Here is a 288358-nt window from a genome sequence, read left to right as displayed (position 1 = left end):
GCCATTGAAGAAATCAGGGGCAAATTAAAAAACTCTTAGATGCATTATTTTCATTATAGTTTTACATAGTACTTGGGTTCATTTTGACAAAATCATACATGTATGGAATTTGATTTACTCCATTTCAGTTCCCATTGTCCCCCACCCACACTTTCCTTCCCTCCTCCTCCCCCTCCCCCATTCTCCTTCCTCTACTCTATTTATCTTCCTTTTGTTCATTTATTTATTTATTATTGGTGCTTTTTTTCATATATAAAGGCAGAATTCCCTGTGGTATATTTACCAATAATGTGTGAATGTACCTTTTCCCCAAAATCCTCACCAGCATTTATTATCATTTGTATTCTTGACAACTGCTATTCTGACTAGTGTGAAATGAAATCTTAGTGTAGTTTTAATTTGCATTTCCCTGATTGCTAAAGAAGTTGAATATTTGTTCATACATTTGTTAGCCATTTGTGTTTCTTCTTTTGAGAATGTCTATTTATTTCTTTTGCCCATTTATTAATTTGATTATTTGGGGGGTTTTTGTTTTGGTTTTTGATATTAAGTCTTTTGAATTCTTTCCATATTTTGGATTTCAATATCCTATCAGAAAAGTATTAGGCAAAGATTTTTTCACCCATTCTGTAGGCTCTCTCTTCATGCTCTTAATCACTTCCTTTGCTGTACAGAAGCTTTTTAATTTGATGGCATCCCACTTATTGATTCTTGGTTTTATTTCTTGAGCTTTAGGGGTCTTGTTAAGCAAGTTAGTATCTGCATCAATATGATGGAGTACAGACCCTGTGTTTTCTTCTAGCCATTTCAAAATTTCTGGTTTAATTCCTAAGTTTTTGATCCACTTTGATTGACTTTTGTGTAGGGTAAGAGATAGGGATCTGGTTTCCTTCCTCTACATATGAATATCCAGTTTTCCCAGCAATATTTGTTTAAAAACCTATCTCTTCCCCAAGATTTATTTTTGGCACACTTAGTAAAGGCAGTTCTAAGAGGAAAGTTTATCACTGTGAGTCTAAAGAAAAAGAAAAAAATCAAAGAGTTGGAAGACTGAGGCAGAAAGATTGCAAGTTTGAGGCCAGCCTGAGCAACTTAGTGAGGCCCTGTCTCAAAATTTTAAACAGGGGAGGGGGCATGTAGCTCAGTGGTAGAGCACCCCTGGGTTCAATCCCCAGTACATTCCCAAAATCAGAGAGATCTCAAATAAATAACTTAAAATACATCTCAAGGACTTAGAAAACAAGAACAAACCAATACCAAAGCCAGGAGAAGGAAGTAAATAATAAAGACCAGAGATTAAATAGAAAATAAAAGAACAATGCAAAATGTCAATGAAACCAAGAGTGGGTTCTTTGAAAAGATAAATAAGGTGATAAACTCAGCCCAACTAACCAAAAGTTAGATTCTATATCATCACAGTCAAAATGGCTATCATCAAGAATAAAAATAATAATAAAATCTGGGGAGGATGCAGGGAAGAAGAAACCCTGATATATTGTTGGAGGGAATATAAATTAGTACAGCCACAATGGAAAACAATATGAAAATTCCTCAAAAAAACTAAAAGTAGAACTACCATATGATCCAGGAATACCATTTCTCAGTATTTATCTGAAAGAATTAAATTTAGCATACTTTAGAAATAAATGCATGCCCATTTTTATCATGGTACAATTCACAAGAGCCCAGTTATGGAATCAGCCAAGGTGTTTGTCAACTGATGAATGAATAAGAATATGTGATTTAGATGTCTATCATATATGTGTATATATATCACATTTTTATGTAACAGAGTATTATTATTCATCCACAAAGAAGAATGAACTTATGTCATTTGCAAGAAAAAGAATAGAACTGAAAATCTTTATGTTAGGAGAAATAATCCAAATTCAGAAAGACAAATACTGTATGTTTTCTCTTATACATGGAAGTTAGACGGGAAAGGATGTTATAAATGTAGAAGAGAAACTATTAGTCTAGAAGAAAGTGCTCAAAGAGAGAGCATAAGGTGAGTACTGATAAATGAAACTGACCAATTTATGTTATGTGCATGTATGAAGAGCCACAATGAAACCCTGTATTCTGGGCAATTATTATGCATCAATAAAAAAGTGAAATGTAGAGTTTCCATATCGATAACCCAGCAATTCCATCCCCATATGTGTACCTGAAAGAAATGAAAACATACACTCATGCAAAAATTCAGACACAGAATATTCATAGCAGTATAATTCATAATAGCCCCAAAGTGAAAACAACCCATACATTCATCTATAAATGAATAGCTGAATACAATTTGATTTATCCCATACCATGAAAAATTATTCAGCAATAAAAATAAATGAAGTACTGATATGTGATATAATGTAAATCTCAAAAAAATAGGTTAAAGAAGCCAGTCACAAGAGACATATGGTATATGTTTTCATTAAAATAAAATGTCAAGAGTAAGTAAATCTATACAGCTTTAATTAGATCAGTGGTTGACTAGGGCTTGAGGGGAGGGGAGGAAGGGAGGAGAGGAGTGACTACAAATGGGTGTGAGGTTTTCTACTGGGTGATGAAAATGTTCTGAAGTTTGCTTTGGGTGATGACTTCATAATTTGGAACCTATCAAAAACCACTGAATGTTACATTTTGTATTGTTAAGCTCAATGTATATAAATTACATTTCAAAGTGTTTAAAATAAAGAACATATAATGGGAGTAAACACTTTCAGTTTTAATTTATGGGGTGTGTATTATCCTGGTTCCAAAACCAGATGAAGATATTACTAGAAACAATAACAGGCAACTATACCTTGTGGACATAGATGCAAAAATCCTTAACAAAATCTTAGTGATTTTGAATGAATCCAATAGTGTATCACAAAGGCAACACACTTGAAGGAACAGGGGTTGTGGAAGAGTATAAAAGCTTTGACATAGACTCACATAAAAGAGGTAGGTTGATTTTCAACAAAAGATACCATAACTATTCAATGGAGAATTATTTTTAGTAGTATCGTTTACTGTGGCATAAAGTACAATATTTTAGGAATAATATAGATTAAGCAAATGAGCAATTATATAAATGAGTTGTTGAAGTATGTTTTTCACAGTGAAAGAAATGACTAAATTCAACAATCGAATGTGAGAATGGAAAAAACCACCCTGGGGGGATGAACTGTAATTAGAAGTATTGGTGTGGCTTCATAATTCCTAAAATATGTATGTTGTATGTGTCTTTATGTGCATATATTATACACATATATTTGTACATGTGTTTATATTGTATGGATATGTGTATATGCTTATATACTTGCACATATTTCCTAGCTGTCTGTTAAGGAACAAGAAGCAAAAACATCCCATAGCAGTAAGCACAACTAGTGCCCAAATCTTAGTCTCTAACACCATTCCTACTACAAGGATCCAGAACTCCTCATAATGATGACTGAGCCAAAGGCTGATGCAGAGTAGGTACAAAAAGAGGTTAGAACATCATTATACCAAAAAAGTAAAAATGTTCTTAAAAGTGATAAAGATTTGAATGCTGAACTTTGTTCCCAGCACAAAGAAATAATATACATCTAAGATGATACATATGTCAGTTAATCTGATCTGATCCTTATATGTTGTGTACATATGTTGAAATGTTACAGTACACCCCATAAGTATGTACAATTACTATGTATCAAAAATTAAAATGTGTTTTTTAAAATGATCAGTGCATATCACAATGTTGTATTTTTCCTACTTTAGTCTTAAGGTCTTACTTAGGAGAGAAGTTATACACTCTAGCCCTTCCCTGCTGGGAATCCAGGTGATGTAGTCAGATTATTTCCAGTATTCCTTTCACAGGATTCTTCTCTATCCTGGGGAGTGGTTAAATTTCTACAGGTCTAACCTGTGACCAGATGTCCCTCTCACAGGAAACCTGTTGGTACTAGTTGATACTAGTTCTTGTCTAATCTGTATCCAGTTTGTTCCTGCTGAGATAGCCTTGCAGGGAAAGAAGTTTGGTTCCGGGTGTTGGTTAGATAGACACAGAGGAGATCACTCAACATAGCACAGGAAATAAAAGCAGCAGATTTATACTTAGAGATTCCAGACAGAAAAGCGTATCACACCTCAAAGATGTCAAAGGGCCAATGAGAAGGGGGAACCCATCTGGAACTCATGAGCTCAAGAGAAAGAGGAAGGAACCTGGGAACTAAAAGTTTTATTGGAGTCCTGGGCATTACCCTGGCAGGTTTCTCTTGGGAAGTTCAAACTTGAGGCGGGGGTATGAGGGGGGGTAAAGCAATAAAAGGTGGTATTACATATTTATTTTCTTTCTAATATGTATCTTCTAGGCAGATTTATTTCTTTAGAATAAAGTCTGTCAAAAAGATAACTGATTCATAAAAAGAACAAATATTTAGTGCTGGAAAAATTTGGAAGTAGTACCTGATAATTTCCACTAAAATCCTGTCAAAATTGGAAGGAGGGAGTGGTGATCATGAATGGAAAGAAATTGGTCATAAAGGTTATAACAATACTTTTGAAAACATTAAACATATGACAAACACTTTTTACAAGGCAGTCACTGAATAATTAGAATACAGAATAAGCAGTCAGAAGAGTTCTGTTGCTGAAAACAGTTATGCATTATGTTCATCCAACTGAAGATTAGTGCATTTAAAAAAAAGTTAAGAAAAAATCTTTTATGTTCCAGTTCAGCTGCACTTGATTCAAGTGTTGCTCATAGAGGTTTGTGTTGTTATAAATTAAACATGCTGCTGCCTCAGCAGCCAAAGGTACTACGAAAAATGTTCATGTCATAGAATAAATAGAGCGGTCTCTTTCAAGCTAAAAAGTTATCTTACGCCAATCCGGGAGGTCATCCACTCTAGACCTTGGCATAACCCTTCTCCCGTTAAAGCACAGCAAGACTGAATGTGCCATGGATGATCCTTAATTGAACTAAGGGTGAGGTATTTAGAGATTTCAGCTGCCGTCATACACCCTTTCATATCCTGTTTATTTGCAAAGATAAGGACTGCAGCTTTCCTTAAATCCTCATGAGCCAACATTCTGTACAATTCTTCTTTCGTAATAGCTAGTCGTTCCCTGTCAATACTATCAACAACGAGAATGATGAACTTGGTTACAGAAGAGGCTCCACAGTTTAGCAAAGATCAGCTCCATCATGAGCACCTGGGCGGGCCGCGGGGTCCCTCAGCAGCAGGTGCCGCTGCGCGGGGTCCCCCAACGCGGCGCTGGCTGTATGGAAGCGAGGAGCTACATGTTTTTCAACCTTGTTTTCCTCTGTGTACTTCAATGTGGATAATGTCTATGGACCTGCCTTTTAATGCATATCCTTTCCTCTGTAATGTCTCTCTGATGCTAATTTTATCTAGTGAGTTTTTTTTATTTTAGATATTTTTTTTCAGTTCTAGATTTCCATTTGGTTGTTTTCTAAAGTTTCTATTTATCTTCTAAAATTCCCTAAACTTCCATTCATATTTTTTCCACATATTTTAACCTATTTCAATTCAATCCAAAGACAGTTTATTCAAGCACTGGTACTTGTAGGTCAGCTTCTATAAACTGATTTTTCTCTTGACTGTGGATCACGTTTTGCTGTTTCTTTATGTGTCTAGTATTATTTTGCTGCCTACTAAACATGGTGAATACGTGGTAAGGTTTCTGTGTTTGGGCCTCTTCACCTTGATCACTTTGAACTTGTGAAGCCCTGCTTTTTATATTGTTTGTTGGTAGCTCCATCTTTATCTTGCCCTTAGTCTTAGGGAAAGTCATTTATTTCTAGAGCAGGCTGTATTCTCCCAACGTGTGGCTTTCCTGTGATCTCAGTAGGAAGGTCAAAATGTTTTCCAAACTACTCTTATCTGGCAGGAATAGAACTCCAAACTGTCTCCACTGGAGCAGGCCCAGTCCTCCAGCCTCCCAGTGGACACTTGTTTATCTCCCATGGACTCCTCAGTGAGAAAGCACAGTTTTCAAGTAAGGCTGAGTCCATGTTTTTACTTCAAGTTTTACTTCAGATTTAGAGGTATTCAATAATTACAAAGTCTGTAACAGCTCCATGTGTCAAGTTTGAAGCAACATTAAACAACATTATTCTTACATTCCGTGTATCTGGAAGTCTAGATGTAATATGTATGACAACAACAGAATGGCAGTTGATGAATGCCAAACACTAGAACTGCAAAGAGATTTGTTTTTATAAAAATATCCAAGCCAGGCGCAGTGGCACACACCTGTAATCCCAGTGCCTCAGAAGGCTGAGGCAGGAGGATTGCAAGTTCAAAGCCAGCCTCAGCAAAAGTGAGGCCCTAAGCAATTCAGTAAGACCCTGCCTCTAAATAAGATACAAAATAGGGCTGGGGATGTGGCTCAGTGGTTGAGTGTCCCTCAGTTGAATCCCTGGTACCCCCGCCAAAAAGAAAATATCCAACAGCTTCATTAAATTCTTAAATAGTTGTTATAAATCAGATATATTAAAGTTGATTTTTAAATGCTGATACCCACCAATTGTAATTTAATTTTTATCTATAATAAATAATTTCAATATTTTAACAGAAAAAATATTTTTGAAAATTGTTAAATTTTCCCCTTGCATAGAGTTATACTTGATGACTAAACTATATCCATATTGTGTCCAATTAAAACACCATTACAGTTTTAAATGTTTTATCATTACTGTTAATAGAACACAATTAAGTAAAAATATTGATTATAACAATATAGTAACTTTACTGAAATGCAAACAAGAAAAATAAATACTGTAAAATAAATTATAGTAAGTAATGTTTTATACATATCCTTATTATTTGTCCAAGTATCATAGGCTTTCTACAGATCATCCAGATATAAGTTAAACTCAATATGACGTTTTGATGAGCTCCAGTCACAAAACATAGCTTTACATATATTTTTAAATTCTGTCACCCTGAAGGTTTGGGCCATTCCCATTACTCATGGTAGATATGTTCTATAAAGTCTCTGTTAACACTGAGTTAGTGAATAGTGAATCTTTGACTCAAGAGAAAACTAACACAGGATTAAGTTCCTGTAAACCTTTGATCTCAACATTTTTGCCAACTGAGCAATCTTTTTCCTTGATTTCTCTTATTGCAACAAATCAATACATAACCACATTTTGTGTGATTTTCTGTTTAAAGACACCTTTTTGTTGTTATTGTTGTTGATTCATAAACACTGAACTCACAGCTAACAGCACATCAACGATGCCTACATGACATCCATGCACATCTTCACCATGAGGCACCCGGCAGCCTTCCTGCACCCGGGAACAGCAGACAGCACGTCAGCACTGCACATCAGGCCCATTCTCAGCAACAAAGTCAACCAACAAAAAGGCAGAAAAAAAAAATGAATGTGCAAAACAGCCCAGAAAAGACCAGGCAAAGGACACACACGTTTACAGTTACAAAAGCTGAAACGGGAAGGCAGGTGTCACCCTGCTTGGCCTCAGTCAGCAACATGGTTACTGGCAACACTGATTTTTCACCGGGCTGTGCCTGTTCAAGAATCACCATGAAGTTTTTTGCTGTCAGTACTGGTTTAGGGGTTACGAGTAAACTTTAGCCAGTCAGCAAATGTAAAACTATAGAATCCATAAATAATGAGGATTAACTATATATTTATCAAGTTAGGAATGTAAAGCATATTTATTTAATAGTTCATTGGCTTGGGTTATGCTTTTAAATACATTTGAAATCTGAATACATATGATTCTTGCCTAGCCCCACAAATGTTAGCCGCAGGGCTGTTCCTCGCCCTACTGTTGTTTTATTCATCAGTCTTCTTCACTTCCCTGTGATAGACACACACACACACACACACACACACACACACACACACTCATACACAATATGACTTTCTTCAGCACCGTACTCTACCCAAAATGGAAACATAAGCCAATTAGAAAAGAAAACCCTAATGCACATTCCATCTCATCTCTACATCAAAACTTATCTGCTCCTCTCCCGTTCCTTCAGGGCCCTGTGAAATGCTAAATGAGGTAAGAAATGATGATCAAATAATTTCTTTCATGATTGTGGACTACAATTTTGTCACACTAGGCCAATGTGCTACCCCTTCTACTTGATATCAGACTTCAATTACATTTAATTTTTCTTTTTTCCTTCGGAAGAGCACTAAAAAACAAAAAAAGAAAGAAAGAAAAGACTCAGTGAGGATTTGAGATATGGTAGTAGAAATTTCTGGAAAGAATTTGAAGGTTACACAGAGCTTTCAAATCATATTATCAAATTAGAATCTGTTCTATGAGACACACGTTATGTTTTAAATAGGATCTTTTTTCTCTAGTAGTCGGCCAAAAATATCATTAGGAAGAACAAGAGACATCTCCTTCTGTGTCCTGAAGGAAAATGGACAGGCCATTAGTCAGGCGGAAGTGTAAACATCAAAGGATGTAAGCTCCGGGGGTGGACCCAGACCACAGCTCAACTGTGCCAAGTTCACTGTGTTCTGAAGAACCAGGTCTGCACAGAGAGGAAGCTGGTCAAGGCTAAGGGCACACGAGGTCTCAGGGAACAGGGAACGTGAGGATGAGGAGCAGAAAGCATCCTGGCACAAGGACCTTTGTACCTCCCTCTTCTAAAACACCCCTCCTGAGCCCAAGCCTCTGAGAAACCAATTTTTCCTTGGCATACCAAAAACAGTGGTATAAACACTTTAAAATTTCACAAACTAAACTGTATTTTAGAATTGGGACCCAAGAATTGCCAACTTTTTACTTCACTCACAAAATGCCTTTTAAATAAATTGTTGGCTCTTATAACAATTTCATAGAAGAAATGTTATTTTGACAACATCAAAAAAAATTCGGAAATAAAATGATTACAGAATAAAAGGCAGTCTTTCCCCTTCTAGAAAGAACTGCTGACAACCTCATGCTGACAGCTGGTGGTACCCCCAGGGAAAATGTCACAAGGCTGGAATGGCCCAGAGCAATAGCGTCTGGAACCTCTGCTCCAGAACCAAGTTCCAACACTGGGCTCGTGTCACAGGACCCTGTTATCACCCGGGAATCTGAGCTGGCTTGGTCATCGGAAGAGGCTCCATGCCGGAGAAAAGCCTGTGCTCCTTCCAGGCCTCAACAGTGAGCCTCACGGTGCTGTCGCTGGATCTTTCCTTAACCTCCCACCTTTGGTGTTATTTGCGCATGGTTTTTCCCTGGAGAGTGGCTCATGCCATTCTTCTCCCCAAAGACAGACCTGGCTCAAGACCCGGGGTGGGGGTGGGGGAAGCAGGTTCAAAGTGCAGATGCAGTAATTGTTTCATGAGGGACACATTCTCACAGAAAGCAGGATTTCTCAGAGTCACCCAATAAACCAGTGAGAGAGACAAGCTTAGAGTGCCACCAGGGAGGCCACAAATGAGGTGACTTCCAACAGCCTGTGGCCTCTCCCTGTCCCTGCTTGAGAGGCAGCCGCACTGACTAAGGCTTCAGCGCAGCTTCAGAGAGGCCTGGCAGGCTCTGACCCTGGGCACTAGGTGGGAGGACAAGGGGGCTCTGAGGAGCCCTGGGCGAGGTGTGCCCCTCTCCTCGGGCGTTTGTTTAGGTCTGCGTTGGTGCTCAGCTTTTGTTTCCTGGCTGTAAACTAGCCTTGAGACCTGACTTCTTTCTAGCCTTTAGGAATGATATTTGGAGCTGAAAACATGCTGGCGTTGTTTCTAAGGTCTCATGCCAGCTTCTCTCACTGATCTGTGACACGATGTTGGAGCATCACCTCGTGCCATCTCATCTCACCTCCCATCCACGTGCCTCGGGTGTACCAGGTGCCGTCAGTGAGGCAGCAGCAGTAACCCTGCCAGCCTGCTGGTCACCGCCATTGCTCCAGGTGAGCGTGCCCTCCTAAGCCCATTTCATAACTCCACTCGGGCTCCTAGAGAGGCCACCCTGCCAAGGAGATGGGTGACACGAGAGTCCTATTCAAAACGGTCCTTCAGAGATGGAGGAGCTGCCATAAATGGCAACGGCGTTGTTTCACCCTTAGGCTGAGCTTCGTAAATGGCTTCTGAACGAGGAAAACGTTCTCAGGGTCGCAGCCCCTGTGGCTTCCCTGTCTAGGAAACAGTGGCCTGCATCCCTTCCCACGAGTTTGGTTCCTGGCCAGGGGCTAAGTGGAACATCCTGGGACTTTGGAATAACTTACCACCTAAGCACTGAACTAGCAAAAGTCCCATGAGTTGGATGACATCTTCACCTCGAGGGACGTGATGATTGCTTGATCAAAGCAGGAAGAGTGACCTGGAGTCAAATCAATGTATAAATAAACTTGGGGAAGAAATCTGTTGTCTAATCAATTTCATGAACATATATGAATAAAAGGGACCAAAGAGCAAGTCCGGCAGTGTCGCGTCCACTCCGTCCAAAGGAAGTACAGCAAAAGCACCGAACAGAAAGGGCTGACGGGCCTGGTCCCGTTAAGGTGATCTGCCTTCCATGTCTACTCAGTATTTTGCTCATTCAAAAATTACCAGGCAAAATGTTGGTGGTGGCTTTAGCTCCCCATCTCTAGGGAAAGAATCCCCCGAATACAGACACAAATATCTTGGCCCCTGGACACATACAGTCTCCTCTAAAAATCCATGAATGGCCTTCTGGTTTTTTTTATAGCAATCTCTTGAGAATTTCACTTGAATGGGTGGGACCTAAACAGTCTATACTCTCTAGAAACACAGGCAAAACTACGTTTCTTGCCCACAAGACTAACTGCCATTTGAGGATTCCACTGAGAAACCACCCAAACCCTCAGCAGCATCCTCCGACATCAGCACTCACCATTCACTGGCCCTCTGCCTACACGGCTCTGAGTTACTATTTTGTCTCTTATTTTCCAAGTAGAGTACCATGGGGTCCTTTAAATGTTTACCAGAGTAGGTTTCAAGGTGGTGCATGAGGGCGGAAATATCTAGAAAACGTCCCGCTGCACCAAGAAAAAGTTGGAGCAATGTTATAGGAAGCGTGAAGGTGGAAAGGGTCTGTGCGCAGAGTGCATTCCAGCCCCAGCCCTTCCACCAACAAATGGAAGGGTCTGAGACCGACTGCTTACCTTCTCTGCACCTGGTTATCTTCATCTGTAAAATGATAAAGAGGACAACCTAGAATTTCCAGCTGTGTCCTACAGGGAATCCATGTATAAACCACTGACACGTGAAACTAGAGTATCAGCCAGTATTTATCATAAATCTAGAGTTTCAGGGAAAGACAGTGATTCAGATCTATGAGATCAGCCTCATACTTTCTCCTTAGCCCCCAGTTTCTATCAGACCCAGGACATAGGTATATGTGAACTTTCAGGAATAGAGATAATAAATAACCTGTGCCAGATGAACCTCCCTAATGAGGCTTGGGAGAGGCCAAAAGCAGTCAAATACCATCTCAATGATGCTCCACCCTTTCAGAGACTCTCTCCAGGACAGATGGAGGCCTACAGAGAACCCAAAGCCCTGGGACGGGATGGAGCACTGGAAGAAGTCCTCAGAGGCCTTCTAGGTCCTAGCCAGCCACCTGTTGGCCACTTTCCAAACTATAGTTAGGGGCTCAGGGCTCACATCAAGTTGATGGGAAATCCTATCACTCTAGCCAATAACTTCCAGTTCCCTCTCCACTAATCTCAAAGGCAAACCAAGAACACGCTCAGGCAGCCAGACATTTCAGTTGTCTAACATCTTTAGCTACAAAACATCTCTTCCAGGTTTTGCTTTTGAAATCGTCAGACATATAGAAGAGGGGAGAAAATGTTATCATGAACACTTATACGCCTGTTATTTAGATTTTGAAATTGTTTTGCCATATTTGTTTCTTTCTGCTTTCTTCTGCTCAAGTCTTTTAAAGAACATATAACATAATGTTTCACTTCTATTTTATTATGCAAGGACCTGCTTCTATATAATCACAAGAGCATTTTTGCTACTTATTACTAATGAAATTCATAATAGTTTCCTAATATCTAGAGATATTCAAATTTAACAGTTATTCTCCCCGCCCCCAAAACAATGTGTTTTATGATGGGCTTAATCAAATCAATGTCCAACCAAGCACCATATACTCTTTTTTTAAAAAAAATTATTGATGCATTATAATTATACATAGTAGTGAGATTCCTTATGTCATATATAGTCTTTCGTTGTTTTTAGGAGTTGTAGCTCAATGGTAGAGTACTCACCTCTCACATGTGAGGCACTGGGTTCCAAGCCTCAGCACCATGTAAAAAATAAATAAATAAAAATAAAGGTATGGTGTCCATCTACGACCAAAAACATTTTTAAAAAGAAAAAAAAACTTTTTTAGTTGTAGATGGACACAATACCTTTATTGTTTATTTCTATGTGGTGCTGAGGATTGAACCCGGTGCCTTCCACATGCTAGGTGAGTGCTTTACCACTGAGCTACAACAGCAGCCCATGGGTTTGTCATACATAGTCTTTAGGAAGTTGAGGTAACTTCCTTCTATCCATAGTTTTCTTAGTGTTTTTATCATGAATGGGTGATTAATTTTTTCAAAGGCCTTTTTTTCATCTATTGAGTTGATTGTATAATTTTTGTCCTTAATTTCATTTATGGTTGCACATTACATTTGATGAATGTGTCTTCCAAGTCTCTTTTAATTGAAATAGCAATGCTCTCATTTTTTTTCTTGCTAAGAAACCAAACCAATTATAGCATATAACAGACACATTTGAGACTTTCTTTTTCCTTGTGGTTTGATTTCTTTTCCTGCATTCCCTGTATTTTCTGTAAATTGAAGTTAAACCTAAAGTCTTAGTTAGAGTCTGAGTAAACATTTTAGGTAAGAGCATTTCATGAGATATGTTGTATGACTCACTAGACATTGCATCCAGAGACAGCACTGTTGCCTAGCCAGTGGGGATGTTGATTTGAGGATGAGGGTAAAATGGTGGTTATTCACTATAAATTTATTTATTTTTTCCTTGGGATCAACTTTGTGTCTGCATGAGGATACTTTGTTCCCTGTCTCTCTCTTTGCAGCAGGCAAAAGTTTTCTCATAAAAACTAAGACGTTGGGGCTGGGGATGTGGCTCAAGCGGTAATGCGCTCGCCTGGCATGCATGGGGCGCTGGGTTTGATCCTCAGCACCACATAAAAATAAAGATGTTGTGTCCACCAAAAATTGAAAAATAAATCTTAAAAAATTCTCTCTCTCTCTCTCTCTCTCTCTCTCTCTCTCTCTCTCTCTCTCTCTCTCTCTCTCTCTCTTCTTTCTCTATCTTTAAAAAAAATAAGACTTTGAAAGGCAGATTGCATGCTTGATTCTTCCCCCTTTTATTGCCACTATCCCAAGTAAGAAGTTGTAGCAGTCACCTCCAATGACTGTTACAACAATGACTCCAATGAGCAAGATCTTCTTTGTTTTGGGTTTTCTCAGTATAATGACAGGTTTGTTGATTTTATATATGTTTAACAGGTTTCAGTCTCTTAACAGCCATTTTTAATTTTGATCTTCAATTGTCCCAACTTTGACCTGTGGAAGCCCCTTCAGTCTGCCTTCTGTGTCCTTTTCGTATGACCCTACTAGCCTTTGCTTTCTGCAAAACAAGTTATTCCAAGATCTACACATTTTCTACTCCAGACCTGCAATCAGCCACCCCCCCCACAAGGTGTCCTGTTCATTTTTTGTGAAATGGAATTTATACAATTAAATATGGCCACGTGGGGTTCTCTGCTGCTGGGTTGACATTTCCTTTAAGACTCTTTTTGTGTCTTAGAACTATGAAATAAATTATAAATGTATGTTGATGGTTCAAATTCAAATTTAATATTATGTTAACCATTAATAGATCATATTAAATATTACCTAATTTATTTAATTTTATGCTTCATCTCTTATGTCTAAATAGTTCAACATAGATTTCTGAAAATATTAACATAATTACTTATTTGCTTTTTCTTCTATAGTTTCAAAATAACAATGATAATTATACTACCTACAATGAATTCACTTAATAAAGCTTCATATTCCTACACAAGACAGTACAGTTCTCAATTTTAAAGTCACTGGGAATAATTATTTTCTCTGTATGGCTGTTACAAATTTGATTTTAAAAAGTAAATTCGTATCTTTTCACTTGTTTTCAATGCTAGAATTTGCCTTTTTTAAAAAAATTTTCCAGGAACATAGACAGATTTACTTAGAAAAGCAGATACATAATCAAGGAAGAATGTGGGCCATCTCCAGAGGGAAAGACAGCCTTATTTAATTTTTTGCTTGCATAAAATATTCACCTGCTTCCAAATATAAGGGAAAAATGATATCTATAGTATACTCAGGGAAGTTATACTTATGCTTTATCTTTTCCCTTAGTCCCACATCCCCATCCCCCTCAGGTAACCATTTTCATTAATTTCTGGTTTATGCTTCCAGTGTTTTTTGTAAATATAAGCAAATGTATATATGTACTTTTTCAGTTCATTTTTATAAAAGGCATCATTCTCTATGTATTGTTTTTAAAACAATATATCCAAAATATTACCCCATATTATTAAAGAGGAATAGCTCTCATCTTTTTCATTGCTGCATCGTACTCAGTGTATGGCTGTTCCGTAGTTTTTTCCACTATCCCTCTACTGATAAACATTCAGATCATTTCTAACATGTGCTATCAAAAATAATGCTATAATTTATAATCTTCTGCATGCATCATTTTATATTTGTCAAATGAATTCTTACAATAGATATATATCCTTTACCAAATTCTCATTCTCAAATTAGAGCTAAAGTGGACAAAATTTATGTAAATAGGATAAGTTTTAATGTGTGAATCACAAAGGTCCAGCTTATCCACATTGTCTGCCAGCGTCCACCTAGATGAAGCTTGGGAGAGATGGCATTTTAGTATCAAAAAACTAACACTGTTTTTTTATTAAGAGTTGAACTTGTGCATTTTAAAATATAGAGAGAAATAAAGTGTAGATCAACAAAAAAGCAAATGCAGGAAAGTGTTAAACAGAAGTATTCCACAGTTTTATTTTTGTCAAAGGAAGAATAAAAGTAATCAGATATATTAGAGTATAACAAGTCAAAATTGCATGCTATCATGGTTAATTTTAGGTGTCATCCTGGTTGGGCCACAGTGCCCAGATATTTGGTCAATTATTAATCTGGCTGTCTCTGTGCGGCTGTGTTTTGGATGAGTAAATTGGTGGACTTTGAGTTAAGCTGATGACCCTCCATAACAGAGGCTTCATCAATTCAACTTGCAAGGTTTAAAATATAGAGACAAATTAAGGTTTAGGATAACAAAAATGCAAAGGAAGGAAGGGTTTAAATAGGATTAAGTATTCCAATGTTCTGTTTTTGTCCAGGAAATTGTAAAATTAACCATTTATATTAGCGTATAACCACTCAAAGTTTCATGCTGTAATGGTTAATTTTGTGTGTCAACCTGGTTGGGCCACAGTGCCCAGATATTTCTTCAAATATTAATCTGGATGTCTCTGTGCGGCTGTGTTTTGGATGAACAAATTGGTGGACTTTGAGTGAAGCAAATGACCCTCCATAATGTGAGCTTCATCCAATCAGTTGAATGTCATAATAGAGCATACTGACCTCTCCCAAAGAAGAATGAATTCTGCCAGGAGAGACTACCTTTGGTGGGACTGTAACTCTTTCCTGGGTTTCCAACCCACCAGCTTAACTGACAGATTTTAGATTGCACCTCACAGTCACATGTGAGTAATTCCTTAAGACCTATTTACCTACCTAACCTCCTGTCCCTCCCTCTCCCCCAACACATACTTTCTCTCTCTCTCTCTCTCTCTCTCTCTCTCTCTCTCTCTCTCTCTCTCTCTCTCTTTCTCTCCCCCACCCTCTATCCCTCCACACCTCTATCCCTGTTAGTTCTCTGGAGAACCTTAATACTTAAGTATACTCCAATTGTAACTACTAAAATAGAAAAATAGTAAAAGAACATATAACTAATAAATAAGAAATGAGTGGAAATGAAATAATTTTTTAAATTAATACAAAAAAAGGCAAGAAAGAAAAGAATAGAAGAAAATAGAACTGGTAGGTTTTACAAAATAGCAAATAATAAGGTAGCAGATATAAACACAAACTTACCTAAATTTTTTTTTAAAAAAAGAGAAAGGCAAATTGAATATTCTTAAAACTATCTTCAACTTAATAAGAGATACAAATTAACTATAGTGTTACAGAAACATCAAAAGTAAAAGGATGGAAAAGATATACTGTTCAAGCACTCACCCCAAAAAAGTTGGTATAACTATGCTAATATCAGGCATAATTTCAGTACTCTGAAAGACAAAAAATATTACTAGAGAAAAAAGGAACATTTTATAATAAAAAGGGGTCAATTCTCTAGAAAGATGTGATTTTACATGTGTATGTATTCAATAACATAGCTTAAAATGAATTAAGCAAAAATTGACAGAATCCAAAACAGAAACAGATCCAAACTATAAAATGTCTTTGAAAGGAAAGTGAGAAAGCAAGAGATGGACAAGGCAGAGATGAAGGACAGAGACCAGGCAGAGATCCACATGAATGTTTATTTGACAGAGCTGACGAATAAAGGCCATCTCTCTATAGAGAGAAACGGGTCCCGAGATGTTCAGGAGTTCGGCTCTGGTGGGGCAGGGGTTGGGAGTTGTAGTTGTGGCCCTATGGGATAGGCCCTGGGTGCTTGCATCAGAGCTAGGCGGCTGGGGAATAGCGCGGGATTGGCTTAGAACGATGGTACCATGGGGCTTTCCAGGGTCAAGGGGTCTTATCCTTCTGGGATGGGCTTAGGGTTATGCTATCATGGGGTAGGTCACTAATGGGGGTAGGTCACTAATGGGGGTAGGGGGAGTTCGGATAAGAGGAAGTACAGGAAAGCAAAATTTATAAGAAGGCAGTTAACATTTAAGATGGCTGCTCAAATGTTAAATCAATACTCTATATTCCTCCTTTTTTATTTTTATTTTGTTGTTGTTGCTGTTGTTGTTGGGCATCGATCAATCTTCTGTCGCTTCTTCCTGCTGGGCAGGGGTGGCATCTGGACCCTTGTTAGGGGTTGGGATGTCACTGAGGTAATGTGAGGGCTGGGAGGTGGCGGTGATGTTGACTCCGGCCAGCCCAATTTTGGTGAGGGGTTGGTAGTCCTGTAACAGAAGCTGGTTTATGGTTTGGTTAGAGATTTTTTGAATCTGGTCTTAGACAAATCTAATGACACAGGGGGCAAGCATTAGCAAAAGGCCTATGATAAGGAGAGGGGTCAGGAAAGGTAGTGCTCAATGAAGAAGAGGGTTACCTCGCTGCCATCCTCCAACAGAGGAGAGCTGTTGTTTCCAATGTTCAAGGTCTTACTGGAGTTGTTTTAACTTCTCTTTGACTATATCAGATTGATTGACATAAAAACAGCATTCCTCCTGTAGGTATAGACAAAGTCCACCATGCAGTTTTGAAGGACTTACAGAGGCTAAGGAGTCCAGTTGATTCTGGAGGGTTAGTATAGTCTCAGTTACTTGTTGGATATCCCCTATCAGCTGTTTGGAGAGCTGATGAAATTAGGTAATGGATGTGGTTATCACTGCCATAATCCCAGGGCGGATAGTAGGGAAACAAATTGAATAGCCCATTTGTGTCAAGGGCTCATGTGAGTAGGGGCATACCAATGAGCTGTTTAGGCCTAGAAGACCTGATGTTAAATGAGAGAAGCCAGTAATCTCTCACCAGGAGGTGTAAGGGCTGTCCCCATAACGAGGTTGGAGAGGACAAGGCCTTTATTTGGGGATATAAATCTTTAACACAGCCAGAGTTACCAGAAATGTAAACACAACAGTTAACTTTTAATGTTACAGATGTCCATCCTCTTAAGATGTAGTTAAGCTACTTAATGTCATCTGATCTTGTAAAACCTTTCTACTGGCTGCATTGTACTCAGTGTATGGCTGTTCCGTAGTTTTTTCCACTATCGCTCTACTGACAAACATTCAGATCATTTCTAACATGTGCTATCAAAAACAATGCTATAATTCATAATCTTCTACATGCTTCATTTTATATTTGTCAAATGAATTCTTGCAATAGATATATATCCTTTACCAAATTCTCATTCTCAAATTAGAGCTAAAGAGAACAAAAAATTTATGTAAATAGGATAATGTGTGAATCACAAAGGTCCAGCTTATCCACATTGTCTGCCAGTGTCCACCTAGATGAAGCTTGGGAGAGATGGCATTTTAGTATAAAAGAACTAACACTTTTTTTTTATTAAGAGTTGAACTTGTGCATTTTAAAATATAGAGAGAAATCAAGTGTAGATCAACAAAAAAGCAAATGCAGGAAAGTGTTAAACAGAAGTATTCCACAGTTTTATTTTTGTCAAAGAAAGAATAAAAGTAATCAGATATATTAGAGTGTAACAAGTCAAAATTGCATGCTATCATGGTTAATTTTAGGTGTCATCCTGGTTGGGCCACAGTGCCCAGATATTTGGTCAATTATTAATCTGGATGTCTCTGTGTGGCTGTGTTTTGGATGAGTAAATTGGTGGACTTTGAGTAAATTGGTGGTTCTCTACTAGAACCCTTCTCTAGTAGAGAACCCTTTATTTCTGTCACTTAGGACTAGAAAATCATGTTAGCAAATATTAATCCTACCTGTGTAGGAGGTTAGGAAGATCTGTAGGCCTTAAACTGACTAAAAACTTCTGACTTGGCAATTTCACTTGAAAGTTATTAGGCATTTCTTCCTAAGAATCTCTCTTTTATATCCTTCAATCTTGCTTATTTGTGGGGGGGGGGGGCTAACACAAATGTATATCCTAAGATACATTTAACTATTTTCATTATTATTTATTTTAAATGCCCAGTAATGGCTGTGTTTTGGTTTTAACTGTTTTTTTCTAGGTGTTTAAGATGAAGCAATTCAAACTGAATCTTGTTTCTATCTACTATCAAGAATCAGCTGGGTTCCCATTTAGAAGTCACTCTTGGGGAACTTGAGAGCAGATTTTTAGCTCTGCTAATGCCATCGGTGCTAGGATTGGTCCAGGTTTTGCAAACCATGTGGCTTCCCTTGGAAGCATCAGGGATGTCTCCCTTCTCCGGTGACCCTCCTCTTCATAGCAAGTGCACTGATTGGCTTTCTGTTCTCCAGTGGCTTCATTAATCTCCCCGATTGGGAGGTCATGTGACCCAGAGTTGCAAAGCTCTTTAGAGGACTCCCTGTTCCCTGGATTCAGACTGACTTGGAAGGCAAGAGCCAAATACTGGTGTTCTTGGCTCTTTTAATTAACTTTAATTTTTAAGTCTTGATCTTAAACATTTAGCAAATCAGTCTCACCAGTCTTAAGAGTACTGGGCTTTAACTTGAATGTCTATAACATTACAGTCATTTACCCTTTTTATTAAGTGGGATTTGTATTATACTATCCATCCTGTGGGTGATGGTTTATTATCTTAAATTAACCCAGGTTGTGTGTTCTTGAAGTAATACCTCTGCAAAACCTTAATAGGCAACATTTAGACAGTTTAGAAGGAAAATACAAAATAAAATGAACAAGAGTAAAAATATATTACAATATTCCAAAAAACAGTTGTTGTTTAACCACAGTTATATAGTTCTTAATTCCTTCAAGATTACTTGCTTAAAAAATAAAACTTAATAAACACAATGTTATGGGTAAATTAATGTTTTAAGAAATCCTTATCCTTTTAACACAATAGATTAAACATTTAACCTTAGGTAAAAACCTTAAATACCTTTGACTGATTGTTTCACATACATATATAACCAACTTACATAAACCTTCTTTATCACTTACTTAAACCCTCTTATTTACTTCATCACATAAAGATTTTCTTATCCAGAAACACTTTTTCCTTCTATTTAATATGGTTTCCATACCTAGAACCTTCTAATTTCTCTTTCCCATCTGTTAACCCTCTTTTCTGTTCACATTCTGAAACAATTCTTATAAATTTCTGAATTTAGATAAATTATTTTATTTTAATAAAAAGAAATATTGTACTTTATTTACAGTACTCTTAATTGGGACAGTTGAAACTTTGGGGCCTTTGTATATAGAAATCTTCTATAAACCTTTGTAAATAAAATCACATCTCTTTACCATTTCATGAAAACACAAAGTTCAAGTATATAGAATTAAACCTGTTGGGACATTAAATTTTTAGTAACCTTTTTTCAGTAATGACAAATCAACTTTAAACCTTTTTTTTCTTCATTTACCAATTCATGAAAACATCAATAATGTTACCCAATGGGATCCAAGTAGTTAAGAGTAATTGATGGTATATTTAACAGTTAGCATTTTAACCTTGTAAATTAATCAGGTGTCTAACAAACATATTTATGTGAAATCCCATGTCAAATCTACTTTACTTATTTTTACCAAGATCAGATAAGTATATTGAACAGTATTAGCTTTTTCTTCCTTGTTAAAGAAAAGTCTTAGAAACAATGGATATTAGATTTTTATAGACATCAATATTTTATTCTTTGACAACCTAAAGAGACTTGTGAGTTAAGTTTAATTTTAAAGACATTTTTACTTTCATCTGTTTACTCAATTTAAATTTAATCTTCTTAAATCAAGTGAATTAAAGATATTTGGATTTATTTTTAATTTATGAGTGCTCATTTTCAATTTGCCAATCTTGATATCATGTGCATGACATTTGGACACACACACACATGGACAGACAACACAACACACAGTGTGCACACATACAAGTAAAGGCCTTGTAGCTTTTTGCAGGTTAATTTCCACTGTAATGTTACAGATGTTTAGAAACTCCATAGTTAAATAAAAATAGGACTGATCAGAAAAACATTAACCTATGTGCATGGGACCGAAATTATGAGCTCAAAAAATATGGAATTTAAGGGAGGAAAAAAAGCAAGAGTCCAAAAAAAAAAAAAAATGACTGGTTGTTAATTAGTAAAGTGCCACACAATTTACTTTTTGATTTAGTATAGTTTGAGGCTTCTTCTATTTATATCTCAATGTAAGTCCTGACATAGGTCTTGAAGGAGCTGGGGAACACTGCTGTTCCCTAACCCCTGCTCCCAAACTCTCCTGCGTTCCTCTGGTAGGAGAGTGTTAGATAGGATCATGAAAAGTTAAAACATAATATTGGGTTAGGTATTGGAATTCCTGAGTGAATCCTGAAGGATTGGAGGTGAAGAACCCTAGCCTGCTTTTGATTTGGGAGAGGTCACTAAGGGGGAAAGGGACGAGTACCCATACAACTCCCTCCGACCCTGCTACTTCACAAAATAGAAGCAGCGGTGCGGGCTGGGTAGAGGGGGCTGTGTGAGAGCAAAAGCCAGGAATGGGTGGACTGAAAGTAGGTGAGGAGGTCCCAGTAGAGTCATAGCAGAAGGTGGAGAACGGTAGGGAGGAGGTTCATCAGTGGGGTTGAAGTCTGGGGTTTCGGGAGGGTCCTAATGCCAAGAAGAGAGGGCTTAGAGCCAACAGAACCTGGACCAGAGAACAGGAAGAGCAGAGGGACAATTTGGAAGGAAGGAAAGAGAAGGCCTGAGGATAGGGGGATCTCTTTCCATTTTCCCAGACACACACAATAGTTGAAAAGATCCCTGATAATATTGGGATCTAAAGTGCCGTTAAGTGGCCATTTAGAGTCATGATCCAAAGGATATTGAGGACAGATCTGATTGCACAAATGGATAAGTTTTGGGGGTTTTAGGTCCAAGGTGAGAGAGAGAGAGAGACCCTAGATTAGTCAGGAGGCAACCTAGAGGAGTATGGGAGGGAATGGATGAGGAGCCGCCATGGTGAGACTTAGAAGGTGAGTTTAGAGGTGGGGCGTCCCCCAGTCTCTAGTATCACCCAGTCGAGAGAATGTTTATGCTCAGGAGGTTGTCACCGCCATGGGGACAGCATTGGGGGCAGGACCCATAGAGGCACCTGGGCACCTGGCTGGGACTATGTAGGGGCAGAAGCTGTAGAGACTAACCCAAGGCTGACGTCTCACCAGGAACAACTCCCAATCCCCCTCAGTGGTTTTTCTCAAAACCCAGGATCCAAATTAAAGACCCCACCCATAGACCCAGTTAACAGTCGGGATCAGCCGTAGCTGTGAAAGCTGTGGCTGGGGGTGCCCCCAACCACACAGTCACCCTGGGAAGTGCCAGATGATCAACAGTCACTTCCCAGGACCCATAGGTTGTTTAGGTGAGCCAGAGACAGGGATCTTACCTGAAATGCCCTGTGGTGGGTGTGCAGAGAGGTGTTTGGCAGAATGGAGGGCCTGGTCCCATGATGGAATTCAGATCGGGGCCTGGGGATGCTTAGTGACCTTCAAAGAGGGGAGCAGGCACACCAGGGAACCCAATCCCGGGTTTCAACATCAATGAAAGGAAAGTGAGAAAGCAAAAGACAAGTGAGCGAGAAACGAAGGACAGTGACCAGGCAGAGATCCACATGAAAGTAGGTCACTAATGGGGTGGGAGGAGTTCGGGTAAGAGGAGGTACAAGAAAGCAAAATTTATCTCATAAGATGGCAGTTAACATTTAAGGTGGCTGCTCAAATGTTAAATCAATACCCTGTAGTCTTAACTTTCCTTTATCCAAACTTTCCTTTTTTATAAGAGTTTAATGAATTAGTGCCCACCCACCCAATGGGCACTGATTTTCAGATTAACTTGATAATCTGAAAAAAAAAATTTTCAAGTAAGTCACATTAACCAGAGCCTTGCACATATGGAGGAGGTCACCTACCATTGAGCTTCACCCCAACCTCACTTCCTCATCTTTTGATGTTGAAACACAGAAAGCAAGATTTAATCCAAAACAGCAACCCTTTACAAATTCGAATAGACAAAGATTACTCATCACTAACCATCATGAAATTAAACTAGAAATCAACACCAAAATAACAACTAGAAAATTCTTCAAATGCTGGAAATTTAAGCATTAATACTTCTCTGAATAACCCATAGGTCAAAGAAGAAATCACACAGGAAGTTAGAAAGCATAGCAAACTAGATGGTAATGAAAATATGTCATCAAAATTTGCAAACACAGGCTGCTACAACACCACTGCCCCATCTTGGAACATGGTCACCTCCACTTTGAGACACCAGCCAGAGCGTGAAAGTCCAATATCAAGGTGCCTGCAGGTTTGGTTACACCTGGGTCTTCCTGATAGGTATGCTAATAGCTAGCATCTTGCTGCTTCTTCACAGGGTCACTCCTTTATGTGAGTGCATCCCTGGGAGTCTCTCTAATTGCAAATTAAAACAACATTGAGATCTTGGGCCTGCACCATGGCAGAAACTAAGAAAACTAAAACCCAGATCCGTGAATTTGCAGCTAGGTCTGCACAGGCCTGTCTGAGCCTAGCAATCTTGTGGAAAGTCGGAAACCGGGAGCATTTCACCTGGAGGAACATGGGTTAGAGAGGCTGGAGAGAGCAAGGCTCCTCCCAGCTTCACAAGTCCTAAAGTGGGGGATCAGAAGGAGCTGGCTACAGTGGGTCAGAAGGTTGGAAGAGAGTGTGAGGACATCCTGGCCTTGGCTCTCCTAGGCAGCCAATCTGACACTCATTGGGTTCCCAGAGCCCACTTGGGCCAGCACTCACTGGGCCCTGGCAACAGCCTGGTCCCCAACTCCCACCCCAGTCCGGCATCCACCCATCCCCTTATCCCTCCAGGTCCAGCACCCAGCAGGGTCCTCTGGTTCCTCAAATCCCAGTCTCCCAACTCCTCCCTAGCCACCAATCTGGCCCAGTGCTCACAGCACCTGGTCTTCATCTGCCTGATACAGAACAGATCTCCATGACAGGCACACAGGTCCTGGCGCTCAGCCCTCAGGACCACCTGGGAAAGAAGTTCCTGACTGGAAATTAGAAAGGGTGGAGGCAAGGGAGATCTAGTTTAGAGGCTAAATCAGAAACCAGGAATTGTGGCATCCACAGGTGACATAAAGGGTAAGGTCAGGCTCCTACATCACGTGAGTGAAACCCAAAGAAGATTCCTAGGCTGCAGTCTTTCAATGTGGACCAGCAATTCCTATACCCCACCTCCAGGAGTTCTTCCTCCATAACTAACCTTCCCACCCTAGCAACCCTCAGCATCCTGAGGGTGGAGCTACAATCAAATCCCACACAACCCAACCTATCAGCTGAGAAACTTGAACTCCAACAGAAACAATTGTTCAATTTCCATGGAGATTTTTTTTCTTTTCTCTCTCTCACATGTCTACCATTTTTTAAGCCAAATATTTTTATTAAGGACTGGAATATCTCAATAGTATATTACAGTTTTATTGTGTATTCTTTTATTTTTTACTTTTTATTTTTATTTTTTTTCTTTTCTTATATATATTTTTCCACTCACTTATCTGTTTCCCTGGATTCTCTTTCTCTTTTCTCCTACTAAGAGCTAACCTCTATTGCTTCCTCTTTCACTCTTCCTATAATCTTTTGCCTCTATCTTCTCTCCTCCTTCCTCATAAACATCACATCCTACACCAATTCTGTTCTCTCTTTGTCCACCATTAAAAATTGTAAACCCTAATGGTTATCAATGATGAACATTTTTTTCATATATTTCATATTGATTGATTGTGCATCATCTTCTCAGTGTCTGCTCAGGTCCTTGGCCCATTTATTGATTGGGTTATTTGGGTTTTTTGGTGCTTAGCTCTTTGAGTTCTTTATACACTCTAGAGATTAGTGTTCTATCTGATGTGTGAGGGGTAAAGATTAGCTCCCGAGATATAGGCTCTCTATTCACCTCACAGATTGTTTCTTTTGCTGAGAAGAAACATTTTAGTTTGAGTCCATCCCATTTGTTGATTCTTGATTTTAATTCTTGCACCAAAGGAGTCTTTGAAAGATGGGGCCTAAACCCACATGATGGAGATTAGGGCCTACTTTTTCTTCTACTAGATGCAGGGTCTCTGGTTTTATTCCTAGGTCCTTGGTCCATTTTGAGTGGAGTTTTGGGCATGGTGAGAGATGGGTGTTTAATTTCATTTTGCTGCATATGGATTTCCAATTTTCCCAGCACCATTTGTTGAAGAGGCTATCTTTTCTCTGATGCATATTTGTGGCACCCTTGTCTAATATAAGATAACTGTAATTTTGTGGGTTAGTCTCTGTGTCCTCTATTCTGTGCCATTGGTCTACCACTCTGTTTTGGTGCCAATACCATGCTGGTTTTGTAACTATTGCTCTGTAGTATAGTTTAAGGTCTGGTATGGTGATGCCACCTGCTTCACTCTTCCTACTAAGGACTGCTTTAGCTATTCTGGGTCTCTTGTTTTTCCAGATGAATTTCATGACTGCTTTTTCTATTTCTATGAGGAATGCCATTGGGGTTTTGATCAGAAGTGCATTAAATCTATCTAGTGCTTTTGGTAGTATGGTCATTTTGATAATATTAATTCTGCCTATCCAAGAGCAATGTAGATGCAAATGAAAACTACTCTAAGATTTTATCTCACTCCAGTCAGAATGGCAGCTATTTTGAATACAAACAACAATAAGTGTTGGTGAGGATGTGGAGGAAAATGTACACTCATACACTGCTAGTGGGACTGCAAATTGGTGCAGCCAATATGGAAAGCAGTATGGAGATTCCTTGGAAAATTAGGAATGAAACCACCATTTGACCTAGCTATCCCTCTCCTTGGCCTATACCCAAAGGACTTAAAAACAGCATACTACAGGGACCCAGCCACATCAATGTTTATAGCAGTGCAATTCACAATAGCTAAACTGTGGAACCAACCTAGATAACATTTAATAGATGAATGAATTTTAAAAATTTGGCATATAGACACAATGGAATATTACTCAGCAATGAAAGAGAATAAAATCATGGTATTTGCAGGTAAATGGATGGAGTTGGAGAAGATAATGCCAAATGAAGTTAGCCAATCCCCAAAAGCCAAATGCTGAATGTGTTCTCTGATATAAAAGGCTGATTCATATTGGGGTTGGTAGGGGGATCATGGGAAAAATAGACAAACTCTAGATAGGGCAGAGGGGTGGGAGGGGAGAGAGGGGGCATGGAGTTAGAAATGATGGTGGCATGTGATGGACATTATTATCCAAAGTACATGTATGAAGACATAAATTGGTGTGAATATACTTTGTATACAACCAGAGATATGAAAAATTGTGCTCTATATGTGTAATAAGAATCGTAACACATTCCGCTGTCATAAATTTTAAAAATTAATTTTAAAAAATCCTAAAATGTTTCTGTTATGCAAATAACTATTGCTGATTAAAGGGAAAACTTCACATTAGTGATAGCAAAAACTTAATTTTAAAATGTCCAAATCTAAACCAAACTATACCAATTTCCTAGGTATAATATTCAAAAATTTTGTATGGCTTTATATTTCTTATGTAAATGAGGTTCATTTACAATTTTGATTCCCAACTTAAGAAGCCAGTTGTGCCACAAATCAGATGAAGAATACTGTACTATCTGAATTTTAAACTGCACTTAGAAAATAAACTAGCCAAGTTCCAGGAGCATTTTTCTTATTAAAAAAAATATTTTTTAATTGTAAACCCTTTTGCAAACTTACTATTGATATGGTGGACAAAAATAGAACATATTTTTCCATTTATCATGACAGAACTGTAGACATCTTAGTAGGAGTAATTTGGTTTAAGACTGTATATTGTTTACGTTGGGTGCTTAATGTTGATCTCCCCTTAAAGGCAAGATACTGGAAAACTTCAGGGACACTATAAGTTGACAGAGTAGAAACTGTACTACCTCAAATACACATTGCTAGAAGGGAAGACACATAAACAACATAAAAAAAACCAAGGGAACAAAGCACGTCAAACAAACCAAGGTGCTCCAATAATAGAATCCATTGGCAATGCAATAGAAGAAATGTCTGAGTGGAGTTCAAAATGTACATTGTTAAACTGAACTGCAATGAATGGATGATGTAAGGAGGGAAATCAGAGATTTTAGGAGGTAAAAAATCACTTCAATAGAGAGATAGAGATTCTGAAAATAAATCAAGCAGAAACCTTTGAAATGAAGAAATCAATAAACCAAATTAAAAATTTAATGGAAAAGTATTACCAACAGTCTAGGCCACTTGGAAGACAGAACCTCAGGCAATAAAGACAAACTATATAATATTAAAAATAAAGTTGAGCACATGGAGAAGATGGTAAAAAAAAAACATGAACAGAACTCCCAAGAATTATGAGATAACATGAAAAGACAAAATCAAGATTTATTGGGACAGATGAAGGCACAGAGATACAAACCAAAGGAATGCATCATTTTTTCAATGACATAATATCAGAAATTTCCCAAACCTGAAGAATGAAATGGAAAATCAAATACAAGAGGCTTACAGGACACTGAATCTAGAAAATGATAACAGACCCACCCTAAGGCACATTATAAAATATTAAAGGCCACAAGAGAAAAATATCAAATTACATATAGGGGAAAACCAATTCAGATCTCAGCTGAATTTTCAACCCAGACCCTCAAAGCTGGGAGATCCTGGAATAATATATATCAAGCTCTGAAAGGACATGCATGCCAGCCAAGAATTTTATATCCAGCAAAATTAGGCTTCAGATTTGAAGGTGAAATAAAAAACCTTCCATAATAAACAAAACTTTAAAAAATTCACAACTAGAAAGTCTACACTATAAACATTCTCAGAAAAATATTTCATGAGGAGGAAATTTTTTTTTAAAAAAAAGTAAAAATCAGCAAAAGAAGGAACTAAAATAAAGGAATAGTCAATCAAAGAAGAAATGAAGACAACTTAAAAAAACAGAAATAAACCAAAATGCCCATAGATACAAATCACATCTCAATAATAACCTTGAATGTTAATGGCCTAAACTCATCAATCAAAAGATATAAACTGTCATATTGGATTAAAAACAAGACCCAACAATATGCTGCCTCCAGGAGACTCACTTCATGGGCAAAGACATCCACACATGGAAGGTGAAAGGATAGGAGAAAACATACCACTCACATGGACTGCAGAAGCAAATAGGTTTATCTATCCTCATATAAGATAAAATGGAATTCAAGCCAAAGTTAATCAGAAGGGACAAAGATGGCCATTTCATACTGCTTAAGGGAATGATATATCAGCAAAACATAACAATCATAAATATTTATGATCAAACAATGGAGTATCTATGTACACCAAATAAATTCTTCTCAACTTCAAGAATCAAATAGACCACAACACAATAATACTGGGTGACTTTAAAACACTTCTCTCACCTCTTGATAGATCTTCCAAACAGAAACTAAACAAAGAAACTGTAGAATTAAACAACTCAATCAATAATTTCGGCTTAATGGACATATATATATAATATTTCATATATATATAATATTTCATCCATCAATGAGCAAATACAATTTCTTCTCAGCAACACATAGATCCTTCTCTAAAACAGACCAGGTCTTATGCCACAAAGAAACTCTTAGTAAATAAAAAAAATAGAGATAATATCCTATATTCTATCAGATCATAATGTAATGAAATTCGAAATCAATGAAAAAATTAAAAAAATAGAGGCTACTCTTACACCTGAAATCTATATAATATATTATTGAATGACAAATGGGTAGAAGAAGAAATCAGGGATGAAATAAAAAATACTTAGAGATAGTGATACAACATATCAAAACCTCTGGGACACTATGAAGGCAGTGCTAAGAGGAAAGTTCATTGTATTGAGTTCATTCATTAAAAGAATAAAAAGTCAATGAATAAATGACCTAACATTATATCTCAAAGCCCTAGAAAAAGAACAAATCAACACCAAAAGCAGTAGAAGACGGGAAATAACTAAAACACCAGAGCTGAAATCAATGCAATTGAAACAAAAGAAAGAATTGAAAAAATTGACAAAACAAAAAGTTGATTCTTTGAAAAAATAAATAAAATGGATAAACCCTTAGCCACACTAATGAAGAGAAAGAGAAGACTCAAAATAAAATATGTGATAAAAAGGAAATATAATTATGGGCACTACTGAAATACAGAAGATAATTAGAAACTATTTTGAAATTTTATACTCCAAAATAGAATAAAGAAAATCTTGAAGACATTGACAAATTTCTAGAGACATATGACCTACCCAAACTGAATCAGGAGGACCTACACAATTTAAACCTATCAACTGCAAGCATTGAAATAGAAGACACCATCAAAAGTCTACCACCAATATAAAAATGCCCAGGATCAGATGGATTCTCAGCTAATTTCTACAAGATCATCAAAAAAGAATGAACACCAGTCCTCTTCAAATTATTCCATGAAATAGAAAAGGAGGGAACCCTCCCAAACTCATTCTATGAAGCTAGTATCACCCTGACACCAAAACCAGACAAAGACACGTCGAGGAAAAAAAACCTTAGACCAATATCCCTGATGAACACAGATGCAAAAAATTCTTAATAAAATTCTGGCAAACTGCATATAAAAACATGTTAAAATAATAGTGCCCCATGATGTGGTGGGGTTTACCCCCTGGATGCAAGGTTGGTTCAACATACAGAAATCAATAAATGTAATTCATCACATCAATAAACTTAAAAACAAGACTCATATAATCATCTCAATAGATGTAGAAAAAGCATTTGACAAAGTACAACATCTCTTCATGTTCAAAACACTAGAAAAACTAGGAATAGTTGAAACTTACCTCAACATTGTAAAAGCTATCTATGCTAAAACCAAGACCAACATCATTCTAAATGGAGAAAAATTGAAATCGTTCCCTCTAAAACTGGAACAAAACAAGGATGCCCTCATTCACCACTTCTATTCAACCTCATCCTTGATACCAGAGCAGTTAGACACAAATATTGCCGATGACATGAGTCTTGATTTAGAATATCCAAAAAAACTCCGCCAGAAAACTTGTAGAACTCATAAATAAGTTCAGCAAAGTAGCAGGATATAAAATAAACACCCATAAACCAAACACATTCCCATGCATCAGTGATGAATCCACTGAAAGAGAAATTAGGAAAACTACCCCATTTACAATAGTCTCCAAAAAAACTTGGAAATCAATCTAACCCAACGTGAAAGACCTATACAATGAAAACTACAAAACACTGAAGAAAGAAATTAAAGAAGACTTTAGAAGATGGAAAGATATTCCATGCACTTGGATAGGCAGAATTAATATTGTCAAAATGGTCATATTACTAAAAATGTTATACAGGTTTGATTCCTATTAAAATCCCAATGACATTCTTCATAGAATTAGAAAACACAATCATGAAATTCATATGGAAAAATAAGAGACCCAGAGTAGCCAAAGCAATCCTTAGCAAGAAGAATGAAGCAGGAAGCATCACAATACCAGAGGTTAAACTAGAGTATGGAGCTATAGTAACAAAAACAACATGGCATTGGCACCAAAATAGACATGTAGACCAATGGTACAAAATAGAAGACACAGAGACAAACCTGCATAAATACAGTTATTTCATACTAGACAAAGGTGCCAAAAACACAACAGAGAAAAGATAGCCTCATCAACAAATGATGCTGGGAAATCTGAAAATTCATATGTAGCAAAATGAAATTAAACCTCTATCTCTCACCCTGCACAAAAATCAACTAAAAGTTGATCAAAAACATAGAGACTAGAACAGAGACCCTGTACCTAACAGAAGAAAAAGTAGGTCCAAACATTCATCATGTCAGCTTAGGACCTGACTTCCTTAACAAAACTCTTAAAGCACAAGATGTAAAATCAAGAATCAATAAATTAAATGGATTCAAACTAAAAACCTTCTCAGCAAAGTAAACAAACAATAATGTGAAGAAAAAGCTTATAGAATAGGAGAAAATCTTTACCACATGCATCTCAGATGAAGCATTAATCTCCAAGATATATAAAGAGCAAAGGAACTGAACAGACACTTCTCAGAAGATGATATACAGTCATACAATCAATCAAAAAATATACAAAAAAATTCAACATCTCTAGCATTTAGAGAAATGCAAATTAAAACTACTCTAAGATTTCACTTCACCCCAGTCAGAACAGCAATTATCAAAAAGACAAGCAAAAATAAATGTTGTCAGTGATGTGGAGGAAAAGACACACTCATACATTGCTGTTGGGACTGCAAATTGGTGCAACCACTATGGAAAGCAGTATGGAGATTCCTCAGAAAACTTGGAACGGAACCACCATTTCACCTAGTTATCCCACTCCTTTGTATCCACCTAAAGGACTTAAAATCAGCATATGACTAGCCACAGGCAGTGGCCCATATCTATAATCCCAGTGGCTTGGGAGGCTGAGGCAGAGAATCATGAGTTCAAATCCAGCCTCAACAACCTAGCGAGGCACTTAGAAACTCAGAGAGAACTTGTCTCTAATAAAAAATATTTTAAAAGGGCTGGAGATTGGCTCAGTGATTAAGCACCCTGAGGTTCAATATCTAGTACGCCCCTCCCCCCAAAAAAATCAGCATACTATAGTGATGCAGCCACACCAATGTTTATAGCAGCTCAATTCACAATAGCTAAACTATAGAACCAACCTAGGTGCCCTAAAACAGATGAATAGATACAGAAAATATGCTATAAATAGGACTATTTCTCAGCCTTAAAGAAGAATGAAATTATAGCATTTGCCAGTAACTGGATGGAACTGAAGACTATCATGCTAAGTGAAATAAAGCAATCCCGACAAAACCAAAGGCTGAATGCTAATTCTCTAATATGCGAATGCTAATTCATGATGGTGGTGGTAGGGAAGAATAGAGGTACTTTGGATTAGGCATAGGGGAGTGAAGGGAGGGGAGGGGGTATGGGGTAGGAAGGATACTAGATGAATCAGACATTAATACCCTATGTGGATATATGATTACACAACTGGTGTATTCCTATATCATGTAAAATCAGAATGAGAAGTTATAGTCCATTTAGGTATGATGTGTCAAAATGCATTCTACTCTTATGTATAACTAATTAGAATAAATTTTTAAAATAAGAAGAAAAAAAAAACTTGAAAGCACAGCTAAAGCAGTGCTTAAAGGAGCCTCTACAACATTAAATGAATCTATTGAGTTACCATTGCTGTGACAAAATACCTGAGATAATCAACTTAAAAGAAGGAAAGTATCTTAGTTTTTGTTTTTGCATCACTGAACCCAGGGCCTCCTGCATGGTAGGCAAGCACTCTATCTCTGAACTACATTTCTAGCCCCATTTTCTTTTTAATTCTATTTAGAGACAGGCTCTGGCTAAGTTGCCCAGGCTGGCCTCAAACTTAGGTCCTCCTTTCTCAGCCTCCTGAGTAGCTGTGATTACAGGCATGTGCCACCACAACCAGCAAGGAGGAAAGATTTGTTTTGGCTCACAGTTTTTGTTCATGGTGGGTTGGCTCCATTATTTTGGGCCTGTAGTGAGACACAGCACCATAATGGGAGGCGAGTAGTGGAGAAGTTGCTCACTTCACAGTGGCTGGGAAGCAAAGTAAAAGGGAAGGAAGGAAGAGGGGCCAGGGTCCCCATATTCCCTTCAAGGGCCCACCCGCAATGACCTCACTTCCTTTCACTAGGTCCCATCTCTTAAAGTTTCCATCACCTCCCAATGGTGCCACAAGGGGGCGACCAAGCGAATGGTCTTTGGGGGACATTTCAAATCCTAACCATAACATTAGGCAGGAAAAGCTGAAAATCAATTATTACAGTATCAGATCCAGTAGAATAGGAAATAGAGCAAATTAAATGCAAAGAAATAAAAACAAATTTGTAAAGAATTGACACTAATGAAAGAGAAAACAACTGTAGAGAGGAAAATAAACAAAACTAAAAATTGAGTTTTTTTTTAAATTAATAAAAATTATAGACCTCTAACAAAATTCATGGAAAAAAATGAAAGAATGATGGCACAAATTGCCAATTACATGAGTGTAAGAAGAGATATCTATTTCAGATATCGTGAGAAAATAGAAGAGAGGGGAATATTCTCCAACTTTTACAGCAAAAATGATATTTATTATAGATTTTTTGAAGATCTTTAGAAGGAAAGAAACTATAGATCAATCTCTCATGAACATAGATGCAAAAAATCCCAAACAGAAGAATAGCAAATCAAAGCCGTAGAGTGTGTGTGTGTGTGTGTGTGTGTGTGTGTAAGAAAGAAAGAAAGAAAGAGGCACTTTTCATAATAATGTGGGACCTTAAAAATAGCTGCAAAGCAACTTTTATAATCGATGGGGGAAATTAAAATTGTTCTGTGACATTTAAGAAAAGTTGTCAAGACATTAAAATCTTTTACTGTTGGTTATAAATGTACAGGAAAATGAAAGAAGAGTAAAACTAATATTTGTTTAGTACACTGTAATTTAGAACCTTAGAAACATGGAGAATTAAAGTAATTTATTTCTCTGTAAAAAAAAAAAAGAAAGAAAAAAGTACTTCTCAAGCATAGTTGGTTGGAATAGTGTTACCTTCTTGTTGTATGACTTGTCATTATGAAACAGTGAGATTCCTTTTTATGGCTTGGTGAAGGCAAGACCCACATCTAGAGTCTTGCGAACAGCCCAGGTGACAACATCCCCACCCTCAGCCGTTTCTTCTATAACTCTGTATGTTCAATTCAGATTTCATTGCCAATGTTATCAGTTCTTGTTTCTTTATTATACTTCCATCTGTGTTAGACATTGCATCTTTCAATTTCCCATTTTTTTTTTAATGTCACGTGGGGGTAGAGATGGATGACGAGGAAGGAAGACAGCTACAAACCTTTGCTGTCAATGTGTGAACTGTTCAACAGGTGTTCAGAGGCCAATCATAGACCTACTTTAAAAGAAGTGAGGTAACTGCTCACGGAACACGATGTGCATCTGTTATGTGTATAGCTGTTTGTGGACTGGAGCCCTAGCAGCCAACTTTACACCATATGCAGTTGTTCACAGTTAGTCTACCATGGTAACTGAAATTTGAGCCATGTTGTTGGAATGCTGGTGTTCTTGAACCAAATCATATTCATGGAAATTCATGAATATTGGAACCATACAGAGTGAAGAGAACCCCTACATTATAATTGTGCTGACTCTATCTGCCATGCTATGCTGACAGTCACCTCAGGTGGGAATGCTTGGTTGTTTCTGTAATCACTCTGAAGCAGTATTCCTGGGAACAAGAAACTAGGAACTCAGCCCAGAAGGAGGTTTTCAAATGCTATTTGGCCAATGCAAACCCAAAGCCATATGAGTAGTGCGAAATCCACCCGCTAAATCGCCTCATGATTGACAGCCAAGATCCCTTCGGCAGGCTCATTGCATCTGAGGCCTCACCTCTCCATAGTGGCTCTCCTCCATAATGAAAGGCAGCCAGCCTGAGACACACAGAGGGGGAGGTCTGTATTTGTACTATTTACTGGACTCTGCCTGCCCTTACTCCCCGGAACCCACCTGGGCTGTCACAGTGCCTGTTCCCATCATGCCCACATACACAGCAGGTCAGTCAGATTTCCTCAGATTCTGCAGGCCCAACTGGGGCTTCTCTTGGACACAAGGTGCTAAAACGGTATGATCAGGGCACCGGGAGTCTGGTGATACAATCACCCAAGGAAACCTAGTTCCTGATACAATGTGTTCCATTCATCCTCGGATGTCACGATGGTTCCTTTCAAGAGTCTACTTGACTGGACTGAGGAATACCTAGAAACTTGGCAAAGCATTATTTTGGGTATGTCTGTGAGGGTGTTTCCAGAGTAGATTAGCATGAGTCTGAGCAGAGTGGACGAGGAGGGGAAGCTTGCCCTCAGTGTGGGCAGGCACCACTCAAGTGGCAGAGGGCCTGGAGTGAACAAATACACAAGGCCAACTGGCCTCTTCTCCACAGATGGGAGAGGCTCTGCTGCTTTGGACAACAGAACTCCAGGTTCTCTGACCTTTGGACTCTTGAGACTTACTCAGTAGCACTTTTCCCCCCAGAGTTATCAGGCTTTTGGCCTTTGAACTCAGCGTTACGTCTCACTTTCCCTGATTCTGAAGTTCCCCTACTGATGCCAGTTTGCAACCTGTGATGGGGCTTCTTGGCCACCATAATCCAGTAAGTCCATTTCTCTTAATAAATTCCCTCTCATATTTCTGGAGATAGCATATATCCTATTGGTTTTATCCCTCTGGAGAACCCTAATACAAATATATAGGTTGTGACTCCCAATTATCATTGATGTCTTTATCAAAATGCAGTTTTCCCACTGGGGACAGTGGTACACAACTGCAATCCTAGCGAGTCCAGAGGCTGAGAGAGGAGGATCGCAAGTTCGAGGCCAGCCTGGGCAAGTTAGCAAGACCCAGGCTGAAAATAAAAAAATAACTAAAGGGCTAAAATGTAGCTTAGTGGTAAAAAGGGCCCTGGTTCAATTTGTAGTACTGAAAAAAGAAAAAAAGTAGTTTTCCCTTTATATGTCTGGGGTTTTTTTTAAGGGGTTACTTTTAGAAAATGCCATTTGTATCATTTTTGGATTCAAATTTCCTACTGGACAAAACATTTTTAGTTTAATCATCAAAACCAGCAGGAAAATATTTCCAATTCTGAAGTTTACTTTTGAGTCAAATTTTCGTAAGTATACATACACCTGTTCCAGTAAATTAGTAAGACAATCCCATCCCATTACTACCCACACCATTCCATTACCACTTTACCTTGTTTACAGGGAAAGCTCTGGTCCCCCACCACCCCTTTCCTTCTCTCAGAGCCTGTGGAAAGCTCCTGAGACTACTGCAACTGTAACCTCAGCTGAGGGTCCCTCCCAAAGCATGCAGTAATCTGCAGTAAGTGCTGGGACGTCAGAAAATTGATGGGAAAAAAAGGTGCAAACAGGGCCAGACTCCTGTAAAAGAGTTCTTCCTAGCCAACCATGGGAAAATGTCCAACAGAGACTTTGATCCTGATCCTCAAACCTAGATTAATAATTTCAAAACAGGTTGAACACAGGATATCACAACTAGATGGACCCAGATCAAATCCTCCAGGACTGAACATGTGTGAGGCTGATTGAAATGGAGCCCACCACATTCCAACACGTCTGACCTGGCCCTGATGCTGCCCATCGGGGAGCAAGGTGTAGGACGCCCTGAGGTCATTTCATAGGCTGGTGGAAGATCTTCTGTCTACATCAATAAGAGTAGCAGGTCTTTTCTCCCTCCACTCCCCCTTCATTCTGCCCCTTCATCGATCGACTCTTCAGTTAACAAGCTACCATAGGCCTTGATTATGAAATTACTGGGTGTAAAAATAACTTCAAAATTAGGTGAGTTCAGGGTTTTTACAGCTATATTGTATATAATTTTATAATATTAGGTAATGTTTCTATGGCATTTCTGCTTTCTACATCGCCCTCCAGCCCAAAGTCAGAAGTGTTTTCTTTAGTCCCCTTTGAAGCCACTAGAATCAAAGTTCAGTGGTTATGTACTTTACATTCTCAGGATTAGCAGTTCCCTGGCTTCTTAGAAACCAAATTGCCTCAAATTACCACTTTTCTGAAAACCGCTTCTACTGTTGACGCTCTTTCATCCCAGCCTGCTCCCAGATTTCTCTTAAAGTCCTTTTAGTTTCTCCACGGTTCATGCCAAACGTCTCTCAAGGACTCCACTGAGGTTTCTGGAGAGGCCAAGCTGAGGGAGGGCCTCCCCCTTCCCTGCACTCCATGGTGTCTTCCCCCTCCTTAGCTTCCCCAGGTCCACAGCCAGTGAGGGTCCTGGAATAACTATTGAGGATAACTATTTCTCCTTCAACCCCAGTGAAATCCCACTCCAGGCACCTCCAGTCAACAAAAGCCAGGAGTTACTCTCAGGCTTCCAGATGGATCTTGACCACGAAAGAAACAGAGTCTCTCTATGTCCCAGCACTCAGCCATGTGCTCTAAAGGTAAAAGGTTCCCCTCCAACCAGAGCCTCAGAAAGGACTGGGGAAGTAAAGAGCTAAGAGGAGGAATAAAAAAAAGATGATTCGAAGAGGAAAGACTTAGAAATTAGATGATGGTTGAAAGCCACCACCTAATTTAATGATGGGCTCCATGTTGGGAGATCCCCTGTGTCTTCCACAGTGGCGGATGTTGACCCTGGCACTGAGGGAAGACAAGGTAAGAAGAATGGGAGTCCACAAGGAGAGTCAAGCCAACAGCTAAGACTGAATGGCAGTGAACACAGAGCAGGGCAACAGTTAGTAGAACAGGGTGAGAGGGTACGTGCTAGGGAGCCCAAGTGGGAGAACAGCCCTCTCCATGTGGAGCATGAGAAAAATGTCCATGAAGGAGGCTGAATTCGAACTTGCCTTCAGAAAAAGAACAGGAGTTGATTAGAGAGAAAATTGGGGAGAGCATCCCTGGCGGAAGGGACTTCACTAGAGGACTGTGGAAAGGAGGAAGCACAGTGCATGTCCCCAGAACATTGTGGGATGGTGGGGTGGGTGCTGGGAGGAGGCATGGGCAGGTTCATGTTCCCTCTGGTGTCCTGAGGCTACAGGGCACAAACCCTAACCTGAAGGTGGCTGCTTTTGTTCAAGAGGTCAAAGAACATAGCCTGCTCAATAGTGAGCTTCCTGCTGCCCACTGAATGGGCATGGGGACACATTCCCGTCCCCCGCCCCTGCTGTGTTAATGAGTAGGAGGTAAGGTTTCACAGGCAACTATTAAAGTTATTTCAAGGGAACTCTGAAAAAAAACAAAGCTCATCCAAAAGATCTAATTCATAAACATTGGCTCCGATGTAACTTTCTTAGTGTTCTCTTGTAAGGAAATAGTAAATAAGAAGCAGACAATAGAAAGGTCTGAAATCTTGGCAGAGTGATAAGGCTTCAGTTGGGCTGGTGTAGGCCTGACACGAACAACTTAGAGGAGGAAAAAGTTATTGAGGCTCACGGTTTCAGAGGTTCAGTCCATGATCAGCAGACCCCTTTGCTGTGGGCCCAAGGTGAAGTAGAACATCATGGGAGGAGGACTCCGCAGAGGAAATCTGATCTCAGTGACAGCCAGGAAGCGGAGAGAGAGCTCAAGGTTACAGGAATGAAATATGAACCCCAAAGTCATGCCCTGAGCCACACCTCCTCACCACCTCTTCCTACTTCCTCCTGCCACACCTGCCTGCCTAGGGTCACCACCTGCCACTTGAGTCTTTTCAAATTGTTAATTCATTAAATGTATTGAAAGGGTAAAGTTTCTAAGCTGCAAAGCCTGAGTTAAAAAGTAAAGGACTAGGTATTGTAAAGTTTCTGAACTGCACACAGAACCTGAAATTCCTGAGGTAGTTAAGACAATGCCCCGGTACTGACCATTTAGTTGTTCAATAACCTAGGACCCTGTGTAGCTTGGCACGTAGGCATTCAGGACCCGAACCAATCAGTTTGAATGTGTACCCCGCTTAGGAGTGACCAATCACCCCCGCCCGACCTGTTCCGGCCAATGAATGTGCTAATCATGTATGAGAGTTGGTGTTCAATTTTCCCGTGCCTCATGATGATTTGTTCTGATGTATGCAAAGCCCCCGCCCTCCCCCAAAAAATGTACTTAAGCACTGCTTAACCTCTGCTCTGGGCTCTGGGCTGCTCTCCTTTCTTGAGTGAGCACAGAGCCCCAGCATGCTGGATTCTCCATAAATCCCCTTTTGCTGATTGCATGAGCCAGTCTCTTGGTGGTCTCTTCCTCCGACGTTCACCGGACCCTTACAGTATTAATCCACTGATTAGGTTAAACAGGTCTCATGATCTGATCATTTCACGCCTGAACATTACTGTATTGTCTCACACATGAGCCTTGTCAGGGACACCACATATCTAAACCGTGAAGCTACCCAAGAAGTGCCTGACACAGTTAGAGTACAGCCTCTATAGAGGCCCGCCTCAGGGGGTGTCTGTGCAAGAGACTTACATGGGGCTTACAAGGCTGTGGTTACCAACCCTGATCAGGCACAGCATGGTTTGAAAGAAAGAGCACCAGAACAGGACATAGGGTTCCCAGGACTCCATCCTGGATTCACCAAAACTCTCTGGGGTCGCTTGGTGCCACGTTCCCCGTTTTCTTCTCCCCAAAATGAAGTGTTTTGCTGATCTTAAATGTAATTTGAAATCAGTGTAAGATTAAAGGCTTTAATGTCAACCAAAAAGTATTCAAATAAATCTTAGCTCTGCGTCTTTCAAATGCATGATTTGGGGCAAATTAATTGACCTAGATGAGCTTCATTTTCCTCCTGTGTTATCTTCCTAAGTTGCCATGAGAAATAAATGAGGGGGCTTGAAAAATGTTCATCACAGTGGCCAGAAAATAGTTGCTACTTAACATGCCTTTCCTGGCCTTTGGAAGGGTCCCTTGAGTTAAAACATTCAGTTTCCATTCAAGTAAGTTCCCTTACATGTTACCACAGAGACTGAGGTCATAGCTTGGATGGAAATCACCAGACACATCTCAGAGCAAGCGTTTGCAGCAGAGACCATTAAAGGTCTAGTGATCCAAACCCCCAGACCATTTGGCTAAGGAGACAAACCTCCTGATGTAAAAAGCGCCTTCCTCTGTGCCCATGGTCCCTAAATGTGCTTGTTAAAATATCCTAGGGTCATTATGTGGAGATTACAGTCTGTTTGAGAGAGATGTGGCAATTGGATATCTAGCTAGCACCCCCTCCTCCCTCCCAGGGAAATGTTCTAAAGAGGCAAACGTGGGAAACTGCGCTTGAGATGGTTCCTCTGGAACTCCCAGCCTCCTGCCCTCCACTGCTCCTCTGATGTGGCACCCAGCTGCCTGCCACTGGCACCCATGTGCCCCCTGTAATTTGGGTCAGTCCCTATATCAACTCCGCTGCTTCTTGAGCACCACTTTTTGTTAGTGCCATTACCAGGGACTTTCACCATGTTTGGGGGTCTTCAAGTTTCTCCCGCTCCTGTGCTGCTGCTAGAGGGCGGCCTGAGCCAGTCAACCACCTCACCTTGGGAAATGTTCACACGCTGTATGCTCCCTAAACACAAACTTCAGGCTCCAACTGCCTCAGAGTAATGTGTACCCCAGATGAAACCCTCCCAGGGTCCCTCCCAAGTGATCTCCCTAACAACAGTGCACGGTCCCACTGCAGCTTCACATGGCTCACGGCACAGCCAGGTACCTAAGGAGCCTTATTCCTCTTCACTCCAGGAGTGACCTACCCACCCTGCTCCTGGATCCTTGCCCCACCTCCACCTCATCCCATTCTCCGGTTCCTTCTGCACCAGGCTCTGATTCTAACGTCTCTCCAGTCGGTAGGATTACAAGGAGCCCTGCCTTCATGTCCCAGGTCCAATGAAACACCACTGAGCACATCCAGCCTGCATCCTGTTGCAACCCGTGTCCTGCACTCCCCAGCGATGGTCCAGGATTGACCCCATTTCAGTCTTCAGGGGCTAAAGTATTGGGTTTGACTTCCTCCTGGATAGTGAGGATAGTTTGTCAGACTCTTGGCTTCATCCTCTGTACTCCTCGTCCTGTCCACCTGGAGATCCTCTTGCCAGACCTTCTGGCCTCAGCCTCCACAGACATGGAGCTCCACCCGCCAGGGCTTCTTTGCACACCTGTGGTTGCCTGTCCATCAGCAGCAGACTGCAGTCCCCAGGTCTCTGACAGGTGACCGAGAGGCAATTTTGTATCCTGGATACATAGGGAAGTATGATAAAATCCCCAGGATAGGACTCCATCTGAGCTCATGGGGATGTGTGTGACCCACTATGAAGTATCACAAAAACCTAAGGACCCGAGAAAGTATTTTGATCCTACTTGTGCTGCTTTGATAGGCTTGTGTGCTACAAAATAGAGGTTCTGCCAGTTCAGGTTCACCTAGAAGCAGACCTCAAGATGGAATTAGAGAGGAAAGAGTGATGTGGGGGAAAAGCACAAGGTAGGGAGGGCCTGAGAGCAGGGTGCAGCCCTGACACCCATTTGAAAAGAGAGGAAAGAGATTCGCTAGGAAGAGAGTTGACTACAGAGAAGTTCTAAGAAACGTTCAGCCCAGTCTATGGGGAATCCTTGAACCAGAGTAGGAAGAGAACCCATCTCCCAAGAATGTCTGGCCTTATTAAAAAAAAATGTGAAGTCACAGGGAACTTGGAAGTTATCTTGGAGATGGAGAGACCCCCTTCATTTCATAGCCAGTCCTCAGGGAAGGGATCATCAAGAATGAGAGAAGGTGGCAGCTAAGGCAGCTGGGCCCCACAAAGCAGCCCTGGGACCTAAACAAGTACTGAAGGAGGCAGTGGGGACCACACAGAGAGAGCAATCTGATAAAAGGCACCTGAGTGCCATCTGCTTTAGGCCCAGGATGTCAGCCGGACCCAGGGGACCCACGCACTCCACTGAAGGTTCACAGGCCTCACCTCTGGCAGCCAGTGGCAGAGTACAAAGGTCAGCACAGAGGCTGCCCCACTCTGGCTCTGAAGCCAATCCTCCTCCAGCTCATTCCTGAGCTCCCTCAACCCACCCCACCCAACAGCAGGAATTTCCTAATTAAGATTTCCAGATCGATAATCTTATCGATCATGAATGACTCACCTCTCTCTGTTGACTTTTTAAGGGGTGCATTTTTGTAACATTTGATAATATACAGGTATTAATGCATGTATGTGTATGTGCACGTGTACCTGTGTGTATGTACATAAAACAAATACTCATGAGCCCAGCATCAAAACCAAGAATTGTCTGATACATTGTCTGTTCTATTATGAAACAACTTCTTCAATTATTTTTATTAGACATTTAGTACATATAAAAGGATAACTATAAAGGAAAACAATACAACTAACATCTTTGTGCCCGCCATCCATTTTCAGAAAGAGCATTTTAGTTTCCTGTGAGTCTTCTGTGTGCCTCTCCCTAACCCTATTTGCTGCCATCTTAGAACATGTTCCAGGTAGATGTGCTCTGGATTTAGAATATTTAGAACATGCTTCATTCTTTGTACTTTGATAGTATAACACCTACTTAAAATTAAAATATTTATTAAATTTGGTCCTCTTTTCCCAATAAAAGAAGTTATTGCTTTGGGGAAACAGGAGGGATGAAAGAGATTTTTTAAAACAGCTATTTCATGGAGGCCAGGAACAACCATTTATTTTTCCAGATATCTGTGGGCAGCTTGGTCCCTCACTAGCGTGAGTTCTCCATAAGTTCCCTTCTTCCCTGGGAGCTTTCACATCACTGTCTTCTCTTTCTCCTGTTCTTCAAAGTTTCCATGTATTCATGTTCATTCACATCTGCATTTTAAAATCCTCAACTCTCTCTCTCTCTCTCTGCTTAAAGCAACCCGAGCATCTTGGTCCACGCTCTTCTGGTTCTCTCCTTCCCCTCCCTACCAATGTTCCTTAGAGTGTCACCTCCAACTCCATAGTCCATGGTGACCTGCCTTGTCTCCCTGCCTCCCCAAAGCCCCGCTCTGCAAAACGGTTTCCTCGAGGCACAAAAAAACCTCCTTCTTGCTAAACCCCAAGGGCTCTCATAAGTCCTCAGCTGACTTGGACTCTCAGCAGCACAGGACACTGTCGACCACCTTTCACCCCAAGTCACCACACCATTAGTTGTCTCCCACTTCTTTGCTGCTCTTTTTCCAGTGTCTTCTGTGGGACATCTGCCCTCTTCAACTTTTAAAAGTTGACATTCCTGGGGACATTTTTTTTTTCTCTTCACTTTCTTCTCACTCTAGCTCACTAGTGAGTTTATCAATTTCCTTGTCTATCAATGGGTGGTGTCTCCCTCTCCACCAAGTTACTGAAATTGACTTTGCACCAGTTGTGTCCAGAGGCAGTCCCAGGATGCGGGCCAGAGTAGCCAATGCTGGTGAGGTAAAGTGTGATCTAATGTCCTGATGTAGTAGTTTCAGAATTTAACTGAGTTATGTCCATAAGGCGGGATTATTAATAGAAGATTTTTTAAAAAGATGATCTAAGATTTATCGGTTGGTTATTATATGTCAGATATCATGCTAAGTTCTTTACACATACCGTAGTATCTAATTTTCTCAGCAACCATACACAGGCGATACAATTCTCATTGCCATTTTCCAGAAGAAAAGGAAGCTTAGAGAATTTGAGGAATGTGCACAAAGTGCCAAGTTAGTCAGAGCTACTGCTGGCCCTGTACCCAGGAGTCACTACAGAGCTTGTGCTTTTTCCACCAAACTATATCAACTCACAGCTCATTCTTAAGACAAAAGTTCTTATTTATTTTTACTAGGTTTCCCACTGAAATATAATCACTGGAGTAGCTGTACTCTTCTGCTTTGTTTAATACTATTGCCCTACTCTTGGCTCTGGATACTCAATTTTAAAAAATTTGTGAAATAAATGAATGTTCTTTCAACTTCTTTCAGCCTACCCAAACTCCACATCTTTTGCCTACTTTTTCTATTGTGTTATTTAATGTTTTCTTACTGGCTTTCACAAGTTTTTACTATTTTCCTTTCATTTCATTGTGCATGTGGTTAACAAGACCTCTCAGAGTATGTTTTGTCTCTTAAATAGAGAAAACTTGCAAGAACTTAACACCCATGTGATCACCACTGAAGTTCAATATTGTTAATCTGCACCATGTTTGCTTTACTTAAGTGAATATATTTGTAGAGATCAGATATACTTCTAATCCTTTAAAAACAATAGGCATCATGACATTTCACTCTTAAATATTTTAGTGTTAATTTTCTCAAAAGAGCCTTTGCTTTCATAACTATAATGCCATCATCACATCTAAGAAAATTAACAACTCCCTAAAATCATCTTATGTTCAGTCCATTTTTAAATTTTCTCAATTATCAAAAAGTGTCTCTAGGGCAGGGGTTGTGGCTCAGCAGTAGAGCACTCACTAGCACGAGTGGGTTCCATCCTCAGCACCACATAAAAATAAAAATAAAAATTAAGGTACAACTAAAAAAGAATTTTTAAAAAAAAATTTAAAAAAAAAAAAGTATCTCTAGAATTTACTATGTTTTTGCAGCAGGACCCAATGAAGGCACATGTGTTATACTTGATTATTACGTCTCTTGCGTTCCTGACTAGTTCCCTCACCATTTTTGTGTTCATGGCATTGACTTTCTGCAGCTTCCTGCTTAGTTGCTCTATAGACTGCTCCACATTCTGGATTTGCATGATTATTTCTAGATAGTGTTATTTAGTTTTTTTCCCTATCTCCTATATTTCCTCTAAATGGAAAATGAGGATTAAAAGCTCAGTTGAATTCAAGTGAAGTACTTTAAGCACAAATAAATCATAGTTAATGTCGAGCACTTCCTATGCACTCCGTCATACTGTCCTACCACTGTTGACGATGTGTTTGCTCCCCAGTTACGAGGGACAGCAAGATCTCTCCACTACAAAAGTAGACGTTTTCCTTTATAATTAGCAGGTAAGCTATAGCATGATTCTTGGGCACTATGTAAAGGTCTTATTTCCAAACAACTTTTGCCCAGTGGTTTTATATCTTTGACGTAACTGTTTCACTGGAGTGTAAAAATTATCTCACTGCACTGCAAAATGATGAGCTTGCTGAGATTTGTTTGGGGTTTGTTGTTGGGTATTTTAAGTGAACCTATAAACCAGTTAGGGGAAATAGACAACGTTTGCAACGTGGAGTCTCCTGATTCATCAACATGGCATAGCTCAACATTTACTTAAAAATACTTAAAATGTTTTCATTAGATGCTATAAATTTCATTGTAACACTGTTCGTAACAGCAAATAAATTGAAAATAATCAAAATATCCATTGACAGTAGAATTGATAAATACAATGTAGCATGTTCATAGAACAGAATTCTATCCAGGGGTAAAAATAAATGAACTAGTACCACACACATCAACATGGATGACACTGAGAGAATTTTCAGAACATGATCACCATATAAAAAGTTTTTATAAGTCTAAAAAGGAATTTAAATGTCATATGCTTTGAAATACAAGCCCATATGGTAAAACTTAAGGAAAAGCCAACAAGGACTTCTCCTTCTCAATGATGTATTAGGTTACACAGACCAACCCTTCCACTGAAGGCAGATAAAACAAGTGATGAAATGTTTTTTAATTTTCTTTCAACATCAAAAAACAAATGAGATGGTAGAAAAATTACTGAACAAAGATCTAGGAAGAAGGTACAAATCCAGGAAGCTGAGCCCTACAGTTTGGACATCTTTTGTCTTGAGGAAACTTATCCATCTGGAAGCAATAACTCAAAGACAGTCATGCTTTGAAGAAGACTTTAGATATAGAGTAAAAATGCTAAAATCCAAGGCTAAAATGATTGGGGGTCTCAGGAAACAACCCCCATCTCACAAGTCTTCATTTCATGAAGTAGAATAAACTAGAATCAAACTAGTCCTTACATGGACTTCAAACCAGCCTCAAGTTATCTGGTTTAAAAAAAAAAATCTCTCAAGAACTATATAATGTTTTGAACAACCAACAATAAAAAAAAAATCTCAAATCTTGAACTAGGATTAAATTACCAAAATCTACCCAAATCAGTTTTTAATTTTTAATCAACAGATAATCATTGTATATCAATTTCTTAAAATACTAGAGAAAGACAACATATTTCTCAGTATCAAATTATTTCTACTAATAACTTTTTACTTATGAAATAATACACACAATCAAAGATAGTCGACACTCATACCATGAAATGGAACTGGCAGAAATAACAAGCAACATAAACAGATCCCCCGAAATTCCAGACATAGTAAACATGGGCTGCAAAATAACTATACTTATGACATCAGTGGAGGTTCAAGTTTCAAATTTTGGAACAAAACCTATGATGGAAAAGAAAGCCTCTAACATGGCCCCAATGGTCCCCACTTCCTCATATTTATAATATGTGCCCTTATGTTATTCCTCTAATACAAAACCAGAAGCTTTTCTTATATAGACTGGGAAACAAACAGAAATTCTAGAGTTAACATTAGGAAGAACTCAATGAATGGGTGTAAGAGCAAATTAAATATTGCAAAAGTAGAACACATGTAAAGGAAGACAGGTTAGAAAGGAACTTCTGCAAAATGAAACCCAATGAAAGGGATGAAAAAAAGAATGATATAAGAGAGATTCAGTAAAATGATCCAACCAATATTTAATTCTTAGAAGGAAGAGAAAGAGACAATGAAGAAAGCACAGAATTTCATGGAACAATATAACAATTGGCTGAGCTCCAAGCAGAATGAAAGGGGGTTAAAAACTGTAACTATACATACTTTTTATGAAACTGCAGACAACCAAAGACAAAAAGAAAATTTAAAGCATTCAAGGGAAAAAAATTTTTTTCAAAAGTTCCTGTGAGACTGGTATTTTCATTAGACTGACTTCTTAGCAGTATCAATGGAAGTCAACAAATGATTTTTATCCAAGCACTAAAAGGAAATAAGGGCCAATTTTAAATTATATGCTACCATATGATTTTATGAAACTGAATGAAAGTTAATAGTGAAGTAGATTTTGAGTGAAATAAATATATTTTTGGACAAAAAAAAAATAAGAGTCTACCTCCAGTTGATTCCCACTAAATGACCTCTAAAGATGTTTCTAGGCAGAGAGTAAATTACTGCAGAAGCAAGTTCAGAGATGCTACAAAAAATGAAGAGCAAAGAAAACAGTAAATATGTGAATTAATATAAATAAATATAGAATAAATAAATATAAATATAAAAATTATAGAATAAATAAATAAATATAGAATAAATAAGAATAGAAATACAGTGTGTATGTCCAATAAAAGGATAAAGTAGAATGACTTTCAAAATGTAAAGGACTAAAATAAAATCTAAAAGAATGCAAAAAGGTGGGGAAAAGTGTAAAACAATCAGTGCAAATACAAAATAACATAGCAATTTTAGCAAAATGTATTCATAACAATATAAAATGTAATTAGAAAATGTTCCAATTAAAAAATTAATGTCAGAATAGATCTTAAAACTCAACTATATGATGTTTAGAGGAAACACATGGAAGCAGAAAATTAAAAGAAAAATTATTGGATAATATATACCTATAAAATAAACCAAAAGAAAGACAATATTCCTATTCCTATTCCTATTCCTATTGTTCTATTATGGACTTTTCTCTGCTATTTCATTCAGAGAAAAGTCCATAATAGAACAACTAGATGAAAAGGGCCAGTTCATAATGATGGAAGCTTGAATTCCCTAAGAAGGTAAACAAATATAAGTTTGTTTGAATGGTCCTCAAATACATACAAAGCACAACTGCACTAAATTACAAAAAGAAACAAATATATTTAGATCACAAAGAGACTTTAACACCTCTCTTTATAATCGTTAGAACAAGCAAAGAAAACAAGTGAAGATAGAGAAGACAGAGATCTTAGCAGACATGTATGGACTTGGTAGAAATACATGGAATACTATACCCAACAGCTGCAGAATATATGTTGTTTCAAACACACTAAGCCATAAAGCAAGTATGAACATATTTCAAAAGAGTGAAACTATGTGAATTATATTTTCTGACCATCATGAAATTATGCTATGAATCAGTAGTAAAAAGATAACTAGAAAATCCCTGGAAGTGTGGAAACTGAAAAAAAAAAAAAAGCTTCATATTAGCCCATGGGTCAAGAAAAAAACATTAAGGAGGTAATAGTTTAAGTAATTAAACAATTCTAATTGAATGACAACAAAAATGCTACATATAAAGCTTGCACAATGATGCTACATAACTAGAGAAATCAGCCTTAAAAGCACATTTTAAAATAAGAACATAATGAGCTAAGGATTTATTTTAAGAAGCTAAAACAAAACAGTAAAATGCACCCAAATAAAGTAGAAGGTTAGAAAAAAAATTGATTGATAATTAGAAGCATTTACACACTAAACAAAAGAAATTCAGACTCAGACTGTTTAGTTGGTGAGTTCTTTAATGTGTTTAAAGGAAAAAATAATTCCAGATTTATACAAATATCCAGAGATCAAAAGAGACAAGGTTCATCTACAAATTTTTTTGTGAGACTATCATAGTATTGATACCAAAACTTAACAAAGATAGGATAAGAAAGAAAAATTTCCTGCCCAATCTTTTTTGTGAACGTAGATGCTTATAGCGCATAATTAACAAAAGTCTACTAAGAAGAATATGTAAAGAATATTTACAAATTAATGAGAAAAAGACAAATCATCCAATACAAAAATAGGGACAGATGGGGTTGGGGGTGTACCTCAGTGGTAAATCATGTGCTTAGCATGCATAAGGCTCTGGGTTCAATTTCCCCCAAAAGTAGGAGAGGGACTTGAACAAGCTCTTCCCAAAAGGAGAAATGCAAATGACCAATTGTCCTATGAAGAGGTGCTTAATTCCTAAGTAATTAAGAAATTAAAACTGTGAGCTGTGAGACCCTGCTGTTCATGAAGCACAATAACTACAATTTTTAAATGTGACAATATCAAAAGTTGGCAATGGTGTGATGAATGAGACTTTTACATACTTCTGGTGGGAGATTAAATTTGCTCTACTGACTTGGAAAATTATTATCACTATTTATTCAAATTGAAGATATGCTCACCCTCTGAGCAACTCTTGTGAACTCTGCAGAAGTAAGTACACCTGAGTGGCATGTGCTGATTTTTGTAATACCAAAAAAAAAAAAAATGAAACCCAAACCAAAGGCCCAACAACAATTGAAAACAATATTAATCTCGATAGCAAAGAAAATAAACAATCTATCGCAAAATAAGCTGGCCCCCAGAATACACACCTTATGATTTTTTCCATGAAATTTATAAATAGAAAAAAATACAGTATAATATTTGAGGATGCACACTCTGGTGGCAAAACTAAAAGAAAAACAAGGAGGTCATTATTACAAAGTCAATAGTTATCCTTAACTTAAAATCAGCATACTACAGTGATGCAGCCACTTTAACATTTAGCTCAACTCACAATAGCTAGACTATGGAACCAAACTAGGTGCTCTCAACAAATAAATAGATAAAGAAAATGTGATACAATTATAAAGAAAATGTGGAATACTATTCAGCCTTAAAGAACAATAAAAGTATGGCATTTGCTGGTAAAGAGACGGAGCTGGAGAATACCATGTTAAGTGAAATAAGCCAATCCCAAAGAACCAAAGGCTGAATATTTTCTCTGATATGCAGATGCTAATTCACAAGGCAGAGAGAGGGCTAGGGAAGTAGAGGTACTTTGGATTAGACAGAGGAGTGGAGGGAGGAGAGGGGGTTTGGGAGTGTGAAGAACAATGAAATGAATAGGACATTATTACCCTATGTGCATATGGAATTACATGACCAGTGTAATGCTACATTATGTACAACCAAGAGAATAAGAAGTTATACTCCATTTGTGTATGATATACCAAAATGCATTCTACTGTCATGTATGACTAATTAGAACAATTTTTTAAAAAAAGAAACAAAAAATAGTTATCCATAGAGGAGAGAAAGCTATGACCAAGAAGAGCCTCAGGAAGCCTTCCAAATTTCTTCCAATATTCTATTTCTTGACCTGTGTGAATTATCACTCAGACATTTATATTACAATAATTTAAGTTGCATATTTATGATAGATGCACATTTCTGTCTGTCTTACATTTACATTACAAAGTTTTTTTTAAGTTAACATAATAAGTAAAACTAGAATCATGTTAACCTTTGAGGGAAGAAGTGGAGACGTGAGACAAGAGGAAAGGACATGGAGGGTATCAGGTATTGACAATTTCTACTTCTTAAATTGGATGATGAGCTCATGGCTGTCTGATTAATTATCATGCTTTACAACTTGTATTTTTGTTCCACAAATCTTCTATGTTTCAAACATTTTACAATAAAAATAAACATTGTTACAGACTGTCTTAAAATTTTTAAAGAAAATGGATAAAGATTCAACTTACCCCCACGTTGTTTCATTTGCATTCAGATCCTATCTCTTCTTCCTCTGCAGAAGCTTGAGTTGTCAAGTTATGAATGGAATAACATACTTTATGATCAACATGGGACTGTGACAATTAAGCCCCAATCACTTTTAGTAAATCAGATTCTAATGGGTACAGCCAACGGTTTCGGTAGATTTCAAAAAGAATAAGAAGCAACTACTTGCAAAGCACATTTAAGACATCTAACATTTGAGAAAATTCACTGGCATGGTCAACCACCCTCTCATAAAGTTCTGTCCTAGACTAAGCCAGACCATGAGGCAACAATACAAAAATCACATTCTCTCTGAGAATTGCATTACTTAGTTATGAGTAACACTTAGCCTCTCCTTTTATTGAGGATTAACCGTAAGAATTACCCTTGGGAACAAGTGAAAATATTATGCCCCAAATCACAGTCTTCCTATTACTGCAAGTACTTCCTATGACTGAAATCTACATCCTAATATGAATCCACCAACTCAAGATGAGAGCTTCCCATGATGCTCCATGATGCTACCTCCCTCACTCTAAGTACAAGAATTTTTTTACTTTATCATGGTCACTTATTGATGTTAGAGCATCTTTCCAAATAACGTAGTCACAACATGTAAGTTTGTTAGAGATCATGTAGGCAAGTTATGAATATTGATTGATTCCTTGTCTCAATTAAAAGGGTGAGACAACCTGCAAGCTCCACAGAGCTCAGAGCTGATAAGTGCCTCACCAGAGGAAAGAAAGCAAAATGAACAAACAAAAGAGCCTTCAGGCACTTAACCAAACTATAACATAAAGAATAGAAAAAAGAACAATAATAATGACAACAACAAAATCAACCTAAAAGTTTCCAGAGTGAGAGGAAAAAGAAAACATAACAGGACCCCAAAAAGGGAATAAAATTTAAACTTCATTAGTGATTTCTCATCCATGTTAGATGCCTATAAACAATGGGAAAATGTACTTACCATTCAGAGAGGAAGCTATTTCTAATCTCAAGTTCTGTCAACAAGTAAATAGGAAGTTAACAGCCTCTGGCTAATGGGATAACAAATTCACAAGAGAATATCTAATTGATCCAAAACTAAAAGAAAAAGTAATATTTATACTCTAGATACAGAGCAAAAGTAAATCCTCACCTAACAGAACAGAAAGCCAATGGAAAATGGTTATAATTAATAAAGAAATAAATTGAGGTTTGATCATATGGAAAGGAACCTGTAGGTGAAGTAGGAAGGAGCTGATCATGGGGATAATTACTTGTTGTGATTATATATGTAAACACACACACACACACACACACATACACACACATATAATGCTAAAAACTTTTAGGTTTTTTTTTTTCTATGAAAAGTTCAATCTCAATAAAAGTAAAAGCAAAGCAAAGCAACAGTAAAATGGCATTTTTATTTATCCAATTGGCAAAGCCTTCTTGAAATTAGTGCAACTAAGAGGTACAACCTCACTGGAGGGCAATTTGACAAAATGTGTCAGAATGTTTAAAACATGCAAAAACTTTTGATCTACCAATTTCCCCTCTAGCAGCTTGTTTTGGCCACCTTTTTCACCAATGTGACCAAAAGACCTGACAAGATCAATTTTAAAGGAGAAAAAATTTAATTGGCTCCTGGTTTCAGAGGTCATAGCCCATAGATGACCCGCTCCATTGCTCTGGGTCCAAGGTGAGGTGAAACGTCATGGCAGAAGAGTGTGGGGGAGGAAATCGGCTCAGGACATAGTCATCAGGAAGCAGAGAGAGTCTCCTCACCAGAGAAGAAATAAAAACCTCAAAAGTATATGCCTAATCATCCACCTCCTCTAACATATCCTAACTGCCTACAATTACCACCCAGTCAATCCCTATCAGTGAATTAATGCACCGAGCATGTTAAGGCTCTCATAACCCAGTCATTTTATCTCTGAACTTTCTTACATTGTCTCACGCTGAGCTCTTGGGGAACACCTCATATCTAACCCATAACAGAGATGATTTGATTAAAATAAAGAATGCACACTAAGATTCATTTTCTACAATATGCATTGAAGGTTGTTTTTAACTAATAAAATATTAGAAACAGCTTAATGACCAATTATAGGAGATTATTGCAAATACATAATGATAAATTCTAGGATAAAAATATTAGGTAGCTATTTAAAATGAATAGAAAAATACTGAGTAGCATGGAAAAACATTCACCACATGTGAACTGAAAAAAGTGCAAGAATGTATCAATAACTGACATAATGCCTTAGATTTGTCTCAAAATAATTCAGGAAAGCAGGAAGTAGATGAGGATTTAGATAAAAGAAGATAGGCTACAAGTTGGTTATAATGAATGTTAAGTAATTGGGAACTGGAAGACCACTATACTAGTTGGTCCATGCTCAAAATTCTCTACAAGAAGGTGTCTTAAGCTATGCACAAGATGGATGCATTTAAATACCAAATTAAAAAAATAAGAAAAAGATAAATTATATACTTTCAAAGGTTAAGAGTTGTTATAACTGATCATTTTTATTATCATTGCTTATTTCTAATGCAAATTATCTTGTAAATGCCTAATATAAAATATAGCCCATTTCTGCATTCTCTGGTTTCTGCTACTTGCCAATATTTCCTTGACAATCGACTATCATACCATTTCATCTCTTTGTTTTATAGTAGCCATATATTTTTTTCCATAAAGAAAAACTATGTCTGAAGCATCAAGAGCATTTTATATTGGAAGGTTAAAAACTTCATTTGCACACTCAATTCCAGGACCTGCTTTAGGACACAATAACGAATTGACTGCTAATTTTTCCATAAGTCCATCTTCTGGTTCAGTGGTTCCTAGTTCTGGCTCTATATGAGAACCACTTGGGGCTTTTTTTAAATTTAAATTTATTTATTTATTCTAATTTGTTATACATGATAGCAGAATGTATTTCAATTCATAGTACACACATAAAGCCCAATTTTTCATTTCTCTGGTTGTACACAAAGTAGAGTCACACCAATTGTGTGGGTTTTTTTTTTAAAGGTATCATTTCCCAGCTTCTGTCTCCAAATATTCTGATTTAATTGGTTTGAAATAGTATTATAATACAATTACATTATTATCATATATTATATAACTCTATTATATATTATATACTATATTTAAGCTTTTCTAGGTATTTCACACCTGATACAGCAGGACAATATGTGTTAAGAGTTTGCTTCTTTTAAAAATTATTAAAATAGCTCTCTGCTTCCTGGTTGTCATGACCAAAGTCACTTTCCTCTTCCGCACATTTCCACCATGATGTTCCGCCTCACCTTGGTCCCAAAGCAACAGAGTCAGCCATCTATGGACTGAGACCTCTGAAACTGTGGGCACCAAATAAACTCCTCCTCTAAAATTGTTCTTGTCAGGCCTTTTGGTTACTGCAGCAAAAAAAAGCTGAAATTGGTACCAAGAAGTGGGATCACTGCTGTGACTAACCTAATAACCATGTCCTTCAGAATATTTTGGAGCTTTCTTAGAGTTTGTGGGAGGAATTTTGAAATGTTTAAAGATGCAAGCTGGAAAAGCTTTAGGACATTGTAAGTGGAACTTAAATGGTGATTCAGGTGGTAGCTCAGAAGACCAGAATGCCTATGGACTGGACAACAAAGACTGGGCTTGTGAAGTTTCAGAGCAGGGGGAGGATTCTATTGGAAAGTGGGACTAGAGGCCATTTGTATTGGCAAAGAAGTTGTCTATATTTTGCCAATGTCTTGAGACTTTCTGTAAGGCTGCATTTCAAGGTGATAGACTTCTTAATCTGACAGAAGATATTTCTAGGCAGCATAGCATTCAGGTAGTGGCTATGAATATCGTTGGAAGCCTATAGCCAAGTTTACTGTGATAATCAGGAGCAGAAGGCAAACCAGAAAGATTTGAAAATTTTTCAGTTTAGCCAGAAAACTACAAGAAACACTGGGGATAAGGAAGTTGTGGTTTTGGAAGACATAACAGCCACTGAAAAATGCTAAACATTTTACCCAGAAACATTAGGAAACATTAGCTGGCTTGAGGGCATCTTGGAAATCACCAAGACCACACCTACCTCAGGCCAAGGGTGTAAAAGTAAAAATTCCCTTGAGAAGAGACCAGCGGGACATCCTGCTTGCCTAGAGGGCCTACGAATTTGTTGTGTCATGCTCAACTGTCCAGGCATTCAGAGGCTGCTGCAGCCAGGGCCCTAGGAAGCTTGGTCACTTCTCAAGATGGTGGCAGATCTTGGTGTCAACCAGGTGGTGCTGTTCTGCAGGGTTGCAGGATGCTAGAGCGAAGGGGTCATGGAGGCTTCTACCAAGATTTCACAGGAAGGCGTGGAATGCCAGGCAAAGTGCAGAGGGTCAGAGTCCCTGTGGGCAGCCCCTGAGAGGTTGCCATGTGGAAAGCGAGAAGGAGGCTGAAGCTGCAGTAGAGATTCCCGAGATTAAGAGATGCCAGGACCATGGGATGTCTGCTGAAGAAAGCTGCAGAAATCAAGCAGAAACAAGCCAAGACAGAGGCTATGTGGACTGCAACCAGCAAGGCTATAAGGACAAAGCTACTCCAGCCCTTTGGAGAGAGCATCATGATGCCATGTGTCCCCGATGCTGGACACAGAACTACAGGACTTGTTTGCCCAGCAGAATTTCAGTCTTGCCTTGGTTCCATCCCTTCTTTCAATGCCACTATTTCTCCAAATGGAAATGTATACTCTGTGCTTTTATTTCATTATATATAATTTGCTTTTGATTTTTTATAGGGGCTTATGCTGAAAGCTTGCCTTGAGTCTCAGGGGAGCCTTTGGACTGGGACTTTTGGGAAACCTGGAACTATACTTTGCTTAGTGAGATGGGTATGAGCTTTTGGAGACCAAAGGAGGAATGTTATAGTTTAGATATTAGGTGTGTCCCAAAAAAATCTCACATGTGAGCCAATGCAAGAAGGGTCAGAGGTGAAATGATAGGGCTATGAGAGCTTTGAGAGCTTTAACCTAATCAGTGCATTAATCCCTGATAGAGCTGAACTGGGTAGTAACTGAAGACGGATAAGGTAGGGCAGAGGAGGTGGGTCATTGGGGGGCATGCCTTCGGTTTTATATGTTCTTGATGGTAAGGGAATATCTCTCTCTCTCTCTCTCTCTCTCTCTCTCTCTCTCTCTCTCTCTCTCTCTCTCTCTCTCTCTCCCCTTTCCCTCTCTATCTTTTCATGTCCTGAGTCACTTCCCTCTTCCACACCTTTCCACCTCACCTCAGGCCCAGAGCACCTGAGTGGCTGCCTAAGGACTGAGACTTCTGAAACAGTGAGCATCCAATAAACTTTTCCTCCTCTAGAAGAAAAAAAAAAGCATTAAAATATATCTTTGCTGCTGAGCGCAGTGGCACATGCCTATAATCCCAGCAGTTCAGGAGGCTGAGACAGGAGGATTGCAAGTTCAAAGCCAGCCTCATCAAAAGCGAGGCGCTAAGCAACTCAGTGAGATCCTGTCTCTAAATAAAACACAAAATAGACTGGGAATGTGGCTCAGTGGTTGAGTGCCCCAGAGTTCAATCCCCAGTAACCACCTCGCCCCCGCAAAAAAAAAAAAAAAAAAAGATTTGCAATCCTTGACAGTTTAGTGAATATAAAAATGTGTTTTATTTGTCTTTTGCATCAACATGTTGCAAACTTTTACATGTGGGGAAAGAGAAAAGAGTGTTGAAACAAAGGGTACATGGGAGCATAGTGCATTATCTGTACGATTATAAGGGGTGAGGCAAAGGACGGAAAGTAAGGTCCAAGCCCAACTTCTCCCAGTTTAAAAGTGAAAGATGACAACAAGATATATACAATACAATAGAATTTGTATGAGCCACTTAGCTAAAATGATGGAGATGGAAAGTAGCATGGTGGTAGCCAGGGGCTAGGAGGAGAAGGGACTGGGGACTAGTGTTTAATGCGGACAGAGTTTCAGTGTTGCAAGATGAAGAAAGGGCTCCAGCAGTGCAGGGTGATGTGGGTTACACAACAATATGAATGCACTTAATACCACTTAAGAAATGGTCAAGATAAATTTTGGGTTCTGCGTATTATACCAAAATTGTTTTAAATGGGACAGGGAGACTGTAGAAGATAACAATGATGTTTGGAAACCTTGAGGTCAATTCAGGCCAGTAGTTGAGCTTTCCTGAGCTAATCCAAGTATCCTCAGGAGATCCAGTCAAGTTTCCTTATAAGACCGACACTTGATTCTGAGCTTGAGGAGAGGTTTCTCTGTGGCAGAACCTCGGTTGACCTCACTTCTTGTTCTTAAGATCACATGTAAAACAATTCTGTGGCTCCTAATAGATTGAACTTGGCTCAAGAATTTCAATGATTTCATAACACATCATGTGATAGATATTTACTGTCTCATTTGCTAGTCCCATTTTTCTTTTGGGAACCTCAAATTTTTCAGGATCTCATGGGGGGAGTGGTGAATGAATTACAGGTCCTTGAATTGACCAGAGACAGAGGCTGACACCTTCCTTGGGAATCTCTCAGCACCAAGAAAGCCACCCAGTTGTAGGGTTCAAAGAAAAACTTTGTGGTTTGCATGGAGTTTATTAGTTCATGACCTAAAGTTCAGGCACTAGGTGCCTGCGGGTGGAGGGTTGTAGGTGCAAGCTGATGACTGTAATTGGGCTGTTCAAACTTTTGACCTTGTTTCTGTTTTAAAAGTATCTTTCACACAACAAATCCCTCTGATGTAAAACCTATATACTAAACATGCGGAGCCTACTCATTGTCAGTCCTCCTCCATCAGAAGTTGGCTGAACCACCGGGTCCCACTTTTCTCTATTTTTTGCTTGTTCCATCTTTTTCCAAGCCCTTCATCAGCCTGGTTTGGGGAAATGGAGTAAATGCCATGCCAGTCGCAACAATCTCAAATTCTTTTAAGGTTGTCTTGCTCCAATTTTTTGCTACCACTTTCTCTCATCTCTGAAGTTTTCCTATTGTCTTCTGAACTCAAAGCCACAAAACTCAAAATGAATTTTTTCTATAAAACATTAAATATTCAGTAAGATGGAAATTTCCTGTAGCGATGGATGAAACAACTACAGTTGACTAAGAAAAATGAACAACTACAGTTGATGAAGAAAACTTCCCCGATAACACATAACGATTTTCAGTGTTCCACTGCAAAGTTGAAATCTTAATCTAGCTTAGTAGTTTTTAGTTGTCTTTCTCCTCAACATTCTTGTCAGTGTTTCCTAAACTTGTCTAATGATATAGACCACATGGGTGCTTACAAAAAATGCAGACTCCCAAAACCCTCCCTGGATAATCTGATTCAGGAGCAGAACCTGTGTGTGTCAGTTTATTCTGCATTAAGCTACATTACCTGCACTTAAGACAGGAAAACACAACTTTTCTAATTATCCCACTCCTAAGATTTGCCCTCATTTCCTTTTACAACTGTTCCAAGATTTCCCTGCCTTTGCCTCTGAGTTTTGGTATAACTCTCAGTTTATTCAAAATGTAGTCCTCAGACAGGCAGCATCAGCAGCACCTGGGAACTTGTTAGAAATGCAGACTCTCAGGTCCACTCAAGCCTTCAGAGGCTGTACTCTAACACAGAGGCTGTGTATATTAAAGACTAGCTGGGCACAGTGGCAAATTCTTGTAATCCAGGTGTCTCAGGAGGCTGAGGCAGGAGGATTGGAAGTTCAAAGCCAGCCTCAGCAACTTAGTAAGGTGCTAAGCAACTCAGTGAGACCCTGTCTCTAAATAAAACACAATATAGGGCTGGGGATGTGGCTCAGTGGTCAAGTGCCCCTGAGTTCAACCCTTGGTACCAAAAAAAAAAAAAAAAACCAAAAAAAGATTTAGAAAGTCTGAGAGATACATCATGTATAAGCAGAAGAATGATAAATTATACTCCATTATATATGATGTATCAACGTGCATTCTGCTGTCATGTATAACTAATTAAGACAAAATTTAAATTAAAAAAAAGATATGAGAGGGAAGTGTTTCCTGATCTTTTTGGTAAACATCAAAATTATTTGGAGCTTTCTTAAATATGCAGCTGCGAGATCCCACTCAGATCACACAGTGACTTCTACGCATATCAAAATTTAAGGAACCTTGCCCAAATGGTCTTCTCCTCACAATTATAACATTGACTTAGACCCAGACTTCAATTTCTTTTCCTTGATAAATAAAAGGAGATATTTATAATATCTGCCTAAATGCTAAATAAATAATCAAACATATTTTCTTCATTTTGAAAGCATAGAATTCTGGCTAAAGCTGAGTATAGTGGTTCATGCCAATAATTCCAGCTGCTGGAGAATTTGAGGCCAGTCTGGGCAACATAGCAAGAGCCCATCTGAAAGGAAAAAAAAAGAAAAAGGGAGGGAAGGAGGGAGGGAGAATAGAGAGAAGAAGGAAGGAAGAAAAGAAGGAAGGAAGGAAGAGAGAGAGAGAGAGAGAGAGAGAGAGAGGGAGAGAAAGAGAGAGAGAGACATGGTGGGGAGGGGACAGATATCTGATGAAATCTTGGTTTGGCTGGCACAACATCCTGGGTGTGAAAGACTCTTGTCACTCATATCTCAGTTGATCCCGAGGCCAGAATTCTGCTTTGCCCAAGCAAAAGAGATTCTGGCCTGACACTGAGTGAGGTCCTCAGCACCTTCTTTCTCTCTTCTTTGGGTCTCCCAGTAGGCTTCCTGGACCAAGGAGGTGCACCAATTAGCTTCTTTGTTCCTTTATTCCTTTCACAAGAGTTCCTGAAGCCCTGTTCCTCCAGACAGGCATCTTCCTCCCTGGGTCAGGCACCCTTCCCAGACTTCTGCACAATCAGCTGAAGCTGAAGATCTTCCAGGAAGTCCCTTCACCTCTGAAGGTCTATTTTCTTTCTCAGACCCATCTCTCCTCCCCTCCCTTCTTCCCTCTCCGGCTAATGGAGCAACCCATCCATGTTTCATGTTGACACAGTAATTCTTTAACGTGTGCATACTAAGTTTATACCGCTGGCATGCAGGACAGCAAGTGCAATCCCAGCTCACTGGACTGCAGAGTTCACCCTCCAGCCCCGCTACCAGAGTCCCTTCTGAGTCTCGCTCCACCTTCCTCCAGAGACAGAATGGTAGCAGGTTCCCTCCTTTTCCTGTCTTGAGAAATGTCTGTTAGTATTCAACCAGAGATATGAAAAATTGTGCTCTATATGTGTAATAAGAATTGTAATGCATTCCGCTGTCATACATAAATAAATAAATAAATAAAGATTAAAAAAATAGGCATAATAAATGAAAAGACATATTCTTAAATGGGGGTGCTTTATGATGTTAATAATTTTTAAATTTCATATTTATTTTTATGTTTAATTCAATTACCATAAATTACAAATAAAATACAATTTTGTTAATGTGTCAAAAAATAAATAAATAAAACATTAATAAATGGGGGAAAAAAAAGAAATGCCTGTTTACCTAGCACACATGAGGCACTGGGTTCAATTCTCAGCACCACATAAAAATAAAGTTAAAAAAAAAAGTAGAGACTGCTATTAAAAAAAAAAAAAAAAAAAGAATCACCGGGGAAGCTTCTCTACATATGTCCAGGCAATCTAGATTAGATTTGAGGAATCTGTATTTATTTGAGTTCCACTCCAGATGACACTGATGCAAGTAATTCAAGAGTGTGTTGTAAGGACTCCTGCCCTGAGAGTTGCACGTAGTGGTAGCAGCTCTTCTGCATAGTCAAACCTCTGGGAATATTTGTGAGGGCAAAGCCAGGGCAGACGACACCAGGAGAGGGCAGCGGGCACAGTTCTCTTTCACCAGATGCATACACTTTACACTTGTCTTTTCTCTGCCCTGTCCCTCAGAGGGATATACCTAAACCAAGCCTTGTGCAGAGCCATGGAAGGTTTGATCAGGACACCTATGAAACCAAGTGTCTCTCACTCTGAAAGAGGCTTTTTCAAAAGGACACATATACCCCATTTTAAAGTTGTGCTGTTCCTCCGCTCTGCAAGTTCTGCTTTTGTAAGAAGGCTCCATGCTTTCTGCTCTTCCAAAAGGACAATGTTTGGGGCTGGGGATGTGGCTCAAGCGGTAGTGCGCTCACCTGGCATGCGTGCGGCCCGGTTCGATCCTCAGCACCACATACCAACAAAGATGTTGTGTCCGCCGAGAACTAAGAAATAAATATTAAAAAGTTCTCTCTCTCCTCTCTCTCTCTCTCTCTCTCTCTCTCTCTCTCTCTCTCTCTCTCTCTCTCTCTCTCCCTCCTCTCTCACTCTCTCTTAAAAAAAAAAAGGACAATGTTTGGAGTAGACATTCCATACACACACTTCAGCAATCCTTCCGCAGCACACTGGGAAGATGAATGGCAGGACTTTCTTGGGTGCTTTGAGCAATCAGGCAACCCTCCAGATGTGCCCTCTTCCCGAACTTCAGGAGCAGCCCCGTGTCCCACACAATAGCAGGCTGAGACCCAAAAATGCTCTTTGTGGTCTTGGATCCCTCTGAGCACCATCCCAAATTGAGAAGAGTTCAAATTCACACCTAACACATTCCCTTGAAGTCTTGCCCCACAGCATCCTAAGTGAGCACTTATCCGCCCACTCAGCAATGGAACGGGACTTGAGAATTGCCAAGTGCACAAAGAACACATGGCTTTGTTGTTCTCTGGGGTTAGATCTGTACTCCATGCTGGTATTAGCTCCTTAACAACCGCATGCACACAAAGGGCTTCCTTGGGTGGGGGAGACAGTGCCTCCACCCTCCGTTGTTCTGTTCTTTAAAAGCAGCTGAAACTCTACATGAATCTCTGTACTTATTCCATTTACCTACCATTTTTTTATTTTATTTTTTTTTAGCTTATCTTCCTGTTTTGTCTCTTTGGAATTGAACAGAAGACACTCAGGCTTTGGAATGTCTTTCCACTTGAGAGCTGTGGGAATTTAGGCAAGTTACTTAAATTCTGTTTGCCTTGATTTCCTCATCTGTAAAATGAGACTGATACTGAAAGCTATTTCGGAGATTCTTCAGAAGAACAGAGTTCAAAGTTCAGAGATGGTAAGCAAAACTGATGTAAGTGAGCCATTAGGAACAACCGAGAGAAGTAACGCCTCTCTGCCGTAGGGAAGTATGGGAAACAGGAGAAGAAACAGCACTGTGTTAGTTAGCCTTTCATCACCATGACCAAAATACCTGACAAGAACTTAGAGGAGGAAACATTTATTTTTGTCTCACAGTTTCAGAGATTTAGTCCACAGTCAGCCAACTCTGTTGCTCTGGGGCTGAAGCACAGCAAAGCATCATGGCAGAAGAGCTTGGTGGAGAAAAGGTGTCAGCTCATAGCAGCCAGGAAGTGTGTGTGGGGGAGAGAGAGAGAGAGAGAGAGAGAGAGAGAGAGAGAGAGTCAGGGACAAGCTATAATCCCCAAGTACACATTCTCCGTGACCTACTTCCTCCAGCCATAGCCCACCTGACTGCAGTTACCACTCATTAGTCCAAATAATTAATCCATTGAATGGCTTATTCCACTGATGCAGTTACAGTTCTCATAATATAATCAATTTACCTTTGAACATTTCTGCATGGCCTAACACCTCGCTAACACACCTGTTGCACAACATATTTGTGCCTTTTGGACTTGATCTATCAGCCCTATTCACCTGCACTTTATTCCATGCTACCATCAGTGATAACTTGAGTGACGGTGATGTAATCGTCGGCACTGATTACCCATGTCAATACCCACCCTGAGTTTATCTCAGTGCTCCTCAGAAGGTTAAAGAACCCAAACTAGAATCCAATTTTCAGGCTCTGAAATTTTCTCCAATTTTCCTAAGGTTATTTCTAGTAGCCACGACTATGTTAGGTTATGGACCAGAAATGGATGATGCCATAAAAATAAGATCACTTGAAGAGGGCTTCAAAAAGGGATTGTTAACAAATGTGTGTACAGGGGTTGGAAAAATCACAAAGGTTGCTATAGTATCCTGGGGCCCCTGCACTTCCTAAGCTTGAAGTAACAAGAGAAGAAAGCCAGTTATTGTAATCCAAAAGGAGAAAATATAGAGAGAGGGCTTCCTTGAAAGCAGTTCAAGATGGAAGGATCTGTAGCTAAAAATATAGAAATTCCGAGGTAACCTTGCATGAAGGGAACTTCCCATCTCTCTCCTCCTCATTCTCTTACCAACTTACTGAACACACTGGAGATCAAGTGATCAGACTGATATTATCTATTGATACTGTCTACAGCCATCTTCTAAGAGAAGCAGCAGAATGGAGCTGGAAGGACAAATAAAAACTATCAGACACAAAGCCACTTGATGGCGGAAGGCTACAGCTTATGCCCAATACTGTACCTACTTTTTGTCCAGCAGTTTGAGTCACATGATCACTTGCGATCCCATGATCAAAATTTGATCTCTACCAAGGGCCAGTAGCAACTCATAAACTGTTTCTCACATTGAAAAGAAAGGCATGATTTTGCTCCAAAATTCTAGATGTGATTCAATGTGATCCTCCTACTGAATCTTGCCAGAGGTGCCACATAATCCTACAGATACTTTGGGCATCATTGAATCACTTATATCACAAGAGCCAAGAAGCAAAAAAGTGTATGCTGTCGATTAGTGGTAAATAAGCTAGTGCCGCAAACGAAAATCAGAGATGTGATACCACCTAAATTACCCACTGAGTGCTATGCCTCTTTCTTAGTAATAGGACTTGATAAATGGTAATTTTTATTTCAGCTTAAAGGAAATAATCTCTATGTACCTTAGACCTTGGACTTCGTAGCGTGTCATTAGGGGGCTCTAAGTGTTTTGGTTGTTTTTTTTTGTTTTGTTTTGTTTTGTTTTCTAGTTGTTGATAGACCTTTATTTTATTTATTTATATGCAGTGCTGAGAATCGAACCCAGTGCCTCACACATGTGAGGCAAGTGCTCTACCACTGATCCACAACCCCAGCCCCTAGGGGGCTCTAAGTTTATCTCCCATCCTCTGAAATGCATATATCTAGCAAAGGCAGCTAGGATATTTGCTAATTCCTGTTCACTGGGCCTATTAATACCATGTGATCAGTGCAGTAGATAGCATGATACTATATGGAAAGGTCCCTGTGGACTTAGTTTGGATAGTTGACATGGTAGTTAGGTAAAAAAGCCAAAGTATATGTGGACATAAATCTGTATGTTGTGCCTATTCACGCTATATCTCTGCTCACCAAATCTAAATTTTTTTTCACTGTACATATATTAAGTAAAACTGCAGTAGGTCACCTTGTATTAGTTTCCTATTGTCATAATAACAAATTGTCATAACTTAATGGCTTAAAACAACACAGATTTATTATGTTACATTTCTGGAGATAAGAAATCTGAAAATGGGTCCCATGGAGCTAACATCAAGATTTCAACAGGGCTGCACTCCTTCTCCTGGTTAATATAAAATGGCAAAATCTGGTAACCGTGCCCTAAGGTCTTTGGGATCTAATTGTGATGATAGATCTGAAGAAAATAAAAAGTAATCAGAAGAGTCTGGAGGTGAATATTTATCCCTCTGCAATCCATTTGAAATTACATTAATTTAGGTTGTTGCAGGTTCTTGGAACAAAGGTTACTATTACAAGAATTCAGATTATTAGAATCTACCTTGATGTCTCCATTCCAGTTTTTAGGATTTCGTTCTTTCCAATCAATGCCTCAACTTTCATAAAAATATCTAGTAAGCCATTAGTCCAAATCTGCTCTCATTCTGCAAGCCACAGCATTAAATTTGGGGTCTGACCTGTTTCCAAAAAAATAAGACCCAAAATTTAATGCTGTGGCTTGCAGAATTAGAGATAAGAAGTTCTTTTAAAGTAGTCATAAAAGCTCTCTGGTTTTCTGACTGTGCTTTGAGCCAAGAAATTTAAGTCTTGACTTTTTCATTTTCTTTTTGAATATTCTCCAGGGTAAGTCAGCACTCCATATTTGAGTATCTGTTTGTTTAGTGCCTTCTACTCTGTCAGTCAGAAAAAAAAAAAAAAACCTTCAAGTATTTCAAGCAAGAGGATAAAACTCTGTTAGAGGGTTTTAAAAATGAAGAAATGGCCAGGGGACTAAAAAGTGCAGCAAACCCAGGAAGCTATTGCCAGCAAGCTCAGCTGCCTAAAACACTAAGCAGGTGATTTGCAGGAGGCACTGAGAACATATTTATTTACCAAACCCACCCTCTGCTCGCCACAGTCCTTGGAGCAGTGTTTCTCTTCCTTCCAAATCACATGTGGACACCATTCACTGAAAGAACATAGTCAGGAATCCCACTGCAAGGGATTCTGGAAAATATCGCTTCAGTCCCTGAGATAGGGGAAGTACATAGGAAAAAAAAAAAAGTGGTATGAATTTTCGAATTTTCAATTTGTGCACCACATGAAAAAGTAATTTCTTTAAGGAAATGATGGTTAGTTTAGAGGGTAGAATGGTGTGGTATGTGTTGTGTCCTTACCTGGTCAAATAAAAAGTCGATATCTGTGGTAAATATCAGGGGTGCCTAATTCTTTTTCTTTCAGACCTATTGGATTAATACCCTTTCTTGAGTTCTTGTGGGTTAGGTGACCCTTATTTAGTAAAAGAAATCAGGATAGAAGTCACACGAGTGACTTGCTCATGGAAGCGTGTAAGTGCGGGTGCTCAGTGCTCCACCCATTGTCCCACTGTTGGAGTAATCATAGAACCCAGTGTTGATAAGAAAGGGGGAACTGACTCAGAGCATGGAAGACATGTGCTCTAGAGTTTCCCTGACCCACAAAAGACTTTGCTTGAACAAAGGCCACACAAATTTGGAGGTTGTTTATTATTATAACCTGACCTGTTCTGAATTGATGCAAATATTGACAACAGGAGGAGCAAGGGATGGTGTTAAACCATAATCCAAAATTTATGACCTTGGCTAAAAGATCCCACAACAAGGAGTGAGAAGACTGCACTGAAGGCTGGAAAGAGGTAACCCAAGCTTCCAAGTGGCAAGACATTTTGTGCACTGTCACAGCAGGAAGGCCACAACATACTCAGTGAACATGAATAATGAGCTTGGAAAACAGAAGGGTTGTGTGTGTTTGTTATAGCATTAGGCAAAGAATGGAAGGAAGGAAGGAAGGAAGGAAGGAAGGAAGGAAGGAAGGAAGGAAGGAAGGAAGGAAGGGAGGGAGGGAGGGAGGGAGGGAGGGAGGGAAGGAAGGATCCCCAAAAGAATTGGCTTTTTTCCTAAACCACATGAAGGAGATCGTGGAATCTAGGAAGTTTGGAAGAGGCAACTGCTTCTCAACTCAAAAGATAAAGATAAATTTACATTAGAAAAGATGAGAAACAAAACGACCATGATAAAGTTGTGCTTTGAGACAGAATCAAATCAAGAGCCATTATCCTCATAGTTAAACCTTCAAATGGATTACAGTGTCTCAAATATTTTAAAAACTCTATTACAAGTGTCCCACTAAGGAATTCCTTTCAATTAGACAAAACAACTCAGGGAAAATGTGCTAAAAATGTACTTTTTCCACTGATGTCCAATAAGCTCAAGGCATATGCGATCACGACTAGAATGAGAAATCAAAGACAGAAAGTGTCTTCAAAGAACTGTGAGTATGTCTGTTAAAATAGGAAATTGGTTTAACCAAAATAATAAATAGATTAATAAAGTTTTCAGATATCTAGACTATCTACAATGGGAAGCATGGACTTGTATTAAAAGAATTTCTGTTCGAAACTTAAAACCACCTTTGGACTCCCAAACCCCTATCAGGAGCAAGTGAATCAATAAGGCTCCTTGATCCCTTTCCCATGGCTCATTTCCTTTGTGGCCAATTAGACTAGTGTGGAGGGGAGGACTTTCCCTGAGGCTGGGGCCAAGGTAAATGAACTGTAGAGCCCTGACCAGGAGCCTGATCTAGGAATGTTCCACTTAATATACGAGAACAGATCTCTGAGGCTTTCCCATTTCTCAGAGAATTAGCCACCCCTCTTGATGCTGGGAAAACATAAATCTCTCTGATGGCACCTTTGCATTATAATCATTTATATGCATGCATGTTTTTTCGTCTAAACTGAATTTCTTGAGCGTAAACTCCCATTCATCACAAGATTGGACACATATTTGTACTGGAGAGAAGAAAGGACAAGAGGAGAATGTGATAGCTGTGGTAGGCTGAATAATGACAGCCAAGTATACCAAGGTCCTAATCTCTGGAGCCTATAATAAGTAATACCTGATATGATAATGAGAATTTTGCAGGTGTGGTTTAATTAAAGCTCTTAAGATGGGGATTTATTCTGGATTATCCAGGGGCCTTAAAGGTTATCACAGGCATCCTTCAAACTATTACCCAAGAGAGAAAATGATACAACAGCTTCTCACAGAGAGATCTGAAGATGCTACACTAGACATTGTAGATGGAGGAAGAAATCATGAGCCAAGGAAAGCAAGCAACGCCACTCCAGAAGCTGGGAGAGTCAACGAAACAGACTCCATGATCCTAGGGAGGGAGTGAAGTCCTGCCAACACCTTGATTTGGACCCGTGAAACTGATTTCACACTTCTGTCCTTGAGAAGTGAACAGAATGACGTGTGTTGCTCGAAATCACCAAGCTGGTGATAATTTGTTACAGTGGCAATAGAAAATGAATTAAATGATCAAGAAGTGTCTGACCTGCTGACACCCTCTGAATAACACCCTGAGCATCTGGAATGAGTGGGTACCACCCTTGACACTCACTAGGCAGTTACAGTAACTTGCAGCTGGTGGAAGCCAGCACAACTCCCAGGAGTAGCAAAGGCACTTCTTTCCTCTTTATTTCAGAAACACTAGCAGTAACTCCCATTCTTACAGGAATAATTCGTAAATTAAAATTAAATTGTTTTAAAGTCATATCATTTCTCTGGCTTTCCCATGGTTCTGGCAGGACATAAAGTATTGACCAGCTGTCAAGAATATTTCTTTTATCCAAGTAAAATGCAGTTTATTACGTTAAAAACTATCACACTCTCATTCCAGAAAAATTATATCTGAAATGGAAATTTGCCTACCTCGGCCTCCTGGTCTTCCCATGAAAGGCAGTAGAATTAGCTATTGGGCTTCTCAGTGAACAAACTGACAGCTCGTTCAATAGCAGCTCTTTAGTTTTCTTCTCTTCATTAATGTTAGTATACTAGGACAGGAAGAAACAACAACAAGAGATAAAGGGAGGTTGGGTGACAAGTACTAAAATACAGATAGGAAGAAAAAGGGCACAGTATGGTGACTACAGTTCACAATGATTTATTATATATTTTATGGAGAACTAGAATAGAGGAGTTTGAAGCTTCTCAACATATGGAAAGGTAAATGCCAGTGCCCCTGATTTATGTACAATTAGGTACATGTATACAACATATATCGTGTACCCCATAAGAACATACTACACTATACCCCATAAGAACATACAATTATTATGTATCAGTTTTTTTAAACTATGGTGGACTATACCACTAAATAAAACACTTGATCAATTTTTTGGTTTAGAGCAAAACAAAAGTGTCAAGGGCAACTCCAATATCAGGATGAGACATCATTTAGACTGCTCAGCAACAGAATTACAAGATACATATGAGGAGCTGCTCTTCCAAAGCAAACGACTAACATTGATTTAAAAAAAAAAAAAACTAAATTTCAGAAATAAGATCATTAAGACTAAGATCTTTACCATTTTTTGATGCCTGTATATTTGGAACACTTTGGCCATGTTTGTAATATTTATACTATACAATAAACCTTCACTTAAAAATATCATTATGTACTGCGATGAGGCCATCAAGAGTCCATTTTCAGTGATACTCCGTCTTTTCTTAAAACTTAGTTATAGCCTGGGTCATCTGCCTCTTCAGAAATCTTTGTGTTCTTTTCTTACCACAGAGCATCTGGTAATGATTTTGAGAAACATTTCTCTTTTCACTTAAATGCATTTGTGGAGGGTACTTCAATAAACAGAAAATTTGGTTGCTTAGGAAGACCAATTCCAAATAACTGTACCAAAAATATGAAAGTGAAAATGCCAATTTTAAGTGCTTATCTGCATGGGTCATTGAAGCAGCAAACTCTCAGCTGCTGAAATGACCTCACTGCCTAAGAGTTAGGATCCATTTCTTGGAGTGCACCTGCAAAACAGATGGGTAAATAAAGAGCTCAGTGGCTGATTGATGCTTAAAGTCCAGTGCACAAAGCTATGCAACAATATCAGCGTGTCCAGGTATAGACTAATGAGGGTCATATGTGAATTGGAAGAACTTGAAAATGAAGTTTAATCCTCATTGTTTTTTTATGAGGAAAAAAGTTGCTAAGTTTACTAATAAACCTTTGTTTATTTCTATTGACTTTTTAAGAAAAGACTTAAGTTACTTAACTGAACTAAAGGGAGATTTTCCACTTTCTTACCAGGAAGGGAGAATGGATTCTTGAGTCTTACCCCCTAGTAGCATAGGCTTCATCCATAGGAACTTTTTCCAGAACATAAAAGTGCCTAATGGGAATTGACCTCCCCTTTAGCAACTTTGGCCATATCACCATTCTCTTTATGGATCTCAAGGTCACATTTAAAAAGAAATCAATTTTTCTCTCCTCCCTTATTCTAACTTCTTCCAAGTCATTGTTAATGAGGCAGTTATATACATATAAATTCTTTTTTCCTAACTTTGTAGTTTCTCCTTTTAGTTTTTTGTTTGGTTGGCTTTATTTTGATTTGATTTTTTGAGGTAGGATCTGCCCCAATTTTCCGGGCTGGACTTAAACTTGTGCTTCTCCTTCCTCAGCCTCCCAAGGAGCTGGAATTACAGGGATGCTCACTCTCAGCTCTCTTTTCACCTTATAAGTAGAGAAGTATTGTGAATTTATAAACATGATCTCTTTGGAAGAATCCTGTATCTTTGGGGAACAGTTTATAGACATGACTTTGAACAACACAAAACAACCTACTGTTTCCCCTGCTTTCCCTGTAACCACACACTAGTGTAATTGGGGCCACGACCTACAGTAGCAAGACAAAACTGATCGACTCTTCCAAGGGAAAACATTAAGGTCTTGTAGTTAACAGCTATTTATAAGAAAATAAAATCACTTTCCTTTTGGATTCTATTTCAATTATCTTGCAACAATTTTATTAAGTTCTACCCTTTGTAATTTATTTGATATTTAGTTTTATGCATCATCTTCTGATTATTTCTCTCATGTTTGCAGCAGGCAAGGCAAACTCCAACCATGATAAGGGGCAACAGTGGGTCCGAGAGCCAGACTGCCCTCATCCTCATGTGCTCTCACACTCACACAGCCTTCTACTGGAACCCTTTACTGATCCCCAAGCCGAGGCAGGCAAGCTCCACTGGTAGCTATGTTCCAATGAGTTTTCCTCATCTAAAATGGACTAGTTGCCCCACATCCTGTCTTTGTTTGGGACCTCACATTCTCTCTTTTATTCCATCATTTCTTTGTGTGCATGCAGGTCCTGACACTCTCCCAGACTTGAATTTGAGCTCTTCACACTGTAATCAGATTAAGACCTTAAAAGGCCCAAACTCCCCACATTTTCCCTCTCCTCAAAGGCCTCCCCCTGGGCTCTGTGAAATTGCTGTTGCCTTCAGAATCAAGCCAAATCCCTTTGAGACCAGCCCCTGCCCACCTTCTCTCACCACCGACCACTGCTTCCCTTTGTATTCTTTGTCTCAATGAAAGAAATGCCTTCCAAACTCCCATCTCTATTTCTTCCCCCACTCTTTCACCTCTACCTTGCCACAATGTAGAGGAAGACAAAGAGCTGACAATGTGTCTGAATTGTCTAGTTTAACTCCTCAAGTGGTCAGTCAGGGCCATTCATGGAAATATGAGGGATAAGGTGCAGATTTAGGGAACATGAGTAGGTTTTGAGACTTCTTAGTTTCAAGGTGCCTAAGGAACAAGTCGTAGGTAAAGATACCAAGTGTACAGTTAAAAAGGAGGGTGTGACATTTAGGAGAGAGGTCAGGCCTGAGGAAAAAGATCTAGGATTGATCCATCTGGTGCCAGTAATCATGAGCCTGCAAAATGCAGAAAAGTGCTTCATGTTGGGATCAACTGCTCTATAGTTGGTCTCTAGGACATATTCATCTAGTGTAACCAAAACTTTATAGCCTTTGCCTAACACATCCCTGTTTCCTCCTCCCACCAGAACTTAGTGATCACCACTCTCCTCTCTGCTTCTAAAAATTTGACTATTTTAGGTTCTTTATATAAGTGGCATCATGTGGCATTTATCTTTCTGTGTCTGGATTATTTCATTTAAAATGATGTCCTTAGGATTTCTTTTCTAAACCTGAAAAACATTCCATTTTGTGTATGTATATCACATTTTTTTAATCCATGCATTTCTCAATGGATATTTAAGTTACTTCCATGTATTCACTATTGTTAATAATGCTGCATTTAAGTGGGGGTATAAATATCTTTTAGAGATTCAAAGTTTGAGTCCTTTGTGCACGTATCCAGAAGTAAGAGTTCTGCATCGTATGGATCATTCTATTTTTAATTTTTTGAGGACTCTCCATAATGTTTTCCATAGTGGCTGCACAAATTTACACTCTCACTAACAGAATTAAAGGGCTCTTCTTTCTCCACATCCTTGCCAACACTTGATATCCTTTGCTTTTTTTAATATAATTACTATTTATTATGGTCTGGATGAGGTGTCTCCCGATTCCTGTGTTAAGGCAGGAATACTCAGAGATGAAGTGATGAGATTTTGAGAGCTGTAACCAACCAGTCCATCCTAGTTTGATTGGACGAACTGGGTAATAACTATAGGCAAGGAGGGTGTGGCTAGAGAAAGTGTCACCAGGGACGTGCCCTGGAAGGATTCATCTTCCCTGCAGTCCCTTCTCTCTGCTTCCTGGCCACAATGAATGGAGCAGCACTCCTCCATCATTCCCTTCCCACGATGTTCTACCTCACCTTAGGCACACAGCAATGGAGTTGGCTGCCCAGACTGAACCTCCAAAACTATGAGATAAAATAAACATTTCTTCCTCTAAGTTGTTCTTCTCATGTATTTTGGTGACAGCAACAAACAGCCGAGTAACACCCCATTCTAAAGAATGTGAGACAAGATCTCATTGTGGTTTGGTTGGCTTTTGCATGATCCTTAGTGATATTGAGCACATACAAGTATATTTTCATATACTTGTTGGCAATTTGTATATTCTTTTTAAAGAGTTGTCTATTCAATTCCTTTGGCACATTTTGACTTGGATTATTTGGCTTTGTTATTATTGGATTATTTGGCTTTGTAGATTCCTTATGTATTTTGTATATTAACCCTTTATCAGATATATGTTTGCAAATATTTTCTCCCTTTCTTTAAGTTGCCTTTTCATTTTGATCCTTGTTTCATTTGCTGTGCAGAAGTTTTTTAGTTTCATGACATCGCCTATGTTTGCTTTTGCTTCTGTTGCCTGCTTTGGTATCATCTACAAGAAATCACTGTCATGGTCAATGTAAGAAGTTTCCTCAGTTTTCTTCTGAGAGCTTTGCAGTTTCACGTCTTATGTTTAAGCAATCAGTTGATTTTTGTGTACAGTATAAGTGGTTCCATTTTATATTTTTGCTTGAGAATACCCAGTCTTCCCAACATTATTTACTATAAAGATTAGCTTTCCCCATTGTGTATTCTTGGCATTCCTGCCAAAGATCAGTCAACTATATATGTGTGGGTTTATTTCCGGGCTCTCTATTTATTTTGTTCTTTATTCTATGTGTCTGTTTTTATGCTAATACCTTACTGTTTTTATTATTGCAGCTTTGCAATATATTTGAAACTAGAAAGTGTGATCCTTCCAGTTTTGTTCAAAATTGCTTAATACCAAAAACAAGTAAATAAATAAGTAAATAGGCAAAAGAACTAAACAAACATTTCTCAAGAGAAGAAACACGAATGGCTGATGAATATATGAAAAAGTATTCAATATCTCAAGCAATCAGAGAAATGTAAATAAAAATTTACAATAAGACTTCATCTCATACCAAGTCAGAATGGCAATTATCAAGAATACAATTAAGGGGCTGGGGCTGTAGCTCAGTGGCAGAGTACTTGCCTCACATGTGTGAGGTACTGGGTTTAATCCTCAGCACCACATAAAAATAAAATAAAGATATTGTGTCCACCTAAAAACTAAAAAATAAATATTTTTTTTAAAAAATGAGGAAGGGAGAAGAGACAGGAAAGGAAATGCAGAACAGATTTAACAAAATCACACAACATTGTGCATGTATGAATATACCATGGGGAATTCCACCTGTATGTATGTGTAGAAAGCACCGATCAAAAATAAGTAAACAAGTGAAAGCAAGATCAGTAGACTAGAATAAGGGGAATGGGTAAAGGGAGGAGGAGAGGAAAAGGTTGAGGGGGATACAAAATGGAGGAAATCAAATTTCATGCATGTATGATTTTGTCAAAATGAAACCAATTACCATGTATAACTATAATGCTCTAATTTTAAAAATTGTTTTGTCAATTCAGGGTCTTCTGTGGTTCCATATGAATTTTAGAAATTTTGTTTTCATTTTTAAAAATACCATTGGTTTTATGTGGGGTTTTTGTTGTTTACTCTGATGGAAATTTTGTTTACTGTTTATTTGTTGGTTCTTTTGTTATAAGTGACAATAGAATCCATTTTGACATAATTATAAAAGCATGTATATATATATATTTTTTTCAGAGAAATATGAATTTCTTTTCACATTATAGTTTGATAATGAAGAGGCTCTTGGGATAAGACAGGTGCATCAAAAATTTGCTTTTCTGAGCCTTGAACCCAGTCACCATGTTCTCGGTATTGAGAACCAAAGCATCTTGGCGTCTTAAAATAATTAGTATCCAGTGTCTGGATGCTATATTGAGTTCCCGTAGACCAAGCAGAAGTCTTCCCATTTTTTAAGCTAATTAAAGGATAAGTGGAGTATTTGTCCCACTCTTGATTTTTAACTGTGACCCAAACCATTAATTTTCCTTCTTTGGAGATGAGTGAACTCGTTCCATTCATCTTCCTCCCATGGAAGCATTACATGTTGTTGGCAGCGATTGTTGTTTTCTCATCTCCAAGCTAATTTTGATTTCAGGAGCTGTAGAGCCAGACCCTTGACATGTCTGCATTGTGGCTGTTGCTGGGCCTCCTGGCCTTGACTGGTGAGTGTGTTTCATTTTTCCCAAATGACCAAAAGACAAGGTCTTTTCATTTCCACATTTCTTTCAGATAACTCATTCCCAGTCTCTAAGGTAGAAGTATTTACCCAAAATACTAGTATTTTCAGATGTCAATCTCATGAAGCTAGCACGGGTGGGACTGGGTTCGAACCTCAGCACCACATAAAAATAAAGGAATCGTGTTGTGTGCATCTACACCTTGGCTCATGGTTTCAGAGGTTTCAGTCCCTGGTCATCTGGTGCCAAGGCAGTAGCACCATGGTGCAAAGGGCATGGCAGAGAAAAACTCTTCAGTTCATGGCAGCTGGCTAGAAGAGAGGGAAGGAGACATGTACTCTATCTTGTTCTAATTCAGTCCCAGGACCTCTTTCTCCTCTCCACTCCCCTAACCCTTACTCCCTTTCCTCTACTCTATTGATCTCTCTGCCATTTATCCATAGTTTTTTTAAATTAATTTTTGTGGATTTACATGCTGGCAAGATTCCCTGTGGTATATTCATACATGTACTTCAAAATGTTATGTCGGATTTATTCCACCACCTTTTCCTTTTCCCTCCCCTCTCTCTTCCCTACTCAACTGAACTTGTACTCTTTGTTGTTGTTGTTGTTTGTGGGAGTTTGGGGGCTTGTTTGTTTCTTTGTTTTGTTTTTGTTTTTTGAGAATTTGATGGAGATTGCATTGAATCTGTGGATTTCTTTGAATAGTATGGGCATTTTAATAGTATTAATTCTAATCTGTTAACACAGATGTCTTCCATCTATTTGTATCTTTTAAAAATTTCTTTCATCGATGTTTTAAAGTTTTTGGTAGACAAGTCTTTCCCATCTTTGATTAAGTTTATTCCTAAATAATTTATTCTTTTTGATGCTAATGAAATTATTTCATGATTTCCTTTTTAGGGAATAGGATTGCATCTTCTTCTTCTTTTTTGCCATTTACATCATTTAATAGAAAAATATCACAAGTTGGAGATTTTGTAAGTAAAGAGAATCTTTTGTTCATCACTGCTGGAAATTTAAGTTGGTCTAATCTCTTTGGAAAATGAGTTGAACATTGCCTGGTATAGTCAGTTATGTGAAAAACTCTACCATTCAACAATTTCTCTAGTTTTGACAGAAAAATGCATACATGTACATCAGAGGATGTATATGCCATATGCAACAAAATGAAATGAAACCCCTATCTCTCACCTTGCACAAAACTCAACTCAAAGTGGATCAAGGACCTAGGAATTAAACCAGAGACACTGCACCTAATAGAAGAAAAAGTAGGACTAAATCTTCATTATTGGATTAGGCTCAGACTTCCCTAATAAGACTCCTATAGCACAAGAATTAAAATCAAGAATCAATAAATGATATGGATTCAAACTAAAAAGATTTTTCTCAGCAAAAGAAACAATCAGGGAGGTGAATAGAGAACCTACATTGGGGAGCAAATTTTTAACACACACACATCAGATAGAGCACTAATCTCTGGGGTATATAAAGAACTCAAAAATCTAAACACCAAAAAAACAAACAACTCAATCAACAAATGGGCCAAGGAACTGAACAGACACTTCTCAAAAGATGATATAAAATCATCTTTGTTTATAGGCTTACTTTGTTTATAGTGTTGTTAAAATCTGCTGCTTCCTTATTGATTCTCAGTCTGGATATTTTATCCATTATTGAACGTATGTTTATCCTACTATTAATGTATTACAATTTCTCCCCTCAGTTCTCGTAAATATTTTACTTATATATTTAGTTGTTCCAGTATTGGGTGCATACATATATATGATTGTTATACTCTGTGATGAAGTGGGTCCTTATTATTATTTAGTGACCATTTATTGTGACAGACTTATGACTGAACGTCTATTCTGTCTAACATAAGCATAGCCCACCACTTGCTCTCTTTTGGTTACATTTGCATGAATTATATTTCCCTATACCTTCCATTCAGGCTCTGTATATGCTTAAGCTAAAGTAAGTCTCTTTTAGGGAGCATATTGTTGAATGCTGGGGCTTCTTTTTAAATTTCCAGACAGGGTCTCCATACGTGATTTATGGCTTCACTAAGCTGCTGAGGTGGGCTTTGAACTTTTGACCTTCCTGCCTTACCCCCTGAGTCTCAGGGATTACAGGCGTGTGCCACCATGCCCAACTCTAGCTCTTGATAGCCTTGTAAACTGAGTGTTCCTACAAAACACAGAGAGAGAGAGAGAAAGAGAGAGAGAGAGAGAGAGAGAGAGAGAGAGAGAGAGAGAGAGAGAGACCCCAATCTAAAAGACTGCTTCCAAATCTTGCTTCCTGTCTATTTGTTCTGGAAGTGTTGCATCCCTGAGAGTTCTGGATTATTGATGAAGTTAGCTAGGCTAGGAGGTTCAGAAATATCTCTGTACCACAGCACCCTGTAGAAAAGGAGATAAGGTCCTCCATCACCTTTTCCAGAGAATAACCTCCTCAGAATTTTCTATCACCATGTTCCTCCATGTAACCACTTCCACTCCTACATACAACATGAGAAAGAAAACCCTAGAAACAATGAATAAAACATGACATAAAGTGAACGATTTCTCTAGCCTAGATCCTTATGAAAAAGGGACGCATTAGGTTCTGGGCACACAGTAGGCCTAAATAATTGATTAAAAGTAATTTTCCTCTTTTCTTTCAAATACACTGTCCTGTCTCCCTCTGTACTATCAGCAATAGCTATTTATTAATTATTGATTAGGAGATACTTCTGTGCTGGAATAAAATACCTGTCTTGATCCTATGTTCCTTCCAAACTTCTGTCCTCCCCTTTTACCAACAGACAGCAATATTCATATCATGCTTAATAAATCTTCAATAATGTTTTAAAGAATAAAATCAAACTGTCCTAGGCTATGATGCAAGACTTTACACAGCCTTATCTCAGACAATAATATCCCTCATCCCCACATTTTTGCCATAAAGGAATCCACACCATTTATGGGACCTCCCTATTTTCTCCTATTTGCATGCCCTTGTTAAGCTGTTTTTCTCCACCCTCCCTCCTTGAATCTCCATGTCTACTCTCAAATTCTTATTTATCAGTCAAAGTCCAGATACATCACATCTCTTCAGATGCCCCCAGTCAAAATCAATCTCTCCTTCTCCCTCTCCCATCTCACACTGTAATTCTCCAACAGAATCCTCTTAGCCTGCTCTCTATCATGGCTTCCTGTGAGTAGATCTATCTCTGCTCCACCTCTGCCCTTCTCTCCATCCTCCACACTTTCATACATGCATAGGAGGTTCTGGGAGTCCTGGTTCTCTCCTATTCACCTCTGAATTCCCCTCAGGGGCTAACACAGATACGGACACCCAGCATAATCTCAACAAATATTTAGGAAAGTGAAGGGCATTACAATCAACAGGGGAAAAAAAGACATAAAAACAAAGAATCAGCAAACTATAGAATATTATATTTGAGAAGAACTTAAGATCTCTTCTAATTGCTCCATGATATACAAGAGGAACTTGAGGCCAGAAAAAATGTAAATACAAGAGGTTAGCTTATGTTAAAGCCATTTATGTAAATGGCGCAACATTGGTATGAAGGAGGCCATGAATTATTTGAGAAGGTAGGACTTAACCAAAGTCCGGAGGGGAAGTTAAGAATAGGGCATTACCAAGAGAAAGGAGATAATCAGAAAATTGTAGCAATCAAAGAGAACATGCTGTGTTGGGAAAAGAACAACCAAACTATTTTGGAGGAAGCAGAAGTTTCTTTCAGGGAAGCAGTAAGAAATGAGACTGGAGGGATAGGTTGGGACCCAAACCTGGGGCTTCTTAAAGATCAAGCAAAGAATTCAGACTCAATCTTGAGACATGAAAATGTTCTTAAAAGTGTTTTAATGCTGGGGCTGGGGTTGTGGCTCGGCGGTAAAGGGCTCGCCTAGCACATGCGAGGCCCTGGGTTCGATCCTCAGCACCACATAAAAATAAAGAAATAAAGTAAAAGTATTGTGTCCAACTACATCTAAAAAATAAATATTTTTTTTTAGAAAAGTGTTTTAATGCTGAAATGACTTGAACGAAATGGTGAGTTCAAAAAAGGAACCAAACTGCAGGAAGGTGAGAAGACCATGTTAGAACAAGTTGACGACTTGGAAAGCAGGAGATAATTTAAGTCTGAGCTATGGAGGTGAAAAGCAAACTCCAAAAGAGGAAGCAGATGGGCTCATCGTTAATACTTGGGAAGGGTGAGGGCAAAGAGGGAAACATCGAGAATGACTTCCAGGTTCCCAGCTTACATGTCTGAGAGGGTTAAAGTAGGAGGAAAAAAAAAAAGAGGGGCAGAATTCAAATGCTAGACCTGAGCACTCTTGTTCAATTGCTATGTTTTATAGGAAAAGAAGGCCCCAGGCAAAATCTGGTTCTGGAGAAAACAGAAGAGCTTTGCTTTTACTCAGAGTTCTCAGAATGTGGATCTCAACTTCAGAGGCCAGGAATGAGAACACTTTCTCATAGGGAACAGCACCAGCCTCAGGCAGTCTGGCCCCTGGGAGAGGTTCACCCCACTTCTCTTGCTCCTCTGTGCTTCCTAGTGTCTGCCATGGGCACAGGGTTGCCTTCTCCTGCTGGAACTCCAGAGCTTCCCAATCCCCCTTCCTGGAGTCATCTTTTAGTTAGGTCTGGGCCTTTTCCTGGAGCTCCAGACTGATGCCCCATGTTTACACTTGCCCTTGGGTTAGGGTTAGGGTTAGGGTTAGGGTTAGGGTTAGGGTTAGGGTTAACTAACCTTAACCATGCTAGCTCCAAAGCTGCCTTTTCTCATTCACTCCTTCATATACATTTATTCAATATTTTTTTAGATATTTGTTTTTTAGTTGTAGTTGGACACAATACCTTTATTTTACTTATTTACTTTTATGTGGTGCTGAGGATCGAACCCAGGGCCTCGCAAGTGCTAGGCGAGTGCTCTACCGCTGAGCCACAACCCAGCCCTCAATATTTTCAATAAGTCCTGAAAATAAAATGGTAAGCACTACATGGATACTGCTCACAGAAGGCTTAAATTTTAAAATCAAAGGCAGATTCTCCCACTGGTTCCCCAAAAAAGGGAAATAGTTAAGTAAAACAAAATAATTTAAAATCATGGCAAGGGTAAAATCAAAGGCAGATTCTCCCACTGGTTCCCCAAAAAAGGGAAATAGTTAAGTAAAACAAAATAATTTAAAATCATGGCAAGGGCAAGGAAGAAAAGAAGGGCTGAGATACAGAACCATGGGGATGTGTCAGAAGTGCTCTGAAAGGGAATAATTTGAGTTGAAACCTCAGTGAAGAGAAGCAGCTGGTAGTCCAGCTAAATGTAAAGGCCCCAAGACTTTGTGCATTCAAATAATTAAAAAGAGGCCAGAGAAACGGAAGCTGTAGATCCAATTTCCTCTTTCTGGGTTTCAGATGGCCAACTTCTTTCTGTGTCCTTATATCGTAAAGAGCAGAGAGAAAGAAGCCACGCTTTTATGTGTGAATAAGGCAGGGACTTATGGAACTAGGGAACTAAGCAGTGAAGGGAGTTCTTTACAAAAAAAGAACACACTGGTGCAACCACTATGGAAAGCAGGTAATATGGAGATACCTCAGAAAACTTGGTCCACTATTTGACCCAGCTATCCCACTCCTGGGTTTATACCTAAAGGACTTAAAAATCAGCATACTATAGTGACGCAGCCACATCAATCTTTATAACAGCCCAATTCACCGTAGCTAAACTATGGAACATAGATACCCTCCAACAGATGAATGGATAGAGAAAATGTGGTATGTATACACAATGGAATATTACTCAGCCTTAAAGAAGAATGAAATTATGGCATTTGCAGGAAAATGGATGGAACTAGAGAATATCATGCTAAGTGAAATAAGTCAATCCCCCTAAAGAAACAACATCTAAATGTTTTCTCTGATAAGCAGATGCTGCTCCATAGTGGGACAGGGGATAGGGAAAAATGAAGGAACTTTGGTTTGTGTAGAGGGGAGTCAGGGGAGGGGTGGGGTTGTGGAGATGGGAAGGACAGTAGAAAGAGGCAGGCATTATTGCCCTATATACATGTATGATGACAAGAGTGGAGTGACTCTGAACCATGTACAACCAGAGGAATGAGAAGTTGTGCTCCATTTGTGTACAATATGTCAAAACACATTCTACTGTGAAATAAATTTAAAAAAAAAGAAAAAGAACACACAATTTTGAATACATAGTTAGATATAAAAGTAAGCTTATTTAGAATTAAAGAAAAAATCACAATCACACCAAGTGCCAGTTTGTATAAGCTTCCAGCAACTACAATTTTAAAATGATTAAATCCTTCTAGTAACTTGAACCTTTAATCCTTATGAAGTGCCCCCCCTTATTACTCACACAGTAATATTTTCTAAACTACTCCATTTTGTCTGATAATAATATAACTACACCAGCTTTTTTCTAGTTAAAATCAGTATACTATAGTGTAGTGATCTTCCTTCAGAGCGTTTTCCGCCCCTCTACGATTCCTAAGGAGCCTAGCTATTAGAGACCAAGTTTTTCTGAATCAAAAAGTTGACCTACCAAAATACAGCCCCTATCCCCATTCCTGAGACACATCTACCTTAGTCAATTCAAGCTGCTACAGAAAATTACCATGGACTGGGTGGCTTAAACAACAAATCCTTATTTTTCACAGTCCTTGAAGATAGGAAGTTCCAAGGTTAAGGTGCTGTAGATCCAGGGTCCTCTTTCTGGGTTTCAGATGGCCATCTTCTTTCTGTGTCCTCACATAGTAAAGAGGCAGAGAGAAAGAAGCCACACTTTTATGTGTCTTCAATAAGGGCACTAGCCCTATTCATGAGGTCTACACTTTAGGATCCCATTACCTTCTAGTATCCTCCCATCACACTGGAAGTGAGGATTTCAACACATGCGGTTTTGAGTGATGTGAGTATTCAGTTCATAAGGAGATGCCGTGGAGGTCTCAGCCTTGCTCAGGGAGTGTTTCGACAGTTTTCCCACCATTGGATGATGCCGGACTCTGATCCTTATCTGTGCCAGAGTAGAGCTCTATCTTTCACCCTTCTCTCTGGATTACACACACACACACACACACACACACACACACACACGCGCACACACACACACACACACACAGTGCAGCCTCTTTATCCCAACTTTTACCTCCTTCTCAAAATAACCCACCAAAAGTGCATCTTTGAACACCCTCGGGTAGAAGCAGTTGAGACTGGTATCTCTAAATTAGCTTTCTCAAGCTGATCACAGCTTCATAAATCTTTGCTATTGGTTTTCCTCATTGTTACTTCCAAGCCCATGCTAGGAGCTGAACTAAAGGCCTTGCATGTATTAGGCAAGTGCTCTACCACTTACCTAAGACTTGTTTATTTTTATGACCAGCTTTTTTAGTTGTCTTCAGGGGGAGAGTTATTACCAAAACCAGAGGATTTCCATTTTAATTTTAGTAATATTACTCTCCAAACACTGGATGAAAGGACATTTTTCTTTGTACACATAGTCCATGTGATGAATGAAGAAAGAAAGACAAAATTTGAATGTCATTGTTTTACAAGATGTAATGAAGTCATGCATCTAGGCACTGAATAAATGTCACAAAAGAGGCAACCAGACACTACAAGACTCCTAATAAAAAACACAATGTCACTTACGAAGTAATCATTCTCAAAATAATCAAACCTGAATCTAGCCAAGGCTCTAACTCCATCAACCAATCTTTAAGAAGTACTGAAGACAAAGGGACACGTTGAAATATACCATAGATGTGCAATGAGCGAAATTCAGACTATGAGACATTCAGGAGAAGCAATTCGATTTCTTTTTAAAAATAAATTGCAAAATCAAAAAGAGGGTTGAGTGACCTAGAGATTTAAAACAGATTTATGAGACATATCAACCAATCACAATGCAGAGATCCTATTTGTATTTTGATATTTTAAAAACTATAATATTTATGATATGATTGAAAACTGGACATTGACTCAAATTATTAAAATATTGATATTAAAATATTAAATTTTTAAGTACAATAATGGAAGAAGTAATCCGTGTATGTATATATATACTATATATCCATTTACAATATATACTACATAACTATGCATTATATGATATTATATTATACATGTGCACATACTCATATGCATAGTATAATTGTTACAGATAAAAAAAGGATTAAGTGCCTGAGATTTGCTTAACACTAATACAGGGAAGCAGGAAGTGAATTTGAATGTGAATACAGGAAATAAAAAAGACTATTTTGTGCAGAATGGGAGAAGGGCTTGTGGGAATAAGCATGCAGGTAAGGAGATCACTTAGGAGCCAGCGTCCAGGAGATGGGTGAGAGTGACCTGCACTAAGGTAATTTAGCAAAATAGGAGAATTTGAGACAGATTTTGAAGATGAATTTAATGGTGAATAGATTGACTGGGTCTGGAAAAGGGAAAAACAAAATGTGACTTCTAGGTTTTCCACTTGAATAAGAGTCGATGTGGTATCACAGAGATGGAAAAAACCCTGATGATGGGTGTCAGGAAGGGCAGGTTGGCAGAGAGTAAACTCCTGTTGACATTTTTGGCATTTTTATTTTGAGAGATCCATGAATACATCAAGTAGATGATGGCCAAGGAGAGATCGTATGGTTTGAGATGAAATTGTACCAGGGAAAGGATGATTCTGAAATCCAGGGGAATGGATGAGCCTAGTCAGGCAGAGTACACACAGGCAAACATTTGCTGAACCTTAATATATCAGGCAATTAATAAATTTACGGTCCTGATGGAGATGATTCAAAGTCAAACACCCTGATTTAAATATGGGCAGAGCGGGGGTTTGGGGTGGAGAAAGTAGGATGCCTCTCTGCCTTAGCTCTCCATCCAGTCACAGGGAAGGAACTCTGAATAAGAGTCAACAAACTTAAATTAAATGACATCTGAAATACTGTCACAAACAATATTTCTTCCAAAAGAAATCATCACTTTTACTGATAACATTGTTCTTCCAGCCTCCTCCTCTCAAAGATTCAATTTAAAAGGCTTCAGACACTGGGTAAAATGTCGTGCGCAGCATCTTGGATGCCCTCAGTGTTAGGAATACAAGGGTCCTGAAGTTACTAGTTGGAGCCCCCAAAAGCAAACTGGAATTTTCCTTGCTAGGCCACTGGGCCAGCCAAGCAGTCCGCGGGGTAGGTGAGGCCCAGGGTCCATTCCCACTGCCTGTTCCTGCAGCTCGTCAACACTGCCCAAGTGTTCTCCCACCCTGAACGCAGAGGCTGCGAGTGATGCAAGTTTATAGGTACGGCTGATTCCAGTCTCTTGTCATGTCCTCATGTTTTATGGTGTGTTGGGAAGACTCCTGGCGAAAAGACTCTGTACAATTGCCTTTTATTATTTTCTTGTTTGTGATGTTTCGGGCCAAAGGATATGTGTAACCTGATCAACCTAGTAAAAATTCTAATCTCTTCTATTTTTATGGCCTTCCAGGAAAAATTCCATTTAGGGGAAAAGTAATGATTTTCAGAACTAATTCTCAACATCTTATAAACATGTTACCAAAAATGGGGCCTAGCCCCGTCAGGGGTCTCAGCTTCTCTGAAGGGTTCCCTCACAGTGTCTGTGTAGAGAGTGGCACATTCTGGTGCTTGGGAAGCAGAGGCTCAGGCAGTAAAGAGGGTAGAAGGGGCCACTGAGAGGTACGTAGGGGATCAGGAGGGATGGGGGCAAAGACTTAGGAGGTAAGGACATTCAGCACACCATTAGGGTGCTATTTTTCAGGGTCTTTAGCCCACCAAGACTAAAGGTCTTGCTTATTATCACATCTCTCAAAATAGTAATCACAGCTGAACTTACAATCTTGGTTGGTTTTCACAATAAACCTATAAAATAGGTACAGCACATACTGCAAGCCCATTTTACTACAGAAGAAATGAAGGCTGAAAAAAGCTAAGTGACTTGCTCAGGGCAGTTTTGGTCTGGCTGTATTTGACCTCTGTGTATCCTTTGCATCCATACATAAAACAAATATTCCCCCACCTCCATGCAAAGAGTCTAGGAGCCAAAGGAAAAAAGATTGGAGAGTGACATACACAAGCCTTGCAAAATCCTTATCCCGGTGATTCTTACTTTGTTTCTTCCTCTCTCCTGTAACAGCTGAGATACATCTGGCATTACTATATCTGCATAGAAAGTATAGGTAGGGGTTACCTATCTGGAACTCCACCTCTTCCTCATTTAAAGATCAGATCAGAATTCAGGAAAGAGTCATATGTGCTCCAACTCATTTTTATGTAAATCATTTACAAACATCTATGATTAGTAATAACAGATGTTTAGTGGCACCATAGTTTCCAGAAGTAATATCTGCTGGTCCACCCCTAAGATGATCACTTGCTTTTCCTTGAATTACTGCAGTACCCTATTCATAAGCACCCAATATTACTTCCATCCATTGATTTCTCAGCATTCCATGAGGGTAAAGAGCAAGGGATTTGGAGTTAGACATACTAGGGGCAGAAAGTTACACTGTGAGCTTTACACGTCTGCTAAAATGCTGTATATTACACCTAAGTCTTAACTATTTACTTCCATCCCAATTTTCACCGTGAAATAAAAGCAAGCCCCTAGGCTAAAGCTATAACTGAGTATTTACAACTATACTAGGAAAAATCATGACAGAAAAATTCAACTGTGTATACGCCTTGGTTTTATCAAAGAAATAAGGGGTTGTTTTGCCCTAAAGCAGTGGTTCTCAATATTTTTTGGTCTCCCGACCTTTTTATATTCTTAGGGCCTCAAAAAGCTTTTATATTTGTGTGCTAGAAATATCAATATTTATCATAATGGACATTAACACTAAGAAAGTGTATACATTTACTACTGCATAGAAAGACAGTAATAACAAACACATTGCATGACAACAAAAATATCATGCTACTGTTATTTTTACATTTTTTTAGTTGTAATTGGACACAATGCTTTTATTTTATTTATTTTTATGTGCTGCTGAGGATCAAACCCAGCATCCTGTATATGCTAGATGAGTGCTCTACCACTGAGCTAACCTCAGCCCCACTGTTACTGTTATAATGAAGTTAGCTTTGGCCCAAGGAACCATGAGATCTGTTGTAAACTGTCAGTTTCAGAACATGAAAGACTATAATAAAAAATGAAATTTGGTAAATGAATTTTGTTTCCCTTGATATGAAATACTTGAATCTGCAAATGAGACATGAAGTACAATTAAAGTTTCAGCCAAGTTTGTGGTTTTGATGACTTTGCTTGCTTGGTTACAGATTAATGCCTTCACCCACAATTAGGTGATTTCTTTTACCTTTTGTGTGATTTGCCTACATAGCAAAGAATTTGTGTTTACCAGAATATTATGCTTTATGTTTATTTTGCATCCCTTAATAATCTAAGGGAAGAAATAATGAAGTCGAAGAATAATTGTCCATGTGTTTTGTGTGTGTGTGTGTGTGTTTCTGTTCATCTTGGGTGCAGAGACATTAATTGCTCTTTTGCTCCAGACTATCTTTTCAAGGATATTTTGTAGCAAACAGCTTTAGAAGATAGAGATACTGTATCCCTTGGGAGGAAATGGCAGGTCTTCCTCCAGGGCAAGGGACCTTGCAGCTCATTATAAAACATTCAGGTTCCCTAAATTGAGGGTTCTTCAACTCTGAAGCAAATAGATCACTTGTATGCATGGCTTTCACCAGGTCTCTTTGTGTCACTACCATGAAGTTGGGGGGGGAGCAGGGCAAGAAAGTCAACATGAACATAAAGCTCATGCTATAATTAGTTCTTTGACTGTGACCCAAGGGTCTTACCTCTGGCCAGCAGCATCCTTGAAACTCTGACAGGCAAACTTGTTAGACAGCAAATAGGGTAAAATCTCAGACTTTTCACAGTTCTTGGTAAGTTTCCTCATTTGAGAAACAGAGAGCTAATGTTCTTCTCCATCATCTCTGATGCTTGTTTTTAAATGTCTTATTGTCACTTTAATCAAATATAAAGCCAAGTATTATCTCTCTAGTACCCATGATCCTATCCCTATCAAGTGTCCAAATCTCGTCTGTCAACTTGTTCATCTTTACTTTCCCAAGGAGATTCTGGAAAATTATAAAGATTTGTCCTTTCACCCTAAAAGAGACAGGTAAAATAATCTGGTTTATTTTATCTGATGTTGACATAAAGTTTCATGAAAAACTGTCAAATCAGAAGACAAACTGTTTCTAAGTTAAATTTTATGAAAACATATTATTAGTATAAATAATTCAGAAATTATGTATTCTATGGGTTTTCCCTGAAGAATTCCTAATGCCTTTATTTGCCATAATGTGTTTTAATCTTGGTGAAACATCAATCTGTACATTTGAAGGGATCATAATTAGTTTTTCTCTATCAGAGTTCTGGCATAGTTTTGCCTGATGATATCAGGCAATAGAGAGTATGATTATTTATTTCAAATGTTGATTGAACACAGACTTACTTTTTTAGTTTGAATCTGGCATCTTTGGGGCCAGTAACTCTCAACTGAGGATGCACATCAGTCTTACCATAGAGTTTGGAAAGAGATAAAAACCCTAACAGACATTTAGGCTCTATTCCAGTTTTACAGAACCTCTCTACAGGTATTTTTAGTATTTGCTTGGTATACTTGGTATATATTATATTTCATGAGGATTATATATCATACTCAAAGATTTTTCCTCTATAAAAATTATAGTCACCCATTTTCATAAAGTATAAAACTCACTGAAATATTTGAAAACAGGCTTAATTGTTCTTCTTAGAGATTTTTTTTCCTAAAAATTTTTAAATGGACTTGCTTTGCAAACCATTGAAAACAACTAGTTTCCTTGTCACTGACATGATTCTTATTATGAACACATTTCAGACCTTACATAAATTTGAAAATTATCAGTAAAAATTTAATCATATTTGCTTGGTCTCTGTCATCTACAATAGTTTTTGTTTTAGTCTGAATCCACTGTTATATACACAGGCCAAAGTTTGTGTCTCCAACAAAGAATAGCCTCATAATATTGGGAAAAAAATACAGTGCCAGCTGCTTCAAACTATTGACACGCCAAAGATGAGCTGATATTACTTAGATATATTTCTATCCATACCAAATTCTGAGTCAGGATTTCCAGAAAACTCTTCAATTCAGGAGCAAATGGCTTCATAGGACTGTTAACCCAACATGCCAGAGAGCAAGAATTTATAACACACAAATAAATTAATGTCTAGGAATTTTATTTTGGCTATCTGTGATATTGTTGGTATTGTATTCATATTTTCTAGATCCACCAGAAATCATTTCTCTATCCTTAGACTAATGGCCATCCACAACAATTTTTCAACTCTGCTTTTGCCAACAGGAATTAATATTCTTAAATAATTCACACTGACCACCTGCTATGATGTGGATGTGGTTTAAGTGTGTCCCCAAAGCTTCATGTGCCAGAACCTTAGTCCTCAGGGTGGTAATGTTGGAGTTGGTGGAACCTTTAAATGTTAGGATCTAGTGGAAACTGATTAGTCACTGGAGGTGATGCCCTTGAAAGTGATTAATGTAGTTCTCATAAAACCCACGTAAACTAGGAGTTAACAGAAGTATGACCCATAGTCATACTCCTATGATTGTATGTTGTTATTAAAATAGCAAGCCTGGCTCCTGCATTTCTCTCCTGCATCCTATCTTACCATGTGAACTTCTCTGCATGCCCTTCCACCATTGGGTGCCACCCACCATGAGGGCCTCACCAGAGACTGGAAAAATCTTGAACATCCAATAATGTAAGATTAATAAACTTCTTTTGTTTATAAAGAATCTAGCCTCAGGTATTTTGGTATAATAGGAAACAGACTCAGACACCTCCCTCTCCTAGAATTCATAAAATCTTACTGTTTCATTTCTTTTTATGACAATGTAGGTATTTGCATAGGTATGAGAATTTTTCTTTCATTTTACCAAGATATAATTGGACAAATCAATTATAAACACAAAACCTTGTCTAGCATGTCATATTTGAAAATGAGACTTATTTAACCAGTGTTAAATAAGTGTTTAACAACCCATTTTCAAAGAACTTTCCATATGGATGAAGTACCTACAAAGCTTTCTTGAGAAAACTGATTGGTCTCAACCTTACAAGTATTAAGAAGGTCTCTTCCTGACTGGCCAGGAACCTTGGGCTATTTAGGAACCTCAAGAAGAGAAAAATTTCCACGAATTTATGGATATTGTAAGTGATGTCTGGTGGAGTTTGGTGAGTTCGGTTTCCTAGCTTCAAGATCACAAATAAAAGAGGCTTTTAAAAGACCAATCTGAGATTCTCTTTAAAAACTTACAAAAAGAAGTTAATTTTGTAACATCGTTTGGCTCTTGATTTGGCAAAGCAAGTTTAAGGAGACCTGCATAATAAATTAACACCTTGTTCCACCTATAAAAGATAATCAAGCCAAATCTAATAAGTCATACTTATTTTGTGATCCAACTCCCCCTAACCCCAGCTTCTCTCTCAAGATAATTCTGATCACAAGGGAGATAGTTAGAAAAACATCTTGAAAGTGAATAAAAAGAAACCACAGTGGGTGTTTTGCCTAACTCACTATGCATCCAGGTCATCTCAGCCTTTCCATGTCTTTGAGCCATTTTATTTTGTGAATTAAAGATTAAGAGAGAACAATGAAAATGATACTCTTCCATGGTCTTGCAAGTTCTGTCTAGTGAGGGAACCACTGAATCCCATACGTCCCACTGCCCTTCTCACAGAAAAAGCCAGTTTCCAAATTTTAGAATTTTTTTCTGGCTACTCTTCCATGTCTCCTTTTCTATCTAAACATTAGATTAGTTTGTCTGGTCTTAAAAGTCTTTTTGGCATTTCCATTGGAGTTACATTAAATTTATAGATTAATTTACAAAATTTATATCTTTGTGAAATCGAGTCTTTATGTCCAAGAACAAAGTATGCCTTTCCATTTAGTCCAGTCTACTTTGTGTCCTTCAATAGCATTTAAAATTTTTCTCTTTATGAGGCTTCTACATTTCCTGTTAATTTTATTTCTGAGAATTGTATTTGCTGCTGTTATAAATTGGACCTTTTCTTGCAGCCTCAGAAGTATAACTCATAATTAATTTAAGCCAAGGAGAATGATCCCATTTCTCTTCCTAGTCCATGCCCTTTTGGCCCACTGAGTCATGAGAAGAAGATATGAGAATAAAGAGTTTCCTTATCCATCTAAAGCAAAGCGTGTGAGAAGAAAAATGTCTTTTTAATAGAAAGTATTGTTGTTCTGTAAAGTTTAAGATATCTGATAAAAACTTAAAGCTGAAGATATCTGATAAAACATCTGTAGCTTTTGCAATATACCATATCCTTTATCTCTTTAACTAATCTTAATCCTTATCTCTTTAGACAGAATCTATAAACTCCTCCTAATGAGGAATGATGGCATTGGTACATTGCCATTCAGGATTGATATTCTGATGTCCAGAGTGCTTTGGAAGTAAGGGAAGATCAGACAAACAAGAGCCTATGTATTCAGAGCTTGTCATATAGCAAGGGAGTCTGCCACTATCACCTGCATTCTGGTAGAAACTCAAAAGCTGCCCAGTTTAGAGACTGTTGGCATGAGGAAGCTGTAGGCAGGCCAGCTAGCCATAGGTCATCCTATGTGATCAGCTAGGGGCACATATTTTGTTCTCTCTGGTTGATCCTAAGTTGTAAGTGGGGACAAAAATAAGGAGGCTGTCAATAATTAATCAAGTCTTGATCATTTTAGGGCCAGATGTTGCAGGGTTTATAGTTTAGCTTCTGGGCTGGTTACTATAGATAATGGGTTAGTTTCCTGGGCTGCTTGCTGAACATTGTGGGTCACAGTTCTATTTTTATATGCAGTCTGGCCATTATCTATTTGTATATTCAGTCTCTCACTGCTACAGCATAACAGTGGTTTAAACACTGATATACTTTCATTACAGGCTCCCGAGTGCCTTCCCTACCACTCACCTGATTTTTACTCTGAGTTTTCTCCTAGAACCCCTAACCTCCCACCAGCAAAAGGATCTATGTCTGGCATAGATGAGCCACAGGATTTTATTTTAATAACATATGATGATTGGGTGCTCATGCATAACTGGTTGTTAAATAACTTTTCTACTTTCAAAATTGAAGATTATAACTCTCATTTGGAAAAGGATGTGGTCTTTGGAGTCAGTCTTGGGTTCATGTTCAAGTTCTATCACTTGGTTATCTATTATAGATCCTTGGTTCAGTAAGTTAACCTCTCCTCATCTATCAAATGGGACCCATTAACAATACCCATCTCCTAGTGTTATTGGGATTAAAAGCATGTAAGCCTGTGAACATTTGCTAGGACACTATCTAGCAAATGGCAAGAATTCAAACATCAGCTACTAACATCATCACTTCCTTATTATTTTTGTGAAGTAGAAATGTTTGAAGGCCAAACATAAAGCAGTAATGCAGTAAATTCTGTAGCAGTTAATCTCCATTGTTCCATGCTAAAAGCTACTGCACCCAACAACGATGAATGTATAAATGGGTAGAGGGAAAGGGAGATGTGGCAAGGAGTGGGGGTGGCAGAATAAGGAAGAGGAGCAGAAGGAGAAAAGGATACTATCTTTGCAACTTTCTGTAAATCAAAAAGTACCTCAAAATGAAGAGTGTTGTTGTGTTGTTTTCTTAATTCAATTGGGTAGGGTCACATCAAACTAGAAAGGTTCTTCACCACAAAGGAAACAAGCAACAGAGTAAAGCGACAACCTGCAGAATGATAGAAAATATCTGCAAACAATACATCTGATGAAAGGCCAATGCCTGTAACATACAAGAAACTCAAGCAACTCAACGGCAAGAAACAACCTGACTTTAAAATGGGTAAAAGACCTAAATAAACATTTCTCAAAAGAAGATCCAAAAAATAGCCATTGGGCATATGAAAAATGCTTAGTGTCAATAATTGTCAGGAAAATACAAATTAAAACTACAATGAGTTACCACCTTGTACCTGTTAGGATGACTGCTCTCAAAAGAATGAAAGGGAAGTATTGGCAAGGATGTGCAGACAGGGGAAACTTTGCACACTGTAGGTGGGAATGTAAATCAGTACAGCCTTTATGGAAAACAGTACAGAGGCTTCTCATAAATTTTTTTAATTAGAACTACCATCACTGGATAAGTACAAAAAGGGAAAAAATCAGTATGCCAAAGAGTTATCTAAATCTCTATGTTCATTACAATATTATTCATAATAGTCACCATATGGAATCAACCTAGTCATCCATCAATAGATGAATAGATACAGAACATGCAGAGGCTGGAGGTGTGACACAGTAGACAGCCCTTGCCTAGAGTGCATGAGGCCCGAGGCTCAATCCCCAGCACAAAAATAATGAAAAATAAAGAGAAAAGGTTAAAAGGAAGAAAAAGAGAAAATGTTGTGTATACACACAATAGAATACTATTCAGTCTTAAAAAAAGAAAATCCTGTCATTTGTGAAAACATGAGTGTCTTAGTACATTTTGTGTTGCTATCATGGAACACTTGAGATTGGGTATTTTATAAAGAAAAGCAGTTTATTTAAGCTTACATTTCTGGAGTTCTCAGATCATGGTGCGGGTATTGAGACAGGGGCAAAGGACAAGTAGCTAAGTATCAAAGATAGGAAATAGGTAGACAGCACTTCATCAGCTGGTTGCTAACACCTCCAAGGGAGGGAAAGGATCACACTTTCCAACACAAGTAATCACACCCTGGATGGCTCTGTTGCTGCCTTTTGGTCACTTTTGGTTATGTAAGCATGAGAAGAAAGGAAATCTAAAATCTATAAAGGGGCAAGACACTACCACATGTACCAGCTCTGAGTCCCTTCCTCTCTAGAAAAGTCAGTCAGTGTCTCTCTCTCTCTCTCTCTCTCTCTCTCTCTCTCTCTCCCCCCCTCTCCTTTTGAAATAAAATTTGCTCTTGCCTTGGTGTTTCTCAGTTGTTTAATCTTTAACACCAGGGAAACGAGGACCCAATTCTGATTTTCAAGACCCGCGTCAGTATCAGCTTCTGGTGTGTGCCTCTTGATTGACAGCATCACACGACAGGAGCTTGTAAAAAAGAGAGAGGTCATATGGCAAGAGAGAAAGGAAGAGATCAGTGAAGAAGTAGGCTCATTATTTCATAACAACCCACTCTTCTGGGAACTAATCCACTCAGGTGAGTCTTAGTCCACTCCTCCAGACAAGCATTAATCCCTTCACAAGAGTGGTCACCACCCAATCAACCTCCATTAGGCCCCATCCTTTAAAAGTTCCACCACCTTTAATACAGTTATGTTGGGGAATCAAGATTCTAGCACATGAACCTAAGGGGCACAAACCATCTCTAAACCGTAGATGACCTTGGAAGACATTATATTAGGTGAAATACGCCAGACACAGAAAGATAAATGATCTTGAGACCCACAGGGTCTAACTCACACATAGACTCTAAAGAAGTTGAACTCATAGCAGCAGAGAGTCAAAAGGAGAATACTAGGGACTGAAAGGAAATATCAAAAGAAATCAAATTTTAGACAGGAGCAATAAATTCAAGAGATCTTCTGCACAACGGAGAGACTCCAGTTAGTAACAAAATGTATCACCTACTTGAAAATTGCTGAGAGATTTTCAGTGCTCTCACCACACAAAAAAACATAATAAGCAAGTGAGGGAATGCATATGTCAACTGGCTTGATCAAGCCCTTCCATAATGTGTGTGTGTATATATATATATATATATAGAAACATCATGCTGTAGGCCATGGATATGTAATTTTTTTTGGTCAATTTTTTAAAATTCCATTTTGAAAAGGAAATAGTGCTAAATATTAAACAACCACTCGTTGTAGCATCTTGGGACGCTCTGGGCAGACGCTGTGACTGCCTTGAGGAAGCAGTTCCCTGTGAAGTCCCTGGTTCTGCTTCCCGGGAGGAGTTGTCTTGTTTGTCATTGGCTGTGGCCCCTGAATCTGCTTTGTGGGAGGTTCTTCCTTTTCTGTTCTCTTCTTGGCTTTCTTCTAAAGAAGTATGTCTTGCTCTTCCGGGGACTGGACAGATTCTACAGCCTGCTTCTCCTGCATGTGGCCTTTTAGGAGCCCAAGAATTGTTTCAAAATCAACCCTTACGTTTCAAAGGTTGGATTCTAGGGCAGTACAATGTTCTCAGAAGCCAATATGTTTGTAATACATCCATGCACTGCATCGATACCCAGACTCCTTTCAAAATTATAGTTCTTAGACCGGCTCTTCTTTGTTCTTCCTTACTCCCCCTCTTCCAAATAAATAAAAGCTAGTTACCTTGAGGCTATCAACCTTGAACGGAATGGCCATGGGGGCGACCTGATCTGTGCCTGTCCTTCCAGGGCTTTCTTGATCTTATTTCCTACTCTTTGTGGGTCTAGAAGCAGTTGGAGTTTTTTAACCTTCAATACCCCCCAAATCTCTAGTTTCTCTTTATTCCTTTTATTTCTGGTTACACCAGTCGATTATTTCTCGATCTCATCTCTTTCTTGTAATACCTTCTCAGATGCAGCAAATAGAATCCAACATTCACTCCCCCACCCCACCCGGCCCCACCAACCTGCTGAGTAGACCATGGTCCGTAGAACCACAGTCAGCCCAAGTTATTATAGGAAGCAGGTTTACATTTTGCCACTATTTTATATTTTGGCATCTTCCCAGCACTAGTAATGGCACTGCTTGACACTCAACTACTACTAATAATACACAGTTTAGGGTTTTGTTACAGCAGCACCTCGTCAACTTCTATACAGTAGGCTAAACTATGCGGTGGCAAAAATAAACCCCCACATCTTCATGTGTCTATACATAAAAGTTTTGTGGCTGTTTTTTTTTTTTTCTTGTTCATGTCAAAGTCCAATAGAGTCACATAGCACCCTTCTAAGTGATGATTCAGGATTTTTTTTTCAAACTGTGTATCTGCCATTTTCAACATATGGCATCCTGTTGACAATGCAGGGTAGAGGATGAGAAGGCACATTCATCCTTACGTGTCTCAGTCTGGAAATGGTGTAGCACTTCTGCTCATGCTCCCTTGGCAGGAGCTAGTCATGACGCCCATACTGACTCAGGGGCCCTAGAAATGATACTTTACCTGAGATTCTAGAAAGAGGAAATGAATTGGGGATTATTTACCCAGTTTCTGCCAAACATAAAACCCCATTGTAACATAACAAGTTAGGTACAAAATATTCAGTAACAAAATTTCAGAATGCCTTGTTCCCAAGTTAAATAAGTAAACACAGAGTGAGTCTGTTCAGCCAGCCAACCAGAAAATTCCAGACTTCAAGCAATATAATCCAAATCTTTCCTGTCCCTGCAGAAGTTTTGCAGATGGTAGTTGTCTTCTCCGGTTTAAAAATGATGGGAAAATCATGGCACTTGCAGGTAAATGGATGGAGTTGGAGAATATCATGCTAAGTGAAATAAGCCAGTCCCCCAAAACCAAAGGCCAAATGTTTTCTCTGATACGTGGATGCTGATCCATAATGGGGATGGCGGGGAGAGCATGGGAGGAATGGAGGAACTTTAGGTAAGGCAAAGGGACTCTACTTTGTGTACAACCAGAGACATGAAAAATTGTGCTCTATGTGTGTACTATGACTTGAAATGCATTCTGCTGTATAACAAATTGGAATAAATAAATATTTTTTTCTAAAATGATGGGGATTTTGAGAACAAGAAGGTGCAGAGGACAGAAACCAATCACACTCTATCCAAATTCATGTTATCATAGAATGTTGTTATAGAGTCTTTCTATAGTTTGAAAATGTGACCCACTTGGCTTTCAGATAATATCCTTTTTCTTGTTGCACATCTTGAATGAGCAGGTTACTTTTTCAAAGGTACACACCTATTTTGAAACATATTCCAGTTATTATTGCTGCATAACAAACCATCACAAAACTTAGTGGCTACAGAAGTATACTTATTTTGCTCATAAATCTGAAATTTGGGGCGGGCAATGCTTCATGAGCACAGATTCCAGTGGATCTACAGTGTGCAAGGGCTCTGCGAGATTTATGGCAAGTACAAGGTGTGTGACAATGACAACTGAGTGCTAGGAGCACTGACAGCCTCAAAGGCCATCCTGCTCAGACCAAAACTTGTCTTAGTGCAGAAAGTTGGTAATGACTTTCTAATGACACTATCAACCAAAAACCCTATCATATGCTTTCTCATTCATGTTCTTTCTGTACATTAGCCAACCCCTTATTCTGAAAATGAATGACATAGAAGGGAAGGGAAAGATAGGACAGCCCATAATTATTCTTCCTTTTTGCCTTCTTTACTTATCAGGAACTCCCAGGTGGAAAATATCAGCAGAATGTGCACAATATTATGAAGTCAAGTAAGGACTGGGAATTGGCTCAGCAGTAGTGCTTACCTAGCATGAGCAAGATCCTGAGTTCAATCTCCAGTAGCACAAAAAAAAGGAGGAAGAAGAGGAGGAAGAGGAGAGAAATAAGACAATTGAGTTAGGTTTGCACATCATTTTACACTGTACTAGTAAAAATTAAATGCATATGCATGTAGAAGTATAAGAACTGTGTAATTTTGGTGATTCCATACATGTTAAATGCTCTTATGTTTGCATTTAAAACAGGCATTATACAATTTCTAAAAAGGAAGGGTAAAATTCATAGTAACAATTTAAGGGGTTTTAAAATTATTTTTCAAAGACATTAAGTATCAAATTAAAATCATTATGATATGTCCAGAGAGATACTGTGGAAGAAAAGAAAAAGGTTGTTTTTGTGTGTATTTCTTTAGTAATATTTTTCTCTACATTTTAACGTACTTTGCATTTTTATTTTGCACTGGGTCTCACCAGTTTAGCTGGCCCTAACTTATCATTAATTTCCTAACAGCTGTTTCTCATGCCCTCTTCTTTACAGAAACTAATTTTCATTCACCTTCCTTTTCCAAGAGACCCTGCATCAGTGGTTGTGATCTCCAGTCTCAGTTCCGGCCTCAGAGAATGGTACATCACTGGTTGAAACCAATTATCTGGTCCCTTCCCTATCACTCCCCTTCTAGTGTGACTTATCCCTGAAGGATAGGGAATAACAAACCGAAGGGAGAAAGGAGGACAATGGGTCCTGGGTGGAGAAGGCAAACAGTGAGCTCTGGGCTCTGGACTTTCATCCCAGTAACAATGGGTTTTGAACTTTTACAACTATTTTCCAGTCTTTGAACCTGTACAACTAGTTTTCTGATGGCCCAACTGGCTTGTTCTGAGTCTCTGATGATTAAGTCACACTAAGCATTCTGCTATGATTAACTCTCATTAAAACCTATAAAAAACAGACCACTCTTGTAACCAGTTGCCCTTTTTTTTTCCCCTGAAAATGTGCCATTCCACTGCTGCTTAATACAGACAGCTTGCTGATCCACGGAGATCTGCTCCCATTTTGGTTATTTTTGCTTACAATCCCCCTTTCCTGTTATTCTTTTACTCCAACAGCATCTATCGCCATCTGTACATTTCACTCATGTGTTTCTTTTATATCTCTTCCCTCTAGAGTATAAGCTCCACAACTCCTGTCTGTTTTGCCACCATATGTTCCCCAGCACATAGAAGACGCTCGAACATATGAAGAGTGTACAAATGAATTAATTCTTCTTGCCAGTGTTTGGTTTTGTAAAACAGGGGTGGGGAGGGGATAGGTGTGCTATATGGTTTCTAGGAATCATTGTATTAACTGAGAAAAAGAAAATGCAAGAGAAGTGACAGTCACTCTGTTTCCAGTGGATATCGCCTTATCTGCATTGGGGCCTACACCTACAATTGCCTTTACACACACACACACACACACACACACACACACACACACACATCTGTATTTTTTTAGTTGTAGATGGATACAATACATTTATTTTCTTTCTGATGTAATTGTAATCAGTAATTTTTTATTTATACTAATTTGTTATACATGACAGCAGAATGCATTACAACTCATAGTACACATACAGAGCACAGTTTTTCATATCTCTGGTTGCACACACAGTAGAGTTACACCATTCTTGTCTTCATACATGTACTTAGGGTAATGATATTCATCTCATTCCACCGTCTTTCCTGCCCCCATCTCCTCTCCCTTCCCCTCCCACCTCTTTGCCCTATCTAGTGTTCTTCTAATCCTCCCATGCTCCGCCCTACAACCCCAACATGAATCAACATCCTTATATCAGAGAAAACATTCCTCATATGGTTTTTTGGGATTGGATAACTTCACTTAGCATCACAATACCTTTATTATTTTTTTAAATTTATTTTTATGTGGTGCTGAGGATTGAACCCAGTGCTTCACACATTCTAGGAGAGCACTCCACCACTAAGCTCAAACCCAGCCCTGCAATTGCCTTTTATAACCACAAAAAATAGCCAACAAAAATGTTTATCTGTTATGATTTTGTTGTTGTTGTTGTTGTTTTTGATACTGGGAATTGAACTCAAGGGTACTCAACCCCTAAGCCACATCCCCAGCCCTATTTTGTATTTTATTTAGAGACAGGGTCTCAATGAGCTGATTAGCTCCTCACTGTTGCTGAGGCTGGCTTTGAACTCACAATCCTCCTGCCTCAGCCTCCCGAGCTGCTGGAATTACAGGCATGTGCTACCACGCCGAGCCAGTTATGATTTTTTTCATGTTGCATGTTATAGAAATTTGAAGGTGGTGGTTGAAGCAAATAAGAGTATAATATTGTTTTCTCTTTTTTTCACATTATTAAATCCTGTGGTAGATAGCTGAGGTTGACATATCAGTTCCATCAAGGATCCAACCTCCTACTTCTCTGTGTTCAGCCACCCTGAATCCTAGTCTTCTATCTCATGCCCATAAAATAGTTGCTGTATTTCCAAACATCACATCCACAGTCCAAGAAAGAGGAAGAGGGGACAATGAAGGGGAAACTTATGTGCCAGTGGTCCACCCTTCTTATTAGAAAAAACAATAGACTTCCTAGATTTTATATTCAGTATAATAGTGCATATATTTTTTTTTGTTGCCACAACTGGGACAGATTGGCTATCATTGGAGGCAAGGATATCTGTACAGGTGAATGTTTCTAGCTACCACTGCCAGCCCAGGCATGGGACGGCTTCTCTCTCAAAGCCTCCAGAAGAAAACAATCCTCTTCACCCCCTGGTTTCAGATTTCTGGTCTCCTGGACTGTGAAGAAAATGATTCTGCTGTTTTAAGCCACTTGGTTTGTGGTACTTGTTATGGCAGCGCTGGGAAACTCACACAGTAGGAAAAGAGGCAGGAGAGAGTAGAGAGAGTACCATCTCTCTCTAGAGATGCCATCTCGAGGTGCTTACTAGAGATGGCAAGAAGGCCTTCAGGTGAGGCTGCATTATCTCCAAAGGAAAAGGGAAGTGAATTTTCCTAAAAGAAATAGGTGATTGATATACTGACCCTGGCCAACTTTTGCCTCACTTTCTTTCCTGTGTAAGTAAAGCTTAAAACAGATTGGCATGGTGGGATGGGGTGTTTGTTTGAGCCACATGGTTATAAGGGTTGGGGCTACAGACCACACTTTGGAGAGCAGGTAAGAGTACACTGAATGAGGCCAGAGAAACAGGACAAGGGACACCAGGACATGGAGATGCAAAGGCAGCCCATGAGCACTGCAGCTTGGCTGAAAGAGTTATTTGTTCCCAAGAAAGAAAATCTTTTTTATGAAGTCTCGGAAATTTCAAAGTAGAATGCATAATTTAGGGCTTGATGTAAAATTCAATGTAATTTTAAAATACATAATATTTTCAAGTGGCTCAAAAATAAATAAATAAATAAAGTGCAAAGAAAATGACTAACAATAATAAATAAATAAATAAATAGAAATTATCATCCTTCTACCCTATTTCTCATCTGTCAGCTAGTACCAATCAGCCCTCACTGTTGCTGGAAGCTGCTGTTATTAATTTCCTGTGGATCCTTCTGTTGAGAAGAGCAAATGCAAATATACTATAGTCTTCTTCTTCCTGCAATATACAAATAAACACATACAATTCATGCACTGTTTCTTTTCCCATTTAACAATGTATCTTGGTGACACTTTCATGATAATGCAAAAAGAGTTTTGGTATTCTTTTTTGCAGCTGCCAAAATGCATTCCGCTGAATAATTAATTTCCAATCCTTTATTCACATGCCATTTCACGTTGGTATAAGTAAACCTGTACAAATGAACATTAGAAATAGACTCTCCAGGAACTTTTTATACTTTAGGAAAATTGGTCTTCTGTGATATGAGTTGTAACAATTTTTCCAAGTTTATTTGTTTCTGAGCTTTACTGTGGTGGGTTTGGTGGGTTTTGCTTGCATTTAAATTAATAATTAAATTTAACAACATTTTATGGCTTCTAGATTTCTAAGCGTAATCAGAAACACAGTCTTCACTCCAAAATTATAAAGGAATTTCCTCAAGATTTATTTTTGCATTACTGGCTTCATTTTTTAATATTTAGATCTTTGGTTCATTTTCAATTTATCCTACTGTAGTTTGAAGTGTGGATCCAGCTTTACTTTTTTTTTCCTAGATGACTCTCTATTTGAGCTAAAACCATAGGTATTAATATTAATCCACCTCCCCACTCCCACTGAGATATCAACCAAATTCCTCCTTTGGGACTCTATTCCTTTTTTTCTTTCTTTCTTTCTTTTTTTTTTTTTTTGTACTGGGGATTGAACCCAGGGTGCTTTACCACTGAGTTATATCCCTCATGCTTCTTATTCTTCATTTTGAGACAGGGTCTCACTAAATTGCCCAGACTGGCCTCAAACTTGCATCCTCCTCTTTTAAGTCTCCAGAGTCACTGGGATTACAAGCATGCACCACCATGCCAGGTATGGAACTCTATACCACTGAGCTATCTTCCTCTTTCACACACCATGATCAAATGCTTAAAGCTGTTAATGCTTCATGCTGCAATATCTGATAAGATTAACCCTTCTCCTTTGCTCTTCTCTACCACAATTTCCTAGCTATTCTTGTTTAACTTGTCATATTAACTTTAGAATAAATTTTGTCACTTAAGGGGAAAAAATATTAACATTTTCAATGAGACCATATAAAGTAATTTGCATATTTATTTATGAACAATGCTGCTTTGAACATTCATGTATGGGTTTTTGTTTGGACATGTTTTCATTTGCTTGGGTAAAATAACTTGGGAAGGAAGTGCTGGACATTTGTTTTATTCTAAAAGTTTTATAGTTATATCTTATATTTAGGTGTGTAATCCACTTTGACTTCTTTCATATGGATAGTGTGACTTAGAGTCCAAAATCATACTTTTGCAGATGACATCCAGTTTCAAAAATACTTTTTATTGAAAAACTATTATTCCCCCCTTTGGATAATTTTTCCCTTTTGCAAAGCCAGTTGAATGATGAAAGTTAGAGTTTACTTCTAGACTCTGAATTCTGTTACACTGATTTTATCTTTTTTTATGAAAGTACCATATTGTCTTGATGACTATAGCTTTTCAGTAAGTTTTGAAATTCCAAGTGTGAGTACTCCAATTGTGGTATTCTTCTCAAGACTGATCGGCCATTCTAGGTCCCTTGAATTTCCAAATACATTTTTTTAAGTCAGATTGTAAATTTCTTGAATCTTAATAGAGACTGTGGTGAATCCATAGATAAACTTAGGAAGTGCTGACATTTTAACATATTGTCTTCCAATCCATGAACATGGGATGTCTTTCCATTTATTCAGATTTTTCATTTCTTTCAATAATATTTTGTAGTTTTCAGTATGCAAGTCTTAAACTTCTTGTCAAAATTATTCCTAAATAGTTTAAACTTTTCAATGTCATTACAAATAAAATTTTGTATGATTTCATTTTCAGACTGTTTATTGCTAACATACTGAAATGCAATTAACCTATTTTATTGATCTTATATCCCTCAACCTTGCTAAAATTGTTATTGGCTGTAATAGGTCTTTTGTGAATTCCTTGAGATTTTCTATATACAAGATCATAACATTTGCAAATAGAAACAGTTTTACTTCTTCCTTTCTAGTGTGGATGTCTTATTTATTTATTTATTTATTTATTTATTTATTTTTGCTTCATCGTCCCTGGCTAGAACATCTAGTATAATGTTTAATAGAAGTTGCGAGAGTGGGCATCTTTTTATCATTCCTGATGTTAGAGGGAAGGTATGCACTCTTTTACCATTAAGTATGGCATTATCTATAGGTAATTTATAGATTCCCTTTGTCATTTTGAATAATTCTCCTTCTACTCATAGTTTGTTAAGTATCTTTACCCTGAGAAGCACTGAATTTTTGCCAAAGTCTCTTTATGCAACTATGAAAATGACATGTGAATTTTTTTCTATTAATTTGTTGTGTTACATTAGTTGATTTTCAAATAATAAACCTATCTTTGTGTTCATGAGATAAATCCCACTTGTTTTTTTTTTTAAAGAGAGAGTGAAAGAGGAGAGAGAGAGAGAGAGAGAGAGAGAGAGAGAGAGAGAGAGAGAGAGAGAGAGAGAATTTCAACATTTATTTATTTTTTTTAGTTCTCGGCGGACACAACATTTTTGTTTGTATGTGGTGCTGAGGATCAAACCCGGGCCGCACGCATGCCAGGCGAGTGCACTACCGCTTGAGCCACATCCCCAGCCCAAAATCCCACTTGTTTATGATGCATAATTCTCTTTATATGCTGATATACTTAGTTTGTTAGTATATTTTAGGATTATTTTTGCATTTATATTAATAAGAAATACTGATCTATAGTTTTAGTGTTGATATGTTTAGATTTGGTATCAGGATAATATTGGCCTCAGAAGATGAGCTGGGAAGTGTTCTGTCCTCTTCTGCTTTCTGGAACATTTTGATATTTGAATTGGCTGTTGTACTTTTGCTTATTCCTTTATTTTTAATGATTCTGAAATAATTTCTTTTAAAATGTCTCATAAGAATATAGTTAGGCTTTGTTGTATGATACCAAATAAAAACTCTTTGCTAATAATTAAATAAAGGTTTAAAGCTATTATGAACAAGTTGTGCAACAACTGAATTTTGAACACTCAGTTGTGGCATGGATTTTCTATTTATCATTGGATATACTTGAGATAATTAATTTAAAATGAGAAAAGGTTTATTTTTGGCTCACAGTTTCAGAAGGTTGCAGCCCTTGATCAGTTGGTTCCACTATTTTGGGGCCTGTGGTGGGTCAGTATGTCATGATAGGAGCACATGGCAAAGGAAATTGCTCATTTTGTGGGCAGCTGGGAAGCAAAGAGATATAGAAAGACATGGGGATTAGGGTCCCACCTCCTTCAAGGACATACCCCCAATGGCCTTACTTCTCCAAGGTCCCAAATTCTAGGATCCACCACCTCAAAACAGTGAGACTAGCAACCAAGCTGTAAAGCAGGCATTTGGGGGGATACTTATCTAAACTATAGCAGTCACATAAAACACCGATTTGGGGGAAAGCAGATAAAGATAGGCTCATAATGTTTCATACCTACCTTTCTGCCATGAACTAGATTAGGCCACACAAATACAGAAGTGACCCCAGTGGACACTGAGGCTGAAGAATCTTGCATAAAAAGTTGAACCTGCTCCTGCTGTTGAGCTACGTAGGAACAAAATAGAGAAAGGGGAAGAGTTGACACATTTACATTTGTGGTAATCCTTCTTTATACCAGAGCATTTCATGTTAACTATTTTCCCAGTAGTAATCACCATCCCTGTTTTACCGATGAGAGAATTAAGATTCAGATAATTTTCTAGCACTCACTAGACCCCCAGCGCCAGTGTTACTTGAGAGCTTGTTAGAATGTAAACCCTCAGGCCTCAGCTTAGGCCTAGTAAATCAGAATCCGCATTTAACAAGATCCCCAGGTGATTTGTATATGCACTAAAACTTAAGAATCACTAGTCAATTTTCAAAGGCCACAAACATAAATAGCAGAAGCCAACTCCAAAGCCTGTGATCCTTGTTTTACTGCTGTTGCAGGGGCGGATTACTTGATAGTCATAGATTAAACTTGTAGCTATGACTCAGTAGAGGAGTTCACATCAAAACACAGGTCTCAATTTTCTCATCAGTTGCAGAGGTAAATTACCATCACAAAACTCGATTCTGTCTCTTAGAATAAATAAGGATCTTTGAACAGCTAGAATAACAAATTCTAAAGCAATAAAATTTGTTATGTTGAATGCTGTTTGAAATTAAAAGGCCATTGTAAGTCCAAAATCTCTTCTGTATAAAATTTATATTTGTTGCAATGAGATCAAAGCTTCTGAATGATCTGGTAGCTTCGTACACATTGCATGTCCAACCAAGCTTCTATGCCATTCAGACTGCAAAGAGAAAATTCTATTGTGCCAATCACTAAATTTCAATGAGGATAACAAAGGAAAAGTCTTTCATGGGAAGTTAGAGTAACTCTTGGAGAACTGGGCATAGGCCTTTAAATGTGAGTGAAAATTATAACAGATTTAATTCACACTGATTTCAAGTTTAGAACGAAAGTTAAATTCTCACAAAATCCAATTGTCCTTCTTTTTACCTCTTGTCTCAGACTATTCTCTGTTGACTTTTATTTTTTACTTGTAACATTTGAGGAAATATTTGCTTAAAAAAAGGTGATGCTCTTTTCATCTAGATCTGGGCTCCGGGATGGGCCAGTTTGTCCTGCTCTGCAGGCTTTAAAGAATGTTTAAAAGAATAAAACCATAAAACAACTCAATATTATAACTGCTCCCCATGAGATCTCCTAACTTGAGAAGGTTGGATCATCCATCTCAGAGAACGCTGCATACTGTACTTTTCATGCTTCCTTTGGAATTTTAGAACTGAGGACCACTTCAGAATAAGGTTCATAGGTAATTAATGAAGTTCCATTAGTTTAATTGTAAAAATTAGCCCTGATTTTTGTTTATTTAGTTCCTTTAGTAAAACCATAGCTGCTTTTAAAGCTTCAGTTTTATGAGTACACATTGTGCTCATTGATGCTATGGGGTCTTTTGCATCTTTTCCCAGCTGGCAAAGTCTCTACAATGACATCTTAGGGAGAATGGGGGGGCAGGGGGGGAGAGAAGTATCACTTTTATTTCTATGGAAATCTAACCCTTTAAATTACTACTTGCCCTGGGCTAGGGTACCATTGTGGGGGTAAGGTGAGAAGTGAACAGAGAAGAAAGTAAAGATGATTAACAGGAAAAAAAAGTTTTAATAGCTCTTAAGCAAAACATCTGGGCAATAATACCATTGTCACTAACTATGCTTTGTACAAGTCCTAATACCTACTTAAGGCTCATCTGTAAAATAGGATTTTGCAGAATTAAGCAAGTTAATAAATACAAAGCACACGACACTTAGCAAGCTTGTAACACATGCTACAAGTTTGGATATTATTGTTATGAGCCAATTTAAGTCCCTCCAGAAAAAGGAAACCTGAAGTTTAAAGGCAAAACAGAAACTGAAAACCCAAATAGAAGAACTTCCTCTTGGAATCTGACTCTCCTATAAGTGTTGAAGCCACAATCCACTCCTTTCCTTAATAGAGTATAGGACATCTAGAGAAGGACAAGTCTGACTGTCACAGAGAGGAACTTACCGGAACCAAGGTCAGTGCCCACTCTGGAGCAGTTCAGGATATGGAAGGAGCAGCTGTGTGCTCCCCTCCTAGCTTGCTGTTTCACCTCTTCTCATCTCTTTCATGGTGGCTGGACACTGGAGCCCGGCTTGACCAGGGTATTGCAGTTGCAGTCTTGTGGAAATGCGGCTAGGGACGTAGGAAAAGAAGCTGGACAATCAATCTCCTGACTGCCTCTATCCAAACCTGTACATCAAAAGGAGAACCCCTCTCTCATTCACACTCCAAAACAGGACACAGAGCAGAAGGGGCAAGGAAGTGGGTGCTAGAATAGGCTCACATGCTACTGTGAACTCCATCTGCACTCCAACCTGTCAGCCCTGGTTATTCTCTGAGTGTGGACCAGGTGGCCAGATGTGACTCTTCTAACCCCCTCAAGTTAAATATTACAGTCCCTCTTTCACAGAGGAACAGATGTTCACAGAGTCTAAGACTCTAGCCAACATCACACAGCTAATCAGAGTCAACACAGAGACTGGAACACAGGTCTGCCTGGCATCTCACAAACTCATCAGAATGCTGTGTTTTAGTATACTGAGTGCTTTCATTTGTGTGAGTTTGGGATTTAATTTGGTCGAGTGATTTTTGTTTGGTTCTTGTTATCCCCTAAAAACTGTTAACATAAGTCATAGTTACTAAATACAATGCAATTCTTTCTAAAGACTTTGGACAAAATACTTTAACTGACCTTAATATTAAATCTTCCCTGGAAAGTCTCCAGATTTCAATAGTTATTTCTTCATTGCAGTAAGAAATTTAAAGAATTCAAGGAAGTAGGAGTTCTCACCCTGTTGGGTTCTGTTCTGCCAGTGTCTGGTGTTTCTCTGAAACAATTGACTAACTTCTCCTTGGTGCATTTATATAGCATGAATCCAAGAATCGAGCAGTCTAGAAATGACCATTAGGCCTTCTCAGGCAGGGCAGCAGGAAAGGCTTTGGGCATCTCCAAGAGTCCGAAGGCAGGACACCCATTTGCAGATGTCAGATGTCTCTCTGTACGATTTACTTTTTATCTATCCTGGTTCTATGAAATTACGACTTCTTCACCCAACTTGTGCCAAACAGCAGGGAACAAGTTGCCACACCTTTTAAAGGCTCTTAGAATTTCATGTGGTCTGAATGGCGAAAACAAAAGATGTAGGTTCAAAGCGAACAGTGTTTGCTTTGCTGAGCCATCTAAAGTGTTTTGACATACAAAATGCCTTCCGTCTGCTAAGGACATCAATTTGAGGTGAGTTTCATGCTTTTTAAACAACATGTCATACTACTATTGTGTTAGTTGGGTTTTCGTCACTGTGACCAAAATACCTACCAAGAACAACTTAGAGGAGGAAAAGTTGATTTGGGCTCATCATTTCAGAGGCACAGCCTATGGTCAGCAGATCCCATGTTACCATGTCATCACTGTTAAAGCTCTGTAGTATAATTTAAGGTCTGGTATTGGAATGACTCCTGCTTCACTTTTCTAGCTGGGGATTGCTTTGGCTATGCTGGGCCTCTTATTTTTACAAATAAATTTCATGGCTGCTTTTTCCTATTTCTATGAAGAACATCATTAGAATTTTTATAGGAATTATATTAAATCTATATAGCACTTTTGATAGTATGGCCATTTTGACAATATTCATTCTGCCTAACCAAGAACATGGGAGATCTTTCCATCTTCTAAGGCCTTCTTCAATTTTTTACTTTAGTGTTCTATAGTTTCATTGTAGAGGTCTTTCACCTCTTTTGTTTTGATTCCCAAATATTTTATTTTTTTCAAGGCTATTGTGAATGGGATAGTTTTCCTAATTTCTCTTTCTGTTGATTCATCACTGATATATTGGGATTCAATTGATTTATGGCTGTTATATTATATCCAGCTACTTTGCTAAATGTGTTTATGAGTCCTAGAACTTTTCTGGTGGGATTTTTGGGGCTTCAAAATATAGAATCAGAATGGAATATTACTCAGTCACAAAGAAGAATGAAATTATGGCATTTTCTGGTAAATGGATGGAATTGGAGACTATCATGCTAAGTGAAATAAGCCAATCTCCAAAAAACCAAAGGCTGAATGATATGTCTGATATGTGGATGCTGACTTACAACAAGGGGAGGTGATTAGAAGTTCACTGGATTAAACAAAGGGGAATGAAGGGAAGGGAGAGGTAACGGGAGTAGGAAAGACAGTAGAAATAATTGGTCATAAGTTTCCTCTGATCATCTATAAATATACAACTAGTGTAACTCCATATCATGTGCAAGTATGTGAATGGAAAGTTATACTCCATGTATGTATAATATATCAAACTATATTCTGCTGTCATGTATACCTATAAACAAGTAAATATAGAATCATGTCATTGGCAAATAGAAATGTTTGAGTTCTTCTTTTCCTATTCATATCCCTTTAATTGCTTTCTTTTGCCTAATTTTTCTGACTAGAGTTTTGAGGACTATGCTGAACAGAAGCGGTAAAAGAGAGCATTTGTCTTGTTCCAGTTTTTAGAATGCTTTCAATTTTTCTCCATTTAGAATGATGTTGGCCGTGGCTTAACATATAGAGCTTTCACAATGTTGAGGTACGTTCCCACTAGCCCTAGTTTTTCTAGTGGAGAAGTAACATCAATTTTTAGTCTTCCATCCCATGCAAAAGGTATATCACTCCATTTATTGAAGTTTTCTTTAATTTATGTGAGGAACATTTTGTAGTTTCCATTCTTCTCCTTGTTGTGATTTGAATGATACTAGAGCCACTGCTCTGATTCTCCTCTACTCTGAAGTCTCCTCTGTGTATCCCTAATGTTGTCTGTCTTCTGACATTCAATCTTCCCTCACAGGAAGGATCTGATGAGGTATGCAGAGTGCCTGTTGGCTATTTTCTTCCTTAGGTACTAAATCCTCGTAGCATCCAGACCAAAGTCAAAACCCACAATGCTACAATTTACAAATAATTTCCCATTTTTATTCAGAAGGAAGAGAGGAAAGAGCCAGAAAGACTAATAGAAGCTAATAGACTAATAAGCTAATAAAACTACTAATAGCAAGACTAATAGAATTATATGCTTGTTGGCACATTTAGGATGATTTAGTTTCCAATCACCTTTAAGAAAAAGACAATGGGGACAGAAAGGACAAGCAACACATTTGAGGTCATATAGGGATTGACAGAGTATTAACCAGGACCCAGGTCCATTTTCCAAATCCACCCATAACACTAGCTCCCACCTGATAAACCAGGAGCATTCAAACATTTTTTACCACAACTCACAATAAGAAACATATTCTACATTAGAACACAGTACACACACACACACACACACACACACACACACACACACAACCATAGTAATAGCTAACATTTATATAGCTCTTATTATATATATGCACATATAAGTGTGTGCAAAATAAGTGCCTTATAAATTACAAATTCTCTACATATGTTGGCTCACTTGATTCTCACAACAATCCTATAAGTAGGCACTTTAATCTCCATTTTATAGATGAGTAAACTGAAGCACATAGTAGAAAAGTCAGGATTTGAATACAGCCCATTTGGGTCCAGAGTCCATACCCTTAATCACTTCACATACTGTCCCTCTTATGTGTTACACATGTGGTAACATATTTATATATACATGAATGAGTGTGTGTTGCTTTATAAAATATTCTTGCTTTGTGTAATAAACTCTAATATTTTCTGTTTTTAAAAGTGGCCTATAAGCCGTTAAATTGATTTACAGCCTATGTTTTTTAAAATGTTTGGAAAACATTGCTAACTAACCAGCCAGATTTTTTTTTTTTTTTTTTTTTAGAAAAGAAGAAAGCTAACTTCAAAGACAGGTATAAATTGGTCATTAAGTAAAAGGGGAAAAACTCCAAGTTTCTGTCTCATGGTAAGACAGTTATATCTATCACTTGGGGAGAAAATAAAAGGTGGAGAAGTTACTCTTGCATGGTACTAGTGAGTATATATATGCCTGCGAGACACACAGGAAGAAACAATTCCATACACCTCGAGCTCACCAGGCAACCGTAGGTATCACATTATTAATACAATTCTGGACTATTTTTAAATCAGCCAGTCCTATCTGCAAGAAATTAACTAAATGAAGCAAAGATTTGTTATATTAGTAAAAAAATTTCTGATGGCTCTTTGGTTCTTACTAAGTGTCAGTATTGTTTGAAGCACTTTACATAGGTTAACTCATTTTCCAAGCCTTACAATCCTATTGGATGGGTGCCATTATATTAATCCCAATTTACGGACTTTTAAGACTTGCCTAAGATCTCACAGGTGGTAAATGTGGACATGGGTGTCAAACCCACAGAGTCTGAACCCAGAAGCTGTATTCTCTTAACTTCCACCCCAGGCTGTCAGCTACTCAGTGAGTAAGGCATGGTGCCAGGGACTGCAGGGCAATCTCTGAATCAAAGAAACTGATAAACTTCTATAATAAGTGAGTATGGAAGGATAGGTCTTCTAGACATATGCCAAGAGCAAGCTCAACTCTCAGTCCAAATCAAGTATTAATTCATCAACAGACACTAACAATGTTTCCCAGGAAAAGTGGATGTTTACCTAATTCCACAGTTATTAAACTACCCTTCTCTTTAATGTTTACATATTGTTAAAGTTAATTCTTTATTGAAAATTTAATTTATAATTCATTTCAGTCTGATCTAGCCCCTGATTACAATACGAACTTACCTGAGTAGATTCCATTGAAACAGATGCTTTTTGGTGTTACGATGTCTATATCATATTCATATTTACCACTACCACTAACATCAGCAGTACAAGCTTCTCTTGCTTAGGTGTGTGTATGTATATCTATGTATGTATATAAATATGTCTATAAACATATATTTCTGGTTATGAATATAGATGAAATACTATATATATGTATATGTGTGGTGTGTATATATATTCTAAAAATTTCACAGGTTTCTTTCTTTTTTTTTTAAGGAAAAATTCCTTTCTGGGGTTTTTTAAATTTTTTTTGGCTTGTTCTTCTTAGTTATACTTGACAGTAGAATTATTTTGACATATCATGCACACATAGAGTATAACTTCCCATTTTTGTGGTTGTACATGATGTGGAGTTACACGGGTCATGTATTCATATAAGAACATAGAAAAGTTCTGTCCAATTCATTCCACTGTCTTTCTTATTCCCAAACCTCTCCCTTCCCCTCAAAAATCTCATAGGTCTCTAAGCTTTACTCTATTATTCCTTTTCTCTGCTGCCAGAACTTGATATTTCAATACTAACGTTAAGGTCCTCTGAAGGAAATCTTTCAAGGGGAGAATTTTAAACTAGAAGAGAATGAGTCTGGTCTTGTCCTTGCCCAAGAGATTTTCATAAATGCAAATGAATTATGACAGCCCAAAAAGAGGTCATGAAAGTAACACCGTCTTTACGATACATCTCTTTGGTAACCGAGATGCACTGCATTCACCCTGTAAGCAGTTATAAAGCAGCTGCTAGTATTGGTTATGTCACTGTGCATAGGATCTGGAGTGAGGGGACCTGGCTTGTAAGTGACAGAATGTGGAGTTTCACTGTTTAAGTTTTACTTAATGATGGTGAGTGGCTCCGTCCCTCTTCCCTGTGCCCTATTCACTTACGTCTTCTGACTTTGTTACAGTTATTTCCCTCGCTCACTTCACACCACTCACATTGTTCTCCTCACTATAGTTCTTGAACAAAGAAGCAGTCCCTTTTCCAGGCCTTTCTAACTGCTGTTTCTTCTGCCTCATATATTTCTCCTTGAGAATCCTGTGTCCAAATGTCATCTGACCAGAGGGATATATCAAATGGCATTCATTGGATAAAGAAAATGTGAGGTATGTACACAATAGAATATCACTCAGCCATAAAGAAGAATAAAATTATGGCATTTGCCAGTAAATGGATGGAACTAGAGACTATCATGTCAAGTGAAATAAGCCAATCTCCAAAAGCCAAAGGCTGAATAATACGTCTGATATGTGGATGCTAACCCACAACAAGGCCAGGGTGAGTAGAAGTTCAATTGGATTAGACAAAGGGGAATGAAGGGAAGGGAGGGAAGATGGGAATAGGAAAGACAGTGGAATGAGTTGGACATAACTTTCCTATGTTCATATATGAATATGTGACCAGTGAAACTCCACATCATGTAGAACCACAAGAATGGGACCCTAAGTTATTCTCCATGTATGCATAATGTGTCAAAATACACTCTACTGTCATGGATATCTAAACAAAACAAATAAAAAAGGAGAAAGTAAAAGAAGTTGTAAATTTTGCCTTTATAATAAAATAGCATCATACACTTTCTGTCCCTTTTGTCCTACTCAACTTTTCAGCAAAGAAATACATGTGTGTGTCTGTATTCCCAATGCTATCTCAGAGTAAGACACTCACTGATAAGTATTTGTTGAATGACCTTTTTGAATTAATGAATGAATGACCATAGCTTTCTACCCTGCTCATTGAATTGCAAATATCAAATGGTTATATAAAACCACGTTGTAGAACACTACATAAATGAGATAACTCTTGCTATTTCTAAATGGTATTTGTGTTGCTATAGATTATTTTCACAAAGTAAATAATGTCAAGCCAAAAGATCAAGAAGAAATTAGCCATATCTCTCATACTCAATTACTAACAAAGAAGAATTGAAAATCCCATCATGCTGTCCTACATCGACGAAGATTTTGAGAACTTTTTTTTTTACTTCCGATATCAAGAATTAGCTAGTTTTTACGTCTTTAGAGAGTTGAATGTTTCAAAATTATCTTTTCTCCTATTCCAGAGCAAATACAAATGAAAATACCATGTTAAATTAGTTATAACTAATGACATTAAGAACAAAGTTATTTAACTGGTTACTACATTCGAAGATCCAGGATTCATGCCTACAGAATTCTTATATTGGTATATAATTTCCATCACTACTACTTTTTCAAAGATTTATAGACATGGTGAAAGTTCTGGACAGTATAATTTTCTATTAGGTGAGTTAAAAACTTTAAACCTTACCTCTTGATTTATTTCAGCTATTTATTGATTCTAGTCTTGTGCCAAGTAATTAGATGATCTACGGATTCTCTGACTTTTTGAGAATAAGGATTATTTTTCATTTCCTCTGAAGCTTTGAGATCTTTAGCTGGGAAAGGGAGAGAATTAATGATGAGGCTGAGGTCCTTAAAGTCTTTCCCATTCCCTCTTACTGCCAAAACTCGTTATCACAATATTAAAGGTTAAGGACAGCTGGATGAAATATTTCAAGGAAAAAATGTAAATGAGGAAATAAGTAGTGGGAGATCATCTTAGTTGCCTACAAAGGTCTTGTCCTTGCCCAAAAGATTTTCATAAATGCAGCCGAGAAAGAGACCATGCAAATGATTATTACCTGTCTGATACTTTAAGTAGGCCTTTGTAGAGAAGATACCACTATTATCATTGAAGTAAAACTTCTTTTAAAACGTTGAAAACTCCCTTTTTACTTCTTGGGTCAGCATGCAATTAAATCTTTGTACTTAAGCCTTAAAAGAAACTGTCAAAGGCTGGGGCTGGGGCTCAGCGGTAAAGTGCTCGCCTAGTATGTGCAAGGCAGTAGGTTTGATTCTCAGCACCACATAAAAATAAATAAAATAAAGGTATTGTGTCCAACTACGACTAAAATACAAATATATTTTAAAGAGAGAGAGAAAGAGAGAGAGAGAATCTGTCAAAATTATTCTCAACTACTTTTTACTCTCCTTTTCCAGTGTTAAGGATCTAATAGATTCTCACTGAATATAATAGATAAGTTGGCGTTAGTCACATGCTAAATAGTCAGAAGATCCATGAAAAACTCAAAGGCCTACAGAAAAAGAATGGTATATTAATATTATTGCCATTACATCAAATATTCAGCTTACTATTAACTGGTTGGCAGTTTGCATTAGGGAGATCAGAGGCATTTTCTTTCATACTCACCCGAAAACTACCAGAACATATTAGGAACTGCATTGCACTATGTTTACTGCACTGTAGATTCATCTTGGGATAGAGTCATAAATGGTCTTTAAATAAATTCTATCAGTTCACTCTTAGTTTTATTCAAGGGAAAATTATCTTTTAAAACGTTAAAGCTTCAGAGCAACAAAAAACTTCTGAGTCAACTCTTCCCCCTTTACTTTTCTCTCTTAATGTAAGCCAAATGAACAGAATAATAAGAATGACTTACATTTCAGTAACGGTCTTTTAAAAATATCCATTTTTGAAGTGATGTTCTGATGAATGATCTTATGAAATAGATAAGGCAGGCATTATCATCAACGATATGGCTAATAAGTATTAAAGACATGATTCAAATATAATTCTTTCTGGAAGATGACTCAAGACTTAGAGTTTAAAGATGAGAAAAATGCTGCCTGGTGCAATGGCGCATGCCTGCAGTCCCAGTGGCTCTGGAGGCTGAGACAGGAGGATCATGGGTTCAAAGCCAGCCTCAGCAAAAGTGAGGCACTAAGCAACTCAGTGAGACCCTGTTTCTAAATAATATACAAAATAGGGCTGGGGATGCGACTCAGTGGTTGAATGCCCAGTACCAAAAAAAAAAAAAAAAAGATGGGAAAAATGCTGTCATACTAGACAAAGATGAGATTGGTCTTAATTTCTGATATGCTGAGTTTATAGAGCTAGCAGGAGTCAAGTGGGTTCAGCAGCTCACTTATGTTCAACAGATTGTAAGTTTGAAAGATAATTGCTGCATAGTGGCCCAAAGCCAGATAATTGTAATCTCCTTCTTTTGCAGTTTTAGGATTCTGACTTTCCCAGATCAGCCTAAGTACCTTTCTATTCCAAGCCATATCGTCTTGAATACCCCCTAAATAAAACCAGAGTAGGCGTCTCATGCACTCTATTTGAAGCACAAGACTGACACCTAGTGTACCAACTGATTTCCTCTCTTCCTCTCCTGTTTTCCTCCTTCCTCTCTTCTTTCCTCCCTCCCTTCCTCAATTGGTTCTTAGGGTACAGTTTCATAGTGGTAAACATCTAATGGGAACATACAGCTTTGTGTTAAACACTTTAAATATATCATCTTATTTATCTTCATCAACTATGAACAAAGCTTATTTACCATCCCTATTTCACAAATAAGGGAAAGGAAGCTTGAAAAGTTTAACTAAATTTGGGCTGGGTTTGTGGCTCAGCAGTAGCACACTTGCCTGGCCTGTGTGAGGCAACGGGTTTCATTCTCAGCATCGTATATAAATAAATTAAATAAAGGTCTAATAATAACTTAAAAAAAAGTTTAACCAAATTCTATTTTTTTTTTCAAAAGCTAAGATTTAAACCCAGATCTTCCTGGCTTTGAAACTGAGTACTCAATCACCATTTATTAGATGTTTGAGTTAGTTTATATGTACTCACTTGGGAGACATGTTTGCACAGATTTCCTTCAAGGCTGTTTCTAAGGGTTCAGGTAGAAATAGACAGATCCTAGGCCAGTGGCTTTGAGCCAGCTCTCCTCTTGATTCAATGTTCCTTTCTATGGCAGGATGTCATCCCTCACAGAGCAGAATCTTCCAGATGGATTCTAGTAACTTCTGTAAGCAATACACATAATAGTATAGTTCTTGGTGGGGTAAACCTACCTTTCCCCAAGTTATTTTGTTACCTGTTCCAGACTAAATGCTTCAGAAAAGTCAAGTTTGTGCCTTTTTCATTTTTAAGGCAAAATATTTGGTATACAGTAATTATTCAATTAAGTGTTAAGATCATTAAAGAAAGGCTGAGAATCTGCATTTCTATTCTTTGCACTTAGAATCCAGTTGTTTAGGGACTGATTGTAAAAGGCTAGGGCTTGAGTTCAATACCCAAATTCGATGCTTAAGCTTCTCTCTGAGAAACATGGTCCCCAGGGCCTGACAGTAACTCCATCCAAGGGCTCTTTCCAGAGACACTCTTTGAATATTAGGAAAAGGAAAGGAACTGCGGAGGGAGTAGAAAGAGAAGGGAGGGTAAGAGATGGTAGAAGGGAAGCGGACGTGATCAAATAGAGATGTCACAGTGAAACCCATTAACATTTGCCAATAATTAGAATAAAATGATTCTTTTAAAAAAGAACTTTTTATTTTTCTTTCTTTTTTTCTTACAGTACATTTCCTTATCTCACATTGTTTCCCATTGTTTCATAATCTGGTGTTAAAATGCATCATCTGTTTTAATACAATGAGAATAAAATCATTAAGATACAAGTAATACAAAACAGGTAACACACTACATGTTGTGCTTTTGAATTAAAGACCAAGCATGGCTGAGGCGCTTTGAAGCCTCCCCTTTTAACCTCCTGGGGGGAGCCTCCAATTAAATCTTTGTCATTAAACCCTGAAAGAACATGTCAAAATTCTCCTAGACTAGTTCTTACTCTCCGTTTTGATGTGTGGTATAATGGATTCCCAAAGAATGTGAATTTAGAATTAGAGAAAATATAAAGGGTAATATTGACCAAATACTTGACATATATGAGTTCCTAGGTTAGCATAGTATATGTGGGATATCTTCATAATACAAAAAGAAAACTACTAATGTATCAATTTTACATATTATGAAAGTCTCCGGGAAATCAAATAACTCCATCTGAGGTCAGCCTCCAGATTAATATCTGACTGTAAAACTAATACTCCTCACATCTATGAATCCCAAGTCCAAAACAAAGTCTTGCCCTCTTGATTGAGAAAAGCAAGTGTTTTTCCAGTACGTCAGGCCTGGAGTGCAGTTTGAAACTGTCCTTCCAATGTCCCCTTGAAACCACACATGTTGTGCCACTTTCTCAGACTCCAATTAAAATCTTCTCTATTCTGGATGCAGAGGCTCCTGAAGCCCTGTCCTGGGCTTAATAAATTAATGTAATAAATTAATGTAAATTTAAAAAATAAAATAAAAATAAAAATAACTATTTTACTTCCAAGCTACAAATTTCCATTTCCTTTTCTCTATCTTCATATAACATAATCCTTCTACTCAGAGAGTCCACTAATTTATAAATAGTCTCTTCAAATGTTTTGTTCAGAAATAAAGAGCTCTAGGTTTGTCAAAAGCACGGGTCTACTGATGCCAGGCCATATTTGTATTAACATTTAGACAACTATATCATACTTCCTACGTTACACATCTGGTTTCTCAAAGACTCCAGATCAATTCATAAGAGCTGCACTTAATTCATGAGCCAATAAAGTTGGCTTTAGTGTATGCTCATACTTATTTTACCTAAAGACACTTGTACCAGTTCTTCTTAAACATGACAACTTTAGTCATCCTTTAACCTACCTCCCTCGCACTCACTCACCTTCTTGCCAATTGTGAGAATCCATCATAAGTTTGGGCAAAGGTGTGCAGTAGTGTGACCATGACAAAAATAATGGTGTAGAGTATTTCTGTCACCCATCCTGTGCTCCTCTGCAGGTAATGCTTTGCCTCTACTCCTGGCACCCAGTTACCTACCACTATACTTTCCACCTCTTCAAAAACATAATTATGTGGAGAGCACCACTTCAAGATTAACTTTCTGCAATTGGCAAAATGTTTTTTTTTTTTTAGATTTATCCATGCTGTTGTATGTGTGTAGTTTTGTTAAAAAGTGAATTAAAATGGAGTCCAGACATGAAGAATCCCTAAACAGACAAAATCAGTTAGGCCTCATTAATAAACCTCAACCTTCCTTTATTGCAAACATAAGAAAAACTTAACCAAAGCTATTTCTTGTAAATGCCTATATTAAAGAAAAACAAAATTTAAGATCAGTCAATCTGAAGTAACTACAGACTTCTCCAACTAGGGGCTTCCTAACCAGGTAAACCAAAAAGGGCAATTTTGTAACTGAAACCAATTAAACGATTTCTTTACTTTGCTTCTGCATTTACCATCCATACTTGCTCCTGACACTGTTATCAAAACACTAAACCTCTTTCAGTCTGAGGTTCCTCAGTTCATGAATGTTTCTGGTCTCAAACTCTATAAATTTTTATCGTGCCTCAGTATACTTTTTAACAATTTGTTCCCTTATTTTTTCATTAAATTATTTATTTATTCTAATTTGTTATACATGATGGCAGAATGCAGTTCATTTCATATTACACATATAGAGCACAATTTTTCAAGTCACTGATCGGATACAAAGTATTTTCACACCATTTGTGTCCTCAAACACATATTTAGGGTAATGATGTCTAACTCATTCCACCATCATTCCTACTCCCTTGCCCCCTTCTTTCTTCTCCCTCCCCTTTGCCTTATCTAAAGTTCCTCCATTCCTTCTATGCCCCCCACCACTACCATGGCTATTGTGAATCAGCATCCTCATATCAAAGAAAACATTCAGCCTCTGGTTTTTTGGGGTAGTATCCCATTATATAGATATGCCAAAGTTTGATGAGTTCCTGGATGTTAGCATTTCTTCAAGTTTGTGCCTATTTGTAATTATCTATATACTACTGTAAACATTTGTATACGAGTCTTGCTATCATCACAAATTTTTATTTCTCCTAGTTAAATACATATAAGTGGAAATGCTAGGTTGTGTCAAGTGTAACTTTTTTAACTTTTTAAAAAATTGTTGAATATATAACAGTCCGACTATTTTACATTCCCATCAGCAAATTAAGAGAGTTCCAGTCACTTCACGTTCTCACTACCACTTGGTGTTAATTCATATCTTCTTGAAATGTCTGTTCAAATATTTTACTTATTTTCTTTTTTAAACTATTATCTTATTGATTTTGTCATGAGTTCTCTACATATTCTAGATGACAGTCCTTTACCAAAAGTCTTTTGTAAATATTTTCTCCCAGTCTGTAGCTTATTTTTTCGTATTTTATAAACATTTTTTTTAGTTATAGGTGGACACAATATCTTTATTTCATTTTTATGTGTTGCTGAGGATCGAACCAGGTGCCTCACGCATGGTAGACAGGCGCTCTACCTCTGAACCACAACCCCAGCCCCTATCTTTTTTTTGTATTTTTAATGGTATATTTTAAGTCCAATATGTTTTGAAGTGGTTTTTGTGACTGGTGTGATTTGGATATGAGGTGTGCCCCTAAAATCTCATGGATTATCCAATACAGTAATGTTCAGAGATGAGATGATTAGATTATGAGAGTTATAACCTGATTGGTGAACTAATCCATTTGGTGGGTTAATAATTGAAAAGAATACTGTACTGGGTGGTGATGATAGGCAGGTGCAATGTGTCTGGAGGAAGTAGGTTTCTGGGGATAAGATTATCCCCAGAAATAAGATTATCTCTTATCCCTCTTTTTTTCTCTTTCTTCCTTTCTCTGCTTTCCGACTACAATGAAGTGAGCAGCTTTTCTCTACCATGCCCTTCTGCTGTGATGTTCCACCTCATATCAGGCCCAGAGCAATGAAGTTGACTGACCATGGAAACTGTGAACCCAAAGTAACTTCTTCTACTCTGTGACCTACCCATTTTGGTCACAGCAATTCAAAGCTAACTAAACTAAGAAACTGGTATCAAGAAGTAGGGTCTTGTGACCATATGTGACTATGTGCTTCAGAAGTCTTTGGAGATGGTTTGTGAGAAGAGTTTGGAAAAGTTTAGAGATGTGGGATAGAAAAGTTGCAGAATGCTGTGAGGAGTTGAATAGGTGATTATGTGGGAGCTCATAAGAATGCCAAGAGGGGGCTGGGGTTGTGGCTCAGTGGTAGAGCTCTTGCCTAACATGTGTGAGGAACTGGGTTCGATTCTCAGCACCACATAAAAAAAGAAACAAATAAAATAAAGGTATTGTGTCCATTAAAAAAAAAAAAAAGAATGCCAAGAGGATCACAGATAGTTAAGACTGTGCTTGGGAAGCTTCAAGGGGGAATGGGGACTCTGCTGGAAATCAGACTAGAGGCCATTTGTGTTACATCCTAGAAAATAAGTTGTCTGCATTTTGCCTGTATGTGGAGACTGAGTGAGGTTAAATTTAAAGGTGATGAATTAATTTATCTGGTGAAAGAAATTTCAAGGCCATATAGCATAGCATTCAGGCACTGGCATGGCTATTACTGGCAGCTTTTAACCAGATTTACTGTGAGAATTAGGAGAGAAAAAACAAAAGCAGAAAGGAAAGACTTTTAAAACTTTTCATTTAGCCAAAGCAGCACACATAGCACTGGGGTCAAGGAAGTTGTGGTTATTGAAGAAATTGTCACCACTAAAGAGAAACTAAGTACTTTGCACAGAGACAACAGGAAAGATGCCTTGAGGTCATCTCAGGAACCAGCAGGACCACACTTATGTCAGGCTTCAGGGTATAGAATTGAACACTCACTTAAGGGACCTTGAGGGCTCACATAGGGGTGCCTAGAAAGCTACTTCCCCAGGATTGATTTCACCAGGTTCAGTCACCCAGGCACTCAGAACCTACTGCAGCCATGATCCAAAGAAGTCCACGTACTGCTCAAACTGGTGGCAAACCTTGGCATGGTCTTCATAATACTGGCTCTACAGAAATGTAGGATGCTAGCATTAAGGGATCATGCAGGATTCCACCAAGATTTCACAACAAGACCTGTGAGGCCAGGCAAGTGTAGCAGGGTTGGAATCCCTGAGGGCAGCATCTGAGAAATGCACGAAGCTGTGAAGGTAAAGCTAAAACTGCGGAGAAGACCCCAGGACTGAGATGCCAGTAATGTGGGACACCTGCCAGGGAAAGCTGCTGACTGCAGACAGAGGCAGCCTGAGAGAGGCCCTGAGCACCGCCTGGCCTGAATGCTGGACATTTTGCTTGCCTGGGTTTCAGTCCCATCCCTTCTTTCTGCACCTTTATTTTCCCTTTGGGAGTGGGAATGTTTACTTTGTGTCACTATATATTGGATATATATGTACCTTATTTTTAACTTTCCCAGTGACTTACAGCCATGAGTTTGTCTTGAGTCTGAGATTTTCAACTTTGGATTTGGGGCAATGATGAAATGGAGACTCTTGGAAATGGAGTGAATACATCTTGCACTTTAAGGTAGGCCTGAGCTTTGTGGGGACAAAGTGGACTATTATGGTTTGAATATGAGATGTCCCCCCAAAAGTCCACAGGTTATCGAGAATAGTAATGTCCAGAGGTGAAATGATTAGATTACGAGAGTTATGACCTAATCAGTAGATTGATTTGAAGGACTACCATACAGGGTGTTGACAACAGGCAGGTGCAGTGTGTCTGGAGGAAGGTTTCTTGGGGGTGTGCCCTTAGGAAATGTCTGTTCCCCTTGCTGTGTCTCTGCTTCCTGTCTACAATGAAGTGAGCAGCTTTCATTTGCCATGTCCTCTGCCATGATGCTCCACCTGATCTGGACCTCAGAGCAATGGAGTCATCCAACTATGGACTGAACAATAGAAACTGAGCCTAAAATAAACTTTCCCTCCCCTAAGTTATTCTAGTCAGGTATTTTGATCACACTGATGAAAACCTAACACTGCCACTTATCTGATAAACTGTTACTTAACACAAGGACACAATAGTCTCTCTCAAAATTTTAAAATACTTTTAACTCTAACATTTAGGTCTATTATTACGTTTTAGGGTATGGTATAAGGCAAGATTCAATGTACAATTTTTCTTTTACACATGAATATCCAACTGATCTAGAAGGATTGTTGAAGATATTCATTAACTGCAATGAATTACCTTGCCACATTTGGTTAAAACCTATCAAAGATATGCACATAGGTCTATTTCTGGACTTATTACTTCTCCTAATGTTAATACCACATTATGTTCACTAGTCTTATAATCAAGGAGAATATGATGACTTTAATCTATCTATCTTGATTGATTGATTGATTGACTTAGTATCAGGAATGGAACCACTGAGCCACAGGGCCACCTTTTTTTTTTTTTTTTTAATTTTGAGACAGTCTCACTAAGTTGCTGAGGCTATTCTCAAACATGTGATCCTCCTGCCTCAGCTGCTGAGATGCTGGAATTACAGGTGTGCATCACCACACCTAGAAACTTTTCTTTTTTTATAGATTTTTTTTTTGAGAGAGAGAGAGAGAGAGAGAGAGAGACTGAGAAATTTTTTTTTTTATTTTTCGATGGACACAACATCTTTATTTGTATATGGTGCTGAGGATCAAACCCAGCACCGTGCACATACCAGGCGAATGTGCTACCGCTTGAGCCACATCCCCAGCCCTTCAATCTTTCTTAATCAAAATTACTTGGGTTATTCCATTTTTAAAAAAAGTTTTGGAATCACCTTGTTGATTTCTATCTTCAGACACCTGAGGACATAGTCCAGCAGTACAGTCTCTGCCTAGCATGCATGAGGTCCTGTGTTCAATCCTCAACACTTCAAAAATAATAAAAACTAAGTCTGCTAGAGTATTGAGAATTGAGAATTTCCTGGATTTAATATCCATGTCATGTTGTGTGGATATGTATGATATATAAATAAATGTGTGTATATACATATATCCCCATTTACATCTTACTTTCTCAGCATTATTTTTCAATGTACAAGTATTAAATAAGTTTTGTTAATTGTACCCGTTGTTTTTATACTACTTCAAATGGTATTAAAAATTACAATATTCATTCATTACAAGTATATAGAAATAAATTAGACACTGCAAAATGATTTTGTGTCCTGAAAGCTTGCTCTTGGTATCATTTCCCCCCCCCCCCAAGATTTCTTACAGTTTTCTACACAAGTATGCCATTTGCATAGAAAGGCAATTTTACTCCTTTCTTTGAAATCTGATTTTTAAAATATTTTTTGTAGTTGTAGATGGACAGAATACCTTTTACTTGTTTATTTTTATGTGATGCTGAGGATCAAACCTAGTGCCCCACACAGGCTAGGCAAGTGCTCTGCCATGAGCTACAGCCCAACCTGAAATCTGTTTTTTTAATGTTTATTGTATTGTCAAAAACTTTCAATACAATAACAAAAGTAATTAAAAGGCAATAGTGTTGCCTTATTCCCAGTCTTGTGGGTAAAGCATTCAGTCTTTAAATATTGTATTTATTGTAGGTTTACCTGAGACATTCTTTAGTAAACTGAAAAAAAATACTCTTCTAGGTCTAGTTCATTGAGAGTTGTTATCTTAAATGGCTATCTGTATCTATTGAGGTCATATGACTTTTCTTTATTCTGTTAACAATGGTAAATTATACAGACTCTGAAAAGTTAAAAAGTTTGCATTCCTCAGACAAAATGCACTTCAAAATCACATTATCCTTTTGATATGTTGAACTAAATCTGCCACAATTCTCAAGTTCTTCAGTATTCATACTCATAAATATTGGTCTGCAGTTTTAATATCTTGTAATAAGTTTTTCTGGGCTTTTATTTTGCTTATTATCACAGTAAGGCCAGATGCACATAAAGTTGGGAAATGTTTCATATCTTTCTATATTATGGTAGTTTGTGTAAGCTTGGTGTTGTATTTTTCATTAATGTTTGGTGGAATTTGCCATTAACTCATCTAGAATAGGAATTTTCTTTGAGGGAAGATTTTTAATGTCAGTTTCTTTAAAACAAGGCTGTTTTCCAGCTACCTATATTCTCAAATGAGGTTTGCCAGTTATCTTTCAAAGAACTGCCCATTTCATCTAGGTTGTCAACCTAAGTGATATGAACTATTCCTTATTATTTTTCAACCTATTGGATCTATAATAATATTTCCTCCTCCATTCTAAATATTGTTATCTGTCTTTTGTCTGATTAGCTAGACATTTGTAAATTGTATTGATATCTCACAAAATTAGTTTTGATTCCACTTACTTTATCATTGATTTCTGTTCTTTCTAGATACTGTAAGCTAATTTTACTCTTCCTTTTCTAGTTCAGAAAGGGAAACATAGATTATTAACTTGAAATATTTCCTAAATGAACACATAAATCTTTCTCTAAGCATTGCTTTAGCTAAAACCCCATAAATTGTGTGGGTTTTTGTTGTTGTTGCTCTTTTGGTGGTGCTGGGGATTGAACCCAAGGCCTTGTGCACACAAGGCAAGCACTCTACCTACTTAACTATATTCCCAGCCCCATAAATTGTATGTCTTTTTCATTAACCCTTACTTTTCCTTTGATTCATGTATTATTTAAAAGTATAGTTTAATTTCCAAATATTTGAAACTTACCCAGATAATTATTACTAATTTTAGCTTAATATGGCTATGATCAGAGAAAATACTTTTGAAAGATTTCAACATTCTCAAATATACTGAGACTTGTTTAATGGCTTAGTAGCTTATGATCTATCTTGATAAATGTTCCATGGATGAGATGATCTATAAATGTCAATCAGATTAGGTTAGGTTGTTGAAATGTGCACCTCTTCCACATCAATTTTCTCTCAACTCATCCCATCAACTGTAAAGAATTCTGACATTTCCAAGTGTTGAGTATAGATTTGTCCAGTTCCCTTTTCCATTCTGCCAATTTTTTGAGTATTTTGAAGTTGTTATAAGACTGTCAATCTCAAAATGTTTCTCTTTATTCATGGTAATACTAAGTGATCATAAAGAATTCTTTAATGGACTAATATAGTGACTCATTTAATTATTGATGTGTTTGGATTTAAGTCAACCTTCATAGTTGTATTAAGAATTAAGTTCTATTTGAGTTTTGTACTCGGTCCATATCTTAAGAGCACAAAGTTATTACAGCTTCTACTACAAGTCAAATGCAAGACCAGAAACTGTAGGGAATATAAAAGCATTAAACCTCATGTGTTCATAATCTCGCAGAGAAGATAACACATAAAAAGAAAATAACCTAGTGCTAAAATTGCATGAGAAACAGGCTATAGAAATTTGGAGAGGAATATCAAGTAAAGGAGAGTAGTGAAGACAACAGGAGAACCAGTTCACAAATGAACAATATGTTCCAGGAAAAGTGAGACAGTAGTTTTGGAAAGTGAGAAAGAAAAGATGGTATCAACCTAGACAGCAAAATGAGGGAATATTGGGCAAAAAATTTACACCAGATTCACAAAGCACAAATTCCCAAAAGTTCAAGGAAAAACTGATATGATCTAAATGGATAGTTCCTGTAAAGCAAGATATTCTATATCCCTAATAAGTTGGTTACGTTTAATACTTCACCTGAAACTATTCTCTAACCTATGAAAACATCTACCTTAAAATGAAGTTGTTGTGAGGATTAAGTAAGTTTGAATCACACTAAATTGCAGTTTGTTTAAAAAGTGATTGAATATAAGCAATTTCACAAGGTTCATAAAGAAACTGTCATATCACACATGCTCAATAAACTCATAAAGAACCTGTCATATCACACTGCCCCATTTCATGAAGAAAATAAACTTCATTCACGAATGAAAATCATGCCTGAGGGCACATGTTTTCTACTCATTACTTACAAGTTAAATTTATGTCCTGGCGTAGCCAGTTATTATAGGGTGGCATCAAAAGCTACTCAACCATTCTAAATGTGTAAAAAAAATGATTATTTTAAGGATTAAGTCACTGGGACAGTATGTTATCATATGGTAGCTAATATTAAGATTTGTAAGAAGGATGAAACACAAACCAATTGGAAGGAAGGTGAAACCCATTCTATGTCAAAACTTTAAAAAAGTGCTCAGTTAAACAAAAAAAAAAAGGTTTTCATAACTATAGGAAGAAAAGCAAAAACAAAAAAAGGCCTAGATGTTTAGGTTCAGAGACATGGTTTGTGTTTAGTATACATAATATAGTCATATATAGTTATAAATTATATAGATGTATTGCTGTACATGCCATTTAAAGAGAGCACATGCAACATATCTAAATATTAATATATATCATTTAAATTTGAGTATACATATTATATACATATTTTATACACACATCTGTATAGATATACATCTTTCTAAAGGTCAGGCAATCTGTTGAAAAACATTCAAAGAGCACATATAACATAGGAAAGGAACTGACAAAATAAAGAAGTCACAAGAAAATATCCTGCTGTTTTAGTGTGGGATTAGTTGTAGTGAAGACAAATAACCAGGGTCTATCAGACCCTGGCCCTGAATCACTATCCATCCTCTAGAATATCTCTGAACTGAGTGCTGAGGCACTGAACAAGCAGATGGGTGCTGAAAGGGTTTTCTAGGCATCATGGACAGGAAACATAAAATCACCAAAATGCTCAGGACAATCTGAGATGGCTAAAGAGGACATGAAGAGGAGAGATGAGGCTAACCAGAAAAGTTCTTGAAGAGCCTTGCAAAGGCATTTAGATTTTATCCAGTGGTAATGAAAAGGCATTAAAGAATGTTGGAGAAGATTTTCCTGTTAGGTACTCTGGAGCTGGTGTTATTTCACTGAGAGCACTGTGAGATGACTAAATGATAATATATGTGACAGTATTTTGAAAACTATCATAGTGAAGTATTAAACAAATGGTAGAAGATGAACTTTGCCCAAGATCTGAGACCTGTATTTATTTTCATGGAAAGCAGAAAGATAACAAAAGACCTTCAAGAGACCTACAGAGATAATTCCTGCCACAAATAATTCCTAAATTTTAGGAGACCTTCAGAGCCAAAACACAGGACGGTCTCAGTTCCTTCAGCCCACTAAAATAAATCTTAAAATAAGTCCGCTTAGGGGTTAAAAAAAGAACCCTGGTTCTCTGTATTTATGACACCATATAATACCTTCCCTTGAGCAACTTCTTTCTAACCAAAACTGAGGGTGCATGTCACTTCCATGATTAAACTACCAAAGAATGACTTCTAGAATGCTAGTAGACTCTCCCTTGCTGGCTTTAGTTAAGAACATTTCCATGCTGAGGAAGCCCAAATGGTAAGGAAATGAGGGCATTTTCTGCCCAGCAGACAGCTACACTTGTCCACAAAGAAAGAATTAATAATTTGACCTCTTTAGAACTAAAAATCTCTCCTCAGTATCAAAAGATAGTTCAAGAACAATAAAACAAGCCTCAGACTGGGAGAAAAATACTAGAAAAATACAAATCTGATAAAGGACTATTACCCAAAATAACCAAAGAACTCTTAAAACTCAACAATAAGAAAATAACTCAACTTGTGCAAAAAAAAAAAAAAAAGTGCTCAAAAGACTTGAACAGACATCTCCCCAAGAAGTTAGAGAGAGCAAATAAACCCATAGAAAGATATTCAATTTCATATTTCACTGGGCAATTTCCAATTAAGACTACAATGATAAGCTGGGTGTGGTGGCATGGGTCTACCTTTCAGGAAGCCGAGACAGAAAGATTGCTTGAGCCTAGGAATTTTGAGGCCAGCTCTGGGAACACAGAAAGATCCTGACTCAAAAAAAACCCAAATGCTGACTTCACCAAATGTAGAAAATGTAGAGCAATAGGACCTTTCTTCCATTCCTGTTGAGTAGATGAAACAGTACTGTCATTGTGAAAGACAGTGTGCCAGTTTCTTACAAAATTAAACATAGTTTTCTAATACAAACCAGCAACAGCCTTTCCTTAGTATCTTGCCAAGTGAGTTGAAAATTTACGTCTACACAGAACCCTGCATATGGATATATACAACTGCCAAAACTTGGAAGCAACCAAGATATACTTCAGCAGGTGAGTGAATTATTAGGTAAACTGTGGTATATCCAGACAGTGGAACTCTATCAGCACTAAAATGAAATGAGTCAAATCATGAAAAGACATGGTGGAAAATAAATTACATATTAGTAAAGGAAAGCAACAGCCAATCTGAAAAGTCTATATACTATATAATTCTAACCATAGGACATTCTAGAAAAGACCAAACTAGAGAAACAAAAAATAGAGGAGTGGTGGCCAAGGGCTGGAGGGAGTAAGGAAGATTTATAAAGCAGGTACAGAAAATTTATAAAGCAGTGAAAACATTCTGTATGAAACTATAATCATACATCTTTATCAAAATGCACAGAATGTGGGGCTGGGGATGTGGCTCAAGCAGTAGCGCGCTCGCCTGGCATGCGTGCGGCCCGGGTTGGATCCTTAGCACCACATACAAACAAAGATGTTGTGTCCGCCAAAAATTAAAATAAATAAATAAATAAATATTTTTTTAAAAAGAATGCACAGAATGTATTGCACCAAGAGCAAACTCTGTAGGCTTTGGGTAATAATGATGTGTCGATGAAGGTTTAATTTTTAAGAAATATACTATCTACTCTGGTTTGGAGTGCTGACAGTAGGCAAGGCTGGGGGATGGGCGCTGTACTTCCTGCTCAATTTTGCTGTGAACCTAAAACTGTTTTTTTTTTAAGTATTCTTAAAAATTAATGTGATTTTAATAGGTACTTTACAGGTACAGGTTATCTGTGAAGAGTCTAAGTTAATTTTTTAAATATCCCAATGTTTTCTGTCCTTTCTGACTTGTGATCACTAGAAATAATCAAAAGAAACTCCTCCTGCAAGTTATAGACAGAGAAAGTGCCAAAGTACTCTGTCACTGCCCTCTGAATAGGCACTGAGGTACCCAAAGTTATTTCCACAAAGGCAGCTGACAGAATACCAATAGGTACTGTATTCCTAATAGACACATCTTATTGTATTCTTGATAGACACTTCTTATTCAAGTGGATCATCACATAGCGGACCATCCAAATTCTCTTTTACTATAAGTCTACTGTTTGTGTACTGCTTGAATTGTGTTGTTGTACAGACTTTACAACAGTACTCCCTATGGTAGGATTCGACCTGTATTATATACTATAATGAAGCTGAGTAATACAAATATTATTTTCTTTTTTTTTTTTTTAATATTTATTTTTTAGTTATTGGCGGACACAACATCTTTGTTGGTATGTGGTGCTGAGGATCGAACCCGGGTCGCACGCATGCCAGACGAGCGCACTACCACTTGAGCCACATCCCCAGCCCTACAAATATTATTTTCAATAACTAGGTATATACTAAAAATACTGTGCTGTTTAAGAAATATTTTTAAATTTGTGACATCTTAAAAAGAAATTGTTAAGAATTACCAAAAAAATTTGAAGTACATTACTATTTAAAAGGCACAGCTAACACTTATAAAATGACATTAACTTCCAAAAAAATCATAGCTGCAGATGCCTTGATGTCTGTGCCAGATTAAGAAAGATCATTTTATGACCAAAGAGTAAAACCGAAGGACTTCAATCCAAACATCTTTTAAATTTTAATGAAAAACTGAAACATTTCTGTAGCACAATCTTCAATTCAGATTTTCTGAAATTTCATAATGTTCCTAAAGGATTTTAGTTGTTAGTAAAAAATAACAAAACTTTGCCTTTTCAAAAGTTATACTCATATCACTTGTCAATTTCCACAAAAATGTGTAGAAGTTTCATATATAGTCTCTAAGTAATTGTATAATTTGTGTAACCATCCATAAAGTTGATTGTCCTACTAATAGATTTGAATTTAAGGCAATAGTAATTCTAAAACTTCTGTTGTGAGATATATTCTTTCTTGCTTCCCTCTAAAACCCATAAAATACATAACACACGAAATGGTTGGTTGCTTTACCCTTTATAATGAATTCTTGAATTCCACATTCAACTACAAGAAATTTCTAAAGGTCACAAGATCTCTGAAACGTTCCCTGAGCAGAATCTCACACCTAAACAATTCCTGATGAACAGTTAACTCTATACTGTTCACCAAATGTTCCCATGACTGTGTAATCTGTTATGTTCCTGAATCTGCATGAATTAAGCTTTTCCATGGTACAATCTCATTTATGCCTGCTTCTGATTAATTATTAATTAAAACAAAAAAAAATAGTTCCTTACCAGCACGTATAACATGTTCTTTTTTATACCTATGGTCAACCTTGACCTCTCCACTTTACAATTCTAACTTTTCTTTCTTGATTTTTTTCTCCCAGATTTTGATCCCTCAAATAACATCGATATCTGGCCATTTTCCCAATGCACATATGATACTGGAAACAACTAGCAGAGTTCCTATTTCCAAAAGAGTTTTCATTTCTGAGAACTCACTGATCTGACAATATGTGAATGACAATATACTGTCATAAGCAGAGACGACCAATCATTACTTTTCCCTTGGCTTAGCAAATGTTCTTGGTCAGCCAGTCTAGAGTAACTCAGCCAAAAAACATTTTAAAAAATGACATTCCTCATTAGATAAAAGGGACAAAAAGACCTTGGTTGAAAAATGCTAACAACATGGAGAAGCTGCATCCATTCAGATGACTGGTGATCAAAGAAACCCAGACTAAAGTATACTGCTTTAGGCTTGCAGATTTTTTGCCCTACTATATAGAAAATAATCCCATTCAAGAAGAAACTTATAAGCAATTTTTATTAATAATTTTAGGAGATAAAGAAAACAACACAAATACATACATATTTACAGACATTTCTATAAAATGATTTGTTTTCCTTATGAATGATTTTTTATTTGACATAAGATCAAAAATTGTCATGAGCAATGAAACCTGATACCTTTAAAAACTTATTTCTTCCTTTCACCTTTTTCCTTAAATCCAATACTTTTTTTATTCATTCCACATTTTTTATTGGTGCATTATAAAGTTCAATACTCTTACAGGCTATCTAAGTTGATAGTGACATTTAGAAGGACAATGAACTAACTCAGCATGGTACGATTGAGGGCAAAGCCACTCTGTTAGGAGGTAAAGCTAAAGGTCTGGACATTAATTAAGAATATAAGTTAACTGCATACCTATAGGGTTTTTCTTCCCAAATATGTTTCCAAAAAAGAGAAGGGGAAAACAGAAAAGAGAAGGAAAATTGGAAGGAAGGTTAGTGATAATTTAGAGGGAGGGGAACCTAAAGTATGCTAGAACATCAAAATGGGAGAATGTGCCCAATACCATTACTGTGCTCATACACAGGTCTGCTACATGTCGGGTAGTAAATCATCTGTGCTCCAGTCTCCATTTTTTTAATGTCTGGCTGAAGAAGAAACCAGAGAATGAATACTTTATCTACAACTAGAAGCTACAGACCTAGGTATCACTAAAAAGTGAAAACCCAAGTTCCTCTTCAAGATTGGAAAAGTAGACCTCTGTTGTTGTTGCTGCTGCTGCTGCTGCTGCTGTTGTTTTTAATATCTTAGGGGGAACTGCAAAGAGAGAAAAGAAGAATGGAAATGGACAGATATTGTTTATCTTCATAACAGTATATTTTATGTTAAAAAGGAAAGGGATTTTTTAAATGTCAGCAGATGATAGCACAATAGAATTTTAACCAATAACAATATTATTGAATTACCTATGTTAAAAGGAGGGAGCTGTAAATTAACTTAAAAAAGGGGAAGCAGACAGGTATCTCAGTATTTACCACTTTAGTTCCTAAATACATAGAAGATCACTAAAATATATAGTATCTTTTCTCCAAGGATTTAAAAAAACATGATTAATATTTGTCTTATGTTTTTTACTTATAGAACCTCATTATTCTTCATTTGACTAAACATTATTCTTCATTGAACATGACAAAATCCCCATGCCCAAAAGCCTTAATGGCTCTATTTTCTTACATAATCCATCTGTTACTTTCTTGAGGATGTTCCTCTGCTGAACTGCAAATGAGTAAAAAACTTGGTAAAGGTTCATGTTTTTCTTTAAGAATATTGAATGCTGCAAGCTCTGATATTAGAAAATATCTCTCATTATTTAGAGGGAGGGGGGTTCATCTTGGCCAGAAAGACTAAAATTCATTGAAAGCAACTCCAATTTCAAATGCCTAGTAAGCCTAAACTGGTAGAGAAGGCAGTGGCAATATAACTACTAAAATTTAAAAAACAGAGAAGAGGAAGGGTGGGGAGAATAAGATAGAAGCCAGTAAGAAAAGCTACAGATTCCAACCAGAAAGCTTTCTGTTACAATGTAATACTAAAATTATTAAAATATTTCTGCTGAAAATATTTTTCCCAAACCATTTTATAGCAGGAGTAACTTCTGTCCACAAGTTGGGCACAGAAATCTCAAGCTATTATAGACACCTCTCTCCTCAATTAAAAAGCTAAAATTCCATGGAAAACACGAAAGAATATGTAACTGTATCATGTAAAAGCTGATATCATACACTGAACCAAAGTGCTTTTCAAGTAATAAGCTAGTAACACTACATAATTACCATACTTCTATTATCTGAAAGATTATTTAAATCTCCATTTCAAATAAGCTTAATTGAATTGTGAAAACAGAAATCCACTTGTAAATAATACAAAAATCTCTAGATTACTATTAAAATGTTATAATTAAGCAATTTTAGATCTAATATTGATAACTCTATTATATTAATACATGAGTGAAGAGTGATATCTTTTAGACCTTAAAACTCCATGTAAAATACCAGACCTAAATTTCATCATAATTATAGAATTAACGATATTAAAACTTTGACTATTTAATTAATAATACTACCATTTAGTTTAAAATTGTTTCCCTAGACATAATAAAAGTAAAAAATTTTTTTAAATGGCAAAAAATGAAACAAATTTATCAAGGACTAGATTACTACAAGATACCAATTATACAAAGTGGAACTTTCATGTACAGACTAACCCTTTACATAACACTCATCAAAATAACATCCACAGAGACAACAATGTCAAACACAAATATCTGACATACTAATAAAACAAATACATCTTAAACCTAACAAAGACTCAACTGAACTTCAATACTTAGTATAAATGTAGTTTAGAAGAGGTTTACTGGTAATGGAAATTATGTACATTTCTGAAAACAGACTATTTTCTAGACTTGCTTTATAAGTTATATTTAACATATGGATTCAACTTCCAGCTAAGATATTAAAAGGACATCCCCCATTTTTAACAATTTTATCTTAGTATTCCTTGTAGAAGTTACTTACTGTTCAGAAATTGGGCCAGCTTTCTGGGCAAGTTTTTAAAACATCTAGTTCTTACACAGATTTTTAACTTGCTATATTGGGATAGCTGAAATGCCAAAAGGCTCGAGTCTGAATAGAGTAATAAATTACATAGCTATTTGGAAATAATATCTCTAAAAAAGCAACAAGATTTTTTACCAAAACAAGCATATTTGCAAATAATTACCAGATAACCTTATTCCACGGTGCCACCATTTAGATCTGTGAGGGTGTCACTTTAAAGCAGTTTGATATGTCCCAAGTGAAAGACAGGTTTTCCCCAAAACCAAATTATCCAATCTAATCATGCAGTTGATCTTGTCCATTACAAAAGACAAGTACAGTTTCAGAGTCAAAAAACGTCCCATCATATATCCACAAGTACATGGTAGAATCTGAGAATGCCACAAGGCAACTAAACAGATTCTATCTACCACCTGGTATCTTTGCTTTAAAAAAAAAAAAAAAAGATTAATCTAAAGATGTTATTTAATAACCAACATATTAAAATATATTATTTAAATGTTTTCTTATTGCTAATCTATCATGAATGCTAATCTTACTAGAGCTTCATAAATAGAATTATACCCTTGCTAACAATTTCATCCATGTTACATCTCACAAAATCAATATATAACTATATTTGAGACACACAAACCACATTCATTTTACATAGGAAAGAAGACTGAATAACATGCCAAAAATACTAATTTCTACATCATTTAAAAAATAATTATTATAAAAACCAGTACAATTTTAAAAAAAAATTTTAAAGATATTAAAGAACAAGATGCAAGAAACACAGGCAAACAAAGCAACAAATTATCCAAATAGAATAATCCATACAAAGAACCCAACTCAGAATTGACCGCATAGTTTCTTTTTTACTTACAATGTACTTCAAATTTAATGTGGAACTTGTTCAATTCATAAATTTCACATTTCTTAATAAGATCACAAGAAGTTTTGCTTTAACAAACACCACAGAATAATCTTTGTAGAAATTATCTATGCAATTATCTAAATTTATCTTTACAATCAATGTTGGGTAAGGCTTTCCTAGTCGCTAATTATGAATAAGCAGGTCTTGGTAAAATATGAGAAAACTGGGCCCAACTATCAAATAATCTCTGAGACTGAAAAAATTCCATTTTAAATGAATTTCTACAAAAATATATAACCTATTTTGTCCTTAAGTTATTCACAATACTACCCTATAATTTTATAAAAAACTGTGTAGAAAGATTTCCACCTAAGATCTTTTGCTTTACATTTCTACTTGAGTTCTAACCTTTTCTTTTAGTTCCATCTTTGAGTCTTTTCCTTGTGATAAAGTGAAACTAAATAAGTTAAACTAAACAAAGATGGGATTATAAGACAAATTAAAATAGAATATTAAAATACAGATTTCAGATTTTATCCAAAAGAAATCTTTAAAAATATAATATGAACACTATTAATAAATAATTTCCATAATAGAGAATCTTAGTTTGTCCAAAAAACAAACTTTGAAACAAGGTTTCAACATCAAGAGGCTTATTTGGGAGGTAATCCCAGGAAACAGTGATAAAGGAACAGGAAGTGATACAGAGAAGAGAGGAAATAAAAAAATATGTATTAGAGTTTCCTGCTATGAGCAGTGATGACCAGTCTTTCTGGGAATTCTAGACAACAGTCAAAAATGCCTGAGACTATCACCAGAAAGATGACAAAGCTAGAATAATCATCCTCCAACTCCCATCCATCACTGGCTGAAGGCTGCTCCCAGGGCATTATCTTCTGCTCTGTGTATAACTGAAAAAAATTCAAGGCAGAATCACAGGTGCTTGCAGGACACTTTTTATATGGGCTACAACGATGAGAGTCAAATATCTGCCACAAAGTCTCACCATCAGTTAAGACTCACATACCAAATTATTTAAATTTCATTTTTGTCATTGTTCTATTACACAGAAGTAGTACATTGTAATGATGTAATAATAAGCAGCAGAGTACATTTTTGAGATCTTAAAGAAAACCTCCCATCAGAGAAATGGAAATACAGAGTTAGGGAAGTATCCGAACCACACAACAAAAAGAATCTACTTTTACACAAATTAATCAAAATACGCATTTCTATGAATAATTTCCATTTTAATTAAACTTACAAAACCCCAATGCTTTTTAAATTCAACGGATTATTATAAACCACCAACACCAAAAACAAAATCCAGAATGTGGAACAGTATCTGAAATATGCAGAACTGGAAATAAAAACCAACTTCGTGTCCTAGCTTTGCTACTAAATGGCTATATAAACTTAAGAAAGTCATGCAATTTGTGAGTCTCTGGTACCTCATCAGTAAAATGAAGGTAAAAATGTCTGGTCACTATATTACATAAATAAGGTGGAGAGGCTCCTAGAAGTCATATTATTCGATTCACATTAATAAAGAAATAAACTCTGTTTTAGAAAGGGGCAGTGACTTTTCAGCAAAGAAGCAGCAACTCACCCACAAAGTTGAAAATGGATTCTAGTCCAGTGCGTCTAGCATTCCACAGTGTCTTTCTTCTTTAGAGTTGACTAGAAATGCCATTGGTCATGAGGCTAATGTACATTTTAATTAACTTTTAAATATTTTGCAACACCATTAGGTTATGGTACACACTACAGGACACGGCTTAAAAATTACCTAGGAATCATGAGCCAATGGTTTCACATTTACCAAATCACTTACACTGTCACTCATTTCATTTCATTTGGCATTACACAGAGAGACTAGGAACACTCGATTCGGCCCATCAGTGAGGAGGTAGATTTTCACAATTAAAACCCAAAAATAGAGGGGCTGGGGTTGCAACTCAGTGGTAGAGTGATCACCTAGTATGTATGAGGCACTGGGTTCAATCCTCAGCACCACATAAATATAAAATAAAGATATTGTGTCAACCTAAAACTAAAAAAATATATATATTAAAAAACCCGAAAATAGAAAAACTTCAATTAAAACTCAGGGGTGCTCAACCACTGAGCACTACATCCCCAGCCCTATTTTGTATTTTATTTATAGACAGGGACTCACTGAATTGCTTAGTGCCTCACTTCTGCTGAGGCTGACTTTGAACTCACAAGTTTCAGCCTCCCAAGCCACTGGGATTACAGGCGTGCACCACCACGACCAGCATTTAAAATATTTTACATGAAAATTGTCACTTGCTTTCCTTGCTTCAACATTCAATTCAATGAAACTGAACAAACACCAATTGAATGTCTACTTATTAATCAGATTCAAAAGAATATATTTTAAAAGGAAAAAATTCTCAGAAAAAATTCCATTTATAAAAAAGTTAAGTTAAAAATACCTTTATTTTTTTTAGAAACTCACAAAACTCAGTCAATATGATCTGCTGTTTTAGTTTTCATCTTGTTTTAGCACTTTTTACTTAAATGTATATAACATCACATCAGGTAAATAACTCAGAATATCATGATCAGAAAAAATAAAATATTCTTCAGAAGTTTACATTGACAGATTTAAGATCAGATCTCAGGTCCTCCTTATAGTTGAATACATTTGGCCTTTAGTAGCTTTTTTTTTTTTTTTTAAATAATGGCCCATGTATATTCACTTTGGTTTCATTATTAGGATGACAGGGAAATATGACTACATCAAATAGTTACAAACTTTACTTTGCAGTATGAAGTGTGCACTTGAACATCATTTACAATTTATAATAAGAAACCAATTGCATTATATTATGGCTTTCAAAAAAACTGGCTTTTTTCCCCATTATTTTCATAGTGTGATGACCAAAACTCTGAATGTGCAAGCATACCTCTGCACATCCACACATGAAGAATAATCTAATACATCTAGGTTAAACCACTCTGGAATCCACAGAAAACCCTGGAATAAATGACAAATCTGAAACACTATAAAGTTCTTCACATAGTAGTAATGAACTTGTAGAGATAAGACAAGCAAAAAAAATCCACCCAAAATAGCAACCTTAAGGAGGCAGAGGTCTCAGTTATCACTATTACCTGAGGGAGCATCTATAAGAATGTGAAGCATGGTCACTAATGATGGCATGCCATACACCACTCAGTCATACATGCAGGTTGTGTGCTGAGAGTAACAGAAAAACAACAGGAAAAACTTTATCTGCCAGCTGATTTTGGTTTTCCTCCAAATATTCTGACATCAAGACACAAAAACAGTTACTTTTTTCAGCACCCTTTTCTGCTACTGATATGGCTGTGTCTTAGACTGAAGAAGCACCTGTTTAAGAAAGTAGCCACTTATTCAAAGATCAATTTATATTAGAAAATAGCCAGAACTTTGTTTTCTATCTAAATGTTTTAACTAAAACAAATGAACTAATTGATGTAAGGCTCTACCATCAAGTGATAATCATCTTTTCAACTTATAATCTGTTCAAAGTTAGTGATAAGTAATTAAAATTATTTTTATTTAAAAATAATTTAAGTTTTATACGAGATAAATTTTATTTTTAAAAAATCATTTCTTTATTAGTTGTAGATGGACACGATACCTTTATTTATTTTTTTTAAATGTGAAGCTGAGGATCGAATCCAGTGCCTCACACATGCTAGGCAAGCGCACTACCACTGAGCCACAACCCCAACCCCTGGTAAATTCCATTTTATTTGTACTAATTTCATTAGCTCAGTGATATATAATAGTAATTATTAAAGTTATAAGCATCTATAAAATATCTTCAGGTGATATTGAAGTTTTATTAGTTCTACTTTGAGAATTCTACTTTGAGAATCACTCACCTAGCTTTTGTCTGAATATTTCCAATGGTTTATGAGGACAGAGCCAATTTTCATTACTAGAAAGCCTCATATAGTACATTATATGCGGAACCAGAAACCATTATTTTTTACTCCTAATTTTCTATCTATAAAACACAATGATTCTATTCCTCTTATATTTGACTATCATTGAAACATCTAAAGAAATCCCCCTCTCCTTAAACTTATCTTCTCCAAAATAAATATCACAAATTTCTTCAACTACATCCTACTCTTCACATAGGCCTTCATCATTTTGGTTGCCTCTGTACTGACACTCCAGTTCATAGTGGTCCTCTTACTATGTGGCACTTACAATTTAACCTAATAGGATGCAATTTTTAGTCTAAACAGCAGTATGCATGTGACTTATGACTGTTAACACTTTACAACTACATTAGGTTTTTCAACAACTATATCACAGCTATTCCCAGGTGCCACTTTATATACTAGATACTATCACTTGATGAGGTATGTGTTTTCCTCGCAGTGATACTGAATAAATGAGAAGGTAACAATGTAGTAATTGTTTTTATCAACTTAACGTTATTCAAGTTAAAGTACTCTCCTTTATTCTGAGTTTAAGACATTCCTTAATAGTGTGAGGGGTGGGGGGATGGGGGTCATTGTTTAAATAAAATGATAGAAGATAGTAGTTATTTTTCCAAAAGTCCATATAACAAAATAAACTCTCACATTTCATAGTTTTTAAAAAAATATTGGTCTAGTGTCCTAAAATACTCAGGTAGATCAAAAGGTACATTTGATCTATCCTTTGTTATTATCTAGGTAGCCAAAACTTAAAATAATTTAAAGAATTTGCAACAGGTTAAGGATGTAGCTCATCAGTAGTACATGTACTTTATCATGCACAAGTACTGGGTTCAACCCCCAGAACCAAAATAAAAAATAAAGAATTTGTAACAATCTCCACTAATCCTTCCTTTTGATTAATATGTCAGCAAAGTAAACTCAATGGATTTCAGCAAATAAAGACCTAGTTTTCAATACTGGGTTCCATTTGCCTTTGTGATCATAACACTCAAATCCAATTAGACTGCATCAACTCAAGACATGGTTGAAAAGAATAAACTTAAAATCACTTGTTGTAGTTTCGATTTTTAGCTAACTTTGAACAACAAACAAACTACAATCTAGGACAACAGGCAGCAAATTATGGTCTGCAGGCCAATCCCGTGCACCATTATTATGTAAATAAAGTTTTATTAAAATATATTCACATTTGTTTGACTACACTTTGTCTATGGCTAGTTTTGCACTACAAATTTTGTACTACAATGGCAAAGGAGAAGAGTTGTACCTAGAGACCATAGAGCCTGTGAAGCCTAAAATATTTATTATCTGATCCTTCACAGGAAACATCTGCCAACCCCTAATCTAGGGGAATGAACTATTTGCTTCCAAGGCAAAATTTGAGATCTAGAACAATAACTATTAACTAGTTCAGGAAACCAATATTCACATTAAAATATGTAAATGTAAACACGAGAACATCTGGCTAGTTCTTTATTCTACTCTGTACAAGATTTAACATCACCCAAGACTGAGCACTTACCTGATTACTGACCTAATCTTTAACATATATTTCTCAAGGACCCACTAGTGGGACAGTAAAGAATCCATGAATATTCTGCTCTGTGAAATTTATGGTTAAAAAAAAAGCTGCTGCCAACAACTCAAAAATACATAATAAAGAAGCAACTGTACAGAACTACTAATAATTTCCTTTACATCTTAAATTTGAAATATAAAAAAATTTTTAAAGGCACTTAAAATAGGAAAGCTTAAGATCAACAATTTAGGTAATATTAACTGCATTAAATAATGCAAATTAATTTCCCTTTTAAGTTAAATAACAAGATTTTCATTTTCACCTACATAGAGTTGAAGTCAAAAGATAATTCCTCTGATCTAATTCAATCATGTAGCTATTTAACATATATGACACCAGAATCTATTAAAAAATGAAATAACAACATCAAAGTATTTTGAGACACCTCCATGTTTTACAGATGTGAAAATTCCAATGTGACATGAAATAGTTGAGAAAGCTAACGAGGGGCAGAGACAAAACTAAAACCCAACATTCAACTATCAGTTTGGAATTCCTTCTACTTCATAATTACATAGAAAAGATATGCTCATGTTCCACAAAAGGGTAGAGTAAGATTGAAATATTCTAGTTTTAAAAGTGCAGGACTGTTAACGCCACTCAACCTCAGCAATCCTCTTGTCTTTTTTAAAATCAATCAACTATAAAAGTACAGAAGAGTAAATGATCAACTAGGAAGCAATTTTTAGTAAAATAATATAAAATAAAATTGAAGAAACATCCAATTAGTCTCTTTACAAATTGTCAAAGATCAAAAAAATTATGTTTGTGAAGGGGCACCACAATGGGTACCCAATGCTGCTAATTTGGTACAATCTTTCTGAAGGGTAATTTGGCAATGTTTTAAAAAGTCTAAGAAGTTATTACTATGTAAACTATTTATTCTATTCCTATAACTATATCCTAGAGACCAAGTCTAATATAGAACTTGAATTTTATACATAAGGATGTCCATCCCACTATAAAATTGTGAAAGATTAGAAACAACCTAACACCCAAAGAGAGAACTGGTTATAGCATTTTCATAGAACACAACAGAATAGTAGCCATCCATTTTTAAAAAACCATTTACAAAGACAGGAGTAGGTGCTTATGATATGATGTTAGGCTATAAAAAACAGAGTAAACAACTATATGGTCAGCAATATCTTAATTTTGTTATTATACACCCATACAAACACATATACACACATTCATACATGTAAATAGCATAGACAAATACTAAAAGAAAACACAGAAAAATATTAACAGTATTATCTCTGGGCCGTAAAATTACAGATTATATTTCCTTTTCTTTACACTTCTCAATATTTTCCAAATTTTCTAAAATGCTTATGTGTTTCTATGATATTCAGAAAACATTCTTTTAAAAAATCATTCTGTACTCAATTTGGAAACTTTTAAAATGTATATTAAACAAAAAATAAATATTTATGGTTCTCAAAAGTATATCTAAATAATGAAAAACAAATCACTAATGTGGAAAACTACAATTTCTACACATATATAGGTGCGTAATTTTGAATCCAAAAGGTAATGGTATTTTATTTCATTCCTGAGTTTAGGGAGTTGATATTTAATAAATGAGAATGCAAATCTTTAAGTACAATTGGTGCAAGGAATCTAAAATTGCTATATTTTGGCATAACATTGAAGATATAAGCACTCTGCAATATAATGTGGATACCCAATGTTGTGCTAAAATAAGTATAATATAGAACATGAATGGTAGCTAAATTTTTTTTCAGTGAGTGAATAAATTACTTTTTTTTTCCTTAAAGTATCTAGAATTTGTCTGTGTTAAAAGAAAAAAATACAATACCATACCATAATTTTAGTTGGAAGAACCGCACCAAAAATTATAACAACAAAAATTGTAAAAGTTTAAGTCCAGTGGGTTTTTGTTGTTATTATTGATATTGTTAATAATTTCTTACTAAAAATTCAAGTAAAAGGGTCAAATTGATTAAAACACTACAAAAGTATAGCAGTGTATGGTCTGCAATGATTTGAAAATCACTAACACCACTCTTCAATGTTTCCTCATTTGCAGACTGTCAAACATGATCTTTGAAGTAAAGGACTACAGGTATGTTCTTTCACCAATCGTGGAATTATTTTCTATTACAATATAGTAATGACATAAAGGGATGTCACACACAAAAAGACAAATGAATGTAATTTTAAAAGTTAACTTTAAAATTATATAACTCTCATTTCTGTGATTTAAAAAATATCACATAAATATGTAAAATATAAAATACATCCTAATATATTTTTACATAAGAGCTGGGGATTACCATATTTAACAATTCTGAGATGGAATTAATAAAAAACAATTTTCATATACCACAGAGCAATAAGTTTAAATCAGACTATTTTGAGTTGTGTAGCCCTTTATTAGCAACTAAAATAGAAGGTATCTGTTGTACAATATGGGTAGTAATTGTCTATAACTGGAGATTTATTATATTCTAATACAGATCATTTATAAATGCAATTTCTTTATTAAAAAGCTTCCACCCCTTTTTGTTTGTTTGTGTACAATTTGCAAAACTATTCTGAAAGCGGAATATATGTGCACAAGTCTGCAAAGAGTGCAAATTTAGGATATGGTAAATGCTTTACAAGTTACTTTCAAAAATCTGTCTGCCACAACTGGGCCTTACATTGTCACCTTTTATAATCAAAATATTTTTGATGCCAGCCTTCCTTCCACTGCCCAAAACTATAAAGCATTTTTTAATGAACTGAAATTAAGAAGGACTACACCTACTAGAAAAGAGAAGAAAGTTCTATTAGTTTGAGGTTTCAGAATCCCCCCCCAAACCAGAACCAATATCTTGGTAGAGGCTAGGCTGGGACCCCAGACAGAGTATGAGTATGTGCAGGTGGCATCCCTGAGGATTCAGAGCTTCAGTGGACTGTGAGTGCTCCAGCTGCATAACTCACGGAACTGTCTTGCCAGTTTCTACACTGGCTTGACTGGGCATAATTCAAAAAGGAAAAGCTCATATTCATTCCATTCTTCTGGAGCTCTGTGATAGCCTAGGGGGAAAAAAAAAAATCTTGGTTATGACAGACATCATATAGGACATCAGATAAAAAAAGTGAGCACTCTGAATGTACTAATAGTTTGACTTTTTCATATTGTGAGTGAAGCTTAGACTTCTTAAATTTCTTTCATTGCCTGATATTAAATTGGAAAAAAAATGAGGACTGCTTATTTCTTTCTCTCAAAGAAACTCTTTAGTTTCTTGAACATTAAATATCAGTCATGATCCACTTTACTTTTCTCCATAATTAATAAAACCACTTTTTTTCAAAGCTACAATATATTTATCACTAGTCTCAAAACAAATTCTTGGCCACTTCTTTCTTAATATATTGGAGGTCTACTTTTGTCTAATTTTGACTAAATTTAAAACATATACCAATCAAGTTACAGATCTAAGAACTATGCTAAAATTTTTATTTTAAATGTAGACTGGGTTCATCATATAATTTATAAATTTTTCTTCATTCAATTCAGAATTTAGGAAATTAGTGCAGTTTATTCTACCTTAAGCTTCAGAAATTAGTTTTAAGTTCTTGACAGCTTTTCTTTTGGTCAATCCATACTTATTATGAGAAAACATCTTCTGAAAAACCCACATTAGCTTTCAAATCATATTAGAGAACACTAACTTTAAGGTCTTACCCTAGACTATTCTGGACTATATTACCTGCTCCATTATTTCTCTACATTTCCAAGCAAATGAGCCCACTCTTACTTCTTGAGTATATCTCTTCTCTCTTATTTCTGAACCCACTATGTTCCAAGTTTTCAATTCTGTGTACATAATAAATATTCAATTATTTCAAAATTACCGTGATATATTTGTTGCTCAATTTAAGTTTTTATAGGGTTCTACATTGGGGCAATAGGATAATAGGTTAAATTTTCTTTCAGAAAGTCCATACTATTTATTTATTTATTTAGGGGAAATTAATGTTAAATATATTTCTAAAACCCAGCTAACCAAAACTTCTGCCTCCTATCATCTTTTAAATTAAATAAGCATTATCATTTTTTATTTTTAAAGACAAAACACACATGTTCTTGATAATTAAACATCAGTCATCATCCACCTTGCTTCTTTCTATAATTAATAAAACTAGTTTTTTAAAAAGCCACAAGACATTTATTGCTTTTCTCTAAACCAAATCTTGGCCACTTCCATCTTAATATGTTGGAGTCTGTTCTTCTTATCTGACTTTAATTTGAAACGTAACAAAAGAGCAGGAGCTTTCACTTATTTTTTATAATCTAGGACATTAAAAAATAAAAATTAATATCTTTTATAAAGTCATTTTACCTTATATTTATAAAGAACCTATTGGAATCAACAGAGAGTCAAGAGAAGACATGACTCTCTAAACAACTTCCTATATTTAACAGAAAAGTAGTTTATTGTTTTGTACTCAACAAAGTAGTGACGTATATCCCACTGATAAATTTATTCAACTAACCAAAGAACAGAAATCCAAAATTATGTTAAAAGTACTAAGAAAAAAAATAACTACATGTACATAAAACAAATGATGATATGATATATCACCATGATAATGACATATTTTGAAACATGACAGGATCGAATATTTTAAGTCAAGGCTTCCTAAGGTTATTCACATTTAAAAAGCTTCCTAAGGATACTCACATTTAATAACACCCCAATGGGATGTCTTCCACATATAGTATTATGGTATTTCTTCAAGTAATTGCTAAAAGATACAGGATCTAATTGTTCTATAATACTCATTCCCTAAAAAGAAGAAGAAAAAGAAAAAGGACAAAATTTATTATTTCCTAATTATATTTTAAAACTTAAACATGATTCTTTTTTCAATTTAGGAGACACAAGGAAAATATATTAAATTATGCTTATAAAAATACCAAACTCATTCATCAATTATAATCTTATTGTAATTAACTCTATTGATAGAAAGTTTTTAATTCCAGTTCATTTTCTCTAACCTCCAGGTATGTTTCTAAACCACCACTGCCAGTTGTCCTTTAGTTCATAATCCTCACACATTTCAATATTTTATATTTTTCTTATATAAAAAAATTTACAAAAGTAAATTTGCTGAAAATGTTCACATAAAGATATAAAATTAAAACTGAGCAAAGTAGCACATGAATGAAGTCCCAGCTATGTGGGAGGATGAGACAGGAGGATCACTTGAACCCAAGGAGCCAGAGTCCAGCCTGGGTAACCCTGACTCAAAAACCTTAAAAGAAAAAAAAAAATCTAAAATTAAATTTACTTATTTTGACTTATGACTGTTGAAAATGTCAGATTCTTCCTGTCACTGGCATGAAAAATCAAAAGTTAATTATAATTTAACTATTTCTATTTCTGTAACATATATAATCGATGTGTATAAAGTATTTTAAATTACCAGCAATCATCTAGGTACCTGATAAAAAGAAAATACCACAAACTAAGAAAATCATTAACAAATTTAAAATTCAAAAGATTGAGGGCTTTTAGTAACACAAGTCTCTTATGAACCAGTTTTAAAAAGGAAAACTTTTTTTCTCTTTATACTTTAAACCAGAATGCTTTATTTTCAAGATTTTAATTTGGAATTCTTTAGACTACTATTAAAACCACCACCATGACTTGAACACTTGTGTTGTTCATACTAAATTCTATATTCTCTAAATACATTCAAATAACATATTTATATTTCATTAATTTAGAACAACCTTAACTCACTAAGTCAGGCAGAAAAAAACTAAATCACTGTTTCTCACTAATTTTTTACAAGTTACTTTCTTATTATTTTGTTTTACAGATCCAACACTTTACATCTGTATTCAATAAACTGTATTAATCCTCTGGGAGAAATGTAAATGATGGTTTAACTAAAGATTTAATTGGTATACTCTATATGATTTTTTAAATTTTTATTTCATGTTTTCACAAAACAAGTACACTATAGAAAGCACAGATGTAAACAGCCATAAAAAAAGATTCACCTCAAAAAATCAGCAGAAGACATACAAATTTTGTAGAGGGAGCTTCAAGAATTAATTTTAAAAAGAAGCTATTTTCAGAATATATTCATGTCCTTCACACATTATCAATTTTTCTAAAAATATAACACACAGAAGCATACACATGTATAATGAACTATGAGTTGCTTGCACATCAATCAGCCAATTTCAGATCTGTTCACAACCAGTTTTTACTGCTAAGTTCGTTTTCCCTTGACAACCACAGGGCTTCCAGGACAACAATGACATCTGAGAGAACTACAAACTAACTTAAAAGTTAAACCTAAGACAAGCAATTAATATAATTCTGGTAATAAAAACAATCACATCATATACTTTCTAAACTAAGAAGTAGTAATATAGAGATGGAATTACAAATCTCTTCCATAAATATGGATAATTAAGATACCACTCTCCTAGAGATGAAAAACTGAGGCATAAAAAGATCCTAGATCTTTTTCATTGATTACTCTGACTCATTACACCATATAACAAGAGTCATACTAAAACATCTTTAAACATTTTCACATAGCGAAAACTGGTATGTAAGAGAACTTTCAATGCTCTTGATTGAAGTCTAGGACAGCTTACCTTAAATAGAATTCACTCATTAATAAATTATGTGGCACTGAAATTCCAACATACATTTTAATATTAAATTCTCCAGACACATTTGGAACAAATCCATTACATTATATACTGATTTGAACTTAAAAAGAAGAAAACTAATGATTACACTTGTAGTGGAAAAAGAATTCCAGGTATCTGACCGAGATACCCTTATACAGAAAGATAAAAAGAGTTATAAATATAGAGAAGACTTACTAAATAAAAAGTTCAAAATGAAGATAAATTGGTTAAATTACAACAGGGAAAATTAAAAACTTGAGATAATAAAAACTGAGGAACTAAATGTATTAAAATTTTAATTTCTTACACTGTTATATATCTACCAGAGCAAGAATCAATTCTATTACATTCAAATCGCTGACAAATGTGATGATTTAACAGGTATACCATTAAAGGAGGAATACAAATAATTACAGGTATTCTCATAGGTGAACCTCCTCAATTAAAAAACTTGTGAAGTATGCAAACAAAAGCAATGATGATAAAATTGTGAAATGGAACACCCACTGCTTAATACAGAATACTGACAAACGTGTGTATATAAATTATGTTTGCTATTCATAACTATGAAACTACTAGAACACCAAGATTCCAAGAAAATTAAAATGCTAGTATTAAGGGCTTCCCTAACTATGCTGATTTAACATTCCTATTCCTAAAAATACTAGAAGGCAGGATTTAAAGTCCAGGCAACAATCTCCCACAGTAAAAGCTTGATTGTTCACATAAACTAATATGGAATATGAAATGAGAAACTGTCCTTTCAGCTTTAATTTAAAAATACACATTATAAACACCAACAGCCTATCACAAAGAGTATAAAATAGTATGGAATTTAGCAGTTTTACCAAGAAATTTTCAAAATTAAAGTTAACTCCCTAACTTTGATCATAGGAAGAGTGAATTTACAATTTTGCTGACTCTCCAAGTATCAGGTAAAAGCCTGTGATGTTAAGTCCCAAGTGACAATCCAAAATTGAACAGGCAGTAATAACTGGAGAGAACTGCAAATTCAGGACTCTCAAGAAAACAAATATTGTCCCATTTATCTACATTTAATAAAACAGCTATTTAAAAATTATTACAGATGTGTATCTCTCACTCAAGTAACAGAGTAACAAATGTTTTAAAGACAATCAAGAAATAAGAATAAAAATTATGTATTTTAATAATGACAACATAATTAAACATCATTCATTATTATTAGAACTGTAAACTCATTTTAAAGTAGAGCTACACATTCATGTTTGAGAATGAATACACATTTAGGGACAAGGAAATATTCTAATTTCTTCAAGAGACATCAAGATAAAATCTTAGTGAAATTATGCTATGGGAAAAAAGCAACATATTAACAAACCACTATCATAAAGATAATATCATAAAACCTACTAAAGAAGGTATTAGATTAAGTTTAAGAGAAAGAAGCATGATTGGGCAACTATCAACAATTTTCTTTCAAAACAGTAAGAAAGGAAGAAAATTATCTGACTTTCAAAGTAACTAATAAATTTGGAAAGAAAATAAGTTATAATGGATGACTACAAGAACATTTTCAGATTCTCCCTGTCAAATCATAATTTGCCTGAATAAAACTTTGGTGGAGGCCAAAAAAGTCATACAGTTAAAATAACATATGACTATTTATTTAAAATGTGTAAATAAGCATAATATTGTAAATAATCTAAAATTCAAAAGTTAAGGTCACTATAACTACAGAAATTGCAAAATGCTAATTACCAAAAAAAAAGTCCTAAGCAAAAATAAATTAAAAGACTTTCAGTATCTAACTCTCTTATACTATGACTTCTTACCCTTTCCTAACTACATTCGAAGATATATTTTGTTTTCATATATGTATGTCTTTGTTTCTGCATAATTTCTGAGATATCCAAGTGTTTTCATTTATGTTTTATGTACCTCTTATATATAGCCTGAAGGCAATTTTATACAATACTTTTAGTGTGCCTGCCTTTTGACTGTGACCCATCACATGAGATCAATGTGTGAAATTTTCCATTTGTGGCATGCTGGCCACAAAGTTTTAGATTTTGGAACATTTCAGATTTTTGATTTTTGAATTAGAGATACCCAAATGTTGTCAAAATTCAAAATTGCTAACATTTTGGTAAAACTTACACAAAGAACTATCCAACTATATTTTCTCTGAAAAAAAAAATAGATACAGGAACTAAGATACTGGTTCTCAAATGAATTTACTTATTTATAACAAAATAGCCTCTGGGAAAAGGAATAAGCAAAAGTATATTCCCCATCTACTTACACAAAACAATTAAAGACAATACATTATATAACTCTGCCTAATGGTCAATATACACAGATATTTGTATAAACACACATAAGGTATATCTAGAGCTATCCACTACTTTGATACATATATTCTAACTCCCAGAATTGACTTATAAGTTGAATTAACAGTATGCTAATACAAAAACAGAACACTTTTGAGACATTTTAAAATTCTAAATATAAATTAAAATATTTCAATAAGCAAATCACAAAAATCAACTCCACAACAAATGTTAAATCAAATATTAAATTCAAGCATATTAATTTGAAACAAATACCCAAATTATTTATTCTGAATTTATACTCCAGACTACTTAAATAAAAATTTCCGAACATCTAATTTTGGACATCTAAAGTTAATCAGATGCAGACTTAGAAGTCAACCTGAGACTTAACTGAAAGATACAAGCTGTAGATCCTTACTGATTCTACTACATATAATTTACACCTTTGAGTTGAAAAAAAAAATCTAAGCTAAGCAGAAACAGCAACAATTTCCTAAGAAGTTATAAGAAAAATGCCAATGGGTAAATGTCACATTTTTGTTTTGCTTCACAGTAGGAAACTATCTTGCTGATCAGGTATGTCTCGAATATAAAAAGAGCTAATTCCTTTAAATTGTCAGTAAAGACAAAAAACAAAGAGTTAAAAAAAAGTGTTAAAAGGGATGTTTATGAAACAGAGAAACAAAGATCATTATCAAATGTGACCTCAATTTCAGTATTCCAAAGGATGAAGATATATATTCAGTGACTTCAGAGCCCTAGGTAAACCAATGTTTAGGGGAAAACATCTTTGTGCTAAAAGAATGCTTTTCAATGATTTACAAATTTTTACATTTGCAAAATTATGTGTTGCCCAGTGCGGCCTAATTATTCAAATGATTTAAAAGCTACATAGAAAACAAGGGAAGAGAAGATGAATAGAAAATTGTGTTTTGTTTTAACGTTTTGTTTTGTTTTTTGGTATGGGGATTGAACACAGGGGCACTCAACCACTGAGCCACATCCCCAGCCCTACTTTGGATTTTATTTGGTCTCACTGAGTTGTTTAGGACCTCCCATTTGCTGAGGCTAGCTTTGAACTCACAATCCTCCTGCCTCAGCCTCTAGAAGCCACTGTGTGCCACCGTGCCAGCTAGAAAATTTTTGTTATAATTTTAACAGATCAGGAGCCACAGTAGGCCAGTTCAAATTCACCTATAGAATAAAATTGCTTGCCATACACTATTAAATGGGGATTTTCAGGGGCGGTTATGGACAACATTTCAAAAAAGTTCCAAAGGTAATTTCAGTTTGATTCAGGTGATTTCAGGGTTGAAACTGCTATCTCACATCTGCCCTGGCTTTAGTTACTATTGGCATGTTAAGACCTCCCAAACTTATATCTCTAGTCCTGACCCCTTCTGTGAGCTTCAAACCAGTACATACAACCTATTAGCAAAACTCTGTTGACTTTTTTCTAAAAGATCTCAACTCTATCTAATTTTTTTCATTTTTTCGGAGTGGGCAGGGGTGCAGGGGTCCATCTCTACAAAATACCACCCCAGATGAAATTATTATTTTCCTAAAATGTTGCCAATGACCTATTGTCACTCCTTATCTTCCTGTAGAATCTACTCTCCACACAACCAGAGTGACCTTTAATATCATATAAATTACATCACTGCACTCATTACTGTGTAATAAATTTCTTACTTTTAATTATAAAGCCCCATAGTATCTGATCCTTACCTACTTCTTCTTCTACCACTATTTGTACCACTCGTCATCTTATTCCCTATACCCCTGAAGACTGGCTCTTTCTCTTTTCTTTTAACACACCAACCTCTGTCCCATCTTAAGGGCAGGTTGCACAAGCAGGTTCTTCTGTCATTAATGCTCTTCCCTCTGATGTCCATTTGATTTGTTCCTTCTTATCATTCAGATCTTGCGTTAGTGTTCCTCCTCAGAGGAGGCCTTCTCCAACCACTCAATCTAAAGCAGTCTCAAATAATTTACTATTTCAAAAATTCCTTAACATTTTTTGTACAGCATTCTTCACCACCTGCAACCATGTTAGAATAATCTCCCTTTAACTGCAGTTTTGCTTTCCAGTTTCAATTTTCTGTGGTCAACGGCAGTCTGAAAAATACTAAACTGATAATTCCATAAACAAACAATTCAAGCTTTAAGTAACTTTTATTATAGTATATCTTTATAATAGTCCTTGTGTGTGTTTGTGTGTGTTGCTAAGAAATGAACCACACATTGTACATGCTAGGCAAGTACTCTACCACTAAGCTACATTCCCAGCCCTACCCCTGTTTATTATTGTTGTTGTTAACCTCTTTTCCTAATTTTCCATTGAGCTACAGCCCCAGCCCCACATTTCTTTTTTAAAATATTTGTTTCCTCCAATTAGAATAAAAGTTCTATTCTTTGATAGCGTAGGCTACATGTGCTTCCTCTACAAGTGCCTCAGACTATAAATGCATTGAAGAAATAATCAATAAAATGAAAATCCAAATGCCTACTTGACTGGTATTTCCACTTGGATATCATAAAGGAAATAACAATACAACATATCCCTAATATAATTTATGACCTTCCTGACCATAAAAATTTTGGTCCTCTCTTCTTGTGCTTTTATTAAGTGAAGAGAACCATTCAACCAGCATCATGGCAAAAGATTTTAGAGTCATCCTCAACACATCCTTCAAACTACCAAGTTCAATCCATCTCCAAGTTCTGTCATTTTTCTCTTAAATATGAAGCATATCTCCACTTCTATACCTCTCTTCCACCATCACAATCCCACTCATTATCTAAATTATCATTATTTCTCATCTGAACTACCTAATTGGTCAGCACATATCTTCTCTGACTTCCCCCAACCCATTTGCTATAATGTAGTCATATGATCTTTTCAAAGACAATCTGATTTTCTCACTTCCCCACTCAAAATCCTTCAAATAGGCTATTCTAGAATCTTCAGTTTCATTTTTCATCTTCCCTTCCACCCATTTATTCATCTCTTTATTCAAGAAATATATATACTGAGCTCCCACTGGCAGACACTAGGATACAAAATCGACAAGTCCCTATTCTCATGAAGCTTATACCCTATTATAGGGGACGCAGGTACCAAACAAAATAACAAATAGTAAGTCAAGTACATAATAAGTACTGAGGAGAAATTTTAAGCTGGTAAGGTATAAAAATAACTGTTTATCTAAAGACCATAATGAAAAATTGTGCATATTTTTGGTTGTCCCAATAATCAAAAGATACTATCAGATTCTATGAAATTCTAAGAATGCTGATACGACAGTTCCATACATAAAGAATTATTCTCCATCCATAAAACTCTGACATGTTTATTTAGGCTAAATACATGCTTCATTACCTGCATCTTAATTTCATTTTTATATATCAACAGAAAAAGTTTTACAAAATTGAACCATCGTATAAAGTTAAGGACTGTACTTTGTTTTATTTATAAAGTTTACTAACTTACCATTTTGGAAAATCAAGTCACCCAACAATGTCACATAGTAATTTGAGTAATAAACATAACACCTGTGTAAATTTGTATTTATTGTTGATGAATTAATGACACAATGCATGGCATCCAACTACTTCATTGTGTCTTCTAATATAGTTGTGTATTTGAAAAAATATATTAATTTATCAGAAATTACTTCCCTTTATTTCACTTTCATATCACAGTTAGGATACTCATGTTTTTTTAACTGTATATGTATATAGAAAGATTTTCCTTCATTTAAAAAAATAGTAAGCACTTTATGTTCTTATCACTCTTCTAAGCCCTTCCTGACAAAAATATAATAAGTAAACTGTTTAGTTTCTTACAAGAAAATGCGAAATTGCATAGGTAGACAGGGAATGCTGGAAGGGTATGACACAGAATGCAAAATTAAATATGGTGAGCCAGAATACCCTACTATGAAGGCTAAGAGTTAAGCAAAGACTTGAGGTAAATAAATGAAAAAAGAGCAAAAAGGGCAAAAGTCACTAAGCTAAAATGCATACATGGAATTCTTAAAAAAATTAGTAAGGTGGGGCTGGGGTCGTAGCTCAGTGGTAAAGCACTTCCCTAGCAAGTGTGAAGCACTGGGTTCGATCCTCAGCACCACATAAAAATAAAATAAAATAAAGGTATTGTGTTCATCTACAACTAAAAATTTATATTAAAAAAAATAGTAAGGAGACCCGGGTATCCACAGGAGAGTGAAGGAAGGAAAAAGGTAAGAGAAAAAATGGGGCTGCTAATCATTTTGGTCCTTTAGGTCACTCATTCTAAGGACATTAGGTTTTACTCTGACTGAAATGAGGCAATGTTAGAGAGAAAAATATGATAGGAGGATTTGGGCAGATGAGTGTCATAATCTAACTTAGTTAAGAAATGCTTTGATTCCTACCTGAGACAGAAAATGACAAGAACAGGTCTAAAAAGATCAGTTAGGAAATTGCAAGTTGCCATCAACTGAATTGGAAAAGTCTTTAAGTAGAACAGAAAACTACCAGGAAAAAGTTGTTTAGTTTGAGCTGTTTATAAGATATCCCAATGGAAATGTCCTAGCTGGAGTTATTCCTGTTGGTGTGGTGCAATAAGTTTTGCTTTTCTATAAAATTTAGTGTGAACCTGAACCTGCTAAAAGCCACCACCAGGAAGACTTTTATTTACTTTCAAACTTTTTAGAACTAAGTCACATTTTAAGATCAGTTACTATATAGTTAGCTAACCAAAATAAAGATAATATTTTTTAATATTTTATGTTAGTTGTAGCTAGACACAATGCCTTTATTTTTTATTTTTATGTGGTGCTGAGGATCAAACCCAGCGTCCCACACATGCTAGTCGAGTGCTCTACCACTGAGCTACAACCTCAGCCCCCAAATAAAGATAAAGATAATACATTAGGGAAAACTAATGTATATCACTAATAATTTATATTTCACAGATCCACAGCCATTCCTCCTCACGTTTTGGAATGAACCCAGGACATTATGCATGCTACAAAGCATGACTCTACCACTGAGGATGCCCAGTTGCTTAGGTATTCCTTCCTAAACAAACAAAAGGAATAAAAACAAAGTCAGCCAGGCAGAAATAGGAATTATAAGTGATATTATTTTGACAATCAAATCTGAAACCTAAAATAAGGAATTAACATTACTGGGAATTCTGAAGTGATTTCAGTTGCTATCTTTAAAGGTCTTCCTTTGACTATGCTATCCTTTATCATCTCACAAATATAATTCCCCAATGTTCCTCTAACCTTTACTTCTTACTCTATAGACTCCCTTCTGGACACTGGCATTATTTCCTCTGGACAATGGCAGTAACTCACATTTTTTTTCATCTACTGAATATATACCAATGATTTTTAAATGTTTATCACCGTCCAGAACTATCATTGTGTTCTAAAACAGCAATATCCAATTAAAATATAATGCAGGTCTCCTATATTTAATAAAATTTTCTAGTAGCCACATTAAAAAGATGAAAAAAGTGAAATTAATTTTAATATATTTTTAACATAACCTGAGACATTATAATTTCATAATGCAATCAAGTTTTTTTTGTTTTGTTTTGTTTTTAAAGGGAGGAGTGTGGATGGTACCAGGGATTGAACTCAGGGGCACTCAACTGAGCCACATCCCTAGCCCTAGTTTTGTATTTTATTAGAGAAAGGGTCTCACTGAGTTGCTTAGGGCCTTGCTAAATTGTTGAGGCTGGCTTTGATCCTCTTGCCTCTGCTTCCCGAGCCACTGGGATTACAGACATGCACCACCATGCCCAGCCTGTAATCAAGTTTTTAAAAAATCATTACTGAGGTGATTTTTTTTTATTCACTTGAAGTATTTGAAATCCAGTATGCGTTTTACACTTATATGATATCTCAAGTCACATTATCCATACTTCAAGTTCTCAATAAATATATGTGACTAATAGCTACCATTTTGGAAAGTGCAGCTCTAAGTATAACATAAAAACCATGTCTAGTGCAAGGCCCTAGGTTCAATCCTCAGCACCACATAAAAATAAATAAATGAAATAAAGTTATAAAAAATGTCAGTCTGCTGGTCTTCAAAGAATAGTATCAAAAAAATCTTCAAGGAATAGTATTAAAAAAAGTCTAAAATTTAAAATTTCTCCTTAAATATGTTTATGTTTCCTTAATAAGTGAAAAACAGCATCTGTGTCAACATGGAACCCAGAAATCATCTCAGATTCCTTCACTTCCTTTTTCCTAATAATAATTATTTTTTTAAGGTGGACACAGTATCTTTATTTTATTTTTATGTGGTGCTGAGGATCGAATCCAGTGCCTCATGAATGCCAGGCGAGCTCGCTATCACTTGAGCCACATCCCCAGCCCCTCCTTCACTTCCTTGATAACAATGCTAACCACACTATCTCCTAAATCTCTCTTATTCATCTCTAGATTTTGTTATAGCTTCTTGTCTTTCAGATTACTGGACTAAGTTCTATTAATCCAGGAACCATGTATTCTCTTCTAAGGATCTTTAATACTTCACTCTGTATCAGACACAGAGAAGGCAACCATTAAACATTTTTTATGATAACCATTTACCACTTGCTATATGAAGAAAATAAATAATGATAGGCTCAGAAAGGTTTTCTTAAGTGAAAAGAAAGCTAAAAAGGAGTTAATCAACTAAATTGAAAATACCACAAATTCAATAAATTAAAATAAAAACAAAACTCTAAAGTTATTAGATAATAACTAGATTAAGTAACAATGAATATAAATTTAAATATGAAAAAAAAATTGAACATGAAAAAATGTCCTAGGTAACTAAATTTGCACATATTACATTTGGCTTTATAAAATAACCTATAAGCAATATTTATCTATAGATTAAGATCCAGATTCCTTACCAAAATATTTTAGATATTCTAGACTAAGTAATCTTGTACTAAAACACATGTGTAAAATTGATTTGGAAAGATCAAACTTATGAGCTGATAGATTTTAGGATAATCATCTCTAGTCCAAGTGTATCTTCTTACAAATGAGGAACTGAGGATCAGAGAACTTAACAAAGGTCATAGAGCAATTAGTGACAATTCTTCTATAGTTAATATTCTGTTTATGAATGGGAACCAAAATTATTTGTGACTTTTTAAAAATTAAAAGAGGTATAATGACTACCATACAATTTTTGGAAAAAATAACAGTAGGATCAATGTCTACCGCATTCCTAGGTTAGGTAAGAATGCAATTATGTTTTAAAATTCCACATTTAAAGCAACAAATTAAAATCCCATTTTGAAAAAATCCAAATGGTAAAACAATGAAATAACTAAGGATTTATAGAAAGAGCAAAGGACAAGAGAAGAAAGGAAAACAAATCACTTGTGTTTGTAAAAGTAATTTTTGTTTTCTTAAGCTTTTATTAATAGCTCTCCTATTAGACATATAATGGCTACAGGCCATAGAATATAAAGCTCAAGTCTTAATAAGCTTAAGATCAATGAGAAATGAAAATAAAAATAAAAATACAATTTGATATACAACATTCTGATTTACAGAAGATTTTACAGAAATAGACCAATGATTCAAATTTATTATGTTAAAAATTATTCATCTCATTAAGTTTAAGTTCACTTTAAGAGGTTCTGAAAAATATGAAGAAAAAAGTAAAATGTAATTCCAAACTAAACATGATGGCATCTTAAAAATTAAAACAAATTAAAATAAAACATTTGCATAAATTACTTTAGTATAGCAGACAAAATTAGAGTTAACTAAACTGGAATTCCTAAATGTCATCTTATATCATTATCTCCCAAAGGAAAAAGGTGATAATTTAAAAAATAAAGACTTTGAATCAAACGTTTAAAAAATTAGGTTTACACTTCATGTTTTTATATAGTTTCTGCCAAAGGATAAGCCTTTTGTTCATAAAATCTTTAGCTTACTCAATCACAGTAGTTCAAACTACTACCAAACCAAACTTTAAAATATATTAAGTTACTTAATAAATTTTAAGAACCGACAATACATTTCAGACAGTCAAAAGGAGTATTTCAGGTAGCCATCAAATGAACAGAAATTAAGAGTTCAGGAGTTTCATCATCTGCTAAGTAATGGCATTAGTATCCCATTGTCCCTAAGGCTAAGATACTTCTCCGGAGCAATTAAAATCTGTATCTAATTATTATTTAAAGTTCATTAATCAAATAAAACTATAATGAAGGAAATTTCTACTAGTAGAACAGGGATTATTCTTACAGTCAATATTCATGGGAGGACACACTGCATTTTGTACACTTAATTAAAGATAGGGAAATAATCGTTACTCCATTGTATATTTAACATATTAAGTCTCGAATCACTAATCTGAAATTAAAGAAAAAGTCTTAGAGCATTAAAACCCCACACCTGAAAGACTTACCATTTTATCTAGATGTTCAATGGATCTATAAATCTCCCCCTGGGATTCATCATAGTAACTGTAACGGAACCTTTGACCTTGAAACAAATATCATGTACAAAATAAAATAGGGAAAAATTAGAAGCTAAAAAGAAAGCAAGCGCTTACCAAATAATGTTAGTTCTCATAAAAGGCAAAGCACAGCTTAAGCCTCTGAGAAAATCATTCCCAAGAGCCCTCATACATAAAAATAAAAGGCATATTTGGGAAGATAATAAAGAAATGATATTATCACCAGTGTTTTATGATTTTAAAAACTATTTCAAATAGGAACCTTAAAGTCACCAGCAATACACGACTAAGGAAACAAAACAACTTAAAAGTTAGAAGCATTGTTAAACATTGTATCAGTCTATAATAGAACCAAAGAATATGATTCAATAAAATTTGGTTTAGGAAAACTATCTCAGCGTAACAAATCAATGGAAGTTTAGATACTGGTGTACAAATGCACATATTTGATCTCTATTACAGAAAAAATGTATAGGTCAATAATATTTGTGGCTTTTGTGACCTTTATGACCTGAATTTTTAAAAATAACTCATTTCTGTGCAACTTGGAAAAGAACTGATGTAAGTGCCTATCCGATGTGAACAAGATACACAAAAGAATGAATATAATAAATAGTCCTACCCTGACATAAAATCTCAGTAAGAGTACAAGCCCATAATATTCAATGTTTAGCTGTTCTCTAAAGAACAGAGAGGGTAAAATGGAAGAAGCTTAAAAAGAAAACAGAAAACCAAGGTTCAGAAAATAAATTGTTTCCTACTAATCATATGAAATCAAAAGTTAATATTCATAACTAATTACAGATGATTTAGCTGACTATGTTTTCCAAATACACCTAAATCTAACTTTCAGCAATGCTTCTTTTCCTTTTATATTCCCTTGTTTTTAAAGATTTACCAAAATGCACTTCTAGTGCTACAATAACAATCATGTACACATTTTGTGTTTTGTGCTTCATGTTTAAAGCATTATTACTATATCCAATTATTATCTTCACATCTCAGAAGATGGGTTCCACTGTCTGTATATGATTTTTATTTTCTATTCATCTTCTTAAAAATACTCTCTTATAGTAGGCATTACAAAATCATAAAACCTTCTTCAGTGTCTTTTTTTTAATCACAGAACTTAACACTTCATTCATTTGTAGTTGCTAATCATCTATGATTATTTACTTCTCTAAAATATACTGTATTTCCTTAATTTCTACATTTTAACTTTTCATATACACTAATATCCACCATTAACTCAATGGAGCAATTATTACATCAACATTACATCATACAAGAACTACTATTAAATCAATATTACATATTACAATTGATAACCTAAAATCAAGAAACAGGCTAGGAAATAATATCTGCTTTCCGAATAAAACAATAAAGATTATTGCACATTACCATAGTTATAAGATCTATTACATATCTAAACTAAAATAATTATTAAAGATAGTGGTGATAATTTATATTAATACCTCAGCTATTTCTTTCAAAATTAAGACTTAATTACAGCTCTATTTTCAAAGAATATGTGTACCATGCACATTGATGACAATTATCTGATAATGAGAATTATAAAACCAACCCTATTTTTACCATTTGCCAGGTAGTTGTCAGAAGGCTGCTCAAAGCCAAATCTAAAGTTTAGTCATAATAGCTTAGTGATTCAATTCATTTGTCCTACATTTTTACTTCTATTTCAAATAGATTTTTTTTAATATAAAACTGCCCAACATCTTTTGTAAAACTAATGAATATCCTAGACAAGAAAATTCTCATTGGCTGTCACTATAGTAAGAATATCATCCTTGCAGGAAATCAAGGTAATATACTCCTTAATTCTTTGAGCCTGAACTAATTAGGTTTATAGTAACCCATTCTTTTTTTCCCTGCTTCCAGTAATAGCTATTAGATTTAGCTACTATCAACAAGCCTTGTGATTGGCACATAATTGTCTTATGTGAATACTGCTATTCCCAGGTACAAAGGCAAACGCAGAAATGTGAGTAGCCATTTGCTACTCAAATATTTTTTTCTGCTTAATTCCCAGTTCAAAACTGATGTTTCAAATGGCAACCTTGCCTGAAACGAGTAACAATATTTTAAAGTGCTATCTTGTTCAGATTGACTTTACTATGAAGCTTTCACTTAAAAACTATTTCTGAAGCACAAGTATAGGAAATGTTCACATTTCCGAATACTTTAAAATGCCGAATCAAGCTGTGATATAATAAGAATTATAAAACATGCAGGAAACCAAATTAAGCAAATGTTTGATAGTATACTATCTACATTTTGTTACTCTTCAGTAGCCACCTCACTTTTAATAGCTGAAAAACTAAGTAAAAATATTTGAAATAATATTTGGTTAAGAAGCTAAATGCATACTATACATACCTACCACACTGAATAAATATTTTTCTTAGCTTATGTCGTCGAATAGTAATTTTTAAAAATTGTATCAAAATTTAAAAACAATGCATTCTGGCCAATATATGTAGAAAGCATCTAATTTTGGAGTAAAGAGTTGTCATTTTATTTAGCTTGTATGTATGTACAAATGTATTTATGTAAGTGTACACATGCACACATGTGAAAACACACATACATACACACACACACACACACACACACACACACCCATAGCTTTAGTCAATCGCTGCTTATGATTGAGTTTAAAAGGATTTTTTTGGTTTCTTATTGTTAAAAAAATAAATTTTCAAGAGTTTATTAATAAAGGAAATTACAGTACTAGCTTTTAAAATACACTGAACATAAATGAACCTTAAATTATTATTTATTTAAAATAAATTATGATTTCATATATTTCATGAGCAAATATATTTTATTCTATGAGGTTTTTTTACTTCTGAATTTCATTAAAAGTTCTGAATCTAAACTGTGAACAAATACAACACCCTCTGTACCTGGAGAACTGGAATTGTGTACTTTTATAAGTATGAATAAAGCATATCACATAGTAAGAGAAAATTACTTACCTGAAACTTATCCTTTCAGAAGGTACACTGGGAAAATGGATTCTTTGAGCCCCTGTTTCAACTCCAAGTATGAGCTTTCTAGCTTTAAGAGCCATTGACACTGCCCCTAGGGGCAGTACAAGCTTTGGAACTCCCCTAGTGAGTATGTCAGTAGTTTCTTCAGATGCCTTCCCTCAGTTCTTTTCAAATTCAAAAGATGAGAGGAAAAATAACCCAAGAAAAAAAAATCCTGTAAAGCAGAAACCTTACTCTTTGAGGGAAGGAGGGTAGCTCATTTGTGAATCCATTCCAGAGCACGCTTTCTGAGAAAAAGAAATACAGGTAAGTAATTTTCCCATCTCCAAAGGTGACTGGTGATTTAATGAGTGGATTCACAGAGTGTGGAAAGTAAGCTCCAGGGATGTCTGTTTAACACACAACAATCAACTAATGAGGACAAACAACGATGAATGGTACAAGAACCAACACTACTGTTTTAAGTACCTCGAAACAAAAAGTAAAAAAATAAATACCTCAACATCAACCTATGCTCTGAGCTGCAGAAACAATGACCTTGGAAAGTCCCAAAAAATAAGTCAATGAAACAAACTTTCAGATATTTTGGTTGTACAGTTACTCCATCACTTTGTTAATATGTTAAGCAATTTTCAAATATTTGAGTTAAAACTCACAAAAATCTGTGAGACAAGGAATAAGGCCTGGAACTAGGGACTTTTCACAATTAAAATCATAATGAAAGAAAAAAATGTATTTAAAAAAAGAAATGTTATCTAAGTAGGATCAAATAAGGTAATCATTTCTGAAAACTAAATGCTATTATCCTTTCATTATGAAGTCTTAGTAATAATGTAAAAGTAATAGGCTTATCTGAATCCTGCAAAAGATCAAGAACCTACATTTGTCAAATCAGAGTGTACAAATATTTAAGAAAAAAATGTGAAGGCTTGAATAAGATATAATTGAGAGATTCGATTACATTCAAATGAATTTAAATATTTAGAAAATAGTAATATCCTATGCCCAAGAGATTAACAGGAGGAAGAGTGTGCATGAATAATCACTTATTAATATGTATTACAGAATAAAACTGAATAAGGACATAAATCTCAAATACTTAGAGGAAGGCCACTTTTAATAAGTGGCACATATTTATAAAAATAAATTATATAAACCTAGACAAATTCATAATCTCTAGAGACTACAGAAAATTTTATACACATTTTAACAAAATGTGTCATAAACATTTCCAAATAAATATATTAGAACTGATATGCAAAACCACCATAAAAGGCAAATCAAGCATGACTTCACCTTTTAAAGATTCAATTTCTGATAGATGCAATTTAATTTAGAAACTTGTTATAAGTTAAGTGAAAATTACATTAATTAAAACTATTAATATTCTAAATTTGGAAGTATAAATTTCAGTGAAGTCAGGAAAAGACAAATATTAACAGTATATATGGAGAACAACAAAACTAAAACTTGAGCAAATAAAATAAAATTTATATAGGACATAGAACTTTGTAAGTATACCAAGAATTGGAATACAACTTATTTAACTGTGTTAAAAATCAAACACGAGAGGCTAAGGCTGGGGCTCAGAGTTAGAGCGCTTGCCTAGCATGCATGAGACACTGGGTTCAATCTTCAGCACCATATAAAAATAAAATAAAGCTATTGTGTCCCACCTACAACTGAAAAGTAAATATTTTTTTTTTAAAAATCAAAACACTGGCAGCAAATGTCTTGGCACTTACTCCATTTCCTACCATTAGCAGGAACAGTGAATCAAGGTAGGATCATTATTACAATGTGACCTGACAAACATCTTCCTATGGTGCTAACATATTTTCATAGGTTTAAGACTGAAAATGAGATAAAAAGCAGGAACTGAAATGCAAGGTTTCATCTTAGGGGACTCAAATGAAGACAAAAAGAAGGGAAATAACAAAATCTAGGTTCCTATCTCTCCCCTGCCTTGTCTCACTCACTCACTCAAAAAAAAAAAAAAAAAAGAAAGAAAAGAAAAGAAAAGAAAGAAGGAAACCTATAGGCCTATAGGGGCTGGAGTTCTGGCTCTGTGGTAGAGTGCTTACCTAAGTGAGGCACTGGGTTCTATCAGCACCATGTAAAAATAAATAAATAAAAGTATTGCGCCCTTCTACAAGTAGAAAAAAATATATTTCTATCTCTCTACTTTTATCTTTCTACTATCTTTTCAAATCTAAATAAAACCTAAATGGGATCTGATAGGTAAGCATCTATAAAGTAAAATGTGTTTTTTAAAAGAAGCCATTTTTACAATGAATACTGGCTAGCAAATAAGGTCAATAAGAAAAAATATTTCCAATTTACAAGTATGTTTACTAACTATCATTGAGTTTTTCACTTTATTTTTTGTAAAATCTGGACAAAATATAAAGAGAAACAATGACTACAAATGAAAAATGTAGTCACTTCCAGTAGTTTAATATTATTCAACAAAAACAAATTCACACTGTGAAATTTGTCAAATGCACTACAATCAATTACCTGCTTTTTCTTCGAAAAAATCCGCTATTTATAATTGTGAAGTGAATGTAAAGCCTAGCTCAATGAACTTTGTAAGGCCTCCACATACTTAAGGAAATGAATCCTTCATGTGAAATTATTTAAATTTAGTCTTATCAGCTGAGCATGGTGGTATACATCTATAATTTCAGAGACTCAAGAAGCAAAGGAAGTAGGATTGCACATTCAAGGCCAGCCTGGGCAACTTAATGAGACCCTGTCTCAAAAAAACCACAACCACAACAACAATGACAAAAAAAAAAAAAAATTAAAATTAAAAGGGTTGAGGTGCCCTTTTTCAGTGGTAAATCGGCCCTGGGTTCAATACTCAATACTGGTTAATACAAATAAATAATTTTTAAAAAGAAAAAAAATAATTCAGTCTTCTGATTGCTTTTACATGGTAAAAACTGTACTGTGTATTTTAAAAAATTAAGAAAAGCCAGTAAGCATTACCTTCATAAGAAACTAAATTTTTGAGATGGTAGTATAACACACTTATTAATTTAGGAAAGATGCCCAATACCACTAGAACATAAATTTGAGAAACATGAAACCTAATTCCTCAGTAAAAACAACTAACCCATAGCTAGCCAATGATTTATACAACTTCAAGAGGCATGCAATTCAGAAAATGTATCTTACTTTACAAGAATGATTACAGTATCAAGGAATGAAAGTTCACTGATAATATCAGATTATTAGCATGTCTCACATCTCTCACTGACCCAAAGCACCCATCCAGGAAGAATTAGCACAGTGTTTTTCATAAGTATAATGTAAATGTGTAATGAACATTGTTAGTGATGGCATCACTTAAAACTGGACACTTGGAAAAGCTCCATTACTTAACCACCTAATGTAAGTATTAATGTTTTAGTCTCTGGATAATTCTCATAATTATCATTTATCAAGCTTCACAATTGTGAAATTTTCTTTCATTTTTCTTTTTGTAATTATCACCTGGAAATTCCATCTTACAATTTAAATATTAAAATTCAAGAAGTCAGAAGAGATATGGCCTAAATAATTAGTTCCTGAGAATCTAGTTAGAATGTAAAAATTTACATTTCCTTCTCAACAACTATAGTTAAAAAGAGTAGTGGAGCAGGATTTTATTTAGGAGGGAGGCTTTAGAAATCTTCATTAATGAGATAAAAATGATTATTCCTAAGAAAATAGCAATATTAAAGTGTCTACTAATATTTCCATGGATTTATGTTGTTGTACATGTTTCCAACTTGGAGAAAGAGCCTAGATTCTGAAGAACAGTCTCCAGGGAGCACATTATTTAAATCAAGTGACTCATTCATTCATAAGAGGCTTCAAAATGATGAGGGAAAGGGCCCCTGCTTCAACAAGTTTAATTTCTGAAATATGTGAGTACACCTTGTTATCAACAAAAATTCACAATACTGGGGCTGGGGATATAGCTCAGATGGTAGAGTGCTTGCCTTGCAGGCACAAGGCCCTGGGTTCAATCCCTAGCACCACACATACACACAAAAAAAATATTCACAATACTAAGGAAAGTAACCCATTTTCTCAGTAATGATACTCCTTGGTTTTTAAGATCAATGACTATTAAATATCTGAATTCCCAAGAAAGGAATTCCTTTTTAAGCATCTACCTGGATCCTCAAATATAAGTAATATGATTCTGCCAAAGACAGCGTAAGTAGCCAATAGAATTAGTTATTAAAGAGCCCTGAGAGTTACTCTGGGCTTTTCCCAAGGAAGTACAGCTACCTACAAACCCTGAATCTAGGTTTCCCAACCTCAGTACCATTGACATTTTGAGCCAAACAATTCTTTGACTGGGGACAGGGGTTGGGAGAGCCTGTACTATGCATTATAAAATGTTTATTTAGCAGCTTTCCTGAATCCTACTCATTTGATATTAGTAATATCACGATCCCTTAAATTAAGTCACATCCCAACCTACTAATGTTGATCAAAATGTCTCTAGGCATTTTTAAACACCTACTAAGAGGAAAACCATCCCTAGTTGAGAATTACTGCCTTGAGCAAATAACTCAACTATACCATCAAGAAAGACAGTTCTCTTCAACTGAGATCTCAACTTTTAAGAAGGTCATTCAGAGAAGTTTGCAAGAAAACACCTAACTAAGCAGATAAATGTTGAATCAATTCTGGTAATCAAAGTGTAAGACACATAAAAAGCCAGGGTTTCCTATATCTCATTGAGGATGTGTTTTTGTTGCTCTATCACTCACTCTACATTAAAAATTGTAGTTTTATATTTTACATTTTCTTATAATCAAAACAGTCACTGATGAATGAACAGATGTTGGCATCCTTAAGGCATTAAATAAATGATTTAAAGAGATGACCTAAGAGGAAAGGAGCTTAGAAATATTGTGGGATAGTAATGGATAATTGAGAGCAAAGTGCATCCAAAGAATGTAAAAACAAAGTTTGCTAAAAGAGGCATCCATAAATGCTCACTTTCTTTATGATCTATTCACTGTTAAGTATCCTTACTCTTTTAATTCACAATAATCACAAAAATCACTTAAGAATCCTTACCCTTATAAAGCATTAGCAATGAAGACCACAGTGCTAATAGCCAACGTGTTACAATCTTTGAAGGGTAGCTCTAAACTGATGGCAATTGTGGGCAAAAAATAAGCACCGAAAGAAAAAAAGAAAGAGAGACTAATTACAAAAAGCAAATCTGGAAAAGACTGGCATAGCTCATCCACATTCTAAAGAACATTTGTTTCATAAACCAAAACTAACTTGAGAGAAATCTCAATACCTACATGGAAATGGAATTAAGAGGTCTTAACTCCTACTAACATAAGTATCTAGAAAAAGGATGCCCTCACAGTGTGAATCCAATTATACCAGTCGCCTTTGGAAATGTGTCCATAATCCACTATTATCATCTGATTCTTTTTAAATGACCAAAAGACTTTTTTATTCATTTTTAAACACTGCTGCTAAAAGTAAAACTTTCCAAGGAGAGTGATAAAGAACTGATAATCAGAGCTTTGAATAAAAAGGCACCTTTAACCACAAGTACATAGTATCTACCATGATATGTTAAAATCTAGAACTTACCCCAATGGCAGAAATCAGAAGAAACCACAAAGAGATTACTAGGATCCGCTAGATATTTACTGAAGAGTTTTCCGAATTCCTGTTCTTTTGACTCACTCAGAGCTCCAACCAGTACAGGAATAATGGTAAACTCATCCTTATGGCTTAAAGAAAACAGAAGAAGAAGAAGAAGAAGAAAAAAAGTCATTTAAGATATTTAAGAATAAAAATAGTTTTCCAAATTGTTGATACTAGAAACTGGAATATTTATTAACAGCAGTAATAAGATACATAATTGTTAATTTATTAAAATCTAAAAATTAAAAGCTGAAAGAGGACAATTTTAAAAATATGAAAAGCATAGAATACTAGACGTATCTATTTAAAGTCACAGAAATGTACAAACATAGGTAAGCAAAGCTATTTTACTCTCAGGCATAATAATATCCTGAAAAACAAAAATAAACCCATCAGTCGATCACCAATTCAAGTCTTCTCAACTACCCTCTAAGACTACAATCACCTGCCTGATCCTTCTGTTTTTAAAAGAGCTTTCAATTCTTACCTGTTTTAATACCATCTTATTATATACCCATTCCTGGTACTTGTTTCATAAACCTGCCACATGAGACCTACAAAACTTAATCTTGGCACCCATAAGATCCACCAACTGCACTTTTACACTTATCCTAATGATCATATACAAGCCAGCCTGAAGATACATCTCAAATTTCATTGGCATCAGGGTAAACAAAGAATTCAAGGAAGTATTAATTTCTAGCATCAAGAAAAAGACATCACACCCACCCACAATGTTTATGAACATCCACAAGTCCCTTTTTTGCTCTACAAATTGACAGATTTATGGAAAAGGAACAAAGTAGATTAATAAAGAGTAACTATCAACGTGCTGTTTATCTAAAGCCTTTAAAAATTTTTATTGTAATGAAATTTTACTTACACATATCCAATATTATTAATATGCTAAATTATTTTAGATTTAGAATTTCAGAAGCATAAATCATGTATCTGACTTGTTCAAAACAGGACTTTTAAAAAATACCATCATAATAAATGCTTTTTAATATGAAAATCTGACACGTAACTGATACAGGACAAACAAAACTTATAAAAGATTTTTTTTCCAAACTCTAAATTTTAGTAATCCCAAAATAAATGTTGGCTAACTACATAAAGCTAAATTCAGGGCACCCACACACCTCCCCCACAGAGGCCCCCTTACCCTTGTCAATTGCGAAATAAACAGATCATACAGATCTCCAGTCCCTCTGCAATGCAGGGGCTTCTTGGGCACAATCTGCATCTATGGAGTAAGAAAAAAAAAGGAAGCTGGCAGAGGAAGCTGCCACGGGATTTCTCATTCTCTAACTCTTTAATAGTTTACTAAATTACTATTTGGAACAAATAGGGGCTCTTCATTTACTGAAAGGTGATTATCAATTCAAAGAAAAGAATTTCAGCTTCTAATAAAAATTCAGTAAGACTGTCAGAAATTATTCTAACCTTAGGAACTACCTACATAAATAAATTGACTAATTTCATTAAAGAATATGGAAGAAATTATGACATGGTAGGAAATCAGTTATATAAAGAAGAAAGAAATAGGGCAAGATGATGCATATCTATAATCCCAGCTACTTGGGAAGCTGAGGAAGGAGGATCACAAGTTCAAGGCCAGCCTGGGCAACTTAAACCATGTCTCAAAATAATAAAAAGGACTGAGGATATAGCAATTCAGTGGTAGAGTGCCCTGGGTTCAATACCTAATCCCAAAGCAAGAAAAAAAGGAACAAGGAGAAGCCAGAAGAAATGGGCTTAAGTACAATCCCTACTACACACAAATATTAAGAGTATGGCTAAGTCCCCAATCTGAAAATTTATTTGCTTATATGCAAAATAATAAATACAAAACCTTCACAAAATTGTATTAAGTGAAGAACAGTATAATAAAGGTGCTTTGTCAGCTGTAGTTGACTTTTAAGAACAAGAGTTGTTTCTTTGAAGAAGCAAGACATCTGCTCTCCACAAAAGCTACCAAGCCCTTCATTTAACCTCAGTTTGAGCTTGCAAATCTATTTATACAGAAGAAAAAGTCTTATCCTCCAGAGAAACTTCTGACTTCAATCAAGTCTCATCTATTCAACCCTCTTTGTCATCTCTCCTTTTTTAAAAGTTGCTTGTATACTATCCTCCAGACTAAGCACAAATTAGAGAACTAAGAGCATGTATCTTTCAAATGTACTATTCCTGGGTTTCAAAATCCAAATTCTGAAGTTGCAAAAACTTCCCAGTGAAGTATAAAATCTGCCCCAAAAAACAACTATAAAACTGCATTTAACCATCAAAACCAACAATTTTTGTGCTCTTATTATCAACCAAAGGGGAAAAAAACACAAGAGAAGTTCATTCGTGACAAATAATAGAACGTCTCAGTAAGTACAGTCAGATCTGGCATCTTACCAGACAGAAGCTGCCTCCATGTCCTAACCCAGCTCCATGGACATGAAAATTCCATTAAAGTGAAGTCGACCATGAAAACTGGCAGCTTCATTGGCATATGGGGATGACTTTGATTTGGAGCACAGAGTGGAAACTCATACCAAGTGGAAAACAGAAAAACATGCATCTCTCTTTGCCTACAGTTGCTATACCATTACAGCAAGCTGCAAATCTGAGAACTAGCTAAAAAATTTAACAGTGAGATTCTGAAAACGGACAGATCCTTAAGAAAAGGGCCTATGCCTTTCACACAATCCTTATTGACTACAAGTTTGCACATATGCCCAGGGTACACCTAATAGGTTCCAAGCTCACTACAAAATGTCATCTAATTAGAAGGCTCAGTGTATGTAGAGGGGAAACTGGAAATGTAAGAGATCAAACATGCAACACAACCTGGCTACTCTGCATGAAGGTTGGGCATGGCTCAGTGGTAGGACATTTGCCCTAGCACATATGAGGCCCTGGGTACAACCACAGATGGAAGGAAGGAAGATAGAGAGGAAATAAATTTTATATGACCACACAGAGAGATACAAGAAAACCCAATAAAAAACGAAAGAGGCAAACATGAAAGTGGACTGAACACCGAGTGTGCTTCCCAAGCACACACAATCCACCAGCAGAGAGAGACTTAGTGGCTCAAAGACGTAGGCACAAACTACAATCAGTCATTTCCCAATACTAAACCATGTAATCACAGGTGCAAGCCCCAGAAAGTCAAACCAAAAAATGAAAATATGCAATTTCAAAGAGCTTGGAAGACACATCAATAATAGTGCACGGTGGGAGACAAATTCTACAGTTGAATTTCACACAAGTTTCTAAATAAATACAACTTGAAGGAGGGGAAGTGAATAAAATCAGAATCTAGAATGTGTATAATATGCTATATAAAATGTCCAATTCAAAGAAAAAAATATAAGCCACAAGAAAAAAAACGTAAACCATGTCATATGGGAGGTGAGGGAGTGTCACTAGCAAGTTATATCTAAGACCATATCTTGAATTTAACAAAGACCTCAAAAATTTATCATAATATATTTAAAGAATTATAGAAAACTACGCTTAAAGAAGTAAATACATATTGACATGACATAAAAATAGGGGCTAAGAAATCCAAACTATTTTAAAAAGTAGAAATTTTAATAATTGAAAAGTACAATAACTGAAATGAAATATTTACTAGATAGTCAGAAGAGCGGATTTCATATTAGAATAAGAGTAAATATTGACATCAAAGATAAATTATCCAATTAGAAGAACAGTGGAAAAAACACTAAAAGACACTACAGACATGTAGACAACACCAAATACACCAGCATACATAGGATGATGTCCCAGAATGGGGAGAGTAAAATTTATGAAATAAAACTTTTCAAATATCATAGAAACAAAAATGTACAAGAAATCCAAAATAGAACGAACACAGAGAAATTCTCACCTATTAAACAAACCATTCATTACAAACTAAAGAAAGAAATCTTGAAGGCAACAAGAAGAAAATGAGTCATTACATATAAATCTTTTCAACAAACAATACTGGGACAGCTGTGTGTCAATAAGCAAAAAAAAAAAAAAATCAGCACACGCAAATATACACACACACTTTTGCCTCACATCATATACAAAAATTAACTCAAGCTGGATCCTAGAAATGTTAAGAGCTAAAACTCTTCTAAAACACCAGTCAGCAAATATCTTTTTCAAGGAACCATCAAGTTAGTATTTTAAGTTTTCTGGGCCATATGGTCTCCACAGCAACTACACAATAGTTACTAGAGGGAAAGCAGGCACAGACAGTATGTATATCCATGGGTGTGGTTATGTTCCAATAACACCTTATTTATGAAAACTAGCTTTGAGTCAGATGGGTTCATTCCACGGGCTATAAGTTTCCATCTCTTATTCAAGAAGAAAAGGAGAAAATCTTTGTGACCTTAGATTGGACAAAGATTTCCAAACATGATACCGAAAACAGAAACCATACATAAAAAAGACAACTGAATTCATCAAAATTAAAAACTTTTGTTCTTCATTAATAAATCATATAAGGAGAGAAACTTTTCTGTTTCTAATAAAGAACTTGTACAGAGAATATATAAATTCTCTTACAACTCAGTAAGATAATAAATTATGTAAATTAAAATTGGGGGAAATGAATGAATAGATTTTTCACATAAAATACACAAATGAAAAAAATAAACAAATGACTAATAAGCACATGAAAATTTGCTCAACATCATTAGTTATTAGAGAGATACAAAGTAACAGTAACATCACAATGAGATTGCACTACATAGCTATCAGAATGATTTTAATCAAAAACACAGTAACAGCTATTGTCCAGGATGTGGAAAAACTAGAACCATCATGCACTGTTCCTAGAAACAAAATGTTGCAGACACTTTATATGACCTAGTAACTCTATTCCTAAGTAACTATTCAAGAGAAATGAAAACATATTGACATAAAGAGTACAAGAATGTTTGTAACATTACTCGTAACAGCAAAAAGTGGAAATGATTTAACCATCCACTAACTGATACATGAATAAATAAATTGTGCTACATTCATTTAATGGAATAATTATTTGGCAATAAAAAGGAATGGACTACTGATACATGCAACAACATAAATGAACCTCGAAAACATTACACTATGGGGCTGGAGTTATAGCTCACTGGTAGAGTGCTTGCCTAGCATGTATGAGGCACTGGGTGCGATCCTTAGCACCACATAAAAAGAATAAATTTTTAAAAAGGTATTGTGTCCATCTAACTAAAAAAATTATTAAAAAAATATAAAGGTCTATCAACAACTAAAAACTATTTTTTTAAAAAAGTGCACTACGAGAAAAAGGATAGTTACAAAAGACATTTTGTATGATTCGATTTATATGAAATTTTCAGAAAATGCAAATCTAGAAATAGAAAGTAGATCATTTGTTAGTTGAAATTGAGAGTGGGAGCAGGGATTACTTCAATTGGACAGGAGATTTGTTTTTAGATTAGTGTTCCAAAACTAGATTGGGAGAACATCTGAACAACTCAATAAACTTACTTCAAAAAAAAAAAAAAATCAATGAATTAAATCTTTACACTGGTGAATTTTGTATTATGTAAATTATACCTCAACAAAACTATGGGAGAAAGGAAAAGGAGAATCTACCTTTCCCTCCTACAAGCTATGCCACCTGCAGCAGATTACTACCCTCAGCCTCAATCTGTCATCTGTAAAAATCAAATAATTAATCCTTACCACATGGGGCTCTTGTGAGCACTTTGGTAATGAAAAGGAACATTTTATCCCTTCTTTTTCTGTCTTATGATTTAAACCATTATTGCCAAAAAATTATATATGTAAGACATATAACAGATTAAAAAGAGTTAAAATCCTAGAACCAACAGTAGGACATTCTTTTTTTAAACAAGCAAAACCACTCTTACTGTCACTCAGTATGAAAATGCTCATCACAACATAAAAATTCTAATGTAAAAATGTGAATTCTAATATAAATATTTCAAGTGATAAGAAAATATAATTTAACTGGTAGTAATTTTTAATTAGTAGCATACAAATAACTGAAACCTTAAAACTGATATTTTAAATTAAATAAAATTGTATTTACAAAAAGTTATTCACTATTCTTTCTCTGTCACTAATACCACTGAGATTTATTCTCTTCCCCTTTTAGTTAGAAAACATTCACAGAAAATGGGGGAACAAAATATATGTAGGTAAATACAAAACATCTTTACTCTGATAAAAATAAAATACATTCTCGTCTTCTCAAATGTCTTTTGCTACATCTTATGCATTCTTTTCATGGTCACAGAAACTTAAATTGTTCCTTTACCACAAACAAGCAATTTTTACCTATTATTCCAGAACTCTTTCTTGTTCTATAATTCTGAAAAAAAAAATGTTCTCTCAATGATGTGTAGGTAACAGTAAAAGGGAACCAACATACATTTGTTCTAAAACTTCAATAGTGCCACCAATTAAGATTTAACTGCTAAACATGCAGAAATACACAAATATCCATGAGTATAAATGTCACAAAATAAAAACACACTTGAAAATGGCACTGCTCATGTGACTATTATTAAATTCGTGAGAAAGAAACTCTCAGGCTTTTTTCTATATCTGGAGTTAAGCCATTCCATCTTCTTAAAATCTAACTACACAGGCACATCTTAACTTTTCTCTGACCATTTCTAATATCTGAAGACCTTCAATGAGGCTTACAATCAGAAAGCAAAGTAAAATCTTAAGATCCAGTACAAATCTAATCTATAATAAGAATTAAAATGGCATTTAAGGGAGGTAAAAATACAAAGATTTGGAGTGGCAATATGATAGCCTAGAATTGAGAAAAGAAGGGAGTTTTACAGGAGTGTTAACATACCAGGCCATATGCTATAATCTTTAGAAGGGCCTGTCTATAAAACTAGCCTTTGGCTAGCATCTGGGAACTTGGCTTTTAGAATATTTATTTGATAAGGGAGTTTTATCTACTTGGGTCACTGCCATGTAAAGTAGCCCAAGGCTATCCTACTGGAGAGGGGAGGCCATACGAAAGACAAGTCCTGGAAGATGAGTGACAAGTGAAGACAGATGAGAACCGAGGTGCCTCAAGAGACAACCAGCACCACAGCCAGGCAGGAAGAAAAGGCATCTTGGAGCATTCTGTCTCCGTCAATCTGCCTCAACTCGCAACATATGCAAAAGACAAGTTATCTCCACTGACCTCTGACCAAATTTCTAACCCACAAAATCATGAGCAAAACATCTGGCAGGATGAGGTGATTTCTTTTGCTCCAACAATACCTGGGACAAAACAAACAAACAAAATACTGGTATCTGGAAACAGGGATGCTGCTATAGCAGAAACCTGCAACACATCACAATGGCTTTTGAGACTCAAGAGGCAAATGGAAGCTGAAAGGACAAAAAGGAGACAATGGAAGCAAAGAGCAATGAGGAAACTGCTCAAGGAGGCTGGAAGAAGCAGGACCCCCACTGTATACTGGAAGAACAATTAACAAAACTGTCACATGAAGTAAATCAGAATATTAAAAATATACCTAATGGACCTGCAGATCTGACTAAGGACATTTCCACATGGAATATCCTGGAAATAGTGGTTACATTACAATCAAACATTAGAAGGTACAAGGAGAAAACTTAAGCTGAAAAATAAACTGTTTAACTTATAAGCAGAATTTAAGATAAATACATTTTTAAAATTTTTTAGTTGTAGATGGACACAATACCTTTATTTATTTTTATGTGCTGCTGAGGATAGAACTAGTACCTCACACATGCAAAGCACACCCTCCACCACTGAGCCACAACCCCAACCCCCAAAAAAATACGTTTTAAAATTTTATTTATTCTTTTTAGGAAGGTATTTTATAGTTTTTTTCCCCATATTTTTATTGATGCATTATGGCTGTACATAAAGGTGAGATTCATTGTTATGTATCTACATACATACATGCACACAACATAACAATATAATTTAACCAATATCATTCCCTAGTAGTTTCCCCTGACCCCTTCTCTATACTTTACTGATCTCCCCTTAGTTTTCATGAGATTCCCCCCAACCTTCATTTTCCCTTTTTCTCTCCAGCTTTCACATGACAGAAATGATTCAACCACTAACTTTCTGAGTTTGGCTTACTTTGCATAACATAATATTCTCAAGTTCCATCCATTTTCCTTCAAATTTCATTCTTTTACAACTCAATTAAACTCCATTGTGTATTAATACCACATTTTCTTTAAGCATTCATCCACTTACAGGCTAGTTTGACTACTGTAAATTTTGCTGTTACAAACATCTGTATGGATGTATCACTTTAGTATGATGATTTTAAATCTTTAGGATAAATACAGAGGTATATAGTCATGCAGTGATTCCATTCCTAGTGTTCTGAGGAAATTCCATACGAATTTCCAGAGTGGTTGTACTAATTTACAATCTCACCAACAGTGTAAAAGTGTTTCTTTATCTACACATCCTCTCCAGCATTTATTATTCTTTAAATTCTTGATGGCTGCCATGTAACTGGAATGAGATGAAATCTCAGTGTAGTTTTGATTGGCATTTCCCTAATCGCTAACATTTTTCCATATATTTGTTGGCCATTTGTATTTCTTCTTTTGATAGATGTCTGTTTAGTCCACTTGCCCATACATTAATTGGGCTATATGTTTTTTGGTGTTAAGTTTCTTTTGAGTTTTTTATATATTTTAGATATTAAGCCTTTGTTTATAGCTAGCAAAGATTTTTCTCCCATTCTGTAGGTTTACTCTTCCTATTCCTAATTGTTTTCTTTGATGTGCAGAAGCTTTTTAATTTGATGTCATCCCATTTGTTAACTCCTCACATTATTTCCTGAGCTTTAGAGGTTCTAAAGAGAAAGTCATTGCCTACTCCCAATGTTGGGAGTTGACCCTATGTTTCTTCTATGAGTTGTATAATTTCTGTCTGATTCCTAGGTCTTTGATCCATTTTAATTTTGTACAGGGTAAAAAGTATAAAGATTTAGTCTCATTCTTCTACATACGAATAACCAGTTTTTCTGGCATCATGTGTTTAAGGGGCTGTTTTTTCTCCAAAATACGTTTTTGGAACTTTTGTCAAGGTTCAAATGACTGTACCTGTGTGTATTCGTCTCTGTGTCTTCTACTCTGAACCACTGGTCTGTGTGTCTGCTTTATGCCAATGCCATGCAATTTTTGTTACTACAGTAATTTTGTAGTATAATTTGAAGTCAGTCAGGTATTGTGATACCTCTAGCATTATTTTTTTTCTTTCTTTTTTTTTTTTGGTGGTGGGGGGAGCTTAAAGAAAAATACTTCTAACCAAGAATAACAGGGTTGAAAAAATAACTTTCTCATGACTAGTCTCTTAGTCAGCAAAAGACCATCAAAGAAGTTTGAGCTCAAAGATCAAATCCAGAGCACTGCCAATAAACATGGCAAGATCATCAAAAAGAAGGCATCTTTAAGCTTCTCTGTTAAGCCCTTAGAAAGATTTAAGGCAGTGGTAAAACACCTTATCAGGAAAACAAAAGGGTTTCTAAAGATATTTTCAGGAATCTTAGCATGGTGGCACCAGCCTATAATCCCAGCTACCAGACAGGCTGAGGCAGGAGGATTCAGTGGTAGAGCATTTGCCTAGCATGCACCAAGCCTGGGTTCAATCTCCAGTACTGCAAAAAGAGAGAAAAACAAATTTATAGAACTCTAACTTAGAATCCCAAGTAGAGAGAGTCCAGTTTCATAAAGAATTCTGGATATAAACTTTGTCTAATGGAGTAGATTTATAATCTGGTATATATCCATAGTGTGTAAGGAAATTTATCAGAACTAGAAGAAACACTGCTCTAAATGAAATAAACCTCTAGACTTTCAAACTGGTACATACATGAACCAGACTGAGACCACTTCTCAGGTGCAAACAAGGCCAATTTCTTAAGGAAAATAAAATGACTCGGAATAAAACCAATAGCCCAAAGGACCCCAGTCAAAAGATGAGAAAAATAATGAATTATTAAACCAATAACAGAAGATAGAACCAAGATATAGTCATGGGATAGTCTTTGTTCCCTGGTTAGAGTTCAGAATTATTTTGTCCCGCAGACTAGTATATGATCCTTCCTGGTTTCTATTCTTTCATCCTCCAATAAGAAATATCTATTTGTGGTCAACTATGCCTCTCTTAAAATCATAGTATACTGAGTATATGGTAGGGATGGGGTAAGAGGTTGAAGGAAAACAGGAATAACTTGTCTTCTTAGTTTACAGTCTCCAAATTAAGAGGAGCAACTCCAAAGCCTCACTCATATACTAACCTGATGCCACCAGGAGAACAAATGAGGAATATTATCAGAAAGTCAACACCATGGCCCCAGACATATGAGTGAGGCCATCTATTACCCATCTAAGCCACCTTGGTCAACATCTTGTAGACCAGAGCATGGTGCAACCTGCCCAAATATTGTAAATTTCCTGACCCAAATATTGTAAACAATAAGACAGCTATAATTTTAAGCCACTACATTTTGGAATAATTTGTCGGTCAGTAACAGATAACTGACACAGGTAGTGAATACAACGTTTGTATTCAGGTGTGAATACAAATGTTTACTAGATAGTATCTAAAAGGAGCATTAGTGCCAGGTATAAGGACCACACCTGCAATCCCAGGGATTTGGAAGGCTGAGGACGAGGATTGTAAATTCAAGGTCAGTCTCAGCAATTTAACCAGTCCATCACAAAATAAAAGGGTTGGAGATAATAGCTCAGTGATAAAGCATTCCTGGGTTCAATACTGGGTACCACAAGAAAATAATGATTTTTAAAAATAAAGGTAGCATTAGAGATTCTAATGTAACACAGGACTAGTTTATTTCATACTATTTATAAGAGAGGAAAGTATAAAGAAGAAATATGAATATTGGTTTCAAGTTTCTATTTTCCTAAATTTCATTTCCTATTTTGTTTTTGAAATAATAACAAAAATGCTATTTTGTTAAAATCTCCTTTAGGGTACTGTCAGTTTATTGGTTGTACTACTGAAATTTATTAAGAGAAAAATGTGGGGTTTTTTCATGATAAAATATAGAAATATTTCAGCAAATGAAATTTTTCTGTCTTTTGTGAAGAATGAGAAACTGTGATTATATCAACAATCCAGGAAAGAAGAAATATATATGGTTTCACAATTTCTGAGAAGTTAGAATACATTATAAGACAATCTAAAATTATAATTTAATATTACACTGGTTTTTGGAAACTTCAGCTTAATATAATTACTCAAGATTATCATTTGTGAAAAGACTAACAGAAGTAAATAATACTTTGAATATAAAAACCCAAAAAGACTATAATAACAGACTAAAACCAACAAGAAACAAATTAAATAAAAGTGAAAAGTTATACACGATTAGAATTAAAAAGATACCATACAAAATTCTGATGGAGAAAACAATCCATCCTAATAGTATGAAAAAGCCTTAATTTTTAGCTGATCATAAGCATATTAGCCAATAGTAAGTAAGCCACATCAGCATAAAAACTGTTAATGTAATTTTAGATTTCATTAATCTATATACCTAATCAATATGTACTGGCAATCTACTATGAACCAAATACTTTCCTAAGAAGAATACAGTGAACAGATCCAAAGATGGAATAATCTCATCATATTTGTAACTAGTCAAACTACATATGAAATATTAAATACATGTTAAGAAAGTAATAAATATGACCTACAAATGAGAAGCGTTTCTAATTTAAATGCCATAGTAAAAGAAAAAAGAAATTTCTTAACATTTTTTTCATTATACTGAAATAAATTAATGACTCTGTTAGGCAAAGTGGTAGGCACTATAGTATACAGTGGAGAGGAAAACAGATATTGTCCCTATCATCACTGTGCTTATGGTCTAATTAGTACCACATCACAGGAAGATCTTTAGTAGGAATAAAATAATGATCTGTAAAGTATATTATAAAAGATTCATATACTGAAATAAATGCCTTCCAAAGTTATTTCCAAATCTAAAATATAATGATTAATTATAGTACTGTACCACAAAAGAATATAATTATTATTCTAAGATATAGAAATGTCTAAAGAATACCAGGCAAACCAAGATACACACACAACAAACCACACTTACAGGGTTTTTTTTTTTTAACCTTTCTACCTAAAAAAAATACCACATCAATTTATATGTTTAGCCTTCATAGGCAAACTACTTAAAATCAACATCAATCCACATTAAGAAAATGCAACCTCAAATTTTATTTCATCTCAAATAACAAAATGTTAATGTCCTTACTCTAATAATTATCATACCCTAGTTAAGATAATTCCAAAGAAATTAACATCTATGATTTCTCTAGGATTTCTTATATTAATCAATATACCTTTCCATGGCTTTAGCTGTATAAGGCAAATGCATTTCAATACTGTGTTCATCTTCATCTGTCTGTAGAGTCATGCGTTCAAACATTCCTGTCTTCCATAGCTCTCCGTAAACTAGATTTCAAAATATATTAAAACAAATATATTAATGTATGTCTGTATCCTGTGAGATTCCAACCACTCACACAAAGCTACATGCTTTGGCAAGAGGCAAAAGCACCACATAGTACTCTCCATTTTTGGTTTGAGAGGCAGGGTGGGAGAGAGAAAGAGAGAGAGAACAACTAATGCTCATGTGCTAGCTAAAATAATAATACACAAAAAATTATCATATTTATATGTCATGGTCATGTAAAAAATAATAATTTAAAACTTTCATCAGTTCATCATTTCTAATATCACCTGGATCTAGACTATTCATTGATTTTAATCAGGACATATTAGCAAGAACAGTTAAATACAATTCCTACTGTAATAGACAAAAATCACTGATCTATTTACAATTAAGGTTAACAATATAGTTTTTTAGTTTTGCTTTGCTTTTTAATAAAATACTTGGTATTGTTAGTTTACATTCCAGGTTTCCCTCATTCTACAATCAGAAAATTCCTACTAGGAATGCTATTTTTCTCAAAATTCAAAATTAAGCTTGTGGCAGAGATCAAAAGACAAATTCGTCACAGCACCATGCTCACTTAAAATGACCTAGTAATTCAGACCTAGTAATACCCATGAACTGTGCTTAAAACTGGATACTATAGAACAAGAAAAAGATAAAATTTTGATGATATAATAATATTTTAGGGCTGGGGTTGTGGCTCAGCGCTTGCCTAGCATGCGCAAGGCCCTGGGTTCGCCGTTCCTCAACACCACATAAAAATAAATAAACAAAATAAAGGTATTGTGCCTAACCAAAAATAAATAAATATTTTTTTTTTAAAAAAAAGAATATTCTAACTAGATCCTTAAATGGGTTATCAAAGAAATAAAGAAATGGTGGTATGATCTCTTTTCTACAAAATTAGATCTAATGAAAACTTATCCATTTCTTCACTGGTAGAATTCACAAAACCATACTTTTCCAAGTGCCCCAATAAGCTTTTAAAAGTAAAGTGTGGGGCTGGGGATATAGCTCAGTTGGTAAAGCACAAGGTCCTGCGTTCAATTCCCAGCACCACAAAAAAAGAAAAAGTAAAGTGTGTTTCCTAGAACCATCTCAAGAAGCAAAGTTAGCAACTCTTCAGCCTCATTAATAAGATGCATCCCAGCAACAAACTGCTAACACTTTTGATACTCAAAACCTCAGATTATGGAAAAAATGAACAATGCAAAAAAATTCAATTTAATCAAATTTTAAAACCTCAAATTATGAAAACTGAAACCTAAAAAAATGAAAATGAGCTAATCATCTCTTTTGTACCTGGAATCTTTCATTCTACAGAAGGAACTGTTACAAAATTTATTGAATCAACAACAGCATCCATAAAAATCTTACAATATAATTTAACAAACTGAAGGATACACCCCAAGTTCATGAAGATGATTACTTGGGGAAGGTAAATTGAGTTCAGAAAGAAGGATAACTGTGGGCAAAGTGGAAGATGAGAACATCAGTATTTTTTATACTACTCTCTACACAGTTCTGTATATTTTAAATCATTCTTCCTCACAACCCCAAAAAGCCTTTGTAAATAAGTCAAAAGATTTTACTTTACACATCTATTGTATAATAAATTAAATAAAAATGTGAATTCCGAAACCCAACGGGGAAAAAAACTAAACCAAAATAATACATTTAAAAACAAAATATATTTAAGATTTCTATAGCACCTTTTAGATTTTCATAACTATGGGCTCTCCCTGCCTCATTAAAATCATTAGAGGAGACATAAAATATATTAACTCCATTATCTATTTGAGAGAAAAGTGATCTACACAAATGTAGACCAATGTGCCCAGATTATTAAGTTGAATGTACATTAAGATCTTTAGTTATTTAAAAGCTATAAGATTTCTTTATACTTACTCTTTTGGTCAATACGAAGGTCATATAGAGGTGTCCTATATATATCCACACTGGAAAGTGCACATCGAGAGAGGGGCACATGATGAGAAGGCCCAAGGATGAAAATTCTCCGGCTAGGAGATATGCAACAAAGAACATAGAACAATTGTACTTCTATACAAACCTTACCTAATATATTATTACCTAAGGGGGAAAAAATAAGTAATTCTAAATAATTACTTTTTTCCCTTTTTGACTACTTTCATTGCCAACTGTTAATGTAAAAAGCTAGACTATGTAATTCACATGTTGAATTCCCAACTCCCAACACTGACTACAACTGGATTTAGAGTAAGATCTTTAAAGAGCTAATTAAAAATGAGGGCATGAGGATAGGAGCTTTATCAATATGACTGCTATCCCTACATAACGAGAGGAGAGACTAACATTAGAGTCCTATCTGAAGAGGCACCAAGACACAGCCATCTACAGGCCAAAGAGAAAAAAGACTCAGAGAAAACAACCCTACCAGCAGCTTGATATTGAACTTCCAACTTCCATAATTGTTTAAAAAAATTAAGTAATAAGTTTCTATTGTTTAAGTTACATGAGCCCTAGGAAACTAATACTTCTCAGTTATTAATTTCAATTCCTTGTCCCTATTTTTATGTTAGAAGGCTTTTAAAAGATCATGTTCAATACTCAGAAAAACTAAGTATCAATCTTTATAGTAAAACAACCTATTATGCATAAAATCATTTTGGTATTTTAACAGCTAGAAGATTTATTTAACTGAATTTTAAACATTTCAGTTATCAAAAGTCTCAAAAGTCTAACACTTCCTAAGATCCACCAAAATTTTAATTAAAATGATATAAAATTCTAACCCATAAAAAACAATAGTAACAATGAGGCATTATGGTAAACTATTTCTACATTTCTTTCTTGGCAAAGAAAAAAAAGGCATCTTGTTGAGAATTCCATGTAATAAGCTTTCTCTATTCTCATTTAAGTAGAAGTCCTTCTCAAAAACAAAGAAACTTAGTTATGGTGTTATTTGCACTACAATCTTACCTGAAGAAAAGCAAAGGGCTAAGCTGTAGCTTAAATCTTTGTAATCCCTTTATCTGACACCAAGAATAAAATTAACTTCCTCTCATTTTATCTCAAACATCCAAACCAGCCCTATAGTCTAAAGTCCAAAACTATCCATTTTCTCTGTTCTCTAAGATTCATATAAACCAATCTTCCCCCGTTACACACAGACAAAAAACAAATTAGACTCAAAACAGTAAAACTATGAGAAGGAAGCATTAGATGAGAGCCTATATACCTAGAAAATTAAGTACTACTCATTGCTTAACAGAAAAAGACTAAGAAATGTGTCTTAGTCTTATGACCATGAATGTTGTGTTTTAACACTGTATTTATTTTGATAAAATTGAATTACTAAGCTAAAGGATATTAACCCATTGTTTGCTATATGTTATTTCATATCCTGGGAAGGGAAGGACAAAATAAGAAAGTTGTGGGCAGGTGATTCTCAGTTTGGAGTCCCCAGACCTCAAGAGATCATATAGCAAACATAAAGATTTCATGCTCAAGCCATTTGTGATCAGAGACTATGTCTCTCCCTTCTGTCTATTATTGGCATTGTAATCCTTCAAACCAATAAACACTTCAGGGGAAAAAAGTCAAGATTCCTAAATGAACAATATCAAGAGATATCATTCTGTTCTCATATGTTAACAACACACAAATGTTATGAATTTTTAAAAATTAAAACCTAGGGCTGGGGATGTGGCTCAAGCGGTAGTGTGCTTGCCTGGCATGCACGTGGCGCTGGTTCGATCCTCAGCACAACATACAAATAAAGATGTTGTGTCTGCCGAAAACGGGAAAATAAATATTTTAAAAATTCTCTCTCTCTCTCTCTCTCTCTCAAAAAAAAGTTAAAACCTAATGTGGATCATATAATAGTAACTCAGGAATGTTTAGTTCACTTGATTAATGCCAAGTATTACATGAACCAAAAATCAATAAGGTAGGGTCAGGCTCAGAGGCGCACACCTCCTATATTCCCAGCTACTCAGGGAAGCCGAAAAGTGGGAGAAACACTTGAGCCCAGGAGTTCCATTCCAGCCTGGGCAACATAGGGAAACCCGGGATGGGAGAAAAGAGAAGACTCAAGTATGAAAAGGGGCATATTTTTCTGACTGAGGAATGAATTTATGATAAGACAAAAGAGATACAATATTTATATTCAGAACACTCCTAGAAAATCTAGGATATAGAGTTAAAATATGAAATGATATTTTTATTAAGTATTGATCTAAACTTAAAGCCATATAGATAAATTTCATAATTACAAAGGATCCTCAAGGCTAGCAGATAAGTACTGCTCCAGAAATACACACTGGAGGTATGCTGGAACCTAATCAGCTCCTCTGATAATGATTACTTGCCTTGTTTACCTTTCTGTCAAACCCAGTTCACATGAAGGCTAAAGAGACCCTACTAATCTGAATAAACCACTGTTTTACTAACAGATTCTTTGTAATTTGGTAGAAACTCACCCGAAAATCAACATAGTTAATCTCTACTCTTGATATAATGAGGTAACAAGAAAAAAAAAAAAAAAAGGTTTAAGTCCCATCAATATAAAAGCCTTAAAAGTGACAAATGAAAAAATAAAATCAGACTTCATGAAAAAGAAGCAAAAAAGGCAGATTAAGCCAGTAGTAATCTCACAACAGATCTCTTTGGTTAGCTAAATGATAACAAAAGAAAATCAACAATGTATATGAGCCAGGTATGGTGATGCACACCTGTAATCCTAGCAGCCTGGGAAGCTAGAGACAGGACAATCACAAGTTCAAAGCCAGCCTCAGCAATTTAGCGACATCCCAGACAACTTAGCAAGACCCTGTCTCAAAATAAAAAATTTAAAAAGAGCTGGAGATGAGGCTTAATGGTTAGCACCTCTGGGTTCAATCCCTGGTACCAAAAAAAGAGTATACATTAAAGTTCATGCATTTATTTATTTTTTTTTGCTAAATTGCTAGATCCATAAACACAAACACTAAGGCCACAGGAATATTTTGGAGAGAAACAAATGAGTAATACAGGCACTTGAAATATTACCATTTTCCTTCTTTTTAATTAAATGCAAGCTTTGTCTTTAAGGAATAATAGCTTTTTCATATTAGCAAATCATAACTGTTACTATCCAGGGAAAAGAAACTTTTTAAATGAAATAATAGGGGGAGGGGTATCAAAGGCATTCTCCCAGAAATAAATGTAGTTCACAAATGACAGCTCCAGAGAATTCATACATGGAGTGAGTTTCTATGATAAGTTAAGTATGTGTGCCTGATACAAGCTGAATGTCTGACCTCATGAATATTTTTTCAACTACTTATTCCAACAATTAGAATATATGTAGTTTTTTTAAATGTATTTCATAGGAAGTTGAGATATTTTAAAGAATAAAATGTCATACGGCCTCAAAAAAGATTCCTTTTTCTCTCCTTTTTTGCTGGTTTTCCTGCAAATGAATATGAATATGAATTAAAATCCAGTTTCTTCCTAAGTACATTCCAAATTCTGGGTTCTTAGAGTTTAAGTAATAGGAAAAGATATGGAAAAGAAATTCATTAAATGTTCCTCTTTTTAAAATTTTGCAGTACTAGGGATTAAGCTCAAAGAAACTTTACCACTAAGCCCTTTTTATTTTTCATTTTGAGACGAGGTCTCTCTAAGTTGCTCAGTCTGGCCTTTCACCTTCAATCCTCCTGCCTTGGCCTTCTGAGTCTCTGGGATTATAGGTATGGGACAACATGCTCAGCTAATGTTCCATTTTCAAATTCCTTAAACAGCCAAAGTGGTCTTTTTGAAACAGAGATCATTTCATTTCCCTTATAGGATAAAAACTTAAAATCCTCAAAATAGGACTTAAAGTCTCGAATGAACTTGAACCTTCTTATATTACTCTTAGCCCATATGATTGTTAATGCTATAGTTCCTTGATGACACGTAACTTTGCCTACTGCAAAGTTTCTACAAGTCATCATTCCCTTTTCTTGGCTGGATGGCTTAAAAATGAGTTCTGCAGAGATGTCTTCCCCAATACCTTTCCCACAATTTAAATCAAATCACTCACTCAAAGTCCATTATAGCAGTTTTCAAAGTGTGAACTGTGAATTATTGATATTCTCCAAGGACCTCTGAAGTAGTAGTACACAAAACTAAAACAATTTTCATAATAATACAAGAAAGATATCTGCTTTTCCATTATGTTGGCATTTGCCCTTATGGTACAAAAATGAGAATGCATATTTTAAAAAATGAAGATAGATAAAGCTGCATATTAGGAAGTTGGTCAGGATAATCAAATCTATGTATTATAAGTCTTGTTTTTCACCTTTACTTCAGACTAACTTTTTAAAATATTTTTTAATTGTACATGGACACAATACCTTTATTTATTTATTTTTATGTGGTGCTCAGGATCAAAACCCAGAGCCTCACACATGCGAGTCAAGTGCTCTACCACTGAGCCACAACCTCAGCCCCACTACCCATTAATTTTTTAAAGTCAGTTTCACTTAATTTCATTAAAAATCTTGAGCCTTAAAAACCCATTTTAAGGGCTGGGGTTGTGGCTCAGCAGCAGAGTGCTCGCCTTGCGCGAGTGCAGCCCTGGGTTCGATCCTCAGCACCACATAAAAATAAATAAATAAAATAAAGGTATTATGTCCATGTACAACTAAAATATAAATTTTAAAAAATCGTAATACTCTGCATAATACAATGCATTCAATTTTGGTGGGAAATGCATAAAGCATTTCAGCTGCATATGTAAATAAATCTCAGGGAAAACATCTGTGTGAAAATGACCTGTGAACTAAACTAGATTTTTTTTTTCCCAAAAAAAATCTTTACTTAAAAAAACTTATTGTACAGTTGGGCATGGTGGTACATTCCTATAGCCAAAAGAGTCCAACTATGACCATCAGTTATTAATTTTACACTTAGATCTGAGATTTTAATGATCCAGAATTCCATTATTATATGCTAATTATATAAATTTGATCACACCCTTTATCTTCTTCTTTGTTCTTTGCTCTCTTCCCTCTATCCTCCTTCCTTTTCCTTCCATTCTAATTTTCCACCAATTTACTTAATTCATGCTTTCCATTTCTATCAACATAGACTCTATACTTCTCTACATGTTCCTAAGGCAAATCTGATAATGAGGGATCTCTCTAGCACAAGATATCAGCAATAAAAATTCTGCCAAATACAGAAATGTTTTGGAAAAGTTGTTATTTAAATTAACCTTGGTTATATCTGGCTTATAGTCCCAGATCAAATTACAGAATCCTCTAAAAATCTTCTCAATTTAATTTCTATTTGTTCTCATTCATTAATAAATTAGTTAAGATTGTATGTATTAAATATGTATCAAGTAATATTTGTTAAAGATATTCCTCAAAAACATAAATGAAGCAAGCAAGACTAAGCAAAAGTTCATGTGGAAATATTTACTAATAAAAATTTGTAAATTTATTTTCAACAAATTTAAGAAAAATGCAAAGCCCTTAGTTCAATTTGAATCATCTTTGTAAATTGTTATAGTTTTAAAATTGTTACTGAATGACTTATTTTTATTGACAGGAAAAGGTACTTGAAATATTTTAGAATCTGACAGTGAATTTCTATGGTATTTGAAGTGTAATAACTCTTGAGGATTCAACAAGGGCTTTTTTAAATTTTTTATTTAAATAAAAAAAATGGCAGAGTACACCACATAAAAATTTAAAAGAGCAGTGTTTTTGAAAATTTGAACAAATTGCTCGAAGGCAAAGGAGCATGCTATAGGTGATCACTGCAAACTCAAAAGCTGGTGTGCATGTCATCTTTCAGTGACTATGCTCTATCTCTAGTGTCACAGGCTTGCCTAAAGATCAACATTTGACAGAATTAAAATGATCATTTTTATCTGTTAACATACAGCTAGCTGGTACATCTCACATTACAGACTGGAGCCTCATACTGGGCCATGGAGTAAGTTAACTACTTAAATAAAATACTAGTCAGTAAATTAAGGAATTTGAGTGCAATCTAGAGTAGAAACTTTTGGAAGTTCAAAAGCATCTTTTTTTTCTTAATATTTTTAAATTGTAGATGGACACAATACCTTTGTGTTATTTATTTTTATGTGATGCTGAGGATTGAACCCAAGCCTCACATGTGCTAGGCAAGCACTACTGAGCCACAAGCCCAGCCCCACAAGCTTCTTATTTTAAACAAATATACTACTTAATCTCAACTTCCCAGAAACTATTTTTTTATTTGTTCTTTTTAGAAACACATGACAGCAGAGTGTATTTTGACATATGATACATACATGGAGTATAATGTATTGTAATTAGGCCCAAAAAGTTTGGTAAAAAGCTAATTACAGCCAGACGCAGTAGTAAATACCTGCAATCCCAGCTATTTGAGAGGCTAAGGCAGCAGGATCACAAGTTCAAGGCCAGTCTAGGCATATTAGTGAGATTTGGTCTCAAAATAAAAAATAAAAAAGGAAGGGGAATGGTTGGAGATATGGCTCAATGGTAAAGTGATTGTCTAGCATGCATGAGGCCTGGATTCAATCCCCAACAACCAAAAAAAGGAGTGGGGGTTGTAGCTGTGGCTCAGAGGTACAGCACTCGCCTACCAAGAGTGAAGCATTGGGTTCGAGCCTCAGCACCACCTAAAAATATTGTGTCTACCTATAACTAAAAATAAATAAATAAATATTTTTAAAGGGGGGGGTCCTGGGAATGGTAAAGCACTCTTGGGTTCAATCCCTAGTATAGGGTGAGTAGGAACCTAATTTGAAAGCCCTTGTTGAATCATCAAGAGTTATTATACTTCAAATACCATAGAAATTCACTGTGAGATTCTAAAATATATCAAGTACCTTCTCCTATCAATAAAAAGTGAGTCATTCAGTAACAATTTTAAAACTATAACAATTTACAAAGATGATTCAAACTGAACTAAGGACTTTGCATTTTTCTTAAAAATGTTTACCTCCAGATTTAAAAAAAAAAAATAACCAAAATACCAGCCACCATGTATGCCTGTATTCCTAGCAGCTCAGGAGGCTGAAGCAGGAGGATCGTGAATTCAAAGCCAGCTTCAGCAACTAAGCAAGACCCTATCTCTAAATAAGATATTTTTAAAAGGCCTGGGAATGTGGCAGTGGTTAAGTGGCTCTGGGTTCAATCCTCAGTCCCAAAAATAAAAGAGAAAGAGAGAGAAAAGAAAAGAACCAAAATACTTAATTTTCTAATAGTTTCATAATAAAACATTTTACCAACCAAAGACAAATGTTCAGAGAAAGAAAAAGAGTACTAAAGAGTACTAAAGATTTCCTAATCTATGTAAGATATAATATTATTCATAAAAAAATTAAATTTCTAATTGAGAGGATAACAATAAGGAAGATGAAAAACAAATGGTTTCTAAGACACAACAATTATTATATAATTCCCAAAATTCACCCACTTAAAACTACATTACTTACGTAATAGATGGATCCACTTGTTTGTAAGCATGGGCAGCACAAGATCCACAGTACGTATATCCTGCATGGCTACAAAATAAAATGATTGCTTAAATTTAATGATCAGGTTCATAATGAAGATATTCCAAAAAAAAAACTTTACAAAGAAATGTAATAACTAAACATAAAAGAATTAAGTGCATAGATTAAAGATCAATGTAGTTAACAATGCAACCTCTAGAAGATAATAGAACACATATCTGGTCTACACTGTATAGCAATTTTAAAGTTTAAATATATTCTTTAAATTCTTTGGCCTAAAGGACAATTAAATTTATAGACATTCAAGGCTTACTTAAAATTGCTAATTTAACACTATTAACATGAGTTTTTTAAATTCCTCTACAGCAACATTGGCAGACTATTACAAAACAATGGTAAGACCCAAGGATAAATAAAACCAAACAAAAACAAATACCTGCAACTACCATAATTCTCTCCATCTTTAACGATAAGGAATTGACTTGACCCTATATGTATTAGGTCTCTCATTTTCTTTCAATACTACTCTTCCCTTTCACCTGGTTTCAACATTTAACCAGTTCTTCTATCACCAACAGAATGACTTTTCCCTGACCTCATTTTTCTTTCTTGACTCATTCTGGGTATGTAAGTCATAGTCACAGTCACTTTCCTTAGTGCTTACTTCCTAGTATGCTGCCAGTGATATGTTGGTAAATGTTTTAAAAACTGGCTCTACAGGAAAAATACTGCATACATACTCATTTATTATAAAATTTTACTGTGTGTGCATGTGTGTGTGTGTGTGTGTGTGTGTGTGTGTGTGTGTGTGTGTGTGTTTTCCACCCGGCTCTTCTCTCTGGTCTATCTCAAACCTGAAGGACATCTCATCATTTCAACACTGTTTTGCTTTCTGTTACCACTCATTCCATCTACTGTGGTTTAGATCTTGAGTATCCTCCAAAGGTTCATGCTTTAAGAGGCTTGGTTCCCAACTTGATGCTACTGTTAGGCAATAGAACCTTTGGATAGGGTGGGACCTAGTAGGAGGTCTTCAAATCAATAGGGATATGCCCTCAAAAGGGGTCACAGAATCCTGGTCTCTTCTTTCTCTCTTTTGCTTCCCAGCCATGAAGTGAGCAGTTTTGGTCTGCTACATGTTGTCACAGTATAATTCCTCATCAAAGACCTAAAAGCAACAATACCAATTAATCATGAACTGAAATCTCTAAAACTGTGACCCAAAATTAACCTTTTCTTTTCATAATTGATTATACCAGGTGTTTGCTAGTGTTAACAGAAAGTTGACTAACACACCAACCTCCATTTCATAAACCACCTTACAGAAGTTAGTTCCTACTTGTCACTCTTAAATTTAAGGACCAACCTTAACTTTAACCTTAACTTTCTATTTCTAGTGTGAGTTTCTTTCAGTATTGCATCTTATTCCTTAACCATCCAGAAAGGCTTCTTAGAAACAGTGAATTCTTGAAGTATAGAAAGGATAAAAACATAGAAGGGTAAGAACATGAAGGAAGAGCATACAAGCTGAAAGAAGAACATAAACAAATGTCCACATGCATGATATAGATGAGAAAACACAAGATTGGCCCGAATAATGCTAAGCTGGAATCAAGCAGAGGAACATGGCCTTGATAAAACAAAATACTGGGGGGGAAAAAATACTGTGCACTCTTGAGTAGAAAAGTGACAATGTGAAATTATTACTAGCATTTGCACAAAAGATAGATTAAAAGCAAGAGGTGTTTAAAACACACACACACACACACACACACACACAACCTCCCTTGGAAACTGTGGCAATGATATATATAGCAAAGCATGAGGTACCAATGCCATGCCAGTGGGAAATGAGAAATGAATGCTCTATAGTTTAAAAAATAAAAGAAAAACATCTTAGTGACCAAGTATGGGGGAAGATGATGAAAAGGAGGAAGATTATGACAATAATAGCAATAATATTTACTAAATGCTATTAGTAAGGTACTAAGGTACTATTATTCAGGTACTTTTATGTACTTCAAAGTATTAAGTCATTTAAATCCTCATATCAATACTCATATGAGATAGAATTATCATTTTCTCATTTACAGATAAAGAAATTAAAAGCAGGGAGATTAAGAAACTTACTGAAAAACACATGGTATATTTCCAAGCCAGGATTTAAGATCAAACAGTAGTGTTCTAGAACCCATGCTTTTCACTACCATAAGAGACCATTACATGTTTGAAGGAAAAGGGGAAGGGACTTATCGAGAAGGAAAAGCAATAAGCCTGAAAACTGAAAGAAAATTAACAGAATCATATACTCTCTAAGACTGCAGAAAAGGATAAAAGTTTTAAAACACGATTAACACACAGTTAATAATGTTTTATAATGGAAGTCAGATATCATAGTTTCAGTCCTTTCTGAAGTTGAAGGCTTAGAAGTCTTATGAAAGTAAAGAGAAAATAGTTGCAGGGAGAGAAGAAGCAACTTGAACTGGTCTTACATGGACAGAAAAATACATTGCACAGTGCTATTTTAAAATCAATCATTGAGTCTGCCATCCCTCTTATGCTCCCACCATGAAGAACTCAACTACATGAAAAGAGGATCATAATCAAGAGATTTCTAATACTTTTTTTTTAAAGAGAGAAGAGAGAGAGAGAGAATTTAGAGAGAGAGAATTTTTTAATATTTATTTTTCAGTTTTCGGTGGACACAACATCTTTATTTATTTGTATGTGGTGCTGAAGATCGAACCCAGCACCCCGTGCATGCCAGGCGAGCGCGTTACCGCTTGAGCCACATCCCCTCTAATACTTTCTTTTTATCCTGGCCCAGATACATTGTAATGAAGAAAGCCAGAGTACTAACCATAGAATCTCACTACCACTACTTCCATACTAACCACAGAATCTTCAGTACTACTACTACTTCTGCTACCTTCAGTACTACTACTTCAGTACTGCTACTAGTTCTGCTACCTATCTATCTATGATAGATAGAATCTATCGTTCTACATATATATGGAAACAAAATTTAACCAACAAAGATCACTTATAGTAAAGGACACTTTGCTAAAGAAATAGGTAAGTTTTTTCTTTTATGAACTATAGCCAGAAGAACCATAAAAATCTGACCACTAAAGAATATTCAAATATGCATATAAAGTATGTCCTACTGAGTTTTTTAAAAACTTTTAAGCCCTAATACAAAGTCCATATGTTGGTTCTTCCATGTCACTCTAGTTCCCTAACAACTTCTCCTGAAGGCAAATGTAAAATTACACTTTAATACCTATGATTTTTAACTATGCTAAATCATGCCTCTGAAAAACTAATCTACTTTTAATAAGGAGTGAGTCTGCTTCTCCCTTTACTCCTACACAGCACAGCCTTTACAGCAGGCAGGTCCAGCTCCTGACCTACAAGAATTTCCATTTCTCCCACAGAGCTACAGTTGAATGTAGAAGCAGTGCCATGAGGCCATCGTCCACTGTGAAGAGCAGGATGTACTCTGCTAAGTCACTTCATGCCATCTTGTAAAACAGTACTTTTGCCATAAGCTACACCATCTTAAGTTTAAGTGCTGAAGTGGAATGACTATTAAAAAAAAAAATTCATCACCTTCCTAGCACAACCATAAGGTATAAACAGATAAATACATTAATCATGCTAATAAAAATGACCACCCATGAACTTATCAAACTAATCATAAGCACATGGATGCATGGGCATGTCATTCCTATCAGAAAAACCAGGCCTATGAGCTTACGGAACATGCCAGACCACCAAATAATGCAACCCCCTCAACTTTAGACCCATGAAAGTAGGGACATGCCCAGACTGGACACAATAGCACCCTGACCCCATTACCTAGTCACTCATGACCATTCTTGCCCAGGAAAACTGCCACAATGACAAGCCTCCTAATCTCTGTCCTCAGGTTTTAGCAGACTATTGTTTCTCCTGCCTATAATGATCATACAAGTCCTATTCAAAGATGACATCTCAAGTGGTTACTCCAAGTATCCACTATGAAACTGCCAAATGCCTACACCTTAACCTAGAATAAGTTCTTGTACTTTGACAGCACTGTGTCATGAATAAGTTCTTCCAGTTGGTTGGCTGGTAGGTTCATAGTCTTATCTGACCACCTAAAGTGACTCCTTGCATTTTTATCTGCTTTCTGCCTTTGCCCTCAGTTCAGCCTTCTAAATTCATGTGGCTGCCTTAAATCTTTCTTAGCCTTCCTGCAACCTAAATACACACACACACACACACACACACACACACCCCTAAATATAAATATATATGTGCAATTATAAAATTGTGTAAAGTCTAATGTGTGATTTGAGTAGTATAGATATTAAAAATTAAGACTGGAGCTAGGTGTGGTGGTGTACACCTGTAATCCCAGCAATTTGAGAGGCTGAAGCAGGACTGTCTCAGCAACTTAGTGAGACCTTGTCTCCCAAGAAAAAATTTTAAAAAGGACTGGAAATGTAGCTCAGTTGTAAAGCACCCCTCAAATTCAAACAAGAACCTGTGATTGCCTGGCCTATGATTACCAACTAACCCACAAATATTCAGTGAACTGCCATGAATGAAAATGATATAACCTGTAAATGTATTGTTATAAAACAAATTCTGACATTGTGGAAAGACACAAATGTGTTGTTCTATGTTAATGACACAGCACATTCATGACATCCATGATCATTCACTGGTTTAGTGATGGTTTCCTGAACAGCAATCTAGATATGTACAGATCATTTAAAATCCTTCCTCAGGAAAACTACCAAATACTACATAACATAGACTTTAACTTGTTTGCTCTTAGTCATTTAAGTTCCTAAGTGAATAATATAAACTGATAATACCAAAACTCTCCCACACATTCTATGTATACCTTTTATCAAAAAGCGCATAAGAGGTTAGGGATATAGATCAGTAGAAAATTTGTCTAGCTTATATGAAAACCTAGGATTATTCCCCAGCACTATAAAAGAAAAAGAAACAGGAGAAAAAAAAAAGAAGAGGAGGAGGAGGAAGACACAGGATAGCAAATAATAAAGAACAATTTAATTAGAATCCAACAAATTCAGGTTCTAGTAGTCTTAGTTCTACTTAATAGAAACAAAAATGCAATAACAAAAATTAGGCTATGAAATGAGAATATTAGAACAGAGGAAATGAAAAGATCTCAAAACTGTAAGATCCACTGTAGCTAAGGTATAATTTTAAAAGCTAGAAACTAAAATTATGAAACTTCTCTGAATAGATGAGATCACCTTGATTAACATAGAGCCCTAAACAGTTTGCAGAAGTAGCAGTGTCCATATTCTCTCTTTCAATTTTATTTTGCTGTACCTATTCTTTTATTGTTTTTCTTTCATAAACACTCCAATGGCCCTCAAGATTTCTGCTTGAATAAAAAATATTAGAAGTAATAGCATCCCCAAAAATGTCCCATGTTATGGGGCTCAGCAGTAGAGCACTCACCTAGCATGTGCGAGACACTGAGTTTGATCCTTAGCAACACATAAAAATAAATAAAATAAAGGTATTGTGTTCAACTACAACTAAAAAAAAATCTCTAAATGTCCAAGTTAGATAGTCATTATTCAGAATATTTTATTTTTACAAAATAGAATCTTACAAATATTAAGTAAACAATAATATGGCCTAAAAAAATTTTATTCAAGTTATTAAGTAAAAAAAGTAACAATAATGTTGCATATCTAGATTTTTTGTAACTATAAGAATATAGGATTTGAGATACTGACATGAATATCATACTACCTGGTATAAGCAAAAATTAGAGATGTGTATCCCCAGTAAGTAACTTGTGCCACTGTACCCAACTGCCAGTAACTTAATAAGCTATGAAGAAGGGCTGCTGCCAGGGTATGATGGGACTCCTAGGATCCCTAGGATTCACACTATTTGGGAGCATTGTAGAGAATACCCCATTGTGTACCTTCAATCTTAAAATATATAATTTATGAAGGTTCACTGACTCAAGATGTTTGGTGGTAGAATACTATAGGTATGCTTCACTATATTTAAACTAGTCTTCTATATAAATATCTTTAAGCTTTTACATTAACTAGTATTTATATTAAAATTAATATATAGAGAGAGGCACAGTGGTGCACACTTATAGTCCTAGCTACTCAGGAGGCTGAGACAGTGCATCACTTGAGCCCAGAAATTCAAGATCAGCTTGGGCAACATAGCAAGACCCTGTTTAAACAAGAATAGGTTAAAAAAAAATTCAATAATGAAAACTACACAATGAAAAAGTATTCTCCCCCTACCACTGCACCCCAATACTACTCCCATGAGGTTAACTTCTAACAATAATGGTATGAGGAGGACTTCACTATTCATATTTATGTTTTATGTAAAAAACATAATTTCATCATGTTAATAATACTAATTACCTGACTATATTTCTGTATTTTTATTTTCAGTAAGTGTTTTAGGCAACACATATCTACACAGCTCCCTTCTAAGTATTCTCATATATTCCTACATAGTGCAAGCAAAGAGATTGGCATTAAGGTTTCTGATCATCATGAAAGAAAGGTTTTAGAAACCCCTAATTGTTAAGATCATTTCAATATATATTCCTGGAGTAAGTACTATTTACTATATCTCAAAATAAGTAAGGCAGTTCTAAATTCAACCATAATTTTTTTTTAGAGAGAGAATTTTTTTTAATATTTATTTTTCAGTTTTGGATGGACACAACATCTTTGTTTGTATGTGGTGCTGAGGATCGAACCTGGGATGCACACATGCCAGGCGAGCATGCTACCGCTTCAGCCACATCCCCAGGCCCTAGGATAATTTTTTGATCAAATTAATTTCTTTTAAATCCTCCAAATATGGCTACCTATATGTCATAGAGATTAGAAATCATTAAGATATATCAGCAGTAAGTTTATGGGTCAATATTTATTCTTTAATGTCAGTTATTCTATTTAATCTACACCAATACAGAGTATGTTTAAGCACTTTTTAAAAGTGTGTTATTTTCACACAGCCTAATTGGTTACAACTAGACTCTGAGGAGGATTTGTTTGTTTGCTTGTTTTCCTTAAGGATCCCGTGATACAATTTTTGCCTGAAAAGGTAAAAGATCTAAGAAAGGATGGCCCTGGAGTGCTAGAATTTATCAAGTTTAAAGTATACTTTGGATAAACTTGATTTAAAATGAAAGCAGAACCTCCAAAATAAGCTTTCTATTCATTATATGGACATATTCTTATAGAGACCTACTTAAGCTACATAACAATAAAATATTTATTGTAGCGTTTCTACTTCCATAAAAGGGGGTAACTCTGGAAAATAAAATAATTACTTTGGGAAATCTTAAGGAGATAAAACATTGGCCATATTTAAAGTTTTCATAAACTGATAAACTATAAACTGCCTACTCAGCACTACTTGAAAAAAAAAAGTTGCCTATACATTGCACAAACCAAACTACTAAGTCACTGTATCATAGAAACTTATACACCAAAGTGAAAAAAAAAAAAACTTTGAATATTCATTTCACAAATCAATATATTTGTAACTTAGGCTAAAATAGCTTCCATTTCCCAGGTCACTGCCAATGATTTCAATTTAAAATTAATTACAAAAAAAAAAACAAGTCTAGCTGTTTTTCATGAATAACCTCAACTTAATTATGTATTGATTCAACTCAGTTCCCACATTTAGACCAAGTTTTAACTAGAAAGGTAGCATTCCATAACAGTCAAATATCAGCAAAGTAATGGCATAAGAACAGAATCTACTTCATGAGTTTCTACAAAGAGATAAACATTAGCTGGGTGTAGTGGCACACAACTATAATCCCAGCTACTCGGGAGGCTAAGGCAGGAGGATTGCAAGTTCAAGGCCAACATGGGCAACTTGGCTAGGCCCTGTCTCAAAATAAAAATTTTACAAGGGAGAATCTGCTGATAGATCACTTGCCTGATATGTTCAAGGCCCTGAGTTTAATCCCCAGTACTCCCAGAGAGAGAGAGAGAGGAAGCATTATTAATCTATCATTTCTCATTTAATCAAGGACCCCGTTTATGCCAACTTCCCCTCATATCCTTGCATCACTTTTTCTTTCTCTATTGAATCATTCATCAACATTACGAACACTTTAAAATCTCCCAGCTGAGCCCACAAAAATCTCCAAACTGAGTTCTAGCATATTGGTGCACACCTGTAATCTCAGGGACTGGGAAAGCTGAAGCAGGAGGAGCTCAAATCTGAGATCAGCATCAACAACTTAGTGAGACCCTGTTTCAGAATAAAAAGAGTTAGGGATATGGCTTACTGGTAGAATGCCCCTGGGTTCAGTCTCCAATAATTCTCCCTGATACATTCTCAAACAGTTGTTCTCCTATTTCCAATTTACAGCAAAATTCACCCTTCATCTCTCATTCTTTCCTGAACCCACTCCAATAAGCTTTCTTTCTTACCACTCTAAAGAAATTGTTCAAGTTCACCAGTAATCTCCACATGGTCAAATCCATTATCAATTCTCATCAGTCCTCATTGTACTTGACCTACTATAGGCAGCATTTAAAAGATTTGATTTCGGGCTGGGATGTGGCTCAAGTAGTATCGCGTTCACCTGGCATGCGTGGGGCACTGGGTTCGATCCTCAGCACCACAAAAAAATAAAATGAAGATGTTGTGTCCGCCGAAAACTAAAAAATAAATATTAAAAAAGCCTTGATCTCTTTCTATTCCTTGACACATTTTTCATCTATTCACCTCCTGGAGATACCACACACTCCTGGTTTTACTCTTTCCTCACTGCTCTTCCTTCGGGGTCTCCTGACCTCTAAAATGGTGACTTGGATGAGGGGGTTAGTCTATTTCTTTTGCCTATCTTTATTTTATGCCTGAAGCAACCACACTCTGCTTAGACTTTAGGAGTATAAAGAAACAAAATCAGTATTTCTATTTCAATCGAGGCCCTTCTTCTCTGTACTCCAGATTCATATACCCATTCCTTACTTGAAATCTCCACTTTGATATCTAATGGACATCTCAACAATAACAACATCAAAACCAAACCCTAGATTTTATATAATCCCTTCAAAATCTACTCCATCTTTCCACTTGTCTTACCCTTATTTTTTAGTTATAGTTGGATCTACAGAGGCACAGTGGTGCACAACTGTAGTCCTAGTTTCCAAAACTTGAGTCATCTTTGACTCCTCTTTCATGTTGATCCAACATTCTAAATATATCTGTAATACACTGCTTCTCCTCACCTCCACCTCTAGCCCCCCAGTCAAAGCCATTTCTGTCCTATTGTAATAAGCCCCCTGAATTGGACTCCCTGTCCTCACACATTATGTCTACAAAGCAGCAAGACTTATCCTTCTCAAACTTAAATCAGATCACGTCATTCTACTGCTAAATGCTTGTCATGACTGCATTATCATTCAGAATACAAACCAAAGTCCTAGGACAATCTCAAAGTCTCTTCATAACCTAGCCCCTTGCTGCCTATCTCATGTATACTCTTCCCTTTGTACAGGCAGAGTATCTTTTACTTATCTCATGCTTGGGACCAGAATTGTTTCTGATTCTTTCAAATTTGAGGAAATTTGCATATGCATGATAAAATATTTTAGAGGTGAGCTCCAAGCCTCAATATGAAATTCATGTATGTCTTATACACACTTTATACACATACGCTGAAGGGTTCTGTTTTATTTGCAGTACTAAGAACTGAACCCAGGACCCACATGTGCTAAGCAAGTCCACATGTGCTAACCAAGTGTTCTACCACCAACTTGTTTTTTTGTTGTTGTTGTGGGGGTTTTTTGTTTTGGGGTTTTAGTTTGTTTGTTTTTGCTTTTTTGCTTTTGGAAGACTTTAAATTTAGGGGGTCAAGCTAAATTGTTGAGGCTAGCCTCTAACTTGCAATCCCCCTTGCCTCAGCCTCCCAATTAGCTGAGATTACAGGAATGTATTACCACACCCAACTCTAAAGGTAACTTTATACAATATTTTCAGCATGCCTGTGTCTTCACAACTCGATGCATGAGGTCAAAGTTTTTCTCTGGTGGCATTACATCAGGGGTCAAGAGTTTCAGATTTTGGATTTTAGATTTCTGGATTAGGGATGTTCGACTGGACATGCTTCTTCAACTATAATGACAGCCTGCTTTCCCTTAAACACACTAAACACACTCCTCTCCTGCCTTAGAGCATTGGTGCTTGCTTCAAGGGATACTTCTCCCAGGTATATGCACAACTTGTCCACTTATATCATTCAAAGTCAAAAGTTACCGTATCAAGGAGCCATTTTTTTTCTTTTTTCTTCCATCTATGTAAAATAGCAACTCCCTATATACACTGTCACTCTGAACCCTCTTATTTGCTTTACTAATCTTCTTAGCACCCACCAGAACCCAACATAGAATAAAATTATTATACTGTTTTCTGCTTATCTTTCCCAAGTACTGACACATAAGGACCACAAGAATACAACACTTTTTTTTTTGGGGGGGGGGAGTCCTGGGGATTGAATTCAGGGGTACTCAACCTCTGAGCCACATTCCAAGCCTTATTTTGTATTTTATTTAGAGACAGGATCTCACTGATTTGCTTAGTGCCTCTCCATTGCTGAGGCTAGCTTTCATCCTCCTGCCTCCGCATCCTGAGCCGCTGAGATTACAGGCATGCACCACCGTGCCCAGCTAATAATACAATTTTGATTTATTCAAAAAGCAGCACTAGGATAAGCAACTAGAATTTAGTCTGTTACATAGTTGCTGAATGACTAAGTCACAGCAAGTCATTTGCTAAAATTATTAAAAGATCCACTCATTTAATTTTTTTAATTAAATTTAACTTAATTGCTGGGTTTCACCCCCAGCACAATCCCAAAAAAAGTCACTCTTATTACCAGAAATAAATTTTGAAATTACTGCATTTAAGGAATAAAGCAACTAATTCCTTTACTTTTTAGTTTATATGAAAATCAGAGGAATTGTGAAAAATATAATATCTTCAATTTATATTATAGATACTCATTTTTTATTAATAATAAACATGAAAGTGTTGAATAAAGACCCTTTAAAACTTACGGTGCAATAATGGCTCTAGCAGGTCTTTTTGTCGACTGTACTTGTGAAAGCCAACCTTCTAGCTGTGCATTCAGCTGCGGTCCTATAAAAACACAAAGAGTAAAATTGGAGTCAGCAAAGCAAGGTCCACGCATGGCACAAAGCCCTCTCTGAATCTATACCGTAGTAAAATATCTTAGTGGGCAGTGGGATCACCAGTCTGGATGCTAACGTTTGAATTTACCAATTGCAAGGTCTCCAGCAAGCCACATAAGGTATTGATTAAACAAAATTTGTTTTTATCTATTTACTATTTACAACTATCTTTATTTCAGAGCAACAACAATGTGATTTACAATTTGAGGTGATATTTAATCAAAATAGAACAGAAAGCAGAAGACTAACTATATAAAGAAAAAATAATTAACTGAAATATATTTTAAGAGTATCAAAACCTGCGTTTAGTTGGTCACTAAAATGATACCTACAGAAGCATTAACTCCCACACTCACGAATCTTTTCTTCCATCCCACTTCAACACCTACTCCCATGACCAGATTACTAACTAATAACTACACAATCTCAAAAATCTCAATTTCAAACATCTCATTATCTTTCCTTCCTCTCTTTCCAGTTCATTCCCAGAAATCTGTTGATTCTAACAGATCCTACAACTTTCTTCATCCTCTTATGTTTTCACTTCTGACCTACTCTGAGACTTGATAACCTATCTCTATACTCATTCCTTAATCTATAGCCTCACAGCTCTGTTCTCGTCTCCCTCATAGTCAAAAAATAATTTAAAATCAACTTTCCACTAAATACAGTACTCCTACTTGAACAATGAGACTGAAGCAAGAAACACAATAATATAAATTTTGGGGGGCGGTATGTTTGTTTATTTTTGTGATGCTGAAGATTAAACCCAGGGTTTCACACGTTAGGCATGCACTCCACCACCAGATTACATTCCCAGTTCTATAACTTTAAAATTATAACCAGAAATTTCAGTCAACCCCTAGCAATGCTTGTTAATCATATCACATGAACTTAGTTAATTTGCTCTCCCATTTTTAGGATGAAGAATTATAAACCAGGTGTGGTAGTGACTTTCTATAAGCCCCAAAACTAGGAAGAGCCCAAGTTGGAGGACTGCCTGGGGAACTTCCCAAGACACTGTCTCAAAATAAAATTTAAATACACTGGATGAGGCAGCATACTTTTAATCCCAGAGACTCAAGAGGCTGAGGCAGAAAGAACATCAGTTTGAGGTTAGCCTCTGCAATTTAGACGCTGTCTCAAAGTAAAAAGGGCTGGGGATGTAGCTCAGAAATAGTTGGCTCCTAGGTTCAATTCCTAGTACCACACAAACTGAAAAAAGAGAAAGAATGAATTATAGATTCTTCTTTCACCCTCAGCCTCAAATACCTCCTTCTTCATCCCTTTCTCAGTGTCAGGAGATAAGTTTTTCATTTTGTGAAGGCAAAACAATCAAATGTAGGATAGCCAACCATTTTTATTTGCCTAAAAATTGTACAGTTTTAGCACTTGAAATACTGCTTCTTAGAAAATCTCTCAGTCCTAAGCAAACCTGGGTTATTAATGACTCTCAATTCAAAAATAACCCCTTCATCTTCCAGCCACTTATTCTGTTTTCCCTCGTTTCAATTTCAACAAATTGCCCTTGCTCCTATCAAAAGCCAAACACATTACCTATACACTGAATTCCATTGTTTTTCTTACTCAAGAATTCTGTTCCCATAACTGTTCCTAGTCTCCTGCATCAACCTTGTCCTTTTGTCCTTGATCATTATCACTAGAATGCAAATATGCAATACCAGCACTGATCAATTTCCCTTCAACTACCACCCATTTCTTTGGCACCCTTTAAAATAAATTTCTTTGAAGGGATATCCGTATCTCCTTTCCCCGCTCCCCACCCATTTTGTTTTAAAATTTTTAAGAAATGTGCTGTCCAGCTGAACCCAAACTTTTGGGCTCAAGCAATCCTTCTGTATCAGCCTTTCTAGTAGCTGGGGCTACAGGCACATGTCACTGCACTAGGATTTCTTTTTTAAATTTTAACCATTAAATATTTAAACATTACAAAAGAATCTAGATAATAGTATAACAAGCACCCAAGTACTCACTGCCCAAATTAATTAACTCTTAACATTCTATCTTAGTAAGATCTTGTTCCATTAAGAAATAATTCTTGCATCCCTCCACAGAGGTAAACCACTTTCTGACTTTGGTGTTTATCTTCCCATTATACTTTTACTACACATGTATCCATAAATAATATGTGGTATTTTTTCTGCATGTTTTTAAACATCATAAATATTACATATAATCCATCTACAACTTTAAAAACTCAATAATATTTTTTAAAATTATTCAAGTTGATACACATGTAGTTCAAGGTCATTTGTTTTCAATGTTATATAGTATGAAATTTATCTCTTTACTCTTCTATCCCCAGATACTTTGGTTGTTTCCAACATTTCATTGAATAGACAATACTACAAGTAGTGTTAAATTTCTCTAGGATCTATCTAGAGTATAAACACTAGCACGGAAGATATGCACATCTTTAAATCTACTAGAATTTTCCCACAAATAAAAATTTTAAATATAAAGCTTAACTCTTTGTATACTTTCCCTACCATCCCCTTTTCTTACAGCATTTTTTAAATTTATTGGTCCTTTTTAGTTTTACATGACACCAGGATCCATTTTGATATAATTATATAAGCATGGAGAGTATCTTATTCTAGTTAACAGTCTCATTCTTAGGGATATGCATGATGGTGAGATTCATTGTGTTGTTTTCATTCATATGTGTACGTGGGAAATTTTTGTCAGACTCATTCTACTGTTCTTCACCTTGGAGCATTTTCTTTTCTTTCCCTTTCTCTTCTTTCTCTCCCTCCCTCCCTCTCCTCCCCCCTCTTTCTTTTTTTTTTAATGTCAATCTTTTCATTGTACAAGCAACTGAAACAAAGTGACCAATTTCAGCAAAACTATATAAAAGCAGAAAACAATCTAAGTAAGCATGAGTTTGTATGATTAAAGAAGATAGATATTTGCCATCTCAAAATATTGAAAAGAATTACTGTAAAAAATTAATTGAATGACTTCACAATTATTTACATTTTCATGAATTCTGATACAATACAAACTATTTTAATGACAAATATCTTTCAATGATGGAGAAATTTCTTAGAATATCAGATTGATGTTGTAAATAATTGAACATTCTACAGAAAATATAATAGTTCATTTTTTTGCGGTTTTAGTTTGCTGGACTGCTCTATGAATTTTGTTTTGTTTTCTTTTTTTTATTAGTTGTTCAAAACATTACAAAGCCCTCCCTGCCTTCCTTCCTCCCTCCCTCCCTCTCTCTCTTTCTTTCTTTCTCTGGGTGCACTTAACCACTGAGTCCCATCCCCAGCCTTTTTCTATATTTTATTTAAAGACAGGAACCCAATGAGTTGCTTAGGACCTCTGCTAAATTGCTGAGACTGACTCTGAACTTGTGATTCTCCTGCCTCAGCCTCCCACTGGGACTACAAGTGGGCACAACCATGCCTGAGAGCATTTTCTTTATGACACTTTTGAGTTCTTTCTGGGCCCCTTAGAGAGGTATGTATATCTGTTTAAAAGCTAAGTGAGCCTTCAGAGCCTTCAGCCAGCAACCCAGGATTGTTTCTCAAGAATCTACTAGCCATTTCTTTTAAATGAGATCAAAGAGGATGATGCTCTCTTGCTTCCAGTTTCTGTGGAAGTATAGAAACCTAAAGGGCAGGCCACCTTGCTTCAAGTTGCAAAATTTCTTATCATAAAGATCATTTTCCTGGGCTGGGGCTGTAGCTTGGTGGCAGAGCACTTGCCTAGCATGTGTGAGGCACTGGGTTCCATCCTCAGCATCACTTAAAAATAAATAAATAAAAATAAAGGCATTCTGTCCATCTATAACTAGAAAAAAATTTTTAAAAGATCATTTTACTGAGGATAAAAGTCAATTAGTTAGTCACCCCAAATATCAAGTGAATTTAACATGAACTGTGACAAATGATGTTATCCAGTCTTCTTGAGTATAACAGTTTATTCTGAGAACATGTATGTAATGGATTATTATCTGCTTGGCTATATATATAAGAGTGAACTTTCTCTTGGTCTTTGAAATCTTTTAGCAGACTGCCTATGATACACATCACATTCCAGTTTAACGCTTATTCAATAATAAATTGTTTCCTTTCTCTTCTACTTTTGAAGAGAGATTTTATAAGGTAGGCAAGAGACTTTGGTTTTAATTTTATTTCTCCAACATAAGTAATATTAAGTTCCCATTTTCCTTCACCCTTACCATTATTTCAAACTTTCAGAAATTTCTTTCTTTTTTTTTTAATTTAATTTTTAGCTTTTTGCAGACACAACATCTTTGTTTGTATGTGGTGCTGAGGCTCGAACCCGGGCCACACGCATGCCAGGCGAGCATGCTACGGCTTGAGCCACATCCCCAGCCCCAGAAATTTATTTCTTTATAATTTTTATGTCACTGATATCCACTGAGATTAAGCATATTCTTTTTAAATATTTTTAGTTGTAGGTGAACATAATATCTTTATTTTATTTATTTTTCTATGATGCTAAGGATCAAACCCAATGCCTCACATGTGCTAGGCAAGCACCACTGAGCTATAACCCCAGCCCCAGATTAAGCATATTCTGATTTGGAATTTCTTCTGAATACATTAAGGTCTATAAGAATAAACAAAAACTGGGGTTGTGGCTTAGCAGTAGAGTGAGTGCTCACTAGCACATGAGAGACCCTGGGTTTGATCCTCAGCACCACATAAAAAATAAATAAATAAAATGAAGGTGTTGTGTCCAACTACAACTAAAAAATAAAATATTTTTTTAAAAATAAAGAATAAACAAGACAGGGCTGAGCTGGTTCTCAGTAGTAGTGCACTTGCCAGGCATGTGTGAGGCACTGGGTTCGATTCTAAGCACAGCATATAAATAAATAAAATAAAGATCTATCAAGAACTTAAAAAATAAAAATATTTTTTTAAAAAATAAATAAGATAAGTTTACAATGGACAGTTCACTTTATAAGTTGCCAAAGTACAAAAAGAGACTGACTCTGCGTTTAAATGATTACTTTATCCTAAAATTTTAATTTAGTAAGTTACCAAAAAATCGTACATTATATTAACCCAAGGAAAGTCCATGAACTATAGTCGCATTATGAAAACCTGACTCACTACAATGTTGTGTTATTTTTCACTGTAAGGCAGACCAACTGAAATTCATTAAGCACAAGCATTTGGAAACTTCCCACTACAACAAACAGTTTTTGAGAATCTTTACCAACTACAACTACCTCATCTAATTTTTAAAATAAATAAAAAGGAAGGCTGAATATGTAGTACAGTGGTAGAAGGTCTGTTTAGCATTCACAAATCCCTGAGTTCAGTCTCCTCTACCATTAAAAATAAATAAATACATAAACATCAAAAAAAATAAATAAGAAGTTCTGGGGATAAACCCAAAGGTAAAGTACATGCTTAGCATGTACCAGGCCCTGGGTTTGATGCCCAGTACACTCAGAATAAACAAACAAGTAACAATTTAGCAGATTTCCCCAAATCCTTTTTCTCATTCCCGATGCCTTACAACGACATTTAACATGTGTATTTAAAATAGATTGCCATACTATTTACAAAACTAGTATCTTATTTTTAAGTATACCCTGAGGGATACTGTTTTGTTTTTAATGTATCTGACATAGTGTTCCTCACATAGGACAAAAACATGCCCTTGGTACTACATCCTACGGAACGCAAGAAATGGCAAAGTAAGTCTGACCCAGAACCCATTCAGAAGAGTACTATCTCAACATACACACATAATAATAATAATATAAAAATAACAAATAACACTTGCTGTAAAGAACATTGCTCTTCTTGATATACATTTCAAAGGTTGGCTAAATCAAAATATCTTGGATTCCTTATCCATTCATTTCTTTAAATATTTTCATTGTATTTTTACCATTATTTTCATTGTAAGGCAGACCAACTAAAATTCATTAAGCACAGAGATAGGAACCCAATGAGTTGCTTAGGACCTCTGCTAAATTGCTGAGACTGACTTTGAACTCAAGATTCTCCTGCTTCAACCTCACGCTATAATTCTATAGTTCAGAATACAATCACACAGAATAATTAATTATCCCAGGGAAGAGGCTTCAGTGTGTACCAACCAACTCTTAGATTTCCCCAATTGCAAGTCTTCACTTTTCTGCTTACTCAGTCTCTCAAATACCAATTCTATTGTCATCACACCTAAAAGGGTGGCAAATTTGGAGCAGATCGTTTATAAAACTATAATCCAAAAATTGAGTTAGCCAGATCCATGTGAGACTCCGCTAATTTGAATTCTCTATATATACAATTTCCTTTCCCTATCAAACAATGTCCCTACAAATCCCTTGTTAACTCCTAAAGTTATCATATCTAAAGTATTTTTAAAATCCAAGCATTGATTTTTATTTGCTTTTTTCTTTTTTAGGGGGTACTGGGGATTGAACTCAGGGGCACTATGCCACTGAGCCACATCCCCAGCCCTATTTTGTATTTTATTCAGAGACAGGGTCTCACTGAGTTGCTTAGCACTCACTTTTGCTGAGGCTGACTTTGAACTCCCGACCCTTCTGTCTCAGCCTCCCTAGCCTCTGGGATTACAGGCATGTGCCACCACACCCGGCTTTATTTGCTAGATTTTTCATTTTTGAAAAAGCATCTTCTGTATATAAAACTTGGGAAATGCAGAATGAAAAAGGGAAGACCATTATCACATATTTACAAAAATCATCAAAATTAATATCTTCTAAATTTCCTTCTAGTATTTAAAGGGATATACAATTCTATGCCTATTTTTATACCTATAGCATAACATAAACATTTTCCTACATTGTAAACTCTTCAAAGACATTTTATGACTAAATAATATTTCATTATGTGAATGGATCAGTGTTTTCTTAAACATTAATGTAAAATATATTTAGGCTTTCAATTTTCCATGTTGTTATAGACAATTCTATATTATGCATCTGTTTATAAAGGTTTTTCCAAATATAAAAATTATTTTTTAAGATTCTCAGAAAATTACTATGTAAATCTGTATGGGGGGTATGGGATTACTTGGGTGGAATCCAGGGGTGCTCTACTACTAAAACACATCCCCATTCTTCTTTTTTTCTTTCTTTTTAATTTTATGACAGGGTTTCCTAAGTTGCTGAGGCTGGTTTCAAACTAAGACTCTTCCTGCCTCTGCCTCCTGAGGAACTGGAATTACTGGTGTTTACCAATTACTGGCGTGTACTGTGCACCTGGCAGAATTATTCTTTAAAAGATTTTGATACATTCAAAAGGTTATCCAAGGTGTTGGGGTTGTGGCTCAGCAGTGGAGTGCTTGTATAAGTCACTGAGTTTGATTCTCAGCACTGCATATAATATATAAAATAAAACATCCATCAACAACTAAAATGTTTTTTAAATGTTACCCAAAATTGTTTCCATTCATATTCATGTAACATGTATCACAAAGCCTACTTTACCATGAATCTTACTACTCTCCTCAAAGTAATATTTTAAAGGTTTAATTCACTTATCCAATTCCCTCATTTGATGAAAATTAAAATCTAATGTCCTACTTCCCAATAATAGTTGGCATTCCAAAATAAATATTCAAAGCAATTATAATTTTTAAGAAAAAGGTATTTTGGCTCTAAGATTTATTTTCTCCTTAGAGAAAAGTAGATGGTCCATGCAACAGCAACATAATTACCGAGTCTTCTTGCAGCCACAAGTTAACACTTATTAATATTTACAGAGCAACTATCAGTCTTATAGAAGACACAAAGTATGTTGTGCTGCTGTTTTAAATTATCCACAATGCTAAGGATCTTTAAATGCGCCTGCCATTAAATCTTTTTAACTAATGGGGTATAATTTTTCATCCTTTTAGAAATCATAATTTTTACCCCCATAATAGTCAAGAGGTAGTCTACAGGTCAGAATCACTTGCTGTGTTTACTTAAGAGAGATCCCTAGGTCTTACCACAAGGCTATGTCATCATCATCTCTGGGGATGCACCAGGAATTTTTAACAAGCTCTCCAGGTGATTCAGATAAACATTCAAATGTGAAGCCCACTGCCAAAAAGAAATATATTTGTACACGCTATAATGAATACAGCTAACAGACTTCTAGAAGGTTTGTGACTGAGATTTTTTACTGTAATAAATCACTTTATCCATTAATTGGCAATAAGCACATGAATCATAATTCTAAACTACTTTGAAGCCATAGTGACCTCCAATGTTTCTTAAGATTTACATAAGCTTACTTTCATAGGGTTTTTAGACTCACTTCTATCAATCTGTCAAAAAAAAAAAAAACCTGAACACAGAGGAAAATAAACATTCTTTAAAACTAAGTATTCCTCAAACTCAAAATCATTTTTTAAATCTTGTTTTAGTCTAAAAATTCATGAGGATGTTATAGACTGACAACATCCATATTTATTTCAAAACTCCCCAACCTCCTCCATGTACCTATCTGGCAATTTAAAGGGGGGGTTCAAAAAAGATGCCCTATTTAATCTCTGTCAAAGGGTTCAGGAATTTTTAACAAGCTGATAGAGGATGGCATGAATCTGGACCATACAAAATCATGGACAAAAATGACAGAAATGCTTCAAGTTAGGTCTACAATACTTCCTAATGCATATCTAAACAGGAATCATTTTTTTCCAATTTTAGCTAGTACATTTATTTCTTCTCTGTTTCTTTGGGTTACAATGAGCCAGGTGGTACTAGTGAATCTGGATAATTTGGTACCAAATCCTAAAATATAGTCCATGCCGGGGAGGGGGGAAGAAGTCTGCCTCACTGGAAAGAATCAGGACTAGGATAACCCTTCCCACACAAAGTAACACTTCTCATGCAATTGCTTAAAAGAAAAATTTTTTAAAATAAAATAAAAGGAAAAAATAATTTTCGTTTTTATATATTTCCACCACAAATGTATAGACATCTTTACTCTATTCTGTGTAGTACATATTTCCTTTTTTAAGGGTTTACACTCACAGAATTTGATTTAGGAAAAAAAAAAAAAAAAGAAGTGGATAAGGCCCAGCAGACTATACCAAGTGAAATGGGGTAAGAGGTTGTTAACTACTGACATGTATAAACTAACAGAACAAAAGATGTGAAATAAAAAATACACTAGGTAATTAAATTATTGTGAATTCATAAAGTAGAATATTAGGCAAATGGAAAGCAATGAGGTAAAATTTTAGATACCTTTATGGAGGACCTTTTAATTGAGGAAGGAAAAAGCATGATGAAGAAAAGAAAGCAGGGCTGGGGTTGCGCAGCACAATGGCACACATCTGTAATCCCAGCAACATGGCAGGCTGAGACAGGAGGATCACAAGTTTGAGGCCAGCAGCTTAGCCAGATTCTGTCTCAAACTAGAAATAAAAAGGGATGGGGATGAAGCTCAGTGGTAGAGTGACCCCTGAGTTCAATTCCCAGTATCCCATAAAGAAAAAAGGTTTCCACATATCATGAAAACCTTTGATCTGTGGCTCTGGTGGACTGGCATATTTTACTTAGCATGATAGTCTGAAGATCCATCCATTTATTGGAAAATGTCATAAAGTCATTCTTCTTAATGGCTGAACAATACTTCACTGTGTATATATACCACATTTTCTTTATCCATTCATCTGTTGAAGGGCATCTAGTTTGGCTCCATAGCTTAGCTATTGTGAATTGAGCTGCTATAAACATTGATGTGGCTGCATCACTGTAGTATGCTAATTTTAAATCCTTTGGATATATTCCGAGGATTGGGATAAGTGGGTCAAATGGTGGTTCCAATTCCTAGTTTTTTTAGGAATCTCTAGACTGCTTTCACCAATAAGTAGTCCCACCAGCAATGAATGAGTATCCTTTTTTACCCCACATCCTCACCAACTGACACTTGAATTCTTAATAACTGCCATTCGGACTGCAGTGAGATGAAATCTTAAGAGTAGTTTTAATTCGCATTTCTCTAGTTGCTAAAGATGTTGGACATTTCTCACATATTTGTTGACCATTCATATTTCTTCTTTTGAGAAGTGTCTGTAAAGTTCCTTTGCCCATTTATTAATTGGGTTATTTGGGAGTTGTTGTTTTTTGGTTTTTTTGGTGTTACGGCTTTTGAGTTCTTTATTAATACCCATCTGAGGAGCAGGTAGCAAAGATTCTCAGCAAATATTTTTGCTGATATGTGGAAGCTAATACACAATAGGGGGAGGGGAATAGAAAGTCAGTAGATTAGACAACAGGGAATAAAGGGATGAGACAGGGAATAGGAACAAACAGTGGAATGGGGCTAGAGATGTGGCTCAAGCGGTAGCGCGCTCACCTGGCATGCATGCGGCCCGGGTTCGATCCTCAGCACCACATACAAACAAAGATGTTATGTCCGCCGAATACTAAAAAATAAATATTAAAAAACTTCTCTCTCTCTCTCTCTCTCTCTTCAAAAAAAAAAGACAGTGGAATGAATCTAACATAATTATATACTATGTATATGTGTGAATACACCGTACGCCACAGTGAATCCTACCATCTTGTACATCTACAAGATGGGGGTCCTAATTATAATAAGATATATTACATGCTTGTATAACTATATCAAAATGGATTCTACTGTCATGTATAACCAAAAAAACCCAATAATTTTCCTAAAAATGCTACAGTAAATAACAAACCATTGTTAAGACAGTAACCAGACAACACCTATATTAATAATCTAGCTAAAAAATGCTATTCGACCAATAAAATATGCATTACAGTAAATAATATATATGACCAATCTGACAAGTTTCCCTCTAGTAGCAAAAATGGATTTCCTCCTTCTACTTCACTTTCCTAAATCCTCACCAAATTTCTGCTAAAACAAATCGAAGAACAAGGAAAGATTCTACAAAAGAATGATCCTGAAAAGAGTCAAGGCACTCCACTTCTTACTAATATTTTCCCTTATAATTCTTCTCCAATGAACAAATTGGAGTTTTCTGGGGTTTTGTTTATTTGTTTGTGGTGCTGGGGACTGAACCCGGCAGGGGCTTTGTGCATGTGAGACAGGCACTCTACCAACTGAGCTGTATCTCCAGCCCTTCAATCTTTTTTTTTTTTTTTAATTGAGTTACTCTCTACTCTGACTTCTTCAACCTTTTTAAGTCAAACTGCCCTTTTAAGTAATTAACTATAGTGTAATGCTATTCATGTTTGTATGCATTTGCTGTGACTTGTTTGAGGCTTGTGTCTTGTCTTTCACAAAGCCTTGGCACTGCATATACCATCTCATCCATCTACAGAACTATATTTCTGATTGAGCAAACATACACTAAAGACAAAAGGAATCTCAGCAAATTCTTCTCCTATAACTTGCCCAGAAACATGTCTAATGTGGACTGAGAGAGAGGTAGGTTATATAAGAAGAAAAAAAAAAAGAAAAAAAAAACAGCTAAAACAGCCATCACAATAAAAGGTTTTCCAAGGAGTTCCAAGATTGACAATTTAGGGGGGGAAAAATAAGTTGGGAAACTAAGTTGGAAGCTAATGGACACAGTTAAACATAGAATTTGAGTTGTATGTGCTTATCCACTCTGCCAAACCATGTCCATGTCTCTTTGCACTATTTTCACTGAACTGCTCGACTCAGAAGCAAAAACTGTTAATGTAAATGCTACCCAGATAGAAAAAGTACTTCCCCAATTCCCAGGAAATTATTCCAAAAAAGTTTGAGAACCTCAGTCAAGCTTAGGCTTAGCACCTCTAAGAGGTCTTAGACAATGCCACTGGCAACTTCTTTTAAACCACAACTACCACAAAGCATCTATTTAAAAAATAAGAATCACCTCTCAAATCCCTCTGCCCTTAGGCGAATTCTGTAAATTAACTAAATTAATAAATTAATATTCACCCAGTGTTAATCCTATAAGCCAAAATTTCTCAAAACTGTTAAGCAAAGCTTAAACAGAAAGGAGGTGAGTAAAGGAGTCAATGATAAGGGCTGGGGTTGTGGTTCAGTGCCAGAGCACTTGCCTAGCATATGTGAGGCACTGGGCACCACATAAATATAAATAAAGATACTGTGTTCATCTACAACTAAAAATTTTTTAAAAAGAGTCAATGATAACAAAAACCAAGGATTACTTGCCAAACAACTGTAGCATCAGCTACTTTGGAGGATTGCTTAAGCCCAGGAGACAAGTAGGGGTAACACAGCTAGACCCTATCTCTAACTAAATCAAAAATTAATAAATAAGACAATACAATAGGGGACAATGACAAAATTAAGAAAGACCATGAAGTCTGTTTTAAGTTGGAGACACAGCAGTTAAGGTGGAAAAAAAAATGGGTAAGAGTCATCTGAAGGAAGATAGACTTGATAATGGCAAGCACAAATGCTAAACCAGTCTTAAGGTATGAATGTGATCACAGAAGCAAGAAGATAAGTCAGTAAGGGAGGAAACAGAGCTCCAAATCCAAGGGAAAACACAGTGCAAGGACAGCAAAGAGATGAGATCCTCAAGAATCTGATGCCCTGAAGTGAATCAGAACAATGGGAACAGAGAAAATGTCAATGAATAGAGTTGGTAATTATGAGGAATTAGTAACTTACAGCAACCACTTTTTGGTGGATGGGGGTAAAAGCTGAGTTTACAAGTAGTTACAGACAAAAAAGAGGGGAAAAAATGAAGGAGGCAACTCAAAACTAACTTCAAGAAGAAACTGAAGACAGTTAAAACGGCCTCCTTTTTCTTAATGTCTACATCTCCCAATGTAAAGTTACTCCCATTACTCAAATATAATTCATTAATCTTGTGAACCTTAGGCACTAGCAATCACATTTTATATCTCACAACAAAGAAAGTCATCTATTAATGTCTCGGGAAAGTCAATATTCCAATATATAATGTGTCCAGAACTGTATCCAAATAGATGGCAAATAACCTGAATCTGAAAGTGCTTTTCTTTTTAAAGATAGACACTCTTAAAAGATTCTTCTCTTCATACTCACTTTAAATATATAGTTCAGACTAATAATCCTAAAGCTAGCTCTATAGAACTCAAGCCAATACTTCATGTCAAAAAGGAGAATGTAATTTAAAATGCTAGCATTTGGTGTTGCCAGCACAGCTTTCATCTAAGGACATCAAAGCAACTTTTAAACTTCTACTAATTATGGCCTTCTTAAACTATCCTATTAACTTTAGCAGAATACAAGAATGAACATGATCACACAAAATGTAATATGAAATGTCATCAATGTTCAGTAATTAAAATATACTGGAATAACAACATCATTTTGAATAAAGCACTTCAGAAGGAAAAGTAAAATCTCAATTTAAGCATCATAAAACTTCCAGGAAAACTCAGAAAAAAGAACCAATTTTTTAATTCTGTTAAATAAAAAGTTTGCTAAGCAAATACTATGAACAAGGTAGCAAATAACACAAAAACATACTATTTCTAGCTACTATTGATATACCTGATGTTCAGTTTTAAAAGGTGGCAACAATATGGCAGGAAAACACTGCAAAGTGGGAGGACAGGAAAACCCAGCATTTATAGTGTACCTATACAACAGGTCAGGCACATCACTAGGTTCTTTAAAATGTTTTTAGACTGGGGTTGCAACTTAGTATTAGAGTATAAGCTTAGTATGTACATACAAAGTCCTAAATTTGATTCACAGCACCACCAAAACAAAATTTTTTAACTCATATTTTTAAAGAAATGTGCATATGTGTATGTAATGTGTGCATATATGTATGTAATATATATAATCTTGGTTAACAGAAAACTTATGACATAGTCTTATTATCATCTCTAGTTTACAAATAAACAGAAAATTCAAGTTTAGTCAAGATCATACAGCTAATAAACAGCAAAGCCAAGATTCAAGTCATGTTGGTCTGACTCTGAACTGGGGGGTTCTCCCACTACTTCACACATCTAAGAGCTAAGCAATCTGGGTTCTAGTCCTAACCTTCCTACTAACCAAATCTGTGCTTCAACCTCATCTTCTTTAAAATAATGAGGACAGATTTAATTATACCTATAATTAAATCTAAGTTATTATAATACACTCACAGTTAAATTAAAAACATATACTTACTTTACTAGATACATATTTTTCCTGTCTTCACCTTCAATATAAAATACTGGCTCTTCCTGGGTCAAGCTTAAGTCAACTTTGAACTAAAACTTGGACTAAAACTACATCATGGGCTACCCTATTTCTCAGGACTCTGGACACAGGCTAAAGTTACACATTGGTCATACTGGCTCTCCAGACTGTTGACTGCCATGTCTTGGGACTTGTCAGCCTCCATAATCATATGAGCCAATTCCTTGTAGTAAATCTTCACTGTTCTAAGTAGATCCTCCTTCCCCCACCCTGAAAAACCTACTGTTTCTGTTTCTCTAAAGAACACTAGCTAAGGGTCTGGGGATGTGGCTCAAGTGGTAGCACGCTCACCTGGCATGCACGGGGTGCTGGGTTCAATCCTCAGCACCACATAAAAATAAAATAAAGATGTTGTGTCCACCAAAAACTAAAAAAATAAATATTCTCTCTCTTTAAAAAAAAAAAAACACTAGCTAATATACTAGGATGCAAGAAAGCTATCAAAAATTATCAAGGCCTTATAAAAGAGACTCAGAAGCCACCTTAACAAAGGTTCCACTGGCTAAAGATAAAGACAATCTGAGCAACTTTTAAACGTGTGAGTTCACAAGTATACTTGAAAAACAATATTCAACCTTTATTTTTGGATAATGGTAGAAAACAAATGCATTATTCAGAAAATGTACATAAAGGAAAAAGATCAGCATTATTTATCCTTTTTCTTTTCTATATATAGAACTATTCTTTCAGATAAGGAAATATTTGAAGACAAGAAATATCTCTTCAGATAAAATATAATTGCTTTCCAAGTTCTAACAAATTAATACATCAAATAAATGATAGTGGATAGCCATTCACTACCAGAACCACCAAAAAGGGACAACCATATCATGGGAGATAGGGGGTGGGGCTGAATCTGATTTGAGTTTCTAAAACTGTGCTGTTCAACTTAGGACTCATTAGTCACATTTGGCTACCAAGCATGTGAAATACAGCTAATCCTAACTGAGATGTGCTTGAAGTATAAAATACACATTGGATTTCTAAGGTTTAAATCAAAAATAGAAAATATCTTTTATGATTTACATGCTGAAATTATAATATGGTGGATACACTGACCCAAAAAAATTATTATTAAAACCAATTTTGCCTGGGTTTTTTCCACATTTTTTAAAAGTGGATATCAAAAATATTCAAATTTCACAGGGCTGGGGATGTAGGTATGCTTAGCATATCCTGGCTTTAATCTCCAGCACCAAAAAATAAACAAAAATGTTTCCAGTTTTCATATGTGGCTTGCTTTATATTGACATTAGACCATAATGCTCTAGATCAAATTACTAGTTTTCACAAAAACACAGGACAGACATGACCAACACCATACAAAAGCAATTACCAAAACCCAGGTTGTAGGAATTTCTAAAAGTCAAAAGACCTGGTTTCTTCAAAAAATAAAAGAAAAAATATGATAGCATAGCTGAGATGAAGATCACAAGTAGATTTAAAAAGACTTAAGAAATGTATCAACCAATTACATCATACAGGGTCATATGTGAATCTGGACTTAAAAGAGACTAAATGGAAATTTTAACAGGAAAATGTGTGCAACTCAGTAGACAGGAAGGAATTAATGTTTTACATTGATAATAGTACTTTAGTTGTATACTTTTTTTTTTTTTTGGTGTGTGTGTGTGTATATGTGTGTGTGTGTGTGTGTGTGTGTGTGTGTGTGTGTGTGTGTGTGTGTGTGTGGTGGTGGTGGTGGTGGTGGTGGTAGTGGTACCGGGCATTGAACCGAGGAGCACTTAACCACTGAGCCATATCCTCAGCCCTTTTTTATAGTTTATTTAGGGACAGGGTCTCACTAAGCTGCTTAGGGCCTCACTGAGTTAAACTTAGCTTTGAACTTGTTGATCCTCTTGCCTAAGCCTCCCAAGCCACTGGGATTACAGGCTTGCACCACCATGACCAGCTTCTATAGTTAAATTTTTTTTAAATTTTTAAAATAGTTTCAATCTTTCAAAGGTATATACCAAATATTTACAGATGAAATAATATGCTAACTATGATGAAATGATGGCATTTATGGCAAACTAATGTGCAGGGAAAATAATGTTTGGGGGACAAGTGTAATGTTTGAGGGACAAATGTAAAAGGCTGTAGACAAAACAAGTTGGCCACAGAATAATTCTGTAGTTCAGCGATAGGTAGTTGAGGGTCCATTATAATGGTTTTTCCATTTTGTACAATAACAGAATTTTAAGGTTGGAAAGAACTCTAGAAATCAGAGCACAGTAAATGTGAGGGAAACAAATGGTGACAGAGTCAAAAATACGTGGCTGTATGAACTGAATAAAACTCTTTAGTTTGTTTCCTTAGCTGTAAAAATGAAAATAAAATATTTAACTTTATATAAGGTGGTTAAGCATTAAATAGAATAACATGTTTACTAAAAACTGACCTTTTTTTTCATCCTTTCCTCAAGTACTAAACAAACATGAGCTCAACTGGTCAGATTTCCTCAGGTGAAGTGATGAAACTGAGAATATCTTTAAAATCTACATGAAGTTAGCACCTCTTTCCTAATACTACTACTTCATTCCCAGTTAATACACTACAAATGGCTGTGTACTACACCCCATGCTCAAACAGATTTTAAGATATACAGAAATTATGTGATGATCTGCATTAGAGTTGCAAACAGATGCCTTTCATCTGAATGATGGGTGGTACTTATATGAACATTATTTTTCTTTTCCCTCTCTCTGGTACTAAGGAATTGAACTAATTCTTGTACTACCTCTGGGCTATACTGCCAGCCCTTTTTATTTTTTCTTCTGAGATAAGGTCTAAGCTGCCCAGGCTGGCCTAGAACTTGCAATGTTCATGCCTCAGACGCCCAAGGAGCTGGGATTACGAGCACACAGGGACCTTTATCTTAATAACTGTTTGCCATTAAAACTAAGTATGGGTCATGCACAGAAGCATATGCCTATAATCCCAGTTACTCAGGAGACTAAGGCAGGAAGATCACAAGTTCAAGCCCAGACTGAACCACTTGGCAAGACCCTACTGCAAAATTAAAAAAAAAAAAAATTAAAAAGAGAGTTGAGGGCTGGAGCTATAGCTCAGTGGTAGAGCACTTGCCTAGAATGTGTGAGGCACTGAGTTCAATCCTCAGCACCACAAATAAATAAATAAATAGATAGATAGATAGATAGATAGATAGATAGATAAATAAATAAATAAATGTATTTATCCATCTATAACTAAAAATATTTTTAAAACTAAATTTTTAAAAGAAATAAAAAGGAGGGTAAACCATTTGATGCTAGCTCTTCATGCATTTCACATATCTCACAAAAACTGGTTTTAGTTAAAACTTATTTAAAACCCAAATTTGAAATATTTGAAAGAGACATAGTATGTAGGCAAAAACAACAGTAAATAATGTCACATTTGTAAATGGTGTAAAATCAACACACTGTCAATATTTATTCTGGGTGTCAAATTATGGATACTTTTTTGGTTAACACTATACATTCAGACTTTTCCTAAAATTACCAAATAGTTTTACGAATAAAAGAAAAAAACCTGTGTAAAAAACAGAATAGAGAACACTTCATTTTACAAATTGTTTTGATGTTACTGACATAATTTCATTAAATGAAGATTGCTGTATAAAGATATTAATAGGTACCAATCCATTAATAGTATTTTCTTTTTTTCTTTATTTTTTAACAATTTAGAATCCAGGTTAACGAAAATCAAAGAATAGCCTTAAATCTCTTGTACATTTAGAAAACAGTGTTAATGATCAGAAACAGACTTAGTCAAAGCAAACATATATAAGACAGGTCTTCAAATGATAGTGTGGCCCTCTGTCAGACACAATGTATAAAAGAGAGCACTTAATGGTTGTCTTGCTTGTAAACTTACAAAAACTTTCATTTTATAAACTTTTACATAACACTTAGACAAAGCTTAGACAGTTCTCAGATGCACATATATGCCTAGTCACATGTTTTGGGTGTCAACAATATTGTTATAACCTAAATAACAGTTGTTTGCTTAAACAGTTGTAATTTAAGTACTCATTTAAGATTTTAAAACAGGTACAAATACTAATACCTTTAAGACTTAGTTTCCCCAAGTAACAAAACCTAACGCATACAAGAAAATTATCAATAAGAGCAGATCAATATTTCAGACTTTGCTTCATATCAGTACATTAAATGTGATAATTGTTATGCTAATTATAGCAAATTTAATCACAGACACACTTTTTGAGATTTACTTTCTAGAAACCTTCTGCAACTTACTTTGACATTCACTAATTTACATCCTTAGTTTTGTCTTCTTTCATTATGGACTTCAGTCCAAGAATATTACTTTACCAAACAAAATGCTTTCTCATCAGGAAACATTTATTTTACCTTCTAATTTTCCGTACTAAAATGTTTCCATAACCATAACTTTCTTTTGTCTTTCTTAAATTCAGAACATTTTTTATTTTTCTTTTTAGTTTGAATATCCATATATTTTCACATATACATTCCACATTTGGTTATATACATCCACATTTTGTTATATACATTCATATATATATATATATATATATATATGAATGTACCTCAACAGCAACCAAATTCCTCCTGCTCATGCATTTGCATATATATTGTTACATAATCATAAACCATAACTAAAACAAATTGTAAACATCATCTCAAAATAATAATAACTATATACAAACGTATACCCATTTGAATATTTTCATGTATATTTTTACATATATATTCATATTGTACTCCTATATATAGATTAAAAAGTTCAGCCGGGTGCAGTGGCACACGCCTGTAATCCCAACGGCTTAGGAGGCTGAGGCAGGAGGTTCACAACTTCAAAGCCAGACTCAGCAAAAGCGAGATGCTAAACTCAGTAAACCCCTATCTCTACATGTGCCCCTGAGTTCAAACCCTGGTACACACACCAAAAAAAAGCTTGATCCCTAAATTAATTCCAACTATTTTCTACATTAATCCTATACCTCTAAATACATCTCAGAGAAACCTCTATACATATAAACCATAACATTTTACATGAATGTACCTATGTGTTTGGGGACATGAATTAACAAGTTCATATAAAAACCCACAGGTATTTTTTAGACATATTTATTTCCATAGGCATAATTCAGATTTCACAGGTAATATGACAATATTCCTTACCTTAAAAATATCCATAGATAAAAGTGTATGTGTGTGTGTGTATAAAAAAATTTGATATACATTACCTCTTTATATTTATATTCACATACATTGACATACATGTTCCAAAGGTAACACATCTCCTAAATCAAAGCCGTAATTCAGAACCCAATCCTACCCATTATCATGAGCCTTTTAAATAAAAATTATATTACTTTGAATATCCATATATATTTTCATATATGTTCCACATATGTTTATATACACTCACATATATGTATATACCCTAATGGTAACCAAAATCCTACCCATAAATTTTCATATATTTTTTTTTCCATTACACAATCATATCCTATATCTCACCAAAATTGTAAAAATCCTATCTTAAAAGAAAAATAATTTTATATAAATCCATACCCATTTAAATATTTTCATGTATATTTTATACATATATTCATATTTGTATTCATATATATGGATAAAAATGTTCAAACCCAGTATTATTGTGTTGTGGTCTGTTTGATTCTTGAAGTTGAGAAGGGTTTGTTTGATGTACATAGATGCTCCATTGTTTGGGGCATAAATATTTATGATTGTTATGTCTTGTTGATATATAATTCATTTAATCAGTATGATATGTCCTATTTTGTCCCCACCAATTAACTTTGGCTTGAAGCCCGCTTTATCTGATATGAGAATAGATACCCCTGCTTGTTTACTATTCTTATCCTGCTTGTTTTTCTATCCTTTCACCTTTAGTCTGTGGATACCTTTGCCTATGAGGTGAGTCCCTTGGAGAGAGCATATTGTTGGGTCTTTTTTTTTAAATCCAACCTGCCAGTCTGTCTTTTTTGAGTTTAGGCCATTAATGTTCAAGGTTATTATTGAGATATGATTTATATTCCAAGGCATTTTGGTTTATTTCTAGTTTTTAATTTGAATTAACCTCTCTTTTGATTAACTATTCCTTTAGTATAGTTCCTCCCTTCGCTCATTTTCACTTTTCTCATTTCATCTTCATGGAATATTCTGTTGAGAATATTCTGAAGTGCAGGCTTTCTGGTTGTGAATTCTTCTAATTTTGCTTACCATAGAAAATTTTTATTTCATCTTCAAATCTGAAGCTTAATTTTGCTGGATATATGGTAATTGGTTAGCATACATTTTCTTTCAGAGCTTGGTATGTTATTCCAGGAATTCCTAGTTTTGAGGGTCTGAGTTAAGAAATCAACTGAGATCCATATTGGTTTCCCTGTATATGTAATCTGATATTTTTCTCTCACAGTTTTTAATAAAGATTCTATCCTTTAAATGCTAACATTCTCATCATATTGTGTCTTGATGTGCATCTGTTGTAATTTTGCACAACTGGGGGTCCTGAAAGGCTCTTGTATTTGATTTTTCATTTCATTTTTTAGACTGGGGAACTTTTCTGACATTATTTCATTGAAAAGATGTGTATTCCTCTTGGTTTGTATCTCCATGCCTTCATCTATCCTGATAAATCTTAAATTTGATTTTTTTCACGTTATCCCATAATTCTTGAAAGTTCTGTTTATGATTTCTTATCAGCCTCTTTGTATGATCAACTTTATTTTCAACATTATATATTTTGCCTTCATTTCCTGAGGTTCTGTCTTCCAAGTGGTCTAGTCTATTGGTGATGCTTTCTATTGACTTTTTAATTTGCTTTATTGTTTCCTTCATTTCAAGGATTTCTGTTTGCTTTTTTCAGAATCTCTATCTTTTATTAAAGTGCTACTTTTATTTGTTCTCTTACAACATCCTTTACTTTGCAGATCAGTTTAACCATGTACATTCTAAACTCCTCAGACATTTCTTCCACTATGGTGTCAACAGATTCTGTTACTGAGTATCTTGGTTTGCTTGGAGTAATTTGTTCCAACTTTTTCATGTTGTTTGTGTGTCTACCCATCTAACAGACTGGATCTTAGGCTGTAGAGTTTCTGCCCTGTGGACTCTACAGCCTAAGAAGATTCCTAGTATCTCACTGTTTAGGGAGAGAGAAATAACAACAACTAATGCAAACAATATACAGAATTAAACCAAATAGTTCTTACTATGATATCTACAACGTTAATTATCACAAAAAAAACAGAAGCGATATGATCAGTAATTGCCTATAATAAAAACAGCAAGTTTGTAGAAGGTGGCGGACAGGGAGTGATATAGGATGTGATGATTAAGAGGGAGGAAGAAAGAAGACAGAAGTAAAAGATTAAAGGAAGAGTGAAAGAAAGAATAGAGATTGGCTGTTAGCAGAAGAAAAGAGAATCAAGGGAAACAGGAAGGAGAAAAAATACATAAAGCAAAAATTTTAAAAAATATAAAAATAAAATACAAAACAGAACTAAAATATACTAATCAAACATTCTAGTTCACAAAAAAAACTAATCATGTAAAATAACTGGCTTCAGAAATACTAGAGATGAGAAGTAAAAAAAAAAAAAGGAAATTGTATAAATGTCCATGTACCATTAAGGTCATAATTAAACAGAGAAAAAGCTTTTAAAAAAGCTTTAAAAACTTTAAAAAAGAAAAAAAAATCTTGATGAAAAGTTAAAGAATTCTTTTTGTTGGAGTTCAAAATATTCTCAGCTTCTCCTCTCAGCACTTTTAGGTGGGGCCTTCTGGAGTGTGATGCTTCAACCTCTGGATTGCAGGAGTAAGAGCGGTAATCCTGTAGGCATAGTTTCTGGAGGCAGGGTTTAGGCTTAGGTGGTCTCCAGGCTCTTCGCTGAATGCTAAGTGGTCTGGAGATTTTGAATAGGCACATCTCCGGTGCCCAGTATTTGCTGGTCCATGCTGGAAGACTTTACCCCAGGGATACCAGCTGAGTTACAGTTGTGTGGTGGGGGAGCCAATTCTTAGTCCCCTAGGTCTCGTTTCCTGGTCTTGGGTTCAGTCCCAAACAATCTCTCCTGGCCCCACCATTCTCAGCTGGTCCTTCAAGCAGTCAGATTGGAGGGAGAGGGATCGAGCTGGGTGGGCTTCCATGACCAGTTGTCCCCTGTGTAAAGCTCTCTCCACATCTGATTTTCTTCTGGTCACTTAAGCATACTCTATGCCATACAGAAGGAGGATCACAAGTTCTAGGCGAGCCTGGGCAATCTGGCAAAACCCTTTCTCAAAAACTAACTTCATAAGTAAAACTAATTTACACTTAATTAATTTCACCTAAATAAAACCAACAAATGAAAGACAATTCAGACAAATCTTCATCTTATAAATACTCTATGTATATATAAAAAAATCAGTTAAAGCATAAACTGCTACCTCACCCTTTACCTCCAATCTTTTGTACCTATTCAGTATCTTGGATTATCCACAACACATATTAACTTGTTTTGTAATACAAAAATTCAGGCACTCTAATCATGTTTTTGCCTGATACTCAACAAAGAAGCTAATTAATTTATGACATCATTTGCAGGTAACAATTTAAATATGTGATATTTAATTTCAATTAATACATTGGTTAAAAAAATCATTCAAAACATGATTATTTAAGAAAATCATGCTATATACACCTTACAAAATGATTTAAATCATGGATATTCAAGGTATTATGTACTTTACTAATGACTCATATTAGCTTCAAAGTAAAAATTAGAACATCTGCATGTGCATAGCTTGTTTTCTCATCTAGAATCTCAATCTACAAAACACCAATAAACTTAAGAAACATCTAAGAACACAGTATGTCTTTTATGTTCTAAGCCAATTTAGTCTTGTATTTATAATATTGCATATTAAACAAAAATAAAACAATGGTCATAGGTAACAGAAATAGGTACTGGCATCATAAAAGTTCTAAGAAGTACCAAATTGACTTTTCTTAAGCCATAAGAGGAACACCATAAGTTTTCCTATTTAAACACTTTACAACAGAGAAGTGAACTAATATTATAAAAATTAATGCTTTAGAGGCTGGGGTTGTGGCTCAGTGGTAGAGCACTTGCCTGGCATGTGTAAGGCACAGGGTTCAATTCTCAGGACCGCACATAAATAAAGATCCATTGACAACTAAAAAATAATAATAAAAAAAATATGCAAGCACACCAGTTGGAGTATAATGGTACCTAAATTATGTATCCTGAGACAAAGCTCCTTTAACTAGCCAAAGCTAGTTTTGAGAAAAATTCTCACCTCCAGATCTGTGTAACAGGGAGAGGAGTCAACAGGCAAGATATAAACAATAGGTTCTTACTAGGACCAGTTATGTCAAAGCCCATACTTCTCCATGCCCTAACTCCTAGATATACAGGGGGATACCACCCCAATCTCAAGAATATTTGACTTCTACATCCATTAATGAACTAGAAAACAGTGGTAGAGTCCTAGTTTCATTTAGAAACAAAGTGTCTTTGCCTTAAAACACTCTCTATAGAAACAGAATTCTAAAAGCAAGTACACTGAAATAGTAAGGTGAGAAAGTCTAATCTCCCAGATACATTTAAATGTGGCAAAAATCAAAATGCTGAAAATAACATCAAAATGTGTAATTACAGGAGCTGGGGTTATAGCTCAGCAGTAGAATACTTGCCTTACACATGTAAGGCACTATGTTCAATCCTCAGCACCACATAAAAATAAATAAAATAAATAAATATATTCTGTCTATCTTAAAAAAAAAACTTTCCTTAAAAAAAAAATGTAATTATAATGACCTAGCATTAGTACTAACAAGTCACATTTCTAAACATGACTAAAAATACATACTCATGTATTAGAAATAGAGACAATAACAAAAGCACTCACAGAAGAACTCCAGAAAGTTGGATTGCACATTACACTTTAAATGGCCCATAAATTGTGAACACAGTAAATCTAAATTCCAACTAAACTCTATTTTTAACCTTTTTTATTTTAATTGATACAAAAAAAAATTTGTATGGTAATGGGATACTATGTTATGATATATGCATACATTGTATACATTATGTATTACTTAAGTCTGGTTAAATTTATTTCCTCATTTATCATTTCTTCAACTACACTCTTATTATAGAGCATTTTAATTACTTTTTTAATACATTTTTCTAAAATTATAGTGCTCAGCACCAGACCACTGAGTAAGGGAAGATAAAGTGGCAAATAAGAAAGCAAATTCTCAGTCAAAATTTTTCAAATAGCCAGGTGCAGTAGCACTCACCTGTATTCCCAGCAACTCAGGAGGCTGAGGCAGGAAGATTTTGAATTCAAAGACAGCCTCAGCAATGTAGCAACATCTTAAGCAACTCAGTGAGATCTTGTTTCAACATAAAATGGGGCCAGGGTTGTAACTCAGTAGTAGATCATTTCACTTGCCTTGCAAGTGTGAGGCACTGGGTTCGATCCTCAGCACCACATAAAAGAATAAATAAAGTTATAAAAAAAATTTTTTTTAAACATAAAAAAGGCTGGGGATGTGGAAAAAAATTTTTAAATAGAGTTAAAAGTAGAACACTAATGAGCAACACTAACAGGCTGAACTTTTAAGTTTTCCTTAAGTACATTTCAAGTTTAGAAAGAAAGCATTATTTGGGTCTACATGAAATATATTTTTAAAACCAATGTGAAATATAAGAAAATTGCTTTTAAGTACAATTAAATATGCCAAATGTCAAGGGAATACCCAGTTCTAAATACAGTATATTAAACATTAATGGGCCAAGGTTATAGCTCAGTAGTACAGTGCTTGCCTAGCACATGTGAGGCATTAGGTTGGATCCTCAGCACCACATAAAAAATAAACAAAAGTACTGTGTTCTTCTACAACTAAAAAAAATTTTAAAATAAAAAATATAAATATGACCACAAATTTTCTTGCTATTTATACAGGCAACACTCAGCCCAAGATCCCCCTCACTGTTTTAATGGGTTTTTTTTTTTCTCTCTAGCTTCCATATAGGAGAGAAACCAACTATTGACTTGACTGTCCTATTTCATTTAGCACAATGTTCTCTAGTTCTATCCATTTACCAGCAAATGACATAATTTCAATCTTCTTTATGGCTGCATATCTATACCACATTTCTTTCATCCATTCATCTGTTGGCAGACACCTAGCTAGTTCCATAATTTGGCTACTATGAATTGAGCTGCTGTAAACATTGGGATGCATATATAGCTATAGTATGCTGATTTTAATTTTTTTATTTTAATATTAAGGAATGGAAAAACTGGTTCGTGCAGTGGTTCCATTCCTAGTTTTTTGAGGAAGCTCCATAATGACTGGTTCCATGATGGAGCACTTGCAAAATATGCTCAAGGCCCTGTGTGCAATCCCCAGAAAGGGGGGGGGGGAGGGAAGAGGCAGAATCTCACAAAAATAGAAGGGAGAGAGGGAGAACAGTAGAGGAAAGGGAATGAGAGGGAAGGTAATGGGAAGTACAAGGGAATGAAACTGTGCTAAGCACAATGAATCCCGTGTTTATGTATAATTTATGTATAATTATAATGCATATTTATGTAAAATTATAAGTAAAGTGAAGGAAGACTAGTAGAGTACAGGAAGTGGGTCAGGGAACATTCTGGGGAAAGAAATGGGACAAATTTTGTTACATGCATGTATGAATATGTCATAACAAACTCTACTATTATGTATAATTACAATGCACTAATAAAAATGGGTTTTAAAAATTTATGAGACAGGATGAAAAAAAATGAAAATGTTATTAAAATTCAATATTACCGACACTACATATATGTTTTATCCTTTTTAATTACCAAGCAAGTACTGAGCTCCTTGTGTGTATAACACTAATATAAAAATGGTATCAATGACAATTATTTCCCATCAAATCACTTATCTTGTTGGAGAAATGGTTAAACAAAGTAGGAAATATATAGTGTTTAATCAGGGCTTGAGAGTTCAGAAGAGGGACAAATAGGGTGACAAACAACTTAGATGTTGTAAAGGAAAAGGGACTTAAGAGTAGACCAGAGAAATAGAAACTGGCAGGGTATTCCAAATAGAATAAAAACAAGTGGAAATTCCATGAACACAAACAAGTTACATGAAACAAAAGCCTGTAGCCCTGGAAAGCTGGAATAAGTAACCCTATAAAGCCTAGACTAAGGAGTTTTGCTTGTGTTCCACACAGACAATGGGAAGAGGTTCTTATGATTAAAAAAGGGTTTTATTTACAATAATAAATATTTGATCACATGCAATGTATAGTTTATGCAACGTGCACTGCTAAAAACCTTTACACATTTAAGGACTTTCTTGTATTTTGTTTGTATTTATATTACACTATGAAACTGCACAAAATAAAATGTTACAAGTTAAATGATTTCCTAACATTGTAATTTCAAATAAATATAAATGGTTAATGATCTAGGATGTTAGTGCAGTAAAAGTCTTGAATGCAAAGCAGCATATAATGAAGCAATACATAATGGTGATTAAGAGCTCCAACTTTGAGGTCACTGGTTAAAAACACCAGTACAAACTGAATGACATTGAACAATATAAGCCTCAGTAGTTTCAAATGGTCACTGTATTAAAAGACAAATGAAAGTGCAAATACCTGGTACATAGTACGGGTTCAGTAAATGTTGGCTATAATTATTAAAAAGAATCCAGAAGCCCTGTGATCTTCAACTTGAGTTAATAACTTCTTTCATTTAATATCACCTTCAAATATTAAAATATTTTGAGTTTGAGAAAGCCTCAAATACTAGATACCATTAGTCACTCTATTTGTCCCTTTGTTACTCAGTATTTTCTCTCACACAAAATATTTTTTCCCAAACAATTAACAATTTACTTATTATAACCAGACTTCACTTCACACATTATGTTTCTGAAATTTTCCATAAAGCAGTACTTTGCCTCTGAAATCACATTCTCCCAGATCTCTTGCCATTCTGTGAAATAATTATCCACCAAAAAAGTCTTGCTAATGATATATAATAATAACCACACATAGGAACTCTAACATTTAATGTAAGAATCATCTTTAATGTTTATTTTTCTTTGCTGTCACTAACAGTAAATGATCTTCCAAATTAGGTTTCACACTCATTAACCAGACGTATAAGCAAAATATATCACATTGAATTTATATTTTTTAGGAAATCATCAAAATTATGAAACTGCTATGGTGTTATGATTTCAAAGGCTCAATGTGTAAGACAATACAAGTTTAGAGGTAAAATAATTAGGTTGCGAGAACCTTAACATAATCAGTAATTGGATGAATGGGTTATATGGGTGGTTACTGGAGGCAAGTAGGGTGTGGCTGAAGGAAGTAGGTCATTGGTGGCATGCCTTTGGAGTAAATATTTTGTCTCTGATGAACCCATCTTTTTCATGTCCTGAGCCATTTTCCTCCACCATACTATTCTGCCATGATGATCTTTCTTATCTTGGGCCCAGTGCACTGAAACTGGCTGTCTATGGACTGAGACCTTAAAAACATCGAGCCCCAAATAGACTTTTCCTCCTCTAAAATTGTTCTTTGGTCACAGCAGCAAAAAAAAAAAAAAAAAAAAAAAAAAAAAAACCTGACTAAAACAGATGGCAATGGTAATAATATACTGTGAACATAGTTAAGGACACAACTGTACTGTTAAAAATGGCTAGGTGTATTTTTAAATAGTAGGTATATTTTATGTTATGTGTATTTTACAATTTTGGGGGGGGAAGAAGTGTATTTAAAAACTATGAATCTGAACTTTAAAAACAAAAACCTAAAAATTCTAAACAATTGAAATATCATGCCCCTTACTTTAGTTTATGATTGTCAGAAAAATCATAAATTTAAACATAGATGCTGAGCTGAGCACAGTGGTACATGGCTGTAATCCCAGCAACTCAGGAGGTTGAGACAAGAGGATAACAAGTTTGAGTCCAGTCTCAACAACTTAATGAGACCCTGTCTTAAAATTTTTAAAGAAAAAAATTGTAAACATCTTGGAGTATAGCTCAGTGGTAGAGCACCTGGTACCACAACAATAAATAAATATAGGTATTAAATAAACCTACTAATGTCGGTTCATCTGAACTTTAGTGAGGGTTCATTTGTTCTTATTTCTTACTTCCCACAATTCTTAGTGAAAAGCTACCATGTTAGTAAATACATCCCAATTAATTAGTACATAGAAACCAATCATTATTAATAATACAGTACATACCACAAGATAGACAAACTGGTGAATGAACTACATCTAAGTCCAAAACAGGAACTGTCAACTCAGTTATTTTAATACTTTTTTTTTTTTGCTCTTCTTTTTAATGTTATTGTTATTATTGTTGTTGTTTTGGGTGTTGGGTGCTAGGGTACAGGACCAGGTAATTTGCTTGTAGCCCTCACTAAGCTAGATCCCCAATCCCCCAAAACATAAACAAGAACAAAATAAACAATAAAAAATATTTTTTAAAACAATAAACGAATGGTTAGAAGATGTTAATATCAAAATTTACATTAGCAATATGATTTTTAAATAGTTTAAGAACATTTTGACTTTTAAATGATGGCTCTTCATTCAATGTTTCACTATAAATATTTTTAATGCATGTATCAAAATCTTTCATTTGAACTCTCTGGAATTTCAGAAGATTTTCCATTATAATTAGAATAAAATCAAAACTATTTTACTAGCTCAACAAGATTCTATATATAGGGGCTGGAGATGTGGCTCAAGTGGTAGCGCGCTCGCCTGGCATGCGTGCGGCCCGGGTTCGATCCTCAGCACCACATACCAACAAAGATGTTGTGTCCGCCGAGAACTAAAAATAAATATTAAAAAATTCTCTCTCTCTCTCTCTCCCTCTCTCTCTCTCTCTCTCTCTCTCTCTCTCTCTCTCTCTCTCTACCCCCCTCACTCTCTCTTTAAAAAAAAAAAAAAAAAAAGATTCTATATATAATGTAGATTTTAGACTCCTTCTCCAACCTTCTTCACTATATTTCAGTCATATATTTCCTCTAAATGGAAATCTCTGAGAACTTTGCAGCATTTGAGATTTTAATTTAATAAATACCTCCATAGAAATGCCACCTATCTACAGTAGTTTCTTCCCTAGTCACTTCTGCATTACCTGTTGGTCATAGTCAAATGAAGAGGCTAGGACCGGGGGTGTAGCCCAGTGGAAGAACACTTACCTAGCAAGTGTGTAAAGCCCTGCATTCAAGCCCCAGCAACACAAAAGGAACACAAAAATCTGCAGAGGTAACTTGTACCAAACATGGTAATATAAGGCATAACACAGTACCCTTCCAATCTGGTCGCAGATGAGTAATTCAGAAAAAGGGATCTGAACCCAAGAAGAAACAATTTATAGGCTTGCCAGTATGGATAATCTCTATAGCCAAAAAAAATTCTACACAAAGGAGAAATGGTGATTAGATAAATTAGTCAGTGTTCAACTCTCCCTCTCATTTGTCCTTTCCACAGTTTTTTGGATGGTGGTTGTTTTGTTTCTGCATTGGGAATTAAACCTATGGCCTCACGTATGTGTGGCAAGCACTGTACAATGAGCTACATCCCCAGCTCTTCCCCTCCCCACTCCCAAAATTTTATTTTGAGACAAAGTCTTGCTAAATTGCCCAAGCTAGCCTTAAACTTGTGATCCTCTCACCTCAGCCTCTTAAGTAGCTGGGATTACAAGCATGAACCACCAAACCAGGCTCCTCACAGGGTTTTAAATTAGTCAACAGCACTAATTCAAAAGAAGCAGACCTTGAATCATCTAACATCAAAGCAGAAGAGCAAACTATTCATCAGATTCACCCAGAAGAGCTTTAGAAACAATGCACAAGGCCAGCATGCCCCACTCCTACAGAAGTTGAACTGATCCAACTGATTTGATGTAGGGTCCCAAGGACTATTTTTAACATAGCCTCTAGCTGAGAACCACAGCAAGAGCACAGTAATGGGAGCTCCTGGTTTCCTAAATGACAGGTCATTTCCTCAACCACACTCTTTTCAGATATCCTGCAATGCAACAATTGGAATTTCTGAGTCCCTTACATTACATAATGAATCTCTATTACTTAAGGTAACCTAAACCTATCTCTCTACCTTATTCCCTAAACAATATACTATTTCACTTCTAGTGTGAAAGACATATCTGCATGTTAAAAATAATCACTAAGCAGATGTTCTTTCTTACTACATTTGGCCTAATTTTCTAAAACATTGTGATATCTATCAATCTTGTACTCAGACTTCAAATATTTTTACCAAATGAAGCCACAAAAAAGAAAAGCATCTGCAATTAGTGTCTATGTCTACATGGGAAACTCTCACATTTTACTACAGAGAATTCAATTTAAGTCTTACTTCACTCAATTCTAATCCATTTGTTTTCCAAACACCCAACAGATGAAAAAGCAAAAATTCAGAAGGTAGAAACAAGACTGCTACAAATAGACACAACAACATCTAAAAGAAATGACACACAATTTTTTTTAACAGACTGCATTTGTCAAACCCAAAGAACTGAAATCATAAAAAATAAACATAAATGAATACAAGCTAGCCAAACAAAAATATGCAGTTTGGTGGATATTCCAGAATGAATATAGATGATGGCAAATTAGTCTACCTGTATTACAGTATAGGACACCATCTTTCTCAAGAGGATAAGGGGAAGAGCTATAAAGTTTAGTAATCTTCCACACTTACATAACTTTGGAAAACAATGACTTGATTAGAAATTGTAAGGCTAAAGACAAGAAACTGTACATAAACTTATACTCTAATTGAAAAATTTGTTTCACATAAAAGTATGGGTTAACAATTCTAAGTCTCCTTTACATACACACTGGGGCTAAACAAATGAGCAAATGGATGGCTGATGGGAGATGGGACCTAAATTTCTTACTGTTGAAGAAGGAAGTTACACACCCAGGACAGTGAAATAAAGAGCCTGAAGCATCTTGTAGCAAGGGAGAAAGTGCTAAAAAGCAAAAGGATGGAGCGTGCCAAGGCAATGCAGGAACCAACTGGATAACACTCCCAATGAACAAAGCTGTAAAAATTTGAGCAACAAAATAGCATGGGTTTGGATTACCTCCCCAAACACAAAATAAATATATAGTATATAAGTCCATATGAAATAAATAAATGATTGAATAAATAATTGAGGGTAGGGGACAAATCTTCCTTACAAAAAAACTCTAATAATAAACGCAAGTACTTCCCCCTCCAAAAGTGTAGGCTGAACTTCAATGACTCACATTCAAAGAACCAGAATATGGATGGAAACAATATTAACTTTACAGAAGAGAAACCTGGCAAACACTCATGACCTTAACCAAACAATCAAGGTTAACTTCACCAAGGTTTATACCATGTACCCACAATATATGATAAGGTCATTTCACCTCTGTGGTATTCATTCCCAAAACTCATAACCTTACTCTAATCATGAAAAAAAGAAAAGTCACACAAATCCAAATTTAGGAACATTCTATAAAATATCTGACAATATTCCTCAAAACTGGGTCATGAAAACCAAAAATAATTAATAACCAAGTCAGAGGAAACTAAAGATACAATCACCAAATGTAACCTGGTATCCTAGACTCGATTCTGGAACAGAAAAAGGACATTAGTGTAAATAATTGGTGAAATCAAATAAAGTCTGGAGTTAGCAGTACTAACCAAATACTATTTTTAGTTTTAACAAATATACCATGTTAAATATACAATGTTAACACTAAGAGAAAGTGAACATATATATACATATATATATAAAACTCTTTCTTTGCAACTTTTCAATATTACTTTCTATTACAAAGCAAAAGGGTTATTAAAACAATAATAAACATAACTAGTACAGAAATCTAAGATCATTTAGAATGAAAGTTAATATCACCAAATTCCTTACTAAGTACTGAGTCATTATTTTCCAACATAATAAAATATGGTCTCCATTGGTTATTTAAAGAACTAGGAGGATAGGCCATTAATCTTTTGAAAATAGAAGATAAGCCATATACTTCCAAATCCCTAAGATAAAAACTATTAACATTGAAAATGTTTAATTTATCTAAAATGAGTAATAATCCAAAATGACCATTTCTTGGATAGTTATAAATAGCAGAGGGTTTTAAATTTATTGGCACTTATACACTTGCATTTCATCAAAAATTAGTGTTGTTCTGTATTATACTGGTTTTAACAACGGTTTCAAAACACATGTATTCATTTATTAAAGTATTTAATAAATTGATTTAATAAATTAATTAAAGTATTTAATAAATTCTGCAAAATGCCCATATCAGGACTATTATCAACTTAATTTATAAAAGTATTTAATAAATTTTGCAAAATGTCCATATCAGGACTATTTCTGGTTATGGGCATGTATGTTATCAAAACAGGCAGGTCTACATTCTCATGGAACATATATTCTAGAGGAGAGGTTGTAAATAAGCAAACAAATTAAGTAACATCAAAATTGTGATAAGTGCTAAGAAAGAAATAAGTACAACTATTTATTTCGTTGCTATTCTATATGCAGTAGAGGAAGAGGGAGTACTTCCAAAAAAGTAGACAGAAAAGTCTCCTTTAAGTAAGCACCACGAGAAGAGACAGGGAATGAATGTCAAAGTAATGAGCAACATGAAGCGTGCGAAGAAACCTGGAGAAAAAAATGACCAGTTTCATGAACCCTAAAAAATATTAAATAAAGAAGAGAAAGTCAAAAAATGAGGTAAGACAGGCAAGTGTAAGTCAAATTCTTTAAACTGTAATCAGAAGCCTAGAAAAATCACTGAAGGTTTTAACTAGCACAACCACATTATCTGATTTATATTTTTAAAGTTTTAAAAACACTTAAAATAAGCATACTAAGACATATAACTTAATATATAATTAAAGGGTAACTCTGTCATCATTTATTTGGAAAGATGATATCAGACAAATAACATAATAATATAGTCAGATCAGTCATTCAATCTATCATGAAGCATTTAGTGAACTCCTACTCTGTGCCAGAATCTGCTCTGGGTGCTGGAAATACAAAGTTGATAGTGGTGATGTCACCTTCCACTGTGAGCAATAAATACAAAAATGACAATGGTGATCTCATCTACTCTGAGCAATCCAGTTTTCTTCCTAAAGGCTCAAAGCAAAAGATGCTGTTTCACCTGTGGAGTATGGTAAAAACTGCAGATACCTGGGCCCCACTGATCAGTAATTCTAATGTAGCAGATTTCTGATCATTCCTTAACATACTTTGTGAAATAGAGGTGAAGAAATTTATCAAAATCACCTGTGATTTATAAATTACACTTCCTCACAGTCCTTAGAATATCAAAATGAGCCACTATAGCTAATGGAAGGACTATGTAGAATGGCACAAGGCATGCTGTGGGATTTGTGTGTGTACAGAGAGTTTAAGCCTGCTAACTATTACACTGAAGAGTTCTTGGGGCTGGGGTGGTGGCTCAATGGTAGATTGCTGGCGTAGCATGCATGAGGCACTGGGTTCAATCCTCAGCGCCACATAAAACAAACTAATGTATCTACCTAAAACTAAAGATACATAAATAAATAAATATTTTTAAACAGTTCTTGGTTACTTTTTTCTTTATTAATTGCCAAGGAAGAAGTAAGGACTTCTATACACCAGGGATTGTCAAAGTGATATATAGAGACTCCTGGGGACCCCCAAGTCCCTTTCAGAAGGTCCATCAGGTCAAACCCACTTTTATAATAATACTAAAATATTATTTGCTTCTTTCACTGTGTTGGCATTTTACTAGACTGTTCAAAAGTAATTTTTGATGAAACTCCTGCTGGTATCTTATTAGCAGAGGCACCAAGGTTTGGCAGTAGTCATTGTGTTCTTTACCTTTACATACTCACCCAAATTAAATATTACACATTAAATCTCAACCCTTGAGTATAAAAGTTTTTAACATTCTACATACTGAAATGGGAAGTAAGATAGCTGCCTCAAGGAAAATTCCTATGAGTGAGTTGCAAGCTGAACCAAAAACTTTCTTATGGAATACCATTTTTCTTGAAAGAACAATGGACAGACAAATAGGGGTCACTTATTGAGTATCTCAAAGATATTTCCTTGAAAATGAAGAGTGGGCCTGTTGCATCAAGAGAAATAATAAACAATATTTATTGTTAACAATAAAATTCAAGCTTTAAAAAAATTTAGAATTTTTCAAAATTTGTAACAATAGCTTACCAAGTCAAAATGGCTTTTCTGAAGAGAATGAAGATGATATTAAAAAGTGTGATTCTTTGACAATGAATAATGAAATATGCAAATCTGCATAACTCAAGGAACAAATATTTTCCAAATGACTAATACATGGGGTGAAAAAAAATCCTACATGGATGAAAGATTCATTAAAAGCGGAGGACAGGGCTGGGGTTGTGGCTCAGTGGTAGAGCGCTCGCCTCGCACATACGAGACCCTGGGTTCGATCCTCAGCACCATATAAAAGTAAATAAGTGAAATAAAGGTATTGTGTCGGGGCTGGGGATGTGGCTCAAGCGGTAGCGCGCTCGCCTGGCATGCGCGCGGCCCGGGTTCGATCCTCAGCAGCACCACATACCAACAAAGATGTTGTGTCCGCCGAGAACTAAGAATAAATAAATGTTAAAATTCTCTCTCTCTCTCTCTCTCTCTCTCTCTCTCTCGCTCTCTCTTTAAAAAAAATAAATAAATAAATAAAGGTATTGTGTCCAACTACAACTAAAAAATAAATACTAAAAAGAAAAGTGGAGGACAGACCAACTTCAGATCTTACTGAAAACAGAATATGAAAACTTCACTATCAGTAAGCCAATATCCCAAAAACCCAAAGGCCGAATGTTTTCTTCGATATGAGGATGCTGACTCATAATGGCAATGTGGGGAGAGCATAGGAGGAATGGAGGAACTTTAGCTAGGGCAGAGGGGAGGGAGGGAAGGGAAGGGACAAGGGAGTAAGAAGTACATGTATGAAAACCTTAAGTACATGTATGAAAACACAAATGGTATGAAAATATTTTGTGTACAATCAGTGACTTGAAAAATTGTGCTGTATATGTGTAATATAAAATAAATTGCATTCTGCCATCATGTATAACAAATTAGAATAAATAATAGTTTAATTTAAAAAGGAGCACTCGCCTAGCACGTGCGAGGCCCTAGGTTAGATCCTCAGTACCACATATAAATAAATAAAATAAAGATATTGTGTCCAACTACAACTAATAAACAAATAAATAAATAAACTTACACTATCATGGTTTCATGGTTTCAAAAATACACTGCAATTAATTTTAAGAAACTATCTTGGGCTACACCATCTTGACTATGTTTACAATTTTATGAGCATTTTAAATTACTTTTAACTTAATATATGTCAACTATATTTTAAGAAAACAAAAAAAATTAACAAAATAAGAAACTACTACTTGTTGACTTTCTATCTAACATCAAAGAAGGATACCCATATTTTCTGAAAAGTCTGTTAAAACACTCTGCCTTTTTCCAAATACATGTCTGTATGGGGCCAGACTTTCTTCATATGCGTCGTCGTCAAGTAAAACAAAGTATCACAACAGAGTGACTACAGCAGCAGATGCGAAAGAATTCAGCTATTTTCCATTAAACTAAACATTAATGGTATCTGCAAATACATAATAATTGCCACACTTATATTTGCCTTGTTTTGGAAGACAGTTATTTTCATTAAAAATGTCACTTATGTTAACAGGTAATAGGTTTATTGTTTTTGTTTGTTCTGTTGGGGATGGAGTCCAGCACCTACTGCAAGCTGAGCATGTGAACCCAACTGAATTACATTCCCAGCCTATTATTTTTAAATGAATTAAAAGTAAACATTTTTAAAGTTTCTCAGTTTTAGTTTCTAATTTGAATAGCTATTAATAGATATAATTCACATAAACCAAAACCTTTGAAGGTTTTAAAACTAATTTTAAAACAAATGCTAGAGATCAAATGACATTTTATTTAGCTATACAGCTCTGAATTATCTTATCAAATGAACATATCATAAATGTCTTTCTCTCAAGAACTAGAATGGCAGGGAAAAAAAGGAGTGTCATAGGCAGAATAATGACTCTGCTATAGTGATCTTCAAAATTTATCAAGTATAAAGAGGCAAAGTCTAAAAAAATTACATGATATGCTATAATGTACTAGAAAAGAGGAAGAAACAATGCCTTATGTTCACATATGCTTGACTATGCATAAAGAAATACTAAACAGACACTCAATCAATCGATAAAAGCAACTACCTATAAGGAAAGGGAACTATGGAATACAAAAGACAGTCTAGATACTAAATAAAATTTCTCAATGAATATCTTTGATCTTTAAAACACATATTATGTATTCAGAGTTTTAAAAAAATCCTAAACCATAATTCAAATGTACTTAATTTTTAAGTTGCTCTGATCTCACTAGAAACTAAAAAAAAAAAAAAAAACCTTACTCTCTTCATTAACTCTGAAGCAAAACAGTGTTGCTAGCTACTTAAGACTTATGCCAGAAGAATAATTACTTGGCCAGCATGTATGAGACCTTAGGTTCTATCCCCAGGACCACAAAACAAAACCAAAACATGGTACTGTTTTGAGCCTTCAGTAACAGGTAACTTAACCTCTGAAGCCAGGCTTCCTGGCCCACACCTGTAATTCTAGATACTGGGGAGACTGAGGCAGGGGGATCCTAAGTTTGAGGCCAGCCTCAGTAACTAAGGGAGACCCTATCTCAAAATAAAAATTAAAAAGATTGTGGCTCAGTAGTAAAGTACCCATAGGTTCAATCCCCAGTAACAAAACAAAACTAAACTTATAACCTTTGGCTAATCTCAAATGTGAATTCTGAAACAGAATAGTTTTCAGATTTTTCTAAGAGTAGGAGGTTAATTAAAATTCTTAGATTGTTTCTGTCACTTTTTCTAATGGTCCAATACAAAAAGGCATATTTCTTTCCACAAGGATTAGTAGCTTTTCATAATTTATAAGAGTTCTCAAGCCAGGGTCTTAGGTCAGGGTTCAGCAAAGGGCCTGAGGCCAAATCTGATTCACCATCTTTCTTCTGTAAATGAACTTTTCCTGAAGATCACCCACACTTATTAATTTACATATTAACTACAGCTACTATCACAATACAAGGACAAAGTTAGTTGCAATGGCATAGACTGTATGACCTGCAAAGCATAAGATACTCACAATCTGACCCTTTTCAGAAAAAGTTTGAAATCTCTGTTCTAGTTCATTTCAACTACAGATTTAAGATGCAAACCTCTCTATAGGGAGATCTACTGCTTCAGTCTGCTTCCAGTGATAATTATATTTTGTTTACATACCCATACTCAACTTTCCCTCTCACTGTTCATTTCTGGTTCATCAACATTTAATATGTTTTTAGCCTTGCATGAGGGTGCAAACCTCTAATCCCAGCTGCACAAGAGGCTGAGAAAGGAAGATTAGAAGCTCAAAACCAGCCTGGGTGACTTAGTAAGATCTTGTCTCAAAATAAAAAAATAAAAAGTTTGAGAACATAGCTCAGTGATAAGAGTGGCCAAGGAAAAAAGAAAAAGAAATAAATATTTAACATTAAAAAAAAAAAAACAGCAACTAATACCAGGAGACAGAGAGGACAAGTTTCCCTAGAAAAATTCTAGGCTCCACTCATATGATCTTATGTTTGGGAAATAAAGAAATAGTATAGAAAAGTGTGTGTGTGTGTGTGTGTGTGTGTGTGTGTGTGTACACACATGCGTTTGTTTGTCTGTCCTAGATCAAAAAGGTACATAATCAAGTAAGGTTATATAATCTATCTAAACTTAGAACCCTATATTATGCAGAATGGGTAAACACAGAAGCTTTCCCATTACAATTCACTATTATTAAATGTTTTACTCAAGGTTTGTACTAACCAACACTATTGAGTTAAAAAAAAATTAAAACTAGAGGTATAAAATTTGGAAAGGAAATAAATTTATCACTAAATGTAAATGATATGACTATTCCTATTAATTTTTGAGAATCTGTAACAAATTATTTAAAAATACATAAATTAATAAAGCTTTCATCTATCAGTTTTCAAACATATAATAGTTAAGGAGATCTAGTAGAGATAAATAGACCATGTAAAAAGTAATACAGGAGAAAAATACCTGAAAGAAAGAAAAATCATAAAAAATATAAATTCCCTCAAAATTCATTAATAATTCATTAAGATTCCAATAAAAGTATGATCACAAACTTGCATTCAATGATAATTTTACATCCTTTCAAAATATTACACCTCTAATATTTTTTCTTATCCAACACTATTGGCGAGTACCTACCCCAAAAAGAATGTTTCAATTTTGGTTTTGTCATACATAGGGTAAAAACTATATAAAGCCAGACAAAGAAAATCTTCTGCGAAAGAATAAGTCCCTAGAGTTCAGAAGACAACAAATCACTTGGTAAAAAGAAACCTGATTCTAATTTCATATGGATAAATAAACAAACAATAATGAAGTTCATAGAGAAAAATTTAAACAAGGAAAAACACCCAAAAAATTTCTGAAACAGATGACATTAACTCATAAACTACTATAATTAAAACTATTTCTTTACTAACCTATAAATCAAACTAAACAGGCTGTCTGAAGACAGATACAAAAATATAAAAAAAAATCAGTATAATTATGAAAGAATAGTCTCATTGTGAGGAAAAATGGAGTATATAAGATGTATTATAATAAAGATAAATAAAAGTGGATTGACATATAATTTCACATCAAATAAATTCTAAATGAATGAAAGGTAGAAACGTAAAAAGTGAATTAATGAACTACTTAAAAGCATCCACAGAGAACAATGTGGAAAACACCAAGGTACATGAACACACACACACACACACACACACACACAAATTAGTATCAAGAAAGAACTCCAAAAATCTACAAAGGGGTTCACTTGAGTTTTTGGTTTACTATCAACTTGTACACACAAAGGGTAAACTATACACATCCACACAAAAACTTCAGGAAGAGCTCAGAGGGCCATAAATCAGTAAAGCTACCACTAGCCTGAATAGAAATACCTCCCTGATTATATATTCAGAACTGACCCCAAAAGAGTAATGCTTGAATGACTGAATCTTAAAGTAACAATAACCAGAGCCAAATGTGGTGGTGCATGTTTATCATTCCAACTATTTGGGAGGCTGAGGCAGGAGGATCACAAGTTCATTGTGAGGAAAAATGGAGTATATAAGATATAAGTATATAAGATCACAAGTTCAAGGCCAGCCTCAAAAATAAAACAGGCTGGGGATATAGGCTCAGTGGTTGAGTATCCCTGAGTTCAATCCCCAGTGCCAAATTAAAAAAATAAATAACAATGCAGACATAACTGGATATGCAAAAAAAAATTGAACTTCTACTCATAACACATACAAAAAATAATTCAATATTGATTACCTACCTTAATATAAGAGCTAAAACTATAAAATTCTTAAAAGAAAACTCATGAGCAAATTTTTATGAGACTGAATTTAGCAATGGTTTCTCAGATATAATACAAAATCACAGCAAGAAAAAAAATGAAACTTATCAACATTAAAAACTTTCATGCATGAAAGGATATCATCAAGAACATAGAAAAACACTTTCCTAGCGCATGCCAGGCCCAAGTTGGATTCCCAACACTGCTCTCCCCGCGTTCCCCCCCCCCAAAAAAAAAAAAAACACCTGGGAAAGCTGAGGCAGAAAGTTCACAGGTTTAAAGCCAGCCTCAGCAATTTAGCACTGCCTTAAGCAACTTAGCAAGACCCTGTCTCAAAATAAAAAAAAATAAGGAGGGCTGGGGATGTGACTCTGGTTAAAAATCCCTGGGTTCAATCCCCAGTACCAAAAAATAATAATAATAAAAAAGAAAGAAAGAAACCCAATTCAAAAATGTACAAAGGAATTTAACAGCATTTCTCCAAAGGTGATATACTAATGGCCAATAAGCATGTGTAAAGATGTTCAATATCCTTAGTCATTAAGAAATACAAGCTGGGGAAGTGGCATATTCCCATGGGAGGAGGATCACTTAATCATTTGAGTTAAATAGCCTAGGCAAAAAAAAAGGTTGGAGGGGGGGCTGGGGTTGTGGCTCAGTGGTAAAGCGCTCGCCTAGCACCTGTGAGGCCCTGGATTCGATCCTCAGCACCACATAAAAAATAAATAAATAAAGGTATTGTGTCCCACTACAAAAAAAAATAATATTTTTTTAAAAAGGGGGGAGGACACAAATCAAAACCACAATGATATAACTATGATACAATTTCACACCCATTAGAATAACTATGTGGGATGGGGGAAGAAGGGGAGAGGAGGAAATAACATGTTGCCAGGGATGTGGAAAATCGGAACATTCATGTATTATTAGTAGGAATTTAAAACTGTAGATGCCAGTTTGACAGTCCTCAAAAAGTTAAACATAGAATTAATTACCATGTAACACAGCTATCCTAGGTGTGTGTGTGTATGTACACACACACACACACACACACACACACACATCTCCAAAGGAAGTGGAAAAAAGGTGCTCATTTTACACTCAGATTCACAGCAGCATGATTCACAATAGGCAAAAGACACAGTTCAAGTGTCCACCAACAGATGAGTGAACAAAATGTGGTTACATACATACAATGGAATATTATTCATTCTTAAAAAGGAATGAAATTCTGATACATGCTATAACATGGATGGGCCCTGTAGACATTTTAAGTTAAATAAACCAGACATGAAAGGACAGTAAGTAGTACGGTGGCTGCCAGGGGCTAGGGTGAGGGGGAATGGGAGTTGATATCTAACCAACACTAATGTTCCAGTGGGGAGGTAAAAAGGCTCTGGAGAAGAATGAGGGCAATGACTGCAAACACTGAAGATACTCAATGGGAACAGAACTAAATACACTTAACCATTGTTAACATAGTAAATGATATGTTATATATATTTTACCATACTAAAAAAAAAAGTGTCTTCGTATATCAGGGGCTTTGCCAGATAGATTATGCTAACAATGTGATTTATGGTGAACTCTCTGTTTCATTCTTCTGATATCCTGAGCCACATTGTATCAGTGTGATCTCTTTTGGAAGAGGGTAAATGGAGACTGAGTAACTAAAGTCAGTCATGTGGATGCACCAGGCCAACATAACTAAATCCCAATAAAAACCTGGATATCAAAAGGTAGATGAGTTACCCTGATTGGCAATACTTGGTATTAGTCACACGCCACTATGGAAAATTAAGCATAGTCAGCACAACTCCATTGGGAAAGAAACAGGATACTTGCATCTGGTTTCTCTTGGACTCCACCATATGTGGATTTTTCTTTTGCCAATTTTAATCTGTGTACTATCTCTGTAGTAAAAAGTATCTTAAGTATAACATCTTTTCTGAGTTCTTTTCATCAAACCTGAGAGTGGTCTCAGTGATCCCTGTCAGAAAAGCATACACCATGTAAATATTAACCTTGAGAAAGCTGTATTGGCCTTAAAATAAAAACAAGAAACACCTTAAAAAAATAATAATTACCAGATATAAAGGGGTACATACACAATGATAAAGTCAATAAATTAAAAAAAATCTAATCCCAAGTATGTATGCCAAATAATGGAGAATCAAAATATATAAAATAATCAACAAAACTAAAAGGAAAAAGAAAAAAAAAACAGACAAGTCCATAATTAAAGTTGGAAATTTCAACATGGCTCTTAGGAACTAATAGAAATAGCAAAAAGGGGTTTGCTAAATGCTAACAAGTTTAGATATGAAATTACCTCTTAAGGCAAACACCTATGTTATCCCAGCGGCTGACCAGGCTGAAACAGGAGGATTGAGAGTTCAAAGCCAGCCTCAGCAACTTAGCTGAGAGGCTGGGAATGTGGCTCAGTGGTCGAGTGCTCCTGAGTTCAATCCACAGTACCAAAAAAAAAAAAAAAAAGAAAAAGAAAAGAAAAAAAATTCCCTTTCTTTAACTACCAGCCTGGATTAGTTAATCTTATAAAGAACACATGCAAAAGTCCTAAATAATCATCTTAACATATCAACAGCATACGTGAAAGGAAAAGTGATAGGAGATGAAATCACAAAATTAAGCAGATCACAGCACATGAGACCTTGTACCTTGGAAAGAAGTCTAAATGTAATTCTAAATATGATGGGGGAGTTTGAGAAAAGAATACTATTTGATTTACATTTTTAAAAACTTTTCTCTGCCTCTGTATAAACAACATAAGGACAATTGAGTGACAAGCAGGAAGCTATGGCAGTGACATAAGAAATGGCCAAGACCACAGTGACAGAAACCAGACTCACACAGATCTATATGAATTGTGTTGAGATGCCTTATTTTCTTTTTTGACTCCCAGGACTTCTTGTCCTCCTCCTTACAACATAACTTTTAATCTGCTTCCTTAACAGTATCTCCCTTATCTTCCCAACCTTTTCATGTTGGAAATGTCCTAAGGCTCAGTCACCCAACCTCCTTTTTTTTTTTTTCCAGCTATTCTCAATTTCTTGGTGGTTACATCTAGATACTTGTCTTTATTATACTTGACTATTTTCAAATTTTACATCTCCCATCTAGACCTCTCACCTTAACAACAAGACTCTTATATCCACTGAACTATGCAGCAAACATCTCCAACAAACCAAAATTGAGTTTCAAACCTTCCCAGTAAAACTTGTGCCTCTTAAAGTCTTCCCTATTTCAGGTAATAGCAACTCCATCATTGCAATTGCTCAGAGATGAACCTTAAGAAACATCCATGACTTCTTTTATTCATACCCCACACTTCAAGTATGTCAACAAACCTTCTTAGTTCTACCTTCAAATTAAATCTGGCAACCAGACACTTCTCACCATCTCCATTGCTATTACTCAGTCCAAGCTGATCATCTCTACTTGATTACTGCTTTCCTCCTCTCTGGGATTCTACCATTATTACTGCCTTCACCACTTGTCAACCTTAATCTACTTTCAACACAGCAGCCAAGTGACTCTATAAAATCTAAATTAGATCCTATCACCAATTGTTCAAAACCTTCCAATGGCTCTCAAGTCTTTTAAATGGCCTTTAAGACCTAATACCATCTGATCACAACCCCTTCATGCCAATGCTCCAGTCACTTACCTCTCGACTCATATCACTCTGCCCCATTTTACCTCATTCCAGCTATCAAAGGTCTTAACCTCCTTGCTGTTGCTCAATATGTCATACCTGTTCTGGCCTTAGCATCTTTGAATCTGTTATACTCTCTTGCCTAAAATTGTCTATACCCAAATGCATGGCTTGATCTTTCACCTACTTCAAGTCTTTACTCAAATCATCTCAGTGAAGTCTTCCCTTTCTGTGCTACTTAGTACTGCACTTCACCCCTCAGCCCTTCATTCCCTGAAGGACAGCTCTGCTTTGTTATTGTCCACAGCACCTTCCACCATCTTGCATGCTATATATTTTACTTATTTACTTCATTTATTGTCTGTCTCCCCCAATACAATGTAAATTCTAGGAAATTTTGTCTGTTTTATTACCTCCTCTAAATACACCTAAACCTTAGATGAAGAAGTCAATGTGTTCAGTATTGAATCGTTGAATGTTAAATAAAGTGTCTTCTGAAGTGCCAAATTTGTTAGGCTCAATTCAAAATCCCAAACTAGTCTAATTAAATATACCAACTTCTTTGTACTTAAATTATATGAATAACATTAAGCAATTAGGAGTGTTCTAGTTATGTTTTTCCTATTTCACTAATCCAAGATGTTTACTTAACAATTATAAAGATGCTCATCACTTCCAAAGAGTTAAAACTTCTTACTCTGGTTTCAGCTAAAAGTCTTGAGTTCACTCACATGCTAACTCACATGCATAACCAGTATGTCTCACAGTATTTACTAGAAGTATGAACAGGTAAAGAACTCTCCACATGTTAGTTTTTCATCTATAAAATGGCAGGGTAAGATGGACCAACGACCTGCCTGCCTCATCTATCCTTCACCTAATCTTAGGATCAATGTGAAATCAAAAATATATAAGAGAGCTGGGGTTGTGGCTCAGTGGTAGCATACTCATCTGGCATGTGTGAGGCACTGGGTTCCATCCTCAGCACCACATAGTAAATAAATAAATAAACAAACAAACAAATAAATAAATAAATGTATTGTGTGCATCTACAATTTAAAAAAATATTTTTAAAAAATATATGAGAAAGTGTTTTATAAGCCATAGATGATATGTGAGTATAAATTAAATGTTCACATTGTGCTCTGAGAAAAAACAAAATTGGAACAGAAAAAGTTCAGTGTTTAGGGCAGTATATCTCTCTATACCTCCCTACCACTAACACTAAACTAGTTTTAGAGCCAGACTTATACAAGTTACTCAACCTCTCTGAGTCATTGTTCCCACATTCATAAATGGAGATGATACCAACCCTGCAGCATCCTTTTGAGGATCAGAAGTTATATAGATATATGTGTAGTGTATCCATGCAATGCATTTAGTGAAAGACTTTTGTCATTTTCATCCTTTTCATATGGAAAAATTCCAAAAGAAAATTATACAAACTACAACATGGAGATAGGAAAGATGATATTTTGACTTGGAAACTGCATGTGAAAGAACAAGAAGGAAAGCAAGAAAGGACTAGCAGTAATCAAGCAATAACATCAACAGGCTTTTTTCGGAGAGCAACTACTCAATCTGCGAATACCACCGCAGGAGCGTGAGCTGTCGTCTACCCTCTCTTCCATTCACCATTGCAACCAATAAAAGCTGTTCTTACTGGTAAAAAATAAATAAATAAATAACATCAACAGTTTGCCTACTAAACTTCTTTCCTTCTTGCCTTCCTCCAGGATAAAATAATAGCATGAAAAATGAACACACAGAAAATCATATTTCATAACCTAGAAGAATCTACTTTACAACTAAATAAAGTCTTTTCAAAGAAGAATAGTTTTATTAGGCAATTTTCCAATTTCTCACACACCAAGAAATTTTGTTTTGACACCTAGAGTTAAAGGTACATGCTCCCCCACAAAATAATAAATTTGTGGTTTTCCAACTAAAGAATTCTGATATAATTTTATTAAATACTTAGAAACACAGCAGAGTAAAAGAAAAGTTTTAGTAAAACTAAAAAAAAAAAAGTAAAACTACACTAAGCTAAGTATCATATAAATACTTTGAAAATATCTTTTGAAATCTGATTTTGATATATCCTCAATTCAAAAACCTCATTGATTATAAGATGTACCATCAATATAAACACCATTTTTCGGGGGTGGGGGGAATCAAAGCTACACACTAAGTACACACTTTAAAACAGACCAATTTCAGAAACATTAAAATGTAATGTAATACATTTCTCTGGGATTTTAAAAATATTATATTTCTTAATCTATGGCGTATTATATTGGTTATGTTAAATCTGTGAATATTTAGTAAGGTGTACACTGGACTTGTATAGTTTTTCTACATGTATGTTCACTTTAACAAAAATGCTTGGCATAATAAGCCAGGCACAGTGCGTACAGCTATAATCCCGAGGATTTGACAGGTTCAAAAAAAGAGGATTCCAAATTCAACGTCAGCCTCAGCAACTCAGCAAGACCCTGTCTCAAAATTTTAAAAAAAATTTAAAAGGGTTTGGTTCAGGTATAGAGTGTCCCCAGGTTCAATCCCCAGTACTGAGTAGGAAAGAGGAGTCCCAACATAATGAACTGCTACTTCACTTACAGAGTACATACATACATAGCAATCAATCAGATGAACTAGAACTCTAAACATAAAAAGTTAAAAGATAAGGCTCCTAGAAAAAAAATAGGAGAGTAACTTCAGAACACTGAGGTAAGTAGAGATGTCATAAATAAAAACAAAAAAGCACTAACTGATAAATTGGACTTCTCTAAAATTAAGAACTAAACACCAAAACACCAAGATTCTGAAAATGTTACTTAAAAAGAAGATATTTAGGAAATATATACTGTATCTAATGAACAACTTATATAGCATATAAAAATTTACAAAATTATTTTTAAAATAAACAACCCAACACAAAAAGGCAAAAGATTAAATAGATACCCCACAAAAGCAAAAATCCAATAATCAATAAAGATGGGATCCCTAACATGAAAATTGCTCAACTTCACTAAGAAATACAATGGAAACTATGATGCAATACCACTTTACAACGTTCCACAATAACTAAAAAAAAAAAAAAAAAAAAAAAGGACTAGTTGACAATGTCAAGTGTTGGCAAGGTCCTAGAACTGGAGCTCTCCTCACTGCTGGTAAGACTGGAAATTCATAAAACCACATTGCAAAACACTAGCAGAATCTTAAAACTTGTCCTATGCATAAATGATGACCTATTTATATACTGCATTTACTTTAAAAAAACCACATATATGTTTACCCAAAAAAAAGTATAAAAACATTCACAGCAGAAAAAAATATATTTTTTAAAAAATATTCACCAACAGGAGAATGGATAAACTGTAACTTATTCACAAAACAAATACAGCAATGAGAATGAACAAACTACAATATAACATGGACCTCTCTCACAAATGTAATGTTGAGCAAATGAAACCAGAGTATGTACTATATACATGATTCCACTTATATAGATTTCAAAAACAAACAAAATTTTTCTACAAGGAAAAATATAAGGAATATTGGCGGCAGGTAGAGTTCCAGTAAAAATGTTTCATGACCTAGGTGCTGGCTATGTGAATGTGTTTATTTTGTGAAAACTCATCTAGTTGTACACTTTTCTAAATGTATATCATATATCATTAAAACTCTTATATTAGCTGGTGCTGTCACACATGCCTGCAATCCCAGCTACTTAGGAAGCTGAGGCAAGATAACTGAAAGTTTGAGGCCAGACTCTGCAACAAGAGACCCAATGTCAAAATAAAAAGGCTGAGGATATAACTAAGTGATAAAGTGCCTGGGGTTCAATCTCTAGTACCATCAATAAATAAATAAATAAACAAACAAACAGACAGACAAAAATAAATTGAAAATCTTACATTAAATGGATTCTGATCTGGTCATCAGGATGCCTAATCCTTTTCTACCATCTATACTATGCTCAGAGATTTGACTGACAGTGATCCTACATAACCCCTATTGCTCTTCAGGATTTAAAAATCAATAGCTCTGTGAATATGCTACCAATACCCACCATTTCCGAATTATCTATTATATGACAAGGATTTTTTTTTACATTCATATATTTAAACATTTACCAAATACCTATAGAACTGGGGTTATGGCTCAGGGTAGAGTATTCACCTAATACGTGTGAGGCCCTGGGTTCGATCCTCAGCACCACATAAAAATAAATAAATAAAATACAGATAATGGGGCTGGGGATGTGGCTCAAGTGGTAGTGCGCTCGCCTGGCATGCGTGTGGCCCGGGTTCGATCCTCAGCACCACATAACAACAAAGATGTTGTGTCCGCCGAAAACTAAAATAAATAAATAAATAAATACTAAAAATTCTCTCTAAAAAAAAAAACACAGATAATGTGTCCAACTACAAAAAAAAATATTTAAAATACATATCTATTATGTACTAAACATATACCAAGTATCCAGAGTTTTTAAAACATGGTCCTTGGCTTCAAGGGGAAGCAAGAAGGCATTAGGATAGATTTCCTGGAGGTACTAACACCTAAGACTTTTGTTTTGTTTGTATCTGGGAATTGAACCCAAAGATGCTCTACCATCTTCAGCTCTTTTCTCTTTTTATTTTAAGACAAGGTCTCACTACATTCCCCAGGCTGTCCTCAAACTTGGAATCCTCCTGCTTGGCCTTCCAAGTAGCAGAGATTATAGGCATGTACTACCAAGTCCAGTTAAGACCTGAGTCTTTAAAAGATGAATAGAAATTATCCTGGCAAAGTCTGTTTCAATAGTGAGGAAAATCTGAGTAACAAGCACAGTGATTAAAAAAAAAAAAAAAAAAACAAGGCATGATATATTTGCTAGATGTTGCTTGAGCATAGTAAAATCAAGAACTTGGATGGGATGGAAAAAGCTATCAAGAAAGAGGAAGATGTAAAGTCATGAAAGGACTTAGGCTTTATTCAAGAATAAGACAATATGGATCAGTGAAAAAATGATGAAAGGAATGATACGGTCAATAGATTATTCAAGCAGCAGTGTAGAGAATGGACTTAACAGGATAGATTGGCAGAAAGAAGTTTAGGTAAGAGGCAGGTGTAACTGTCCTGACAGATGATAAGGGCCTGAAATAATAAAATGAAAGCTACACCAAATCTGGAGAAAAGAGACTACAGATCCATAACACTACAGGTCACACTCTTAGAACCATTAACCTACAACAGAAGTCAGCAAATTTTTTCTCTAAAGAAACATATAGTAAATATTTCAAACTTCTGTTCCATACATGGTTTCTATTGCATATCTTGTTTTTGTTTGTTCTTTTTGGGAGGGCAGGGTACCAGGAATTGAACTCAGGGGCATTAGACCACTGACCACATTCCCATCCCTATTTGTATTTTACTTGGAGACAAGGTCTCACTGAGTTGCACAGTGCCTCCAGTTGCTGATGCTGGCTTTAAACTCCTCCTGTCTCAGCCTCCGGAGCTGCTGGGATAACAGGAATGCACCCAGCTTTGTTTATACTTTAACCCTTTAAAAATTAAACTTAGGGCTGGGGCTGGGGCTCAGTGGCAGAGCAAATGAAATGTGTGAGGCACTGGGTTAGATCCTTAGCACTACATACAAAAATTAAATAAAGGCACATTGTCCATCTACAACTACAAAAAAAAAAATTTTTTTTTTAAATTAAACTTAGCTAGTGAGACATGGGGGGAAATGGGAGATGTAGGCCACAGTTAAGTTTGCTGATCCTTGCTGCACACTAGCAAAGAAATGAGGATTAATCTTCCTATGAGATTAATTTTCTTCCTATGAGATTAATCATATTAGTTCTTTACTCTAAAATCTCCATTGGTCCTCACTGAAGTCCAATCCCTACAATGTTTAGCACTCATAGGCTATACTCCAGCTCTAACCTCCTATTCCAGGCTCATGAATTATACCCAGGAGAACCTTCCACTCTTTATTAAATTGAACTAATTACATTTAACTGCCTCTGTATCTTGGTGGTGTTTCCCAACCCAATGTTCTTTCCTCCTGCTCCAAACTTGCCCATATACAAAGAACGATTCAAACTGTAACCTTAAAGTCACTCCACTCTCCTCAAAACTCCTAAAAAGCAACATCTAAGCTTCTCTGATATTTAACTGCTGCTTGAACTATTACTTCCTATGTATAACTATAAATTCCTTGAGGACAGACAACAATTTACACTACTCTATCAATGGATCTAGCATAAAACAAGGTATAAGTAAGATGAAGATATATGGGTGTGTGATATATATATACACACACTTATTCACTTAAATAGCTAGATAACTGAAACAATGTGATCTAACCGTTATTTCTGTTAGTAATTGAATGTTTTAATTCTATAAACATAACCTGAATGCTGCAAGAACCACAGAATGATGATTAACAAATGCATCTCTCTTATTCTTCACATGTCTTTAGGACTAGTTTCCTAAAGAAATAACAACACACTCAGGTGCAGTGGTGCCGGCCTGTAATCCCAGCAACTCAAGAGGATCACCAATTCAGGGCTGCTCCAGTCAACTTAGTGAGATCTTGTCTCAACATAAATAAAAGGGGCTGAGGATACAGCTCAGTACTGGAGTACCCCTGGATTCAATCCCTTAAAAAAAAAAAAAAAAAAAGAAGAAGAAGAAGAAGCTATAAAAAGAAAAAGAAACAATAACACAATACATATAAAAGTTTTTCAATAGTCAATGATATTGATATAGGTACAAAGGCACAAAATTAAAGACACAAGTTATTAGACCAATTCTAAGTTTACTTACCTATAATTTTACTTCATTTATTTTTAAAATCCAAATTGACCTTTACAATTAATTTGCTTTAAATGCACCCTCAATTATAAATTTATCACATTTATAAAGTCTCACACATATAGTTTGAATTTAGCAATAAGATTCTATGACAGTTCACATTACCAAAGTGGCATTACTACATTTACTTAGAATTTAGGGAAATAAGAATATAATTCTCTATGTGAAAAGTTTTAAGAAAATAGTCCATTTTAGTTCACTGTTGATAAATAACTATCATCACATAATTTAGCTTGATTAAAGAATTCATCTTATATTGTGAAAATACAGTGAAACTATCTTTCTAAATACAAAGTGTGAGCTGTGTCCAATTTTACTACCCAAAGAATGTTCAAGAATCTATAAAAATTCCTCCAGAATACTTACCCACATTCCAATACAAAACAACAAAAAGAGTTTAAAACACTCTTAGAAAGGCATAGAAAATCACAACAGTTATACCAAAAGATGGCCAAGAAAGTGGAAACTAGAACCAAGTTTGTTGGCCCACCTCTACAATTTCAGAGGCTTGGTTCTGCCAGAGGATGGCAAGTTTGAGGCCAGCCTAAGCAACTTAGCAAGGCCCTGAGCAATGCAGTGAGCCCCTATCTTAAAAATAAAAATAAAAAAAAAAAGAGCTGGGGATGTAGTTTGGGATAAAGTGTCTCTGGGTTCAATTCATAGTACCAAAAAAAAAGTGAAAGCTGAGACTTTTTTGAACTCTTTTTAACTCTTCAAAACACATTGAAGGAAAGCTTATTTACAACTCTGAAAGGCTATTTTTCATCAATAATATTAAAAATTCATTGTAGAGGACATAACCAGAAACCAGGGCCTCCCTTTTTTCAGTTCCTAGCTTAGTCTTGGACACATTGCTGAACTTCTCTACATGTTTCCCTATTTACTGAACAAGAATTTAAATGACATTCTCAGGTTGTGAGAGCTGTTTAAAGGTTGATGAAGTACTTCAGAAACATAAAGGAAAGCCACTGTAACCATAAAATGTCATACCTGCTTAATGCAAAAACTATAGCTACCTGTTAGCAGTGGGTTCCAAATCCAATCATGACAATTCTTGCCTGTCTTAACAGAGCAAATCTTCAGTGAGTCAGAATGGTGTATGTATTTAATGAACTAGTTTAACAACCTCACAGAAAAGAATTTCTTTCCAAATCTTTGTTTCCTCAAAACCTGTGTCACTATCCAGCCAAGTTATTGGTAAAAAGGAACATGATCCAACTCATGTCAGAAGTTAGGTCTAGTTATTGATAAACCAATACCAAATGACAAAAGACTATCAGACATCACAGGGAAACTTTCTTTGTTAACATACCAGAAATGTGACCCCTGAAAATAATCCCAGAAAGCAATGGTTCTAACAAGAGCTTTATTAAAGGCAGAGTCCCTACCCTTTCTTACATAAAGAACTCGAAAAGGTTTTGAGACAGGAGAGACAAGAAGAAGGAATTTACTCAAAACCTAAACTAATTCTTTTAGGTAGTTCCCGCACCTGCCTAGAGCGACTAGAGACTGTGGAGAGGCTGCTCAGGAAAAGTGCTGATGCCATCTCCAGCTGTCCCTGCATGACAGTAACAATGCAAACACTGACAAAAGAGCTGGGAGGCCACTCAAAGCCCCTGCTTGGCAGTACTTCCTTCCACCCGAGTCCCGACCTACAAAGCGACAAATCCCTGAAAGGCCATCCTCTGACAGGTCTCCCACGCGGAGACCTTCTGTCTAGTCTGGAGCGTGAAAAAGTACCAGCCTTCACTCCCTCCAAGAGCGAGGCACCCTAAAGGTGAGGGGAAATGCTGCCAGTCTTTCTTAAGTGCCAGAGGAAAACGGCCAGGGGACTTCCTCTCGGGCTCAGGGTGAGGAGGCTCCAGCGCGGGCGCACCGAACTCCCTCGCGCGAGGGCGCCCCGCGGACCCGGGCGGGGAGGGCAGGCCGGACGAGGCAGGCGGTCCGCGCTCTCGCTCCAGGCGCCCGGGGCGCGGGGCTCGGCGCCCGCACCCCATCCCTCCCGGTGGCAGCGGCCAGCGCCCGCGGGCGGGAGGAGGCGACTAGTGGACGGGTCCGGAGCACGGCGAGCCTGCTCCTGCCTCGAGCCGGGTCCCGGGGCGGCAACTCTCCTCTAGCCCCAACTCCGGGGAGCGAGAGGCCGCCGGCCGGACCGCTGCCGCCCGGTGGGGGAGGCGCGAGGCCCGCCTGCCCGCTCCCTCCCCACGCGGTCCGCGCCGGGCGGCCCGTCCGCGCCCTGGTCCCCGCCCGCCGCCGCCGCGGGCCGGGCTGCCGACCTCGGGCGGCCGGGCGCGGGGCCAGGCGGCGGCGGCGGCGGCGGGCGGGCGGCCTGGGGCCCTACCTGAGGCTGTGTACCAGCTCCCGGCGTGACTGGCTTCCCGGCAGACCACTCGGTTGGACATCTTGGAGCCTGTGCCGCCTATGGTGCACGAGGATGAATGAGGAGGCGGCGGCGGCGGCAGGAGCGGCTCCGCGAGGGGACGAGACAGCGCGGGCCCAGCCCAGGAGGAGGCGGCAGCGGGGAGGGGATCGGCCCGGCCCAGGAGGAGGAGGAAGAGGAGGCGGCGGCGGTCCAGGAGGAGGAGATGGCAGCCGGGTTGGTGGCGGCCACAGCAACAATCACCACAAACTCGGGCGACCGCCGGAAGATGGGGCCCACGGCGGCTTCACCGAAGCCCGGAAAGCCCTGGCCCGGCCCCAGAGTCGCCGCTGCTCCCCAGCCGGGGCTGGTTCCGCTGAGCCGCCCCCACGGCCCCCTCCCCTCCCGGTTGGCCTCCCCGAGCCACCGCCGGTGACCCCACCCCCGTGACTCCGCGCCCGCCCCCTCCCCCCACCCCCCGCGGGGCTCCCCGCACCCACCCCCACCCCCGGCTGGGCCCTCCTGCCCGTCCGCCCGCCCGCTGGCCCCGCCCCGCTCCTCCTCCCGCCGCGCGGCGAGGTTAACGGCGGAAACCGGACAGGCCGGACGGCATGGGGTCCGGTGGCCGGGCGAGGCGGCAGCGGCGGCTGCAGCTCCGCGCACACAAAGCCCAGGGCCGGGGCCTGAACCGGGGAAGGCAGACCCGGAGGAGCCAACGCTTCCTTACTCGCCACTCTAACGGGTCCGGCCCACTGAGCATGCCCAGCACCGCTGCCAGGCCCGCGAGGAATCTCAACGTGCACGCTCCGCTCTCCGGGGTTTAGCGCCAGCAGAGGCTGGGGGCAGGGCGCAGCGAGCAGGACGCAGCCGCAAGGCAAGCCCCTTCCCCCAGCCAACTTCCTTAAGCCCAGAGACGGCAGAACGCGCAGAAGCGGCTTTCCACCCCAAAAGTCTGGCGGGTGTTCCCAACCATACCCAGGCGTCCTTAGTGGACTCGAACTCTCAAGGTTTCACCCAGGGATGAAAGTGGGTGGCCATGCCGCGAAGTTCACGTGTAGAAGCAGGCACATGGTAAAGTGTGCCTGCAAATAAAGTTTCTGCTTCCCAGGGTCACCCTTGCCACTAGACGCTGTAAAAGTTGATCTTGTTTCATGTTACCTTGATGTAGCTTCGTGTCTAATCTCCCTAGCTAAAGTGTGAAGCAATAGACTCTGATATTCCCAACTGTAAAATGGGGATGGCACTCAAGGGGTGTACCTAGAATAAGAGTTACTTCATTTAAAGAGCCTGATAGGAAGCTCAGTAGTAAAACATCCTCAGTTCAATCCCCCCAGCCTCCCGTACAAAAAAATCCTGAAGGATGTAACGTATACATATAACAAACATTAGTTATGTCAGCGTTCACTTGCCATCTTATAAATCCCAGTATTCCATATATGTATCAGCACAGAATTACAAATTGGAACTCTAAGAAATTGCTATTGTTATTAAACATACCAGTTCAAAACCAGGAAGACAGTAAGAGAGATTTGCATATCTTCAAAAAAAGATTTGGGCCTAGAATCATAAAATTGTTATACCTTAGATTCACATTTAAACAGGCCTTTGGCAATGTCCAAAATAGAGGACTGGCTGCCTCCTATTCAAGTTTAGGTTTCTATAGTGCCATTAATAAGATTTTTTTTTTTTTTAATGGCACTATTCTGCCCTTCTCCTTCTCCCATCTTTTCAAACTTTAGGGCCCAAGGATTTTATAAGAGATCCCTGTCCTAAAACCTGGTCTAATAATGGTACACTTCTGAATTGCACAGGCTTTTCTACACAGCTATTAAGCTAAAATCTCCACTGAGTATTTGTCTTTATGCAAATTTTACCTTAATTTCACCACTAACCTGCTCAAATATTAAAATATTGTGCAGTCAAAAGATAAAATGGCATACTGAATTAAAACAAATAATTTTTCTTTTAAATGACATACTGGATAGCTAAAGCCACCTTAGGGACAATCAAAAAAGAAGATGAACTCTAATTCCATGGTGCTCTTTCCAGAGAACCAAAACTCAATGACAACTGATGAAAAGGTCAACTTTTCATTGTAAATTTCAAGAACAAGGAAACTTTTTTAAGTGCTATTGTGACAGCTCTTGTGGTGGTTTATTACTGATATTGTTTCTATGGTAAAATTGGAGAGGCTGGATACAATGAACAAAGAAAGTTTCATATTTCAAGCCCTTTGAATTAGAACAGGAGATTTGTATCCTGGCCCTGTCATTCATCATCTGTGTGATCATAGGCATCTAGTAATTCAACCTGCTTTTCAAGCCTTGGTTCTCTCATCTGTCAAATGCAAACAGCAGTAGAAATCTCACAGCTTGCTATGAGAATCTTATATATTAGGGTATGTGTAAACAGTTTTGTTCCTGTCATCATCCTTTCTGCCTAGGCACAACAATCTTAGTTCCAAACTACTAATCTAATTTAAAATTAAGCTTCCTCACTATTAAAATGCTCAATTGAACACTTTTATATTCAATTGAACACTTTTATATATATATATATATATATCTTTATGTCACTTATTTTTATGTGTGCTGAGAATCGAACCCAGGGTCTCGCACATGCAAGGCAAGTGCTCTACCGCTGAGCCACAGCCACGGCCCCTGAACACTTCTTTCTTCAAATGATTTTTCTAACTGATCAAATGCTGAACAAAGACCATAATGCCAAATAAAATGAAAGGTTAGGGGATCATCTATTACCTCTCGAATGCTCTCAACTACATCATTATTCCCCATCTACCTTATTCTGGCTACATTATTCAAGCAGACTCTTGAAAGAAATAAATTGAAACGATTCACGTATCCATCGCCCCTAAATTGATTCATATAATGGAAAATACTTTGTATTCCAAGAGAATCTTATTTGGCAATAGTGTACAATTCTCATGTTATTAACAATTTCCATTATATCCACCTGTAATTTGAGTTTGACATTCCATAAACACTTCATAGTAAGAGCAAAGGAGGAATCTTCATTAATAGTCCTTATGAGGCACAGGCTTCAAAAAATAAGAAGCAGTCACAGAACCAAACATTAATGCACTTCTGGAGCAGCATATCCAACATTCACTGCAGCAGTTTCTATAAACAAATAACTGGAATTAACCACAATGTCCATCAATCAGGCTTGTTCAAGGAGATACACATGAAAAGAATGTGGTGGAGGAATATACTGGTATGGAAAGACTCCAAAACATCGAAAAAATGAATTGCAAAATAGTATGTAAAGTATCCTACCATTTGTGTAAAAATAAATACATGTTCCTACACTTGATATACTGTGGAATACTTCTAGAAAAAAGCAACAAACTGGTAACAGTAATTGTAGCTATGCCGCAAGGATGGAACAAGGATTTAACCTTTTCAATGTATATATTTGTGTATCTTTTGAACAACTTTATGTCATATACACATACTACTTATACTAAAAAATACCTAATTTATTGAATTTTTAGGCTTGATTTTTATATGTACATGACAATAATTGACTTTAGACTTTATTTATTCATAGCTTTAGAAGCCTCATACCTCTGAAAGCCCTGTAGGTCAAAAAAACATTCTAGAACATTACCACAATATTCCAAACAAATCTGGGTTAAGAGTTTAGCATAGACTATTGTGATTTCAATTGAAACTGATACACTAACCTATAATCAGTCAACTTTGCCACTTTTAGCTATACAAACCAAATTTATTGACATTTATTAAACACTACATACCTTATACTAGGCTAAGTACTTCATCTAAGTCATTGATTATGATATGTAATACTGAGAGTCAAACTGAGTGCCTCACACATGCTAAGCAAGCGCTCTGCGACCAAGCCACAAGCCCAGACGCCTAGTACTTTATCTAATGATATCTCACATAAGATGTAAATTTGTTCATTTTCAATGTTTTAGAATGAAATTTTTATATGTAAAACTTTGTTTTCAAAATTGTTGTTGCTATTTGGAATTCCCAGAAATTAAATGACCGCAAAAAAGATGCAAGCTTTTTTAAAGACTGACAAGTTGTTTTTAAAGCAGGAAGATCACAAATTCAAAGCCAGCGTCATCAACTCAGTAAAACACTGTCTTAAACTTTTTTTAAAAAGGCTGGGAATGTAGTTCACTGATAAAGCATTCTTGGGTTCTATCCCCAATATGAGTAAAGTGAGATAATACAGAATTCCAAAGAATTTAACCCAAAGGAATTATAGAAATCAGAGTATGATCAAGTTAATAGACTAGCATTTTTAACTTTCAAAAAAAAAATGTGCACAATGTGTGTCACTTATGATTCCCTACTCTGACTCACATTTTCATCTACCAGCCATGTAAGAGGGCTTTTATTGTACACATATAGGGCTGACTGACTTTTCCCCTAAGAAAATATTTGGGAATACCTGGGAGATAATATAGTATTAAACTGAGTTTAAATCCCTATCCCAAATTTACTTCCTCTGTATTTTGCTAGCAGCTCACATGCTCCTTAGTACCTATGCTAGGGACAATGTAAAATTCTTCTACATTTAGTGCAAGTTAAACAAACCTGCTTCCTCATCTAAGAATGAAGTATTAAAATCTCTGGGTGTGATGGTGCACACCCATAATTCCAGTAACTCAAGAGGCTGAGGCAGGTAGAATCACAAGTTTGAAGCCAGTCAGGGCAACTTAGCTAATTCTTTCTCACCAAAAAAATAAATAAGGAGGGCTGGAGATATAGCTCACTGGTAGAACACCTCTAGGTTCAATCCTCAGCACCTCATGAAAAATGTTGAACCTACCTCTGGGCTAGGGTATACCTCAGTTGTAGAACCTGTGCTTAGCACACATGAGGACCTGGGGTCAATCCCCAGCAGACAAAAACAAATAAACCTGCTTCAATCCAGGCCAATGGCACACTCCTATAATCTCATCTGCTTGGAAGGCAGAGGCAGAAGAATCACACAAGTTTGAGGCCAGACTAGACAATTTAGCAAGACCGTGTCTCAAAATAAAATTTAAAAAAGGGTTAAGGATATAGCCCAGTAGTACAGCACCTCTGGATTCATTCCTTAGTAACCCCCCACACCCGAATTAAACCTACTTCAAACTTCAGGAGGTGATAAATGTTTAAAGCCTTGATATAGTTTCACTAGTGTATATGTATTCTGAAACACATCAAACTGTATCCAATAAATATGTAAAGCTTTTTACAAATCAATAATGCCACAATAAAATATTTTAACAAAATGGGTACAATTTTTTTCTAAATATCTACCTCATAGGTTGAAGATTCTTTTTTCTCCCCTTTCTTGAAGATAATTCAATAGAGCACTAGAAGTATTGAAACAGTAGGAATAGTAGTATATAACCTGCACTTCCAAAACTAAAATAATACCTTCTGAGTGGTCCCTAACCAGAGGTATGTATCAGACCACCTTAAAGAGTTTTCATCAATGGGGCTGTGGTTGTGGCTCAGTGGTAGAGTGCTTGCCTAGCATGTGTTAGACACTAGGTTCAATCCTCAGCACCACATAAAAATAAATAAGTAAAAAAAGGTATTAAAAAAAAAGTTTTCAACAAGTATATTCTATCCCAACTGAATCATGCTCTCAAGGCACATATATTTATAGATCATATAAATACATAAATAACCTATAAACCTATATTTACAAGTTTATAAATATATATATGTATATATGTGTGTGTGTATGTATGTATGTGTATATGTATGTATGTGTGTGTATATATATATATATATATATATATATATATATATAAATGTATGTGAACCTTAACATTTCAGCTTGGAGACACAAGACTTCAGAATGCTTCCAATGCAGGGTTTACCTACTTTGGTTTTACTGACACTTTGAACAAAATATTTTGAGAGGTAGAATGGGGATGGCACATGGATTGTCCTGTGTCTTTTAGGATGTTAAGAAGTAATCCTGGCCTCCAACTACTACTTGCAAAATGAATCCCATCTCACTCCAGATATGACAATTAACAGGTGATATCACCAAATGTCCTCCTGGGAGGATTCCCATTTGAGAATACTGCTCTAGTGAATATTTTTCTTGGCTCTCTTCAGACAATTATCTCAGCTACTGAACTATCTCAATTTCTTCACAGGAATGGGGGGGGCACCACTGGCTTTTTTTTTTTTTTTTTTTTGCACAGAGAAAATGATATGAAGTAGCACAAGTACTTCTCATTTAGCTATCAGCAACACACTGGTTGGACTGGGTTGAATTCCCATTCAAGCACTTACCAGTAACGTTCTCTTGAGCAAATCATTTAACCCCTCCAAGTCTGTTTCCTCATCTGCAAAATGGGAATAATAATATCTACTTTGCAGAGTTGCTATTTTAGAAATAATTTAAGTAAAATAGTACTATGCCTCACACATAGTAAGACTGCAATAAAGAATATCTATATCATCTCTAAAGCACTGAAATAATGCTTTTTATCAATACTCCAACATTATTGTACATTAAAATCATCTGTAATGTTCGTTAGCTATTGAAGAGACCCACATCCTACCCTCAGAAGGGTCCCTAGCAATATTGAGAAAAACTGGCTGCATTTTTTATATTATACTTCATTCTGCTGTATTTTCACTCTTTTGTAACACTCTGTAACATCTGAAGACACGGAAAATAATTCATGAAAACCAAGTATACAAGTAAAATGTTTGTCATAAAAACAAAAACTACTGTAAAATAATGGCATTATGACAGTTTATTTTGAAGGTCATTTTTCAAACAAAGTTAAAGACAATCTGAGAAAAGATTGCACAGAAGACACTCATTAAATAAGTATGGTGATTAAATCAAAATAAGGGAAATATGTTCTCTTCCATAACTCCGAAATAAATTCTGTTGTCCTGAAGATTCTTATACTTCCAAAAAAAGGGAAAAATCATGGCAATTAAAGCTGCCTCTTAATCATGTAAAATCTACAGTAGCAACCATATTTTTCTGTTCTTCCCAATAAGTCAGTTTCGATCTTCAAATTGTGCCTTGTTTTTTAAAAGATAGGATGCTAGAAATTCAATGGGATTTGGTGGTCTGTAAGGGAAAAGAAATCCAAAGTTTAGAAATATATTTTCTAGATGTGTTAATTTAAACATTCTGTTCCTTAAAGAAAAAAAATCATCTTAAGTTTCATTTTACAAAGCCCATTTGTAGTAAGCAAACTAGCCAATGGTATAATTTTAAAAGAATGAAAAATTGTTATGACTAAAAACTTGTTATGAACTCAATTTGAAAACACAGTTTTGAAAATGTACTAACAATGGAATTATAATTATCCCAATTAGAATGATTTGCAGGCATCGCAAGGGAGATGAGTGGACTACTGGCCAACACTCAGCTTTTTCATCTGAGTGCCCATTACATACGTATGTTTAGTTTGTGAAAATTCATCAAGCTTTACCTATGATATATACAACTTTCTGAGTAAGTACTAACCTTCAACAAAAGAAAACAACTTAGGACAATAGCTGTAACCTTACTAAAACATCCGGATCTACTCCTTAAGTGACGGATCAAAGGAATCAACACTTCTGAACAAGTAAATTCTGTAATGTTTCTTTAAAAAAAAAAAGAAAAAAAGAAAAGAAAACATTTCCACTGACACTGTGGCTCACATTCTTAATCCCAGCTATATGGGAGCCAGGAAAATCACAAGTTTGTGGACAAACTTGACAACTAAGCAAGATCCTATCTCAAAATTTAAAAATGGAAGGGGATGTGGATGTAGAACATCCCTGAGTTCAAAACCCTACTACCAAAAAAACACATCTTTCTTCAAACAATTTGAATTAATAATTTTAATACTGCAACCAACCAAACATTACATCTGAGAAGTCGAACATATTTTTTAAATTAAAAGGTATTTGGGGGCTGAGGCTGTAGCGCAGTGGTAAAGTGCTTGCCTTGCACGTGTGAAGCACTGGTTCAATCCCCAGCACTATATAAAAATAAATAAAGATACTGTGTGTTCATCTACAACTAAATAAAATTTTAAAAAAGAGTTTAAAAAAAAATTAAGAGCTATTTGGGGCTGGGGTTGTGGCTCAGCAGTAGAGCACTCACCTAGCATGTGCAAGGCCCTGGGTTAGATTCTCAGCACCACATAAAATTAAATAAATAAATACAGGTATAAAGGTATAAACAAATTAAGAGGTATTATTTTATACTTATCACTTTTGTATAAGTTACTATTGCTGAGAAAACAAGTCCAAAGATGAAAATTTGAGGAATATGTTTTAAACTCTACTATGAAAAGTTACATTGAAAACTGATTTACAATGATCTCTAAACATTTCCCTCAACCAGGCAATATGCCAATATTTCCAGCAACTCAAGCGGCTGAGGCAAGAGGATCACAAGTTGGAGGCCAGCCTCAGCAACTTAGTAAGGCCCAAAGCAATTTGGTGAGACTCTGTCTCGAAATAAAAAATAAAAAAAGAACTGGCCAGGCTCAGAAGCGCATGACTGTAATCTCAGCAGCTAAGGAGGCTGAGGCAGGAGGATGAAGCCTCAGCAATGGCAAGACACTAAGCAGCTCAGTGAGACCCTGTCTCTAAATAAAATAAAATAGGGCTCGGGATGTGGCTCAGTGGTTGAGTGTCCCCCTAAGTTCAATCCCCAGTACCTAAATAAATAAATAATAAGTTTAAAAAAAGAATGGGAGATGTGACTCAATGGTTAAGCACCCTTGGGTTCAAACCCCTGTACCAAAATAATAATAATAATTCAAGCTGAGGGTGTATCTCGGTGATAGAGCACTTGCCTACCATATGTGAATCACTAGGTTCAATCTTCAGCACCACATAAAAAATTAATGAATACAATAAAGGTATTATGTCCATCTACAACTAAAAATATTTCCCAAAAAAATCCCTTTACATTTTAGCCTTTTCTGCTGCCTACATATAGACAAAAATTTTCATATGTTTATGATTAGTTTGTTTTTCCAGAACTCTTTACTTAAAAACACTGTATTAGGCTGGGGCTGTAGCTCAATGGCAGAGCGATTGCGTAGCATGTGTGAGACACTGGGTTCGATCCTCAGCACCATATAAAAATAAATAAAATAGAGGCTTTCTGTCCATTTATAACTACAAAACAATTTTTTTTAAAAAACCCTGTATTACTTTTAAAACTTTTCATACTTTTTCTCCTAGCACTTAACGTAATATTTAGAATGTCTAACATCTTAACTTTCTTTAAGAAGAACCAAAAAATAAGTATAAAGGATGCTTTTGTATTTTAAGCACATACTCTATCACTGGAGTACATGCCCAGCCCTTTTTTGAATTGTGAGACAGGAACTTGCAAAATTGCCCAAGTTGGCCTTAAACTCTCAGCCTCCTGAATAGCTAGAATTACAGGCATGTGCCAGCAGAGTTGCTGCCCACATATTAATTATAGGTAGCAGAATCTGTATATGTCACTGTTACAAATAACTCTTATTTATAAATATACTAATAATCAAAAGCAAGCATTTAACGTTTGTTTATTTATTTATTTATTTATTTATTAGATGCTGGGAACTGAACCAGGTCTTCGTCTATGCTAAGCAAGTGTTCTACCATCGACCTCCACATAATTTTTATATAAATTAATATAATTATTCTTAGTCAATAATCTATGAGACATACTTCCAGTCAAGTTCTTTATCAAATTATGGCTACAATGGTTATCACTATTCTTTGAATAAAACATAATATGTATCTAATCAATGTTGACTAATCTAATTTACAAAATAAATTTTTTTAATTGTATTTGTTCACACAAAAATATTTTAGGTGAGAATTCCTGGGGAATGAGAAATAATTGTAATCATATTAATAAAGAAATGTAAGCTAAAAATTTTTAAGAACAAACCTTTGGACAAATATGATATTATATTTTGAGCACTATAAAAAATCATGTCCTTTGAACAAGTAAACCAGCTCTTCAGAATTCATCATAATAAAACAACTAAACAGAGGCAAAAGAGGCATGAAAACAGATATAACTTTTTGGAAACCTATAATACCAAAGGAAAATTGGATCTCAATGTTCAACAGTGGGGAAAATAGCAAAATTAATTATGATATTATAATTTAAATTATAATTATGAAACTCCCAAGCCTATAATCCCAGGGATTCCATTCAGGAGGCTAAGAAAGGAGGAACACAACTTCAGGGCCAATCTGCGCAACTTAGTGAGACCCCATTTCAAGTTTTTTTAAAAGGGGTGGGGAAATTATAGCTCCATGGTAGAGCACCCCAGGTTTAATCTCCAGTACCAATAAATAAATAAATAAATAACTATAATAATGAAGACTATGGAGATGGGAAACAATTATGTCAAATAAAAGAACATACAAAATTACACACACACCATGATTACAAACCTTTACAAATATTCAAATAATCTAAGACTAATGAAAATGCCGCGATGGGGAAAATCACAGCCTCTGGGACAGGAGTCCCCCGTGTTTCTTATTTGCTAGCAAAACAATAAAACTTTTTTTTTTCTCTTTCTCAAAAAAATGAAAGAAAGAAAATGCCTGCATTATGAATTTATGGCTGACTTCTTTATGTGTGTTACTTTCTTTAATTCTTTATGACCAACTTCTTTAAAAAAAAAGGTTAATAGCCATAAATTATAAAATATTATAGTAAAAAACCATCATACATGACTAATAAGATTTCAATTAGGGAAGTGTCTCTCTCTTTCTTTCCAATTGCAAATGCTATAATCTTACCTTTCCTTTGCAAGCACAGCAAGTCCCTGTAATAAGATAGGCACAACCGTCTGATCCAGGTAGGCACGAGTTGGCAAAGACTGTAAATCCACCTTCTGTTTTGATGACTTTTCTGCATTCATCTTCTCGTTTTCTACTATCCTCTAGTGAATTCAAAAATCAATGCATGAATATGCCAAATAATGACATTATTTTTAACATGAAACAAAAACTAATGGAAATATGACACAATAGGAAAGGCAAAACTATCACTAGACTGCAAACCTCACAACAGAGATTCAGACCCTACTCTAAATCTCATACAGCTCTTTCCCTCTGAAGATAACTTATTATCTCATAATCTTCAGGTTCTACTTTCTCCCTTTTCCTTTTGCCTTTTTAGGTGCCCTTTTTTTGCATTCCATGAGAATTCCTTCTTACCCTATTCCATAACATTGGACATGAAGCAACACTGAATCATAGCAAGAAAGCCAGTCCTGTTTTAATTCTTTCATCACAGATTATATCAAAGACAAAGTCTCAGTATAGTGCTAATATGTCTTTAGCACTTCTGCAGAACTTGCTAAACTCCCTTTTTGACAGAGAAAACAAACTGCAGACTCACAGGCTTACACTGTAAATGGAATCTACTTAAAATTCATTACCATTGTTTTGTATTCATTGTTTTCATTTTCATGGCTCCCCTCTATCACAACCAGCTTTTCCATTTGTTTCTTTAAAACACACACACACCAATTTTTTAAAAGAAGAAATTGAAGAAAAACAATAAGTATTTAACACCCCAAAAATGAGGGAAATTATTTATAGTAAAGATCATTAATATGATCTTTACTATATGACTGAAATTTGAGAAACTCATAGTTCCTACTTAACAACTCAAATTGGAGTTTTCACATTGATTTTCCTGATATAAAAAACATTAAAAAGTAACTTATTAAAAAATTTTTCTTTCTTTGGAAATCTAGTTTTTTATTTTTATTTTTTCATACTGGGAATTGAACCCAGGGGCATTCTACCACTGAACTACATTAAAGGGTACAGTTAACATCTGTGTCTTCACTATATATCTGTATGTACATATATATATATATATATATATATATATATATATTTTTTTTTTTTTTTTTAATTTGAATCACTTTATCTACAACATATACACCATGGTTTCCAAAGACATTTCTTATCTTTTTTTGGTACAGGGGATTGAACCCCGGGGGGTGCTTAGCCACTGAGCCACATCCCTAGCCCTTTTTATGGTTTTTTTTTTTTTTCTTCTTTTTTTAGTTGTAAATACCTTTTTTTTTTAATGTGGTGCTGAGGATAGAACCCAGGGCCTCGTATGTGGCAGCCGAGCGCTCTACCACTGAGCCACAACCCCAGCTCCCTTTTTATGTTTTGAGACAGGGTCTTGCTAAGTTGCTTAGGGCCTCCCTAAATTGCTAGGGCTGACTCTGAACCCATGAACCTCCTACCTCAGCTTCTTGAGTTGCTGGGATTACAGGTACACACCATGGCACTGGTTCCAAAGACATTTCTCATAACTATCAATTTCTCCTGATTTTCAATATAATTTTGGAACTTATTAAAAATAATTTTCTATAAAGTCTATTTAATATATAAAATACCTATTTATTTAGTCATGGATGGGGAAGTGTATTGTTCATCAGTAAATTTCAACAGATAATAACTGTAGCACATCATCATTTCTGAAATTCTAATTAAGTCCTTGTAAAATTTACCTTTCCATTGCAGAAAATATTATACAACTTGATATTTCAGAAAACTAAAATTATCACAGTGAAATGAGGGATTTAGGGGGCAGTACTGGGGATTAAACCCAGTTTGGTACTTTACCACCAAGCTACATCGCCAGCCTTTTTTATTTTTTATTTCAAGACAAAAGTCTCTAATTTGTCAAGGATAGTCTCAAATTTGGGAATCTTCATGCCTCAATCTCATGAATCACTGGGATTAGAGGTGTGCCTTACCACACCCAGCTAGTTGAATGAGTTTTCATTCAAAATCCACCTATGTGGATCTATCCTAGATCAAAATCCACCATGTTCAAATGATCACAATAAAGAAAATGAGGCAATCCTCAACACTTCAGAATGTAGGGGTTTGGTGTTTTTAGTACTGGAGATTTAACCCCCAGAGGCACTTTACCACTGAGCTGTATCTCCAGTTCTCTTTATTATATTGAGATCCTGCCTAAGTTGCTATGGCTAGCTTTGAACTTGGGATCCTCCTGCCTCAGCCCCCTGGAGTCTCTGGAATTACAGGCCTGTGTCACCAGCCTGGCTCAGAATATATTTTCTGTAAGCAATCCTAACTTTCTGTCATAGTACTTGTGAATAAATAAAATAAAACTAGTCAGCAGGCTGAAGGGTGGTACCTGGTGATAGAGCACTTGTCTAGCCTGATAGAGGCCCTGGGTTCAATCCCCAGCATCAAAATTAAAAAAAGAAAAAGAAAAACTAGTCATAAAACTAGTCAACTATATGAATATTACAGTGCCTCCAATAAGAAACAGCAATGCCTAAGCAATCACCATAAGTCCTATAATAACTTCCTTAACAAAATACTCTCATTATTTCATTCTTTTACTGAATATGTACTACCAATGGCTATGTTTAATTTTACCTAAGTTAAAATCTTTTCATTAACCTGAATAAAAATGCATACACATACAGAGGAGCTGAAACCTATGATTAATATGATTACTCTAGTTTACTGTTTCATGCGTTGAGAACTTATAGAACACTGCATAGAAGACAGCCCTTGAGCAGAGGCCAGTAGTCTCCTGAGCTGGGAAGATAACTAGAATTTGCAAGGCAGAGTACTAGAAAGGATAATGTTACATGGAGAGAGAATTGAACAGAAAGACACTAAAGAGATTGCCTTTCTGTCTTCAGGTGAATATAACCTCACAGGAGGCCCTCAATGGCGGAGTTCATACAAAGCTGGGGAAGTTTGTGCTCCCCTGACCCAAAGTAGGAAAACCTCAAAATACATGGAACATCTGACACAATACTCAAGAGGAAGAAATTAGGCCTAAACTAAAGGTTGGTCTAGGCCCACTTAAAGAAAGCCTTAAAAGGATCAAATTGTTTCTAAGTAACTATCTTAGAACAAAATTCAACAATGTTTGAAGAAAAGGAAAAATATCCAATACCATACAAGGTAAAATTCACAATGCCCAGCATCCTGTAAGAGATTGCTAGTCAGGCAAAGAAGAAAAATAATGTCATACTAAAGAGAAAAATCAACCTGTGAAGAGCAGGCAGTGTTCTGCTCAGAGTTATTCCATGGTGTATTGAACAGCACTTCTCAAGCTGTTTAACTCCATTTTGTAAAAGCAGTAGTTTGCCATAAGCAACTCCATCTTGAGTTTAATGCTGAGGTGGAATGACTCTATACCTTGTTTGTATAAGTAAACAACCATCTCTGCCTGGCACAACAAAATAAGACACAAACTAATCATGGTACTAAATATGGCCACCATTGGACTTATGAAATTAATCAGAAGCACATGGATGCATGGACATAGCAACTCATATGGGAAAAAACAGGCCCATGTGCTTATCGAACACACCAAACCAAAAGATGAAGCAAGCCTCTCACTTGTCCATAAAAGGAAAAGCACCCTGAGAATGGGCACCATGGTACCTTGATGCTGTCTCCTGATCACTCAGCAGGAGACCTGGCTAGGAAAATCACCACAGCAACAAACTTGTGAATCTCTGTCCTCAGGCTTGGGCAGAGTGAGGTTTTTCCTGCCTGTGATATCTGTTCATAGCCCTACTCCAAGCTGACACTCTGAAACTGCAGTCTGACCAGACCTTGGCCTAGAATAAGTTCCTGCACCTTGACAGCTCTGTGCCCTGAACAAGTTCTTAGTCTGGTTTTTAATCTCCCCTAACTACCTACAGAGACTGCATTTGTATTTGTTTTCTGCATTTGCTCTCAGTTTGGCGTTCTATACCCCTGTAGCTGCCTTAATTCTTTCTTAGGCTTTTTATAACATATATATAATTAGGCAAAGTGTGACGTATATATAACTTGAGTGTTACAGATATTACAAATTAAGACTGGAATTAAAGATCCTGTGATTGTCCAGCTTATGACTACCAGGTGACCCAAAAGTATTCAGTGAACTACCAATGATGAAAGCGATGTTCCCTATAAATTTATTGTTATTATATAAGTTCTGACATTGTGGAAAGACACCAATGTGTTTGGTTTGTTGATGGAAAAGCTCACTTACAACACAACCCATAGAAAGAAACCTAAAAATGACAAAGATGATAAAAGAAGCAAGACCACTACAGAGTTCACAATAGAAGAAAGCATGAGTATATTCAAGATAGACAAAAGTAGTTGTAAATTAATCTAACCAAATATTTGAAGAAATAAAGGCTGAAATTTTTCAAAAGTTGATCAAAACTGTAAACCCTCAGATCCAAGAAGCTCAATGAATCCTAAGCAGAAGACATATTTAAAAAAAAGGCTGGGGGGGGCTGGGAATAGAGCTCAATGCTAGTAGAGCAAGCGCTTAGCATGGACCCAGCCCTGGGTTAAATCCCCAGCACTACAAATTTTTTTAAAAAAAGAAAGATCAATACACATTACAAATATCCAAATAAGCTCACTTAAAAATTGGGATAAAAAGTCAGGCACCATGGTGCACACCTGTAATCCCAGCAGCTCAGGGAAGCTAAAGAAGGAAAATCACAAGCTCAAAGCCAGCCTTAGCAATTTAGCAACTTGGTGAGATCCCATCTCAAAATTAAAATTTTTGAAAAGGGGCTCGAGACATAGTTAAGTAATTATTACCCTTGGTTTCAAATATTTTAAAAAATAAAAAATAAATTTTAAAAAACTGTGATGAAGGGCCTGAGGGTCAGTGGCAGAGTGCTTGCCTAGCACATATGAGGTACTGGGTTCGATCCTCAGCACCACATAAAAATAAATAAATAAAGGTTTAAAAAAAAAAGAATGCTTTAAAAAAAACTGATAAAAATCTTAAAAAACAGCACAAGAAAAGACATATTATATATTGAGAAGCAAAGACAGGAATAATGGCAGACTTCTCATCTGAAACAATGTCCACCAGGAGACAGTGAAGCATATTTACATTCAGCAAAAACATCTTCCCCCAAAAAAAGGCAAAACAATGATTTTTTTCAGACATTCAGAAGCTCAAAGAATTCCTTACCTGCAAACCTGCAGTATAAGAAATGGTGAAACCCTTCAAGCAGAAAGAAAATAACACCAGATGGAAAACTAGATCCATACAAAAGAATGAAGAGCCCCAGAAATGGACAACATGTGAGTAAATATAAAATCATCTTTTTTAAAGGGCATATTGGCACATATGCATTGTAATTCTATCTACTTGGGAGGCTAAGGAAGGAGTATTTTAAGTTTGAAGCCAGTCTGGGCAACTAAGGAAGACTCTTCTCAAAATAATAAATAAAGCCAGGCATGGTGAAATATGCCTATAAACCTAGCAACTCAGGAGGCTGAGGAAGGAGGATAACAAGTTTGAGTCTAGCCTCAGCCACTTGGTAAGGGCCTGAGCAACTTGGCAAGATCTTATCTCAAAAAATAAAAAGAACTGGGGATGTGGCTCAGTACTTAAGTGCCCCTGGGTTCAATCCCTGGTATCTAAATAAATATATATATAAAATAAAATAAGTGGCTAGGGATGTAGCTCAGTGGTAGAACGTCCTTGGGTTCAATACCCAGTACTGCTAAAATAAAAATAAGAGATTATTTTTCTTGCTGGGCACAATGGTACATGCCTGTAATCCCAGCAGCTGGGGAGGCTGAGGCAGGAGGATCTCGAGTTCAAAGCAGCCTCAGCAAAAGCAAAGTGCTAAGCAACTCAGTGAGACCCTGACTCTAAATAAAATAAAGAACAGGGCTGGGGATGTGGCTTAGTGGTTAAGTGCCCCTGAGTTCAATCCCTGGTACCCCCCCAAAAAAAAAGAAAAAAATTATTTTTTTGTTTATATATTTTAAAAGATAATCAACTTTTTAAGGAAAAAATGAAAATCATCAACACACAGCTCATAATGAATGAAATGAAATACATGACAATAACACAAAGGCAAAGACAGATTTTAAAAAATTGAAAAATATTATAAGATTCATATACTGAGCTGAGGATATAACTCAATTTTACAAGATTTGCCTAATATGCACCAGTCCTTGATTTCACTCCCCAGCACCAGGGAGAAAAAAAGATTCATATACTTAAAAGATATACTACTATTTCAAGTAAATTTACATGCTATACAACCCTAAAATAATCACTTAAAAATAATCTAAAATTACAATAAGCCAATAAAGGAAATAAAATACAATCTTAAAAGGAGCAACAGCAGTGGCAGATGTAGAACAGTAGTTTCCAGACTCGCAGATATCACAAAAAAAATAAGTATAAATTAGAAATCAAAATATATGCTCTACCGGCACAGTGGCACACACCTGTAATCATAGTGGCTCAGGAGGCTAAAGCAGGATGATGGCAAGTTCAAAGCCAGCCTCAGCAACTTATCGAGGCCCTATCTCCAAATAAAACATAAAATAGGGCTGGGGATGTAACTCAGTGGTTAAGCGCCCCTAAGTTCAATTCCTAGTACCTCTGCTTTCCAGATACCATGAGCTGAGCAGCCTTCCTTCATCATGCCCCTCCACCATGATGTTCTGCCTCACCCAGGGCCCACAGCAATGGAGTGGCTCAACAACCATGGACTAAATCTCTAAAATGGAAGAATCACTGCATGGAGTTTCAAGTGATCTGTTATTTTGAATACATGAAATTTTGGGAGCAAAACTACCAACCAGTGCTGCCAAGAGACATTCTGAACACTGGAGTGCAAATGGTGCATGAGATGCACAGTTTAATTTTGTTTAATTCAATTTTAAAGGAAACAAGGGGACTTGATAGTTATCTGTATCTATAATATATGCTTTGTGAACTCACATACTGTAAATCAATAGAGAGGTTTGAATATAATAATGTATTCAAGTTGGTATTAACTCAAAAAACAAAAAATTAATTTTAAAATGTGATGAATGAAAAGCTGAACATAGGGTTGTTATCCTCTTTTAACCAAGGAAAAACTTACAAAAACATAATTACTATTTTACTATCCCCTTTAATTCGTAAACGAAAGGGCACTTTAAAATTAAAGCAGCAGAAAACTAACCACTAAATAAAATACCAAACACTCGACTTTTTTTTTTTTTCTCTCATTTTCCCAAGGTCTGGTGGTCTGGGACATAATATTAGAATATCATAGTTATGCCCTTCATTTTTTTTTTGGAGACAGAGTTGTGTTAAGCTGCTGAGGGTCTCCCTTAATTGCTGAGGCTGGCCTGATTCCTCCTTTCTAAACCTACTGAATCGCTAGAATCTCAGACGGGCGCCACCGCACCCAACAAAATTGTATTTTCTTAACCAATGCCACCCAGCCCTGGTTCTGTGGTTCCAGTATTTATACTCCATTAACGGAGTACCTTCTATATTTAAGAAAAGTATTAGCACCACTGTTAAAAACAAACTACCTGTAATTTGATACTATTGAGTTAAAGACAGTAAAGTTTTCACTTGTGCAAAGTAACCTAGTAAAAACGGATCCCAAGTTTCCACCAGCTCGCAGGAGACGCAAAGATGCGACAAGGAACTGGGAGAGTTACCTCAACATTGTCGGTCAGACCGTACTCCGAGTGAGGGTTTTCTGCAACCTAGAAAACAAAACACAGGTCACAGAGACATCAGCCGCCGTTTCCCGCTGCCTCCCTGGCACACCGCCACCCGAATCCAGCGCCTCCGGTACCTGCGTCTGTCCTTCCAGCATCTGCTCTGGCTCCATGGTGGACCCTGCAAACCACAGTCCCGGGATATCAGCCTTGGAAAACGAGAAGAGCACGAGTTACCCGGGAAACTTCAACACGAAAACGCCAGGATGGAGTCCAGCCCAGTCGGCGACCCCGCCCCTCACCCCCACCTGGGCGCGCGAACGCCCGCAGCAGAAGAGGAGCAGGATGGGACAGTCCACGACTGGACGCCCGCATCAGGTCAAGATGATCCGAAGCAGTCCCAGGTACTTGGAAAAAGTGGGCAAGGGACGAAAGAGAGCTAATTACCCGCGCCCAAGCTGTTGGTTCCTAAAAGGTCTGCACGGCGCCACCAACTCCCAGCACGAACCGCTCCGGCCGTAAGTGACGAATGTCGCACGACTGCGCCTGCGCAGAGCTTCCCGGCGGGCTTGGGCCGGGAGGCACCGGGACCCGCCGGCTCTGAGGGTGTTAGTTGTCTGCAGAGGTGCGGCCCGCGATCTGTCCTCTGGGACTGCAAGAGTGAGTCAACCTGCGAACGCCAGGCGACCAAGTGACTTGCCCAGTTCCCCAGGGGTCTTTGGTTCTGCCTGAAATCGTCTGTCCTGGAGGAACCGAAATCACTTACTCTGCTTCTTCCTATAAGATCCCAGGCCCCGGGGGGCGCGGTGTCGCACGCCGGTTACCCGCGGGGCTCGGCAGGCTGAAGCAGAAGGGTCGCAAGGTCTGGGCCATCTCAAGGTCTGGACCAGCCTTGGCAACTTAGCCAGACCCAGTCTCTAAATAAAAAGGACTGGAATGTAGCTCAGTGGTAAAGCACCCCTGGATTCAATTCCCCGTACTGGAAAAAAAAAAAAAAAGACACACGCTGAATGATCCACCACATATTGTCAGTGGTTTACTTTAAAAACCAAAGGCAGGGGAAGAAGCAACGTTTAGGCTTTTCGAAGCCAGTTTTCATGAAGGCCCATAAATTGTGGAGATGAGTTGCTAATGCTATCTTACATTTGTATCGAGATTAGCACGACGCCTGCTCGGCAAGGTGATGCATGACAGGAATCCCAGCAGCGGCTCCGGAGGATGAGTCACGAGGCTGCGAGTTCAAAGCCAGCCTCAGCAACTTTGTGAGGCTACATTCCCAGCCCTCTTTTTATATTTTATTTAGAGAGAGGGTCTCACTGAGTTACTTAGGGCCTGGCTTAAATTGCTGAGGCTGACTTTGAACTCTCTTTCCTCCTGCCTCAACCTCCTGAGCCACTGGGATTACAGGCATACAACACTGCCCAGCTTAAGTATTTTTAAAAGTAGACTATAACTTAATTTTGCTAAATACTACATGGATAAAGATCTGAAGTAAATAGAATTTTTTTAGGAACTAGACTTGTGGGTAGATTAAGTTTTATACTATATATTTGATGATTGTTAGGTGGAGGTGGCTGAGGAACAAAGCACCAAGCAACCCCCAGCCGCCAAAGAACCATGCCTGACCTTACAATAATTACTATTGTGATTGGTGATGGCTCTGTGAGGATTTTACAAATAAGATTTTCAGGGCTGGGGTTGTGGCACAGTGGTTGAGCGCTTACCTCACATGCATGAGGCACTGGGTTTGCTCCTCAGCACCACACAAAAAATATATAAATAAATAAAACGAGACATTGTGTCCATCTACAACTAAAAAATAATGTTTAGAAAAAAAGATTGGTGCAAAGATGTGGATGCACACGTGTAGGATAAATTAATTAGTACATATATTAACTCTAATAAAGAGTAAATGCTTTTTCTGGAGTGAGAAATAAAAACTAGTATTCTAAGGACCTTGCTTAGCATCTGGACAGCCATCTTAAGTGACAGCCACCATTTTAAGAAAAATTTTGCTTTCTCGCCCAAGAGCCTTTCTGAGAAAGGCTCACCACTCCCTCATACCAACCCCACCCTTAACCGCCCACTTTAGGACCCACAGGGCTCTAATCCCTGAGCCTGCCCCATAAAAGTCCCAGAACTCAAACTTGTATTGTTTCTCTCCAACTAAGGAGAGATGTGCCTTTATTTGTCAGCTCAGACAAACTCTCACCTGTATCTCTGTCTGGTCTCCACCTTTCAGTTCTCACTTGCCCATCTCCCAGTTGCTCACTTTCCTTTCAAGTACCACTTAAAAGTGGTTGAGAAAACTTGAGAGAAGAGTTTTGTGCATTTCATACTATACATCCATACACTTCCCCACAAGTAGTAGGTATTTTATAAACATTTCCAAATTTTAGGAAGCAACTGAAAACTACTAATCTACATTTTCCAAGTACTGACAGTGAAAAGTTGGAAACTAGACTACAAGTTTGTTCAGGGCAGGGACCATGTCTTAGAAATCCTTGTCCTTCATGTGGGGCCTGCTGCATCATAGTTGAATAATATGTGTTAACTTGGCTGGAGCTGGGGCTCAGTGGTAGAGTGCTCACCAAGTATGTGTGAGGCACTGAGTTTAGTCCTCAGCACCACATAAAAATAAATAAATAAATAAAGGTATTGTATCCATCTACAACTAAAAATATATTTTAAAAAATATGTGTTAGGGCTGGGGATGTGGCTCAAGTGGTAGCACGCTCGCCTGGCATGCGTGCAGCCTGGGTTGGATCCTCAACACCACATATAAACAAAGGTGTTGTGTCCCCCGAAAACTAAAAAATAAATATTAAAATTTTTCTCTCTCTCTTTAAAAAAAATATGTGGTGTTGAGTTGCTATATATAAAATTTAATATAATATAACTTGAGTTGCTATATTAAAATTTAATATTTATACACTGACACTACTGAAGCAAAAAAAAAAAAAAAAAACCCAGAATATAAAAATGTTTACTGAAGGGAGCAATGCAGAATAATTATCAAGCAGATTTCTCTCAATCTAAGATATGAATTAGTGGTCTACAAAAAAAAAAAAAAAAGCTTCACAAAAGTTTTTACATTTAAAGTTAAAAGGCAGGCATGATGGTACACACCAGTTTGTCCAAAGTACTGGGGAGGCTGAGTCAGGAGGATTGTTTGAGCCCAGGAGTACAAGGTCAACCTGGAGAACACAACATCAAAACAGGAAGGAAAAAAATAAGTAAATAAAAAAATTCAGATGGCAAGCCAGAGCAACAGAGAAAGGAATTTTTTTTAAATGTCAGGTAGAAACTGGCTGCGTTGGTAAATGCTGTATCCCAGCAATTCAAGAGGGTAAGGAAAGAGGATCTCAAGCTCAAAGCCAACTTCAGTAATTAGCAAGGCACTAAGCAACTCATCGAAACCTTGTTCTAAATAAAATATTAAAAAGGGATGGGAATGTGGTGTGGTTCAATGGTCAAGTACCCCTGGATTCAATCACTGGTACCAAAAAAGGAAAAAAAAAAGAAGAAGAAGGGGCTGGGATTGTGGCTCAGCGGTAGAGTACTCACCTACCACAGGTGGGATCCGGGTTCGATCTTCTGCACCACATAAAAATAAAGGCATTGTGTTGTGTTCATCTACACCTAAAAAAATAAATTTTAAAAAAGGAAGAAGAAAAAGGAAAAAAAGTCAGAAACTATGTAATTGTATAAAATAATTATGATTATATTAGAAAGTATAAAGTTGACTGAAAATACTACTGATAACTGAATTTCAATATGAAGAATCTAGAGAGGATGACTTTGGGAACCATGATTATAACAGAAATTTGCAGCAATGTGTATTGTCTAGAGAGGGGTAAATTAAAAGAATAAGAATGACATGTAAGTCTTATGTGGACTTATGGTACCACACTTTTCTCAGTAGTGAGATATCTGCTTCCAACATCTTCTACTATGAACCTCATTTTATCTTAATTTTTTAATGATTAAACACAATTTAATTTTGATCTCAACTAATTAGAACAAATAAAAAATAATTTTTAAAAAATTGAGTACATAAGCAAAGCTCTTAACTATATCATCTTTGTATTTGATTCTTACATTTGATATTCATATCAAAAGAGTTTATAGAGTGCTAGGATTGTTGCTCAATGGCAGAGCGCTTGCCTAGAATGCTCGAGCCATTAGGTTCGATTCTCAGCACCATATAAAAATATAAATAAAATAAAGGCATTGTGTCCACTTACAACTACAAAAAAAAGTGTTTATAGAGAAGACAATCATTAGCACCAAAATAATATTTTCTAGCCTTTCTTTGAGAGTCAAGTGATTGTAATTCTAGATTTCAGAACCAAAGAATTCTAGACCCTTGGGCTGGGGATGTGGCTCAAGCGGTAGCGTGCTCACTTGGCATGCGTGCGGCCCGGTTCGGCCCTCAGCACCACATACAAACAAAGATATTGTGTCTGCTGAAAACTAGAAAATAAATATTAAAAAATTCTCCTCTCTCTCTCTCTCTCTCTCACTAAAAAAAAAAAAAAGAATTCTAGACCCTAGGATAATGAAAACAACTGTGCTTGACCTCCTTTTCACAAACTTGAAGTATATTCAATTTATTATAATTTATTAGGCAGACAATGCCTATTTAAGAATAACATAATTTATGCAGTGGAGAAACATGTGATTTTCCTTGTTAAGTTAAGCAAAGAGTTTAACTCTTCTGAGTTTCAGGTTTTCACACATGTGTAGATAATACCTACCTCATAGGAAGGATGTAATGAGGTAAGATAGATGAAACTTCTTTTTACTTTAAACTGAAATTATAAGTAAAAAATTATGTAAGTGAAAGTAATTCTATTTTATGTTTGCCTAATCACTTAATAATCATAATAGTGTTTTCCCTTTTTTGGTGTTGTTGCTGTTTAAAGTAATCTGCAAGAAGGAAAGTGAAATAAAGAACTTGACACAGCACACTCACACACACACACACAATACTTATTTGCATAAAAATATATAAAATTTATTGAGTGTACAAAGGCCTCTGAACACAGTTTGTGGAGAGAAGCACCCAACTATCTCTGAAGAAGAACTAGAAATACATGTTCCAGAATTGGTAAATCACTTTCCAAAGAAAATCTTTTGGTGGCAAATAAGGGAAAGTCACTACTCCATAGTGGAGTTCCTTTGTGTACTATTAAATTAAACCCTATGCCCAAGCACCCGTCCCCTATGCCGATCTTTAAAATCTGTATGTCAAAGAACATATCAAAAGGGTTTTTTAGGGCTGGGGTTGTAGCTCAGTGGAAAAGTGCTTGTCTAGCATGTGTGAGGCACTGAATTTGATCCTCAGCACCACATGAACATAAATAAATAAAATAAAAGTCTATCAACAAATAAAAAAGAATTTTTTAAAATGGGCTTTTTAAAGCCAGGTGCACTGGTCCACATCTGTAATCCCAGCACTCAGGAGGCTAAGGCAGGAAGATCATAAGTTCAAGTCCAGCCTCAGCAATTTAGTGAGGCTAAATTCAGCAACTTAGCAAGACCCTATTTCAAAAATTAAAAGGGCAGGGCTGGGGTTGTGGCTCAGTGGTAGAGGGCTTGCCTAGCAATGTGGGAGGCCCTGAGTTTTATCCTCAGCACCACATAAAAATAAATAAAAGTATTGTGTCCAACTACAATTTAAAAAAATAATTAAAAAAATCTAAAGGGCTGGGGATATAGGTTAGTGGTAAAAAGCCTCTGGATCCACCCCCCAGTACCAAGAAGAGGGGACTTTTAAAAAACGTGAATGTTGGCTGGGGACGTGACTCAAGCGGTAGCGCACTCACTTGGCATGCTTGCGGCCAGGGTTCAATACTCAGCACCACATACGAACAAAGATGTTGTGACCGCCGAAAACTAAAAAATAAATATTGAAAAAATTCTCTCTCCCTCTCTCTTTAAAAAAATAAAAAAGATGAATGCATGCAGTGTATTCTTTTGACTTTTGTAATATAATCTTAGCAATGACAATAATAGATATCAATGAAAAGTCTAATTTTGCCATTTTTTAAAATATTTATTTTAGTCATAGTTGGACACAATACCTTTCTTTTGTTTATTTATTTTTATGTTATGCTGAGGATCAAACCCAGTGCCTCCATATGTGCTAGGCAAGTGCTTTACTGCTGAGCTACAACTCCAGCACATAATTTCTCCATTTTCAATCCCTAGATTATCAACATTTTTTTAACTTGTTTTTAATTTTTTTTTAGTTGGAGACAGACACAATCCCTTCATCTTATTTATTTGTTTTTATGCAGTGCTGACGATTGAACCCAGGCCTCACACAGGCTAGGCCTAGATTATCAATCTTTTCTGTCACTTCTCATATAAGGTTATATTTAGATTTTTTCCTGAAATTCCCTAAATGATATTACATTTTTTTTAAAGAGAGAGAGAGAGAGAGAGAGAGAGAATTTTTAATATTTATTTTTTAGTTCTCAGCAAACACAACATCTTTGTTGGTATGTGGTGCTGAGGATCGAACCCGGGCCGCACGCATGCCAGGCGAGCGCGCTACCGCCTGAGCCACATTCCCAGCTCGATATTACATTTTTTAAAATTATATTTTTGTAGTTGTGGACAGCATACCTTTATTTTATTTGTTTATTTTTATGCAGTGCTGAGGACCCAACTCCTCACATATGCTAGGCAAGCGCTCTACCACTGAGCCACACCCTGGCCCTCGATTATCAATCTTTTCTGTCACTTCTCATATAAGATTATATTTAGAATTTTTTCTGAAATTTCATAAATGATGTTACTTTTTTTTAAATTATATTTTTGTAGTTGTGTATGGACAGCATACCTTTATTTGTTTATTTTTATGCGGTGCTCAGGATCGAACAGTATGCCTCACATATGCTAGGCAAGCACTCTGCCACAGAGCTACAGTCCCATCCCTGATGTTCCATTCTTTTTTTTTTTTTCCCCAATATTTTCTTTAGTTGTAGGTGGACACAATGCCTTTATTTTATTTATTTTTATGTGGTGCTGAGGATCCAATGAAGTGCCTCACGTACGCTACAAGAGCTCTCTACTGCTGAGCCACAATCCCAGCCCATGTATGATGTTCCATTGTTAAATGTATTCATTTTATGCTTTAGGTTTTCTTTCTGGAATCCAAATGACTGTTACTATTACTTGAATTAATTCTTATTTTTTTATTAATATTTTTTTAAGGAGAGAGAGGGAGAGAGAGAATTTTTCTTTTTTTTTTTAGAGAGAGTGAGAGGGGGCAGAGAGAGAAAGAGAGAGAAAGAGAGAGAGAGAGAGAGAGAGAGAGAGAATTTTTAATATTTATTTTTTAGTTCTCGGCGGACACAACATCTTTGTTGGTATGTGGTGCTGAGGATCGAACCCGGGCGCACGCATGCCAGGCGAGCGCGCTACCGCTTGAGCCACATCCCCAGCCCCTGAATTAATTCTTATAAATGAATTGGTCCTGTGTTATTTGGTAATAGGCACAATATGTAACTTTGATTTTTTTAAGATGCCCAGAGTCATTTCATGCTATGTTTTTTTGTTTTTGCTATTTATTTTGGTACTGAGGATTGAACCCAGGGGCACTTTATCACTCAGCTACATTTCCAGGCCTTTTTATTTTTTATTTTGAGACAGGGTCTTACTGAGTTGCTGAGGCTGTTCTGAAATTTATAATCCTCCTACAGTCACCATGCCCAAAAGATTTGGGGGAGTTTTAAATAAATAGAAATTATAATCCTTGCCCTTATGAACTTGTATTCTAGTTCAGCTAGATCAGACATATACACATGATACATTGAAATAATGATAATAGATAACTAAGATGAATGCTCTTCTTCATAAATTCTGAAGGCATTCGGGTGAGGCTAAGACCAACAGAAGTAGGTATTTTTAGAATAGTATTGAGTAAATAAGAATTTAAGCAATGTTTCAATGGAAAATGCTTTTTTTTGGGGGGTGGGCAGTGGATATTGAAGCAGAAGTACTTTTGCACTGAGCTGCATGCCCAGCCCTTTTTGTTTTTATTTTGAGTCAATGTCTTAGGGCCTTGCTAAATTGCTGAGGCTGGCTTTGAACTTGTGATCCTCCTATCTCAGTCTCCCAAGTCCCGCTCCATCATGCCCAGCCAGAATATCCATTAAGGGAGAGCTGTGGGCCACAATATAGACTGCAACGCTATGGTGCTGAGGATCAAACCCAGAGCCTCGCACATGTGAGGTGAATGCTCTACCACTGAGCCACAACCCCAGCCCTGCCTTTATATATATATTTTTAATATTTATTTTTTAGCTGTAGTTGGGCACAATATCTTTATTTTATTTATTTATTTTTATATGGTGCTAAGGATCAAACCCAGGGTCTCACATGTGCTAGACAAGTGCTCTATCACTGAGCCACAACCCCAGCCCCGCCTTTATATTTTTATTTTGAGGCAGGGTGGCCCAAGCTGGTTTTAAACTTGCAATCTTCCTGCCCCAGCCTTCCAAGTAGCTGATATTGTAGGCATGTGCCATGAGTCCAACTATTTTATTTTTTTAACGTATTTTTAACTGACACCTAAAAATTACATATATTTATGGGGTGCCATGGGATGTTTCAATGCATGTATACATGCTATTATAATATTCAAATCATCTTTTTGAAAATTTATAATTTTTTGTGTTGAAGACATTCAAAATCCTTTCTTCTGGCTTTTTTGGAATATATAGTTATGTTATCTATAGTCACTCTACTGTGCAATAGAACAACAGAATTTATTTCTTCTAACTAACTGTAACTTAGAACCCATTATCTATCTTTCCCCCATCTTCCCCTTTCCCTGCTCTACTTTTCACATGGAGTATACATTCTCTGTCCATCATAAGTATAGAAATATAAGATCAGATTTATATTCCCAAATATCTTATTTAGAGTATTCACTGTATATATCCTCTGACAATCCAGTCTGCCATTCTAGATTAAAACTCTGTATTTCTGGGCATGGTGGTACAAGCCTGTAATCCCAGCTATTACCTGAGTAGCTGAGATAGGAAGATTCCAAGTTTAATGCCAGCCTGGGCAACTTAGTGAGACTCTGTCTCTAAAAAAATAAACAAATAAATTAAAGGTCTGGGAATGTAGCTCATTTGTGGAGTCCTTGCATAAAAGGAAAAAAGTCTGTGTTAACTGAATCTGCTGCGCTTGCATAAGGTTATTCACTTTCACTGAAATACCAAATACTATGCAGTGAATCTCAAACTGTAACTTACAGTTTTGTTTTGGGTTGGTTGATTTTTAAATTTTGAGCCAATATCGTATAGCCAACAGGTTTTGCATAAAAATTGAGAATTTTGGTTTCTTGATGATTTTAACACTTTTTTTTTTATCTGCTGCTTTTGTGTTGACAAGGATCAAACCCAGGGCCTCATACATGCCAGGAATGTGCTCTATTACTGAGCTACATCCTCAGCCATTTTTATATTTTGTTTAGAGACAGGGTTTCAAGAAATTGCTTAGGGCTTCACGAAATTGCTGAGGCTGGCTTTGAACAATCCTCCTGAGTCAGCCTCCCAAGCTGCTGAGATTACAGATGTGTGCCACCATGCCCCACTCTTTTATTTTTCATTTTTTAAGACAGGGATCTGCTATATTTTCCAGTCTCAAACTCTAGGGTTCAAGTGATGCTCCTGCCTCTTGCCTACAAATTTTTGAACTACAGATATACACCATCTCGCCCAGCCTGGAAATTTTTTAAATGTGACATTAGGCCTCACATTTGTGAAAAGCAATGATTAACTAGAGCTAAGTAACAGCTCTTTTGTTTAATTAGGGGATTCTACTCTTTAATTTGTCAGTTGCAATCATGCACATAATATATGTTGTTTTGAGGATTGAAGAACACATTCTACCACTAAATTACACCCCTGGCCCACAATTTTTTTTTTTTTTTTTTTTTTTTTTGGTACTGGGGATTGAACCCAGGGGAGGTTAAGGACTGAGCCACATCCCCAGCCCTTTCTTTTTCTTTCTTTATTAATATCTCTCTCTCTCTCTCTCTCTCTCTCTCTCTCTCTCTCTCTCTCTCTCTCTCTCTCTCTCTCTCACCTCCATTCCTGGCATACCTATTTTTGTTTGTTTTCTTAATTATTGATACAACAAGTTCCTTTTGAACCCAGTTCATATCCCCAGCTCAGCCAGCTGCTGATAAGGGTCTTGCTGAGTTACTTATGGCCTCAATACGAGGCTGAGGCTGGCTTTGTACTTGCAATCCCCCTAGCTCAGCCTCCTGAGCCACCAGGATAACAGGGATGTGCCACTGTGTCTGGTTCACATTTACATTTTTTTAAAAATAGTTGGACATAATACCTTATTTTGTTTATTTATTTTTATGTGGTGCTTAGGATCGTACCCAGAGCCTGGCAAGTGCTAGATGAGCACTCTACCTCTGAGCCACATTCCCAGCCCCACATTTACATTTTTGAATGTCTCAAAATTCATATATGGAACTCAAATACATAATATGTCACTTTACTTTTGCTTTTTGAGATTTTGATGACTGTATTAGATCAATGGATCCCCTCGTGTAATCCTGGCATTGTACTCATTGTCTAGTATGTGCCTATGCTTAATATGTTGAATGAATAAATGAGTAACGTGGACTAAATTCAAGGTAATGATTAGTTGTTCACAATTAAGTTTTTGTTCATTAACATACCTATTGGGTAATAATCTCTTAATTGTCACTATCCTCCTTTCAATCCTCACCTCCAATCATGTCATTCAATTTGCCTCTCATAGGTTTTCTGCCTTTCTCAAAATTAGTTATATCTCTTGGCTCTAAGTGTGGCATTTTACTTTACTTTTCTTTTTTGATTGAAAAGAGGTCTTTAATAGCTGATATTGGTCAGCTTCAAATAGTCTAGTAACTCTAAACCTGAGGTTTGTGAGTTCCTTAAAAGGCAAATAGGGCTGAAATATCAAAAATCTATTTGCTGGTAGGCATTCTGGTAAATAAATTAATAGGATAAAGTGACAAAGGGCTGGCTGTCCTTAGTTACTATAATGCTTGGGTCCTTTTTTTTTTTTTTTGACCTGGTGAAACTGTTCCAGATCCCATCCAAGATTAAGTGTCCTGAAAGTTCTTACAATCTGGAAACTGGGAGACGGTCACACTGTAAACTATGTATCCGAGAAAGTTAGCTTCTTCAATTCTGAAGGTTATAAGGCCAACGTAATATCAAGGCACAAACTTTCTTGAGACAAATTTAGGAAGATGTTAACTCACAAAATGATTTTGACACTGAGATATAATTCCAATGAACAGAAGATAAGAATTGGAAGTACTAAATAATGAGATCCCAATAGAGTCAGAAATTTGGAATGGCCCCGCAGGTGGAAAAGACAAAAACAAAATATACTGAGTCCTGTTATGTTGCAAACATTATGTTGGGGGTTTTACATGTATTCTTTCATCTTGTAATTTAATTCTTACTACACTCATTTTATAGATCACTAGTTAAATAACTTTCTCCATATTATACAACTAATAAGTGGTGAGCCAGGTGTGACATGTCTGTAATCCCAGCTACTCAAGAGGATAAGGCAGGAGGATCACAAGTTTGAGGCTATCTTCAGCAATTTAGCAAGGCCCTAAGCAACTTAGTGAGACTCTCTCTGTCAAAACAAATGGTATCCTGGGAATGTAGCTCAGTGGTAAAGTGCCTCTGGCTTCAATCCCCAGCACTCCAGTACCAAAAAACAAATTTAAAAACCCTAATAAGTGGTAAAACCAGAAACTCAGTCTGGTATATGAGTCTTGCTAACACTCAATCCTGTCAAAATTAAGTGTAGTTGAGTCTGGCACACTGGCACACACCTATAATCCCAGCAGCTTGGGAGGTTAAGGAGGAGGATCATGAATTTAAAGCCAGCCTCAGCAATTAATGAGGCTCTAAGCAACTTAGCAAGAACCTCTCTCTAAATAAATTTATTTTATAAATATTTATTTTTTAGTTGTAATTGGACACAATACCTTTATTTTATTTATTTTTATGTGGTGCTAAGGATTGAACCCAGGGCCTCACATGTGCTAGGCAAGCACTCTACCGCTGAGCCACAACCTCAGCCACTAAATAAAATTTTTTAAAAAAATGGCTGGGGATATGGCTCAGTAATTGAGTGCCCATAGGTACAATTCCTGGTTCCAAATAAATAAATAAATACAATTGTAAAGATCAAGAACAATTGAAATAAATAAATAAATAAGAACAACTGAATAACAACAATAATAACCTTTGGAAGGTCAAAGACCAGAAACCCAACATTTGTATTATCAAGAATGAAGGATCACTCCTGCCCCAGGAGCTAAAGATATGTTTATTTTATAATTTATAAAACATAAAGGACCATGTAAAAATGTTATTTTAGAAAACTGAAGTATTACTTTAAATCACGGAAGCAGTTTGTGTAACTAACTAATATGTGTGTAACTAACAGACTCTGAGAGCCTCAAATTCCTAATTAAAAAAAAATAAAGAGAATAATGCTTAACTCAAGTAGTGATGATTGAATTAGACAGTAAAGTTAATCGGCGTAGATGAATATGGTTCATAAACATTAGAAGTTGTAATAATCATCAGCAAGGTTATTGTTGTCCCCTTAAACTTAAGAATGCAAATTTACCCTGTGACAAAAACTAAAGTCTTTATGATTCAGAAAAATACTTGGGAATGCTTTTTTAGATGGGAAGATATGCTAAACCTCTGATTTGAATGTGAGGTAAGAGGAAATTGTACATATAATCTTTGTGCTAGGTTATTTGCAAAGATGGCCACAACAATTCCATTTCACTATACATATATCTATATATAAAGAATACATATATGGGGCTAGAGTTGTGGCTCAGCGGTAGAGTGCTCGTCTAGCACATGTGAGACCTTGGGTTCAATCCTCAGCACCACGTAAAAATAAAAATAAAGGTATTTGTCCAACTACAACTAAAAAATTAAAAAAAATATTTTAAAAAAAGAATACATATACATGAATCTTAGGCTTTCATGTTATACCTAAGAAAGTGATATTGCAAAGGGATATATATATATATGTGTGTGTGTGTGTGTGTATATGTGTATAGATGTACAGATATATACGTATGTGTATGTGTGTATGTATGTGTGTGTGTGTGTGTGTGTATATATATATATATATATATATATATATTTGGAGAGAGGTGGGGGAAAACCATAGAGGTAAAAGGAAAATCAAGAGGGATGGAGTTCTAGCTCAGTGGTAGAAGGCTTGCATAGCATGTGTGAGGCACTGGGTTCAATCCTCAGCACCACATTAAAATAAAGGTGTTGTGTCCATCTGTAACTAGAAATATTTGGGGAAAAAAAAGACCAAGAAAGTATGGTCTCCTGGAAGCAAAGAGAGGAGAGTGGAGTTAAAGACACTGAAACAAGTAATCAGTTTCAACAATAGGGAAGTTATTGGTGCCCTTATTGAAAACAGTCTAAGTGGAGTTTAAATGGCAAATCCCATAGTAAGTTGAGTGGAGAAACACTGGATGGAAAGCAAAGGTGGACGGTGAAGATGAAAACTTACTTAAAATGTCCAGTTACAATAAATTCACTGTGAAGTTTAATGATATCATGAATGTAAGGCAATCAGCATAATGTTTGGCACATATCAATAATTCAATAAATACTAGCTATTATTATATTAACAGATACATTTCAAGGAAGAAAGGCAATGCAAATTTAGGGAGGATTTTTCAGCCCCCCCGCCATACACACATACCTCTTTGCAATATGACTTTGCTGCTCAACTATCAAGCTATATTTATTTTCTCATCTCTTACATTTCAGTTGGAAATGTGAATTGCTTTGACAGTAGAATGCAGCAGAAATGATAATGTGAAATTTGGAGTTCATGCTTCAAGAGGCCTTGCAGATTCCACTAGTGCTCTCTTGGAAGCCAGACACTGTGTAAAGGAGTCTAAACTCTCCAGCTAGAAACATGTATCCCATCCAATAGCCACAACCAACCTCTGAACATGTGAGTGAGCCTAGCTAAGCCATCTTGCTACTTAATCAAGCCATCAGGTGACTGCATTCACATAAATCACTCCAAGGGAGGCTATCAATAGAACCACCCAGCTGAACCTATCCCAAGTTGCTGACTCACAGAATTATGAGTGAATAAATAGCTGTTATTTTAAGTCAGTGAGTTTGGAGTGGTTTATTACAAGGCTACAAATATCTAGTACAATTATCATGTTTGAATTGTTTTTCAAATTACTCATATTTATTAAAAGTACTATAAGTGAGGCATCAAGTCAGATGAAGAAAGTAAAGCAATACATATGAAATGTGACCAGAAAGATTACAGTCTATATGAGGAGATGATCAAGTGTTTAAATAACTATCACACAAGGCAATATAAGAGCCCTCGTGTAACACAACCATAATATAATGAAAATGTAAAAACAGGATAATTTTTAGCTGGGTATGGTGGTGCATACCTGTAATCCCAGCTACTAGGGAGCCTGAGGCAAAAGGATTGCAAGCTCAATGCCAGCCTGGGCAATTTAGTGAGACCCTATCTCAAAAAAATAAAAAGGACTGGGGATATAGCTCAGTTGTAGAGTGCTTACCTAGCATGTGTGAAGCACTGGGTTCAATTCTCAATACCACCAAAAAAAGAAAAAAAAAACAGGAAGATGATAACCAAAGGATTTATCAAGAAAATAACTTCTGAAAAGGCTTGGAGGATTGGAGGATGTTGACAGCTGGGGTAGGAGAGAGCATTCTAAGGGAAAGAAAAATGACCTAAGGATTAATAGTGGTCCTGGAAAAGGGAAAAAAAATATCAGACACATTTGCCAATAGTCCACTTTAGTTAGATTACAGTATATGTGTAGAGATACTATTCTTCATTCAACCAATATCAAGCACCAATTTGAGTGGAAGCACTGTCTGCTATACTAGTTAATATGTATCAGATCTGGGGCTGAGGATGTGGCTCAAGCGTTAGCGTGCTTGCCTGGCATGCGTGCGGCCTAGGTTCGATCCTCAGCACCACATACAAACAAAGATGTTGTGTCTGCCGAAAACTAAAATAAATAAATAAATATAAAAAATTTAAAAAAATATGTATCAGATCTGGAAGCAGAGTCACTACCCCAAAATTACAGAAAGTGATAGAACAGGGATGTGAATGCAATTAGTCTACTCCAGAACCACTCAACCACTCTATTTTGGGGTGATATTATGGAAAACTTAAAAATAAAGGTCCAGTCGGGCATGGTAACACATGCCTGTAATCTCAGAAGCTCAGGAGGCTGAGGCAGGAGGATTCAGAGTTCAAAACCAGCCTCAGCAACAGTGAGGCGCTAAGCAACTCAGTGAACCCTGTCTCTAAATAAAATACAAAATAGGGTTGGGGTTGTGGTTCAGTGGTCAAGTTCTTCTGAGTTCAATCCCGGGTACCAAAAAAAAAAAAAAAAAGGCTATCAACAACTAAAAAAAGTTAGTTATAGGACTGGAATTAACTCAGTTGTCTACCATGAGCACTTGTGTACCATGCATAAGTACCTGGATTTGAGCCCCAGTATCTCAAAAAAAAAAAAAAAAAAAGCAGGGGCTGGGGATGTGGCTCAAGTGGTAGCACGCTCACCTGGCATGCGTGCAGCCCGGGTTCGATCCTCAGCACCACATACAAACAAAGATGTTGTGTCCGCTGAAAACTAAGAAATAAACATTAAAAAATTCTCTCTCTCTCTTTCTCTAAAAAAAAAAAAAAAAAAAGGTGGGGGCCAGAATTAATTACTTAAGGAAAATAGCACCAAAACAAATGTCATTCAAAAGTTGACAGGGCTGGGGTTGTGGCTCAACAGTAGAGCACTAGCCTAGCATGTGCGAGGTCCTGGGATCGATCCTCAGCACCACATTAAAAATAAATAAATAAATAAAATAAAGGTATTGTGTCTGACTATAACTAAAAAAAATAAATATTTAGAAAATAAAAGTTGACAAATATTTAACAAATGAGCAGAAAAGCAAGTTAAGAATATAAGAATTATACAGTCAAGATCAGACAAAACTGTTTCAACATATTCTTTTATGAATACATTGTGAAACTAAAATGAAAAGGGAAAGAATGATTAAATTCAGAATAGTGGCTTCCTCCAGAGTGGGAGAAAAGAGATTGAGATTGGAGGGGCTCACAGCATGCTGCAAGCATATTCTTTTTTTTTTTTTTGGTACCGAGGATTGAACTCAGGCGCTCGACCGCTGAGCCACCTCCTCTCTAGTCCTATTTTGTATTTTATTTAGAAACAGGGTCTCACTGAGTTGCATAGTGCCTCACTGTTGCTGAGGCTGGCGAGGATAACAGGCCTGCACACCATTCCTGGCTTAATATTCATTTTTATTAAATTTGATGCTGTTTATTATTTTTTTGAATTGTACATTTAAGTTGTATACATCTCATTTACAAAATATATATTACATTTATATGTAATAAATTTCACACAACCACAATTTTACTAGAAAGTTTAAAAGAGAAATCAAGTTTATTGGAAGGAGATCAGGAACTGAAATAAGTCAGATTTGAGAGAAGAAGGCATTTCAAAATGATGAGATAAGCACAGAGATAGAAAAGAGGAAACAGTAAGAGGAAAATCCAGTATAAGTCTCTTTTGCAGCAGCCTATGATGTTTGTAGGGATCGGTGGGGTCTAATTTAGATAAAGTTGGGGCAGCATGTGGAGCTCCCCTGACCACTTCAGCGCTGGGAATGAAACCCAGGACTTCATGAATGCCAGCCAAGTACTTTGTGAAGATTGTTGAAAGTTTTCATGAGACATTTGTAAACCTCAGTCTGTAAACAATAAGAACTTTGTATTAGTTAGCATTCCTTAGAAATTAGTTAGCATTCCAAAAAACAACTGTGGCTAACTCAAGTAAAAAGAGAAAAGTTTTTTTTTAAGAGGGAGATAGATAAGATAAAAAAGGGAAAGGAACAAGGGAGAGAGAAATAGAAAAAGACTGAGCAATTAATTGGCTAGGTTATGTAATCAGTGACCAATCCAAGAAGGATCCTAGCAGATCTGGGATTTTCAATGGGATGATATGAGCAACCAAATTGTGGATCTCTCATTTCCAACTACCTTCTGTTTCAGTGTGTCTCCATCCAAGATGCCATTTCCCAGGAGAATCTGATTGACCTGGGTGTATGTTTTTTTTACCTCTGTGATCTGGATTCTGTGCCTGCAGCTCATTAGAATAGAGGAACAGCTGGGCATGGTGCTGTTACTGTTGGGATGTCCAGTAGAAGTCCAGGTCCTTGGTGTCCCAAACAAAGAACTGAGTGAGACACAGGAAAGTAATAGAGTAATGATTTATTGAGGGTGAAGATAGCACTCCATTAGTTAGAATAGAGTAGGCCAATTGGGGCTCAATGCCCCAATGTTTGGAAATTATATATCCTGAACAGTGGGGTGTTCTCTACCCTATATGGACTTGGTTGAAGACTTTACTCAATTTTCTCCTATTGGTTATTTTATGATACCTGATTAGAATATTTTCCAATCCCCCTCCATTGGTTACTTTAGTAAACCTAATTAGAATACTGCCCATTTTATTTACATTGATCAATTTAAAATTTCAATCTCTGGTGGGAGTTGTCATGGTAATGAGATTTATTGTAAACAGGGACAGGACTGTCTCCTTGTCCTCTAGCTGCTTCTTTTAAATACCCTGTCTCTGCCATCTTGGTGTCCCTGTACTCCTACCCAACAGTTGCAAATGCCTGCAATACCAGTGACTCAGGAGGCTAAGGTAGGAGGATGGCAAATTCAAAGCAAATTCAGCAACTTATCAAGGCCCCAAGAAACTTAGTGAGACTCTATCACAAAATAAAATATAAAAAGAGCCGGGGATATGGCTCAATGATTAAGTGCCCCTGGGTTCAATCCTTGGTACAAAAAAAAAAAAAAAAGGGAACAGAGATGATAGGTAGTTCCCCCAAAGGAAAGAAAAGAACACCTACACACACAAAGAAACAGCACAGATTCCTTAGTAAAACTATGGGATGGTTATTGTACAAAACCTAAGAATTACCTTATTCAAATAATTAATTTTTCAGTTTAGATATATAAGCATGTACTAATTTAGTTAAACCTTTAGAATCATTAAACTTATCACACTGAGTTAACATTTTTCATTTTTAATTTCTTCTTTATTTTTTCTTTCCAGTACTGGGTATTGAACCCAGGGGTGCTTTATCACTGAGCCATACTCTCAGCCCTTTTTATTTTTTGAGAGGTCCTCACTAAATTGCTGAGGCTGGCTTTGAATTTGCAATCCTGCTTCCTCAGCCTCCAGAGTAGCTGGGAATATAGGTGTTATGGAAAGCTCAGTCCTTGTCCCCCATGACAATGTAATAAGGAGAATACAGTTTTGAGAAAAAGGAAAAATAATTGCTATTGCTGTGCTCAAGGACATATAATTCTGCCTAGCATGAGGAAGAAAGGTAATCCTATTTCCCTTGAGATTAGGGAGTTGGGTAGAGATTAGGGAAGAGGAAGAAAAAGAAACATGTCAAAGCATAAAGTGGACCACTGTTTTCTCTCCCCACTGTCCATTTCTATGGAAAAAATGGGTGGCAACATCTCCAAACTGCTTCCTGCTGAAAGAGGGCAAAGTTGGGGGAAATGACCCAAAGTCCTTGTTCTCTATCATGTTGGGCATGGACAATTAAGGGTATTCAGCATCAGGGCAGTCCAGAGGTCCACAGAGGCAGATGCAGGTAACTGGATAAGGCATACATAAGGCAGGGATCATGCTTGGACCACAATAAACAAGACAGCAAAGGATTACTTTTTTGTAAACAATTAGCACAAAAGCAATTAGTATTTCAGCCAGTCTCTGAAAACAGTAACTTATAATCATACCAATAAAAAAAGCAAATCAATACAGTAGAAGGGGTAGAGAGAGAAAAGGGGAGGGGAGGGGAGGGGAGGGGGATAGTAGAGAATAGGACAGACAGCAGAATACATCAGGCACTAGAAAGGCAATATGTCAATCAATGGAAGGGTAACTGATGTGATACAGCAATCTGTATACGGGGTAAAGTTGGGAGTTCATAACCCGCTTGAATCAAACGGTGAAATATGATGTATTAAGAACTATGTAATGTTTTGAACGACCAACAATAAAAAAAAAAAAAGAAGCTCAGGACCCTGAAGCAGGAGGATCACGAGTTCAAAGCCAGCCTCAGCAACTTATTGAGGCACTAAGCAACTTAGCAAGGTACTAAGGATAAAATAAAATATGAAAGGGGTCTGGGCATGTGGCTCAGTGGTTAACGACCCCATGGCTCAGGACAGGTAAATGTAACTTGTTTAGGAAATTTGTTTCGCATTCATTAGATTCTTCCTGTGGACACTAATGACTGCTCTGGAATGCTCAGGACTATTTATCAAAGGTGATGACTGCCATAGACTGTCTTCATCATGTATGTTGTCTGACCTCAAAGCACATTGAGACAGCCTTCTTTTGGATATCTTTACTACATGGTCTCTGAAATCTCTAGTCCTAAAAGTCCCAAACTGAACCCCTAAACTGTTCATAGATTTCCCATAATATCTGTACATTTTCTATAAAACTATACTTCTTACCCCCCTACCTTTATATCCCATCTTAGTGAAGGGTACAAAATCCATCCAGCTGTCCCAATCAGACTTCTGGGAGCATTCTGTACTTCCATCTCTTGTCCTATGGCCAGAATGAAGTTCAGTTGATTTAAAAAAAAAAAAGCAAATCAAGTTTATATATATATATATGAGATTAGGAAGATTTGTAGGTCTATGAGACTAGGCTCAAATTGATCAGGTCAAACTTGTGACTCTGGAGTCTTTGGTGATCATTATTATTAGGCACTCCCACATAAGAACCCTTCCTTTATAACCTCCAGTTTTATTTCCTTTTGGTAGGGCTGACACAAGTATATGTCTTAAGTTATATTTTTTTAAAAAACTATTGTTTTTCCTTATAAATATCCATGTAGAACTGTGCTTTGGCTATACTCTCCTGCCAGGTGTTTAAGACAAGTTAGTCAAAACTGACCATGTTCCTATCTACCCTTAAAAAGCCAGCTGAAATTCTTTTTTACAAGATCACTCTTGGAAACATGTGAGAAGTCTCTTGGCTCCTTTATCTTTCCTCTACTGGTGGTGCCAGGATGGGTCAGGGTCTTGTGGGACTATACATGACTACTCTTAGATGCATTAGGGACATTCCCTCTCTAGATCCTCCACTTTGCAGAGTGTGTAGTAGTTGACTTCCTCTTCTCTATGGTCCTCTCTGATCAGCATATCAGGTAAACTCACTGTAGTTGCTGGGCTCTTAGAAGGTTTCCGTCATTCTCTGGGTCCTGGTTGAACTTAGAGGGCAATGGTTAAATATTGGCTGCTTTTTCCTTGGCCCTTTTATTTCCTTGATTTTGTTCTCCCAAGTTTTTTTGGTTTTAAATATCCAGCAGGCCAGTTTCACCAGTCTTAAAGTGG

The 288358-nt window shown here is 36.1% G+C and overlaps 2 protein-coding genes and 1 long non-coding RNA gene across 7 annotated transcripts; 1 reads left to right on the top strand and 2 right to left on the bottom strand.

Annotated features, from left to right (window-relative positions):
• The first annotated feature begins 9317 nt into the window (after positions 1-9317).
• On the top strand, positions 9318-10383 carry LOC144369611 (uncharacterized). Of its 2 annotated transcripts, XR_013429402.1 has the most exons (3): positions 9318-9417; positions 9667-9878; positions 10035-10383. It is a non-coding gene; the product is annotated as an uncharacterized LOC144369611 (long non-coding RNA). The 2 variants fall into 2 exon arrangements; XR_013429401.1 differs by having other exon boundaries at positions 9318-9878.
• A 129183-nt stretch (positions 10384-139566) lies between these two features.
• Positions 139567-250138, bottom strand: Memo1 (mediator of cell motility 1). 4 transcript variants are annotated; one of them, XM_078029430.1, is made up of 11 exons: positions 250003-250126; positions 249258-249335; positions 206936-207005; positions 196464-196545; positions 185335-185403; positions 177774-177886; positions 175750-175861; positions 163297-163439; positions 154607-154683; positions 141889-141993; positions 139567-140236 (listed from the first exon to the last, which is right to left on the bottom strand). In XM_078029430.1, the coding sequence occupies exons 1-11, from the start codon at positions 250033-250035 to the stop codon at positions 140105-140107; spliced, it is 1014 nt and encodes a 337-aa protein (XP_077885556.1). In that variant the 5' UTR covers positions 250036-250126; the 3' UTR covers positions 139567-140104. The 4 variants fall into 4 exon arrangements, 2 of the variants coding, with proteins under 2 accessions (XP_077885556.1, XP_077885557.1); XR_013429108.1 differs by lacking the exon at positions 139567-140236 and adding an exon at positions 157657-157958 and having other exon boundaries at positions 141937-141993; positions 250003-250138; XM_078029431.1 differs by lacking the exon at positions 206936-207005 and having other exon boundaries at positions 250003-250113.
• A 5888-nt stretch (positions 250139-256026) lies between these two features.
• Dpy30 (dpy-30 histone methyltransferase complex regulatory subunit) lies at positions 256027-268385 on the bottom strand. The gene is made up of 5 exons (XM_005322473.4): positions 268229-268385; positions 267919-267990; positions 267779-267826; positions 260069-260211; positions 256027-256373 (listed from the first exon to the last, which is right to left on the bottom strand). The coding sequence occupies exons 2-5, from the start codon at positions 267952-267954 to the stop codon at positions 256301-256303; spliced, it is 300 nt and encodes a 99-aa protein (XP_005322530.1). The 5' UTR covers positions 267955-267990; positions 268229-268385; the 3' UTR covers positions 256027-256300.
• Positions 268386-288358: the final 19973 nt, after the last annotated feature.

The sequence above is a fragment of the Ictidomys tridecemlineatus genome, chromosome 12 (genome assembly GCF_052094955.1).
Source record: "Ictidomys tridecemlineatus isolate mIctTri1 chromosome 12, mIctTri1.hap1, whole genome shotgun sequence".
NCBI classification, from domain to species: domain Eukaryota; kingdom Metazoa; phylum Chordata; class Mammalia; order Rodentia; family Sciuridae; genus Ictidomys; species Ictidomys tridecemlineatus.
This window is presented reverse-complemented; position numbering and strand designations above follow the sequence as displayed.

Coding starts and splice junctions, on each gene's coding strand:
- Memo1 (XM_078029430.1), bottom strand. CDS start 250,035: ATGCTCAGTGGGCCGGACCCGTTAGAGTGGCGA. Junction 177,887..185,334: donor CAAGTGGATCCATCTATTAC/GTAAGTAATGTA, acceptor CATATCTCCTAG/CCGGAGAATTTTCATCCTTG. Junction 175,862..177,773: donor CCTTCGTATTGACCAAAAGA/GTAAGTATAAAG, acceptor TTTGAAATCTAG/TTTACGGAGAGCTATGGAAG.
- Dpy30 (XM_005322473.4), bottom strand. CDS start 267,954: ATGGAGCCAGAGCAGATGCTGGAAGGACAGACGCAG. Junction 260,212..267,778: donor GTCTGACCGACAATGTTGAG/GTAACTCTCCCA, acceptor TGAATTCACTAG/AGGATAGTAGAAAACGAGAA. Junction 256,374..260,068: donor GCTGTGCTTGCAAAGGAAAG/GTAAGATTATAG, acceptor TTTCCCTTACAG/ACCACCAAATCCCATTGAAT.